The sequence below is a fragment of the Macrosteles quadrilineatus genome, unplaced genomic scaffold (assembly GCF_028750875.1).
Source record: "Macrosteles quadrilineatus isolate MER2022 unplaced genomic scaffold, UCM_ALF_1.0 Scaffold_1__1_contigs__length_201487025, whole genome shotgun sequence".
Classification (NCBI taxonomy): Eukaryota; Metazoa; Arthropoda; class Insecta; order Hemiptera; family Cicadellidae; genus Macrosteles; species Macrosteles quadrilineatus.
This window is the reverse complement of record NW_026542594.1, coordinates 173,307,740-173,551,532: the sequence shown is the minus strand read 5'-3', so window position 1 is coordinate 173,551,532 and position 243,793 is coordinate 173,307,740. Positions and strand designations below refer to the sequence as shown.

Here is a 243,793-nt window from a genome sequence, read left to right as displayed (position 1 = left end):
TTAAATGATTAAGTAACCTAAAAAACATGTTTTCTACTAACCAGATACAAAATATCCATAAATAACCAGAAACATAAAAAACAAGTCATATTTTGTTAGCTAATGAATACCAATTGGAGGAAAAGAGTTTTTAAATCTCAATGAAATAGCTCGCACCAACTTTTGTTAAAATAGGACTGTTCTCGTTTTGTGTATTTAAGTGTAAAGTGGATGTCTATTATTCTGATTTCCAACCGCCGAACGTGGTATACATAAAATGATTGATTAGAGTTCTAAAAATTTGCCAATAATCTCATCGTAATTAAATATTTAACATAATTAACGAAGTTCGTCATTAAACATATGGAAGACATGCAATGCAACGTGTGTTGTAATGCTATTAGTTTTAACATACACGTCATACCACCGATAATTAAAATAGGCATGGTCGTATTATAAAAACTTTACAGACTAGAAGGTCATATTAGGCAGAGTACCAGCATACTGTATCAAGCTTTCTGTTAATAAAGACGATTTTGTTCAAGGGAACGACGTTTATTTTTCATTTGAGATCAAATAAAGCTATTTTGTATTTGAATATCTCTACGTTTCTTAAGATGGACATTGAAACAATATCCAAAGTAAACTAAGATCAAAAAACATTTAATGAAGAGATAATGAGAAGGATGATTCAACAAGAAGATGATATAAAAGATATTTTGTCAAGATTGAAACCCTTGCCAACTCAAAAACCTTTAGTACTTGAAGCTACAAACCAAGTCGAAACAAAATCCGAAGTAAACCAAGAGCAAAGAACATTTAATGAAGAGATGATGAGAAGAATGATTCAACAAGAAGATGAAATTAAACAGCTTTGGTCAAGCTTGAAACCCCCGTTGTCGCACAACCCTGGAGGACTTGAACCTACAAGGCAAGTTGAATCAGAAATGATTAACCAAACTACTTCGGTTCATATTGATGAGTATGATCATTCCCTGCGTGATGGTAACTATTCCCCACACTTCTACTTTCAAGAGTTGATTCAGGCATTGAGTCTACCAGGCATGAAGTTTCTCATAGGGAAGAACCAGTCTTGGTGTCACACTTGCTTGTGGTTGATTGTTCACATGCTTGCTTTATCAACAAGTTTGTCTCTAATCAAGATGGAGTACGACAATTGGCAAATCTCACCCGCATATAAAGTATTTTCGACCAACGTAACTTATGTCAATGAAGTTCCGGTCCCCGCAATAACGGTTTGCTATCCACCAATTCTTAACAACAACTACAACTACTCAGGCATTCTGAGGAAATGTATTTTGTGTGGCGACAATGATTGTGTGAGCAATGGAGAATGCAGCATAGATGAGATGGTGACTCTTGCTGTTTTTTTAATGTGTTGTCCGAAGTTTGTAGGAAATAAAAGAGTGTTTCTAAACTTCAATAGTATTAGATATGACCAATTTTCGTCCTACATTGAGGATGTTATTGATCTTAATGAGGTTTACATATACCATGAACGGAAAGGTGGTTTTATAAAGGAAGTGATTAGAGGATGCGATGGAAACGAGTGCCAAAAGTGGTTATCGACCTTAGGTTTGTGTTTTACTCTCAATGGTCTCCATCACGAGGATATTTACAAAGAAAATGTTGTTACTCATTTCCCGATGAAACGGTATTCTTCCCCTGGTTTTGGTTACCTAGGAAAACACTTGACTTTGGACAATATGATGTATTTCGGAGGGAACATTAATACGACGCCAGTATATATGAGTGAGAATGATTGGATTACAATCAAAAGCGCAAGGAATTACATAATACCCAATGATACAGCTGAGTCCTGTCTAGCTAATAGCAAAATACAAAGCAACGTTGTCATCCACAACCCACTAGAAATCCCATTCACCATTAGAAAGTATATCACAGTGGAAGACAGAACCGCCAGAAGTATATCTATTATTCCCAACATTGTTACTTCAGAAAGCGGCCTTGAGCAGTATGATCCATCTGTTAGAGGGTATTACTTTACGCATGAGAAGCCGCTGTCAATGTTTAAACATTACAGTCAGATGAAATGTGAGGCAGAATGTAAAGCAAACTGTTCACTCACACACTGTGGCTGTGTCACGTTTGACTTGCCTAGACACAACAGTTCTGTAGATGTTTGCTTCTATAATTGCATAGTTGCTGCAACGTGTGACTGTGGTTGTTTGCCAGATTGCAACTCTTTGTCTTATGATTTCGAGGAAACAATTTTTCTCTTAAAACCAAATATTTCATCAGTTTTTCAATTCTTCTTTAAACGAACTAAATTATACGACTCCAAGATCCGAGTCAGCACCAACAGCCTGACTCAGTTCATGGCGTATTCCATTGGCATTGTTGCACTTTTCAACGGATTCAATGTCTTAGTTGTCTTTGAATTGCTATACTTGCTTACATTCAAGCTATGGAGTTATGTCAAGGGTTATTCGCACTAATCTATGTATTGGATGTAAAAGAGTTATCAAAATAAATTTTTACTCAATATTTTCATTTTATTTCACCTTTTTAGATTAAATATGTGTTTGTGCCAATTTTTTTAATCGTTGATGAGTCGATGTGTAAAGACACTAACGAATCAGGTAAATACTAACACGAAAATATCGTTGGTTCTAAACATTTCTAAAATTATTTTGACACTTTGATACTAATTAAGCACATTGGTCCAGTAACCTTTATAGTATAATCATCACTAGGGCGTAAAAGACTCTTTCCGACCCGAGCTCAAGTATCACGAGCGAAAATGATTGAGGGTTGAAAAGATACTTTTTGCCCGTGTGATGTACTTGACATCAAAATCGAAGCAAAACCGACATATTACCGACTTAGATAAATTGAAATCTACCAGGATTTCCTTAAGTCACTCCTTAATAGCTTCTCACACTGCTGCTCACACAATGTTAAAGCAAAACTCAAAAAACACCCTGTTTTGTTTTAAGTATTATTTGCACAAAATATTATACCTTTTAACAAATTTCCAGGTGACTGCAACTGGGTATCAAAACCAAACAATACCCATCAACGTAAGACAGCCAGAAGATGGTCAATGGCCGCAGTTTATCAACATCACGCTGCTTCGTACCGGATCTTCACCGGTTTTACCGAACGGACCAAGATGGACAAACGCATCGCTTAACGGAATGGACGTAAAACAATTGAACACTGAGATCCCAGTAACATCGACAGAGTTGGAAGAATCGTCAACACTTGAGAACAACAGTTCAATGGACTATGCAGTTCGTTACAGAATGCAAGTGCCAAGTATTGCTTCAACACTTACGACGTCTTGTCTTTGGATCTTGGCTATATGTATCGTAACTTGGTGAAAACAGTAAATGACAGTAGTGTACATGGATTATGAAGTGCTCAATAGCACCCCAGAGATAATCTACTACATTCAATAAGCTGGACTGTAAATATGTAAAAAGTAATGTAAAATTTTTAAAAGTGAACTGTAAATATATATAAGAAAATTAAACTATATTGTCGGCCTAATAAGAAAATTAAACTATATTGTCGGCCTATACATCCTTTATCCCTAGTTTTGAGTACCGGTACCTATTCTTTAATTTGGCTTGTACTCAAAATTGAACTCAAAATTGAACTTAAAATTGCCTAATATTAATATTTCCTGACATAAAGTTAGTTATTTGTTAGCAATTAGGCAATGGATAAATTAATTATACAGAAAAATGAATCAAAACCTCTCTGCTTCATTAAAAAAATATCTAGCTAGAAGCTTTTATGTGTATTAGGCCTGGTGTTTGGTTATTAAGTGGGTTCTGCCCAGCAGCCTGAAATACAATTCAAACTGGTGGATTATATGTATTGAAATATAGTTTGAGATTGAACATGCCTCTATTGTACAAGTTCTCGACATTTCAAAAACTAATTGGTTTTAAATGATTGTGTGTTTGTTGTGCTTTTAACATATCAGAGCTTTTAATGGTTGGAGAAAATTTTATTTTTAACTATTATTTAAAAGTTAAAATCACATGTGAAAGAGACTAATTTACGGATTTTCAAAATTATTTTGTAAATACTATAAGAATTAACTAAAAACTTTTAGTTCATCCATTGCATAGTTTGGGTTTTTGTCGATATTTTACAGTTTATTTCAACTCAATAAACACTTTAATGATACATTATTTTTTGTACTATCATGTTTACGAGGTAACCAGCAGGAGGGTGGAACCCTCTTTAAAAAAAATACTTATTTATCTGATTGGTACCTGGATAACTTCTTAATAGCATTCAACGTGTTATTAAATTTAGGAAAAATAAATCAAAGAAACGTCAAAAACACTTAAACATATATTTACGCTTATACTGTTACCATTGACTATGTAACACTAGTAGTGTTATATAGTCAATGCTGTTACTCACAAGACAGTAAATATACAAAAAAGATGGTAAGTGGTGATCGATTTCGATTGGAGACTCCAATCATCATCAGACCCAATAGGCGAATGATGCCTATTGTCATTTCATTTGAATTTCATTTTCATTCGAATTGCATTTTACGTTCAATTGAGTTTTGACAATCACCTAAGAACATACAAAAATAAACCCTCAGAATTCTGGTGTCAACAGAATAAAACCACAGATTTAAAATCAACAATATTGTTGACAAGCTAGTTTTACAATTCCCCTAAATATCATGAATGAAATAAAATCAAAAGTTTAATCCTGTAATCAAATAAGAAACGTCAGCTGACTGTATCATTTTAAGTGGTTTGTAACGCTTTATAGTATTTCAGGGAAACAACCAGAGTTTTAATTTCTTCTGGGAATAATGAGTATCAAATTGCAGATATGTACATTTGGGGGAAAATAAACCAATGTTATTTTGGAAGCCCTTTTATTTACGTATACTGTATAAGTTCAATTTCTGGAATAATATCAACCATTCAGTTAAAACAAGCTAGCAAATTCCTATTTAATATATTACTAATTTTTAAAAGAATATATTAACAGTCAATATCACTCCTTTACTTCTGTATATAGGCCTACAAGAATTGTGTTCATTCAGTTCCGTAAAAGCAACTGTATTAACTAATTACAGTAATATAAAAGTTTTGTTCAGGTAAAGTGCTAGGCCAGGATTTTGAATAAGTAAGTTAGTATAAACGGGGATAGCAGCTAGCTTACCTTAGAAGAAATACAGGACACACAATATTATGTGAGGATGTTATATTGTGTGTTTTATGTGTTTTCTGTGTGTTCTATACCCTACCTGTATTTCTTCTAAGGTAAGCTAGCTGCTCCTCCTTTTATGAATGTCGTTACAATAAATTATTTTTCATATTATTGTTTTATTAGTGATTTATAGATATAGATTGTTATTTAAATAAAAACTGGGTAAAATGGACACTCTAAATTGTAGTTCATGGTCAAACATAATGTTAAAATACCTATGTGTTACTTTCAAATCCCCCTTTTTTATAAAAAGGTTGCCAGCCACTTTTATCCTCTCATCCTCACCCTTATAGCACTCGAAGGCCTGTGCCAGGAACATAACAAGCAAAACAAGGGGTGAGCCGAAACAGTAAAGACTGAACTGCACTGATAATTTAAGTGGCTTCACCGATACGTAAGCCCACGAAATCAACATCGGTGCATTTACATTCTGACGTGCTACTCACTCAAAGGTGCTGCTTTAAATATCAATTATTGCCTTAATTTTAAAACTATAATAAATATGAACACTACACCAGAGCATCACGGATTCAATCAGAAAAAAGATTCATTGATAGGCTTTTTTGACTACAGATTCACACATACATACATATATACAATCAGATTCAAGGTTGGTCAACAATTAGGCCTACCTTTAAACAAAACATTCACAATTCATTCAGCTTGAATACTAATCAATACTAACCACACCAAAATGTCATATGCAAACAAAAATATTACGCATCCACAACCATTCTAATTTCACTCAAACATGGAAAACAGTTAAAAATTAAATTTCTTTTGGGTAATAAAAAAAGTTGAAAAAGAAACCTAAAAAAATATATATCTCTTTATACATGTGCCGATCATATATTACATAAGTCTACAAGTTTTTACAAAAGGAAATATCCGGCTTAAGGTGTAAAAGTGTTTGTATTTTTTTCCGTTCCTAGAGGCGTAAAATTTTTTTGAGTTAACTGTTTTTCTTTACAAAAATTAGTTAGTGATTTTTCTATCAATTAATCTCATCAATTTGATAGCTATGTAGCAAATGATTGTTTTAGAAAGGGCTGGAGTTAAGAAAACCTCCCTGACGAAATTACGAATCAAGGCATTTATAAAAAACGTTATCATACAAATTGTTTTTATTGGTAAAGCCCAAGATTCCAATTTTTCAGATGAGCTAGCTGAACTCTAACCCTTTCCAAGATATACTTGTTAATTAATTTATCAGTAACTAACAACAATTGAGGCTATGACGAGGGTATGTCTTCTTTTGGTCCTGTTTGAGACAAATGTTTCACAATATCTACCCAATCCCATCCTCTCGGTCTCTCTCCTTTACCATCTACTCTGTCCCACTGTTTCCGCTTTTGAGATTTGCTAAGTTGCTCTTTCTTCACTGCGGCCTTTTTCTCAACAATTTCCTCCGGCAGCTAAACATAACAAACAAAATTTAGTAACAAATAACTATGGTATTACTGCCTCTAGACTAGGGATGAGCATCGATAGTCGATGTTTGATGTTTTCACATGATGGACGATGTTTTTTACATCCATAGTAGAGTACCGATGTTTACGTTACATCAATATTTTTGACGAGCATCGATGTTTATGGACAAATATTGGTATTTTCCATGAATGAATTGAATTAGTTTTACCTTGATTAGTTATTGCAGTATAGAGAGCAGATGAAAAACTTCAATGTTTTAGCCCCAAAAAAATCGATGTTTCCAAGACGAAGTTATTGGTATCGATGGTTGATCTATCAATGCTCATCCCTACTCTAGATTGCCGATAATTGGTAAACATTGAAAAAAAGTGTAAATACCTGCTCCTGCCTACAGTAAGCCACATATTAATGCTCATCATCCACCAGTTGTCTTTTAGTGTGACAGTATTTGAGTAATGGAAATGAATTGATATTTTGTAGTTTGAAAGAAAGAAAAATTACGGTCTCCGGTAGGAAATAAAACTATAAAGCTATGTCATAGAACAGCCTGAGAATGACACAATTTTTGTGCCAAAAAAAGTGGGTGTGTAAAATGTAAGCAAGGGTTTCATTGTTATAAATTAGAGAATGAAACAATTACTTTTTTTGATATCAGCTATTCAGCTGTCATTGAAAACAGCTACTCTCGGAACGGAGTGATGAAAAAACAGTTTTTAAGTAAACAAGCATACAGCTGTTAAAACATTGGCCAGCTGTTTGTTTATAATTTAATTAATTAAATGTAAACTTTTAAAGCATGTACTGGCAAGGCAGAGCCCTTAGGAAATCAGCCTGTGGGGCAGAGCCCTCAGGGAATTTGTTTATACCAATAGTTTTCAGAAAAATCTATTTTGATGCCTTTATTATTCTATATTTTTAATTTGTTAATAATGGCCTTAAAAATGACAAATTAAAAAAGAAAAAGAACTTATAACTTTAATGATACAGGACCCTAGGGTAAATAAGGTTGGAGACCCCTGGTCTAAGTAACAGAACAAGTTAAACATTTACCTCGTTACTAGGTTCGCTAACAGGTACATCCGGGGATTCTGGTTGTTCCGCAGTCAGTTCTTCTAAATGTTCTCGAGCTGATTCGAACAACGTGTAGGTCATTGCTTCTCCCAGGAATTGGTCTGCCTCGTTTAACAAATGCTCACATATCCTTTGTTTAACTGATTCCTTTCTACACAAAATACACAAATTTAATTCAGTTTTTTTGTGTAGCTCTGGTCCAGTTGTTAAAATGACTACCTATAAACCTAAAAATGATTTTCCAACAGTAGGAACTAGGCCTACAATTACTTAAATTTTATGAATTAATTACATAGCAAGTTACCGATGTTAAAAACACTAGTTGACAATAATAGGGTTGCCTACAAGTCTTCTGTCTGGGTAAAAAGGTATGAGCAATTTTTTCTATAAGTTAGAAGAGCATGAGCGCTTTCACATTAAACAATCCCAGTGATGGAATTGCACGGCCAATTCAAGAATGGTTAAAGTTTCTTCAAGTTTTGTGACCTGAGAGTGGCTGATGCATTGAAACGAGTAGTCCAGTATAGAAGCAGAGGAATCACGAGGCAGTTAAAGGTATTTTAAACTTTTTATAATATATATAAAAAAATACATAATGTCAGTTTGAGTTAGGCTTTACTTACATATGCTTGTTGTAAAATGTATTCAAATTCACATTGGGTTTTTCTGTTGGGTAGGTTTTGCCCCAAGATATTTCTAACAAGAAGGATTTTGGTTCACCGTCATTGCCGTACTAAAAACATACATTTTCATTATACAGTTGTAAATCATTCAATACAAAATATCATTTACATTATTTATACCAACATGCTCTATAACAGTGGTTTCCCAAACATTTTCTCCTGGTGACCCTCTACCACCTTGGATTCTTTTCTCGCGTACCCCTTTCTTCTAATTTTTAAAATTTATACTATGCTATCATTACACTGAGAAAACACAAACTTAACGAGGCCTAAATGAAAATTGTGAAGATGATGTTATTAAAAAATAGCCTACAATATCTAGTTCAAAAACTAGGCCTACTTACCCACTGTTTGAAAATTTTAAAATTATTTAGATCTTAAGTTTATTAGTAGTTTTTTTCACCTGAGGACGGGATCAGATTCCAGATCCCAAAACGTTGTGTATTGTTTTTTACATTCGTGATGGAAAATGTCCGCAATAAACCTTTGAAAAACATTAACTCACCATCACCAACAATGAACTTCAAACAAAGAATTTATTAGTAGGCTACCTACTATTTACCAGAGACTTTATTTGCATTTGTTTTTATTCTAGAAAAGTAGAGGGCTGTTTTTGAATCTAGTAGGGCTATTATTAATGTAGCCTACTTAGGGTCAAAATAATCAATATCCGATGTCTTGTATTTACAAAAGATAATGATAGTTGAAGAATCTATCATAATATTTATTCATTTATTTAGGCCTATTGCTAACGGATTACACCAATTTACAATATTGAATTACATAATAGCTAACAATTTCTTTGTGAAATCGTTGTAAAATCTTTAATTGTCTGTAATTACAAACAATTTGTTATGTTTGGTCTCCTCAACCAATAGTTTGAGAACCGATGCTCTATAAATTTTAAAATATTTTTGTAACTTATTGTAGTAAAAGATAAGACAGACCTAACATTATTTATCAGACTAGGCCTATTAAGTTAGTTTTAGGCTACACTAAGTATTTATGACTTCATTGAGTTTTAAATGATAACACAGTTGTTTTGTACCACTAAAAAGTGAAATATGCTTCGCCCAATTAATCTCACTTTCCAGTTAAAAAATAAATGTTGAGACCAATAATATTAAATTTTCTTTAGAGGTGGTAAGTAACAACTACAGTAGAGTCCTGCAAACTTGGCGTAATGTGGACTGGAAGGTTGCCGAATTTGTGAAATGCCGGGTTATCGGAAACTAGGATTCAAAATAAGAACAATACAATTTTTAAGCTTTTTAACCACCTTTTTTATTTTTATTTATATTACAAGTTAGTATTAAGTCATCAGATATAGTACAGCAAATCCTTGGTAGCCTATGAGTTGCGAATGATTTGACTTGAGCTGGCTTGAGTCCATGTTAAACTCTGACTCAAAAAATCACTAATTTTCTGAGCCAGGTGATGGTCGAGTTATCCAGACTGCCGGGTTATCAAGTGCCGAGTTTGCGGGACTCTACTGTATAATTATATTTGTTAGTAGCTTCAGCTATATCAAACCAGTGTTAACAACAAAGAATTAGCTACAGTACCTTGTATTGGTATACTGTGGGAGATATTTGTTTGAAAGCAGGATCTCCTTCATAAATAGAGAGCAAAACCTCCTTTTCCTCCTCTTGTTGCTCTATTTCCGCCATCACCCCGTAGGCCTAGACGAAGTATTCCTGTTATATGAAATTAAAACAATTAGCCTAACAAAGATTGTAACGACCCTAGGCTAACTTATATTAACACATACATTTTGAGGCTAGGTTGGTTTAACCTAATGTTTAATCTCAATTAAGCCTATAGGTCTTGCCATCCTAAGTTGAGGCAGCCCAAACTGACTGGGCAGGGTCATTACCGGCTGGTCCTGCCCGACCGTTTATAATCCGATTAAGTTAGTGACACTTCAGTGAACGCTCTAGTTCAATAATTATCATTAACAAATTTAAAATCCGATGTATAAATTTAGTCATTTACATTTTGTCCCATCGAAAACGGACAATGTTTACGGTTTGTGAGCTATAAACAAAAAACCATACATTGTGTAGATCCCAAAATCCAATGTTAATATTGAATATAATATAAGTATCGGAAAAATAAACATAAGATAATAAACTTTAATATAAAAACAAAAATAGATTTTATAAACTTTAAACTATGTATAAATATACATAAATAGTAGAAATAATGGTAAATACAATGTGTGCAGCACTGTGTTATGTTTAGTTTCCATTATGAAAATTAAAAGCAATAAAATAATGAAACATTAATTCTATGATTTTGATGTAGGCCCTATGATATAGACTGGATACAAAAATGTGAAGATGATTCAATGTTTACTTTGACGAGGGGTTGAAACTACCCGTTGGGTTGTCAAGCTATCGCGTCATGTCTTTACCAAAAACCGTTAAAATCACTTCTCGTTGACCACTGCTCATAGGTTTTCCATTTTGTGTATCTTTATAATTTTCTGCCAATATGGTTCTATCAGGAGTCCTTGAAGCTGACATCACTGGTGAAATGTAGAGACAGAAATGACCATAACACATGTTGGTATTTATCGCCAGGAACTATGATTCACCGAGATATTCGCTGTGGAAGGGAGGAATTCCTGGTAAAGACATGACGCGATAGCTCGACAACCCAACGGGTAGTTTCAACCCCTCGTCAAAGTAAACATTGAATCATCTTCACATTTTTGTATCAGTCTATATATCATACATCGAAATCATAGAATTAATGGTTCATTTTTATAGCTTTTAATTTTCATAATGGAAACTAGGCCTACATTAGGCCCTAACACAGTGCTGCACATATTGTATAGTTATATTATTTCTACTATTTATGTATCTTTATAGAGTAGTTTAGGCTAATATAAATTTTATATTATATCTTAAGTTTATTTTTCCGATACTTATATTGTATTCAATATTAACATTGGATTTTGGGATCTACACTAGGCCTACTTAGTTTTTTGTTTAAAGCTCACAAACCGTAAACATTGTCCGTTTTCGATGGGACAAAAACGGAAATGGTTGTTAAATCGATGTTATTAATGTAAATGACTAAATTTATAAATCGGATTTTAAATTTATTATGATAATTATTGAACTAGAGCGTTCACGGAAGTGTCACTAATCGGATTATAAAGGGTTGGGCGGGACCAGCCGGTAATGACCCTGCCGGTCAGTTTGGGCTGCCTCAACTTAGAATGGCGAGACCTATAACTTGTTTAACTTCGAGGAAAACGACAGTCATTTTTTAATTCAGGATATTATTTAACCTCATATCATAATAGTGTAAAAATACTTATTTTTTGGTGACGTCTGTGATCAATGTTACCGAAGGGTTGACTAAGTTACAGTAGGTGCCTAAGTTAGCATAGCAAGCCATTGAGATGGGAACGCCACCTAAGTACAACGACTTTGGATGAAAGACTTGACTTAAGTTATTACAGCCTATTCTTTGTTATGATTGAATGTACCAATGTGTAAGATAGGCCTAAGCCGAAAAAGATTGGATAAAAACTTAAGTTAAGTTACTGTATTAAGTTTTATACAAAGGTTGATTTCCACTCATATTATTTAATAGGCCTAGAAAATGTGTAATAAGTCTACCTATAATTTAATTAATGTGGGGACAGTTTCTTGTAAAACTAAGGCATGACAGTCTTTTAAAAGGCTTATGGCTTAGTTGCATTAATCAATCAATCAATCAATTATTACGGTATTAAAGACATGGAGACATCACTATGTGCGTATTTTAACCCAAATATGAGTGAAGGATGAGTGGCACGATCTTGTAGTCTTGTTAGGCCGCCCAAGGCCTAAGGACTAAGAGACTAAGTCCGACATTTTCCTTAGGCACAGCAGCTGTTAATTAATAGCCCAAACAGCTAATTATATTGTGACTGGGACAGTGGCATCGACGGCATCGTCCTGTAATCCAGCAACTAGGAGGTCACGAATTGTGGATATTTATAGGCATGCACTGTGGATGCAATGCTCTCTGGTGTAGATTAACGTCTGCACTAGTGAGTACTACGACTATCCGCAGTTCCATCCTGATAACTTAATAAGACCAATTCGTTTATTGAAAGGAAAAAATGTGGTTCGGATTCCACTATTAAACTGTAAGTAGTCCACCTTAGCTGCCATTGGCTGTATGGGCTTATTAATTAACAGCTGTGTCTAATGACATGTCGGCCTTGGTCAATCACAAGACTACAAGATTGCGCCACTCATCCTAGGGTTAGAATATGCACATAGTAAATCCCTCCATCATAAATAATTGATCGATTTATAGGGTAATTGATTGATTAATATTTACGTCAACATCTGGGCCCCATTGTAGGCTACGCTTGAGTGTTAGTTAATCCAATGCAATTACACAAATCGCAGTAGTAGGAGACAGACATGTTATAGAATATCCATTAAGTTTGCCTAGGTCCTAGCCAATTTGTAGGGCACAACACAACCTTATTTGTTATTTATGCCTAGGCATAGCGTACAATAGTAGCAGTAGGCCTAGGCCTAGTCTCAACAACAAAGATTAGGTTGTGATAGCACTAAAACATTCGAAACAATAATACTTGCAAATTCTACGACTAAGGTTACTTACTTAGGTAGATTATTGTATTTATAGCAAATAAACAGCAACACTATCTACGCCGTTGGATTGGCCATAGGTAGATTTAGAGGTTAGATTAGAAAAAACCAAAAAACTAACAATTTTAGAATTTAACCTCAAATGTTTTCTGTTCTTCTTATGCTTTTCACTATTTTCCACAGCCACCTTTAACTCTAAGAGGCCACTGCCTTCGAAGTGGCAACGTCGCAAGTAGGGTTGTATCGTAACAGCTGTTTGTTGACAAAAGTAAAAGCAAAGATTACATATGCTAACGCAAAATTTTGCGTTAGCATATGTAATCTTTGGTAAAAGCAATAAATAATCGTTTCCGTCATGTATTTCCCTACTCCTAAAGAGAGTGTTGGAATTTTTACCATAAAAATGTTGCGGGAGAGGGTGATAGTGTGAATAATAGGTATTTCCTGGTCCATCGGCCGGTGCCTCGAGAGGTGATGACCGACGGACTAGGGTTTGGGTTGATGACTCACCCAGCCAGGTATAGCGTGGTGGCATTGATACCTACCTGTATGTATATATAGTCAATGGTGGTGGCAAATGACACAAATCCTAGAGTGGTGGCAAATAACACATATTCAAGGGAAATTCATCTCTAAAGTATGCGCCCGACCCTCGGAGAACATTCCTATTTCAGGTAAACGCCCTTGCTTAATGTTTGGGAGCACTTTGGGAGACTTGCATCACAACTACCTAGGTGGTGAGAGGTGTTAGATTAAAACATATCAATTACAGTAATGTTTTATCTATGGTAATAGGGACTAGAATACAAAACTATTATAACTTATTTTTATTACTGGAGGACCTTGAAAAAAGCCTGCTGAACATGGCGCGATTAGTAATAGACAGAGAGACGGTGAGCTAGAGGCAAAATAATTCAAATATTCAACGACTAATAATAGAGATCGATGGGCAGCACTGGCAGCAGCTAATGGTTTAATGGTAATCTTTGTCAATGCATTTTTGGTGCATTCCTGTTGATGTCTTTGTAATTTTTCATGTTGGGAATCTTTTTTATTGTCTAGCAGGATGAATCTGAATCAGACTTATATATATATATATATATATATTAAATTTATAAATATCTTGTTAACTTGCCACTCATCATGTATTATTGATTGTAAAAATTATGTTTACCGTATGAATAAATAAATGAACAAATACTAGTCACGGCCGCCTTTAGTCACGATAATGTTTACGAAATAACCACGACCGGTAGATAAGGTGCATATGTGTACAATATACTAGTGCAGTTTTAATTTAATTTTACAACCGCAGCAGTTGTAGTTGTAGGCTATATATATAATTCTAATATATAATTCTTGTATATATAGATATATATTTATGGCGTAGCTCTTCTTTTGTTGTTGTGCTGTCTCCTTCTTCTTCTTTTCTTGCTTGCTGGCGCTGGCTGGCTGCTGGCTGCTGCTAGCTGCTCCGCTGCCGCTGCCGCTCCTCCATTTTGTTGAAAGTTATTTCTTTTATCATAGCTCTCCGTGTGGATGAAAATAATTTTTGTTGCTGCTAATCGAATAACCATTTAAAGAAAACTGCTGCCCTTTCTCAAGTGAAAGTAATTGCAATGTTTAACTGTGATATATTATTATAATAGATTTAAAGTTAATCCGTTAGAAGTTTATAATACAAAAATGGGTCGCAAGAAAAAGAAGCAGAGCAAGCCTTGGTGCTGGTATCCTTTCAAGTTCACCAATAATTTGAGTAGCCTAAGATTGATGTTAATATAATTGTAAATCTATGTGAATTTTAATTTTTCGTTTTTCACCTAGGCCGCCTAGTGGTCTGAGTTCTTAATCCTGTCCTACTTGGCCATTAGGCGGTTAGCATATGTTATGAATGTCTAGGCCTAGGCCTAGAGCCATTTGCTGAAGCAAATCAGATGAGTTAACCTATTAATGCCTATGTTTATTGATATTTTAAAGTGAGATGTACATAATTTAGCCTACCTATTAGGCTTAGGCATTTAAGTTAGGCCTACTCAATTTGGTAACATTTTAGTTAGCCTAAGTTGGCTCAGGGTGTGGCACTAGGCCTAACTAACCTCACTAGAACTGTGACTAGAAATAAGTGTAATTCACGAATACTTGAACCAAACCGGTACATTATGGATCATAAACATAACAATTTTTAAGGCTGTGTACTTCACTTTAGGTCCTACACTCGTACGATTGAAAATATCGATTGATATATCGATTAGGCCTAATCGATTGGTTCATTCGATATATCGTTTGGTTAGTTAGGTAAGGTTATCTAATATAATAATATAATATAATATAACCAAACGATATATCGAATGAAACAATCGAATAGGCTACTTAATCAATATTTGATTCGAATGAGTGTAGGACGTAAAGTTAAGTGCAGCCATTTTTAAATATGATCCATGTCGGGGCTGCACTTTACTTAAACTTACGTCCTACACTCATTCGAATGAAAATATCGATCGACATCGATTAGGCCTAATCGATATTAGCCTAACTTACTCCTATAGCCTAGGCCTACATCAATTATTGCATTGTTTTTGTTTCAATAAGTTATTTACAATTTTGTTTATTTCATTATTTTTATTTGTAAGTAGGTAGGTAGGGAATAGCTTAAAAGAACTTCACCATGAATTAAGTTTTCGAGAATTTACACTAGAGTAGGCCTATTTTATGTAATCCGTGAAAATTGTTTCAATTGGATGTAAGATCAAGGATTAGTAGGCCTACCTGATAAGTAACCGGTGCTCCTAAATGTGACGTCTGTAACAAAGATATGAAAGTTAGAATACGAGATGAAAATCAGGTAGATTTTAGATGTCAGAAACGATCTAAATCACACTCATTATCTATGCATTGATAAACACTTTATTTTTGAAAATTCTCACTTTGGGTTTGTAAATATTTTGACATTAGGCCTAATCCCTAGGCCTACCTACTTTTTCAGCATAAACATCACTAACTACGAGATTCTCATTCGTGAAACTAGATTGATCACAAGTAGCCTAGTAAAACTTTTGCCAATTGGTTACCTATCGTTTTGTAGAGAAGTGTGTGTTTCTTATATAGATAGATTGTATGATGAAGAAGAGTTGTTGGGTGAAGAAGGCGTCATTGTTGAGGTAGATGAATGTAAGATTGGAAAAAGAAAGCACAAATCGAGGAAGATTGGTTGATGGAGTATGGGTTTTAGGATTAATTGAAATTAATGTTAAGGCTATATTAACACCGAAAAACGTGAAAGACCGGATAAAGGTGTGGAAGATTCAGGTTGGAAATATGTCCCAATAATAAAAGAGACGATCAAACTTGACATAAGTTACTACCGTAGGCCTATGACTTGACACAGGCCCTATATCTTGATTCCCTCAGCATGTTACAATGCGGGGGTAATTAATTGTGAACCTATTTTTGGGGTGTTTGTGAACTAAGATGTGAATAACTTATCTATTCTGTTCCGCCTACGATTTTGAAATTTCAGATAGGCCTTCTACTGGCAACACCAGAAACAATGACAAAAGACGGATCACATACAAGTTTCTTGGGTCTGTTTCTGTTTTTAAGATGTTGGTCTTCTGTATGTACCTATGTATATGTATATGTAGGCCTACATGCAGACATTAACTTATTAACATCCGATCTAAGTTAGGTAGTGATTTCATAGGCTATCTAAATATTAGTTTTCAAATTTTATTGAGTTAAAAATAATAACATTTCTTAATAGGTAGGCCTACAAAAAACTTATATTTTCTTAAAAGGAAAGTTATTATTTTAAATTATTAAATAAACTTATTTGTTTAATATTCTTTGATTCTGATATGACATGACGACCAATTCTGTTATGACAACCTATTTCATTACGACGCTCAAATCATCAAGTCAATGGTCGTAGAATGATTTGTTGAGTACACTTAAAAATTTTTACCGAGCACAAAACATATTCAGTTATTATTACAAAGTATTTACAGACAGGAACGATCGCAATTCGTGCACGCCTACAACAAGCCGGCCGCGGCTGGAATTCCATCAAAGGTCAAGGTGATGTCATCCGAAATCAGCTGATTGGTGGATTCTGGTTTACTTTCCCTCTCTAATGTGATGATAGTGTCAAACAGCTTGTTTGTCTGACTATTGATTTTGTCATTTATAGGTATGTTTTGTTTCTTATTTAAAGGCCTTAAAAATACCTAGGCCTATATTTCAAATTTTATTATTTTATCAAACCAAGGCAGGCCTAATTTTAATAACTTATATACGTTATTTATTCTTACTTAGGTAGGTAGGCCTACATTTAAGTTAGGCCTAGATTTCAAATTTTATGAAACTATGTAGGCCTACCTACATTATTTCTTTCTTAAAATTAGAATATTTTGTCATTTTCATTCAACTTTTGCCTTACTTTATAACTTACTTGGTGTTTTGAAGTGAAACGGAGCCATGTTGCAGTGTTTGTTTTAATTTTTAATTTAGTGTCTCTGTCCAATTAGGCTAGGCCTTTAAACTCTACTAGGCTTAAATAAAACGTCTAAAATGTTACCTATGCCTGCCCAATAATTATTATCCTTAACTAAGTCTAAGGTATTGCAACCGAGAATTTGAAGATGAGAAGATATTAATACAGCATCAAAAAGCTAAACATTTCAAATGTCACATATGTCATAAAAAACTGTACACTGGGCCAGGATTATCAATACATTGCATGCAGGTAAGTTGAAATTTTTATTTTTAGGCGTACCGGTAGGCCTACCTATGTGTTTTTTTGTGTTGATCTTTGCAATTAATTGGCATTTTAAAACTTAATATGGTCGTTGTATATATTTATATACCGAAACTTGTTGGTTGTTTTTACTTTCTACTCATTATTATTTACTGCATTTGTGAACAAGATGTAAGCTACTAAGCCAAAGATTAATCCAATTTGCAACTTAAAAGTTTTAAAACTGATGTGTGCATTTATAATGTAATGATTACTTTGATTTTGAAACGGCTAACACTGATTGTATATATAGGCTACCTCATTGATTTCAATAAGTTCAGACATAGGCCTATTGTAATGAATCACCCACAATATTTGCACCTCTGTGATATTTTTTAAAAAACAATATTACATAATCTTAAAAAATTAATGTTTACCTTTATTTAGCTCAACAGTACTTAATAGCCTACAGTTGGATGAAACTATATTCCTACAATTTGGATTAACTGAGCTAACCGAAGCCTACTTGGCCAAATATTCGTTAAAGTACAGTAATTGTAGTTCTAAAGTGTTCATTAATTTAATTTTCTCTAGAGATTATGTCTAGTTGAACACCAATGCATTGTTTAACCTAACTTGCTCTAGGCTATTTCTTAAATTTTTACAGTCTAGGTTGACTTGGTCACTTCAGAATTATGCCTATTATTGGGTCTTTTTATACTGCCTGACATTGTAACCATTTTTTTCAGGTTCATAAAGAAGCGATAGACAAAGTTCCAAATTCCCTTTCGTCTAGGTCAAATATAGAAATAGAAATTTATGGAATGGAAGGTATACCTCCTGAAGACCTGAAAGAGCATGAAAGGCAAAAGCAGGGAAAACAAGGTACTTGATTTTGCTAGTTTTAAGTTTTAAAGCGGCTTATGCCATATTGATGGTAAAATTTATATTCTCAGATAAATATTTTTACTTTTCCGAGAATAACACTTTTTTAAGTTATACACAAGACTATTATAAGCAGTACTAGATTTATGGGGGAACGCAGAGAAACAGAGTTCCGGTACCTCTCTTTAGTGAAGATAAAAATATTAGCATAAATAGGTACATTGAATAGTTACAAATCACATAAGGTCACAGTTTCGGTACCTCATTTTTTTCAAATCGAGCACTAATTATAAGGTAGGTACATACATTTACGTCAACAGTTCAACAAAGTAATTAATGGTTTAACTCAACATGTTTCACCTAATCAGGCATTGTCAAGTGATTTCCTTTCTACGAATGTTTTATCTAATAATAAACTTGTCAAAGTCATTCTAATAAGTAGTTACACATGTAGGGCATGTAAACATAAAAAAAACATTTAAACTTTTAAAGTAGACCAACTACTAAATGGGTGTGGTACTGAGGCAGACTAAGACTTTTTTTGTCGTTAAATAACCTTTGTGTTTAACCCGCCATGTTAAACTTCCCTATTCCAAGCGTGATGTATACAACTTCTTTACTTCTCGAGTGATGTAAAGTTGAAAAAACTCACTCGGTGAGGTAATGAAACCCATTTAAATAACATTGAGTGCTTAACTTAAAAAATATACCTCTATGGAGCCAACGACGTTCAACGTTAGAAATCAGCTGTGCACTTGAATTATATTGTCATGTTTTGAAGAATTTTCCTAACCTAGCTTTTGTTTGTAAATGAACGTTACTGTTAGAAGATGAGTGAAATGGATAATGAAAAATATTTTTCGTAACCTCCTGTATATTGTTGGGTCAGGTAAAATCTTGTACGTTACACGTTACGCAAGAGCGTGTTTACATCACTTAGATAATTATGCAACTCGCTTCCGCTCGTTGCACAACATTCACCTGCGTGATGTAAAAACGCTCTTACTACACTTGTAAGGTAAATAGCTATTATGTCATTGACTCATTGATTAGTATTATATGAAACATTCTTGGAAAGAAAATCACTTGACAATGCTTGAATAGGCGAAACAAGCTGTGAGTTTGACTAACTACTTTGTTCAACTGTTGACGTGAATGTATGTACCTTACAGTAGTCTAATTAAACAGTTCAGGGCTACATCACAAACACAAGGTCAGATTCTAAATCACGTCATGTTCCTGTTTTCCATCTTTTATAGGAATATGCCTTTAAAACACCTATGTTCTACAAACTAGTAATATCTTTGTAAGAATATGTCAAAATACAACTTTCACTTTTTTAAATTAAATCAATTGATGGTTTCAACTTTAAGCATTAGAATCTAATTGGCTGGATAGGAATTTTTTCTATTTATTCGCTTATCTATGTTGACAGGCAGAGCAGCATCTCCTGACAGTGGGGATGATGAACCACAGTCAAAGAAGAGTAAACCTGAGGGGCTGCTGGGTAACGCCCCGCCTGGCATGCCCCCCGGTATGATGCCCCCTGGAATGATGCCTCCGCCACACCCTATGATGCCACCCATGGGACCCATGATGGGGCATATGGGTCCAATGGGCCCTCCTTTTATGGGACCAGGGTAAGATGTTATTAGTATTAGATGCATTTTAGCTGTTGTAAATGCATTGTAACTTGTTTGAGGCCTAAACGTAAAATTTCTTCTAACAATTATTTAGTAACTCAAGGTCACTTAGGAAGGTGATAGCTGGCTTTAAGGACTTCATGTTAAGCCCAGTTTAACAAGTTCACTATCAGTTATGAGGAGACTGATCATACAGATGAGTGTGACGTCCATATCCTGTAGTGAATGTGTTAAATTTAACACGTTCACTGTACATGACGAGTAATCTCGTCCAGCGGTTAGAACGTCAAATCCAGGTCCCTGAGGTCCCTTGTTCAAATCCTGCCAAATCACCAATGGAAGTGATATTGTCGCAACCCCTAGGTCTAGCCTGAAGTGATGTGAAAATCAATCTTGCCTAGCGTCTTAGGGGAAAAAATTTGAGGTTAACCACTGTCGAGGAGTGACATTTCGCTTGCCACTTTTGTGCCAGTTTCATACTTCAATATGGTATAGCGGTATAATAGGCCTATTTCATTTTCTGATCCGACTATTTTATTGGTAGCCGCATTGAACTTGTGAATATTTTTTTGTTCTACAGTGTAGTAGACCCTTGCTAAATCTGCTGCTCAGCAGTGCTGGATTACCTGTTACTGAGCGCCATGTAGAAATAGATGTACATTATTATTTTGAGACTAGCAAATATACCAACCTGTTAAGCAGAGAGCCAAAAGGGACATTTAATTATTTATAGGTATAACCTTTCATGTATGCTTGATTTCAGCTGTTGCTTGCAAACTTGAAAGTAGGTACTTTGAAGATTTATTTAGCCTACTGTATTCAGACTAAAAAAAAAACCTCTGACCAATGCTGATAAAGCACAGTTTTGTCATGTAATGAGGCTACAGCATTAATGTTTGTTTTCTGCAGGATGGGTATGATGGGTCCAGGAGCTCCTTTACCAGGCGCACCACCCATGGGTCCTCCTCCATCTCAGCAAAACAAACCACTGTTCCCCAGTGCTGCAGCTATGGTGAGTTAAATGCACGACAGTTAAATGTAAGGTTCTTGTTTTATATTACACAAGTATTAGACTTTAGAGTGTTAAATCTTATGTTTATTTCCTGTTCAGGCGTCCTCGACATCAAGTTCAACGCCAGTAGGGGCAGATTTTAAACCTATCACAAGTCAATCCAATATTGGACCCGTGAAGCCTACGTTTCCTGCATATAGGTAAGTTCTTTTATAAAATGTGTATCAAGGTCTTTGTGAAATCCTAGTTTTTTTTTACGCAACAAGTCATGTTGTTTTGATTCGTTTTGTTGAGTCTCAAAATTTGATTTAGATGAAAAGTATCTACATAAAAGTCTCAATAAAAATTATGTTGTAGCTTGTAGCGACAATGATATCCTTAATATCATCATTTCCTCCAATGTAAAGGATATTGAATCGTTGATGTGCTCTGTCATATTGCCAGAGTAAGAAAATAAATAATAATGTGTAGATTTAAAACCTTTTCCACAATCAATGCTCTTTTTAATGATGGATCTCTATTTCCACAGTAATTCTAGTAGTTCAACGACAAATTCAACCTCAAATTCTACACCTACGAATCCAGAGCCGTCCAAAGTTACACTCATAAACACAGTTGGTGCTTCTAGCAAGATCATTCATCCTCAGGAAGATATTTCATTGGTACGTTTACCTAGAATTATATTTGCATGCAAGTTGTTATTCTAAAATAATTTATATTGCCTAGTTAAACATTTAGTTTAATACACTTTTGGCGACTAAACTTTGTTGTTGTTTAAATAATAATACAACTGAGTATTAAATATATAGATTGTTAAATATTTTGAGGAGTAGGCTAGTGAATTATTCAAAGTTACAAATCATTTAATATTTTGCCGTAAAAGTTTATATTGCACCTGGACAAAAGTAAAAAGGGAAAAAAGACCCTTGACCAACTCGGGAGTTGATACGGGAAAAAGTCTTAAATTTTTTAATTGATTTTTGTAACGTTCATTCAATTTACTTACAACAACTTACACATCCATAATTGAAAGGGCTGTAGAAACCTTAACATCTTAAGGTGTTGCTTAATTTATGCTAAGGACAGTTAAATCCGTCGTTTTGATGTCAAACTAATTGCTCAAAAAGACTTCCAATCCAAGTGTGCCATTTACCATCGAACCTGTTGAAAGAGATTGGCCCACTCACCACCTGGCTTTTGAAAATAGTTTTTATCTCTGAAAGAAATTGTTTATTTATTACTACGGCAAATAGCCATTATTGAATCAAAAGTTTCAAATTCAACCTCAAAGATTCACTAGAAAGTATATTTTCAATGACCTGTATTTTCCTGGACTGTCTTTGTCGGATGCATAAAAATTTTAAACTGTTTCAGAGGCATAGTTTCAGGTACCTAATTAATTTACATTTTTTATTTTAAAATTTGACATCTTAGGATTGACAACTGTTTTCTGAACTTGTTTGCTAACAAGGTGTGAAATTTGTGTTGTCTGCTCCGTTATATTCTGTTGTTCAAACCAGCCCAACCATCCACTTTAGTTAGTATCGCCAAGTTAAGTATCCAATTGATTGACATTTTTTATTGAGGTTCCAGTTAACCTAGAATCTTCTTAAACAGGTAGCGGTTAAAAGAGGTTTTGCTGGGGGCAATGAAAAGTATTGTAACAAGATGTGTCTAGATATTCTAGTCCTAGTGGAGGATTGCTAATAGGTTAAATTTAAGTTTCATCCTGTAATATATAAATACACCTCCAGTAGATCATTTAAGTATATTTTGACATTTCACTCATTCTGCGTTCCCCCTTCAGGAGGAGTTCAGGTCAAGGTTACCTAAGTACAAAGCCCCAGAAGTGGTAGCCAGTCCCAAGCAGGAGCCTGTCGTTACCACCCCTACTCCAGTGACATCCACCCCCTCGTCTGTGGCACCTACCCCTGTAGACGTAAGTAATTTAGACTTAACATAGTCGTCCTATACTTTATTTTTTTATCCTAGTTAAAGTGTAGACAAAAATTGTTCAACTCATTTAAATTTCGCTTGTCATTGTCCATTACCTCCTAACCTTAGACTTGAATTGTGTAAAATTTAGAATGAATTTTATTTTGAGGTGATACTTCCTACACCTGTGTGTGACAATGTTTCGAACGTTGTCGTCAATGTGAGAAATGATCATAGACCTTGCGGCAATTGTAAGAAATGATCGTGGCCGTTGCTGTGATCATTGGACAAATTGTGACAAATTGTTATGCCTCTGCAAGATTATCACATTTGTGATCGCAATCACATAAAATAGTTATGGGTGTGGAGATGAGGATGCCAGGATTGCGTGAAATCATCACAGGTGTTGATTGCGATCCCAGTACAGTGCCACAACCACTATTGTGAGAAATAATCATAGGTATTGAGTGTTGCATGATCGCCAGAAAGATATATGGATATTTCCGCAAAGGCAAGAAATCACAGATTTTACCTTGATGTGAGACACTCATAATGTTTTGCTCCGACGTTGCCAAGATCAAAAGTAATGAAAACGGCTGTTTCCGCAATCACAGGAAATCATAACTAAACTGCTATTGCTAAAATAATCATCAGTGTATAGATAATTGCTAAGATGATTGCATATTTTGAAATCATCACAGGTGTTGTCACGATTGCGGCATAGTGTTTATGCAATTCTTGTGTTACCGCAACTCGCAAGTAATTACATGAGTTTGCTGCTGTTTAAATTTTTAGAAGACTGAATTACCTTAAACACATTTATGTTTAAATATCGTAGAACTCATTGTCCTTTAACTTGTGATTTAACAAACTATATTTTTATTCTTAATCTATTACTAGAACTACAGCTCACTAAGCAAATGATTGAACGTGTTTCTGTGTATGTAGCCGGGCAGACCAATGCTGGCCAGGTTCCCTGTGACTGTGCCTGTGTCTGTAGCCAGTATGATGTCGGGCCCCCCCACCATGCTGCCTGGGCACATGTTGAGGCCTGCCATGGGTCCGGGGCCCCCCTTCAACATGGGTATGATGCGGCCTCCTCACATGGGCATACATCCAGGTAACATACACCCAGGTAATATACATACAGTTTTGACCATCTCTTTAAATGTTTAGTTGCCTATTTGTTACATCTCTGGCTAGTGTATCCCTTTTCATTTTTGACAGCTTTTTGTTAAACATTGAGAACATTATGGTCTCTATAAGTTGATTTCTGGCACAGAATAGACCTTAACCAGAACTCTCACTGAGCCAGTGAAAGCGCTGCGTTTGAATCTGCTAGTGTCTACAACTGAATGTAGGAGCCCTGTCGCTGGATGGTTGGTTAGGCCAGACGTGGAGTGGTAGGAGAGTTCTTAATATTGTTTTTATCAGCTGATCATGTATATGAGTAAAATGAATACTTAAAAAAATCAGAGCAGCATCAGTCATACAAATGTCGCTGATTTTTATTATGGTCTTGTATTATCCACTGACAATGAAAAAAATAAGATAATTTTATACACATTACACACTCATAATTTACGTAGGTACTGAAATATGAAGAATTTTTCCAACTACGTATCACTACACTTTTACACATCGGACTGAGACAGAGTCCAAACATCTGCAGTGTTGTCTTCCTACCAGATAGAAAACACTTGACCACTGATTGGCCATTGATAGTCTACCCCTCTAACAGGCATAATGGTCCAAAAGCCCAAACGCAATGGTTCTAAACCTGACTCCCAGGTTGCAGGAAGTCAGCTATAGCTTTTTTTGAGCTGTAAGCACATTTACGTTAGTGGAAGTTCGGTTATGTTAGTCTTGCATCTAAAACTCAATGTGTCCAACTTTTAAAGAATAATGAACATAAAATTAACCTCCCTACCAATTATATTTACACTATACCAACACGATTGACAGGTTTGATTGGTGCTCTCCCCCCCGGAGGTATGGTTCCCTACGGGGGCCCGCCGATGTTCCCTGGGGGGCCCCCGATGCTGCCGATGATGCCACGCTTCAGATGATCCGAAGGTATCTTGGAGGGGCTCTGGCTACTTTGGCCGTAAAGGAGATAACGGCCTTCGGTTGACTACCAGAACACATCACTGTCATCAGAACAAGAGGTCGTTTTAAACCATTATATCTTAAAATATGTCACTGATTTACATTGTAACAGTTCATAAACCCACAGTATAAGTTCTGAAGGTTCTTTTCTTGTATGTGGTTTTTTAATTAGCGTTTCAAATTTAATACTCTTAGGGGGGCTATTAACCTCTTTGGCGAATATTTATATAACATTTTTATTTAAGAGAATTATCATAACCATCTAACTTTAACAAAATTGTTCACAAATATTTGAAAGTGCAATATTCACTTAGTTTAAATTCAAACCCAGTAGAGTTCAAATTCCCTTCTTCCTCATGTAATCCATTTTGTAAATATGTTTATTTTTAAAAATTCATTAATATTTGATGGATTACTAAAAAATTATTTGTTGTTTAGTAATGTCTATAAATTTATAATCTTCAAATGCTAGTGGATTCTGGCAGTCAACTGAATCGGAATGGAGTTTTTTGCCTGCTTAGACCATTCCTGTTGGTGTCGTTGACCTCCTATACTCCCACTGATTGAGAGGTAAGATGAGATGGATGCTCCTTCAAAAGCACATACAACCCAAAGGCTTAATCTTCAATGTCTTTACTAGCTTGGCTTAAGCTGGACACTTTAATGTGTTAGTTTTGTTGTTTTAAGTAAAATCTTTATGATTCGTTATGCTTGGCGATTTTTATTACTGTCATTCTTTCATAAGCAGCTGATTTCTATTTTTTATGTACAAATACTGAAATATTCACATAGTAAATAGTACTTTTTACTCGATCCTGCCATTAATTGGCAAATGTCCTAGAACACTATGCTGTCACAAATAACGAGTGATAACGTTTATAACAATCTTGAGGTTTTCCTAAAGTAGTATTGAAACGGAATTTGGTAGTGGAAAATAAATTCCGGTAGACAATTTTGGAGTAGCATCTTGAGTGGTTTTTTGCTCTGAGAGCCCCACCTGTTGGTATTGTGTCTTGAGCCGGTAAGTGTAACTTTTCTGACCTGTATACGGCTGGCACATCTCCATTGGATTGTGGAACCTGGTGATGTCTTTATAAATTTGCCTATTTTTTGCTCTTGATATAACATTTAAAATTAGTCCTACATTCTCTATTAAATATTCAGATAAATTATATATCTATTGCACTACCCTCAAAACATCGCCTAGTTCCACAATCGACTAATGCAGGTTTGGATACACAATCACAATCTTAGACTTAGTAAGATTTTTAACATACAAATGTAAGGTTTATAACTTATTGTTTTCTCAGTCCTGGCTTTAACTGTTGTCCATGCATTGTGAATTTGTCTAGATTTTCATATTTTAATTGTAATAAATAGATTGTTGTTCCCCGAACTGTACAATATTTTTATTTCACCCTTTAAATCTAAAGGAACGTAACCCGATGATTAAACGTCAGCTTTATTGCTGTTTGATCAGATATTTGCTGATTTATAGGGTTCCGGTACCTACATTGGGGTTTAGTTTTAAGGAACCTTACCGATCCGTATTGATTTTTTTAAACTATGTCCTATGGCCTATGTCCATCATCATGCATGACAAAATTATGTCTCGTCACAGTTTATGTTTTCAACAAAATTGTAAGTTGAATATATTCATATTTTCAAACCTCGACAACAAAATTTGTAGAATTATTATTATTACAAGGGTAGTCAGTTACACTAAATTTGGCAATGAGGCAAATGGAATACAAGGTAGTATTATGATTCACTCATATTTTTACCGTTCAGTTCTCAAATTCACATAACTGAATTTAATGCTGGTCTAACTTAATGCTGGTACCACTTTTATTTAAACCTCCCAAATAAATAGAAATGAAAATAAACTGGGGGAAACTGAATACTATCAATAAATTGTACAAATTGCTAACGTTTTCAAAGATACCTAATTAAAAAAAGGTAGAATTAACGTTTACTGTGTATATTGTTAAGAGTTCTTGGAGGCTGGATAATTTAAAACAACTGCTTAAGAGTTATTTAACGTCCAAAAATATTTGTTCAAACACCAAAGTGATTATAATTTAAATATTTAGTATACTGTGAGATTAGAAATGATATTTGTAGTTTTGAATTGTTCTCCAAGGGAGTCCATGGAAGTTAACGGCCATCTTGGATTTGCCCTCTATAAGAGTAATTTTAATTTCAAACAGCCGCTGAAGAGTTATTTACCGTCCAACAATATTTTTTCAAAAACCAGAGTGATTCTAATTTAAATATCTAGTATACTGTGAGGTTGGATATTTTTTTTGTACAGTAGACTCCCTCTTATCCGGACATCGGTTTAACCGGACTACACTCGGCGGAAATTACATCTCTTTAACCGTACAATTTTATCAGCATATTGGTTTGAAACGACTGTTCTCATGAGAAAGATTTGCGACCAGCAATCACATGTCTAAAATACAATGCACTCCTAAATTTATGTCGAATATCACCGTAAACACGTATCGTTATTTTAATGAGTTTTCTGGGACGTCGCCTTAACCGGAAAACCCGTCATCCGGACTGGCCTCGGCCCTGAGGAGTCTGGATAAGAGGGAGTCTACTGTAGTTATTAATTGTTTTATGAGGTAGAAAGTCTAGGCTCCAAGGACTCGGTTTTTACCTACTTTACAAAGCTATATTACAAAAAAAAACTTAAATCCCTGATTCTAATTATTTTTACGTCCAAATCTGTTGTCCTTCAAACATAGCTTTAACCAAATAGTTTTTACAATAATAGTTAAATGTGTTTGTACATTATGTGGCATTAAAATTTCCTTCTTTAAGTTACTTAATTTACTGATATTACTACTTTTTACCATTAAAAATATTAAACTTACAAACAATAGTTTTATTCTCAATAAAAAAAAGTATTAGCACAGATAAATAGAAGTTAAAAGTTTAGAACTTTATTACAAAGAACAAAGTTCATATCGTGAACAAATGCAAAGTCTAACGGAATAAAATCCTTTCATATGAAACATTGACAAACAATATTTTTAACAATTTTCAAAGCATTGTTAAACACACTAAAACAAGTACTCATTTATATTTTTTACCCACATTCTACAAACCAAAAGACCACAATTAATAGGCTTAAACATTCACTACCTATTTTAAATGTTTAAAACATTGAGAACTGAACCTAGTTGTATAATTCACCCCAAAACTAGTGTTTTTATTTTGAAAGGTAAGTCATCCATTGAAATCTTATCGAGTGGCTGCACTGTTTTTTGTTAGATACCTGAATTGTACGCAGGGTCCTTGGAAGGCTTCATGTTGCTCACATTTTGATAATTCTTCTTCAAAGTCTTTCACAAAACATTTTGACCTGTGAATGTGTTCCTTTTCTTATCTGTTTGAATGTGAGCCTCTTTCTTGCTGTTTCATCAAAGGTAGGGTAAAGGTTTGGTGTGTGTATACACTTAATTATCTGTTTCTGCTGGTTTGTCCTAACTATTATTGGCGGTGGTTAAGACGTAAAATTCAGCTTATTTCCAATCTGAGTATTTTTATTTTAAGTTGTGAACGACATTCTTATTTTTATTGAGAAAAATATTTTTATTTTCTAGATTTTAATATTTATTTTCATGATTGATTTATTCTAAACCCATTATTAGATTCATAACAGGTCATATTTGATTTATTTTTTTATCAGAAGGTAAGTCTTGGCATTGACTGTAGAGATACTTGCTTGAATTAGGCATACCGTTACAAAAAACAACACAAACAGTTAAATTTAATGGTCTCAATTACAGTTTTGTGGTAGAAAAGTAAAATATAAATTTATTTAGCTATTAACCTTTAATTATAAATAAAGTCTAACTAAGCCTATATTTTCAAATAAATATTTTTTTTTAGGAAAACATTAGTTATCATGGCTAGTAGAGCGGAAGATAATTGTGAATCTCACAAATCGTAATAAGAGAGGAAAAAATGTGTTCACTTTTAACTGTCAGCTGCTCAGCTCATTGAGTTCCTGGAAAACTGGCAACAGCCATTTCACTTAGACGAGATGTCTAGTTCAGTATAATTGTAGGCCTATAGTCAATGCTTACTGTCCCCATAGATTTAATGTAAACACATTTTATTTTTCCTTCTTAAAACAATTTTTTTGGGGTTTAGTTTTTAACACTAACATAGCTTTATTTTTGTCTGTGAGATATTTTCTCGCAATTTATTTTGGAAATAAGCTAGTGAACAGCGATGTCGACACTGCAGGTTTGTTAGAATCCTAGTGCTAGAGGTTTGTCTAGGTTAGGTTTGACACAATCACAGGTTCGCCTGTTGGACCTCGGTCCCCTGCTAATCAGGCGATTGTGTCGGGGGACTTGTCAAGGCGAGCTTGTCTGGGCGCGTTCGTTCGGCAGACGACATCAACTTATCGTCTGCCGAGTAAACACGCCCCGGCCGCACTCACAGCTTTGCTGTTGGACCCCACGGTCCCCTGCCGGTCCCCTTCAAACATTCCCTTCGATAATCATTCTCACCGTGGTTCTTTGTCTTTCAGATCTGATTTCGGTCTCGTAATTCCCTCAGGCGTGGTCGTAAGTACAAACTTACGTTGACACTAATTTAGTACTGTATCCGTCGCTCCTGTGCCATGTAAGGTTAATGCTTATTGGTTTTGCATGAGGCCATGTAGGTTTTGGGTGCTTCTTGCACTGAACTGTGTTCCCCTTCACTTTTTGACAAATATATGTTCAAAAACTATGTTGGTTTATTTTTATTTTTCCTCATTTAGATGTGGGTTTTGTGCTCGGCCCCTATAGTGGTCTGCCCTGGTCTTTTGGATTTTAGGAATCATATCTTTTTCAGTGCAGATTGGCTCACATCGATTGACGATTCTACTGTTATCGATGTTTGTTTTTCAAATAAAGACATGGTCTGCAGTCTAAGTGTATTTCATATCCAGATGTTGACCTGTATGTTTTCAGTTATTAACACAGTTATAATTATTTAGAAATACGCAACTAGGATATCCAACATTACTATTTAGTACCTACAGTAGGTAGTTCGTTTTTACTTAAATATAATAGTTTTGGAAATTATCTCCAAATTAAATTAAAAAATCATTGAAAATTAAAAAAAAAACTTGACAAAAATTTAGAGGTACTGTACTGTAGATGCGAATATAATAATTTATATTATAATTTTAAAGTAATCAAACATGATTCCCCTTGGTTTATGGTTGAGTACTGCTGGACATACTGCTGACATACCTACTTATAACAATTTAATTTGGAAAAAAATTGTTGACATTAATTTCTTATAAATCAACTTAGGAACTTAGGTTTATTTTCCACTAACTTCTCCATTGAAATTGCTGCATGTAACTCAACCATCAATTGTAATTTATGATTTGATCGTAAAATATCTAATTATAAGAGAGTTTTTGAAAATACTATATTATTTCATGATCGTAACAAGGTTTTGTGGTAATAATAAAAATAATAAACAATCTACCATTGATTCACTTTAATTGTTGGTCTATTCAACCTTTTTTTAATGACTTTGGGCTCCTCATTATTATGGGGATTTACTTTAACTTTTGGTCCATTCAACTTCTTTTGAACAACTTTGGTGTCCTCGTTCTTGTGGGAGCGAAGAAACCAGTAAAGGCGCAAGGTGAAGAAGTAGATGATCTCTACGAAGGTAATGACACTGAAGCCCAAGAAGAAAGCCGCTGTACCTCCGAAGGAAACTGAAACACAACTTCTATATCGCAACTCACTACAAACATATATATTTTTTATAGCAAAATGTATTACAACATTAACAATTTTTTTAAAGTAAGAACACTCAAAATTACGTTGAATGAAAGTGCCAGTTACTAGGATCCTATGATAGTACAAATCTTGCCGAGAGGTATAATTTTGGTCCTCTCCTCCAAATATTAGAGTCCAAGATTTTTAGTTAAACATTACTCAAACTATTCCCATTGAAAGTAAAGTACCTACACCTAATATATTGTGTTGAAGATTAGTTTAAAAAATTTTATACTAGTGTATTTTGAATTTTGTATCAAGATTCTACAACAAATTCTATTCCTCAATTAAATTTCTCTAAATACATATGAGTCACAAATGGTCTTAAAACCATTTACTGTAGTGTAAAGCTAAGGTAAACTTGAAACTTATAATAAGGATTTAGAGTCAAATACATTTAAAGATTAATTCTAATCTAAGGTTAAATTATACCAACCACATAAAATTTTAATTGAGAAAGTAGTTAAGAAATTCTCGTCAGAGAAGGATCTCGCCAGAAATCCTTCTGGTTTTAACAATTATAAAATTATAAAGCTCCAAGTATATTTGGGCTACACAACTACAATTTTAGTTGAGTTTTAGTTTTATATTTGAGAGTGTACCAAAAATAAATATTAAACTTAGGTTTTAGTTTTTTCCTTAGGTTTTAGTTTTTTCCTTAGTTTTAGATAGATACATACCCAAAAGATCCTCGAGACCAAATATTATTTCTCTTCTCACCCTTGTTTTGGCATAGACCTCGATTGCCCATCGGAATCGAATGTTGCACGGAACTGGATAAGACCTTAGAAAAGCGAATGAAATTGAATGACAGACAAATTTAACACAATGGTGTTTGGGGTTGCAGTTCTTGCTCTGTAAGAATCAATAATTATACGTTTGTAAACAAAATAATAGGATGAAACACAGGGTTCCTATTTTCAGTTTTAATTTCAATCTGTGATTAAAATAACGATTCTGACCCAATAAATAAGTAGTGTAGACTTACTAATATGATTATTCATGGTTTATTCCTGATACAAAATTACTTGTGCACCATTACCAATTAAACTTATTAGTAAATCCTTAAAACTATCCTATCCTAAATTAATGTTATCTGTGCACCCTAACCCCTATTTCTTATAGGTCCTTATAAAAAAGGGAAAAAACAATGGGTGAGCACTATAACCAGTTTATTATTTTTACTGTCTACTAAACAAGTCTCTATGCTAATCTAAAATAGTTCATATACCCTTATAAATTTAAAGCTGATGTGGATAATAAAAAGTGATGATTGTTTATAGATCCTTGACAATCCTTACTTGAGTGAAAATTTAAAAACGTACGTTTTCATGTCCCTGGCCTTTTACTTCGTAGATACTGGATTTGTAGTTTATTATTATGTGTTTTAATATTTTTTGGGACGGGGGCAACATGTTACACACATTTATTTGGTTTTAAATAGGTTCTAGGTATTTTTTTCGTATTTTCAAAGTCTCGAAATTCACGACCATGACATGTCCCTAGGGTACATTTTCCAACTTTCACACTGTTTTTAGACTAATTATTCATGCCGAAATATATAAAGCCATATTTTTATGTCATCAATGGTTATTAAACTTACAAAAAAGGAGCATATTATAATTTTATTGTCATTGCAAACTGACTACCATGACAAAATAAGTCTGTCCCTCGATTTGGCGTCACGACCATTTGGGAAAAATTTTCAACTTTGGAGCACGACAGTGGCAAGCCTGGCGTCGATGGAGTCAGTTGGTTTTAGAGACTAGTTCAGGGTGTACGTCAGGATTGTAGTGCCGGTCGTTTCGAGTTGAAAGGAGGAATAACAAGATTAATAAAGGAAAGATTGTGTTTTTTGTAATTTTGGTGTGTCCATGACCGTACGTAGTCATTCGATGAAGTAGACATGGTGTTAATTTTTGTGTATAAGATATTTCAATTGCTAGATTAACCTAGAAGTCCACTTTGTATGAGGTGCAGGGCTACCATCAGAACAGAGCCAAATAATACGTAATTTCACGACCAAAGATTCACGACCATCGCGGTTTTTTTCACGACCAATCCAGCCTTATGGATTATAGTGTGTTTGGTCGTGACAATAACTTTAATATAATTGTAAATTGAACAGTTTAGTTCAATTGAAACACATATTTTTATTATAACTAACAGTATAATTGAAGGATTGTTTAGAAAGATTTAGATTATTTCAGAAAATTCACGATCGTACCGCTTGTCCCTGACCATCACGTTTATGATTTCTATCATAAAAATTTCAAAAATTAAAATATCGTCATATTTCAATGTTTTATACACAAAAGAAGCAAACCTCTATACAAACATAACGATTTTTCGGGTCTCAGGTAAGTTTTTTCGTAGTTATACAAACTTAAAAAGTTTTTTTTGTTTTTTTTTAAATTTTTTGAGTTTTTTTATTTTTTTCTAGAAAGACCAAATATACCAAAAGCTCAGTGACCTTTTTATTGTATAATGGTCATAAAAGTAAATTAGTTTATAGCAAAACATAGTTATAAAAATAGTATTAACTATTTTTAATATTCATTTAAACGTCTGTTATGGTCGTGACAGGATTTTGTGTTTTTCCACTAAAAATGCTCTTTTAAAAAAAACTACCAAAGATATTGCGTTACCATGGACATTTTATGAAACTTTAAATGTTAATGAAATAAAAAAATAATAAGAGTTTTGAAAAAAGGGGAAAAAAATTTACAAAGTGCTTTTCCTGAAAACGTACGTTTTTAAATTTTCACTCACTTATTCATAATAGCCCCTTGCCAACAATTTCTGGACCCAATAATCCATGGTTGTTTTTAAACGCAAACTAAAATGTTATTTCTGACCAAATGGCAATCTTTTAAAAATAACACAACAATACACCTGAACCATTGTATGATTATTCATGGACCAACACCAATCCACAACAATTTATGACCCCTCACCAATCTTGTATACTAAAAACTTTTGCAAAACTTATGACAGCTAGCCTGACCATACTACTGGACGGAATTACACGCGGTTGGTACCAAATGAAAGATATTTTCCTGTAGATGTGCAGAATCCTTTTACAAATCAAAATAGGCCCAAAAATAAGCACATCGACCACGGGGCGAGCTCTCGTCTATAACTATTTATGGACCCTCACCAATCATAGCTATTTATGGTCCCCACCGATCCACAATTATTTATGAACCCACACCAATCTACAATTATATATGAGGATCTAAAATGCAAACGGTGTTTTGTCACAGTTTGTGCCGGAAGCACAGAAAACTGAAAAAAAGTTTTGGATGGAAGGATTTTATTGATTTTTTTTACTTGTTGACTGCACTTCTAGAAAAGTACCCAATAAGGTTTTATCTTGTTATATGTTAATTTAATCATTTAAAAAATGTTATTAAGTTTGGACAAAACACGTTTTGTATGGACCTTTTGGATTAAACACGTTTTGAATGGAACGCATTGGGACAAAACACGTTTTGAATTAAAAATGTGTTTAATGTTAATTTTAAAAATTAAACATTACAATGGTTAAGAATTGGCTGTTTAGTGCTCTAAACATTACATGTAATATGTTTAGTATCAGTTTGAAAAATTAAACATTAAAATCAATAAAAGTTGGCTGTTCAATGCTAAAAACATTACGAATGCATGTAACTTGTTGAGTTATTTAAAAAATTAAACATTATTTCCGCACAAACATTAAGTAGGTACTCATTTAAAGTAATAATAATAATTACTAAGAGTTGGCTGTTCAATGCTTTAAACACTACACATGTAAGTCACACCGTTCATGGGCTAAGCAATCACACTCTTTCTTCATCATCAAATTCATCTGCTTGTCCTTTGACGATTGGTGCATCATGTGAACAAAAGGGCCATTTGCCAGTTGGACAAAACACGTTTTGCATTACAGCCACCTGAGGACAAAACTCACTCTGCCCGAACCGAACACCCAGTTTTCAATATCAGTTTTTAATGGGGAAAAGCTTATTTTGCCTGAAAAGCAATGTTACCTTGAGTGGAAATAGAGAAAATGAATTAGAATCAATCATCAGCCGAGTTTTGAAAAATATTGGACAAAACACGGTTTGCATGCTAGCTCCTCATATAGACCCTTACCAGTCCCTCTCCACATCCTTGTCCACATAGTACTCTATGTCCTTGCAGGGTAGTGTGCAGGGACACGGGTAGGGAGATCCATCAGGTAGTATGAGTTTCGTGATAAGCTCACGGTGAGGTACCAGGCAAGCCAGGCCTTTCACTGTGCACACTGGAATGTCCTCTGGAAGGTGAAGTATGATTAGATGGCAGGGACTGTAAAAATACCTCAACCAGGACTAGACATGTAAAAAGTGAAAATATGATAATCGAGAAAATATGGAATCTGTTTTCTCTAATTCAGTCTTTAGTCATTGATTTTTGGACAGTGAAGTAGACATAAAAACTATACAAAACAGCTGTACTCAATTTTTACTTTCTCCCCCTATACCATATAGTATATGGAGAAAGTATTGTTTTCGTAAAAATTTTCGAGTTTAGAGTGGATATATTCGTTTTGGGCCCCCCCTGGACCCAAAAAAGTGGTTTTCGAAGTGATGTCTGTGTGTCTGGATGTGTACAGAGCTAGGGACTACACCTGTGGTCCGATTTCAATGAAATTTGATATGTAGGTTCTAATCTATGGTATCTCCAGGCATTTTTTAATTTTTTTTGAAATTTTGGTTTTTAATGGGGATTTTCTCATAAAACCCATAAAAAACCAGAAAAATCTGATTTTCTCAAAAATGGCCTGAACGATTTTGAAAAAAAAAATAGTATGTTGTAGCCCTTTAAATTCCGAACAAAATGGTACAAATCCCATTGCTGTAAAAATTACGGTTCAAAAGTTATGGTAAATTATGTTATTTTCCCATAAAAACCCCATAAAATAACGAAAAATAGGATTTTAAAAAGAAATCCGGTTTTATTTTAACGTAGTATGTTATGGTCCTTAAAGTTTTGATAGTTTTTTTTATTTTTAAACATTTTTTATTTTTAATGGGAAATTTCCCATAAAACAACGGAAAAATGAGATTTTCCCGAAAACAGCCCGAACGGTTTTGATAAAAAATTTGTATGTTATATATAGTCCTTTATATTCTGAACAAAATGGTACAAATCCCATTTCTGTAAAAATTATGGTTCAAAAGTTATATTGTAAATAATTTTATTTTCCCACAAAAAACCCCATAAAATAACGGAAAAATCGGATTTTCACAAAATGGCCCGAACGATTTTGATAAAAGTTTAGTATGTAGTCCTTTAAATTGTGAACAAAATTGTACTAATCCTATTTCTGTATATTTACTCTCACCGCTTACACATGATAAAGGTTGTTGACAAACTTATGGCAGAATGCTGATACCGTTTATTTACTTTAAAAAAATGTGCTGTAGTTGGAATGAACTGTGAAAATACAACATTTAACACCCACAACGGATAGTTGTCTGGGGTAATTGCATCGTGTCCGTCACCACGTATGCTATGGCCGGCTGTGCATTTGTTAATAAAATTTACTTGTATTTGTGTGTGTTTAAATGCTGTATTTTGGTGTATTGCCAACAACAATGTGATCCAATGATTTTATGAAGCAAGAGGCTCGAAAATTAAACTTGTTTCGAAACTAGTCACTCAAGACTGAATTAGGATTAAGTTATGATGTTCAAATTCAAATCGCTTCTTGAGGCAATGATGAAAAAATAAAATTGAATGTTCTCAAAAACGATTATGTGAGCAAATCATAGATACCGCGTTTGACTTTTTAGTCAATATTAACATAGTACAAATTATTCCAATAAGGTTTATTTTATTATTATTTTCCATACTCACTCTTAGCCAAGTAAAAGTAAGGTGCGCAGCCACACTTAGTGAAGGCCAGACGTTTCCGACAGTTCATTCGACAAAGGTTATAACTGTACACGGGAGAACTCATGTCTTTCTTCGGCTCATCCATGAATCGGCAGTTGCGCTACAAACACTCTATGTTTAGTACATAAAATAAAGCAAATGGTGGAGTTAAGGTCCCTGCAGCATAGCACAAAAATTAATTCAAATTTAAATAATTTGTACATTTAATTTAAACCTGTATAAAAAGTTATTGTTGCTAATAGTATATTATGTCGGTCATTGACGAAAAACTGAACTAGCTACAGAAATAAAAATTTGTGTACATTTTATCTGTGTTGTATACAACTTGTTATACACAATGTCACCGTCACCCACAGCCGGGAGGATATGGACACCAGAAGACATTAAACAAAGCTCAACTTTATGATGTGGTATTTAATTCTTATCATTATCAAATTTAACTAATATTATTTAAATAGATTTAATTGAAAATCAATTCAGACAAATAGAAATTTGCTTAGTCTCTGCAGGTTTGCTGCGGCAGGGATATTTTCAATTATTGTATTCTAAACACAAATCTTAGTCACATTTATTTAACCTTTTCTTTCTTATTAGTTAAGTTTCTGACCTGTCTTGGCAGCAGATCCCGTAGGTCTGGGGATGGCACTGTCTGCAGAAAGCGGAAGGAAGTGTCACGTTCCCTGCTGGGCTGAACAATGTAGAATTGTGAAGACAGGTCAGGGATTTCAAACGGACTATGAATGTAATACTGAAAGAACATTTTACGTTTATGTAGTATTTTTTACATTTCCTTTTCACCACTTACTTGATATCTAAGTAATATGGACGCAAGAGTAACTACTTATTATAACTGCAATTATGCAAGTATGACTTTTAAAAAACAGAGTTGAAAGCAACGAGAGAGGGAGAGATTACAGATTTTCCGAATTCAACACACCACTGTGTATATTTTATAGAGATGAGTGTCCAAAACAGTTTTGATGACTATGTTCAGATGTTTATAATCAAGGGGTAATATTTTTCTTGTGTAGGAACATAGACTATAGCATTCCTAATACAAAATTCTCATTGGGTAATTTGTTAACACGCATGAATTTTAAGTAATTTTATCGACATCAATCTGAGGCAATATGAAATAGGGAGGTAAACTAATGGCACCAAATAAATATCAATAAGGCATAGACTACGATATACTGTTTAGCTTTCAAGCAAAAGTTATTTATATAGTGAATTATATTTAGCTTCATTAAATTCATTCAGTAAATTCTATAGTATTAGTTGGTCATTAACCTTAAAGTTAAAATACTTCTACCCTAGTTCACAAAACATCTTACCCTCATCATTCCGGGCAAGTCTTCAATGCGAGCGTAACATAGCGAGTTAAGAAAGTTGCAGTACGGTGGATCCACATCCTTTGTCAGTGCAGTTTTTACGTTTTTGCTGAAAAATTGAGTCAATTAATTTAATTCTTTGTGTGTGCAGCTTTTGCGCTAATTCAATGATATTGCAACTTCAAACTGGAATGAAACATCAATTTAATAGAAAGCTACTTTCCTCTCTTGCACAACGCTATAAGCTGATAAGAATATTGTTTTACCTGAGCGAAATATAGTCTGTGAGAACGCCATTGTATGTATAGCAAATTCCCATTTCCGTTATCGTCTCTTCAAACTTCATATACTTATATAGTGGATTAAATATGTATGAGCTGTATGTTAGATTTATTTGTACCTGCAAAGCAAAATATTATGACACTGTAAGATCTATGCAAGCTTATACGTAAGTAATTTAAGTACACAAATCATAATTTTAAATTTGCATTGCATAACTATGCATTATTTATTAATGACTCGCCAAAGGAGAGAAATAAGGCGAGTCTTGCTAGAAAAATACCCAATAAATTACCTCGTGTAAAGTGTTTTTTCTAAAATCAAAACCATAGTTCTCTATATAATTGGCATTTTACTCCTACATAACAGACATATACGTAAGAAATATCCATAACAAATCATTTCTCCAACCCTCCCTAATTTCTTTTACTCCTTGAAACTTGATAAACGTTTTTAAAACTGAATAAACTTTTTTGACATACAGTAGACTCCATCCGGACCAGACTCCTCAGGACCAGGCCAGTCCGGATAATGGATTTTCCGGTTAAACCGACGTCCCCAAAAACTCGTTAACTGTAAGTCTGTGTTTTCAGCATTTGACTTAAATTTAGGAGAGCATTGTATTTTAGACACCTGATCACTGGTCTCAAATCTTTCCTATAAGAACAGTCATTTCAGTACCTCCCACTTGTGACACATCTAGTCTGGTTAAACCGATGTAGTGATAAAAATTGTCCGGTTAAAGAGATGTCATTTCCACCAAGTGTAGTCCAGTTAAAAGGTGTCCGGATAAGAGGAGGTCTACTGTACATAAATCAAATAAAAAAATAAAAATATTTTTCTAATCAAAATATTTTGCTGATAAAATATTGTTACTACTTTTTAACAGAGAAAATTTTTCTACTATCTATTTAAAAAATAAACTAATAAAATTTTTAGGACATAACCAATTATTGTTAAATATAAATTTTACTAGAGTTTCTTCAAATTTTGAGGTAATAATCAGATTATGAACAGGAGAGGTTAGTCCTTGGTAAGATTGGTTTAAGTTAAGGAGCCTCAAATAAAATCAAGCCATTACAGTTTGTAATATACATTATAGGTTATCTTACCATTCTCGCAAGAGCAGGTAAATTCACAGTATACAGTTCAGAATCATATTGAAACTCTTCAAATTCCTCAAGATTGTCATAGGTCATGTTTCCCACGCTTTGAACAAAACGCATGTAATATGGAAACTTTTTGTCCTTGGGTTTCACACCCCAAAGCCTGGAATAGACATTGTACCTAATAATATGGCTGCAGAAATTAAATAACTTTGAATTTTTAGCAAATCTCCTATATGAATTAGCTACCGTAGGTCTCATGATAAGATCTGGACCTGGGAACGATTTACTTTATCACTTTGAGGTCCAAATCACCATTTATTAAAATCATATTTATCAACTAGCATAATCAGACTATCAAAATGAGGTTTTATGGGGTAAACTTTTTTTATAATTTTTGACCCCAAAGCATAGAATTTCCCAATTTCTCTCTAAAAAATTGTATAGAGCATAATTAAACAAATATTTAAGAATCTTAAAGTGTTTTATACAGTTTTTGGTTGAACATTTTAAAGAAAACTGTAAATTAAAAAAAAATCCTATGTTATTCTTATTGAGGAATCTGTTGTAGTTTGCTTGGAAATATTTTGATAAACTTGACAAATTTATTTATTTAATATTAAACTATTAGCCTAACATTTTACCAATATACTTTATTATATTTTCCTATAGCAGGATACCTAATTACTAAACCTAATGTTATTTAAATTGGGAACAAATCTGAGATGTTTAAGGAAACATTTAAGGGAAAATCCGATTAATGAAATTATTAATGAAGTTATTTAAAATTAATGTTGTGGTTTTTTTTATTTTCCGCAATCTTATGAAAAAAATCAATGGTTTTTAATAAAATATAAGTTTTCAGTGGACATAAAAAATGTAGGTTCGGTAAAAAGTTCAAGTCTGATTTGAGGTAAAATACTCAAAGAATTCACTTGTCAATTCAACTTCTAAACCTTCCAGCCACCGTTTGGTTCCACTCTCCTTACATACTCACAGACCACTAAAGTGTTTAGACTCGTAAATAAACACTTAAGAAAGAACTTATGACCAGGACAGTCTAGTAAACATATGCGTTTTTCACCAGACCTGCTGAAAACCGGATTTAAACTCTCAAATTCCAATGGACGCTTATTGTCGAGGAAACTTAGATTACTCAGCCGTTGATAAAAACGAACGCGAGAACGGTCTCGTGCGCCAACAATGATGGTAAACCCAAAGCACATACATTGTAGTTCTAAAGTTGTCTCATGTTTTGTAGCATATTTCAGGATCAGTTTTTGTTCAGTTGAGCAGCTTCCATAATTAGTGGACATCTTTTTTATCGAGTCAACATTTTACGCTAAGCTTTCAGGGCTTAAAAGGTTTGGACAACTTCAAAATTGTGTGTAATAGAGAGGTTGAAATTTGTGTAATTTTCGAATAATTTTGTTATTTTATCTATCTAATAATACTTTAGCCAAAAAATACAGTACAGATTGTGGATTGTTGGGTCTAGTTTTGGAATGATGTTGGCTGCACATTCATTCAATATATACATATATACATATATTACACTCATCCAAATGAATATAACTTATCGATTGATATATCGAGTATTTCATTCGATATAAATCAAGTTTGGTTAGTTAGGTTAAAACCTTTATCTAACTAACCGAATGAAATAATCGATATATCAAATAATCTATACAAATCAATATTTTTCATTCGAATGAGTGTAAGTTTATACACCATCAGAGATAGTTTAGCTTAGTAGGTGAACTATATGAGAATTTAACAGCATTAAATCCACTTTTTTTACAATGAAAACACAGAATTTAATACATCCTAACAAATAACTTATTATAGACTATTTTCTAATTCATACTATTAAATCTTTCATGTTATTCATTAAATCCATCACTGAATATGCTTAAAATTGCATGTACCATTTAATTTAGGTTCACTACCTACCTGTTAATCAGGGCTGTGGCTGCAGTTCGATTTACGCGGTCGAACAGACATACAGTAGCGGCCGGAAACGGAACTCGCCAAGATCGAAAATTCTTGTCTAACGAAAGAACGGTAGGGTTAGCATTGTAGCGCTGCCAGTTGTCTACGATGAGATATAATGATGTAACAGCTGCTACTACCGTCACTGCCACCCATAAGTAGCTAGAGTAAGACATGCATAGATTAAACATACAAAATGTATATGCCTCTTGATTTCACCAAATTAAAATTTATAAAAAAAAACTCTTCAAGTTAAAAACCACCGCTTCCTCCCTCCCCTGGTATTATAACTAAAAGTAGTACATCGCACACCTAAACAATTTACTCAAAATAAAGAAAATCATTTAGTTGCGACACCAGAAATCTCTAGCTTAACCAATTATTGAACACACGTCTAAATATGTACCAGATTCTGTAATCGGATGAGAAATCTACCTACAATTATTATTATACTCTAATCACCAACTGGATACAGAGTCAATTATTTTCACTTCATGCAAGTAGATCAAATCGGTAACGAAACAAAAATTAATTTAATTGTCCGTACGAGAAGAAGCAATGAAAGACGAGTTCAATAAACACCTAATGTACTAAAATCTTACTGGAAATTATTCCAAAAAGTAATTAATTATCACAAATAATTTACTGTACTATTGATTAGGAACTCTTCGGTTTTGTGAATTATTAACGTTTCAACTGATCTCTTTTGAGAAATTGGACAAAGTTTTTGAAAGAATTGTCTTCCGCTTAGTGTCGCTTACTTGATTCTTTTGTTTTCTATTGACCGATTTTTTTTTTTTTTTTTTTTTTGATTAATTGAAAGGACATGGATATAGGACATACAGTTCGTAGAATCCATTTTGAGATAAAAATTACGTCAATAATGAATATATGAGTGAATAGAAGAGTAAATAGCTACGTACACATGGAATGATGGCATTACCCTCCCTATGATGGTATGATTATTAGGATGCTTACATTTCAGCAGGATGGCGATTTCCAGAAACGATGTGAGAGATTCCATGCAAAGTGGTGACAGATCCAAACTCCTTAATATATTTTAACACTCGCCTCATGGCTTCAACTGTGCAAGTAACCTGATCATATCTGACCAATGCTTTTAGCAATGTGTGATCGATTTTAGAATACCCTTTCAATCAGATAACGTCCACACGCAAATGGGTATTGAAGGGAGTTTAATTGACGTGGACAAAATCATTATCGTAGTCGTTGGGATATTTTAATAAAATACCATAAAACATAACTTTTTTTATTTTTAGACATATTTTTTGTTCAACAAAACATCTTGAAAGAAAATAAAAACATCTAAAAAAGGAAATAAACAATATTATCTTGAACAAGAATTGCTGGTTCCATTTTGTAGACACCAATGTGGTTAACCATAACATTAAAATGCTAAATATATGCAAATTTAAAATATCCAAAAATAGTATAAAAAATATAAAAAATATTATTATTATTAAAATATTAATACAATAAAATTAAAATATTCAAATTAAATTTTATTCCGCTATAAGCTTGATTATTTAGAACTGTAGTGGACTGTTGGCCATTTTATTTATTATAATAGCTCTATTCTAATGATGTCAAATCAATACATGAAGTAATTAGAATCGTGATTTAGGAAGCGGGAGTTGTAGTAGGACTTAGTAGGAAAATTGAGACTGGAGCTGTATTTAATCTATAGCTTCTAGCATCTTATAAAAAATGCAGTTTAATTAGGCCAAATTCCCACTATAGGAAATCAAATCAACATACCATATTAATTTTGATCAAAACCAGCTTTTCTCCAAAAATCTGATTTTGGTAGTTATTTTATACGAGTTTTATGGGAAAATAACATAAGTTACAAATACATTTTGAACCATGCATAATTTTTACGGAAATGGGATTTGTACCATTTAAAGGGCTATAGAATACTAAATTTTTAAGGAAATCGTACGGGGCATTTTCGAGAAAATCCGATTTTCCGTTATTTTATGGGGTTATGGGAAAATCCTCATCAAAAATCAGAATTGAAATAAAATGAAAAAACATTCAAAATTTTTAGGACCAAAAGTTATTTTTAATCATCGTACAAAGTTAAATCAAAACCGGGTTTTTGCTAAAATCCTATTTTCGTGATTTATGGTGTTTTTATGGGGAAATAACATAATTATTTAATATTTACAATCACTTTTAAATGTAACTTTTACAGAAATGGGAGTCATACCATTTTGTTCAGAATTAAAAGGGCTACAACATACAAAATTTTTATCAAAATCGTTCCGGCCATTTTTGAGAAAATAAGACTTTTCCGTTATTTTATGGGAAAATCAACATTAAAAATCAAAATTTCAAAAAAGTGAAAAAAACCTGGAGATACCATGGATTAGAACGTACACACGAAATTTCATCGAAATTGCACCACAGGTGTGGTCCCCTCCGTATCCAGACACACACAAACACACGCACACACAGACATCACTTCGAAAACCACTTTTTTGGGTCCAGGGGGATTAAGTACGAGATAGAACCATAGAAATTAATTAATCTACGACAGTCCGTTAACTTACCGGTGGAAAAGCTTCAGGGTTGCATGGTTGCACAACTGTGCCTGCTTTCTCATCAAACTATGCAAAGTGTGTTTTTGTTGTGCTATTTTTATTTGTTTATTTGTTTTTCGGAACGGAACTCGGAATCGGAAGAAACCGGTGTCTAACCTAAAAGTTAAAAAAGTCCATAAACGGTATAAACCATAGCTTGTGAATAATTGTGTGACTGATTGTTTAGTTTTAGTTCGTAGACGAGACGATTTAATCACTCAATATTATTTGGTTAGTATTGTCAATTTTTATAGTTTAGGCCTATTCAATTAGGTCTAACTAAGTTATGCTAGGTACATTGGCTGTATCTGTATGTAACTTATCAGGTTTTGTTGGTAGATGGCCTAGGCCTAGTCTATAATTAAACTATCATAATCTAACCTAACCACCCAAACTTGCTGATTGTGAAAAAATCGCATGAAGGTTTACTAATCGAATCGATAGTTTCAAACGATATTAGCATAGCCCAGTTAACACGTTTACTGCTACGGACATTCCGGAACGTCAGCTGGGCCATGGCGCCAGGAGCTAGGAACGTTCCGGAACATCACCGTTCATTGTTTAATGTTCAGCCAGCTCGTTTAGAGCGTCCTATACTTCTTTGCAGCTGGTGGGGACGTACTTTTCTGACAATAAAAAATATTGTTTCCCAAAATCACCACCAGGGTCGTTTGGAACAGGACTTTGTCCCACCTCTTTCCTGCTACACTACTTTACCGACTGCAACCTGAGTAGTGCTGCTATCTGTCAGAATCACTTAGTACTACTGTATGTCCAAAGCCAGTTTTATTGCAGAACATTGCCATCCAGCATAACCACTGTTGTTTTTACTGTAATTCATGTGTATCGGCGGCAATGTTACGCAGCGGCGTGCGTTAGTTCAGCTCCTGGCGCCGTCCCGGCATCTAGCGGTCAGCAGCGAACGTGTTAAGAAACTGTGTTACCCTTGTTTCTCGCCGCCTTACATAGTTGGAATCTTGCAAATTGGCTAACATTTACAGCCTACTTGTATCTCGACCTTTAAGGAGGGACACACTTGTCATACTCACTTCCGATCCGACTCCGATCATACTGTGGTACGACTGTCGGAGAGAGGAATGGTACTTAACTTTGAAGGCGGGTGTTTACACCTCTCTGACACGCGTCACGTCATTCTCCGATCCTACTCCGATTTTGACTCCGATCATGCACCTACACTGCAGTCTATTCGTTTGTCGGATGCAGGACGGGTTGTTTCTTAAAAATCACCTTTATTCTTAAGGTTTAAGAATAATGGGTTAAGATAAATATGTGCCGATGTTTGATGTGAAATCTGTGCTTGCATACCTAACCTTCAATTTGAGACCTCGATCATGAAAATCGGACGGGTAAAAGAGCCAAACGAACTCGAGAGAGAAAAACTAAAGTGTTTAATATATATAGGTATTAGGCTATATAAGACGACACTTAAGTAAACCACCTAACCTTCCCTCCATGCAGAATGGACCCAAATTCTCCGTTTTCCACTCCCTCTGGAGATGACTGACTTTCTTCCTCTTCATCTAGACAAACCATCGATGTATAACTACGATCGTAGTATATATCGATGAGACAAACCACCATCATGGCTGAATCCCGAAGTCTAAAGCTTTTTGAACATGTTTATCACCTTGTGCACGTAGTTTACAAATCAGACTGGCGAGTGTTGATCGACCCCCCGGTGGAGGAAATCGGAGACGGGCCGGAAGCGTGTATGACATGTGTGCTCACCCCCCTCCGATCCGACACCGATCCCTCTGAAATCCCGCAAATCGGATCGTAGTAGGATCGGAAGTGAGTATGACAAATGTGTCCCCGCCTTTAACAGTGTAAGTTAAATATAGGTTTGGGTGTTTTAGCCATGCCTACTTGGCGGACTACATGTGACAGCTATGGGCGACGACACATTCATCTCAATCCTCGCTGCCCTCTAGGAAGCAGAACTCATAGGCCAAATCAAATTTGGACAGTAAATCAATTAAATTATGACTTTTTAATTATTAGTTTTTTTTGGTGTTCGGTAAGAAATCCTTATAAAATAAGTGGCCTCCGGATAATACCTAAGTAGGCCTACCTTCAAATTTTGTACAGTAGTAAGGTTTTTGACATGTAAGGCTTTTGTAATGTAATTTATAGGCCTAATTAGTTTCAATGACACAATCTAGTCCGAAAAGACAAAACATAAGTTATCAAGTTAGTAAATAGCCTATCATACATATCTTACAGGGTGCGGCAAAAAAACCAATCTATTTTTGCAGCAAAGGGTCGTCTGAGGGTGGTAGGGTTAGGCTCATTGGAAAGCCCACACACTGTCATTATTATCTGTAGTCGTAGATAACAGTGGTCGCCTGAGTAACACACGTTTGTTATTGATTGGTATTAAAAACAGGGTGTACATTCTGGAAAGTCAGGGATAGTCAGGGAAAGTCATGGAAATCAATTCTGGTCATTGAAAGTCATAAAAATAGACAAAAGGTCATGGAAAGTCATGGAAATCCCCAATGATGGAAAGGTTTGACGGGACTTTTCAATGCTCTAGTCCGCCATAACCCCGACTATTGTAGCATTTTTTTTAATTTTTCACAAATGCACGACAATTTAATTTATTACATTTGTATAGGTTTATGAGTTTTGAGTTTGTAATAGTTCAATACAATCTGTCCCTACTATATATTATAATCAAATTTAATATTTGTAGAATATTGTTAGAACAGTAGTGTATATTGAAATGTTACAACTTTATTATTACAACTCAAATTGGAATATAAATAATAGGCTATTGTTATAATGTTTTGAGTTGTCTTAAAGTTAAGTCTTTCTTAAGTTAAAAGCTAAATTTAGTAAACACTAAACTCAATAAAAATCAATAATCAAAAGTATATCGGAAGGAAAAAAGAAAGTGGAGAGAGAACTTGGCCAGCTACGGGAACGGAGGAGGCTGTGTTTTCTTCTTTTTTCCCTTATTTTGGATACCATATTTTTGCAAAATTTATTACTCCATTGTTATTTGTTAATATATATTTCAGTATTTTCTTTGAAATTACTTGTCTAGGCAGTATTATACGTGTGTACGTATGTTGTATATAATTTTCAAATAAAATTCGTGAGTCATGGAAATCAATGTTAAATGGTCATGTATAGTCATGGAAAGTCATGGGAATTAATGACAAATTTTCTGTGGACACCCTGTAAAAAAGTAATGATTCATTCATTTTAATTCAGCAGCAGTTCTGTGCATTCTTCCAATTAGGTTTGGCATTGTGAGGTTCCGTCGCGTAGCACAATCGAATGGTGGGTTTACTAAGGCCGGCCGCACACTGATCGGACAAAACGTCTTTCAACAAAATGTTTTGTCGAAAGACGTTGGGAGCGAGTGGCCTACCATGCAGATAAATGGAAGCATCACACACTGATGAGACAGAGGCATCAGACGCATTGTTTTGTCTGAAGACATCTTTGGGTGTTTTTGTGATCGCCTCCAATATTTTGTCTAAAGCAAAAACGAGGTCAAACAATTATGCGCATGCACGGAGGGCGGATATGCACACGCACTCACACAGTTGCATATAGGACTTACCCTATTAGTTCCTCGTAGAGTAGCAATGACGTCTGATACAATAGTTCTGAAGTGGGTAAGGGCCTATTATTGACGTCGATAATAATTATAAAATTTGGCTGCATCAGCTCGTAACTCCGCAATGAACCCCCCAATGTTCCGTTGTTGTTTTTTATTAATGATTTATTGATTTGTTAAATGATTTTTTGATTAATAATTCTAAATTCACCGAAAGAGCATTATAAAATCTAATACCTGCACAGGAATGTTTCTTTTCATATAATTTAAGATTGAGGCTCGTATAAGCAAAGACTATTCATTCTAGTTTTAAAACTGTGGTTTTGAACGTTTCTATTCTATGAGAATAAATTTTTATAAAAAAATTAAGTTCAAAAATGTATAGACTCTACAGTTATGAATCATAATTCAGTAAATAGACGTGTTTAACAGAATCATCCAAATTGAGCTTTAAAATGATTCTTAGGCTATTATGCCAAACTTATACAGTATTAGCCTAATATATATTCAAACGGTGACCAAATTTTTCTTTTCCTTTGTATTACAAATGTAGAGATTGGTGTAGGTTAAGTTAAGAAAAATTACTTAATTTAATAGAATAACATTTTAATCAAATTAATGGTGATTATAAAACAATTTTAATTTTGTTTCAGAATCGATGAGCTGAAATCAACTTAAACTGAATTATTGTCATAATGGTAAGTCATGGCAACAACTTGTCCGACTTCACCAAACCAAAACTTTCCCAATCTAGCAACTTCCCTACAAGACTTGAACAAAGAACTTCGACAGTTACCAATAATACTTAGGTCAAAATGTCCTACTCTTACTAAATATGCTACTAACATAGTGGCTCCTGGAAACAACCAACTACTTGCCTCCATACCCAATCCTACACCAGTGGAGGTAGTGACTGTGGTCAACTCAACCCAGCTGAGCATACCTGCCGTGAGTGACGAATATGTTCCCAGTCAAGATAATAACAAAGAACCGAATCAATCTAATTACATCCCCTACTTCAGATGCGGAAATAAGAGATGTGACTATAAAACAACCAACTCAAGACCTTTAAGAGAACATTTGATGTTTTGTGAGCTGTCCAGGGGATCTCCAAAATTGATCTGCACTTATTGTCGCAAAGAGTTCATAAGAGAGCACATAAGCAAATACATCGATCATCTCTTAATCCATGGACCCAATTTATACTCGTGCGCCTTATGTAAATACAAATCGAGTTTGACCAAAGTCAACTATCATATGAAGACGATTCATCACTTCTTGACCACCTATGTTTTACCGGTTGACCGAGACAAAACAGACCCTGAACAGGACTTTTTTGTTGTTCATGGCAAAGACAAGCGAAAGCCTGGAAAAAAACCAGCACCCAAGTCTAAAGCCAAAGTAGAGTCCAAGACCAAGTTTTCGCCTCAGGATTTAGATAAACATCCTCCACCAGTAGTGACAGCGACAACTGCCATTGACGGCTTGGACCTTTTAGAACTTAAATTTGGTCATTTTGGAACCCCGCTACTACTTTTGGTACTAGCTTCATGTGTCCAAGGTGTCCAACATCGTACGTTTGCAAAAACCGACAAGAAATGAAAGAACATCTGTTTAGAGATTTAGACTTCAGACCGATCATGTGTAAAATATGTAAAATTGGCAGCACAATGCGAAGTAGGATGATGAAACACATCAATAGAGCTCACAACGTAGAATTGGCGAGAATTTCTGAATATATAGAGATAAATGCAAATGAAGAATTGGAATACTGGGTGGATAGAGTTTTATCGAGACAGCAGAGCCTTATTCCTGAAGGGAACAAGACTGAGGAAAGCCGTAAACGTCGTAGATCAACTGAGACCGTATCTTCTTCATCTCAGGCCACCACTCCCCCTCCTCAGGCCATCAGCACAGTTACAGTAGTTGAAACATCTCCTTCAAGCCAGGAGGCAGCCAATTACACCTCAGATGAGGAGAGAGGTCGAAAGAAGTGGAGAAGAGCCAGATCTCCTTCCAGCCACATGTACTCTTGTGAATACTGTAATATGACAGCAAAATATAAATATTCCATAGTAACCCATGCCAAGAAAATCCACCCAGATAAGCCTCCCATGGTCAAGACACTTTTTAAAACATTCAAAGATGCATACAATTGCATGTATTGTAATTGTACTGCCTTAAACCGAAAAACATTAAACCATCATTGGATGGATACGCATAAAAATAGTGGTTTGAACTTTCTCTTTAGGAATACAGTTATCAATACGGAACTTGATTATGAGTGTTATTGGTGTAAAAAAAGGAGTGATTTAAAAGGTTTAAGGGAACACTGTAGGTATGAGCACTCTGTGTACCAGCGATTCCTCGTCACATCTGTGTCAGTGCCTAAATACAAGTGTTCTCTGTGTAAATTTGAAGTTCTGTTTAAATCTATAGATATCTTAAAAAGTCATTTTGCACAGAATCATCCGTCCGAAAAAATCATTTACATTGTTGCTGAGTCTCAAAAACCTGTTATATTTTCTCACCAAAATTCTCCTTCCTCATCTAGTGTGTCAGAAAAATCACCCCAACTCATTTCCACAACTACATCGGAACGTTCCTTTTCTTACCAATGTTTCAACTGTTCATACAGTAGTCCTAAACTTCGGCTTGTTGTTAAACACATGGAAGGACATTTTGATACTTTTGTTTGTAACGAATGCACCAGCCGGTTTCCATCAGCAGTAGAATTCAAGAGTCATATCCTGAACAAACATCCTTCTTCTATTTCAAAACCGACAATTTTCAAAGGCTCTGATACTGACATGGAAAAGGCAAAAAGAAATATTATCATCATTTTAAAATCAGGAGTAAGAAGGAAAATCACTGAAGAAGAATTAGCTGAAGCCGAAAAAGAAAGTGAATCGAATGAGGAGAATACAGAGATTTACTTAAGTAATGGGACTTTGGAAGAGAACCTGAGACCACCCCAGATTAAAGAAACGGCACGAAAGTCAACTGAATATCGTTTGCCTCCTCCGAAAAACACTTCACCTCTATTGGAGAGGATCCAACAAAAATCACCTCATAGATTTCAAAAGCAATTGTGTCCACCTGACGAAGAAAGTGAAGTCTCAGAAGATATTTTTGTGGCTGTAAAAATGCACGGTAAAATAATTAGACTACCTATTACAACATTTAAAAAGTTGATCAACTGTGACCCTGACCTCTTGTTACCAGATGTGGCTTGACCTATGCTTGACATGGACATCACCCTCATGGACCCGACTACCTTTAAGATTCTACCTATAAGATTTTTTACACAACTCCATGATTAATTACTTTGCAGTTAAATGAAGACTATTTTGTATACATTATGGTTTAGTATTAAATATTTCTTTTATCATGTAATGAGTTTTAAAATTCATACCTGACCATAATCATTTGATAGGCCTAATGAAATCAACTTAAGTTTTGTATTATGATATATTATTAAATACGTGTTCACTGTTATGTTATGTGAACATTCATTTGTACAGTTATCAATCCTTAAAACTATAATGTGATTATTGTACAAACTGTAAATTGTAAAAACTCTGATTCCTTTTGTACTTTGACATAGGAAGGTAATTTAGCTGTATTGTGATAGGAAAAAGGTAAAGGCAATCAACACTGATATAAATAAAAAAAAAATAATAACCTATTTGAAAAGGCCTGAAATATGTTTTGGTTAAAATTCATTCTCTCTTTGTGAGCTTGCATTTAACTATAAACTTTTTCATCTATACCTTTATCCATCCAGTTTGATGTGCAATTTGGTAATATGCTTAGAATTTTTAAACCATTGAATGAATCTGAAAGGTTTTCCTTTTTAAGTTTATAAAATGATCAGATATAAATGTGCCTCAACCAGTTTATCTTGAATTGTTAAGAAATACTTTATTAATATTAACAGCTAATAGCTTGCACCTCAACTGTGCTCTATGATAGAATCTGAAAAAATCACTGGAAAAACACACTTGTACACCATCAGCTGTCTGGACATTAAGGTCTCAACATAGACAAAAAGAATTAAATATAGACCGTCAGCTGTGCTGCGGTTACCATTGGTTCTGGCGCACACCGCTGGGATCGCCACGGTAGTTACAGCGTACGCGCTACGTAAACTACAGCGGTGTGCGCCGGAACTTATGGTAACCATGGTAACCGCAGCACGGCTGACAGTCTATATTTCATTCTTTTTGTCTATGGTCTCAAGCAACTAGTTTACATCTGAGTGCAGCACCGCTCACTTCTTCCTCTCACTATTCTAAGCAGACCTCACCTTGATGTTTCAGTATTGATATATCAGCTTTTCACAATGGTAGTTGATGTTGAGATTCTTCATGAGTGTGAATTGTGATCTGTGATTAGATTAAATTTGCTTTACAAGTTAAATCCCTATTGAAATCCACATTATTGTCAATTATTGACTATTTTGAAGATAAGAGTTTGGGTATGGAAAACGTTTGCAGAAGGGTTTTGTAGGTGTCCATACTTGTGCGATGAGAATGGCCTCAGATGTCCATAAGTGGAAATTTTCCTTAAGGATTGGGTGTCTAATAGCATAGACAAATAGAATAAATATAGACCATCAGCTGTGTTGCGGTTAGCATAAGTTCTGGCGTCAACCGCTAGGTTTGCCGTGTAGTTACGGCGCACACCTCTGCAGCATCTGCTGGTCGCATACGGCTCCTGCGCTCCTCGCCTGCAGCAGTGTGCGCCGTAACTACACGGCACTCCTAGCGGTGGGCGCCGGAACCTTCCTTCGACAGTCTATATTTATTCTATTTGTCTATGCTGATAGTAGTCTGACCTCAGGTTAAAGTAGTTGTATACAGGAGTCTTAGAGTTATCTTCTTTCAGTTTAGCAATCTTTCACATATTCTCTCGCTGACTCAGAAATTAAAATTACAGTGGCTTAATCTAAACCAGGCTTACAATCCTCTACGTTGCAAAAGGAGTTTATTGGATATCATTACCCTCGTATGACATGGAGAAGTAAAGAAAAAGAGAACAAATTTTTTATTTATGTGGCTAGAGAAGAATGAAACTATTGCAGTAGATAAGACCAAATATATATATACGGTAGATAATCAGACAAATTATCTATATAGGGAGTTGTATTTTTTAATTAATATTAATAAGTAATCTTTGGCACTATTAAAATTCTGTATAATCTATAACTTACTTCTTAGTGAATAAAGAAATTTAAATTGAAATCAGCTACTACAAACAGGGACTGTGCAACAAATTTGGATAATACCTGCTGTCATACCTTTCTTCTGAATTTTTATAACACAAATTTGTCATGACTGAAAAAAAAAAAAAAACGGTCAGTTGTATTGTCATAGCCTTAAAATGAAGTAATTGTGAGACCTTCACATTTTACTGTAGCCTACAGAAGAGTTCACATCCAATCAAGACCCGCCTATCGAAACTAGCGAGCATGGTGCACATCTCAATCTAGATACAGGAAAACGACTTTTTATTATTGGAATTTTTGGGTATTCTGTATGAAATGCATTTTGGGGATTACAAAAGATTCTGAAAGTTTTGCCAACACTGTAGTAACATAGAGGCAGATTTTTTCCTTAGGAATTCAATATCTTCGCTACTATTTTACATTTCACATTTTGATTAGAAATACAATTATAGTCACACCAGTTACAGTGCAGTTTAAATTTTAGCATTAACTATTGGATGCAGAAGTTATTTTTTGTTGCTGACATATTTGATGGGTCATAACAGTTGCTTTAGCTCATAATAAGTCGTTTGATCTGCTTAACTTGGTAAAAAACGTCATGTATTCGTTAAAAATTAGTTATTTAGATCAGCGCAATCTGTGGGTGGCTCATATAAACTACCACAAATTTGATTTAAAAAACTAGCGACAACTTTAACATGGGGATTGAATCGAATGTCTAAAAGATTGTAGTTTTCATTCGTTTTTGACACATCAGATGTTTGGTTAACAAAACTGCTTATATTTAATTTCGCTAATCGCAACTTGTTTTGAACATAATCAGTTTGGATCAGCAAAGTTCAATTCTAGTCTTATTGTCACTTAATCAAAGAATGTGGACATTGAAATTTCGATTAGGAAGTTATGTTAAGTTTAACTTGAGTGAAAACTGAAACATGTTTGTTGTTTTTACAGATGAAAACTCCCGAAAAAGAAATGCCCGAGCCTAAGGATAAGATGTCGGGCCACATCATCAGACAGCTGGAGGAGCGACATGTAGCCAGTAAGGTTGACCTCATGGTGTGGTCCAACAAGATGGATTTATTGGCCCTCTCTAATACCAAAGGTGAGGGTTAGCTCTTCTCTTCAACTATTTGTTATAATCAGCCAAACCCCCATGGGGAATTCACTTAGATCTTCTTGGATCGAAATCATTTCACGTTCAACATTGATGCAAAAAAAAAAAAAAATGGCAAGAAATCTATTACAGCAGAATTGTTTCAACATTTGGTCTTCTACTGACAATATACTATGAGAACCAATTTACCAGCAAAGTTTTTGGAAAATATTTTTAAGAATGCACACATGTCACTCAATTGCCATGCAGAGGGATTATAAAAACTGTAAGGATACAGTTTAGTTGAATGGTAGGAGAGAAAGTTGACATAAACAAAAAAATCACCTTATGGATTAAAAAGATTTATACATTTAAATGGTAAAGCTTCATAACTCAGTCAATATTGAAATTATTACGTTAGCTTAGTGAAACTTTGCTTAATATATCTTCATAAAAATAAATCAAGAAAAGGTATTTCTATTTTTAAATCCCTGACACTTGTATCAGAATCCTTACCAGGGTCAGATCTTTTAGATATTTTCACACTAAAGCCGGCTTCAGACATGCACCATTCGCAAAGCACAAAATATTTGACAGTCGGTGATCTAGTTGTCTTGCAATTCGCCGATTAACGAGTAGATGTCTACACAAGTTTGTTTCGGGAATAGAAAAAATATTCGTTCACTTTGATGTGTGCAAAAATACTGACAATGAATTGGAAAACACGAACACGAGCATTTGCTGCTTGCCAAATAGACAAACACCTATCCACACTACCTACTTGCGATTCGGCAAGTCGCTGCTCGGTGCTTGGCACATGGCGCATGGCGAATGGAGCCGGCTTAATGCACACAAGCTCAGCACAGCATTGAAACATAATCTAAGGAATGTTATCGAGAGATATCCCATGAAGGTTGTTTTGACAAATTGTTCAGTGAAACCTTAGAACAATTTGTAAAGAATTGATTTTGACCCACAATTTGGAGACTAAGGGGAAAACAGTATTCTGAAACAACACAAAATGGCTCCAAAGGTGGGGAGAAATGTTCCATTGGGAGGGATGAGAAACTTACCCTCCACAACTGGGTACCATGTGGTGGGCTTAATACAAGGGTGTTTATCACTACGAAATCAGTAAAGCCTCCAGGAAAGTATTAAAAGTAAGTAAGTGTTGAGCCCGTGGGTCACCTAATGGGTGTGCTGAGCCTGGTGTACTGTTGGGTGGGCGTGTTGAGCCCCCAGCATCCCCAAAATGGGGGTGTTGAGCCTCGGGTAAGCTGGATGGGCATGTTGAGCCTCCGATACCATCAAACGGGTGTGTTGCGGAGATTAAAGGTGGAGGGGAGGACTCTAATAGCCCCAACTACTTAAATTTGTATATTTACGAATGCATGTTGTATTGTTGGTAGTTTACGTCCGATCAGAAAAGTGAGTTGACCGTCTAGAAAAAACTTCCTCACAAATTGGTATAGGTCTAAAGATGCTCTTTTTCCTGTGTTTGCACAGTTGTGATACCCTAGCCCTTAAAGCAGCACAGTAAATTTCAAACCATAAACTGGAATGAGGTTGATTTATTTTACATAGCAAATTTTATTGTAATCAAATTGAATCTCATTATCAACCGAAATATTAAAAAGTTTAATATGCTGACAATTAAAAAAAATTATAAATTAACTATACATTAATTTTACAGGAGAGATCGCTCTACATCGTCTAACATGGCAAAGAGTGTGGTTGCTGCCGCCTCCGTCCCCCGACATTATTGTTCGCAAGCTTGCTTGGCGGCCCGATGGCAGAGTTATTGCAGTTGCCTATGTGCCAAGTAAGTAGTATTATGAAAGTACCACTAACTCTTTGGTATTGTGGGGCGAAAGGTTGGCAACTTTAGGAAATGCCTGGTTATATGGAAAAAGGGGGGAAAATTCAAAATGTAATATATGGTACATTTTTCTTTTTCCTCTCATGAATAAATACTGCAGTTACATAACATGACCATATTTAAATTGTACTTACTATAAAAAGGTTCATTACTTAAGTATTTTTGAGATGGTATAATAATTCAAGATGGTTCTGACTGTCAGACCGACCTGCTAGGCTAGGCTAGCGCTCTAGTCACAAGATAATTGTGGCTTTTTTTTCCTGGCCTTAATATTAATACTATTACCCTAGATATCCGGCCTCAGTTTTACCTGTCCTCGGTTTATCTGCCCACTTCTCAGATGCCAATTAATATCCAAATGCACTTCCCTCGAGCTAAAGGCGTGTAGTTGCATACACTAGTCACCGCCAAGAGCTAATATACACTATGGGGCGGTTCACGAGCTCGGGACTTCATAGTCCGCGACCAGACGTTGGTCCCGGACTATATAAGCGACGACCAAAAAATGGGTTCACGAGTCAGAGCCTAATGATGTGAAAGCCGGGCCCATTGTAGGTCGGGACCAAATCCATAGCGGAGCCTAATGACAGGGATTCGCAGGGAATTTCTGTTGAGACGTTGGTAACAACCAGTAACAACAGTCTGGAAACACATGTGAAGCCACTGCTGTTGACATCATAGATGTATATAACCTAACGAGTTATGGTTATATACATCGATGGTTGACATACGCACTTCCAACCAAAACGTCCAAACCGATTATTTTTCCCGTATTTCATTGTCCCAATGCTCGCCTATGATAATCTATCTAAGTTTATTGATTTATAAACACAACAATCCACGTTTGTATGAAATCAGATAATGGAAGTCTTTAGTGAAATATATTTTTTCTGTGTGCATTATTATAATTCAATTAAGATGCATGACAGAAAATAACCGGGTAGACCTATTTATAACCGGATGAATGCCTATTTTGCATAAATGCCCGATAATTAAGGATGGTGATTTTTGGATAGGATAATTTTAACTAAACTTATTTAAATGGTACAATTATTGAAACTAAAATGTATTTAGAGGTACTGATTATTAGATATAAAAATCGTATGTGTGTGCTGGATTTAATCGTGGCTGTAAACAAAGAATATTCTTTCCGTTATTCTTCCACTCTATAATAATCTAACTGTAAAATGTTGAAAATAATATTCTGCATTAGCTCGTAATATTATTTATGTTAACAGCTATGGTTTTTAATTTACATTTTGTGTTGTTGCGATTTTTAAAATCAGTTTCATTACAATGCGTTTATATTTACTAGGTAGGAAGGATTTACTAGTATTATATTATATTTACTAGTAAGAAAACAGTTTTTTTTCTTTGGGCATAGTTTCGAACTAAAAATTTGATTTGTTCTGCTCTCATTACCAAACAAATAGCTACCATCCAAACTTTACTAACATCCAATAAATCACCAGTTTCTCGATGAAAAGTGCCATCAGCCAAAAATATTAGTGCAACTGACATTTTTTTTTCAATTTAGAATACTGTAATGGATTTTGCTGTCGGGAAATCCGTGCCTTGGAGTGAACGCCTCAAATGACTCATTGACGGCATCTTTGGAACATTTTAATCTATCTTTAAATTCATCAAGTCATAAAAGGGTTTTAGTCATGATAACGAGCTGGTCCTATGCGAGGTAGTGGAGTGATGGTACATAATTGTTAACATAATACAGTATAGATATTTCATAGTCATATTCAATACACACGGCGACCAGTGAGTACAACACAAGACGGTGATATCACCGCGAACCGTACTCAACGACTGACGGTTTGCTTGATGTTCCCCACGGCAAAAAACTATTTCTGATAATTATGTTGGATAACGATGGTTTAACTGTGGCTGATTAGTTATGTTTATATTCTACGCATAATTTTGTCGTTAAAATTGTAATAACAAGGGGTTTATCAGTAAAATATCTTTGTTATGATACTACTTTGTTACGTGCATAATTTATCTGTAGTTTTAAGTTGTTTTATGATTTTTTTCATGTTTTATGATCCTTTTTACCATTTTTACATATTTTTTAAATATGGTGTTGTGGGTAATGAAACTGTTCGGAATTTAATGAGGAACCATATTTAAACATTAGTTTTTAACAAATAATAAAAATAAAGGAGCTAATTAGATAAAACCGGCATCATCTCACGTTAAACCTGCCTCCTACCAGGTCTGAGTTGGAGACCAAACACCATTGTTCTTTTGGGCCCGAACCATCTCATTTGGGCTCGGACTTGACTCGTGAACCCACCGGGACTAATGATCAGAGCCGGCACTATCTGTAATTGGACTCGTGAACCCAACTTTTAAAACCGGGTTTTATCCCTGCACTAATTGTGTGCCGCCTATCAGTTTGGTCCGCGGCTTATATAGTCTCGAGCTCGTGAACCCGATTTTTTAAGTCGCGGCCCAAATACCGGTTATTTCCGGATTCTGGGCTCGGACTACGATTGTCCCGAGCTCGTGAACCGCCCCTATATGAACTAATATACATCCTCACAAGTTTTATTCGTTTACTTTTTACTGTTATTACTACTTAGTAGAGTGAGTAGCCCTAACCTCTTAACATTTGGTTGATATCAGTGGGGTTAGTAGGCCTATAGTATAGTAAATTTGTTTTGATAAAAAAAATGGACAAAAAGTTAAGCAAAAAATTACAGACCATTTTGAGGACTAGTAATCTTCAAAGACAATTTTGTGAGTAACTTTTGCCTCCATCTTTATTTTACATAAGTTTATCTTATATTAATTTACAGTACTTTTTGTTAGACTTAATTACTTAACCACCTTTTTGTAAAAAAGTGTTGTATTGGTTTTACAAATATGATTTTTTTAAATAGGCCTAAACTCAAAAAAAGAGACTTAAACACTACTTTTGACTGCACTTTACTTATTGATTACACATAATTATTAGGTAAAAACGATAAAAACGATAAACTATTGTTTTTATAAATAATCATCCTACTTGTTTTTATAATCTTACCAAATCGTCATCGGGCCAGGGGCTTGTATTCGTATGAGAGGTGCTACTAGCTACTGTATCTGCGAGTAGCACAATGTTTAAATGGCAAAAGCAATGAATGTACAGAGTAGCCTAAATATGAGATGTAACATTTTCCTTAGTTTGCCACTAGGGTCATAAATAACAACAGTGTGGAATTCTTCTGAACTTGTGTAGAAATGCGTTACGGGTTTGCTGAAGAATCCAAACTGACGGGTTATAAAAAAGTGCCGAGTTTGTGGGACTTGACTATACTAGTCCGTGCACTACATGTTGGTAATCCAGGATTAAATTCTTATTTGTGGATAAAATATTATCTTATCAAAACTTGTATCCTCTCTTACTAATATTATTTGTAATTTCAATCACTCTGCTCCTATCATCAGTCATCACACTACAATAAAGCTTATGTAAAAAAAAGCCGATCCATGAACTAAAAGATGTCTTACTTTTGCTTGAGTTAAGCCTCCGAATCACTGATGAATACGTGTACTGGTGCAATCACCTGCTGTCAAGTGATCCTTATGACCTTGAAGGGCGACTGGCTTCGATCCTCACCGGATCATCTTCAGGCGAACGTCGTCATCTTTATTTTGTTCCTACAAACACGTCGATAAAAAAAACACACTTTTTTATACATTTAGTCATGCACATACACAAAACGCATAAAGAAACCAAAACTATTAAACCGGTTACGCAGTGGGCAACACGGAAGTAGAATCTAGACTGACCACTGCATTCCGGTGTCATTTTTTCCTTGTACCCCTTTTCCTAATCTTTTTTATCAGGTTCACGTTTTAGTTTTTACCCATTCTTGACTATTTTTATTGCTGTATCAAATATATTTGATGCAAAAGAGAGCTTCTCGTTAAAAACATTTGGCGAGTCCTGTTTTACGGCCTTGTATATTTTGAATTCCTCAATTGTTGTCATGAATGGTCCTTTATTGCATTTGTGTTTGTAAGAACGAAATAAAGATGACGATGTTCATCTGAAGATGATCCTCTGAGGATCAAAACTGGTCACCTTTCAAGGACATGGGATCACTTGACAGCAGGTAATTCCACCAGTTGCCTAAACGTAAAAGATGTTGCTTGACTGCTAGACGTTTGCTTATGAATGTGTCATATATGCTTTTTTTAATGGGTGCTAAACTTTCTAAAAAAATGCTGTAAGATCCAGAGTTTAAACACAGTGCAAATTCATTTCCATGATAGTTTTTTTATTTCTCTAGAATAATAACATAACCTATCCAAAATAGTTTTGGAATTATGATAAAAATGAAGTTTCTCTGTTTGCTGCATTTATGAGTGTAGCACTTATCTTGTTTATTAATAATACAATTACTGTATTACAATATACTTTCTAAATCAATTGTTGTTTTTCAGTATGTCAAACTATCTTGAAATACCGTTTTATTTTTATTTTTGTGATTTAAGACTTTGTTTACATGGTACAGTATTATTAACTAGCTTCTTGGCAACAAGATAAGATAAACAATTTTATTTTACTGTACTTTTTAAATAATATTTCCCTCATGCGGAAATAATAATATAATTTAAAAAAATAATAAATAATAAAAATAATATTTCCCCCTTCCTTCTTTTAAAAGTTTGATTCATCAAAAACTACACAGGATTCTAAAGGATGGAGGGTAAGGCTAAATTTTATTTTAAGAATTTAACACCTTTCTTAGCTTAAATTACATCAAAGTGTTTTTCATATCAAATTAATTTAAACAATTTATTATATAGGGCAGATTGTAATGTGGGTGGGATGAATTTTAGTGCTTTGTTAGTAACCAAAACCAGTTTTTTTACCCAGGACCAGCTGTTTTTCAAAACCCAATGTTCAAGCTGGGTCAGAGTTGAACCAATAACCCTCTGTTTACTAGGCAAGTCCTAATCACTCCACTACCCAGCTATTTTTGCTCTAAGCTCATTCAGGACCCAATCAGCCTAGGAAGTGTGAGTTTATTTTTTCTTCAATACAACTGATCCCAATACTCAAATTTTCTGTTTCATTGTAGAATCACCTGGTGGTGAGGAAGTAAAAGGATCAGTGTCCTTGGTTGATGTGGAGAATAAGGACATTCTTCATACATTGAATGTGTCTGATGACATCACTAGTCTTGTGTGGCTCCAAGAGAGCACAGACTGTCCCCAGACTGTGGGGGGCCATAACCAGGTAAGAAGAAAAATAATACGAGGGTGGTTTGTAAGTAAGGCCCGGTTTCGCTTATAAATCTGTAGTTCACTTGTACGCCGCAGCGAAGCTCATCACCAGCATTTATTAGCATCATTTGTGAACAGAATGATACAAATTTCAGCTTTGGTAGCTGTCATGTACGCTTTGGTTCGTGTTTTTAAAATTTTTTAAACAATCAAATCTCCCGCCGCGTCCGAAGTAAGATCAGTGATAAGTTTTTTGATTACAAGAAACATATCTGATACTGACATTCATCGCCATATGACTGAAGGTGATGTCCCTAATGCAATGAGTGAGGATAAAGTGCAGAAATGAGTTATGGAGTGTAATAATGGCTGTAAAGTCCTCTTTTCTTAGTGGTTTCCTTTGAGAAGTCTGGGTACCCACCAGAAACATAATTACTTCCGAAATGAGCATTTTTACGGCCATTTTAAAACGCCCTAATCTATTTCTGCACTTTCCACGCTGTCTTTGAATCAGGATCATAATCTCTAGTCATCTGGCGATGAATATTGGCATCAGATATGTTTCTTGTAATAAAAAAACATGTCACTGACCTTACCACAGACGCAATGCCGGCAGTAGATTTGATGTTTACACATTTTTAAAAACACAAGCAAAGTGTACATGAAAGCTACATGAAAGGTGAAGTTTGTGTCATTCTGTTCACAAATAATGCCAATAAATGATGATGAGCCTCGTTGTGGCGTACAAGTGAACTATGGATTTATACGCAAAACCGGGCCTTACCTAAAAAACAGCCCTACGTACTTAAAAAAGTTTGTTCTTAGTATTTTTAAATAAAAGGTTATTAGAGCACTAACGATCAAATTTTTACCTACAAGATGTGTTTTTTTAAGTAAGGCCCCTTTTTACGCACAGCTCTGTAGTTCGCATGTATGCCTCAACGAGGCGGAGTGCTCTGATGTTTACATTTTGCTGTGTGTCTTGAAGGGGGCCACTTCTCCCCTAGTCTAGGGAAATTTTATTCCATTCACGGGAAATTGATCATTGATGATAGCAACACTGCCATCGGGCTGCAGATAACGAGGAGCGTAGGCAACATTCAGTCGAGTGGAGTAAGATGACCATGGGGTCCAGGTGGGTTGGTATGATGACGGAGACAAATCTATAAGAAATATTAAATGCGTAGCAGTTATTCCACAGTTATAATTATGATGACAGGAGAGGTTTCTCAGGGCAATTACTACAATAAACTAAGGTAATCTCAAAATAATGTGTATTTTTTTAAGCTGTAGGTACCCCCCTGGTCTTGCTCCTTTTACCTAAGGTGGCGTGAATATATGTTTTTGACTGCAAGAAGCATATTCAATGCAGACATTCTTTAACAGATGACTGAAGCCTACGGCCCTATACAATAAGTTAGGATAATGTGTGGAAATGGGTTAGGGATTTAAAAAGCGTATATGATGAAGAACGCTCGGGCCGCCCTTACGAGGCATATCAATATCAATATATCAGGAATATCAATTCGTCTGATTGGATTTTTACTAAAATATTTCCATAAAACAAGACAAACTTATTCCACATTTAAATTACATTAGATTTTAATGAGTGTTTAGGTTGGCTGCTTAGAGGAAGGAAAAAGTGTTTATTTGTTTAAGTTTCACTAAACCATTGTGTTCTTACAGATGAATTTATAGCTTTTCTTTTCCCTGGTAAATACCAAACTACATTATCTATCTTTCAAAATTATATTTATATTTTTCATTTTTGGATGTAAACTAGGTCTAAAGTAAAATGTGTGCAATCTATAAAAAGGCAACTAAAAAACTAGATTCAATTTTTATTTGAAATTCTGACTTGATGAAGAGTTCATAGAAGTAATCTGCAAACAGTTCAATTAATAACAATTAGCGAGGACAAGTAATGAAAAAATGAATTGTCCACTTTTAACAACTAATATAATGTGCAACAGCGAAGTAGATCCTTTCAAGATCTTGTAGATCCTAGTGTTACTAAGGCAGAACACTAGTTTGTTCGATAGTTTGGCCGAAGAGACTTCGATTTTAGTGAAGAAGTGGTTTCAAAACCAACTTCGTTTAGAATACTGGGAAGGTCTGCCAAACTACTTTCTCTTTCTTTGTTTGCTGGGTTGGCTTTCTATTGTTTGTTCTGTTCTCCCTGGCGCCACTGCCTTAATGGGACTTTGACTTCGAAATTGACACCATCATTCCATGAGTTGTTGCTTGGATTCAGAGGTGATATGAGATACTCATGTTTTGTCTCCAGTACCATTTTGAAAACACTAGTTTTTTTTCTTTTTGGTCCTCTGTGTGGGTACCTATCAAAAACACAATTTCTTCCATTTTCATGACCATTTTTAAACATCAGTGCCATAAACCTGTCATGTGGCAATGAATGTCTGCATTGGATATGTTTATTGCAGTCAAAAATTTATTAATTGACCTAACCTTGCATGCGGCGGGAGATTAAATAATTAAAAACATTTTCTAGACACACAGCAAAGCGTACACGCCAGCTACAGAGCTGCAAATGGCATGATTCTGTTCAGAAATGATGCCAGTAAGAAGCAAGCCGCCTTGTTGCGGTGTACTTGCAAACTACAGAGCTATATTCACAAACGACCCTTTAACTTGAAAATCGCCCCGACTAATGGAACGATTCATAATTATTTGGAGTAACACACATTATTTAGTACAATTATAAAATTTAACAAAAATCTGAATAATGTTCCATTAAGATGAGAATAGCTCTATTTTTATTAAAACATTGTTCAAATAAAAAATTAAGTTGTTATCCTGCAAACTGAGTATTATTTAACCAAACAGAGATTAAATTATTAGTAAACCGTGTTTTGTTTGTTTTAATAGAAAATTATTGTTTCTAGGATGGAACAGCTGATTTCTTGCCCAAACTTCCTTCTCTTTCACGTAGTTATGGATCCATGGGCGAGAATGCTGAAGAAAACTTAGAAGATGCCAAAAGAATAAAAGATCAAACACATTTAAATTTCTTACTTATTGGAACAAGTGATGGAAACATATACTTGAGTGTTTTTGGCCTCTTCTCTTGTGGTGTAATTAACATTAAAAAACATCTAATTGAAGATGAAAATGATAATAAACATATTTCAGTATTGGATGCGGAAATGAGCTCAGATATGAAATCAATATATTTATTGGTAGCAATTGATAACAAAAAATTATATTTTGAGTCGACCAAAGAAGAAAGTGAGTCTGTTGTAAAAGGAAACACCATTGATCCAGAAGTTGATAAAGAACTGCCTTCTACAGCTGAAAAAGCTTGTCAGACAAGTAACAAATCAAAAACCACTTTACCAAGTGATAATGTTGAGGGCAAAAAAGAATATGCTAAGAATGCACCTCATGAAGGAGGCAGTGATGCAACAAAACGAGAGTTAAAACTTGTGATTTTGGATACAAGAATTTTGTCATCCAGATCTCGAGAGCTTCATGCTTTGTCACTGAAACATGGACACATCGTATCATTACTGGACTATTTATCTCAAACAATGCGTTCTATCATAGAAGCTTGGGAAAACATATACTTATTAGAAATTGAGTCAAAACTTTCAAAGCATGCAGAATCCCTTCCAGAAGGATCACTTTCAGCTGACTTTTTAGAACTGTTGTTACTCGGTGTAGCTTCTGATACATTGGAAAATTTTCTGTTAAGAGAGTTAAATGACAAAGGAATAAAAAAGCTTGGGCACTCAATAGAACTAAGCCATTCTAATATTCAGAAGCTAATTCTAAAACATCTTCTATCAGTTGGACAAAGCTTAGCATACCATCTGGCAGAAATGAAGGGAATGGCCAAACTTGCAGATCGATTCAAAGTTCTTGGACTTGAAGAAGAAACAGTCTCAGAGGCTTTCAGTGCCTGTGGATCATTCCTGATAAAAGCCACAGAAGTGCAGCTTGTTATAGATGAAAGTATGAAGAGGTATAAAGCATTTTTTCGATGGTTGTATGCCATAATTCTTAGAATATCTGATGACCGTATCCCTGATCTAACTATGACTGATATAAGCCAACAAGATTTAGAATTTATAGCTGATTATTTGAACAACCTAGATGTAAAAACAGATGAAGATGGAACGCGAAAGAGACATTGTTATTTGGACAGACTTGGTCAGTATTTGGTTAATAGAGATTTAACAACTCCGAGTGAAAATGACAAAAACAATCAATGGCAGAAGCTGCTAGAGGAAAATCCTTGTTTGCAAAATCACTTTTGCATAATCAAAAGAAACAAAAATAACTCTCTAATTCAGCAGCATGAACATTTAAAAGCAGCCATAGAAACAGTTTTTAAAACTCCCGAAGATGCTATCGGCAGTATGTTTCAGTTGAAAAAGGTTATCACTGTTGCCGATGTAGCATACAAAAGATTAACCATGTCATTATTGGATGATCACTTGATTTTGATAAGTCTAATTGAGTTAGATTCCCCAAATATATTTAAACTTATTCAGATCCCAGCAGACGAAAATAGGCAGGTAATCACAAAATCTGTTTCATTCAAATCAGGAGATTCAGTTGCCATGAAATGCCTAGACGTTCAGTTTTACTTACCAGAAATCTTATCTGTTCTTCTAGAAGAACAAGATGAGAGTAAAAGTGCAGTTATTGTGCAAGTTATGACTAAAGCTATTTGTGATAATCCCTTAGACAATATTGAAGGAAATGCACTGTCTACTGATTCAGTTGTTATGCGTCAAATTCCTGATTTAGTCGCTTCTTGTTTTGCTGTCAGTGGGACAAGAAAAATTGCTGTGGTTTTGTCAGAAAGCAGAAGGAAAGTCAGACTATTCGAGATGGAAGCAGAAGATGAAGATGAAGAAGATGAAATGACATCTGTGGAACCTTCACCCGGTTTAAATGACTCTCAAAGGAGTCAGAAGTCGTCAAGTTTTCTTGATGACGATGATGATCGGCTAGAAATCAACAACATAAAACAAGACACAAGTACCGGTAATTTAGAACTTGATACTACGGCGGAGCCTGATGTTTAGCAACAGTTGCTAAGTCAGTCTTCATATTTTTACATTCATTTTGTAATTTTGCTGTATATATGTTTTTTTATAAATAGAAATGTTTATTACTGTCTATAGTGTTTTTCTGATATGTCTTTTATTTTGAACAACAAAACAATAAACACTTGTTCCAAAAAGTTAGGCTACCAAGTTATGGTTTTACCTAAAATGACTTATCTATGTGAAGTACTAATTTCAAGTTGAAGAATTAATTTTATGATTACTATAATCGTCTGATTTTAATTTTTAAATCTTTAAATTGAATTACAAATCTTATTTCCGAAATGCATAGTAAAACTACAGATAGACCTACGAAAGTCCAAACATCTGAATTTGTAAAAAGTGTCATTATTATAATTTATAAAATTGTTTGAAGAATTCATTTACTTTTTAAATTACATATTGCAGTAAAAATGGGTTGGTTTATTCAAATTAGCTTAAACTAATAAGCGAATGGCATAATCCTGTGAATGTAATAATTTTTGCTCAAAACAAATGTATAGTTTAAATTAGACAAACGATCTTTTAAATTTATTTAAAATCAAATTTATTGGTCCCGCAGTTGCCAATTTCTTCATATTGTGAAGGACTTTTACCATGTTCAATTACTGTAATTTAATAAACATAGTGTTGTAGTTACTGAGCTCTGACTCTAAAGCAAGAGTGCTTTAGAGGGAGCAAGCTGGTGTGGATAGAGCACGGGACTTTGGTCCCGGGCCCCGCCAAATCACCAATGGATTTTAACTAAGTGATAATGGCGCAACCCCTAGGTTTTTCTAGGTTTTTCTAGGTTTTTTCTAGGTTTTTCTAGGTTTTTTAGGTTTTTCTAGGTTTTTCTTTTAAAAAAAGAAAAAAAGTCTCAACTGAATTTTTCTATCATTGGTATCACCTAAAGAATGGACTTTACTACTAATTGTCTGAAGATATAAACAATTTGAAACATTAAAATGTTCAAAATTACCACTAAAATATTGAAAACATGTCCATGTCATGTTTGATCATGTTATTTTCATCACTACATAACACTGACCCGCCTATTCCGTTGCGGGTTAGAGTACTACGCGGGGGCGTCTCGTGATCATCAACAATCCCAACTACCCTTACTCCAACCCTCCCCTATTTCCAACCCCCACCACTCTTCGCCAACTCCCGCCCACTAACCCTCTGCTCATTGATTCCATCCCCAGCTACTCTCAGACCTTCGTGCTATCAGCTCCTTCTTATCATGTCCGTCTGTTGATCTATTCTTTGCCGGTCGTCCCAGCTCAAACGGTCAAGGTGAGAATTATATTTCTTGATCTAACACGGCTGGAAAAAGGCCAAAACATTTAAAAATGCTAAATATTTGGTGGAATTGATTGTTAGTGTTTGAAGCTGGAAATTACGCTAGTTAAAGGAAATAAGAAAACCTGAAGTAATTCCATAGTTTGCAGAAAACAGGTTAATTTTCTTCATGCTTTTTTGACAGTGTGTTTTTATAAGTTTGATCAACGGTTTTATAATAAACATATATATGTTTCCGTTTGTTGTTTAAGCCTAGTGTGAAAAAAGAGGTTTTCAGCAAAGAAGATTTTTTTCGTTGAAATTAAATAATAAATCTAAAAATAATACCTACATGAAAAATAACACTTAAAAGTGAATAAATAAAGTATAAGAAATAGAACAAGAAATTTGTTTGTTGAATTTAGACGTTAATTCCAATTTACGTAACAATAATCAAACCCCGACGAGTGTATTTATTCTGCTGATAACTGATATTTTGATGGTCCCAATTTTTAAATAACGTCGATACAGTACATCTTTGTTATTTAAAGCAAGATTAATGCGCTTCAATACACGTTAATAGTCAGTGGCTGCTGTAAATGTAAATAACCAATTAATTAAGCAAATAAACATTAAAAAAAACTGTGTTTATGTTAGTAATTAATGCGATGGACAATTAATATTAAATCATGCATTAAATTATTCATATAGAAATGTTAAAACCTAAATTACAACTTTCTTGTTGCTAAAATGCAACATGAATTCGTAAACTATTGCCAAACACATAAGAAAAGTATTTAAAATATTAAAGCAAACGATAAAAAAACCTAATGAAAACATAAAATGTAAAGATCAAGAAATATGGAGAATATAATTTTTCAAAGATATATTTAACCAATTACTCAAGTATATCATCGGTGTAATTGATTGTTTGGGGTAGTATTACATTCCTAAAAGTCAGACACAGTTTCAACACATTACAGTCAATTATTTTAAAAGAATCAAACGTTTTTATAGAGAGGTTTATTTCACTGACCGACATAGATAGGGTAAAAGTGGGCAGACAGCCATAAAAGCAACGTCGCCATGCCAGTCTCTTTCATCATCATTATTTTTGTTCTTTTTTCATTTCAAAAAAGGGTGGCAAAATTTATTCTACTTGAGCTCTATGAAAATGTCCATCATTGTGGTGGTTTCCACAACGATTCAAAATTTGTAGTTAGATTTAAAAAATTACTAAATAATACTTGTAAAACTAACTTCCTTTACTGAAGGAAAATAATAAACATAAAAGTAGGATAATACAAAAATACAATTATTTATAACGGAGATCTAATCCTTTCAAGTACTATTTTTAATTATTCAATGCATAATCTCAGAGAATTGTCTATTGTATCGCAATGTCCGTCTGTCACTCACCGATGAAGGCGGCTAAGGGAGGAAGTGTTTGTAGATAGCTTTGTCAGAGTGGTGTCTATTGACGTAGATTATTATGCACTTCTGACACTGATGAAGGGGTGTTTATAGATCGCCAGCTTACTCGAAGTGTTGTCTATAATAGACGTCAATCATTGACGTAGTTAGTGTTGTCTGTATGACAATGAAGAGTAGACCCGAGGAGGGGAGTGTTGTGGATCACCAGCTTTGTCATAGTGTTGTCTATTGACGTAGATCTATATGTTTGTATGATATAGAAGAGTAGACCCAAGGAGAAAGTGTGTGTGTATCACCAGCTTTGTCATAGTGTTGTCTATCGACGTAGATCCTTATATCTGTATGAAAATGAAGAGTAGACCCACGGAGAAAGTCTGTATTGATCACCAGCTTTGTCATAGTGTACTCTATCGACGTAGATCCTTATATCTGTATGAAAATGAAGAGTAGACCCACGGAGAAAGTCTGTATTGATCACAAGCTTTGTCAGAGTGTTGTCTATTGACATAGATCTTTATGTCTGTATGACATTGAAGAGTAGGCTCATGGAGGGAGTGTTTGGATCACCAGCTTTGTGTGAAGATTGTCTAATTGACGAAGATCGTGATGTCTATGTGACAATAAAGAGTACTCTATATCCAAATAGGGGGTGTTTGTGGATCCCTACTAACCCTCGTCAGACTGTTGTCTATTCATGCATCCATATTCATCAACACGCCTCTCCATTAGTCCCGAGTTAGCCTTTATCATTACTACCTAAGAGAAAATCTGAGTTTTCTTTTACTAATAAAACACTAATTAGAGTCTATGTTTGTGTTACGTATAATTTTACATTCGTGAAAAGAATCCACGTTCAAGTTTCGTATAATCGTCAATCGAGTATTTTGTCTGACTATAATAAAAAAATACGATTTCTTTCTTTTATGATAGTTGACATATAATGCGATGGTTTCTCCCACATAAAATATCACGGAATTCCAGTTTACTAAAGTTATTTGTGTAACTAGTAGGCAAAGTCAGTTTGCATTCGTGTTACACATTATATTTTGCCTACAGTTACTACAAATCATCAATATATAAAAAAAATTGGAGTTAAAAATTGGTATTTCACTGCAAAACACGTTAATGAAGGATATTTGTTTTCCAAAACACGTGGCAAAAACTCTTAGATTTCAAGTAATTGATAAAACACAAGAAAACATGTACATGTATTGAAGGGAGCGATGTAGACATTTATCATAGAATGCGAGTTAGTTGAAACAGTACGTGACTCAATCCACACCACTCCGTTGAAGAGGATTGTCGGCGAATGAACATTATTGACTTGGACATCAGCTTAATCCCATGCTCCCCTCCATCTACATCAACTAGCCAAACTGACTGGAAGTTACCTACAACAGGGCTAGTTCTTGTGTCTGGCATATTCTAGTATTGTATGGTTAATTTGAAGGGCACACTGTATTTCCTTTAAAGATAGACCGTCAAATAGTTTGGATAGTTAATATACGTATCAGTGGATAGGCCTAATATAATACCCCCACCACAGAAAACCCGCCGACTAAGCGAATTCCAATTTGTCTGATTAGATTTAACTAAAATATCTTCATGTACAAATACAAGTAATTTATTCTCCGCTAAATACCAATACATTAGATTTAACGACTAAAGTTTTTTCATAAAATTTATTTTTTTTCATCCTAAGTTTAGGATGAAATAATAAATTTTCCAAATTTGATCAAAACATATTAACTAGCAAACTTGAGTTTCCTTTTCACCACAAAATTAAAACAATACTTCAATATAAGTAAGAGGTTTTAAAAACTCTACATTATGGTTGTAGTAAAAGTCGGGCACTTTCATGTTTCGTTGGTACAAATTTGAAACAGACCAAAATTTGAAACACTTTAATACGGCACCCCACAACATCCCGTTCCCATGCACCGAACTTGCTGGTTCACGAACTGATTAAAGTTTATCCAGCTCTTCATAAATTTCATAAAAATCTGAATAAAATTACTCTACTTATCGTGTTTATGGATAACACATACATACCCATATTATACACATATTATACTGTACCGGTATCTATATAAATATTTTAACGATTGGTGTTTTTGGCGTCTGGAGACATCAAAATAAAAAAAGTAAATCGGTCCCGGGTTTAGGTTTTCCGTGCCTCATATACCAATTAATTTAGGAGTTCTAAAAAAGTCTAAACTTTTCTAAATTCCGTAACATTTTAAAATGTACTGAAAACTACCTAGTACTAATCTACGATGAAAATTTAATTCAGAAAAGACTCTTAACTTTTCAAATACATTTGTTTTTATACTGAAATACCTAGTATCATAGATAAAACATACTAGTATCTTATAGAAATGTTGAACAAGAAAACAAAAATTACTTAATAAGGGGTTTTCCTATATTTGAACATTATAATTAATAAATTAAGTCTTCAGATTTTTTGCGACATATTCTGTTCATAAATCAAATATATCCATTCAAGATTTTCTTCCGTTGAAGCAGAATTATTCAACAAGAGTATTGGTAGCAAATTTAATTGCTTTATTTAACAACCGATTTTCCACAATAATCCCACCTTGCTAAACTACAATCTAAACTATTTGTTTAAAATTCAATTGGGGTAGGTAATGTTTGAATGTGTTAACCAGTCTTGAGTGTTTTAAAGGTAAAAGACTTACACTCGTCGAGGTTTAGAGGTAAGGCTCATATCCAGATATCGACGTTCAAAAACACTCCCTCCCTTTAACACCACTTGAGACGTGAGCAATGCTGCATTCACAGCTTAAATCTCATGGGATTGTTTTAACATTGTAATATTTCGAGCTTTTGCTTAAAAGCTTTTAGGCGAACGTTTTGATGCTTTTTCAATTGGAAAGAATGTAACGTCACCTTGCAATCCTGAATTTTTGCCAGTTGTAATACTTCAGTGTCGTTATTCATTATCTTACAGGCAGTTTTTGATATTTAAATATTTAGTAAATAAATATTTAAGATAATAGTAGATACTAGCTGGTAAACGGTTAAATAATTCTTACATGCCTAGACAATTACATAGTTGAATTTGGATAGAGCTTGTTTCAATATATGTTTTTAATTCAGTTAAGGTTGGACACGCTGACTTCGACCAGTTCTATCTTATTTTATGGCAAATTTATACGAATCTTTAAATCTTCAGACATTACACTAGAATATAAGCAATATTTTACATATTTATGACGTAATTTAGTCAAAATAATTTTACAAATAATGGTTAAATAATCTAAATAAAAATTAACATCAAAATTTAACACCAATTTTAGTTTTGGATGCCAATTAGAGGGGTTTAAGCTATCTATATGGATTATTCATACATGATAACGTATGCTCAATCATTGTATCTATGTACCAAATCAGCAAAAAAAAACCTTATATAAAAAGTTAAAACAGAAATTGAAATAAAAAAATATTCGAAGTTTGTTACGTTTTAACAATGAAATATTTCTTACAAAAACTCTCCATGTTTCCAAACGAATGCTCAATAATGAGGACACATCGGTTGCGTTTCATCACGAAGGCTTTTAGTGAACATCGATTTTGTGATGGGTTTGAAAGTTCTTTTGTGTCTTAAACCCAACGGAACAATAAACGGTGCAGTGGTGCGTTTTAACAAATCTGACACCCATAAAGATAGCATCTAGTTAAAAAAATGTGAAGCTCCTTGTGTCCTTGTGAAGGGGTTTAAAAAGAAGCAGTATTCTAGTATTCAGCCTTATTCGCAATCCAGTCTTTAAATAAAAATAAATATATATTAAAATTCAGTAATGGTAAAATATAAATCATATAATTATTAAAACGTTTGTGTGCATAAGGTAAAAAAATAACCTGTCCCTTAAAAATGTAAACATTAAAATGGCGTTGAAACAAAAAATAACGAAAATAACCACGAATAAAATATACCAGAATAAGTAACAAATCTGAAACCTCTTTATAACGTACCGCATTATTATAAAAACTGTCGTGTAAGTTACATAAATATACTTTAACCATATCATTAACGTAAGTATTTATAAAATATCTAAATCATTATAACTGATTCATAAGGTATCTATCACGTACCTACGACGTATTTATAACTTAAAAAACACATTCATCATTCATCAAGTATCTACAACTTATCTATACGTTATAAACATGACATATTTTTAGCGTACTAACAACATAACATGTTTCTAACGCATCTAAACATATATTTGTCACTTATATACAATGTATCAACTGATCAAAACACATTGTTTATCAAGTCTCCACGTCAAATCTATGAATAATAAAAATGTATTCGTCACGTATTGAAAACATTACTAAATTATCAAAAATGTATTTATAACGTTTTAAGTCTTTAAAAAATGATCTCAAACATATTTATCACGTACTTTTCAAAAACATCAATAAGAAATTCATATAAAATACGTATTTTTCACATAACCACAACGTATTTATAATAATGAAAAATGCACTTTTCTTATTATCAACATAACTAATATTGTACACCAAATATGTCACAAAAAGGTATCCACTGAGGAAAGTGGAGGCATAAAATGTAAAATACTCTCGTCTGTTCAGAGTTCACTTAACGAACCAAGAGTGCAACAAGTGAGCCTAACAAGATGTCCCGTGACGTGAAAACGAACCTCAGAATACTAAACGTGATCACGTTGATATAACAACTTGTGTTCAACACATGTTATAAGTATTGCGATTAATATCTAGGCTATTGATACTCTGCGCATGCAAACTAATATCAGCTTATTAGCCGTAGTTAATTGTTCTCTGATGGACTTGAGTAGGTTATAATACATTAATAATTATTGCGTGGCTTTCATTGGGGGTTAGTTGGGTTTCGAGTTTCGAAATACATGAAAAGTTCTTCTGTCCTAGGAGGGCTATAATTTTGTAGAGAGGTAACCTTCAGCTAAATACCCTTCCCCCACCACAGCAAATCTGCAGACTAAGAATTTCAGTATGCCAGATATGATTTTCACTACATTATTTCTTCACACATATCAGGTTAGACTTATTCTCTTAGATATTTAAAGAACAACTTGATCTGCATCTTACGTGTTATTAAATTACCTGAAAAAACAAAAAGATGTCTAATAACACTAGTAATAATTTATTTACATTTATACTGTTGACTCACAAGACGGTAAGTGGTGAGAAATAAAATCGTTGAAATGAAATGAACAATCATTACACACCCTAGGTCTTATGATGATTGGAGTGTTCAATCGAAATCGATCACCACTTACCATCTTTCATATGTATTTATCATCTTGTAAGTCAACAGTATAAGTGTAAATATATTATTACTAGTGTTATTAGACGTAAAGGGGCCTATCTTTTTTTCAAATATTTAAAGACGCTAGATTTGACTAAGGTTTGCTGCTACAAGGGAAGGGAAAAGTGTTTTTCAATGTTAAAAGGATAGTATGAAATAAAGAAATTTGACAAATTGCATCAAAATATATCCATAAACAAGTTAACTACAACAGTTAACTTTTTCTCCATAAGCATGATATGGGAATTTCAAATGCACAGTTTTTAAGGAGCTTTTCTCCGTAACTTTTAATCGTAGGCCTACAGCAACGCTTATACGTGCAAAATAATTAGTTTTTCTAAGATCTCACGATGACTATAATAGCAATTGGGATTTTAGGGGTAAAAATTAGACAAGTCCAATTTTGAAAGATATCAAAACTCCATTTTACCACGTTCCCATGACCCGATCTTGCTGGTTTGCAAACTCATTCAAGTTTATCCAGCCCCACATGTTTTTATCAAATTTCATAAAAATCGGACCAAAACGCTTTGAGTTATCCAAGTGATCTTGAAACATATTATTGCTCGGTAATCCTAATGTACATAATTAGAGTTTTTAACATGTATCTCAGTAAAATATATACATTACTTTGTCAGCTAACCCAATATCAAAAGAGTTGGAGTTATTGTATGTATAATAGTCAGTTTTGCAGTTTGGTCATCAATAAATACTTTCTAAAAGTCCACAGATTATGTAATGAACTGACAATCTAATATTTAGGACTCTTATAAGTGTCAACATGATTTTTTATTGCCATGCAGGATGATAGATTTAAACGATTTTTATTCACTAGGAGATTTATTTTAGAACGATTTCATCATCACCAATTTAAAAGTAGATTACGTTTCCTATGCAACCTGTTTCAAACATCTCTCACTGGAGAATTTCAAAATTATGGCTGTCTGTTTGACACAGTTCAAGCTTAAGGCAAGAAGAAGAAAAGCTATTTATTAAAGAAGGACTTTATCTTGGTTCGACAAATAGGGTAAGAGATGACAGCAGCTGATAAACTCGTGGTAGTCTACGGATCGATGTCTTAGTTTGAAGTTAAGCATTTCTCTGGAGAGCCTAAAATTGCTAGACAGAAGAAACGTTGTACTGTATTGTTTTTTACATAAAATTCGTCCCCCCTTTTGAATTGCTTGGACAGATATTGATTTGTACAGAAAGTTAGAACATGATAATATTCAGGGCGAGTCCTATGTAGACCAAACCAACATGCCCAGGAGCCTACTTTGCAGTATGCAATTTATATGCAAATATCCGAAACCTACTTTTAGAATAGTGTATTATTGTAGAGACTATTGTCCTAAATCATAAAAACCATATTATAAACTTAAAGAACAAAAATAAAACGTGGTTAAAGACACATATAAAGGTATTTATATGTGCAAACAGTATTTATTATGTTGAACCTTTTCAGATCGTAGTAAATAATTCTTTTGTACCTTTGCTGTTTTAGATTTTAATTTTGGTTGTGCGGTTTTTTGTAATAAAGAATTTTTTTTATTTGATTAAAATAGTTTCCCAAAGCTGGATACTAGCGGGCGTAGCTGGTGTTTAGAGCACAGGACTTCCGGGTTCAAATCCCACTCATCAACAAGAACTTTTAACCATGTGATAAAACCGTGGAAAATTAGTGGTTGGGAACCTTATAGGACCTACCTATCTAGAAAATAAAGTAAACGGTATCAGTAATCTGACACATACATTCTACCAAAAACTTGTCAAGAACTCTTATCATGTGCAAGCGGTGGGAGTAACTATGACTTAACTATGAGTTAATGGTAAAATCACAAAAATTGTAATAGCTTTTGAAGGGTAATTTTCACAGAATTAGGAGTAGTACTATTTTGTTTAGAGATAAAACTACCATAACATAATAAACTTTAACCAAAACCGTACAAGCCATTTTGTTAAAATCAGATTTTTCTGTTATCTTATGGGTAAGCACATAAGATACGTATTCCTGTTATGGAAAAATTACCGTTAAAAATCCAAATCCCCCCCCCCCAAAAAAACACCTGGAGATACCAACAAAGAGGTGGTATGTGTAGGTTGTAGCTCTGTAAACATCTACACTCAAACTCATTTCTTCGAAAATAAAGACACAATTTTTTTGTTCGGGGGGACCAAAACGGTTATTTCCACCAAAAACTCAAACTTGAAAATTTTGACGAAAACAACACTTACCCTTATATGGAGTTGAAAGTGAGAATAAGAAGGAAAGGTTTCTCAGTCGAAGAGAACTTTCTCTCTACACAAAACTCTCCGCTAAAAAGTCTAACGAAATCCACAGTCAATGAGGGCTGTCTCGCTATTTTCCAGCAGAATTGGCAGGTCCGCATAGCACATGCGAGGTAGGGCTTCAACGGATTACGGCTTTGGATTTAGCTTTGTGAAGGGATATATTTATATTTTACACAAAATACTTTGTGTTGTACAGTATTATTTTTAAGCTCTTTTTATTCATTAATTTTGTCTTATTACAATGCTACAAAACAGTTTTACTCCCGATTACAAAGTATTAATACGCTGCAAATATATATTTGACATGCATAATAAATAACGTATTCAAGCCTATCTTGCAGGTCCGTGAAGTTGGCGTACCCATATTAGCGTATCCACTTTTGATCATACCAATCGTTAGTTCATCGTTAGTTCTCGATAGTTCCCAAATTTTTTCGTTAGTTCTCAAAAAATAAAAAAGTTATAGCCGATTATAAGTGGGTACGCTAACTTCACAATTGTACAATTTCCAGCGGGAACAGTTTTTTTACTATAAATGCCTATATCTATATACCAATCGTTAGTTCTTCGTTAGTTCTCGATAGTTCTCCAAAATTAACGTTAGTTCTCAAAAAATAAAAAAGTTACGAAGCATAAAAAGTGGGTACGCCAACTTCACAGTAATAGAATTTCCAGCGGGCACAGTTTTTTTACTATAAATGCCTATATCTATATACCAATCGTTAGTTCTTCGTTAGTTCTCGATAGTTCTCCAATATTTACGTTAGTTCTCAAAAAATAAAAAAGTGAAGAGGCATACAAAGTGGGTACGCACACTTCACAATTATAGAATTTCCAGCGGGCAAAGTTTCTTTACTAAAAATACCTATATCTATATACCAATCGTTAGTTCTTCGTTAGTTCTCGATAGTTCTCCAATATTTACGTTAGTTCTCAAAAAATAAAAAAGTTAAGAGGCATACAAAGTGGGTACGCCAACTTCACAATTATAGAATTTCCAGCGGGCACAGTTTTTTTACTATAAATACCTATATCTATATACCAATCGTTAGTTCTTCGTTAGTTCTCGATAGTTCTCTAATATTTACGTTAGTTCTCAAAAAATAAAAAAGTTAAGAGGCATACAAAGTGGGTACGCTAACTTCACAATTGTACAATTTCCAGCGGGAACAGTTTTTTTACTATAAATGCCTATATCTATATACCAATCGTTAGTTCTTCGTTAGTTCTCGATAGTTCTCCAAAATTAACGTTAGTTCTCAAAAAATAAAAAAGTTACGAAGCATAAAAAGTGGGTACGCCAACTTCACAGTAATAGAATTTCCAGCGGGCACAGTTTTTTTACTATAAATGCCTATATCTATATACCAATCGTTAGTTCTTCGTTAGTTCTCGATAGTTCTCCAATATTTACGTTAGTTCTCAAAAAATAAAAAAGTGAAGAGGCATACAAAGTGGGTACGCACACTTCACAATTATAGAATTTCCAGCGGGCAAAGTTTCTTTACTAAAAATACCTATATCTATATACCAATCGTTAGTTTGTCGTTAGTTCTCGATAGTTCTCCAATTTTTTCGTTAGTTCTCAAAAAATAAAAAAGTTATGAGGCATACAAAGTGGGTACGCTAACTTCACAATTGTACAATTTCCAGCGGGAACAGTTTTTTTTACTATAAATGCCTATATCTATATACCAATCGTTAGTTCTCGATAGTTCTCCAATATTTACGTTAGTTCTCAAAAAATAAAAAAGTTACGAAGCATAAAAAGTGGGTACGCCAACTTCACAATTATAGAATTTCCACCGGGCACAGTTTTCTAAATAAAAATGCTTATATTTATATACCAATCGTTAGTTCTTCGTTAGTTCTCGATAGTTCTCCAATATTTGCGTTAGTTCTCAAAAAATGAAAAAGTTACGAAGCATAAAAATTGGGTACGCCAACTTCACAATTATAGAATTTCCAGCGGGCACAGTTTTTTTAAATAAAAATGCTTACATCTATATACCAATCGTTAGTTCTTTGTTAGTTCTCGATATTTCTCCAATATTTACGTTAGTTCTAAAAAAAAAATAAAAAAGTTACGAGGCATACAAAGTGAGTACGCTGACTTCAAAATTATAAAATTTCCAGCGGGCACCGTTTTCCGACTAAAAACGCTTAAATCTATATACCAATTTTTAGTTCCATGCATTGTAATTTGATTCATCTTCACACAATGAAAATCAAAGTAACACTGACATTAGAATAACTATCACATTATGATTCTCTCGAAGAGAAAGGATTGCTTATCAGTTCCAGGATAGCGCTTATCTATGATATTCGCAATAGTAGTTGCAGGTGTCACTCGGTTAGATTATTTTTTAGGAGTGATAATTTTGATTACGTTATCAAAATGATTAACAGTTGAATATGTTCAGTTAATTAGAACATCCAAAAAAGACAACGCTTCCAAAAATTGGTTTTAGATAAGCAATGAAATCATATTTATACCTACTTAGTTGTGTGAAAAAGTGCATTTTATAAAAAGTCCATCATGGAAACAAAATAAACTATCCATCAAAATGAAAACCAGAGTCTGCTAAGTAAAATGGTATAAAGTAATTTATAAGCAGTGATTATTTGAATTGGATTAAGCAGATAAAATATGTACGATCAAAGAACTTCTGTTTGGTTAATTAAACTAATCGTTTGTATTGTTTGTATTTGTTTGTGTTCGGTATTAGTATTATAAAATTACATCATTAAACGTAACACGTTACGAGTGACAGTTGCACGGATCGAGACTGGAAGGTCATACGGACTTGAACAAACTGGAGACTGGAGTAGTGGATGGAATAAATGTGTACAACACATTACTAGCATGACGTATTGGGTATGGCGGGGTCGAGACAATATTTATTTAGTTGTATAGTAGTATACTGTAAGCATTTTTCGTTGAATGAAGGTGCGCGCTGGAAATCAGAAGCATTAAATAAGTTAATCTATTGATTATTGGCTATACGTATATTTATTTAATTTTTTTAGAACTAACAAAATAAATGAGTGAGCCCATCTTACGATTAATATTAAGATATAGGCACTTTTAGTCAGACAAGGGTGCACGCTAGGAATGATTTGGGTTTGAGGTTGGCATAACCACGTTTAAGACCTTATTGCCTTTTTATTTTTTAAGAACTAGTAATAATATTGGGGAACTAACACGACATAACGAAGAACTAAAGATTGGTAAATAGATATAAGCGTTTTTAGTCAGAAAACGGTGCCCGCAGGAAATTTTATAAATTTGAAGTCAGCGTACTCACTTTGTACGCCTCGTAACTTTTTTATTTTTTTTGAGAACTAACGTAAATATTACAGAACTATCGAGAACTAACGAAGAACTAACGATTGGTATATAGATATAGGCATTTATAGTAAAAAAAACTGTTCCCGCTGGAAATTGTACAATTGTGAAGTTAGCGTACCCACTTTGTATGCCTCTTAACTTTTTTATTTTTTGAGAACTAACGTTAATATTGGAGAACTATCGAGAACTAACGAAGAACTAACGATTGGTATATAGATATAGGTATTTATAGTAAAAAAACTGTGCCCGCTGGAAATTCTATAATTGTGAAGTTGGCGTACCCACTTTGTATGCCTCTTAACTTTTTTATTTTTTGAGAACTAGAGTTAATATTGGAGAACTATCGAGAACTAACGAAGAACTAACGATTGGTATATAGATATAGTCATTTATAGTAAAAAAACTGTGCCCGCTGGAAATTCTATAACTGTGAAGTTGGCGTACCCACTTTTTATGCTTCGTAACTTTTTTATTTTTTGAGAACTAACGTTAATTTTGGAGAACTATCGAGAACTAACGAAGAACTAACGATTGGTATATAGATATAGGCATTTATAGTAAAAAAACTGTTCCCGCTGGAAATTGTACAATTGTGAAGTTAGCGTACCCACTTTGTATGCCTCTTCACTTTTTTATTTTTTGAGAACTAACGTTAATATTGGAGAACTATCGAGAACTAACGAAGAACTAACGATTGGTATATAGATATAGGTATTTATAGTAAAAAAAACTGTGCCCGCTGGAAATTCTATAATTGTGAAGTTGGCGTACCCACTTTGTATGCCTCTTAACTTTTTTATTTTTTGAGAACTAACGTAAATATTGGAGAACTATCGAGAACTAACGAAGAACTAACGATTGGTATATAGATATAGTCATTTATAGTAAAAAAAACTGTGCCCGCTGGAAATTCTATAACTGTGAAGTTGGCGTACCCACTTTTTATGCTTCGTAACTTTTTTATTTTTTGAGAACTAACGTTAATTTTGGAGAACTATCGAGAACTAACGAAGAACTAACGATTGGTATATAGATATAGGCATTTATAGTAAAAAAACTGTTCCCGCTGGAAATTGTACAATTGTGAAGTTAGCGTACCCACTTTGTATGCCTCTTCACTTTTTTATTTTTTGAGAACTAACGTTAATATTGGAGAACTATCGAGAACTAACGAAGAACTAACGATTGGTATATAGATATAGGTATTTATAGTAAAAAAACTGTGCCCGCTGGAAATTCTATAATTGTGAAGTTGGCGTACCCACTTTGTATGCCTCTTAACTTTTTTATTTTTTGAGAACTAACGTAAATATTGGAGAACTATCGAGAACTAACGAAGAACTAACGATTGGTATATAGATATAGTCATTTATAGTAAAAAAAACTGTGCCCGCTGGAAATTCTATAACTGTGAAGTTGGCGTACCCACTTTTTATGCTTCGTAACTTTTTTATTTTTTGAGAACTAACGTTAATTTTGGAGAACTATCGAGAACTAACGAAGAACTAACGATTGGTATATAGATATAGGCATTTATAGTAAAAAAACTGTTCCCGCTGGAAATTGTACAATTGTGAAGTTAGCGTACCCACTTTGTATGCCTCATAACTTTTTTATTTTTTGAGAACTAACGAAAAAATTTGGGAACTATCGAGGACTAACGAAGAACTAACGATTGGTATATAGATGTAAACATTTCTCCTCAGAAAACGGCGCGTGCTAGAACCCGGAAGTGTGAAGTTAGCGTACCCACTTATAATCGGCTATAACTTTTTTATTTTTTGAGAACTAACGAAAAAATTTGGGAACTATCGAGAACTAACGATGAACTAAGGATTGGTATGATCAAAAGTGGATACGCTAATATGGGTACGCCAACTTCACGGACCTCTATCTTGCTGATGAAATAACTTCTAGTATTGTGGTAGTATACTCACAAGAATAAAAAAAAAACAATAAACGAATAAATTTGACGTCAGTACGCTCAAATTTTACTATTTTCAAAATTTACTATGGTGACTATGAAAGCAGTACAATAAATATGTTAAATTGTATATAAGTACCTAATGTAAATTAGTAACAGTTATTATTGCTCTGCGTTGAATTGTACCTCAAATAATTTTTAATCAAGGTAAACTATTTGCTTTGTATTTTGTATCATAATAAATCAAATAACATTGTACAATAGAGAACTGAAGTTTAGTATTAAAAAAATACTATGGTCACTGACTGTGAAAGACATGCAATATAGGTTTATGTATTCTATGTCCATTGTAGTATTCCATAAAAAAACGCAATTCAGCTACAACAAATCTTTTCTGTATCAAATCGCATTTTAAATGTTCTTTATCCAAGGAAAACCCAATTTACTGTTTAATATTTTCCGAAGTGGAAGAAAATTTCACTGTACTCTAAAACAATTATTTATCAAATGTTTTATAAAGAGCAACACTCAGCTAAACCTAAATTTCCAGTGAGCAATACTAGAAGCGATTAGACCTACATTAAACAGTGGTAAAACGTAAATTTACGATCTGCAGTGAGTCACGACCGTCACGACTCATGGCCCATTGTCATTAGTCACGTGATGTTCCATGTGTGACTTCATGACCATAACCAACCACAACCATTCGTAACAATACAACCATTGCATTATGGTTGCGGTCCTATATACCTGTTCACTAACACATTTCGGGTTGTAGATTTACTGTTTGTAGCTTATCTACACGTTCTTTGCAATATAGTCCGTTTACAAAATTTAGGTGGGTTTAAGGGAAATGTACCCCCATCCACTTGATCCTACCTTTAAAACAATAGCTTAACAGCTAAGTATTGCCAAACAATCAGCTGTAGATACATTAAGCAAAAAAGTTATGGGGAACTTCCCCTTAAACCACATAAATTTTGGGATCGAACTATATTCATTTGGCATTTAATTAAACAGCTTGTTTCTACTCTTTAACAGGTCAAATTGATGAAATTTTGTATTCGGGTACTTATCCATAGTATCTCCAGGAGTTTTTAAAATTAATTTTTAAATTTGGAATTTCAGTTGTTATTTCCCATAAAATTGCATAAAATAGCAAAAATATAGAACTTTATAAAATGGACTCACTGATTTTGATTAACACATAAAGTATGTTATAGTTGTATGTACTCCTTTAAATTCCAAACAAAATGGTATAACCCCCATTGCCAAAAAATTAAGATTCAATAGAAATAAGGTTTTCAGTTGTAACTTGTGTAATTTCTCATAAAACCCCATAAATAACGGAAAAATCTGATTTTAGAAACAAAAACTCCTTGACCGATTTTGATTAACATTTAGTATTATATTTACAGCTCAAAACGGTAAAACCCCCATTGCTGTAAAAACTATGGCTCAACTGTTATTGCGATTTTGTGATTTTCCTCATGAACTATCATAGTTACCCGCACCAATGATAAAAGTTGTTGTCAAGCTAATGAAACGAATTATGTGTCAGATTGCTGATACCATTTATTTAATCATAGTTTTGATAATTGTGTTATCCCTGTAATCTATTTTACTTTGACAATTTATCCGCAACTCCGTAACTAAATATAACCAATATATTCCATTTGTTTCACATTAAAAAAATAAATAAACTAAACAGTTTGATATCTTAAATTTACAGTTTTGTGTGTAACATAATTTTCAACACCTATTGCATTACCCATCAAACATTTAAAAAGTCCTCTTAACAGTTTGAGGTTATAACCAGAAGCTTCAATTACCCTTTGTCAGCCATTTTGAGGCCATTGTCGTTGGAGGGGATATTTGACAGGTGTCCCCTGCAAACTCCCGCCACTTCAGTCGTTGAACGTTGGCTTAAGGAGATTTAGATTACTAAAGTATAGGTTTCGCATAGGCTGTGTCAGCTTACGTTTGTTTGATGTAGGGTTTCACCTGTTTAATTAAGGCTTGTCATTACACACTAAATACAGGGTGTCTTGCAACCTTATGAACATTTTAACATTATTCAGCATGCCAAAAGAAACATAAAATGTAACATGTGTCCTATCTCATTCCGTTTTCGGTCTGTCTGTTTGTGGTTTTTACAAAAACATCCATTACTCCTCTGTGTGAGCTACAGCGTTAAAATTCTCTAAATATTTTTATCTTATTAACCACTATTCTCGAGCAAAATACGAACATCACTGAACCGTTTAAAAATGGCGGCTTTTAAAAATATTTGGTGCCAAATTCCATGAAAACTGTCAGTTTTACAAAATATTTGCAGGACATGTAAAAGTTAGAAGATTACAACGATATCTTATACGCGTAGTTTGTAAAAGAAAAACTGATGAATTATTTTTTCTTACCATACCTACAAGTTTTATCCATTTAAACAATCTTAAAAAGTAGTTTATACATTTAATATTGTCTCAATGGAGAAAACTGAAGGTATAACAAGAAACAAATGGCCAATACCCTGTATAGTTTAAACTGAATGTATAATGGTAGCAGAAAGAGAACATCTTTGTTGGACGAATGCTATGTTTATAACTTTAGGTGCGAGCTGGTCTAATAGTAGAGCGCGTAGCTTTAGTCCCTTAAGGCATCGGGTTCAAATCCTTCCAATTGCCAATTTCATAAATGATATGCCACAGCCCTCAAGGTCTAACCTGAAGTAATATGCAAAATGATTCTGGGCTAGCTAGTGTCCTAAAATGTGAAGGTGAGAAAACCTAATTCCCCTATAACCTTTCTTTCTAATATATGCACCAACAAGTGGTGTCTTTCTCAAATCATAGATTTTCTTACAAATTTCAGTAAAATATTGTTTGTCACGGGCTAAGTACGCTAGTACCATCAACTTAAGCATTATGTTGGGATAAGATTTATTCAAGTTGCTGCCGAATACAAGTTCAGTAATAAAAAATATAAAATAGTGATTCTTTACAGATTATTTTCTTACTGATACTTAAAATAATGAGTATTAAGGAAAAGATAGTATGATACTTTAGTTGTCAACATCAAACAAAACCTTCTTTCTTAAAATAACAACCTTTGACAGCGTAGGGTGAGTATTTTAGTAACACAATTTTTAATAAAATAAAACATTCGATAGCCTACGAAAGACTACAAAGAGTTTTTCGATCTCAATCCACTATAAAGTATATCCCAGGGGGCAAGAAAAACAGCAAGGCAGCGTCTGGGGTTACGTAAATACCACTTGAGAATTGGTTTAACCGAAGCCTGTGAGGACGAAAAAGTAGCCAACCGTTTGAATCCATGAGATTGCTTATTTTAGAAACTCTTCCTAAAGAAAAAACTTGCTTAGCTAATGATATTGGGAATGTTTTATTCTATAACTCTGTTAATATGTTAGCCTATACATATCTAAAATATTGCATCGTATCATGTACATTAACGATGTGTCAAAACAGCATGTTTAATATAAAAACCATCAAACCATTGGAATAGTTGGTTCCGAGATTCAAAAGATTTGTTATGAAAGATTTATTTATGTTTTGGTTTTCAGTCTGCTAAAATTTTTTGGTGTCATTATTATTGATTATTACACCGTTTGATTATTTGTTGTCAAGCTGGCCGCCTTAAAACGACGAGATTTCAACAAATTCTGATAAAACTAGTAATTTACATTTTGAACTGCAATAGTTATCATAACTACTAATACTGTACTTACGAGCAATACAGTTTAACTAAACAAAATTCAATATTGACCACTAAATAATCATGTTTATGTTAGTGTCAGAAGTTTTTTTAGGTTTTCAATTTTAAATGCTACATATTCTTGTTGATATGTCAAGGTTTTGATTGCATAGTTAATACGTAATTATTACCTATATTTTTTGTAGCATTGTCAAGAAATAACTAAAAGGTCTCTTGATTGCATACGTACAGGTAATCACAATTCAAATGCAATCAGGAGGGTGACATTCAATAACATAAAAAAATATTCGTTTTGATGTTATAGTATTGCCAATATTAACTCTTTCAAGTGTCATGAGGGACGTTTTATGTTGAACTGGAACAAACAGTAAAATGAGCCAAGTTGATAAAGGAGTCACAGATTTAATAAAACAAATAATTGTGACTTAACATAACAAATTAGGGAATAATGACTTCAATAATTTTCTCTGTATTATTGAAATATATTTCAACGCCATTATTGCAAAGGGAAGGAATTATTTCAGTTTGCTATGAGATCACCGTGAAATAAAAACAAACAATTGGAATTGAGGATTATGAGAAAATTAAAAAAGGTGGTTTAAATGATTTATAGTGCAAACAAACTATATCTAGATCGCTAGGAGGGCTTAGTAATTACTTTTTAATGATGTTCCTATCAATAACTAATTCAGAACTTTTATATTCTCGAGATTTAGCCTCTGGATTAAATTTAAATAATAATAGTTTCGTGTATTTACCTGTAGGCCTATTTGTGCATTAGAGGAACTAACCATAACCATTCCAATTAGCCATCTTCTGGCTCACTACTGAATGTCCTATCGCTTCATTTAAAGGACACGACAAATAATAAATGAGTTACCTACACGTCCACGAACTTATTACTGAATTGTAATTAAACATTAACAGCTAAAATTACACGATAGTCCAGGACAAAACAACGATTTTGAGTTTAGAAAAATATAAGAAGAACGTGTTATAATGTTTGATATTATTTTATTATGTTGTTATATCTTTAACACACTTCTTTATGCAGGTCACTGTTACCATGTACTAAACTGAATGTTATTTTTAACAGTGTGTAGGTAGCTTGAACTGTATACGTCACATTCTAGAACTTAAGCATGTTTTGCTGAGGCTTAGTCTCTACAAGTTCTCCTGAAACAGGCAGGTGACAAGAGAGTTCTTGTTACTCTGTGGCAAGAACAATACTAAAACAGCTGATCGATGTCAGCTGTAACTTTCTCAAGGTTAAATAGTTTCAAACATTTTATCCAACGATAAAACTCATCTTGTAAAAAGTGAATTGGTGAAATTTTACGCAAACGTGTGACAACTTATAAAAACAAAGGGGCAAATTTATCTAACTAACAGTTACGCCACGTTTAAAATGCATTAAGTTAACCTAATTTTTTAATGCCTTTTATAACTAAAAACTGGTATTAACTTGTTCTACCTTGTAAAATGGTAACTTATTTTTTCTATACATACATTAGTTATGGAAAAGTTAAACAAATGATGATGTAGTAAATTAAAATAATTGAAATTTGGACATAGATGAGGTGGCGCGTGGTTGGTGCATAGAGTGTTGCCCTTCTGTTCTGAAGAGCTCGGTGGGAATCCCCCCCTTTTACCAATAGATGTTTAGAAACGTCGTTACAAGCTAGTTTGAAGCAGTAAGTTTATCTATCTAAAAATAGGTAAGAATTGTTTTTATTTAGTCAAGGAGAACTTCTTATATACTGATAAACCCCTTCAAACCCGAAAATTTATTAAATTCAGCCTGCTCAACAATAAGTTTTAGAAATTTGTACTTGACTTAAGTTTTAGCACACGACACAATTTTATATTTTGCGCCAGTATAAAAATGTGCATCGAGCGAACTAGTTTAATGGCCAAGGCTTCAAAGCCCAAGGTTCCAGGTTCAAATTCCGCCAATCACCAATGGATAAAGCCACAACCCTCTAGAACTAGCCTGAAGTAAAGTGTCAAAAAGTTCCGGGATAGAACCTAGCGTCCTTGGATGTGAAGGTGGGACTTATAAAAAGTATAAAATGTGTAACATTATATATGGATCCAAAAAAATCACACACTTAAAATTACCTCCTTAAGTGGTGGGAAATTGTGTTTTTTCAATGACGAAAAATTTGAATCAAGTCAGGGAAAAGTTAAATAAAATCACTGAAGGGTCAAATTGATATCCTTGTGATAGCAATTTCCTCGGTTTCATAAAAAAGAGAAATATTTTACCAATTTTATATACGAACGGTAGAATTTTAATGAAATTCCGAACAAGCAATCTTAATATTAATATGAAGTATGACTTGGGGATTCGTAAGTATTCAGTGTAGCGTTTAACAATAAGGGTAAGGCGTATCACTTCTCTTGGGTGGCTTCCAACACTGTTTGAATCGATAACTACACAGGGAACGTCTATTTCTGGCCTACGTCTTAGATCCAATGCTTAACGCGTGGCTTAAAGTAGCTAAACATATTCACAAACAGTGCTTTATTAAATTTTTTGTGTGTAAAGTGCTCATATAAAGCGGCTATTTGTTCACTAGAATTAGTTAGCAAAACAGCTGATTGGTCACCATTTTACTTTAAACTGCTTTCGTCACTCTAGATGCCAACTGAACAAAACAAAATTTAGAAAAAAAATATTTCAATTGAAGAATAATCAACATTTAAATAACTCTTATATTTCATATGTATAAATAAACAAGCAATACATCGTTTTAGTTCAATTGAAGTAATTATTTAGGAAGATGATAAAAATTATTTAAACGGAGCTGTTTTTAGGTTTATTTAATATTTTAAAGAAGTTTTAGCATTGTTTATCAAGTTACCTCAATAATGTCGTACAGCCACAAAATATTCTAACCTCAAATTTTTATGTACGTTTGTTGAGCACAAAATATTTTTTTAATTGTAAAATTATATCAAAAATTAAAAAGTACTAATTAACTATGGAATGGTTTTCAAAGTTTTTTTACTTGATAAACTTGAAGCTCGAGAAATCATTATCTTGTTCAAAATGTGCTACTTTGCTCACTAGGTGCACGAAATACCTTTTTCGTAATACTGCAGCAAAAAACAACCGTTCCTTTGTAAAATAAGTGTTGCGGGACTGAAGCATTAATTTTTGCTAGGAAAAATTTGTTGGAATCAATGGCAGTTATTTATTAACCCTTTGTTAACTTTGTCCTTTTAGAAAACATCCTCAATTAAAAATCCTTATTTTACATCGTAATAAGCATCTGTCGTGTTTGCCATCGTTTGCTTTGTATATTTTACAAAATAAATACCTAGGGCCTACTATTTTTATTTAATATAATTTAAATTTAAATTGAATACTGTTTGAATTGATAAAAGAGGTAAATAATTCAATAATGTCGAATTTCCAAGAATCAATATTTGCCCATAAGGCTACATCGAGGCACATACATCATTTAATTAAACCTTTTATGAACAAATAATTCAAAGTACTGGAAAACAAACGCTGTAACCAACACGACATGTTTAAAGGCAATTCAAACAAATATTGCTGTAGGGATTTTACCATTATTATAACATAATCAATTATTACTCGTTTACATAGTGTTTTTATGTGCATTGTATTTAAAGGTCAATAAATTATTCTTCGAAAGCTTTGAGTTGAAATTATTTTAAATCAAATATACTCATTAAATACCTACTAATTGAGTGATCATTCATTGAACTGACTCTTATTGGTAATTAATCTTGTTAATGTAACAATCACTGCATAAATTTTACACGTGGAACAATTAATTGAATTATTTTTCATTTTGACATGCATTTTCTATATTTTGTATTGACGATATTGGCAAATTAATGTCATGTAATTATAAATGTTTCAATACAAAAGGCCAATGCATAATCTTTTTTTAATTCACAAGTGCTTTCGAAAATTATGTTTTCCTCTTCAGGCTGTGTTGAACACTAATTCAAAAAGTAAATATTTTCTTAGTAATTAATTAGTTTTAAATAAAGTTGACATTTATTACTATACAATTTTGAGTTAAATTACATAAAATTTGATCATAACACAGGTCACTTACTTACTTATTCATCTAAATCATGTATTATCATTGTTATCTAAATTTTATTCAAGTTAAACTAGTAGTGATATTAAACGAAAATTGAAATAAAAAATTACAAATTAAGGTTTGGTTTTCGCACATAGTTTTATGAAACGTTTAATTTACTACTACGGTTTCTATTATAGCATTCATTGAGATATAATATACAAAGTCTAACAATGCATTTCTTCTTATAGTTTTAGTTTAAAAACCATTTTGTATGTTCATTTTTACTATGCCAAACATATTATTGTTAAATATGATGCAAAATACAGTATATACAATTCATGATGATAAATGAAATTACGCATTCGCATTAAATATTTGGTATTACTTTTAATACTCTAAATATTTTTTACTGTCCTTTGCAAATACATTTTTGCAAACAAATTTGTCGTTGTCATGTTTTGTAACAATGAAGTTTGTAACACTTTTGTGACAATAATGGCATTCGATAAAAATTTACAGAAAAATAAAATTAACATTTTGAAAACAAAAATTTTGTTCTAGGTTAGAATATTAGTTCATATTCTAAGAGGTGGTCGTTTATCATAGATATGCCTTGAAAGTGATTTATTATTCATAAAAATGTATAATAAGTTATTTGCCAATACAAGTTGTTAGTACGTTTATTAGTGGGAGATGATTACAAAGTAGTTATGCACAATATATATTTATGCAGCTAGTTAAAATTATGTTAATAGTTAAAACTATTAAAATTACTATCTGACAAAAATACGGAAGACATGGAAATTCAGAATAGGATAAATTTAGCAAATAAGAGTTGTTACGCATGCAGTAAACTAATGAAATCAAAACTTTTAACGAGAAAGACAAAAATTAGAATCTACAAAACTATAGTAAGACCTGTACTTTTATATGGAGGTGAAAATTGGATCCTGAGCAAGAACTCAGAAAAGAAAATAATAACTTTTGAGAACAAAGTTTTGAGAACTATATATGGGCCAGTATGTGAAGATGGAGTATGGAGAATCCACCACAACCGGGAGCTAAGAGAATTATTTCAAGACCCTGATATCATTGGAGAAGTTAAGAGTAGAAGATTAAGGTGGGTTGGCCATATCCTAAGGAGAAAGGAGGAGAGTCTACTGAAGATAGCACTCAGAGGAAATCCGAGGGGAAGAAGACCAATAGGTAGACCGAAAGCCAGGTGGTGGGGTCAAGTACGAAAAGATTTGGAAAGGATGAGGCTTGTAGAGGAAGATGCATGGGGCCGAGACTATTGGCGACAGCGTGTTGGCGAGGCCAAGTACCAGCTAGGGTACAAGTGGCCATGGCAGTAAGCAGTAAGTAAGTAAGTTAAAATTATGCCACTTTTGCCGGAGAGTCTTGCTCAAAATAAAATAAAAATATAGGCCTAATACTGTAGGATTAGCTTTAACATTCTTATCGAATCCTTTCTAAGTGTTTTGAGTCCAATATAACAACCAGAAACAAAGTTTTGGTCCAAGAAGTTAACAATAATGGGGAATACCAATGGTTGGGAGGTTACATGAACCGGGCATTCAGTTTCAATTTATTATAAACACATTTGTTTTGACTGGGACGGGTGGCGTCGTCCTGTAATCCAGCTACTAGGAGGTCACGAATTGTGGATATTTATAGGAATGCACTGTGGATGCGATGCTCCCTGGTGTGGATTAACGTCCGCACTAGTAAGTACTACGACTATCCGCAGTACTATCCTGATAATTAGACCAATTCGAAAATTACAGGGAAAAAATGTGGTTCGGATTGCACTATAAACTGTAGGTCCCTTTATTGCAATTAGCTGTATGGGCTATTAATTAACAGCTGTGTCTAAGGAACATGTCGGCCTTAGTCACTAACAAGACTACAAGATCGCGCCACTCATCCAACACTCATCCTTTACTCATATTTGGGTTAAAATACGCACATAGTGGTGTCCCCATCTTAAATAATTGATAATTGATAATTGATAATTGATAAAATGCTTTAGGATTTGTACTGAAACGGCTGAAACGAAATCAACACAAATAAATCACACAAAAAAAAAAAATAGATCCACAAATCTTTTGGAGCACACTTTCTGCAGCTTGTTATGCTATTCACAGAATTTGACTTTGAGATGGGCAATGAAGGCCAATCCCCAAACGTGTAGGCTTATTAAATTTATTTATCCAGCGATAGAGGTTGGTATTTAAAAAGGATTATTAATGTAAACTGCCAAGTGATCGAACGATTTCTCCTTCTAGCCTTGTACTAATCTTTCTTCTTGTTCTAAGCGCTGTACTGCTGCTAAATTAAACTAACACAACCTAACACCAAACTAAATTCTGAGGTATCCAAAATACTCCCACCGCAGCAAAACTGCAGACTAAGAAGATTTCAGTCGTCTAGTTGGATTTTCACTTATTCTTAAAAAGTATATTTTACTGTCAAATTTATTCCATTTTTAAATAAAAATAAAAATTAATGAGGACTTGGGTTTGCTGCTACAGTTGATGTATTTAAGTGTGATTTTATGTTAACAACTTAGTGTAAAATAAATAAATTTTCAAAATTTAATAAATATATATACAAGAAAAACCAACAGTCTTCCTGTTCTACAATAAAAATAACATGGAAATTTTTAGTTTACATTTCATTTGGGAAATTTTTTTTAGTAGTAAACCTACAATAGCAATTCTTGTATGATTAGATAAAATCACCGAAAGATTAATATCAGTAATGTATTTTAAACAAGTTCAGTCTCATAATTAAACACATAATGATCAACGATTTGTTGGTTAGAAGTTGAAGCGGTTTTAGTGATAACTAAGCTCGAAGCCCCAACTTGAGTTGACGCATCTTATCAACTGCATCTGACGTTTATCGTTTATCGATTATTGTCATCAATGATTTCCCAGTAATAACTCCCTGGGATATTTCAATTTGTGGGTTTTCAGTTGGCGAAACTGATTAAAATAAGGAGATTTGATTGCAGGTGTTGTGAGTAGTGTATAGTTAAATAAAGTATTCGGAAGAATACTTTGAAAGCGTGTAATATTACAAATGTATTTAATTTGAATTTAAGAATATTATCTATGAACTTTCTTAGTATAAGTACATTTTTCTACGGGTTGAATTACATATATTGGTCTTGGTGTAAAAGGATTTTGTAATTATTTGATGGTCTCCAGTAAACAGCAATATTTCGATTGAACTTACTATCTAAATTCCATATAAAAATCTGGAAGTGTGTTGCATTACCATATTATACAGTAAAGAAATAAAATAATTTTGCTAGAAAGTATCATTGTTTTATGGGATTTCAGTTTAATGAGACTACTTAATAATTACATGTATAGAAAACTTCAATAATAATGCGTTGGCCAACTGAATAAATATATTTGATGTAAAATGAAAGTCTCATTAGCTACGCCCATTAACACATCTTATTCTGGTGATGTGTTAATTATGAAATAAATACCTTAAAAATGAATCACTCTTTACCCCCTGGTTTTTTACATGCAATTGTTTTTCTTGTTTGATCAATCAGTCTGCCTTCTATTTGTAAATTTGTAACGATACATTCCATGATAGATTGGATCTTAACAATATTTCATGTGAAATTCACCAATTTTGTATCTTAAATGTCTTTAAAAAATCACAAAGATTGCGCTGGTTTTACTGGGTGATATAAATTACTCATCTTCTGTATTCTCATATCTGAGTAATAGTAAACATTGTACTTTTGGTTGCATATATTTTGCTCTACACATATTTAAATAGAGTTAAAAGAGATTGCCAATATTTTGGAATAGTTCAATTCATCCTAAAAAAAATCGTTTCAATATCTAGGTGGATTCAACTTTACCTTATAACTCTTCTGAGTTTAATTTAGCCAAATTCATAAACTGTCATTTTCAATCAAGTGAATTTAAAGGACGAAGCTTTAAATTAAGTAGTTGCCAATTGGGCCCATGGATCACACGAGTCATATAATGTTTCATTATTGGAAGTTGGTGTATCGGAATTCTTCGTGTTTCTACCTTTTACTTTTATACTTTCCGTGGTATCACTAGCTTACAGACAATTTTACCTTTTTAAAAATATATTGTTAATACGAGAAGAAAGAAAAATAATTGTGTGATGTAAATTATATTTAACATCTATAAAAAGCGCATGAATTAGTTTTATTTATATTTGTCCGACGTGATCCTTTTTACAGTTGTAGTAAAACCGTTGATAATTTTGAGATTTATGTGCCCTTTGCATTGTTTTTACATTCACGTTTATTTGTAACTTAAAAATATAAAAATAAAGATATATATATATATAAACATATAAAAATATGAAAATAATATTTTTATGTGCAAACTGATAAAATAGAGCCTTGTAGTTTAATTCTTATCATCTTAGTACCCGACTAGAGTTGATTTCAATTGACATATAGGGTGGAAAAATATTAAACATGAATGATTATAAAAAATATTTGTAACACCTTGATTTTGTGTTAAAGTAATACACCCACTGTACATAGACATAACGTTAAGTACACACAGTGTAATATACGCTTATTATGGTCTGGGATTCGACGGGTTTCACATTCTGAACCGATACGACAATTCTATAGGCTAATTTAGGTCACGTTAGCCCATTCTACGTAGAAAATAACTTGCATTTGATATACCGTGAAATTTTCAATTTGCAATATGAAAGGGAGGCGTAGGGGCTGAAGGACATAACGGGTTTGGGGGGGGGGGGTTCGCCAAATCGATATCACCCGGCTGCAAACTGCACGCCCCCCCCTCCCCCTGACAGCGGAAAATACTAAAACGAGACAAATTGACAGCACAGGCATCTCAACGGTCGGATTCTGAAATACCAATTAAAAGTGCCATTCTCATTCGAAAGTCGCAAAACGTCTGACAATTATTTTTTTTACATTTCGCACAATACATGTTTGTTCAAAAAACCAATTAATGATGGGAGTTTGGTAACATTTGTGAAACTTGAGTTTGATTACTTAGTGAATTTTAAGTTAGAAAACGAAGTATTCTTATAGAACAATCAATAACTCGTTGGTCAATTGTATAATGTGCACATGATATAACAATAGGGGTAATGTATTCGAGTTTTAAGCATACACCACTTTAAATTATGTCTACTTTAAGGTACTTTGGTTAACATATAGCCTATTTGTAAGAGTTTCGGATTTCGGTGCTGGAGGGACAGGTTCAATTACCGGCACATCCATAAAACTTTTATGGGTTTGGACCGCATTTCCTTAAAAGCATCTGGCTTCAATGGCGTAGAAACAAATAGTTTTGCTTAAAATTTGAATGTTAAATTTCCATGCAGCGTTACATTTCTATGTTAATTCTGCTGGTTTGTTCAGAATCTAAAGTAAACTATTAAATACAGTTGTATTTAATAGTTTGATTTAGATATCAATAGTTAAATAGTTATCAATAGTTATCAAGAGTTAATAGTTAGACTTTAGATTTATCAGTATGTTTATAGTATGGTAGAGCACCTGGGTGGGTATAAAGCTCTCCTCTGGTTGTGGTGGTAAGGTTATGAAAGGTTTGGTTCTGAAACAAACTTAGCAGTTTTTATGATTTAAAACCAGATATATCTCTTCTTCGTATGGTCTTTCAATAAATGATCCTGACACAATAATCTGCAGGTCTCAGTTACTAATCTACTTCCATTCTAAACTCTTAACTTTTATACTTAACATATAAAAGTATAGAAAGTGCGTCACTATCTTTTTAAAGGTTAATTCAAAAGTAGGGACAGAATTGAGTTGAATAAACGGTATCAGCGAACACATACTTTCTCCCTTTGGCTTGTCAACAACCCTTATAACCAAGCGGTGGGAGTAACTATGATATTTTCTGAGGTAAATAACTAAAGTAGCAATAACTTTTGAACTGTAATTATACAGAATTGTGGTGTGTACCATTTTGTGTAGATTTAAAAGGACCTTAGCGAACTAAATTTTAATTTAAAATCATTCGAGTTGTTTTGGTGAAAATCCGATTTTTCATTATCTAACAGGTTTAATGAGAAAATTGCCATGATTAAAAATAGAAATTTAATAAAAAGAAAAACCCCTGAAGATTAGTATTCACATACCAAAGTTTACCAAAAGTGGACCAATTGGTTTACAAGTGTAGTCTGTAGCTCTGTATACCTACACACTTACACATATTACTTTGAAACCAGTCATTGTTCTTGGGGCTCAAAACGAAAACAATACTTTCTTGCTATACTATGTATGGGGGGAGGAGTTAAAAATGCACACTTCAAAATTAATGTCCACATTTAAGATACTGAGGATGCCCAACAAAAATAGTAAACATTTATTGAAAAGTGTTGTAGTCATACAATTAGTTTACACATATAATTCCTGAATGTCACTGAATGAGGCCATGAGCAAGATACTGTACAGAAAGAAATATACTTTACACATTATATTAATTTTGCAAATTCAACTACAATTAACTTTAACTTACGGTAATTTGTATCCGACACGTTACATGGTTTATGATGCATAATAGTATTACATAACAGTGAGACAATTTATTGGTCATAAACTTCCGGTATTAAAGTTTATGACACGTAGGAACATCACTGGTCATAAAATTTCTCAGTGTTTCAGGGACTAGATACAAGCATAGTTTTGTAGTTAAAATGTTATAGCCCTAAAATTTCTTTCAACGTTTTTTTGTTTGACTGCAAGCTAGATTTGAATCCATTACTCAGTAAGGAATAAACACAAACTTTAAATTTTCTAACTAAAAATACGTTATTAACCACAGCGTAGGTGTGTCGGATAATTTTTGTTACACACGGTTTCAATATTCAACAAACCTTATATTTACTTACGACTCCCCAAGTAACAAGAACAATTCATAAACTTTAAATTAAATTTGAAATACATTTGACAAAAAAGGCACAAAACAAAACAACAAAACTCAAAAATAAAACACGTGGCATGCACAACCTAATATAATTTAAAAAAAACTACTTTTTGGTACATTATTTCTAAGTACCTGTACTTGTATTTCGGATAAACCCAGAACTTAGTTAGGATTACAAACAAATAACTTCAAAATATTTTGCACTCAGTATAATCTTCTATTAATGTTCATGAAAAAGATAACGGGAGGTACACAAATTAAAGGCTAAACAGTAGTGGAGTTTGTTTTATCTGTTACGTCATTGTGAATAATCATCACAGCAAACATTTTTAAACTTTGAAGATTAATATAATATATGTTACGATATTCATACGAATATTTAGGGTCAGAGACAAAATCAATCAAAGAGGATGAGTCACACGACGATTTTGGCTGCCAGCCCAGAACCCTGGAGAGTCAAGGGTAAATCCAATAGTCCCTCCCCACGTTACGCTACCTAACACTGTATAGCGATAAACGAATATGTCAATTAAATTGTGATGTATTTAATCATGAAAAGTGGCAACATATTTACGAGTGAACATCGTTGGAGTCCTTAAATCCCAATTTACAATGGTGATTCTATGGGAGGGGGGTGGGGGGGATACAGGGGCTACAGCCCCCAAATTGGATTCTGAAAAAATAAATTTAAACATATATTTTATCCTAGTAACAGATATTTTTGATAAAATTATAGCTTCAGAAAGCCATTAAACGGCTTTAAAAGTAACCAATTTTCCGATGGGGGTTTGTACCCCTCCTTTTGTTTCACACATCCCCTTAAACCCCACGGTAGTCCCCCTTGGCAAGGTCCTAGAACCACCACTGCCAACTTATAAAATCTTTTCTTAAATTCATAACGCTTTGTATCCCCAATATAGACGTTGATAGATACAAATATAGTCAGTAAACAGAAAAATACAAATAGTTATAATGAAAATTAAGAAGATTGTTTGCTTCTTCTTTTCAGTGAGTTAAAAATAGTACATACGACACCTTTACACAATTTTTTCAACAAATAAATCGAAAAAAATCATGACAACTAAAACTTTTACCTCATTAGTCAGTACTAACTATGTATCATAAACATAAACAAATGACGTGGCTGGCCCAAATCGTATACTAATAGCATTAACATATGATTTAGACAGTTCAATTTCAGTAATTTTAAATTTCGGTTACTTTCGGGCGAGTAACATAATTTATTTTATGTTCATGATCCATACCGGTTTTGTTCAAGTATCCGTGGCACTAACCGTCCTGTAAAATGTTGCAAATAAATCAATCTTAGCCAGCTGTTTAAGTATTACGTTAAATGATTGGTGTAATCCAACCATAAGACCTCTGTATAGCTCGAAACAACTATCGACCTATTGCCAAGGGCAGAAAGGCAACATGCAATAATTTATGTTTACGCGGGATATCGGTGTTCGAGGACGAGATAAAGGCGGTTTACCAGACGCCTGAGGGCTCTCACCCCCTCCAACCCTTCGCCCCCCCCCTTAACTTAGCCCTTCCACTGCCTTCATTATCCAGTAGGCTCAAGTGGCTTAATATTCTTATCTCGCACCCTTGTCAATGGTCCATTTCAAAGGTTTAAACATTTTAGGTCAACAATGTTTACAGATTATGTTTGGCACCTGAAAAAAGTACGGCTCTCCCTCATAAAGTAATATTTAAATAAAAAGGGTGTAAGGAATGAATTTTGTAAAATTTCCAATTAGAATAAACCCAGGGGGTGAAATTTAAATAAGTAGATTTACAAACGGTACCAAAAAGAACCTACACATTTGCTCAAGATTATTAATTGATTAATCTTTACTTTTTTATCAGAGATGTAAACTACATATCTACACGGATCATCACACTTCATTCTACACTCATCCTTCACTCTTATTTGGGTTAAAATACGCACATAGGTGGCATACCTATCTCAATTGGTAGTAATATATCATTTTCCAGTTTCTTTTTAAACGTGGGACACCGAAAAAGTTTCCTGAACATTAAATACTTACGAAATATTGTACACTTAAGTTTGTTGAAATGGTAAGCAATTTATTTTTGCTATTCACATACACTCTGTAAAAGAACGTGCAAATAAAATGGTTTAAAATCAACCTTTCTGTAAAACCTTATTGATAATTCATTTTTTCGTCCGTTTAACCATCGTACAATCATAGTTTATTGAAATATTCATAAAAATAATGGTTTGAAAATTTTGATCTAATTTTAAGTCCAAAAAGAGTTTAAAAACAAAGCGATTTTCGCAGTTTCCTTGGAAAGCGAAACAACAAATCTGCCAGTGTTTGCCACAAATAGACATCCGGATGGACAGGCAGTTTCTGATAAGCCTCCGAAAGGTAAAGCTGAAAATACCTCACCACGGATGGATAAAATGTTCATTTAGTTTGTATTGACTCAATGCAAATTAGGTTAGCCATGTGTTCTACTTTTTGCAAAGTTTTAAAATCAAGTTTGCTCTCTAAACAGTAGATTGAAAATCAATAAAGAAAATAACCCCGACGCGGGTAAAAATGTTAATGTAGTTACCATTGATCGCTACCATCAAACAACCAGACTGCCTCAAACGAAAACATAACCTAAATGACATTTTATACCTGAAAAAATATACGTCTAATATCACTTGTAATAATATATTTACACTAATACTGTTGACTCACAAGATGGTAAATACATATAAAAGTTGTTAAGTGTTGATCAATTTCGATTGGACACTCCAATCATCTCAGACCCAATAGGCGAACACATACAACTAAAACGTTAATCTGTGTGCTAAGATAAGTTAATTACGGCGGGAAGAAAAATCTTGTGTGTATTTATTTAAAACAAATAGTCATAGCCACTCTCGAAATGTATGTGGCTCAGCTAAAACGTCGTGTGGCCATCTACAGTGCTCGAGCGACAATGACGTACTTTGCGCTCTTAATACACAAAATATCTTATCTCACCACTGTTTTGTATTTTGGAACGAATTAAGCATAATACAAACACACTTCAACCCTGTACGAAGATTCTGCTAGTAACAAGACATGATTAAAACGAAGACACAACGTAAACCCGACACCCAACGTCAAGGTGTGAAATAAAAGTAACGTCTGAAGTGGTAGATTTGGCGGATTTCACATTCCACGCACGTTGATTCTAAAAGTTGCCTTGCTCGCAAAAGGAATACAAAAAGCATTTGTTACCAAAACTACTGACATAGGCAATATTTCTTCCATAACTTCCCCTTATCTTTTATCAAGACAGTTTTTACCTATTCCATCATTTAAAAAATAAAGATAGATATGTAGATCAGTGTAGTATTTGATTTTATTACGACCGTTGTTGCTTTTTAAGTATAATCCGATTTTGATGAAATGTATTATAATTTAATAATACCCTAAAACATCGAAACATCCTTAAGTTTAGAATAAATTTTTAACAAAGAGTTCGTTAATAATTTAGATATACCTTTGTTAATGATAAGATTGGTCAAATACCTTTTCGATCTATTCAAAATAGACGCAACTCCGATATTACGTTAAACGGTGATATCGTAAACAGCAAATATCGATTGCACCTCCACTCCGCAAATAGTGATAAACTTAACGAATAATGTTATTTGGTTTCAATAGTAGCACAATAGTTCTGAACATTCTTTATGAGTGTTGCGATTTTAATAATAAAACGATAATGGTATCCTATTATATCTTTATCAGCTATTGAATTTATGTTTGAACAACAAATTTTATTCATCTTAAAATTGTATTTTAAATTTGATCGTTTGGTCAAAAAATATTTACTTTCTAACTAGCCTATTGGAATCTAAATTATGAACGATGTTATGGTTGTTATAAACCTTCAATAATGTCGTAATATTCTGTTTGAAAACTTGACGGACGTTTTTTCATCAGCTTTTAAGCACAATAAAATACACTTTGACCTTTAATAAACTATATTGGTTTTATCGAAAAAGAACAATATTTTACAATATACAAATTATATGTACTTATCTTAAAACCAAACTTAGCATAGTAAAAGGGCTTTACATTTAATTACAGGTTAAATGTAAGAAAGGGCCAAGTGGCCTGTATAAATAAATAATTTTAATTTCATTAAATTTTTAATTACGCAGTTTAGACTAATAAAATATTCAAAAGATATATCCGTATTTGACATAAAACATTTAATATCCGTGTTGTTCAAAAATAACGAAATCACTTGTAATATAGTGTCATATAAACGGTTAAATAAAGTTTGTATTACTGTTTATTACGTTTACTACGGTGGCAAAACACTCAATTCTTTCCTGAAAATACACAGAATACCTTACATTCTGTCGAAGGGTCTGCTCAGCTTGTTTGTAATAGATTCTAGGAAGAAACGTGTTGGAATTTCTCAGGGGAAAACTGATTATTCTCAACTTATCATTTTTTAAACCGAAGAATATTGTTTTGATATTCACTTACATTTAGCAACCGATCAATTTGTCCAACTATGTATATAAATAAGACTGCATTAATGATTATTTTACTTATTTTTATAAAAAAAAAAAAATTATAAATGACTTTTTTATGAATCCCACTAATATCTTAAACCTGCGTACAAAATTTTTTCTGACCTGATACTGCCAACGATTTTTACACGTTGGTTAATGGAATTTAATATAACAAATCCAATAAGGGTTTACAAGTATGCTTGTTAAGTAAAACTTTACTCATCTTGAACTATTCAGTGAAAACATAAGACAGATGCTGAATTAAGGTAAAAAAACTGATTTTAAATCATATAATATGTTTTAGTAGATGTTGCTCTTCTATACAGGCAAAACCCATATATTCATTCACGAAAATGGTATATTATATTTGCTTATTTGTTTATATATGGCCATATGGCCTATCAATAATTTTAAAGCTGGGTCACATAAAGGAAAGTACACAGACTACAGTACTAGACAGTAACAAATAAATGTAGGCCTACACAATTATTTTATAATAATGTGTTTGTCGTTATAATATCTTGAATATAAACAAATCATCTCAAAAGTCCACTTGTGTGAAAAGTGTGATAAAAACTCAGGAAATTTGATAACCACGGCGGATTCAGATTCACAAAAAGCTCAACATAAAGGGACAGAATAATATTTCAATCGGGTAAATCGTTTGTCCACCGTTTGCTGAAATAAAATCAATAAAACATGGGAATGCAAACAGATTTAGATTCGCATAGTGCTGTACATTTAAAGCCTTATATAGGTAAACAATTTATGCGTTTTAAATAAATATCTAAAAATCTTTCTAATATTATAAATGTGAAGGTTTGTGTGTTTGTTTGTTTGTTTGTATGTATGCATGTTTGTTTGTTTGAAGTTCAATCATGCATTAACTACTGGTCAGATTGAGCTGAAATTTAGTATCATGATAGCTTACGTTCCCGATTAACATATAGACTTACTCTTATCTCAAAGATCCTTTTGGGCTCCGCCCTAGTGGCTCTGCAGATTCCCATGTTAACCTTAACATTATTCATATTTAAAATGAATTAAAGCATTTTGCCAGCTGTTTTAATTACACAAGTTGGTTCTATGATATTCAATATCATTAAAAGTTCTAAGGTTTACCAACATGGTGCAGCACTATTAATCTTTACTTTCTCCCCCTATACATTGTATATGGAGGAGGAACATATGGAGAAGTTTTGTTTTCGTCAAAATTTTCGAGTTTGAGCTTTGAGTGGATATATATATATATATATGGATATTGATGAATTTTGGTATGTAGGTCCTAATCTTTAGTATCTCCAAGCTTTTTTCATTTTTTTGAAACGTTTATTTTTAATGGTAATTTTCTCATAAAAACCCATAAAATAACGGAAAAATCAGATTTTCTAAAAAAATGACCTGAATGATTTTGATTAAAATTTAGTATGTTTTAGCCCTTTAAATTCTAAACAAAATGGTAGAACTCCCATTCCTGTAAATTATGTTATTTCCCCATAAAAACCCACGAAGAAATAGAAAAATGATTTTTTCCTACAGTCACCCGACAAAGTTGGCTTCCTTGTACTGTTTATAGTACAGAAAGCTGCTAATTGCTGCATATTTATACTTTGCCGTACGGTTTATACTTTGCCGTACGGTTTATACTTTGCCGCACATCAGGATTCCAACGAAACAACACAAAACAGCGTGGTTCTATTATGCACGTAATCCGTGTACGCTTGGAAATAGGTTGGCAACACTTAAAGATAATAATACTATGAGCAGCTGATTGACTATTATAACTACGATTTAACCTGTCATTTCGTGTTTATAGTTTCGGTATTTCTGAACTTTCTGGACTTTTCTTTTAAACGTTTTTAAAACATTCCTACGATCTTAATAAACAAGAAAATGCCTTTAAAGAATTTTTTTTAGGCGCGGAAACCATTTCAAATTACAAAAACATACGGAACTATATTCTCAAAACGCGGAGCACATTTCTTGCCGAGGAAAAATAGCGGAGTGATACGGACCGCGGGTACTACTTTCTCTAGGGCACCATTTGTGTTGCCAGCTGAACCTAAAAACGTGTTGTTGTTGTATAGTGTTTGAAAGACTAATTATTTATATGCTTTATAGTGACTGTAGGAAAAATATAATGTGTAACACGAGTGAAAAAGGCCTTTGCTGCACTCGAGATCATTCCGCACTCGCCTGCGGCTCGTGCGTTAACATTGCTCTCGTGTGCAGCAAAGTGCCACTTTCACCACTAGTTACACAAATAACTATTCTGAAAAAAAAAAAAAAAAAAAAACACACTGATCGAACATTTTCTGTTATTGTCCTTATAATTCTACGCAAAATTGTACAACTCCTCATTCCTTAAAAAATTAAGGTTCAAAAGTTAATGCATCTTTTGTCATTTTGCCTTTTAAATATCATAGTTAGTTAAATTAATCGCTTACCCATGATAGAAGTTGTTAACAAGCTAATTGGAGAAAGTATGTGTCAGATTGCTGATACCGTTTATTTTGTTTAGGTGTAGTGGTAGAACATAATGGCTATGTTATATGTGGTATATGTGTTATACTATAGGATAGCCATTAAAAGAACCAAATTTCCTCAATCCGTGTGTTCTCCCATTGCAAACGCATAGCACGAGTATAACTTCTATAAGCATTTTATACTTAAACGCCAACCCCGTATGAAGGACGGGTATTCTGAGTAGGCCCTATGCAATATTTCTATTATATAAGACTAAACAGCATGACTAAAATATATGTATCTATTACACTTTGTATCAACAAGTAAAGTTAAAAAATTATCAATAGTTGCATTTTTAGTATTGAAATGAATATATTACTTATTTACTCATAATTTAATTGTTACCAGAATTATGTAGTGACTAAAACCTACTTAAATAGGTGTACAAAAATAGTTTGCTTAGATCAAAATATTCATTGACGATCACATTTCGAATCCATCAATATATTTACTATCTAATATATCATAATCTATCAAAACTATCTAATCTAACATGATATCATAACGTATTTAGGGTAGAGATGTGGGAAAATCATGATTGAAAAATATTCTAGTCAGAATAAACGTGAAATACACAGTAACGTAAATGTTTAGATTTAGAGATCTTATAATTTAAAAATAACCGATTAAAGATATCACATGTAGATTTGTGCTAACGAATATGATAATGAAACTATAAAAACTCATAAAATAATAATAATTAATTATTTTTTATAGTAACTAGTAGCATTATAACTCTATTCTAGGATTCGTGAAAGATTTTACTTTATTAATAGCACCTGTGAAAGTATTAAAATAAATAATATTACATAGGTATCAGTTTTTATAGAAGAATTTGTCCACAGATGCATTTAATTTTGCTTCAACAATGCTCAGAAATATCTAAATAAATTAATGTGTTGGCTCAAAAATAAAACCAGTACAAGTGTCATAAAACAATAGTTTTTATTGCTACAAAGCTACTGAACCTTTACTACAATAAACGTGCTCTAAAAACCAGTTTTAAATCGTTCAACCATGTTAAAGATACCTTTAAAACAATGGATAAACGAAAAACAGCCATCTCATATAAATACTGCTTTTCAACAGAAAATCTGTTCTCAAAGTATTGACAAGTTTTGCTTAAACGAATTTGTTTGTATCATTTATTGTATCATAACGTATTTCGACGAGTATTGTATTAAAACGAGCAAATACATTCATATCTCATTGAGTATGAGGGTTCTTTTAGCAAAGTTATTGTAAGCTATTGAACAAAAAGAACTTAAATATTTTTCAGCATAAAGTTTTAACTGAGTTTTAATCCCAAACAATCAATATTCATCAATTATAAAGTCGTTGCAAAAATGCCATTCTATTAAGTAAGATATTTTTTTTCATTCAATTTATTTCTTTGTTTCAAACAATCGAAACTCATCAAACAGAAGTTGTCAAACTGAAGTTAGTTCAATGAAAAGTTAGTTTCTTAAATAATATATTAATAATTATTGTACTAATACAGCGTTTATTTATCAATACAGTTTTATTGAGTGTTTAACTTATGATTGTAAAAAAAAAAACAAAGATGTAAAAAAACATTTTACACTACACATTGATCGTCTATAAAGAAAACAATATTTATACTTTATATAAAACTATAAAATTAATTATATCACACTAAATCTTTCTGCAGAACATATTTTGTCCTTCGTCCTATTCATTTAGTGCGTAAAAGCACTCCTTTTGTGTCCTTTCTTGTACTAATAAATTTAGTTTGCTTTGTCTCCATTTAAAGTCCTGTCACTAAGACTTCTTCCTTTATTTATTTCTAGTGTTGATGAAAGTGTGAACAAAGAAAAGTGTTTATATGTGTGCGTGAACAAAGCTATTTTTTTAAATATATTTAATATTTTTATCAGGAAGAAAGAATATAATTGATTGGAAAATTTTACGAAGTGTTTTACCCAAGGATTAATAAAAATATTGTGATCTTATTTTAGATTAGTCAGTAGTTTATCGAATAGAAAAGTAGGTAAAACCGTTCTCGTAGTTTAACAAAAAAAATTCAGAATAGCTGCGAAACATGCCCCTACTTAAATACTGTAAACATTGTTTTGTTTAAACTACTAGTAAAAATGTGATGCACGTAATCTTAGTTAACTTTTATAATGAACAAGTAATCTAATTAACTAAAATTCATAAATAACGTTCATGATCCAGTTACCAATATAGAGACCAAACACTGTTTTGGTATTTCTTGGATAGCTGTAAAGTATTGTGATTTTCTTTAAATTTTGTAACACCTTTAGAAGAATGCGTTGTGATTAAAAATAAAATGGTAAACCAATTTAAAATGATTTTATTTATTGTTGAGTCATGTACACTTTTCCGTAAACGTAAGCGTACTTGTACATTAAATTACAGATCTTCATAGATAAGGTGTGTAAAAAATATATGCTTTAAGTAACAAAAAGTACAAGAAATGTCTAATTTTTGTATTGGCTTTTAGTGAATCTCCTAAGAATTGCCCAGGAATAAGGAAATGTTTAGAGTTTCTAAGATAAATAATAATAAACCCGGATGGAGCCCCTGAGGTCGTATATCCATGCTTCTTATTGAGTTTTCGTTTTACCGGTCTCACGTGGGATCTAAAAGAACATTATTATCTAGGTCATAAACAATTCTCACTGCACATAGAATTTGTAGGCCTTTGTAAAAGAACATTGAAAATGTACAAAATAAGTTTTAAAATACATATTTGTTTGATGCACAATTATCATATAGCATCGAAAATCATACTTGATTTTACGTTATCATATTGAACATATTTTATAGTTATTTATTTGAAAATAAAAACACTTGGGAGTGTCATAGGCCTACAAATTTTTTAGTTTGTCTTTAATCCAGAGGATTGTATTATAAAAGATCGGCAGAATTCACGGACACCCTGTACAAAATATTTAATGACATTTAATCAGCCATTCAGGGGGAAAAGGTTATTTTATTTGCATTATAAGTAAATATATCACACAATTTCATTATTTCAAAACATTTTTTACAAAAAGAACATGAAAAACGAAGGAAAAGAAATCCCCAAGTCCCAGAGAATACGTCTGGTTGAAGTTAGGATCTAATACATGTAATGGAACGTGGGTTTGTATGTGGTTGCAAAGGTCAAAAGATGCCGGGAATATTCAAAGTTATTAAGTAGTATTAAACTACTTTAATCATGCATAGTTCTGAGGATACACTTTGAAGGATGAAATAGATTAAGAAGTTATTGAACTAAGTAATATATGTTTAGTGGTTTAGAATTTATACAAGTTAAACATCTTTAAACAAAATATTATAAGCAATAAAAGAAATATTATTCTCGTAAAATATTTAGGGTTCTAACATACCAAACAATTATTTTACTTATTTATATTTTATTGTGTTTCTACGTTATTTGCATTTTTATAATATTTTATAAGGAAACAGCCTGAGCCTTGGTCTTACTATTAAATGTCGTTACTATTTAACGTTAAATCATATGATAATAAATAGTCCAATGAAAAATGGCATCTGGGCCTGGAAACGATCTCGTTTGGAATCGAACCAGTGTGTTTTTAGATTTGAAGGCAAGCACTATAACAACTCAGTTACTCAGACGTGTTAAAATTACAATAATTGTAATACATTTTCACAAAATGACCGTTAAATATTCGAATCCATATTAGTTTTGATAAAAAATACAGTTATCAAGTAATCCATACTTATTGCATAAGAAATTACCTACTTTTATTGACAGCATTGTAAATTGGACTTGATGGAGAAACAAATAAGATAGAAAAATTGTAAAAAGGTTTTGCTACCCTTTTAAATTGACAGTTACTATATTGAGCCAGCCATTATTTTACTCTCTGACTAGTTTGTTAAATGGCACTTTAAGACTCACTAGATTAACTTAGTCTAATTTTTAAAATAAATAGTAAACGAATTCTTTGTGATAACACACAAAAACATTTGAAAAAATTGTTCAAAAATCGTTTGATTGAAAATAATCGGTCAAAAACTATGAACATTCCCTTTACAAGGTGGTTTTACAGTCAATGTATAGTAGTTTAAATGATAATTAACACATCCAAACAAGTATTAAACGCACGCCTTTGACTATAGCTTTAACTTTTACTTCAGACGATGAAATAATTCCATTGGATTCAGGTGGTATCGGTAAGAGGATTAAACAATCGTAGTTGAAATACAACTGTGGAGAGTCATAACTGTCAAACCAGTTTTCCTGAGAGGATTCATTCAAACAAGTTTGACAAAGTTAGTTTAAAACCCAATAACTTGTTTCTCCCTTTGTTTTAACTCTCTAAAGAATTTGTTACTTCATTGGTTTTATTATTCACTGTTCCAGATAATAATTGGGATTTATAAAAGAACTTAAAATACCTTTAAATTGTCTGGGTAGCCGAGTGGTCATAGTGCTTGCCTTCAAATATGGAGGTCACTAGTTCAATTCCAAACAAGTTTCCAGACCCAGATAGCATTTGTCATTCGGCTATGAATAGTGATGCTATCTAGCAAAAATTTCGACGTTAGATAGTGACAATACCAGGGTTTGAACCGTTTCCCTTCAAAACGTAAAAATGCCATTGGCGTGAAAAATACACAAAACAACAAACTTTAAATCTGTAAAATATATAATTTTAAGTCAAATTAAAATGATATAAACAATATCGTTTGAAAAGTTGAATATTTTAAAAGCACATTAAACAACTCATATATATAATTTAAAAATACTGAAATAGTAGACAAAGTAAGAAGATAAGAGATGGGGTTTCTGTAGATTGGGGATTTTAAACATCTGATACTCATATTGACAGTTATTTATTTATCTTTTGCATAGTAATTTACTTTTACCGTACTGCACATAACTTCCATTTTCAGTTGATATAATATCATTGGATTTTGACTTGAAAATATGACTTTATAAACAAGCATAAAAGCACTGCAGCATGGAAATCAGTTTTAAGCCTAAGAACTCGTCATATGTTTCTACATTACTCAAACATAAGCTTCTTACCCAGCATGTTACAGCCTGCAAAACGTTACTCTGCCAAAACAACATTGGGACATTTCTCAAAACAGTTTGTATCAGAGTAAAGCTTTAGTGAACATTTAATTAGTCGAACTACATAACTAAGTATAGTTTGTGAATTAATTCATTGATTTCGTTTGTTGAAGGGCTTATAAAAAAATTATACACATTTAAAAATAAACCCTTCAACAAAGAAATTGATGTAAAAAAATGAAGTATCTGAAAATCGAGCTAGTGTGTTTGATAATACAACTATTTCAAAGCGTAAATACATATTTTTAAACATATTACAATGACAAACATTGTATACAAAATTGTATACACATGTAATACCTGCAAACGTGTTAAATTGTAAAAAAAAAATAAAAACAAGAAAATACAAAAAATACAAATTTCAATTTTTAATAATAAGTTTCTATATTTTTTAGTACTTAATTATAAATAAATCTTTACTTTTTCAAAAGTAATACCCAGGAGATAAAATGTTTTTACAAAGTAGCCATTATATTCATTTTATTTTGGTTATTTTTTAATTTTAAAATTATTTTTAAATTTCAAAACAGTCAAAAATGTTAATCAGGAAAGAAACAATGGCAACAACTATAATATACGAAAACTAAATGAACCTTTTTAAAAATTAGAGAACCGTGTCAAGTCTACATGATTTTAGAATAGGAAACTTTGTGATTTCGGATTCCCGTTCTGTCTGATGAGGTTTTAGGACTCAAAGATTAAGCACACCAATGGACATTCACAGCAGGGGTCAAGTTGAAGTGGTCATTCCTAAGTGCTCTCTCTTGTTTTTACTACTACAGAGTAAAACGTTTTAAAACCGATATTGAATACTCCACAACCATATAAAAGATAAAACTTCTTATTTTTATGATTTATTTCAATATTTGGTCAAAAGCAAACATATTTTTATATTTGTTCATCCTTTGTGAGTTACCAAACGTCTATCCGACCGTACTTTTGGGAATTTGTGCTATATTTGCATGACAACGATTCTGTTTTATTCCTAATATCAAAGCCAATCAGTGCTTGGAGTTGAAACCTGAAATATAAATGTTTAACTTAGAAGAATTATTCTGGATAAAAATATATAGATTTTAAATTTCTTCTATAAATTATATTTTACATAGTTTTTTTTTTTACTTTTTTAAAAACAAGTTTTTACTCTCAGAGTCTATGAGAGGTAATTAAAAACAACCACTAAATACATAAATCAATGGCGATTCAATTGTGAAGAAAGATACAGTATACCGTTTCAATACTGTTTAGAAACTTCATACCAGGTTATAACGTACGAGTGACGTTAATAAGACAACATATGCAGACATATTTCTTCTTTTATTGTACGTCTTTGTGTAAAAGTTGCATAAATATTTAGATTTGTTTGGCTAAGTTTAGTAAATACTAGCTTACTCATTGGTTTTATGATTTAATTGGATAAGTAAAATGTATTAACTGAAGAAGCACAAACAGCAAATTGACAAAAATACTGGGTAGTAAATCTTTTGATGATGTATATTAAGTGTAAGCAATAAATTGGTGTAAGTGAAGGTAAAATGCCTGTAATTATTTAAAGAATGAAAATAAAGCAAACTAAAATCTATAAAATCATAATTCTATAAATGATATTAACTTTAATACTAATTAGAGTATAATAATTTATTTCGTGAAACTTTGGATATAATGAAAAAACGCAACCAATTAAAAAGTCATTCTTGACAATTTGATTGCAGGCAATCTCAACGTGTTTGGTTTGACCACAACATATATGGATTTCATAATAACGGGATACTGTATAATAATCTGTAAAATACGCTTTACTACAGTCTAACTATACAACTGTTATGTTGTGCATTATTTTGCGATTTCCGTTAATGGATCTACATACGCCATTTAAATTCCATCCCAAACAATTAGAATAGTAAAACTCATCATTGTCTCCGGATAGCAATGTTTTGACAATGATAAACTAATAAAAAACCAGTACAATTGTCTTAAGTTACATATTCTGAAATACAAGATTAGTGATTACCCATCATGCCTTGCGCCTCCAGCCTGTAACATTTCCTCTCGCGATGATTATTGCAATAAAAGTCAATCTACCTTTGAGGAGTGAGTTTCCGATAATCGTTTAGTTTGTTATCAAAGTTCAACAGATTTATCAGCAAAAGTTGAACTGGGGCGGCTGCGAGTTAGAACTTGGAATTATCACCAATACCAATTTTGCAGGATAACTTTCCATTACCCAGAAAACAATACTCATTAACGTTTATTGATAATTTAAAGTGTTAAATTGTTTGTGGGTTTGTTAATAGCGTTTTTGAAATAACTAGTTTTAGCAAATTCTCAATAAAAGGGATAAACTATTACGGTATGTTCCAGGTTAAAGACTGAACCTGGGATTAATTAATTTCCTTGTTCGTTTTGAGGTCCCCAGAGGCGAAAAACACTCTGTTACCAGTAGAAACATTTAAACCTACATTTATTCGAAGAAATTAGCGAACCAGTATGATCGGGTTATGCGAATGGAGATTTAGGGGGGGGGGGAAGGGTTGTATGGGGTCAATATTGGGTTTCCTATTTTGGACCTTAAAACATAAAGTTTTGCAATTGCTTTCCTAACCATTTTGTGATACAAAACAATTAATTTAGTATAGCAAAGAGGCGTTATGCACTTGATGATTAAGGAGAAAATCGCAAAAAAACAGAAAATTCCAAAATTACCATAATATTTTGATGTAAAATAATTAAACCGTTGTAGTTTGCTTGATTATGAAATAAAGTCCTGAGTGCGGCCAACCCATAGATCTAGTAAAATATCTGCGATAGAAAATATTCCCAGCTGTTGTCAGACATTATAAAATTTTGAGGAAGGTATAATTTTATTTTAAAAGTCCACACGAGTGACAATTAAGTAAATATTTATTCCACATCTAGTTAAGACGTATTTTAACCAAGATATTAATGAAGAACGTAGTGAGATGCTAACTTTATTACTGACCAATACCTAATTTTCATCCTGAGCAATTTATTAGGGTCCCCAAGTTCAAGCATATATAGCCCCATCCGAAACAATTTTATTCATGATAAATAAAACTTAGCTATATATTTACTTAAAAATGACATATTTAGTAAAAAAATTCAAGTAAAAATAAACTTCGATACGCATATTTATAAAGTATTTTTTATCTTAAGTTATTTTACCAAGTTTAACACTTTCAAGATTGGTATTTTCTCTAAAAACATGCAGCAAAAGAACACGTTATGTTGGGCGTTGTCACAGAGCCAGAATGGTATTCGCGTTGTTATGAATTCAGTGGATTGCCTTGTTCTGTTTTACGCCTTGTTCTGTGGGGATTGCTTTTGCCTAACTGTGAACCTCCCCTCCTCATTTCTCAGCTGATAACCAGTGACCTATATACACTTACTACAATACACATTTACACTGACTGTTGTATTTTTTAATTAAGAAATTATTGAACGAAGTATTAGTTGAAATATAGTTGAAAATGTGAACATTTGCTTTCATTACAATGAACGTTTTCGTGCTCAAAACACCTGGAAAATCAGATAATTGAACAAATACATACATTGGTTTAGTAATTATAATTTATGTATATTAAAGAAGTTAAAGAACTTAAATCTATAATAATTCCAGTAGAGCTTTAGTAAAATGGAAAATGATTCTAAAAATGTGCCAAGATAATTTTATTCTTTATGAACATTTATGCCTTTGTGGTATTACTTATTTTAATTAAATTCAAAACATTCTTATAAGTTTTAAAATTTCTTTAACACTATTTATCCTTAGTAAAATCAATATTGGTAGAAAAAGTTAAATTAATTTTGTGACCAAGTAGGTACTGTAAAGATGTAAGCTTACGTTAGTATCTCTTTGCATGAGTTTATATGTTTGAAATTATAATTTTAAATGACCATTTTCCCCATAAATCTGTAAAATAATAGACAAATCTGATATAAAACCCTCTAACGAATTTGATTGTAATTTTATTTGTATATACAAAATATCATCAAAATCGGATCATTTTTGCTAGATGTATCGTGCTAACATATATATGAATTTGAACGAATGGTGTTTAGGCCTCAGGGGACAGGGAACATGAAAACGTAAAAAACGAAAAAGTAAATTGGTCCCGAGTCTAGGTTACTATGAAATCAACGGTAATAGCTTATGCCCTATATGGGAAATTCACCAAAACATCATTTGATATCAGAAAACGCAGCTTGACTAAATGGGCACTACATCACGTTCTTAAGCGGGGTTTAACCAAAATATGGTGATCGAATGTCTAGCTTAAATTGTTTGATTCAATCATTTAAACAATAGTGAACGAACATTGCCAGGTGCGTTAGATCGGAATTACTGACTAGATAAACGGTCCCAGTTTAACTTAGTCAGGACCAATATTCCTTTTAAACCTTTATAATAACCTAAATGTTGACTAGGGCAATAAATAATTCACACTATACGCGTATGCAAATACTGTACCCAAGCTCAAATATTGAACACAAAATATTATTTTCAAAATATTTAAAGGAAAGCTAACCAAAGAGAACAGAGATAAGATGGATAAATAGATAAAAGGAGATAAAGGCTGGCTCTGACTTAGATTGGGCTGTAACCGACACCCGGCAAGGGGTTAATGGATGAAATTCTCCAGTCAAGATTGATTCCACCCCTTCTTCTTCTTCTCTCATCAATCCTCAGCGGAGCTATTCAGCTTTTTATTGGCTAATTGGATTTGTTTTTCGTTATTGTTCTTGAATGATTATTTAATTACAATGGCTTTCTTGGAAATACAATGTTATTTTAGAAGGATGTAATTGATGAAAAATTCCCAATTATGTATCCCTAATTAACAATCATTAATATGATATTGTAGCTGACTGATGAATTACTTAAACAATAACTATATTTAATTCGTAATGTTGTAAAATTCAAGGCTGACGTACACAATCTAACATTGATGAAGAAAATTAATATATTTGGATTATTTTAATATGGGCTAAAACATCTTAGATAAAACTGCTTTTAATTGGAAGACGACACAATTATTTCTACTTTCAATAGAAAGATTGTTTGTTTTAGTTAGACGTTAAACCAAAATTAATTTTTTTTAAGAGCTGGAAATGTATGTTATATTCTATATAAATCCTAAAATAAATTGTAATAAATATATAGATTTAGGTTACGCAACAGAAACGGAAAAAAAAAATTTTTAAAAATTCGTGGTATAACTTTTGTCATAATTCTTGATAAATAATTTACTAATTACTAAAAATTTTGATCTAACAAGAAATCATAATATCATACTCAACCCTAAGTTCGCTCTAATTATACTTTCGCCATGATTATTTCGCTCGCTTTTCATTAAATAGCTTTTCCGCTTTACTTCAATAGAGAGAGCATTTTAATAACGGGGCCAAAATAAGAGATGGCGCGTTTCCTCTTCGTGTCCGAATCCTGACTTTAAGATGAAATCGTAGTAAAATCTAGCTTGAAGGTTGAATACATTATTGACTCCATTGACGGTTATGGATTGTAATCCATCCACTAACGCTCCTGGAACGATTAATGGATGTTGGCTGTTTACACAGTTGAAATACATCACTGGCAAGACCCAAATCGATCTACTACGACTCTCACTTTCATTCAGATTTAAATTGAGTTGGTTTGTGAAATTTCTGCTTTGTATGACACTTTAATTCTTGGCTTATATATATTGATCTTAATCGATTCTACCTTTAACAAAAATGTTATCAGTATTTTATTACCAGTATTGATAGTTCGAAACTGGACCCAGCTGTTCCTGATCATTGGGCTTTAAATAAATGTCCTGGCTAATGAAACAGCTGATCTTAGTCAGTAACAAAGCTACACAGATCATCTCACACCATTCTACACTCATCCTTCACTCATATTTAAATTATAATACGCACCTAAGTGGCGTCCCCATCTTAATGATTGATAATTGAATTGATAAAATTAAGTCATTTATGTAGGATCGTCCTTAAGAAATTTAATAAGTTAAATAATGTATGTCGATTAATACTGTTCTCAGCTATTTTCGGATTTTGAAGGTAATTAAGTAAACTATTTTCTCGTCTTAAGTATTAAAAATCCAACCATGTGTCTTCCTGGTTTAAATAAAAATACAAAATGTTTTAAATTAAAGATCGTGTATTTGTATCGAAAAAGTATTTAATAAAAATTTGTGAAAACGTCAAAATACACAGTATAAAGAATACTTTAAAATACAATTGTAATAATAACTTTAAATAATAAAAAAACATGTAAAAAACGTCGAGCTGCTTAACAAATTGTATATCACAGTTTTACAATAATTGTAAAACTATGATATACAATTATTGCATAAGGTTTTAGTAACAGTTTAATTTAATCTTATGTAAACAAAATGTATAAGACATGCTTGTATACGTTTGTAAACATAAACATGTTTCAGATTAGAACCAAACATTTCCACTGAAATGATGGAATAACCGAGCCTCTTACCAACATACTGCATTATTTATACTATTTCCCCCCAAATTGTTCCCAACTGAAATATAAAATCTTTCTGCTTCAAGAGTTTCTGATGGAATTTACCTTCTTGTTTGTATCAATTATTTTAACTCGGACTAAAAACGTCCTTTAATAAAAGTATATATATATATATATATATATATATATTTATACTTCGTGTTCGTATTCGTATTCATATTCATATTTATTTACATTATATAGAACCATTATTGTTGAATGTATATAATGATTACGCAAAGTAAATAAAAATACACTTTACAACACTGAAAAAGATTAATTTACACACCGTTTTAACCATACGGTAAATACATATGAAAGATGTTTGTGGTTACTATCTTTCAGATATATTTACCATCTTGTTAAAAGGGTATTTACCCCCCCCCCCATATATATATATATTTTCCAAGTAGGTAAAATTAACTTACTTTATATGCTGAAAAAAGTTGTATATATGATAATATTTCAACAGTACTTCTACTTAAAACTGTAGTTCTAAGTTTTGCTAATTTTGGTTTGTATAATGAGAAAGAACATTTTTACAAAAGGTAACATTTGTTTTAAGAATTACATTTTTTTGTTAATAACAAACATAATCCATCAATTTATTCATGTTATGTTTATTTTCGATTGGATCGAATATTTTTTCTAAAAGTCTTCTCGGTGACAAGTGTAAAGAGTTATTAAAGATACTAGAGTTTAAGACTATTCTTTATAAAATATGCCAAATCCATTTAAAATCAATGTATTTTCTACATAGATTTCTAAATGTACAAGAACAAAATAAAAAAGAAATAATGTCAAAAGCTGTGAAAAAGTTGTACAAAAAACCAACATAACTATTCCTTTGTTAAGGAAACGAGTTTGAAAGTTATCACTGAAAATTTTTCACGTCTTGAAAAAATCTTGAACAAGGGTGGTGTTATTGCATTTACTTAAAGCTAAATTGCATAATGTTAAAATAAAGGTTTGAGCGATGCGCTGAAAAGTAGAAAAACTAATTTGAACTCTTTATATTTTTTAGGCATGAAAGTTCAATTTATTTACATTACCCAAAAGTGTCCATTACTATTTTTGTAAAAATATTGTTAACTATAAACTCTAACATTTCTTTTATAAAATCCGTAATTTTTGACGATGGTTGGTGGAAAAAATAGTTAAAAAATTCGATAAACATGCTTTATGAACTTAGTCTTGAGCAAGTACGAATAAGTAAGATCTCATTTGAATTTATCGCCAGTTCTAACATTTTCATAAAGTTATTTTCCATGAGCTAAGTAATTGGTTTTCTAATATACTCGTTTAAAGTTATATTCAGTTAACATTTTTCATGTTTTTGTAACATTTTAGTAATATAGTTTTACTCATTGAGTGAACATGTAACCCTTGGTAAATTAAAGAGTGTGTTCTTTAGAAGGAGCTTTATAGAGAAAAAAGAAGAACATTTTAATTAATAAGAATATTGATATGTATTAAGTAAATTTTTTAAACTATTTAAAAAAAGCGTTGCATTATTTTATTTGTTACTAACATTAAAGTTAACAAAAATTCAATTTTGAATGCTTAGAGAGCTTAAAGAATTCAAACAAAGTGTACAGAATGTTGTTAAAAATGAGAAAGGGACTTGATAACTAAAATAGTGTACATATAAGATAAAATGAACAAATATAAATATAAATGATATAAAACAAACATTTTAATCGAATCTATAAACTCAAGCTACAACCAAAAATTGAAAGGGGAAGTTAGAAGTTTTAATTAATCCAGCTATTTTATTAACACGATACGCAACATTTTCCGGTTGGATAAGGTAACCAGGTTTACTTAAGTGAATTCCTTGAACTAGTTTCCGCTTTACCTCACAGCTGATTAGTTTTCTAAAGTAACTTAGAGTGTTTCACAGCCAGCTTACCTCATTAGCCTATTGATCTAAATTCAAATAATCATTCAGTTTAATACCATTGAAAAGTATTTTGCATCATAATGTTTTTTGTCATAGGATGCTAGACACGAGCCCGGGATAGTTTTTCACATTACTTCAGGCTAGACCTAGGGGTTTGGCATTATGACGGAAATAAAATCCATTGGTGATTTGGAGGGATTTGTACCTGGGAGTTTTCACAAAAGTATTTCCCTAAAATAGTCAGATTTCCTTTATAAATAACATAAATTTTAATGTGAATTTAGGTTTGCTGATACAGGGAAGGTAATAAATACATTAATTTTGTATATTAATGAATAATTATTTTATTCAAAAGATGCAGCTTAAAGAGTATAAAACTTATCATTATAAGCAAATTAAGTTTGAGAGCCAACAGCTTACTAGACAACCTATCATGGTAATATACAGGGTGATTTGTACTCAGTGTGACAAAATTTTTTTGGTGTAAGTACAAAGTAAATGAAGTGTGATGATGCATATCAAATGTTCCAAGTCTAAAAATTAGCTTCCCAAAAAATTATTTCATGTTTTTCAAAAATGACCATGCTTTTAAACTTAATACAGTGATTTCTAAATTACCTGTATATGGATTTGAGTAGATAATGTCATTTTCGTGTTCTACATTAAATTTTGAACAAGAATAATAGAAAATGACGGAGGATCAGTTATAAAAACTCCATTGTAAATAGATTCAAAGATAAAAATTAAGATGTTTGATAAAAATTTCAAAAACAATGGTCAATTGCATTTTTCACACCCTGTATACAAGAAAGTGTCGGAATATGTTAAAAACTGCGCCACTTTATAAGCTTTCCAACCATATGCTACACCATTGAGCTTTATGTCTGCTTATGTACGCTTTAGTGGTTTGATGACTACAAAGCATGGTGTCTTTAACATTTAAAACATAGAAAGTCGGCATGTGTTAAGCAAAAGTTGTATTTTTGTTTCAGCTTGAACAGTAAATACAGTAAAAAAGTTCCCTGTTTTCTGGTATTCAAACCACTAAAACAAACAAAAAAATATCTAAACCTCAATAGTGTAGCATTTGGTTGGAAAGCCTATAAAATGGCGCAGTTTTTAACATATTCCGACACATTCTTGTATACAGGGTGTGAAAAATGCAATTGACCATTGTTTTTGAAATTTTTATCAAACATCTTAATTTTTATCTTTGTATCTATTTACAATGGAGTTTTTACAACCGATCCTCCGTCATTTTCTACTATTCTTGTTCGAAATTTAATGTAGAACACGAAAATGACATTATCTACTCAAATCCATATAGAGGTAATTGAGAAATCGCTGTATTAAGTTTAAAAGCATGGTTATTTTTGAAAAACATAAAATAATTTTTTGGAAGCTAATTTTTAGACTTGGAACATTAGATATGCATCATCACACGTCATTTACTTTGTACTTACGATAAAAAATTTTGTCACACTGAGTACAAATCACCCTGTATAATAATTTATATGGGAGTATATCGCCGTCCAAGACTTTCAAAGACTTAGTATAAAAATAATAAATTTTTTATAAACAGTTTCCAAAAATAAATAAATAAATACTAGGTTCTGTAGTCCTTAGGAAATGAATAAATCTAAAGTTTAAACATAAAGTCATAGACCCACTAATTTATTGGTCTTGATACTTTTAACATATACGCTTATTTAAAATTGTGCCTAATTTAAAAGCAATATTTATGTTTGAAGAAAATAGATCGAAAAAGTTATCAATATATTACTGTAATGTAGCAATAACTTACTTACTATTAATGTCACCCAAAATATATATGTTTTGTCCAAATGCATTGGTCTCAGTCAAGCCATACAGTCATGTGATGAGCCTGTTTTCATTGAAAACTTTAATTAACTCATATTTTGGTACATTAAGGATTGCTTTAATGTAAATGAAACAAAACTACAGCATTCATTTGCGTATAGTAATTCTTATAATAAAAATTCTCTAAAAATAACAATTGTTTTTTATAAACTTAATCATTTTAACAATAATTGATGGCAGTGAAAAACGTTTATTACAGAAATTCCTCAAGGCAATTGATGTAAAAAGTAGTACCTGTGTGTGTAAAGATTTTGCTATAACTTTTATAAGTTTACATTTTATTAAAAGTATATTATAGCCTACTTATAAAATAATAAAACGTTAACGAGTGAATGTATATCAAACATATTATTTTTTCTTGGACGAACCACGAAATTTGTATTATACCTCAATTTTAAAATAGCCTATACTGAAAAATAACGACTATACTGACTTTATTTTTTTGTAATGAGAAAAGAATTCACGGAAGTAGTTATTCTGCTTAAAACCTAGTAAACAAATGTGTTAATATTTAAATCACTTTGAACAGCAAACTCAAAAGCCAAAAGCAACTGAATTGTGCATTATGATGATAAGAATAGTCGAAGATAAGAAACACCAAACAGCTGATCACATGACCTTGAAACGACGACTATTTTATCACTAGCCTCTGCCACTTTTCCGGCTAAACGCAAAACCGAGTAATATTCAGTTGTTATTATTTTAAATGTTAACATTGTGCTTGTGTTTAACCTAAAATATCATGAATGGTGAATCAGAGTGACTGTGACAGTAGTAACAAAACTTAGCCTCCAACTCAATATCAAAGGATATCACAAGGTAACAAATATTTATTCTAACATATTTCAATATCCAAGAGCTTTATGATTATTTAAAAAACCAAACTATACTTAGTATTACATAAACAGGCTTGAAGTTTGAATTTATTTGCTAAAAATAAAAATAAAAACAAAACAAGTCATATGCATTTAAAGTGTTCACTTGTTATACATTAATCCTAATAATCTCTTAACTTTATATAAAGTATTTCTAATAGACACATAGACTATGAAAAATACTATTAGTAGCACTAAAAATATTCAAACAAAATATTGGTTTTATGAAGAAACTGACTGCAGTAGTTGTCATCCAGCTAAACTGGTATTGTAGCACTACTAATGAATAATTAATATTTTAATCAACCTCAGGAGATTCAACTTTAGAATTGGAAATTGTATTTCGTACAAAAAAATGAACAATAAAATACTGCTTAAATTCTAGATCCAAGTTTGCCAGTCAATCTGTTTTATTTATTTTCATGGCAATAAATGATTTATTATTATGACATAATATTGATGTCTAGGACTTTCATTGGCTTTCGATGTAAATAATATTATTTTTGGAACAGTTGCTGCTAGCACTAAATATTGTTGGACTTTAAGAGTTGACTCAATTTAAAACTGACATTCATACACATTCACAAAACTTAGTTCCTAGGTTATATTACTTGCCAACAACAATAGGAAACACATCATCCATATCCTTGATTTAAAACGGAGAGAGGGTAATGTAGTTCTTTAGACCTGCTATATAAAATAATAGTTACACATCCATAGTTGATTTCAGAATAAAAATTTGAACTACCTAGTATGATGTTGAAATGGAGCAAATGCTTGTTGAAAAGTACTCTTGATAGGGTGTCAAACTTACTCAAAAAGTGTTCTTATTTTTAACACCCTCTTTATGTTTGAAGTCAATAGATCCAAGAAAATGTAACTACACACCGTAGTGTAGTAATAAAATAAATTACTTACTATCGATGTCTCGTGAAATATAAATGTTTTTCCTCAATTCTTTTATTTCAGTCAAGCCGTTAGAAAAATATTAATAACTTATCTTTTATTCATTAAAATAACACCATTAATAAATAACACATACATTTACTTAATGTATTGCGAGAGGGTCGGACCTTAATGTAAATAACTCTTCAACCAATTTTTTTTTTCAAAAGCTAGTTTGTGGAATAATGATAATCGTAGTAATACTAACAATTAATTTAACTCAACTCAATTGGTACAGTAGTTTTGACCAAGTTGATTGGCTAATAGACGGATTCACAAACACCAATACTTGCACGTTAATAATATTAAGAGGGTCCATACTCAAATTAATTGAGCATTTTAATAGGCATCAGAACTTGTTTCTGGTGCACAACTAATAACTAACCATCCTTTTTTAAATAAAATTTCTTAGTACCATAACAAATTAGCATTCAAGATTAACATAATCGTATAAGAATAGTTTGTTATTAAATAAAATATTATTGGATGAATGAGACTACTTGTGTCCAATATTTACAATATAGAAATTATAAATTCATACTATAAAAGTGGTTTACCTACCTCAATCACGTTGAAATTAATTATCAAGAAATTGCATATTCAAAATCCATTTTCACAAACACTTTGGCATCTCCTTATAGTCTATTATCTGTTAGACATTCAACCAAGGTTTAGCCTATCTGTTGAATGGCAGCTCACATTTAACAATACCTTTGTAGGCAACATCTGGAAATGATGAAAGGATAGGGAGCAATACCTAAAGGAAACTACCTTTTTTAACAATCATCCCTGTGCTAATTACTCACAATTACACAGTTCATAGAATACAGTATAGTACAAAGAAACGTATTTAATTTTATACGCAGGCTGAATAGGATGAACGTGCACTGTTCTCTTCCTTATCCTTCTTTTATTTATAGGAGATCTAGTATACATCATGAACTCACTGTTTTTGCTGTTTTATAGCATCTTTACAACTAGAAAACTGGTCTTGAACAGTCCAAGTGCTAGGTGACTGGTGACGTAGCCAGCGACCGTGTCAGTCGCTAGCCACCATGGTGGCGACGGTGAGTGGCGATCATGTGGCGACCATAGAACTATAAACATAGCTCTATGGTGGTGACGTGGCAGGACACCGTAGTGTGTAACAGGGGTCTTAACCTAGAAAATATAATAGCGCTGATATCATGGATTAAAAAATATTTTAGCAAGGTTGAAGATTCCTGCTGGTTTGTCCTTTTTATATTTTAAGATTTCATGAAATTTTTCACCTACTTATATATTTTTTTTTCAGATGATGCTGTCCCGAAGGGTCCGCCAAAGGCTAAAGTGGCAGCTAGTCTGGGCATGCTGTGTCCTGTTGTACGGTTTGGTCACTTCCACACTTCAATATCCAGCTGATGAAAACATCACTAAAACGGTAATGTTGTTATTTTACATACACATTTTATGTTTTGATCACTGATAAATCATTGTAAAAAGTATTTAATTGTATTGTGCATCATCAATCGAATACGATATTATATTGTTTATCGTAAGAATTTTCAAATATTCCAGAATAAAATCTTTCCTCATCGTTATACAAAGATTCCAAAATAAGATCCTTTCATATTATTTATTAAATTGAGAATCAGGTGGCAATACTGCTCTGTGAAAATTCTCCTCAACAATGAGCTATTTTCCCGCGTCATGATAAATCGAGAATCAGCTGTTAATATTGTTCTTGGTAACAAGGAGAGGCTTCGATTGCGTCATCGTTGCTAGGTGACTGAAACCTGGATGGTGTTATACCCCGTCAACCTTTAATATTCATCAGGTGATTATTTCTGGCAAACTTGATAAATCTAATTATAAACCAAGCGTAATCGAGATTACGTCATCGTGGTAACAATATTTTGGCGCAATTAGAAAGCTTTAAAAAATGTAATTTCAGTTTTGTTAGTGGATAGTAATAGTGTTTATTGATAGTATTAACAAATATCAACCTACTATTTCACGAACACCTATGGGAGTGAGCTGGTGTAGTGGTAGAGAGCTTCGGAGCCCGAGGTCCCTGGTCCAAATCCCGCCAATCACCAATGGATTTTATTTAATTCCACCACCCTCTACGACTAACCTGAAGTAATGTGTAAAACTGTTTCGTGCTAGAACCTAGCGTCCTAGGATGTGAAGGTAAGACTTGAAAAACATAAAAAAGACTACTTAATGAATTTATCATTCTGATGGATCAGCTAAAGTTAATTTTGTTAGGAATTCTGTCCAGTATATGTAGCTTTTTTGGTGTTTAAATGTTGTGTTATTTACCAAATTTATGGACATTATTAGTAAATTGTACGATTTTAACTGTTGCCTGACCATTCATATTTTGATCATAGAAGAGAGCCTTATACCCTGCATTATTTACTGTACAAAGACCCAAGCATTACTAGATAAAAAGTAACGTAGAAATACAATATTTTCACCACTCCGTAACAAAAGTTACTTTTTTCGATAACAGCTGACATCAATGAAAGTAGTCGATTCCCAAACTATAATTTAAGGCGAGGGCTTAAAAATCGATCAGCTGATTTTCCTCGCTCTAAATTTACTTTCCCTCGCTCTCGATTTGGTCTCCATTTACTCACTACGCACACTAGAGTTTTTTACGGTTTGATTAAATGATGTGAATCAGCTCCATAAATTGTTAAAAGTTTTTAATTATTTTATTTTGATATTTAAAAACAATTTATTGTGAAATATACGTAGGTTTCCTTTAGGATGTTTTATTATAGTCCTATTTTTATGTTTTAAAAATTAATCAAAAATATACTTAGGTTTCCTTTTAGAAGATATTATTTGATTTTATTCAAACAAATTAATTGAGAAATAAAATAGTTGTAGTATTAATGAAGTCTGTTATTCTGTGTTTGTGTATTTTTGCGTCGTGATGAAAATTATCGTTCATAACTCCTACCGAAAGTTTTTCCGGCACTTGCTCCATTATTCCCGTCCTCGGCTTCGACTCGTACGTGAAAATAGCTCTCACATACTCGGCTTCACCTCGCACGTGCAATTGGGGTTCCCTGCGTGAGGCGAAGCCGAAAACTAACCCAATAAAACCCGCCGAAAAACGTAAGCGTGCCGGAAAATTCCACTTTCGACCCTAGTAATGAAATATACTATTTCTACAACCACTTTATTAACAGTGGAGATATTTTATCTAAATCCGTACAAAATAAATAAAAAGCATCAACAATGTTGATACTCAGTTGTATTAAATATTGAATAGTTCAACTAAAACGTAATACGTATCAGAATAGCCAGGAATATAAAATACACAAAATATAGAGTCGAGAAGGCTTGCTGTCCAGAAAGGAGATATTTCGTGACAGAACACGATACTTTACGGGTTAGATGGACGGCAAAGCTAGTGTGATGGATAGCTCAGAGATAGCTTTTGTTTATCTGCCCAGTAGACCGTAAAGTAGCAATCTTGTGGTTGTTTTCCATCACGGTATTGATATTGTCGAGTTTTAAATACATACTACCAAATAGATAGCAGAAAATGTATTAGTGATTGCAAAAACATGTCACTAGTGAAAAACATATGTAATAGGTGTATTGTTCTATAAAGTGGTTAGCCATTTTATAAGTTATACTGATAAAATGTACCTTATTTTAGACTTTGTAATTTTTAGGTATACCCAATTTTTGTTAGGTGCTCTCTCTCAGAATGTGTGGCGAGCGTTATAGTTTTTATTTCTGCATCATAGGCCCTACCATTGACTATTGGGTACTGAAGTTGTATAATAGTCAAAGATCATACCAATAACTTGAAAGAATTAAGTGTTTTATTGTAAACTTATTTTTTCTCTGTAATCATAAAGAAATGGTAAAGCAAGCATTCTAAATCTTAAAAAAGATAATACATTTAGTAAAACTCACTCAAATATGGGCCATGAAATAATGTTTAGAGTTTACAGACGAATTAGTAATCTAAGTATATTCCGAAGTCAATTGTACCTAGGCATTATAGAAATTAAATTGCTTGGGTTTGTATGAGTCATGTTTGAAGATAAAAATATAAATTGCGTATAAAAATAAATTAAAAAAAATTACCACAGAGTTTGAGTAAAATATCGGAATCTCTCCCCCATAACCTAAATGTTTTAATGTATACTTGCGAGTTGGTGGTCATTGTGTAATCAAACTTAATGTGATGTTTTGATAATTTGATGAGTCTTTTTGACACATTTCCACACTGAGATCTAAATATATTAGTATTTAGTTAAACATGGAGCTACGGGCTCCAAAATGTACATTATAATCTACAACAAAGGATGAATCAGTGGAGATGAAAAGCTTTTATCTTAATTGTTCTTAAAAAAGTTTAAAAAGTTGAGGAGGCAATTATAAAAATAAAATAAAGAGCAAGAGTATATATGAGCTTCGCTCGCTCCGCTCAAGACACAAATAGGTAACTAGGTCTTATTTCATAACCTACATCGCAATCATGATGGAAACTAGTAATCATTTATGTAATAGCAGCATCATGAACTAGACCAAGGTAATTTCCTGACTTGGCTATAGGTACTCAGCCATGTATAACAACATTTAAGGGGCTTCCGGAACCTGTAAACCTTGGAATAATCTTGTCTAATCTTTGTTTAACGTTCATGATCAACTTGAGTATGATTATACAACGAGATGTATACTGAATATGGAAGTTTGTGGTAGTACTAGGAGAGTTACGCTATGAATCAGCTGTTTATTCGGTTCCATCGTTGGCATGTAATATGTGTAACTTATATTGGAACCAACTAGTGTTGTTTAAGTATACAACAAAGCTTGTTAAATTTTCCTCTACAATGTTTAGCTAGAGTGTAACCAACGTGCTCATTCTATAACCAGTGTATATATATATATATATATTTTTTTTTTTTGAGGTTGGCAGCTTTTTTAACGTTGCATTTGCCCGTCCACACAGACTAACTACCCGTGCGTGGAACCATTGACTAAGGAAACAAAAGGTTAAAGGTTAAAATCCCTTGTCTGTGGTGGAACGTATCCAGCAAAGCAAGGGGTGAGTCGGTACAGTACAAAGGATTACAATACTGATAAAATGTTTTCGGCAGTGACCAGGATCCGAACCCGTGACATCGGGCCCTTGGGCCCGAAGTATGTGCCGCTACCGACTGAGCCATCGACTCACCTAAAAGGCATAAAACTCTGAAAATTCTAGTGCTTTACTAAACTGTGCTCTCGTCCGGAGCTTCTAAAATAATATTAAAAATGCGATAAAATTGTTGTATTTTAAATTAAAACAGAGGAGATTCGCGATGAATATTGACTTTTTGTAATCATAGCTCTAATCAATTTCAAGTTAAAACTCATTTTAGTTGTAATATACTTTAATTTCTAAGCTTAACGTTAATGTAGATGACCTTGGATACATACTTGTTGATTACCTGTATTTTCCGATATAAATTTACATTCAAACATTTTGAAATACTTAAATAACGTTCACTGAAATACTCAGTATATTCGTATATGAATTTAAGTAAACAGCCCTTTAATGACCTGAAAGTGAAATGTCAGAATATAATTAAAAAAAAAATAGATTGTGACCGTTTTAAAACTAATTTCGTTCAACATGTCAACAAAACTTGTTTGGTTTCGTATGAATTGGAATACAAGCGTGTGATCAGTCACTGTTACATGCATATTTTACAAACGGTTTTAATTTACATCCATATCAATTTTGAAACACTAAATGGCTACATGAAGATCCTTTTGATAACAATTATTAATCCAAAAATAGTTAAACTACTATATATTTGTATTTGTCATATTACGCGTAACTGGTGTTGGATCCAAAACTATAATAACTGGTGACGACAAATTGAAAAAGTATTTAATCAAAGCGGGTCGAATTATAAAAACAAAGTTTATCATTGAATGTATCTTTAAACAATGGAATGTATTCAATTTAAAGAGGACATAGAACGTCATATGGTTAAAGTCATTCACTGGATGAACCATCCACTTTATTTATCACCAAACCCACCACATCTGTGCCTGGTTATGGTATAGTTTGAATTTATCACCGCGTATTAAATTAGGACATTTCCCTCCCTTTGCTAATGAAGTCACATTTTATGTAAATAAAAATCCCAAACCTTAATTCAAATAAAATTGTTTTGAAAATCATTTTAGTGAGTAAATAATAGTAATGCTATTCACTGGCATTAGGTGAAATATTGACATATAGAAAACGAAGTACTGTCTTACTGTCTTAAAACAACTATTAATACAAAGTTGTTTTTATGTTGATAATTTTGACGAAGTGTTTTAATTGATTGTTTCCTATACATTTGCATTTGAAGAATGCTTCTTATTTTGTGAATTACAAGTGTTAAAAAATAGTTGTTCGTTCAGGTTACATCAGTTTCCATTAGGATACGTCAACAAATTAGTGAACTAAAGTTGTTAAATGTATGCTTTAATCATATGTTTTCTATACGAACTATGTCTCTAATTTTTTCATACACCTTTTTGCAAATTAATTGGACTACGTAATCAATATCGATTAAACCATGTAAATTTAATATTTTTTATACAAATTCATTTTATGATTTAATCTTATTTTTTTCTTAGAAAAAATAATTAGACTAATAAATATTTATATTTAGTAGCAGGTTTCATTTAATAAACAGTAATATTTAAATATAGTAATTACCGCCCCATTGTTGTCAAAGAAACTACTTTCATCCTGTAGACCGTTTGCACTTGATCCTACAAAATTAAAAACAAAAACATTAAAACGGAAGCTGATAATGTTTAAGTTTAAAAATCTATTTACTTCACTGAGGTCATCATGTAGACTCAATGACACATGCATGGTCAAAGGTCAAGAGGCTGTTACTAGGATCATCGGATATCAAGCAGTCCTTTTGACGTTTCCAGTACTCTCCTCGTGGAGATTAATCGAGAAAAGGACAAGTAACATAGCATAAAGGGTTCATACAGTTAATACACCTTTTTGATGTTTTACTAGTTTAAATTTATTTAATTTTAAAGTAACAATATGTTTTCCTACAGTGTTCCACAGGATTGTTGTACCGATTCTGAAACGCCAGACACTTTTGAAATTACCTTAACACTGCATTGACCTCCGTAAAGAGGAATTTTCTAACCTAAAAGTTTGCAATTGTATACAATTCTGTGTTATGCAGGAGGTGCGAAACAGTGTTGCCAGTCCTACCACAACAACGCCCCTACACACGACGACAGAACCACCGTCAGGGGTACCAACCCTGAGGCCTCGCAGGGTGAACTGTACGCCTCCAGCGATAGAACAGTTCCCAAAGCCCATCCTTGGGCCCTCCTTCCGCAAACACGGGGGTCTCCTGTTCCACATCATCGTCTGCGTCTACTCCTTCATCGGCTTGGCCATCGTGTGTGACGACTACTTCGTCACCTCCTTGGACAGGATCTGTGAAGGTAGGAAGTCAGAGCATTTCAGAGCATTCACGATAGCTTGATGTGAATAAAGTAGAATTTGGCGTTTTGAGTGGTTGAACCTATTTGTTATTTGGTATTTTGAGAAAGGTACTAGGCTTAAGAGCACTAGAGTTCATCGTACTGTTCCATCAAATGCACCAACGTTGCTCTGTGGTAATGTTCCATTGGACTGAAGACCTACTGTGGTTGTTAGGACTATGTCCTCGTCATCCTAACTGCACCATAATTATCAATAACTATTTTTGCGTGTAATGTAATTTAATGTAATGTATTTGCGCCAAGATAAAAATACTAGAAATATTAGAAGTTCTAAGGGGAAATTAGTTAACAAAAAATCAGTTAGCTACCTTTTTCAAGAAATAAAATCAAATTGAGAAACAAAATGAGTATATTTAATTAGGAATTGAAAATAACGAGTCATCATTTTGTATTTTAGGAACTAGGCTGCGTCCAAAATATTGAAATACAGTCAGTTCTTTATCTATTTTCACTTTAAATGTTGAATTGGTATTAGCTTTATGAAATGTAATAATTACACAAATTAGTCAGCAAGTTGTGGTTCACGGTAAAGAAGCAGGTATTACAGATACTTGAATGAATTGATTCTATAGTCAGTTTAGTAGTTTTAGTAGTACCCAATAGTCAATGGCTGGAGTATATAGCATAATTATTTAATATTTCCAATAATTAGTTCAGTTAACGCATTTGTTTGGCCATTAGAATATAAACTTAAATTACATTCTTTAGAGGTAAGGCTTTTGAACGAAATTTGATATACGTGTAGATCCTTGAGAATCAAATTCCCATTTGTGTAACATCATTCGTATCCCGGGATTACGGTGGGTTTTCAATACAACAAAATAAACATAATGCATGTAGGATAGTAAAACAATTTATTCGTCAAATTAATTTTAGAATTAAAATCAAATAGGTTCTTGGATGATAGTGGAATAAAACATGCAGATACTGCATACCAGCTGTTAAGTTTCAATATTGCATTGCACTATTACTCAATTGCTCCCCACAATCAAATCAAGTGTATTTAATTAAACAACTAGCCATCGGAAAGCATTTCTAGGTGTGTTAGTTGGCAGAACAAATTTATCCTAGCTACGCACAACCTTAATGACTTCACAAAGTAGGTTAAACTTGCAGAAAATAGTACATTCTAAGGCTCTTATTTAGAATTCAAGCCCTTACTCAACGTGCCTGGACTGAATTGACTTCAGCTCTAAGTGCACTATTTAAACTAGGTTTACTTGGATCGATAAACTGAATTCAAATACAGTAACTAGATTACTGGAGCCTAGTTGAATCGAAGACTACAACGAAGAGAACTGTTTATACAGGTTTTTGCAAAAACAAAATCTACATGTACTTAACCTTTGTTTTTGTAAAGATTTTTGTCATTTCAAAATGTGGCTAGGGCAATATTCACACAATTGAGCGTTGGGATCTAGAGACTCAAACCAAACATCGGATTAACTGCATTCAAAATGCATCTGTATTCCACAGATTGATGGAAATAACTTTAACCCACATACAACCCTCCGAATCTCTGAAATATTTTTTTTTATATTTAAGATTTCCCCTAAAATGGCTGGACCACATATTTTTCTGTGCCACCAACCAAATACTTTTAACAAAGTTAATACTTCGATAAACTATCATTAACTAGCTATGATCTACAATGAACCTTACTGAGGCAGTATTCAATGGAAAACCCAAACCCTTTTTATGGAGACTATTTCATCCTAAATCTAGACCTTTAAAAAATGAGTGCCAATGTTTGACACATCCCAAGAAGAAGGCAGAATCCTAAAACCTTTCCAAAAATAACTTTCCTAAATTGAACCGATAACTTTAAACATTTTGCGTCACATCTCACACTCCAATTTCTTTTTCAGAGTTCAAGCTCTCACCCGATGTGGCGGGGGCCACATTCATGGCAGCAGGGTCTTCCGCACCTGAGTTGGCCACTGTCGTGATTGGAGTGTTTTTCGCCAAGGATGACATCGGTGTCTCCGGAGTCATAGGCTCTGCGGTGTTCAACATCATGTTTGTCATCTCTGTGTGTGCTCTGTTCGCCGGAACCACCTCTTACCTCAACTGGTGGCCACTCTGTCGAGACTGCTTCTTCTACGCAATCAGCATACTAATCATGCTCTGCGTCATCTTCGACGAGAAGATTTCTTGGTACGTATTGGCTGAGTTGATAAAGGGTTATAGTGGCCTTTTAGACACGTAGAGTTGCCAGAGTCGAAACGATTTAAGCTATATGGCAGTTATACACTAGAGCTACACTTTTACGCTATATTATAGTTTTATGATAGGATGATTGTTTTTTCCTATTCCAGTGGAATTTTTCGTTGAAGGAAAGTTAGTTTAGCTTAAATGCCTTTATGGAAAAGCAGTTCAAACCCATTAAGTCTTGTGAATGTGCAGGAAATGGAACCCGTCCCTCCCGCACCGAAGTCCGAGACGACCACTAGAATACCAAAACACCCATAAAAACCATTAAACGAATAGTTGTTAAACAAATAGTTTTGCATCATCCAAGAACTACCAAAACTACGTCGTCAAAATTATTTATTTAAAAGTTTGATGATGAACAAATAGTCAGAAAAAGACGAAAATAATTTTATGTTTAACTACAAATTAAGTGTACAACCTTTGTAGATCAATTACTATTTTTAAATTTAAAACAAATTTAAAATCTGTTTTGGTGGTATTGTTTGAGTTAGTTAATGTCAACTCTATTTCTTGTTGGTTCACATTAATTACTAATTTAACAATAACATACTAAAACGATCCATCACACCCTTAAAATAAGAGAGAAAAAAGTCACAAATTAAACTATGAAGTTAACATCAGATCACTCGAACGGAATCGGACTTGAAGCATACAGAAAAGTTAATCACAAGTGCGATAAGATACACATTGTTTTATCCAACTTGGTTGTCAAAGGTAGCTGTCATTTATAATCGGGCTTTGATGATTTTAGAAAGAGAATCTTCCAGCTGTACTGTAGTTACAGAAATTCTATCATCAATATTGACATTTTTTTTACAAATGGCGAGGTCCAAACAATGCAACCTGTTGTAATGGTCCCATGTTATTTATAAGGTCGTATAAAAGCAGTGATTGTAGAATCGTTGTCACCACGATGAAGTTACTTCGATAGAATTACCTCGACAGAATTACCTCAATTCAGAGTGCCAACCTCAGGGACATTTGACTTCACACATATAAAAAATTACGTCAACAGATCACTTGATTTGTCTTCTGTGCGTAGTCAAGTTGCCCTGAGGATGGCACAATACATCGAGGCCGAAACGACGGTTAGTAATAGTGAGTGATTCGTCGATTTTGACACGATCGTCACCAGAAGACCACGGTTCTACAATAAATGGCCTTGGAAGCCTATCCAGGAAGAAAATCATTGATTGCTTGCATGGTTTATCTATCCTGCATAGGCCCACTACACATTTGGTTGGTGTTAGTAGTTTTATAATGAGTAAGATAAGAAATTACAATTTTTCAAAGCTTTGAATTTTAAACCAGAAACTCCGTGACAAGTAATTTCAATCATAACTGGTAATAAAGAGTGTTTTTTTCTCTCCATTCAATTGTTGTAGTTCATACCATAATATAAACACTATCACGTCTATAACTGTTGAATTACATAAAATAAGAATAAAGAGGACTTTTCAAAAAGATTTCATAAGTGGTAGTAAATTGTCAACGAATGTAAATGTAAATTATGTCTGAAGGACATTTGTGAGTAAAATGTAGTCCTGAGGGCTACGCTTTGCCTGCTATTTTTGCAGCAGTGAAGAAGCCTTTGTCCGTCCACAACCCAACTTTTGTCCCTTAAACACTTCATTGTCCAACTTCCCTTGTTTGCAAAACTTCCTTTCGTTCTGCTAAACTGCTACCATTTACCTTAAAATGAAAACTGGTTTAAACTGTCATAACGGCTTGAGTTAACAATATAAAGTTTAGAAAATCTCTGATGAAATGATATCTTCAATAACATTCATGTGTTCTTTCAACAAAAATTGTTTCCTTAATTGTTTATTTGTTACACATGTTATTAGTATTTACAGACTATTGTCAAGTAGGTATTGGTACAATATTATTATGTCAATACTGTTTTTTTTTTAATTGAAAAGAAAGTACTTTTAGTTTTCTATAATTACTGTAACAAAATTATTTTATTGCAATACATAATGTCCTACATTGGAAAACAAAATTATGCTTTTGATTCCACATTAACATAGTCCTATAGCTACGTAAAGATAATTCTTTCTTACGTCTAATATACTTATGAGGAAGGGTGTACATATTGTATATAATGTATGAATACGTTTGGTAAATTTTTTTTAAAACTGTTTTTTTTTATCAAAATGAAAACAAGAAGGGTTCAGCGTTACAGTATGTCACTTTCAGAACTGGTTAAATAATATACTCATTTACATAGTATAACGTTATTAAAAAAAAGTAATGAAAACTGTTTTTAAATATTAAACAAATCCAGAGTAGCGATGCTTTCCTTAGCGAAAAAAATTTACATAGCTAAAAAAACATACAAATAACATATTGAAAAAATATAAAGTGAAATTAAATGAAAATCCTTCTTCATTGAGGTGAGATTAGGACCTTACGGTCCTTTCTTACAGTTAACCTCTAAAAAACCAACAATAATAATTATAAAACTTGACAAAATAAAACAAAAAATACAATAAATATATAGGTATAATTGCATTAAATAAATTTATTTCCCTAGCATACAAACACACACACATACACCCTCTGCGGCACCCAGGCCTAATGCATGCCATCCCGCCACGCCACGGCCATCCGGTTAAGGTAATATTCTTTCAGCGCCACCGTCAGTCGGGATCAGTTTTCTAAGGATTATTGGGATAAGGTACAGGGTCCCAAAGGTGGCATGCAGTTACTACAAAAGATTTGTCATAACCAGTCGTCCTGTTAATGTTAAGTTTGTCCAACAATTTTGAAATTGGCTAATAATAATATTTGAAATACATTATTCTCTTCAATTTAACTTATCGATTTATTCCCAGGGGGGAGAGTCTGTTTATGCTGTTCTGCTACATCGGCTACTGCATAGCTCTGGTGTTCAATCATCAGCTGGAGCAGTGGGTGCAGACATGGCCGTGGATACCTTGCAAGAACGTGGTGGAGCAAGAACACCTTGTCACCTACAAGACTATGGACGGTCAGGGACAACCGACCACCACCGGCACGACCAACTACTCAGGCACTGGGCTTAGCCCGATCGCCGATCCCTACAGCACCATCCGGGACTGGGACGAGCCCCAGCAGACGGGAAACATTCAGCAGCCTCAACAGCAGCAGCAACAGCAGCAGCAGCAACAACAACAGCAGCAACAACAACCGCAGCAGCAGACACACGCACCCGGCATGACTCCTAGACCGGAGTTTTACAAGGCTAAGGAGCAGGATCCTAACCAGGTACAATAATAGGTATATAAGAAATGTCAAAATCAAGTTGGTATGCAGTAAAATGGCTCTAAAATCTATAATCTGAAAACTATAAAACTTTATCAGTTTTGAATTCTGCACTCCTCACCAGGTGTGCAGTATGCAGATGTTTTTTTATAATTTTGAGCTTTTGGTCCTACTACGTTTCAGAGCACATATGTCCCGAATTAATATTAAATTGGACTAAAACATACTTCGTTAAAGAATAATTTTCATCTTAGATTGCAGAAAACACGCCACTTGTATTTTAATGGTTTGTATAAGTTAGCTAAACAAGTATTCTACTCTTAAGGTGTAGTCAGAATAAGTTGAAACACACTAACTCTGCTTAGACACAGATAGATATATTTACACGAGTGTACATTGCCTAGGGTAGGCAAATATGTATCGTACCAGGTAGACACCTAACATAAACTATCTGTTCTGCTGATCCATAATGATGACACAACTAAGTGATCTAACTCTATGGCCTATTTAAGGTATAATAACCTTACCTCAATGTATAAGCTAAACCTTCCCACACATATTTGGGTGGGAAGCTACCTTAAACTATTCTATACATAGCTAATGAGTCCTCCCCTATAGATTTCCATGACAATTTAAAGCCTTTCAAAATCTTACTTAAGTTAAGGTTTTAAGTATGGGATAAAGTCCTTACTCCTGTATTTATTTATGTTCATCATTTTTATCACCTTGATTTGATTACACTGCACCATCTTTTGGGTTCTACACTTATGGCTACATGAATTATATATGTTTATCTTGATTTTAAATAAAATCATACATCGAACTTCCAGGTATCACCTTTGATCAAACCCGAGAACGCTGACCTAAGCACAAGGATACAATGGAGTCTGTGCCTCCCCGTGCACTATATGTGTACAAAGAGCATGCCCGACTGTCGCTCCGAGCAGTACAGGAACTGGTACCCTCTCACCTTCGCTGTATCCATGATCTGGATCTCCTTCTACTCCTACATAATGGTTTGGATGATAACAATCATTGGTGAGACATTGTTTGTTAGTTGTAACTGAGTCAGTTTTAGGCATGGTTGTTATGTAATTTTAGAATTTCTAAAAGTGTTAAAGAATACTTCTTTAATTTTTTTTAGTTTTATTAGTTGTCTAAATCCAAATACAAAAACAAAACGTTAAGAGTGTGTGGGGTGTTTCCGAGTTTTATTGACGATATGTTTTTCAACATAATTAATTCTCAAAATTATTTAAAATTGTAGAATTTATGCTACATTTGTGTACAGATAATTAGTAAAAGTAATGGTAAAGGCTACGTTTTAATTAACTACGGTATCTACAACACAGGTATAGGGAGAGTTTATGTTTACACAATGCTAAACCACAGAGGCGAAACTAAGCATAATTATCATCAAAGAAGTAGTATTATCATCAAATGATCGTACTGATATGCAGTAATTATTAACTGTTATCATTGGTCTTAAAATGACAGAAAAAATAAAATAAACAAAATGACTTTATCATTATCATAAGCATTATGAGTTGGGGATGTCACATAGGTACGCATTCTTTAATGCACTAGGCACCTTATTCGATTTCTTATAGTTTACACTGTGACTCATGTACACGGATGTTTTGAAATAAGAAACATTGCAACATTGTCAAATCAGAATACAATAATGAATGCAAAATTCTCTGAGATGGCATATGCAGCTTTGTAAATGTTCAAGACAGGTAATTTGTTTATCTGGACCGTTTTTGAAAAACCAACAAACAAATACAGCAGAATTTTATTTTAAATCAAAAACCTACTGAATATTCTAAGGATTGAAAATCTTTATTGTGAATCATAAGGGAAAGTTATAACATCTGAGCTTCAGCTATCTACTATGATAACAACTTACAAGACGGTATTAAAAAAAACAACAAGATACTAATTTTGTAATGAAATGTATATGGGACAAAAGTACTATGTATTCCCTGTGTATAAAAAAAGTGATAGGCTCAAAGAAATAATGTCATTGTTTCGGAAATAAAATCAAATTGGTTTTCTAACGGGTTTCTTTAGATGGAGCTTTATATAAATAAGTCTAATATGAATTTCAGGAAGCACTCTTGGAATACCAGACACTGTTATGGGACTTACCTTTGTGGCTGCGGGTGTTAGCGTACCGGACGCCTTGTCCAGTCTTGCTGTGGTTAAAGAAGGTAGGTACAACATTAACACATATTTTATAATCCGATACTTATATCCAGATTTCACATGAATTTGGCAAAGTTTCATTAAAAGCATACTTATTGATCAAAGTTTGAACGAGGAATGTTAGCCAAGGAAGTTTTAAATTTTTGCATAGAAATACTCTATGCATTAGGTTTGGAAGCTCAGTGCAATAAAGTTCAACTGAGAATAAATTTAGTTGGAACATGGGAAACGAATCGTCGGACTTATGGTTCATTCTAATGTTTAATTAGATATACTATTTTAACAGGTTTCGAGGATGCTTCTATGAATCCAATAATCCACAAACAACTCATCTGTAAGGTGTTGTACATAGTGTAAAGAAGCTTTTGAGAATTCATTCCAAAAAGAATATATTCATTGATGCAACGTTCTTAAAATAAATTACAAACTGAAAGTGGTTTAGCCATATTATGCAAAAAGCTGTTAAAAAGAGAATATTTTAAGATAACAAAACAATTACATAAATGAGAAACCAATTTTGAAACACTTTTGAAATTTTGACTGTAAGGAATGAATTCATGTATTATTATATTTAATAAGAAATTAAAAGATTGTATTCTCACTCTGCTACATAGTTGGTAAAACTGTTTAATTGCATGACAGGCTATGGAGACATGGCGGTGTCCAACGCTGTAGGCAGCAATGTGTTCGATATCCTCATCTGCCTTGGCCTGCCATGGTTCATCCAGACAGCCATGATCAAGCCAGGTAGCCACGTCAACGTCTACAGCAAAGGTATTTGAAAATTTAATTGATTTGGTACACTATATAAAAACTCTACACTATATTAAAATAATATGGATTTGTATTCTGTAAATAACAAATCATTGTTGATATTTATAATTGAATCTTAAAGACATCTTTTTTAGATAAAAACCCAGTAGATTTACAAATTTGAATAAAATTTTGATTTAAATTTTGTAAGTGATATATTTGACTTTTGAGAGAATTTTGCTGAAACTAGTATTTAAATGAATATTTTGCAGCATACATGCTGTTTCAGTAATAGAGTAGAGTTTAGTCCACGCTAGATTTGAACTGATTTTTTTAAATTTGGAAGGTTGAACATAACACCAAGTAAGGGTTACACTTTTGCTACTAAAGGAGTCAAAATGTGCAATGACTTTCCCTGAAAAGAAAACTGAAGTCAAACAATGTGTTTGGATCTCTTTTGGACCCTTAAGGACAGACAGCTGAATAAATAAATAAGATGTTAATTGTGTAAAAAACAACTTACAGACCACTTTGTTGGATGTACATACCTTAACAACCTCCAAGGTTTGAACATATTATTTTCTTGCTACCAATCATCTCAGTTTTATGAAATGCTAAATCAGAATTAATAGTTATAGCTGAAGTTGTGCTCACACAAGCTATAAAACTAACAATTTAGTTGCTACAGTTCACTATAACCTATTAACCACCCCACATTATTACATTGTTGTCAGGCTTGACGTACTCGACACTGTCATTGCTCTCCACCGTCGTTTTCCTCGTGTTCGCAACCCACGCCAACGGCTGGAAGTTGGACAAACGGTACGGAGTCATCCTGATGGTCTGGTACCTGCTGTTCATAGCGTTCGCCTCTCTCTATGAGCTCAATGTGTTCGGGTTCATGAACCCCCCCGAGTGTCCCAGCGACTACTAAGCTGTCTGCCAGTCTCGCCGAAAATCTTCATCTTGCCAAACAAATGTTTGCAATGTTTCTTTCAAGTGTTTTATGTGTGAGGAAGAATGGTAAGCTAGTCAATCAGATTCTGGATGATCAAAGATCGGTATACAACTTTTTCTAGATTCGCGTTTGTCCTTTTAGTCAAACAACACGCTGTCTGTATCATACTGTAGTAAGGAAAGTGAATAAGGATGTTTTTGTTTTGTTTTTTTTTAGGGAGAGGAGGGAAAATGCTTTTACTCACACAGGTAGCCAGCCTGTAGTGTGAGACTCCTGAAATTATCAGACTACTCCCTAAAAAAACCCCTCTACTCTGTTGGACACAGACCTGGAATTGTTTGTCACATTACTTCAAGTCAGGCCAACATGTGACCTAAGCCCTCAGGGCTGACACCGTTTCTGGCATTTAGTTTCTTTATGACCTACATCTCAACCCGGTCAAGGTCGAGCTTTTTGGCGCGGAGAATACCCTGGATGTAATGTGACACACAGGTCCAATTGTCCATTAAGGATGTGATGTGATTGAGGATTGTATGGTACTAAAGTATTCAGAAACGAAATTAGAACTTACGTATGAACGAACTAATGTATTAATGCACTGTATTAGAGGAATAAATTCTTTTAAGATATTCGTAGTGAGACTTAAAGAAGGATCACAGATACAGTAGCTTTCAAAAAGGCTATGAGTGAATAACCTTCCAAGGTCAAGCAACAATAAAGAGAAAGAATACTTCCAAGAATCTCTTTGACTAGTATTGTAAATGTTATATTCACAATGCGTATTTCAGTCTTCACTAGTGTCAATGTAGTGTGCCATAACCATATCGTCAATTTATGAAACATGTAACTAAAATAAGGCAATATACTTAATAAAAAATATCAATATGATCTATATCAAGTAAAACACCTGTAATATGTGATAAGTGATTAACAAGTCAAAATATACTCCCAGGTAAAGTAATTTAAACATTATTTAAGACAAGGTATTAATTTCTACATTTTTGCTTGCAAATAAATATGTCGATGTAAAAGTTATTCATAACTAACTCACGTATTATTTCAAATATAATCGCAATGAAAGAATGTTATATACTAAGATTTAGGAAAAAGTTGGACGTCTTTTATATTTACTTAATGCATTGCATTGGCAAGTTTATACTCATATGAGTTGAATATCCTTTTGAATCATTATTCTTAGAATGGTTAAATGTAGAAAATCATATCACATAGTTCATGTAATTGATTACGTTGTTATGTAGTTTATTTTTATTTTAACCAGTCCCTTAGTTTAATGATTGATTAATACATATGAAATTAGAATCAGTATTACATGAGGTAAATAGTTAGTATTTATTGTATTTAAAATATAATATTCGTTGGATCAAACCGAATGTATACATAATTATTGCAATTTTAATTGAATTAAAAAATAATAGCTATACAACGTTTATGCTAAGGTATATTTATAAAAAGTAAAATTTAAAACGGCTTTAAGGTTTAATGAATAAAAAATATATTTTTCATTGTACTTTAATTGTTGGTTTATATGTTAAGAGTGTATAAAAGCTTTGGCAAAGTCCTTCGAACATTACCATAAACTGGATGCAATAATTTTACTATAAACAATAAGCTAAAGTAATATATAATTAAACTGTATTATATAGTTTATTGTAGCTAATTAGTACCTTATATATTACAGGTAATATTAGATTGTATTTAGGTCACAATTCCAAGAAAAAATCATTAATTTAATGAGTTGTTACAAATGTGGTCAGATAACACCATATCAATGACAGTGATAAAATATGTTTTGAAAATAATGAATGTTGTCCTATAATTTATTGTTGGACAGTGGATATGTATCTATTTTCCTTATTAAACATAACAACCACAAATTGAAAATAACTTGAAATGATATAAGATACTTTTAAAAGCAAATTTTTACTTTTCTTGTTCCTTAGAAATAAAAAAAAATGCAATAGGGAAATGTGCAAGTTGGTCTATATATTTGAATGCTTAGAGCTTGGAGCTTCCATTTATTAATAAATGATAAAACATAGAGATCTAGTAAACAGATTTTGCAAATGTTACATCAACGAGTAGCGGTTCCTTGATGTCCTTTTCTAGTACTAGTTCCTTTTAATAAAATACAAAAATTGGTGACAAAATTTGTATCTTGCAGCGTAAAAAAACTTTATATTCCCGACAACCTTGTATTTCTATTTCGGAATTAAAAATACAACAATAAAAAAATATACTATTTCACTTAAAATTTACATAATATAACATTATTAGAAATAGAATGTTAACAACACAAAATAAAAATAAATTTCAACAACTGCTCGGGGCCAAAAACACACGATAACGTTTAACAGAGTAAATAATATAAAAAAATGTTATTTCAAATGCAATAAACATTTTAAATGTAATTAGATCTTTTTACAACTCTTAATGTTTAAATTTTATCAATGTTGTTTCTTGCACAACCGGTTTCAGAGAGCTAGTTCTGTAAATTTACTTTATAAGAGGTTGTTGCTTCGTTTTTATTTAAAATTATACCTCAACGATTTCGGGGACCGATTCTGGATAATGTGTATTGTCACAAAAGTGCGTAATGTTCTAAATGAGTTTATATTATGTGTTACTTATTCGTCATGTTAATGTTAACGATTAGAATGCCATTAATTGTTAGCGTAGAGTTGTTGAATGGTTCTATTGTATGTTGAAAATGAATATATCGTGTACATTTTGTTAGAATAGTGACTAAAATGTTAGTGTAAATAATATGTGTTTTGTATAAGCTTTGGGAATCTTGGCTTAGTTGGGCTGTGTACTTTTTGTTTCTTGACAGTACAAATATATCTTTGTTTAGTAATTTGTGGTGCTTCTCAAATATTAACATTAGATTAAGGCCCTTAGAATAGTTACAAAAAACTACGACGAATTATGCTATTTGGAAAAAAATGTCTTATTTAATGAATGGTAAAACTACAAAATACGAGTATCGATTTAAATATAAATAGTTATTTAAAATATTTAATTTACGATTGTAATGAGTGCGTCCGAAGCAACATTTGCAACATAGCAATGCAATAGAATATTTAGTATTTGGGTACTAACCCGTGCAACAAACGACAATAATTAAGCCTTAAGAACTCCTATCCAAATAAATAACAGCTGTACATATTGCAAGCTTTTCGTATACTGTAGCGCTTTAGGTATTGTAACGTTTTAGATAATTATTTGAGATCGTACGCTGCATTTATTAAATATAGTTAAGTATAAAATAGTTGTTGAAGAATTTACATCGTTGATAGAGCAAATTTAAAGTTTGTCTCAGATGATACAAAATCATAGGGGGGAAATATATTTAATACTATATTTGACAAATAGGGGTTATAATCTCCTTTGGTAATAAATTATGAACAATTTTGTAAAACAATCCATTGAAGATGAATATAATGATCTATGATCTTTAAATTACGTTGATTGTAGATCTATACCATTCAATGTTACTGTATTTACCTACCTCAATCTGACTACGAGTATCAATAAAAGTGGATTATTTAAAATTAATTGTCATAAATTTGTAAGTATCTGGTTTTCAATCAGACAAAATAAACTACGAGCTCTCAAATACAAATTTATATTTGAAACGGTTTAAAGGTTGGTTAGCATCACTGGATCTCTAGAAGTAAACCAGACTGTAGGGGGCAAAGTCTTGAAGGGAATTTTAGTTACTATTCGCCCCTTAGATATATTTTAAGCTTTAAATGACACTAAATTCGTAAAAACAGGCTAAGTGTTTGAATATGGGTGTTACAGAGTAAACCCTTACTGCATTAAGTATAAAGATAGGTTGAAATTTGTATTAACTGAAAATTCATTGAAAAACTACAATCTTTATCAGTTTATCACGGATGTCACGTGGTAAATCATTGTAAATAATAAAACTCATTCATCGTGCTTTACTGGAAAAGAAATATGAGGTAGGATTAATTAAAATATCATATTATTCTCTCGTCGCACAATTTGGGGGAAAAGAAAATTAGGAATCGCATGACTGTTTCTGAAACGCCAATACTTCATTTAGTCTAAAAATATCTTTTAATCACCATAAACTATTTTTACATGCTGACGACCTTCAGAGACGACCGAGGTACCATTTCAAAACTAAACTAACCATGTATAACTAAAATATGTAGCTGAAAAGCTCAGTCTTATAAGTAAAAGTTAATTTGACATAGAGTTTATATTAAACACATACCCAAATATTTGAATATATTTTAAAATAAAATTACAACTTTTAGTAACATCTGAAGTTTGTACAAGAATTATCAATATTTTGTTCATTACCAAAGTACCTTTCCTTACAACTAAAATAAAATTAGAAAAATGACAATTAACTCGGATTTAGGAAAAAAGCAATCACAATTACATGGGTAATATTGGCTGGGAACGTTTCTACATAAAGAAACGAGAACTATAATGGTTCTACTATTAATTTGTATGCTATTAGATATAATGATTTATAATGATACAGGAAAACAGAATTTAATAACGATTTTAAATTAACTGAAAATTACTTAGTAAAACTCTCTGAGATGTTAAAGCTAATCAACTCAGTCGTGATGCATGTACTTTTTCAATGATATAATAGTTTATTTGTTATTAGGAACTATATATTTTCCTAATTTTATCATTGACTATTAATACTCACATAAGTATTTACAGTCAATGATTTTATTTCATCCAGCTCAGGCTTAGCTTGAAAGTTGGTTGTTGATTCCCATCTTTCCTTGTTTGTATGTTTCCAAAACCCTATCTGGTCCCTAACCTTGTACAGTTATTGTTAGTGTGTGCCTTTACAGGGCCAAAGTTGTAAGTGTGCCTGTTGGCTTATTGTTATTTATGCTTGCTTTAGTGTACCATTTTGTGTTGTGCCGTCGCTTGCCCTTTTGTAAGTGTGTTTTTTTACTGTTACAGGCTGTTTGCTATTGAATGTTGTCTTATTATTTGTAGATATGCTAAAGATTCTATTGGTTGGGTGACGGACTTAAAATAAAATGTAAATTTACTGTTAGTTGTGTCTGATTTATACTTCCAACACCAGTTTCATTTGTTTGTAAATAAGAAAATACAAATATAATATCTTGATTGAGCTGAATAAGGATACTACAGTCCTTTCTTATTGTGGATATATAAACATATTTTCATCAGAGCCTCTTTTATTTTGCTTAGCATCCAGTCTGCACACATAGGACATACACTCTTTGTCACAACCAGACCAAATGTATATCATATTGCCACACACAGACCATATAATTATGGTTATACTCTATAGAACTGTCTGCCGAAGGTTTACAAGGAAAGATCTTGACAAAATTCATTATTTTGACAACATTATTTGTCAAAGATTATTTATTTATTGTTTATTTATTTGTTTATTATTGTTATTTATTATTTATTGTTTTTATTATTATTATTATTTATTATTATTGTTTATTTATTTATTGACAAAGATTATTTGACAAAATCGTTATTTTTTACCTTCGATTTAAAGTCTTTTAGATATAGGTGCATAAAAAGGATTTGTGTTTGTCTGCTGTGATCTGAAAAGCTGAGTGTCATAAATAAAATGGTAAATTAATGGAAAATATTTTGGTTTGTATCATACCAGTTTAACTAATGCAAGTAACTTGCTTGTAAATGAATTAAAATATACGTCTATTTCATTATCCATTATCATCTTTTGTATATATGAGTTTTCGAGGCCTGAATGAATTTCAAAGTCTTTCCCCATACAATCCCTACTAAAATGTAGAGATTAAAAAGTAAATAAAAGAAAAAGGCAATTTCGTATTGGTCCTAGAAGGTGACCAAGACCCTACTTGGCTTTAATATAAGTCACCATTTTGGACCTTCTATAAATTAGTTTCCATAGAAGTAAACTTTTTTCAACATGAAGCTGTTCTTGTGACACCATCTGTTACGTCAGCTGATTACGTCATGGATGGATGAGTTGGAGTTGGATGGACTGAGAAAGGTAATAGAATAAAGTAATTTTAGGGTGTTTAAAAAATAAGCTCTTTCAAACAAAATTTTTGTGTGTTTTAACTCGCCAGTAAATAATCAAAAGAAATTTAAATGAGTGTTTAAAATAGTATATTTAATAAACAAGTGACTTTAATTCTTATTATAACTTGAATAGTAAATTGAATTAAGGAGCAGTCTTTGTGGGGTTATTTTATTGTACTGTGCCAACCTTAACGTGTAATATTTAATTTAATGGTACATAATGTAACATAATGCATGAAAATGAAACGAATCAAAACTAACAAATGCGTGAATGCGTAAAACAAACAAATTCTAAACACAAACCAATTCAATCAACATGCTGATAGAGCTTAATTAAAAATCAACAATTGAATAATGAATTTTATCGTGAACGATATCCTAATGTTTTGATCTTTAGGCACACAAATAGAAAGTCCTAGGCAAAAGAATCTTATAAGGAAATTATTAACAAAGCATTACAAAAGAACCTAATAGGAAAATATTTATTTTCAATTGATATTTAAATCTGTTTAATGAAATGTAAAACACAGTTATTACCGTACATTGTATGTGTAGGGTGCTGACTAAGTAGGTTATGTAATTACGTAAAAACATCTGCATTAAAGTAACCAGTGTGAAGTTAGCACAGCTTCATCAAGAATATGGAGTCAAGTTAAATCACATGGTGATGGTTGCAAAGAGCGATCATTAACTTTATAATATCAAATAACGGGCTTGTCTTTACTAGCATTAGAACTGATGCCTACTCAAAGAAAGTGAAAAGAATGATAAATAAATGATGATTTTGACACAAATAGTACATCATATTCCCAACGCACCTTTAATCCATCAAGAATAAGACATGTTAGGTATTAATTTATTCTAATGAAAAAAAAAAAAAAATGGAAAAGGTATGTGATTATTTACTTCATTTAGTAACAATAAACAAAATAAATCCAAATACAAGGAAAGTCATTTTACAAATTGTAAATGATACAAGCTGCTTTGCTTATGGGAAAGCCCTACATAGCCGGAACATCTTTCGTAGGCCTGGTGATTATCTGAACAAATGTTAAAATTATGTATATATAGGTGAGATGGCCGGTTTAAAAATCCTTTAATTCTATTAGAGGCAAAAACGTTGATGGTAACGACTGTACTGTTAGCAAACACAGATGATGGACCAGAAGTTTATGCATAAGCCACGTTGAAATAACAAAAATCCCAAAGTAACCTACATAAAATCTATTGAACTTTATGGGAAGACGATTTTTATAAACCTTTTACACATCTAAAAATAAAACTATTTCACAAGTTTTGTTTATTAACATTAGGTACCGCATTTTGAAAGTTACTGTAAAAATTAACTGTAAAAATTATATGTTATGTACCGTATCCTCTAGGGCCTTCGTCCGTAATTAATAATGTGTTCCATTAGATATTTTTAGAACTAATGATCAACTGACATGAAAACTACCGATGTATGATCTACCTTTCATACATGGGATTTACATTACTGACCCTAGTCACTTTGACTTGTGCTGTTCCCAGTGGCAAAACAGAGCACTAAGTATAACTTATTTGATCAGAATTTGAAATGTCTTTTTAAATTTGACTGCTAAGTTAGACATTTTAAAATAATTATTCAACGGTTTTTTATTTTTGATTACTAATAACTGATCTACTGACATGAAACCTACCTTACCGATTAATGATCTACCTTTCCTACACGGGATCTACATTACCCACCTCAGTAATTTTGACTTGTGCTGTTCCCAGTGGCAAAGCAGAACACTACCTAAGCTATTATCGGACAAGAAAAACGGGGGTTTATAAGGGGTTTTATGGGGTAAAAATAGGGTTTTCACATATTTTTTAACAAAAAAAAGACATAAAATTTCACTATTTCTTTCAATACCATTCTCTAGAGCTTAAAAAAGAAATAATTTTGTATATTGAAGTGTTGTATGACTAACGGTTATGGAGATAATAAAAAAATCCTAAAGAAGTCCCATGTTATTCTTATGGAGAATAAATACACTTTTGTAGTAGGCTTGTTTATTAATATATTTTAATCAAATTTGGCAATTTTGTTCATTTTATACTAAGCCATCAACATTTCAATAAAAACACACCTACTTTCCCTGAGGCAGCAAACCTAGGTACTCATTAAAATTGATGTTATTTAAATAGGAAAAATATCTGACCATTCTCTGGGAATAATTTAAGTAGAAATCCAGCCAGGTAAATGGAAATTCACTTAGTCTGCAGGTTTGCTGTGGCAGGGTATTTACTTTTACTGCTAAGTTAATACGTTTTAAATTAAAAAGATTTGTATTTTTGATTATCACTGTATTGATCTACTGACATGAAAACTACCTTACCGATTTATGATCTACCTTTCCTACACGGGATCTACATTACCCACCTCAGTAATTTTGACTTGTGCTGTTCCCAGTGGCAAAGCAGAGCTCTAACTAAGTAAATAACAACAAAGAACCTTAATGTTTCTCCATAAAATATGCTTTTAATGTTTGTTTAATAATGTGTCACACTTTTGCAAAGTTTTTCTGTAATACTGATGTTTATTTGATCAGACTTTACATTGTATTTTTCTTTCAATTATTTTTTTTTATTCTAAGCAAAGGAATTTTTTATTTTTATTTTCAAGAACATTTAAATATAGTGTTTTATAGTTTATATTTAAATAAACACTGTATAACCCATAGTGTATTGTGAATTTGAATGTAAACAATTTAACAAAAACTGTGATAAGGAAGATTTGGAAGGATCCCACAAACAATTGGTAATAGACAATGTAATTTGAGTAGTTTTGGTTATCATATTTTGAATGAGAATCAACTAGTTTTTCCCTATTATTTTTTAAATATAAGAAACATATTTAGTTATTTAGTATTAAATTAATTATTCACCAAATAACACTCGTAAGTCAAATACACTTGGGTACTTACGTATTATACCGAGGCCACTTATTTTACAGCGCGCTGCGGCGGTTAGGTTAGGTTGGGTTATCATAAGTTTTTATGACTCATCTCGTATAGTTCGATTCATAACGAAACTAGGAAAGTTCTACAAACATATTTATGATAACCCAACTTAACCCAACCGCCGCAGCGCGCTGTAAAATAAGTGGCCTCCGTATAATACGTAAGTACCTATACTTGTTATAAATACGATATTTTTGGAATAGCGAATAATATTTGAAACTTTTGTTTAAGCCACCTTATGATATAAAAAAAAATATTTTTCTCATATATATCTAATCTTCTTGCTAATCCTTATATGTTAACAAATTATAAGGATGAATATTCTCTAAAAATCCAACAGAATTATTATTGCTTATTAATTTTAACCAAGCTAATTTTATAATACTCAAGAATTCGCAGCCTCAATTTCTTACATACTTAATAGTTTGTTTGAATAAATTGTTCGTATAGAAGTAAGAACATTAATCGTTAAGGACGTTCAAGTCATATGTTAAATACTGAACAATACCTTCCCAAGTCACATAATTGCAACCCGGAGATTCAGAATAAATTTTTCCATCAGCTTGATTAGGATATGCAAAGCGGCTGGTGGATAAACAAATAACTATTTTATTGATGTACTTGGTTTAAATGTTTTGTGGAGGGCTAACAAAAAGATGCCATTGCCAAACTATGTACTACTTTTTCCAAACAGCATATCTTTGACATATAATCATATCACCCACACTGTAGAGTAATCTAAAAAAAATATAAACAAGAAAATATTAAGCGTCTGCTTTTTTTAAAACCACTATTTACCATGCTAAACCACTGGCATATGGTTTATAATGCACTTACATTGTAGCATGTTTTATAGGGAGCAGTTCTGGGAATACTTTAAAAGGAACCACAATTAGTTTCCGGTTTGAGTTTTGGAGATAGCTTGTTAAAATGCTTAAATTATAGAAATGTAAGTACTTCGTCCTCTAGCTTAAGACAATGCTTAGGATTCTGTGAACGTTTTTCAATCTGGTGTTGTAGGACTGCTAAATATTTTTATTCTGAAAGAGATATTGGACTTTTGATTGGGTTTTGGGTATTATCAAATTAGAAACGAATGAAAGTTGAAGTGACTACACCCTTCATAGCATGCATTTTTCTTTCATCTTTTAATAGTTATAGTTCTTCTTAATTAGACTAAAACTATTTTGGATATTGATATAAAGCCTCAAAACATGATTCATAATGGAAAAAATCGGTCATTAGATCTGTTATGAAATTAGGTATGTCTCAGCGATGGAGATACTCTTCCATTTAAAGCTTTGAAGATTTAAAATATTAAATTCTTATAACTTGAAATCTCATAACCATGAAGCAGAGAGCTGCAATATAATTCATAGTTAACTGGCAACACCATTCAATAAATGATGAGAATCACTCTGGGGAAATCACGAACTTGTATAACTGTAACTTCCTAGAAATATCCCATGGAACTTGGAAGTACTAAAGTACTAAAACGATATTATTAACAGAGATTTGTTGTAAAAAACTACTTCAATAATTTAAAGATAAATTTGAAAGAAGAAAAAGACTATTTGAATCAAACGTGTGCTTAAAATATTATGTGTATTATTTTATATACATGGTGTCCCACGTAAGATGTCTCAAATTAATTACGGGAAAACGGCTTCACGTACAAGGAAGAAATACACTTATTTCTCGCTAAGTCGACCCCAAGAAATAACGTAAAAATATGTGTAACTTTTTTCCAATACAGGATGTGCCAAAAACAGAGGTTCACTAGTTCGAATCTCGGAATTTTCAAATGTAAACATATACAAAGGTTCATTTCAAAGGAATTTTTTAGACAAACATTTTGGCGAAAACAGAAATTGATTATCTTTTACTGTTTCAAAATGGTGGCAGTTTTTTTAATCAATATGTTTTTAATACTCTGTGTTTCCTATACCAATGCACTTAGCCCTTCTCTAATTGAGTTTTCTTACTCGTTGTGAAATTAGCTTTACTGTGGTACAAGTTACGGGTTTTTTAAATAATAATAATTCCAAAAAAAATTATTTTTGAAAATGTTCAAATGCCCATTGTTAAAAATTTTCAAACAGCAACATATGTCAAGTAGCACATCATTTTATAGGTTTTATAATTTTTAAGAACTTTGTAATTTACACTTACTGTACTTTGTATCTCTTTTAGTTTTGGTGTAAATAACAAAAATTTCTTCAAGAAGAACTGGTAATATTAGAATTAATACAAATTTAAAATAAAAACTGAGCTGGCGAAAGGCCTCATGAAAAAAAAATTTTTAGAAATATTGAAGTTTTTATTTAAAATTTATAACAAAAAACCTTTTTTTCCTATATCAAATGCATGTTACTTGGGTTTAACACTAATGGCCCCAGGGATTGCATTGAATAGCCCACAAAAAAGTCGAACTCAAGTTCTATAATTTAGGATTTCCAAAATTTATGTACAGTTTAAATAACTACATAGTTCATAAAGATATATTTTATAACTTTGAAGTCCATTACCAACGTAAATAAGTAAGAAAATCTAATCTATGAAAGATATTTTGTTTGAGTAGCATTACTACTTTATTGCGTATGTTCTCTCCGGTTTTGGTTTAAAAGTAATTAGATAAATTAGTCATATTCTATTATCATTGTGCTTTACATTTAAACCTGTATAATCATTTAAATCGTGTTTCTATTATGTTTCCCCAGATTTAAAATTATTTTATAAAGGAACAACTTGTACACTTAATTTACTGGCGTGTTCAAAACTAATGCATCACTATATTTGGATACATGTTTTCTTTATATATCAAAGTTTTCATTCCATCCAAGGCCACCAGCGCATATTGCATCTACTTGTTATTCAGCCCCGGGTCGATCCTTTCTCATAAAAAATTCAAGAATGTCGGAATGGCTTTAAATAAAACATTTTATGGTAAGCTAGCGTCGATTTATCACCCATATATGCAACGAAAGGGGCATTTTAATTGGAATAAAATGCAAACAAATTTGTTAACTGACCAAACTTCCATTTGCATTATACTAATTAATTATTGTTGCAACTTTTTGCCAACACTCGATAATTAGATTGTATCAAGATCGAAGGTTAGATTACTTACAAATATAATGTAGGCTAATACTTCCAGTATTCGAAAACAAAATATTAAATGTAGTAAGACCACAAGAACCTCTAAGAAGTTCTGAGTAGTGATCGTAGGTACAATAAAGTAGTGTACTCAATTCGAGTAAATAGCCTAACGACGCTCGTAGAAGTTTTTAAGGAACTCACCAAGGCTCGTACCTTAAATTTTAAACTCTTGTCGTTAACACTATCTTTACGCGATCGTTGCGTAAACTACTATAACCTAGTTCTTATTCTGAATAGCTTTGGAACTCTTCAAATAAACAATCTTTTCATTCTTATTAGTTTTGGATCACCTAAGCATAGCTTAATATTTAATTTTCCATTGTCAAGGAAATCAACATTCGTATACAGTATTAATATAAGCTTAAAGAATCACTTTCCATCAATGTTAATCCTACATTGTGTAAATGCAAGTAATAGAATGTTTATCTACATTCTATGAATTATGAATGCTGCTATATAAATACTCGTTGCTAACTACTATCACCACAGAGTTTGGTAAACACACTGGTGTCATTTATCGGAAAACTCATTAATTCTAATAGTGCCTATTGAGCTAGTGATTAAACTTTATAACAGCACTCAGCGTAACATAACGGTCGTACCTAAGTGAGATGGATTATTAGTGAGCTCGATTTGTCAGGAACGAAAACGAATGGTCCAAAATGTCGATGGTAAAAGTTTACTTATATGCAATTTTCTGTAAAAGACACAAATTTAAATTTGTTTGCAAAATAAAACTTTGTAAAGTAATTTCTTTTAGAACTAAATAGTTTTTTGTCCAACCTTCACATCCTTTGGCAGTAGGTTATAACCCATAACTTTTTTAAGCATTACTTCAGGCTACACGTAGATATTTGTATTAGAGATTTTCACATGAATTAAGTCTGTTGGTGATTGGCAGGATTTGGACCCAGGACCTTGGGCTCCGAATCCCCGTGTTCTACCACAAGACCAGTTCGCTCCCCGGGACTTAATATAGGTTTTGTCCTAAGACGCTATATACGATCCCAGGATTTATTTTTTTTCACGTTAGATCAGGCTAGACCTATTAGTTGCGACATTATCACTTAGATAAAGACTATTGGTGTTTTTGCGGGATTCGAACCTGGGACCTCAGGGTTTGTCTCGCACTCTAACCACTAGACCAGCAGACTTTCCAGGGGCTTACTATATATAAACATTACGTTACACAGAAATATAAATATGTATAAAATAAGGTAGAACAAGTTATACTGTATGAATACCTTTTTAAAGAGTGATAAAACGTGTAAAACTAACGTAATTGAAACCCCTACAATACAAAAGTCTTTTATAACTAAATTATAGTGACAGTCTACTAAATAACCTCAAAAATAACAAGTCAATGATGTAAACTCATGTTTATTTTTCTTGAAGTCATTGGAGTTTGTTTTCGAAACAGAAAACTTCTAGAAAACTGATAAAAATGTATTGGATCGTCTATATTTTATGAAAATATTATTAAAATAGACAATCTGTCAGCACGCATTAGATGGAATTATTACATTTATTTTGCAAAGAATATGAAGTGCAATATAGCTCAGATGTAAAAAGAAACTATCGAAATGAACTTTACTCGAGGTAAGGTTGTCTTTCAAAGAAAATGACACGCGAGTGAAAGATACAAATATGGATCCATTGGCTGGGAAAATTAAATGTCAATTCACATTGAAAAGAAATAGCTTGAAAACATCTACGGTATTATATATCTGTTCAACAGGTTTATTTGGTATTGGAGGAGTTAATTAAAACACATCATACTATATTGTTAAGGTAACTAGTTGGGATGAATGTAAAATTATACAGCCAAACAAACCTTGAAAGAAGCATTACTCTGATTATAAAAGAGGGAATGAAAAAATGGCACATCATTGCAAAAAGTCTTCTAAAACGATGTCTGAAATTAGTGTCAGTCGAAAATATAAAACAGATTCAATGAGAAATGTAAATAATACAGTGCGACAACTAAATTAATTAAGTCATTAATTAATTAAGTCTGTATATGATACACTTAAGAAAGGATATGTTACGATATATGTTCTTAAAATATATCTGCAATGCTCTGACTTTGCCAGTTGTATTAAAATTACAATGTTTACATGTATTTTCGCCACAGTATCTGTATAATTTATTCTATTAGGATTTAATTTGTATTCATGGCAGAAGATATTGGTATCACCAAACAATTCTGTGTGGTTTATAAGATAAGATAATATAATAATAAGATAATAAGATAAATAATATGTTAAGAAAGGAAGAGGGATCCTTAGTGAGAAACGCCCTAAACAACAATCCTGAGGGTAGAAGACCTCCTGGAAGGCCCAAGTTGAGGTGGAGAGATCAAGTGAGAAGAGATCTGAGAAGAATGGGAAGAAGAGAGGATGAAGCAATGGATCGTGCAGTCTGGAGGCAGTGTGTTGGCGAGGCAAAGTACCTCCTTGGGTACCAAGAGCCACGGCAGTAAGTAAGTAAGTAAGTATATGATACACTTCAGTTTTACACCTTACCCTTTGCAGTGATTTCTGTTTAAAGCTATAGATTTAGAGGCAGTGAAAACTTGATATTTATTAGTAAATAAAATACTTTATTTGCACAATCCTTCAAATATTATATTTACTTGTCAAAACAAGCCAATTGATCTCTTTTTATATGTGTATTTTTATCCAATCCCTCGATGAAGGCAATAAATTAAACAAAATTAACTGCTTTTATTTTAAGTAATGCATAACAGTTGTATACACCAGTTTTACTGACAAACACTTTAAACACTATCACAAAGCCACCTAGAAAAAGTGTAGTATGGAAAAAAAACGTTTTAAAATAGACACACACAACCCAACAAGGAAAGGATGTGTGTTCCATCATGATAACAAAATACAACCCAGGCTGTTAAAAATTGTGACAAAGTTTTATCATAGAATATATTTCTCCTCCACTGATTTTCTGATATCAGGTAAAACGAGAATAGTTTTAAACATCGTGAACAAAGCTCTGCGTGTGTAAAGTAGCCGTGGTTCATGTTTATATCACGTAAAAAGAGGTTTCCCTTTAAAATATAACGATTACAAGATTTGAATCATTCCTCTCGTACAGTCTTTATGATGTTTTCCTAATATGTTTTATTACCAATTGTAATTCATTTACGTTTTACTTGGGGAAAATGTAATAGTATATAGTGTCATGGAAAACGTTTTGATTTTGTGGTGTTATTGTAATAATGCATAACATGTAAGAATCTGAGCACAGAATGAATGTAACATGTCAATAATCAATAAGAGAATATATATCTGCATTTTAAAGAAAACTAGAGGGTGTTTAAAATAGTGGGCTACCAACCTTTTTACAAAAAGCGCCACCAATTAGCAAACTAGCAAAAACTGACCAATTCAGATTTCACTAAAATGTTTGTATTAACAAGAGCCTTAAAATAGTGTATAATATGACATATGTTTGTATTTAATAATTTAATTGTGAGATTTGAACTAGTGAATCTCTGGTTATAATACATGCTGTATTTGAAAATACATTTAAAATATTTTTAAGTTTTACCTTGGAGTTCGTTTAAGGGAAACATTCTATTTCATCATTGTGGGACTAACAGTTGTGTTGAAACCAGTGGTGGATACCTTATGTGACTTACCCCGTACATCTCTGTATCTTTCCACCAATGAAACATTGAAACATGATTTTGTGCTGATGAAGCTATAAAATTAATATTTAAAATACTTGTGCCTTTTATGTTTTTAATCTAGTTTACTTAATCAAAGCAACTTATTAAATTCTACTCTTTAACAAGATTAAACTTGTTTTCCAGTTAAAGCTATCTAGATGAAATGAAGTATTAAATATGATTAAGTGGGGTTGTGTACCGCTGAGGTCAACAAGCTTTTAGCAACTTTGTTTGAAGATCCGTTAATTATTGATAGATATATTCCCCTGATTAACTCATGCTTAAATTTTAAACATATGGTATAACAAATTTGGGTGTTGTGTATAGTTTATTCGTGAGTGCGTCTTTGTATGTTTATTTGACATATGGAACGACGGTACTACAGGCACAAAAAGAGAAAACAACATATGAAACATTAATATAGAGAAAGTGTACACATTTTTGTTTAAATGTGTTAAGTGTTTTGATGTACTTAGGAGCAGTAACATAGGCACATCCATGACGTTAAAATTGGAAAGGAAAATGCAAGCCTTTTTTGTTTGTTACTAGCGGCTAGCGGGTAAGATATATAAAAACAAGTGAAGGAAGATGAAAAGATGGAAAAAATAGTTGTGAGGCCAAAACAGATTTGTTATAGAGCTGCCTCAATGGGCTCACCACTTACTTAATATTAAATTATTAATATGTTACTTTGAGAATGACTCCTTAGTAATACGTAAAATAGTGATCTGTGTTGTGATGTACCCATTATCAAGTAGTAGTCATAACAAATAACAAGATATTGACGCAGATTCTTTTTTGAGAGAGTAAATCAATCAATCTTTTACATTAGTGTTGTCACATATTTTATTGAAACTAATCATCAACTAAAATTATTAACTAACTACCATGAGTTTCTATTCATGGTGACTAGTTTGTCAAACCTGTGGGGTATAGAATCCATTTTAACCTTAAAACACTGACATTTTACGTTCTATAATATGATTTCAGATTATTTATTGTTATGATTATATGCAAAGAGAAAAGTGTTGTAAATATTGTTGCCAAGCATTTTAGGCGAAGCTAAAAGCTCACTGCAAGCTGCTGCAAAGGCTAATTTTGCAACAACGTTTCAGCATACATCTTTAAAAACGAATTATGTTTGATCAAGGGTCTGAGAAGAAAAATATAACCACTCTTCGTCCTATAATCTTTGTTTGTATTGAATTGGCATACATAAAGAAAATTGATTGATTATAAATTGCCATTAAAAGTCTTGTATTTTTTAATTATGCAGAAAAGCTCATATATTTTAGATTAAACCGTTCACGCTATTTATGCTGAGACAATTATCTTTGAATAATAATAACTAAAACTTTATTTTTAGTAAATGTTAGATTGAGAAGCATGTTGGCTAGGATATATTATTTTTGTCGTGATTAAGATAACAATAGGACCTATTCCAATAGATTTACTGGAGTTGTGATGTTTTGTGGTGCTAAATACCACAATTTAATTTACTTTTATTTGATTTAATTTTATTCATTTAAAGATTATGAAAAGTATGTCATTCAACACAGCTGTTTCATGGTTTGTTGTATTGAGTTTCTGTCAAGATTTACTGTAGTTTAACAATATTTTATCTATGTAAAACATAATTATATAACTTTGTAAAACATTATTTTACAGTTCAAGTTAAAACAAATCCATAAGTTTTAATGTTTTATGTTTTTCCACCCAATCAACAGAACAAACAAATCAGCTCAGGTAGCTGGAGCCTGATTTATGTGTCAGTGTAGACCGTGTAATCAGCAGCTGAGATACTCTACAAACATTGTTAGTAAGTGTGTGTGTGTGTGTGTGTGTGTGTGTGCTGGGGGGGGGGGGGAGGGGGGCTCATTGCCTCACGAGAAAGTTACGAGAAGCCTACTAAGAATTTGCATTAGTTACGTATGAGTAAAATTTGTTTTCTTGCAATGTTTGTTAATAGAAAAGTTTTCAAATATTCTTAGTAAATAAACAATGGCATCGTCAATTAGCCAACTACTTCCTTCCAATAGCTTATCAACAACCTTTATCATGCGTAAGCAGTGGGGTGGGAGTGGCTATGCTATCTTATGCGGAAAATCATAAAATTTTGCAATAGCCTTTGAAAATAATTGTTTCAGTAATAGGTCATACCATTTTGGTTAGAGTTTAAAAGAATTATGGAATTCTACAATTTAGTTTAAATCATTCGACAAAAAATTGATTTTCGGTTATTTTAGGCTTTTCAAAAACATTATTGAAAACAAATAAAAAAACTAATAAACCTGAAGATTCCGTGGATTATAATTAACCTAATCTACCGTGGATGTCATGGCCGATGTTTGGAATCAGTACACTCCACCCAACACTTAAACTCCAAAGGTTTGATGAAACAAAATGTTTTACTTATATATGTAAGGGAGGGGAAATAAAGATGAAATAAAAACTTTAATTATCCGTGTTCGTTTTTTTGTAAGAGTAAATAAATTCTTTAATTGACCAAGCTATAGGAAACTAATTATAACACCGTACTTCTTGATTCGGCTAATTATTTTTTATTTTATTTGACAAGATGCTAGTTTATATATTCCAACAAACGTGAAGTCAGAATGGGTTCAATATTTCAAATATTTTACAAGCAGAACGAGTTTAATATTGCACATTGCAGCTAACAACGATCCACGCCTCCATTATCAACAGTAGTGAAAGCGTCTAGTTCGTTACGTCATAATTTGACCTTTGTTTGTTGAGTTGAAATAAATTTCTCAAAGTGATTCAATATTATGAATAACAAACTGTTATGATCACTAAACTAAGTGTGATTAACGTGAAGATTTGAACAATACAATACATATTTTGCATAATACTTTGAGGAAACTGAATTTTTAAGCGAACAGTCATATTGTTTCCTTTGTTATTATGTTAGAACAAAACCAGTTGTTGACTGATAGTATGAATTTATTCTAGCTTCAAATTGCATCATAATTACACAGATTTCTTTAGAAAAGTACCTTACTTCAAAGTAAATAGAATACACGTTGCAATAACGTTAAAAATAAGCCATACATATTACCAAATTGTTTGGTATTGGATGTCATTTCAGGGGATTTAGATTAGAAAGGTACGAGAATAGGTTCACAGGACCAGGGTAGATCATGTTGAGAAATATAAACGTTAAAATTGAAATAAATGAGAGGGGTAAAATGAGTAAACACTTTATAATAGCTACAGGGCAGCATCAATTTATATTGCGTGTATCTTTGAACAGCACAATAGGCACTGTAAATGATAGTTTGGTAATAAGCAGATGTTCTGAGGGAAATCATTCGTCCTTACGTTCACTAAAAACGCAATAGAGGGCATTTGTACGTACAAACACACCGCAGGCACTTAAAAATGAGTTCAAGCCAAAATAACACACGACACTGTAATTGGAAAGTGCTGGAAAAATATTAGGTCAATACAATGATACCCAGAGAGACATTTAACAAGTTTATTGCATTATATCATGTGCGTTAAATTGATTTATTACTTCGATAAAAATATCTAGACAATAAATTAATTATATGTTTTATCTGCTGAATTGTAAAAAAAACACGATTAGTTATTTATGTTTCATATTTCATCTACGTACTCTTTTTTTACCTATGAATAAGTTTTTGGTGAAACACTATTGGTATTATTTTTTTACCTTCTTTTTAAAACAATTTCTATAGTATTTATATTTTCCCCAAGTAATCTGCTTGTTATGGACCAAAATATGGAAACAGATACCTTCTCTAAATGAGGAAAAAAGATCATTACTACGGTAACCAGAACCAAACAAACCATTTGTGACTTCTACGTTAAACATTGTTTGTGAGATCACGTTTTTCTTTGAACAGAGCTTTTAAAAAGTACCTAATGAGTTTCTTAAAATGACTTACAATACCTGTATAATACTTTGTTGTAGCTTTTACTGAGTTTCATTCTCTATGGCAATAATACTGATAGAACAAACCAATAATTGATAGTATTAAATAAAGTATACTTTAAAAACGTATCGTTTTGATTCTGTTCATAAGTAAAAAACACTACTTTTATATTACGAGTTTGGTGTTTTCTGTTTGAAAAATTTAAACATTTTCTAATTATAAGAAGAGAGTCGAATGGTTTATTGCGAATTCATTGAACGATATACATATTCAAAATCATCGCAGTAAAATGATTTTAAATTCATATAATATATTTATCACGATTAATTACTTTAAAAAAGTCCTTCACATGCAACAGAAACGTGTATCACAAAATGTCTGCTTCTACCATCATTTACATGTGAAATTTTCATCAAACGTTCAGAAACGTTCATTACACAGAAACTTGCTCTTCAGGTACAGTGTAAATGACCATCAAGTTGAACGGTAAAGGTTAATTACATTGAAACCTACATGCATCTCAGCTACAGTGGAATTGTACGTGTTCGTACAGTTTCACACAGTTTAATGTGTGTGTCAAAAGCACAGAAATGTTTATAAAATTCCACAGAAATTTTATCTTTAGATACCTATATCGGCCTCAGTTGTAGTGGAAATAATCATCAAATGAAGAGGTTATCATCAAATTAAAAAGTAACGTCCAAATTCAGAGAACATACTTAAACTATAAGCTAAAAAAATAGTACACAGTAAGACTGAACAGTACAATTAGAAGATGCTGGGGAACAGATTACACTCCTGAGGTTTTAGTTACGGAGTAAGTGTAATGTAATATTAATATTCTTTGTATATTATTGTTCTAATTATTATTTTTGTATTGTTCTTGTAACACCATACATATTGTATACTATGCTCTTATCATGGTGAGTAAACTAGGTTAGATGGTCGGCCAAAGGACAGAGTCTAACGGGTTGATATCATAATTGACTCATAGTGGTTGCGTAGGGGAAGTATTATTACTGACAACCATAGGCAAGGGTACATCACTCCTAACATATGGGCGTGTTATTGGTTAGCATCTCGGACTGGTAGCAGAGGGACGATCTCCAAGTCCAGCATATCCATGAACATTGAAAGGCTTTAGACAGTTTTCACTTAACAGAGTTGCATCTTCCAAGTTACAAAACTCCTATGGCGTTTAAAACTAAATAAATAACTAAACACTACAACGAATGAAAAGAAGCTGTTCTACGATATTAAGAAGACACTCAGGAATAAGCATTAAGATATCCACGGCTGTTTCTACTTCATTTTACAGCTGGCTTTGAACTGTCTTGTTAACTTATATGACACTATCGCATAGCTGTAGTAAAGTTTAAATTGTTTATGGATTAGCAAAGCTAAAGCTAGATGCTAAATGGATAAGTAGGAGAATATTTTGAAATTAGGTCAGGAGAAAAACCATTCGTTTTTATGGCTATAAAATTGACCTTGCCATTCTTGATATTAAGATCTTGATAAATGGTCCTGGCTATAGGAATCTGGATTTAATTATTTACAAAGTTAAACAGGTGATCTAACTACATGCTATACTCTTCCTGTATAAACTTTAAGACTCGTTGACAAAACGCATTTGTAAAAAGGTTCAGTAATCTAGTTTGATTTGATAGTAAATTAACCACCTATTCTGAAAACTATCGAACTAATACGTTTCTTTCATTAAAAGAAAAACAACCATTGTTTTAGATTTATTATTGTTATAAGGGATTTGATAGCTACTATGAGTCTTAACAATAGATACATCATCAGTCAAGCAATGGATAAGAACTTTAATTACCTCTTAATGGTAATATTTTCTCGGAAACTACATTTAACTTGTCGACATTTCTTTTAAAGTCATGTTTTCAAACCAATGGATTTTAGCTGCAATGCCTTTTATCTCGGGAAACCTATTGTCTTACATCCTTTTGAAATGTTCCTTCTAAATAGCTTTTAATTAGCAGATTAGACCGTTGTTATTTTGAAATGCATCGTTTAAATTTCTATACATTTTTGAGGGTTAATTCTACTTGACTTGAAAATGATTGATGTTTAATGGACACCATCAATCATAAATACGTACAGTTACGAAGTGATTTGTCACGCTTATATTTTATTAATATTAGATTACAAGCAACATTTTTACTGACACAAAACAATTTAATTATAAAATATCTCTAAGCTCAAACATTTATAAAGTATAATCAATAAATACTATAAACCATAGTGAGAAATATTTAGTATATGACATATGAATAAAAAAATCTCTTGATTATTCGTTCAACATTTTGGTTGAATAATTATTTTTTTAATAAGTTGAAGCTACAGAATAAAAAAGGTAATGGTAAAATTGAACACAACTGCTTCGCTATATCGTTAAAAATGACCCTAAAATTTATAGGGACCCTGGATCACATTTATACATTTCACATTCAACTGCAGGACCATTACTATATAAAGCTTTTTACGTATAGTGTATATTTCGGAGTGTTTATTTGTTAAATTCCTTACTCAACGGTTTCAGTAAGATTTGTGATTTTACTGTTTTTTGCCATGTGTGGTTATAAGGTTTCGAATTTAATTGTATAGTGTAAGACTTTCGAAAGTTATTTTTAAAATATACAATTATTCGGTTCATGAAGAAGGTTCATATAGAGATAACTAATTATTCCAAGTCAAATTTTGCATTGAGTCTATCAATCAAAAGTTTTTAAAGCACTCAATGAGTTGTGCTATAATGTTTTGTGATATAGGTTGAGAATCATGTAAAATATTCACCATTTGTTGGTTGAGCAAAGCCAAACACTGCCATTGACAGTGACGAAGGTAAATGTCAGGTGTCACGTTAAGTAACAAATGGCGGGAAGCACTTGGAGATGAATTTGATGAGAACACCATTGGATAAATGGCTACATAAATAGTAGATAGCAATACAACATGACATGTGCTTGATAACTTTTCAGAAAATAAAAATATTGCTAAATACAATATGATACAAAGAAACGTAAAAGTGATACAAATAACATCAAGCGAAATTGAAATGTAAATATCGAAGTAAAACGATATAGCGTTGTATAGGGAACATCAGGATAGTTTAGTCATATATGAATGAATATAAAGAAGTGCATAAGTTATAAACAAAAAAATTCTCACCCATAGTGGTTTAGGCTCTATTTTACCCCGGTGAAGCATTTTTAAAACAAGTTTACACAATGTATACTCAATTTTAAGAGGAAATATAGGCTTACTATGGAATATGTTTTCTATTTAAAATATTTTCACATTTTTTGTTTTGACAGATTTGGTCTTTAGTGTTCTTACATTTTTATTTAATTAGAAGACTCTTTGGACCTATGACTCTTCTTTCATACATGAATAGTGTATTTTTAGAAGACTTTTGAACAATGGCAAAACAATAAAGCTAAATTATGGTCTTGTTTTATTATTTACAATTTAATGAAAATTAGAATAAATTTGAGGGTTAACAAATTTTTTTTTAAAAAACACATTCGTCCTAACGTAATAAAAAAAAACTAAAAAATTGTATTTACCTTTTGTCTACAGCTCAATAAGTTGGAACATGCCATCATCAGACGTCTTCGGCTGAAGTAGCGTCATCACAGTAGAAACACATAACACTAACACGAACACATTTTACGAATACAAATTTGATAAATATTATAATTTGATAAATTTGATTCGTGAGTGTTCGTGTTATGTGTTTCTACTGTGACGACGCTACTTCAGCCGAAGACGTCTGATGATGGCATGTTCCAACTTATTGAGCTGTAGACAAAAGGTAAATACAATTTTTTAGTTACATTACAGCTCAGGGGTTAAAAATATGGATTTTAACTAAGGTAACAACCAAACCCACAGTACCACAAAAACAAAACTATTGTAACGCCATGAGATTGGAAGGTGTTAGCAATAAAATTGTATTACACTTATTTGTAGTATTTTAGAACAGCACAAAGCGCGTCGCCGTGCCGTTAAAGTCTGGATAGGCAATATTACAGCAGCATCTGGGTTGCGTCGTCCCTTCGTCCGGCCCTTTAATGTTAAATGGTTGGTGTACGATAGCTAACCCATCTAAAAATAAGGTCACTAAAGCCTTCAATAACTTAAAAAGTAACCACTCTAAAATTAATGTAAATATTTAATAATGGTTGTTTACCAATACACTTGATTATAAAAAAAAAACACGATAGCAACGAGATTCCACAAAATCAATGTGGTAATTTAAGAGAACACAAGCTGGTATACCCGTTCTTTGCAACGGGAAGAAAATGTGACCTAGAGAGCTATTAAAGTGGTGCTGATGTGTGTTTTAAATACAGCAACTATATGATTTAGTTTGAAAATATAAACTGATTTAAAAGCGTAAACCTCCTTACTTTCAGAACCCATACTTTTGATCTTAATTTAATAAGAATATGACAACATACCTTAGCGTAGCAATAGCATAAATTGCTTCATATTGATGCTTCATGAATGACATGTTTTACCATAATTCTTCAATTTTAGTCAAGCCTCTTCACATTAATTTATATAAATAAATAATCTATATAAATAAAAAAATGAAACTTTAAGCAATACTTTACAAAACGTATACAACCTCAATTTAAAACCAAACATAACCCTCCTAAATGTACATAAAGCACAAACATCTTTTTCGAGTAAATAAACAAAAACCAGTCCATTGTACTGACCAGCTGTTTCATTAACTAAATTAAATCTAATCATTTAAACATTGGAAGCATGCCAGGCGTAGCTCTTTGGAAATCAGCCTGTGGGGCAGAGCCCTTAGGAAATTCGTCCCTATCAATACTTTTCGGCAAATCTACACACTATAAGCTTCATTTTGATGTGCCATATGCCTATATTTTTATTTGGTAAATGACCTTAACCGTTTATATAAAATTTGGTTGTATTACTTTAATAATATAATAGATATTAATTCTTTTCGTGTTGAATGTATTCTAGAAATAAATTCAAAACTAACATTTTAAAATATTTCTTTTTACGTTTTATTTTGTGTACTGCACCACGTAACTTTATGTTGTATTTTCCTATTTATAAATGATAAAACTTACCGTAAAGTTACTTTCGTTTTTTTGAAACGTGACCAAAGTTTACACAGTATAAATGTTTAATTAACTATCTCTTACTCACTTTTTCAGTAGAAAATAAGTTTGAATTGAATACTGAAAATGTCACATGGTTTAAAGGAAGTACAAATAAATTATATACTAGTGTCCCTGTTGCTCGAACTCGAGCAATTGCTAAGTAAATATTTGTAGCAAACTGTTATAATACTATATTAGCAAACTTATTGACTGTTTAGGATTAACCTATGCTCTTCTTCTCACTTTTGATTTCTGACAACAGCTGGAGTGTTGTTTCATAACAATTTTTGATTCCAATGTTAATCTTATGGAGAAATACGAAACTTTAAAGGGCTCCAGGGCCTCACTCTCTCATTATTTCCCTAAAAAGAAAGTTTCCTGCACAACTTCACGCTACGCTCTTTCCAATGACACCAAAAACATGACAATCGGTTCAGTAGTTTCGGAGTAGTAATTGTCACAAAAAATCTGCTTGCGTATTAAATAAGTATAGATAATAATAAATATTTAGAAAAAAATTTTGGAAAAATTTGAAAAAAGTAAGAGTACAAACCAAGCATTTTCTCACACCGCAGTTTTTACGAAGACAGTAACAGTAGAAGCTTCTAGCGAGCCCTTGACGTGAAAACTAATGGTCCCACCTTGCAGCACGCACTTCTCTTTTCCTCTCTTTTTATTCTGTGTTAAACTTTTCACTTTTACTAGAATACTATAATTTACATGCGTTTTAGAGCAAGTTTTTCAGGTTATATGGATTTTTAAAGATAATTTTGATATTTAAAGATAGCATTTAGATTTTAATTTTAAAAACAATAAAACAATAACAATAATAAAATAATATAATCAATGATATACACAACCTTCTTCTTAATTAGCCTATTTTTGTAGTTAGCTTTAGGAAATGGTAGCATTCTATTTGTATTTTCCTCTTTTAAGTATGTAAATTACAGTTGTTCATGTGTTCTGGCAATATTTTAATTTAGATTTTTGTAAATTAAATATGTTTTTAGAGAACACATCTATCTCCAAATACGGATTGTCATGAAACCATAATGGGGATTTTCCATCTAAAAGGACATGGATATTCTGTTGAACTTTCGATTATGTATATAAATCATTATGATTACGTAATTAATCTGTAATGTTATATTTAATTTAAATAACCAATGAAATGACTTTTAGCTAGTTTCTCGAAACATACTTATTTTCAATATGATAGCACAATCACATTATAGTATGGCAACCAATTGGGTAAATATACAGATTTAATGTTCACAGGTTTAGCGTGTAACTCGATTGGTAAGTGATTAATAAATAAAGATGGTTGTTTTCCAAATATTTTTTTTATTTTTAGCGCCAGGAAATATACGAAATTACTATTACTGTTTGAAATGAAGAGGAATCAGGATCCCTAGGCTACTATAGTGTTGCACTCAGTGTACGTATTAAATAAGTACTGTTGTATGTGCACTATGTTATTGAATTTTTAATTTAACCAAGTGCAGGTAAACATCAGAAACATTAAAAAACACCTTATTTGCTGATGTGAAAATGGAAAGAAATTTTATATATTGATTAAATAATTATTTACATACTGGATATTCAGTATTTTGCAATATTAATCCAGAAAAGAAAAACTAATTACTTCTCGTTGCACAAATAATATTCCTGCATTCATAAAAAAAAAATGTTTTGTTAAATAATTGGTAGATAAAATACCTAAAGAGTGAAAAGGTGTCACAAAGATTGCCTTTCTAAGCTGTCTGATAAACTGTTTAAGTGACTTATGTCAACCTTAATATGCCGTAGGAGATGAATGTTGGCAAGGCTTTTACATTTAAACCTTCTTGTGTCGTGTCAGCTTCCTGTTGTAGGTCTTTCATTCCGTCTGAGAAGTGGAAAATCAAAAAAAATAATTACACTTAGCTGTCAAACTATGGATTTTACAAACTATAAATTAAAATTTCTAAATTAAATTAAATTAAAATTTATTTATTTATATTTTAAATTTTATTTTATATGGACCATGGTGGACTTGAGAAAAAAGGGTCAAGAAGATAATGTAAGGTAGAGTAATATGGGAAGAAGTTGAGGGTGCCTTTTGTCACTCTCAAACCCCATTTTCTTCTTTACTTGCACAGTTGTTTTCAACTGATAAATAATTGATTTGAAACCCGTTCATATTTTGATTGGCCATTTATATTATTATGAATTTTTTTAGGAATAAGCAAAATAAAAAGTGAAAATGACCGTTTTGTTAGATAAGTAAGGTTTTAATGACAATTCATAATTTTGATTGTGATTTTGAATACGACTGTCTGTTTTAAGTTTGATAACTGTATGAATGATAATTTTTAAGAAAATTAAGGAACTTTGGGAAAGTGAAGTAGATCGCTCTTTATGGCTTATATTCGTTCGGAATATCTGAAAAAGTCAGACTTTTGAATTCAGGTCCATAAGTGATTCATTATAATTTTTTTTTTTTAAGCTATGAAATAAAAATATTTTGTAAAACTATGTTATTATTTTTGATATCGTAAAGAATTAATACATCAGTAAAAAAGGTAGTTCAAGATTGGTTACTTATTACCCATATTAAACAGATAATTAATTAACCTATAAAAAGGCTGAAAAAACGTATTGTATTACTTTCCAAAAAGTTTAAACGTTTTTTGTGACAGGAAATAAATTTATATATTTTGACGAGTATTTTCCCCTGACATGAATTTTTTTACAATCTTCTCCCTTATTACAAATACATCTTGTAAACATTTATTTTATAAAAATATTTGTGTTGAATCCGTAACTCTAAAAAACGCTTGAAAAGCTATTTTCTAATTTGACTATTATTATTGCTAGTTACCCAACAATTGAGGCTAAGAAGAAATACACAATTTTTTGTAACGGGGATTTCATGTTCTAAAAGATAAATCTTTTATTTAAACATCTTTTTATTTAAGGTTTTTAAATAATAAAACTTAAATATTGTATTTATATCACCTTAGGTTATGCTCTAAGTTGGTAAAAAGAGCAAATCCTTTTCAATATATAAAACTGATTCAAAGAAGACTGAAATACTGAGAAAATATCAAAGACAGACAAATAACTTGTTCTCTAAATGGTTGGTTGGATGCTCATTATTTATAGCAATTATATTTCCACTGTAATGTAAAGATAAATACTTCTTTTTAAGACTAGTTTCAAAATGCAAGCTATATCACGATGCAATTAGTTCTAATTGGGCTCTCGTTCATAGGACGATTATGAGTTTAATAAAAAAGTTTTGTAATTAAATATGTTTTTAGATAACACATCTATCTCCAAATACGGATTGTCATGAAACCATAATGGGGATTTTCCATCTAAAAGGACATGGATATTCTGTTGAACTTTCGATTATGTTTATAAATCATTATGATTACGTAATTAATATGTAATGTTATATTTAATTTAAATAACTAATGAAATTACTTTTAGCTAGTTTCTCGAAACATATTTATTTTCAATATGATAGCACAATCACATTATATATGACAACCAAGTGGGTAAATATACAGATTTTATGTTCAGAGGTTTAGCGTGTAACTCGATTGGTAAGTGACTAATAAAAACTAGATGGTTGTTTTTCAAATGTTTTTTGTATTTTGAGCGCCAGGAAATATACGAAATTACTATTACTGTTTGAAATGTAGAGGAATCAGGATCCCTAGACTACTATAGTGTTGCACTCAGTTTACGTATTAAATAAGTACTGTTGTATGTGCACTATGTTATTGAATTTAATTTCAACCAAGTGCAGCTAACATCAGAAACATTAGAAAACACCTTATTTGCTGATGTGAAAATGGAAAGAATTTGTATAAATTGACGAAATAATTATTAACATACTGGATATTCAGTATATTGCAATATTAATCCAGAAAAGAAAAACTAATTACTTCTCGTTGCACAAATAATATTCCTGCATTCATAAAAAAAAAATGTTTTGTTAAATAATGGTTAGATAAAATACCTAGAGAGTGAAAATGTTTCACAGAGATTGCCTTTCTAAGCTCTCTGATAAACTGTTTAAGTGATTTATGTCAATCTTAATAACCCGTAGGAGATGAATGTTGGCAAGGCTTTTATATTTAAACATTCTTGTGTCGTGTAAGCTTCCTGTTAGAGGTCTTTCCTTCCGTCTGAGAAGTGGAAAATCAAAATAAATACATTTAGCTGTCAAACTATAGATTTTATGAAGCCATGACTATGGTGGACTAGGAAAAAAGAGTTGAGAAGATAATGTAAGGTAAAGTAATATGGAAAGAAGTTAAGCGTGGCTTTTGTCACTCTCTAGCCCATTTTCTTTATTACTTGCACAGTTGTTTTGACTGATACATAATTTGTAACCCGTTCTTATTTTGATTGACCATTTATATTATTATGAATTTTTTTAGGAATAAGCAAAATAAAAAGTGTAAATGACTGTTTTGTTAGATCAGTAAGGATTTGATGACACTTCATCATTTTTATTGTATTCTCAAATAAACCTGTCTGTTTTAAGTTTAATAACTGTATGAATGATATTTTTTTTATTAAGGAAATTTGGGAAATTGAAGTAGAATGCTCTAAAATGGCTTATATTCGTTTGGAATATCTGAAAATGTCAGACTTTTGAATTCATGTCCATAAGTGATACATTATTAATAGATGTTCTTGAATAAGCTATGAAATAAAAATATTGTTTAAAACTATGTTATAATTTTTGATATCGTATTATGATATGGTAAACAATTAATACATCAGTAAAAAAGGTTGTTCAAGATTGGTTTCTTATTACCCATATTAAACAAATAAATAATTAACCAATAAAAAGGCTGAAAAAATGTATTATATTACTTTCCAAAAAGTTAAACATTTTTTTGACAGGAAATAAATTTATATATTTTGACGAGTATTTTCCCCTGACATGAATTTTTTTACAATCTTCTCCCTTATTACAAATACATCTTGTAAACATTTATTTTATAAAAATATTTTTGTTGAATCCGTAACTCTAAAAAACGCTTGAAAAGCTATTTTCTAATTTGACTATTATTATTGCTAGTTACCCAACAATTGAGGCTAAGAAGAAATACAATTTTTCATAACTGGGATTTCACGTTCTAAAAGATAAATCTTTTATTTAAACATGTTTTTATTTAAGGTTTTTCGTTAATTTGGTTTTATATTTATATTCCTTATATTTCATTATGCGTATCAGTTAATTGTAATAAATATTAACACATGAAATATTTGATGAGAAGAAAGTTAAATACCATTATATTGACAGTGTATGATCATTATATTTTAACGATAGTTAAACTAATATAACCTGTTTTAATTTTATAACTAACTAGCTGTACCCGCGGGCTTTGCCCCGTTTAGCTTCATATGTGAGCTCGTTCGCATGGCTCAATCACGTCCTGGTTGAAGTTCGTTCGCTACGCTCACTCACCTTTTGGTTGAAAATTAGCTGTTGTCATAAATAAAAAAAAAATAATAGTGCTGCACTCTGTTGGTAATTCTTGTAACTTTAATGCTATTGAACATCACAGAACATAACCAACTTGTTTAATTGAAACAGCTGTTATGATTCATTAATTCCATTTAAATATGAGTACTCATTAGGTTAACATGGGAAACTCCAGAGCCACTGGGGGCGGATCCCGAGAGTCCGATCAGAATAAAAACCACTTAGTTTTCCTATTTAATGCCTAAAGAATCAGTGTACCAAATTTCAGCCTCCTAGGTAAGTGGGAAGTGGGAGAATTAGTGATGAGTGAGTGAGTCAGTCAGTCAGTGAGGGCTTTGCCTTTTATATATATAGATGAAAAGTTTATATTGGAAGTATTTAATGGAACATATGTTACAATGCATTCAGGTTTTTAAATAATAAAACTTAAATATTATATTTATATCACCTTAGGTTATGCTTTAAGTTAGTAAAAAGAGCAATCCTTTTCAATATATAAAACTGATTCAAAGAAAGACTGAAATACTGAGAAAATATCAAAGATAGACAAATAACTTGTTCTCTAAATGGTTGGTTGAATGCTCATTATTTATAGCAATTATATTTCCACTGTAATGTAAAGATAAATACTTCTTTTGAAGACTAGTTTCAAAATGCAAGCTATATCACGATGCAATTTGTTCTAATTGGGCTCTTGTTCATAAGAAGGTTATACGTTTCATAAAAAAATTCGATATTAACACTTTAAATTCCACTTTTACAAAACAAAAACTAAATTACTTGTACCTTTTTTAGTATTGATGTAAACAATTCTACCTATTTATTTCTCATCGATTACTTACCCATCTTATATTTTAAATAAATAGAGCAAAACGAATTTAACAAGCCATATAGTAGTAATAAAATAAATTGCGGTACTTAATACTGATGTGACATAAGAATAAGATATTTACTCTAACATTGATCTAAATAAAACACTAACAACAACTTTTCAAAATAGCTGGGATGTATACTAATAGTCTACAGCAATTCTAATTTCAAGTCTATTCATAAGAATTTAATCACATCTTCCGAGGCCCAACGGGCGGAGTTCTAGGCAAGTTAAAAATCAAAATAGTCTATCCAGTCCCTCTGTGGTATATTGACACTATTCCCGCAAAATGTTAGCTCGATTTAGTGCGGTATTTTTAATGTGATTGAACATGTGACATACTCACAAACCTCTATTCTTTCACATATTGAATTATTATACCAGCTGATTGGCTGTGAGTTTTTATTTTACTGTTTGGTTTCAAGTTTACATCTTTAAGAGTTCAATAAGTCAACAGAATTTGTTATTCATTTAAACAAAACATAAATATTACTAAGATTTATAATTTATTCATTCAGATATTTGCATTTGAATGTTTTCACCCTAATTTAAAGATTTTTACCCAATCTGCTCTATGAAATCCCCATTGTCAGGTGTAGCAGTTAATACCCATCAAAGTTTGATATTGCTTGTGGTGCAAGATTGAAACCAAACTGTCAAACACTAATGACAGCATCAAACAGCTCAAAGGCTTCATATAATGATATCAGTGTCCAGACTATGTTGGCGATGGATACATAAACGATTTTCCTCATACACACGTAAAGAGAGTGATTTTAAACAGAATGTGTACTTGCACGGATTAAAAACAAATTTATTGAAGAGGTATCACATGGCTTGATTTTGGAGCAATAGCTATTAAATTGTTATTAGGTAAATAGCCTAAAAATATAATACTGGGTGTGTATAAAAAAATTTACATCTTTGTCGTTCTGCAATTCTCTTTCCACGTAAAATAACAGTTTTCTAAAATCACCACATGAAAGAGTGGCTAAAAGATTTAATAAGTAGCAATTCTATGAGCTGATTGGTTTATATTTTCATTTGGTAAACGATAACAGAGTTTATGAGTCTCGTTAGAATTGCAACGGAACCTCGTATTAAGGCTCAGTGTGTTGAGTGATCAATTGAAACAAAGTTTGATGTTGTTGTTCAACGGATATTCTCAGACAAGATACAATAGGAATCCTCCTTCAAGACTGAAGACTACATGTGCTCCTCCACGCTGGAGAGACTTTGTTCGAGATTGTCTGAATATGCAATTTCCTAACCGTTGGATAGCCGTGATGTTCCAACACTTGTCCTCCTAGGTCACCAGATATTACACCGTGTGACTTTTTTGGACCTTCGTTAAGGATCTTGTTTTCGTCAGTAAAGTGAACACCAAAGTAGAATTCGGAGAAAGAATAAGGGGAGCTTTAGCTGAAATAAACTGTCTTATTTTAGGTTGTGTTTTTTATGAACTGGATTTTAGACTTAAATATTTGCTTGCAAGTAATGGTAAACTTGAAATGATTTTATAAACTTTGATTGTAATTTCATAGATTTAATCGGGAAGATAAAGGTTTTATGGTTGTTAAGTTGTAAAGTTGTAAAGTTTTATTTGAAACACCTCGTACAATACTTTTGGATAGCTGAGAAGACTCGAGACAGCTTAAACATATACAACATGTCATAATGAGACATATCATAACGATGAGCTATACAACACAGTCAACATTTGTAGCTTGGCTAATTACAAGATTGATTAAACATCCTTTGATTAATGTCCCTTTTATTGCAGTTAGCATGGTAAAGCTTGATAGATTATTACTGTAAATAATAAGTATATGGGTGCATCACGGTGCTCATCTTTCAATGAAAATATCTTAAATAAAGGTTCGATCCTTAGAAGTGAGTAGCTTTTTGTAATGCTGGGCCCAGTTGTATTCGGTATTAGGTTTCAATTGAATGGTGTTGGCCGAAAAAGTACAGCTATTGTTGTTCAAAGCCAAACCTACACAAATCGTGTGATTTTTTCCTCATTTACCTTGCATTCATATTAAGCAAATAGATAGAAAAGAAATGTAGTCGTTCACTGTACGAAAGTAATAATACAGTTATAAATTTTGTTCGTGTCTTAATCGTTTTATAACACTTCATAAACATAGTAGAAGAGAACATAGTAGTAGAGCGTGTTGTTGTAGGTTATTCAATTTGTTTACTAACATTATTTTAAAATGTTCATAAGTATATCTTTTTATATTACTTCTCCCACGAAAAAGAAACAAATTACATTTAAGAGAGTGCTTATGTTTATTCTAAACACTTTGAACCAATTTCAATGAAAGGCTTTCAGAGCAAATTGGCCTTATCTGTAGCAGATCTTCAATCCCCATTTCAGTAATTGGTTTCTCTAAGGCATATTACCTAGTGAAGTGTGTTAAAACGTTTAGCTTTGAATTGAACACAATAATGTTTAAAATCGGTATAAATTTGTCTTAAAACGAAGTTGTAAATGTTAAATTACTGGTAGTAAAAGACTATTGTAAATGTTAATTGATTAAACAAAGTAATTCCAGGTCAAATGGTTTTTGTCAATTTTTAAATAATATTCTTCTTTTATTTTTGTGTTAAAATGTTATAGTATTTGAAATGAAATTTTAATGAAGGTTATATACAATATTTGTACATCTAGATAGTGAATTTGGCATAGTTAGACCAGTTTTATACCACTTTATAGAGGTAAAATAATTTCTAATATAACCCATCAATGGTATTTATTGACTAGTGCATCAACTAAAACACTATGAAAGTAAGGCTAGGTTGGCATAAAGCTCATAGCCCTGGGTAAGTTTAATATTTTATATTGTCTTGAGAAAGCTTGAGTTAGCTTTCACTCAATATTTACTGAACTTCCGAAATGATCAGAATTTTACTGCCTTTGGACGTTAAGTTCAATCTCTTTGTATTTACTGTATCTTATAGGACATTTTTTAAGATAATAATTGGCATATGCCATATTACGTAAATCATAAATGACTTACATAAACTTTATCCAAAATGAAAACTGTTTTCGAACACCGTTGGTAATTTAACACCCTAAAAAAGAGGCATATGGTGATTTTTCTTTTATAACATAATAATGTAAATGTAATAATATTAAATTTGATGTACATTAGTTAAATGTCCTGCTTTCTAATTATATCAAATGAATTATGTGAGGTAATTTTGTCATTAGATTTAAAGGGAATAAATAATAATCGACACTTTAGGTAATACACTATTCAAAACATGGGTTTAAACTATACTTGGGCGTCGTACTTAACATGTAATGATTTATTAGTTGCTGAACAATAACTCCGTGTTGTAGCAAACCTACAGACTGATTGCATTTAAATGTACCCGATTGCAGTTTCACTAACATATTTCCCTGTTTCAATAACATAAAGGTTTTTTAAAGCGAATACTTAGATTTGCTGCTACACAGGCTGGTGATTATTTTTAATGAAATGTTAATAGGTTAGACTCACAAAAAATATTTGAATAATTTCATCAGAATATACTTATGAGTTTGATGGTTGACTCTACGTAAATGACTTTACATTTTAAAGTTTTAGTAAAAATTTCCATTTTACTATAAATCTTCAAATAATGATTTTTATATACGAAACAATTTTTTTAGTGTCTAACTTAATGGTAGAAAAATTAATAGCGATATCAAATGTTTTGAGGGGTAAAAATTCGTATCCCAAAAAACCACATAAAATCCCCCATTTTCCATAGTACAATCATACAGGTTCGCCCACGAAATCATTTGAATTGGATTTAAATTGGATTTGAGATGGATTACCAGAACTCGAGTTACTGTGCTTAATAGACTATAATAATAACAATTCAAATATATATTATAATCAATATAATTATATTTAACACGAGTTTAACGCTAAGTACTCTTTCGATTTCAATTTCCTTTTATAACCACTTTTCAACAGTAAGGTCGTAATTATGTTGTCAATCATTGAAGTAGTTCCCTTTGAATTTTATGAATTGGAATTATTTCTCTCTTTAATTTTGTACTTGGTATATAATACTTTTATTTTAGTTAAACTGCGGAATCTTTTAAATATCGGATTCAATTTGTTAATTATAATGGTGTAAAAAAATATTATTAGGATGTACCTTGTAATTTGTAATGTATGTATAAGTGAAAATCTTCCTATTTTCAAGGGGCTTATAACCCTATGTGTAATTATTTTTGGAAAATTCTATCTTCGGGGGCAATATTTGATCCAAACCTCGAAGGATGTTTTGATAAATGTCTCAATCTACGACCAGACAAGACGTATGGTAGCATCAGTTCTTGTCTGGTAATGTTAGATGTTGGTTTCTTCACAATTATTGCTGTAAAAAAATTGTGTTTGGTTTTAAATTTTGTTTCGAAGCATGAAATACTTACATGTTCCGTATAAGTGATGATAGACAGTTAAAAGGTCAAAATCCTTTTGTTTGTAATGTTATAAAATGAATCCATCCTTTTAACTTTAGGGGTTATTAATTTATTATAAATCAAAATAAAGCCAACAAAAAATAACACTCCTCGAGTTTGTGAAAAAAGCAAATTCACTTTAATAATTATTTAAATTTAAATAAGTGAGAGTAAGTGTAAAGTGACTAGCTATAACTAAATAATAAATAATAAACCACTGAACAGTTGCAAAGTTACTGCATCAAGTAAAATTTGAAATGGAATAACTGCAGCTATGATGACACAATGATGATCTCATTTTTTCTAATACTGCGCGTAGTATTTTTATCTAAGAAATACACCATTCAACAAATGTGAATTGTTTCCTTCCAAGAATATTGAGCTTATGCAATTTCGAGTTACGAATACATCTTAGTGTTGTATCACTAATACCTGAACTGTTGAAAATAGCTTCAAATTATATCGTTTCAATTGATATGCAAACTTGGTGTTGAGATTTGTAAAAAATGACCTGAGCTCATGAAGACATTTGAAGCTGATATTAATAGTTTAACGAACGTCCGTATATTTGGATAAATTAGGAACAATACACCATATATATTTTGTATACATTTAGAATACAATCATCAAAAATGCATAAGCTCATAAATAAGTAACAGGTTTGAAATGCATTTAGATAACTGCTAATGGTTTATTATTACTTTTAGTCCTTCTTTATGAAATTAACATTTTCGTGTTATCTAGTTAAACCAATAACTTTCAACCAATAACTATTACGTTATTTACTATTACTAATAATAACGATTGTTCATTTATTCAAATCGTTAAAGTATCGGACAGTAATAATAACAGATGATAACTGATTAGTGATTAACTAATCTTTTATTATTATAAAAAACCCTAAACTGTCCGTCATTATAGACTTTTTATCTGTGTGGTTTTATACAAGAAAGTGCCATTGCGATCACATTGGCTACATGATACTGACTGCAGTTGTAATATAAGGGAAGGGGTCGGTGGTCAGTAGATGATATAAAACAGGTTTATTTCAAAGTTCAATATACAAAATATACACATCGTTTTGTGTAGCGTTTCAAAACTCCATATATAAGAGAAAGGCCTCTATTGTGCTTCCTTTGTGGCCCGAGGTTGAAGCGTAACAAAAGTGTACAATGAAGAGCAGCAGAGGTGCTCAAGCAAACACTACATATTGTTCTGTTGTTAGTCAAGATGGGAATGAACTTTATTGTAGCCTTTACAATATATGATACATAACAGTGTCATGAAATCTTTGTATACCAAATGCTAGTAGAGTATACAATTCACTTTTAGCATGGATGAAAAATATATTGATATCATATTTTTATCTAAAAATTTTCTGTGGATTCAAAATTAAAAACTAGACTACTAATTTCCAAATAATTAACTAAACTGCTTTTTGATACTGAAATCACTCTGCAAGTTATGGAAATAGCACTATAAGAAAATTTAATAAATATATTAATGGCCATATTAGAATCACTAAGAATATTTTATACATTTATCAATAGACTATTTATAATACGTATTTAAAAGCAAATATATCAGCTCAAGGATATAAAATATAATACCATTTTATGGATTGAGCCCTAACAAATTAAAGCCTACCATTTGTAACCTTAAAAGATTTTATACTTACAGCGTATTGTTCTTGAATACCCTAATTAGTGCCAATTTAATAAGAGGAGCAGAAAAAAACTAGTCAAATCAAATACAGCGAGAAATATGAACAAAGTGGATTTTCGTATCGTAACTACTCAATCAAAATCCTTGTGACATTTGAAGGGGTAACAAATTAAAAAAAAAATAGTTCTTACCTAAGAGATTAATGTTTAATGATTTAAAGAATACCCAAGTACGTGTTTCGACAATTACGTTTTGATGGTTAAGATATTTCTGTCAAAATTATACCCGCGTAAATTAAAGTCCCAGATACATCACATGTTCGTCTATAAGTGTTACAATTTGGTCAAATATTTGTAAATTTTTCGTGTTCATGTTCATATACGTGGTAATAACGACTATTCACGGCTCTAGAGATGAAGAGGACTTTCCATAACCTTGGGTAGCTTGGAAATCAACAGTTAGGGTCGAAACCTCAGTCATCAGACAAAAGCCGGATCTTCCATCAGTACAATTTTTATTTTGCACCTTACTATTCATCCAGTCATTAGTGTGCATAACTTATTCTGCTATTAATTAAACTACCACTAATTAGTAACCAACTTAAAACCTATTGCTTTTACCTTATCCCCATATACAATATATGGATAAAGGATAGTTTTTTGTCAAATTTGTTGAGTTTCGGGTAAATGTAATTGTTTTGAGTCCCTTTTTGCATTATGTAACTAAAAATTTGGATAAAGCAAATATAAAATTCTGAAATTAAAAGGCGTGACGTTAAATTTTGAGTTGAATGAGAATACGAATATAATAATTTATAAAAAAAATAATACTTTACCTTATACTTTATTACTTTACAGGTCGTATAAACAGTTTCTCAATATCCAGTGAAAGGGAAACGCCTGGGCTAGAGATCCTCAAATATTAAACATACCCGAGGCGGTCTTGCTTTATGCATTCCTACATTCGTGCGATATTGATTCGGTTTCCATGACGTAAGATGAATGTTTTTTTGCACTCATGTTCGAAAAGGAACTAGTTTTAAGATCAATTCATAAGTAAGAGTATATGAACAAGGAGGCAACTGATTAAAAATAATTTTTTGTGAGAAACTTCGTAACTATTATTCATATATACGGAAAGACACAATAACTAATTAGATAAAATATTCGTTATATGCAGTTTTATCAAAGAACGCAAATAAATTTCATGAAAACTTTTTATAGCATCGCGTGGTCAAAAAAAAGTTCCACGTTCCTAATACGAAATAAAAAAATAAAACTCCGACCTGAGATTGTCTATTTTAAAAACATAACGTTATAAATTATTTACATTAATAATTTTTTTGGTATTTTAATGACACATTTATTGCTAACTAAACTTATAAATTTTACTTTTCATAAAGTTTTCTTTGACATAAATAAGGTATAAATTATTCAGAGGATTTTAATGATATTGGTTTAATTACATTACTTCTCATTGTGTAAATGAAACAATGTCATCAATTACTTAATTTATCTACCTGCTCCTTGAGGTTGTATTCAGTATAACATTTTATGCTAAATTATGTTATAATCAATGGATTTAGGCATTAAATATACTCAATAATTTATAATTTTTCTAAATTCCTTTACTTATTTTGTTGAAAAACATGTCTTAAATTACGAAAATTCAGATAAAACTAATTTAAAGTGAATTCCACTAGAAACATAAAAAATTTAAAAAAGTACTTTGTAAGAATGGTTGACGTTTCAAATCTTATTATAAATCTTATCCGTCCCAAATTATTACCAGTTAAAGATAGGAATTCATACTAGAATATTAGATTAAACAAATAACTTGGGTATGTAAATGGTTACGGAAACTGCCATTATCGCCCACGATTACGCCTTCACTGCAGGGAAACGAGAAATTTAGCCTAAACGTTCTTGTAGGAAGATAATCGTTTTCTTAAATCTTTGTACAGCTTACAAAACACCTCTCTCCATATTGGTTAAAAATTATTGATCCTTTATGAGTAAGATTTTTCGAACATATTAAGAGTATAGTAAGCACAATTATTTTGAATCACTTGAAACCAGACACATCATATCGCCCATAATAGCATATTTGTCAGTACTCAAGTTATACAGGTAATTTATATATACTCTACCCTCGATTTCTATTCAGTTTCAAACACTACACTAAGTGCGTAGCTTTTCAATTAAGTGATTTGGCAAGTAATTAATATCGTTGCATGGTTACAGTTATATTAAATATGAAAAGTATATCTAATACTGTTTTGTAAAAAAATGAGAAAAAGAGTACGGACACATTTAAACCATGCAATTAAAATAAAGATCCATAGACATTTAAAAATAGATCCAGGTAGATAAAGATCCATAGACAAAACTATAAACAATTAATTTGATAAAAAATAAATTATCACTTCACTTAGATTCTAATTGTAGAACCTTTATAATTATGCATTTTTTCCTTTCCATATTTATTTTACTATGAAGGTTCTATGCTAATCACTTTCAACCACAATTTGTAAGTTAAAAAAAGAATTGTTTCACACCCCTGTGTGAAATACGCCTTTAATGGCTTCACAAATTATTGCGATTAATGTTGATTATTTGGAATCATCATACATATGAGTTTTAAACATTCAAAAACACATATTAACATAACTTAGACTTATAACAACATTTTAGCGAATTTCCCCAAGACCTGCTCCGGGAAAGTTTTACTTTTTAATTTTTAGGTCCCTGAAGGCAAAAAACCATCCGTTCAAATTCAAACTCGATAAAAAATTTTCGGATTAAATTTTGATGAACCTGTAAACCTACATTTATTCGGAGGAGTTAGTGAGCCTGAATGATCGGACTGTGGGAACGGGGTTTTATGGGGTAAAAATTAGTTTTCTATTTTGTGACCCAAAAAACATAGAATTTTGCAATTTCTTTACAAACCATTTTGTAGAGCTTAAAAAAATAATACGGAAAAAACAACATGTTAATCCCATGTGTTTCTTATGGAGAACAAGTCAACTGTTGTATTTTGCTTGTTTATGAACATATTTTGATCAAATTTGGAAAATGTATTCATTTCATACTAAACTATTAACATAAAAATCACCTTTTTACCATTCCTGTTGCAGAAAACCTAAGTACTCGTTAAACCAATGCTATTTAAATTGGGAATAAATGTGATATATTTAAGGAGATATTTTATAGTAAATCCAATCAGCCAGAGGGAAACTCGCTTAGTCTGCAGGTTTGCTGCGGCGGGGGTATTGTTATAAACCAGTAGTAAAAGTACTATAATGAGAATTTAAAGATATACAACTGATTGAGGGGCCGCATTTTATCACTTTAACAAATGGCATTGTAGATTTAATATTGATTGTTAATTTATTTTCAATCTAATTTTTTTCATTTTAAATTGTTTGTCATTAGATTTGTCCAAGCAAATGTCAAACGCACTTGTTTTCTTGTAGTTAGTCCGCTATTAAATGGTGTTTGAAGTCAAAAGGAAAATGTAATACGGAATTCAAAATATTTCATTTATTTATTATTTTTCTATGGAAATATATTTTTTAATACTACGAAAATTAATATTCTGAGAAAAATACATTTAAAATATTATAATTATAGTAATTATTTATCTTTGTAGATATCGAAATGGATTATAAATCAACTAATATCATAGGAAAATACCAAACATTTTATTTGTTTTACAAGTAAAATATATATTTGTAATACATTATATGTTTCTCGAATGGGAAAGTTACTAAAAAACAAAACACGTGGAGGACAAACTATCTATTTCTTATTTAAATTTTTACAGAATATTTTATTTTAAATAAAAACAAAATTTTTTTGGCTGCACTTTGTGACCACACATCAAAATAGTTTATTCAAATAGTATTAAGAGCTCATGAACAAATCTTTAAGGTATACAAATGCAACGTTCAATTTATAGAACGTATTCCAATACTAACGGTTTTCCAATGCTAACAAGAATTTACTGTGAAATATTTGGTGGATATAATACATAATGAAGATAGATTGCACAGATTGGCTTCCTAAGCTCTCTGGTAAACTGCTTAAGCTATTTATGTCAATCTCAATATCCTTTAGGAGATGAACGATGGCAAGTCTGTCTCATATTTAGACCATCTTGTGTTGGGTTAATTATATGGTTAACTAAGCCTTTACTTCCCGTCTAAAGGATAGACAGTTAATCAACAGAATAACATGCAGCCATACCACCTCCATTGTGTATACTTGTCTTCGTATATTGTATTTATTGGAAATCATTTACAAATTTATTTGGTTTTTGATTTGTGCATTATTTCCAGACCGATCGTCTAATAAGAGAAAAATAATATAACTTACATGGTGATAGGCTTTTGCTAAATTACATTTATGTTGCGTAAGTGAACATCTCCCTGGCCTTTATATTAACGAAGGATATTCACCATACAAAAATTGTAATATGCTTGAGCTCACAACAGATAAATGGATTCTGCAAGTTGACTACAACAATAAATAGTATGACGTCACCACTATAGTGGATCTGCAAGGAGAAGGTTGAAAGGTCAGAGGGGGTCGTTTTGATAGAGAGGTTTTGGGAGGAGTTTTTGTCACTCTAAATCCAATTACTTGAAAACTCTATGATACTCCAAACATTGCTAGGTTATGTTCAATTGGAGCCCAACCATAATTTTGTTTCTTGATGTAGAAACCAAATTATGCTATAATGTTAAGGTGTGAATATGTTTTTGTAATGTTTTCTCGTATCCACACAACAAATTGCCTTTTTTTAAAGCAAAAAAATGTCAATGTCGTTCAAAAGCTAAACTACTACAGAAATCGGTTGTGCTACAACAGTTTTAAGAAAAGGTATGAGAAGAGGTTTATAAGAAGAGAGTGTCAGAAGTGATTTTGTCTCTCTGAAACATAATTATTTTGCTTACTAAAACAATGCTAAGATAAACGGTATCAGCATTCTGACACATACTTTCTCCCATAAGTTTGTCAACAACCTTTATCATGCGTAAGCGGTGAAATTAAATAAACGGAAATGAAATTTGTACAATTTTCTTCAGAATTTAAAGGACTATAACATACTAATTTTTTTTCAAAATCGTTCGAGCCAATTTTGGGAAAATCTTATTTTCCGTTATTTTATGGGGTTTTTATGGGAAAATAACATAATTTACAATAACTTTTAAACCGTATTTTTTACAGAGATAAGATTTGTACCATTTTGTTCAGAATATAAAGGACTATAACATACTAAATTTTTATTAAAATCGTTTGGGCCATTTTAGGGAAAATCCTATTTTTCCGTTATTTTATGGGGTTTTATGGGAAAATCTCCATTAAAAATCAAAATTTCTAAAAAATAAACTTTCAAAATTGTAAGGACCATAACATACTATGTTAAATAAAAACCGGATTTTTGTCTAAAATCCCATTTTTTGATATTTTATGGGGTTTTTATGGGAAAATAACATAATTTACTATAACTTTTGAACCGTAATTTTTACAGAAATGGGATTTGTACCATTTTGTTCAGAATTTAAAGGGCTACAACATACTAAATTTTTATCAAAATCTTTTGAGCCATTTTTGAGAAAATCCATTTTGAAAAAAACGCCTGGAGATACCATGGATTAGAACCTACATACCAAATTTCATCGAAATCGGACCACAGGTGTAGTCTCTAGCTCTGTACACATCCAGACACACACCCACACAGACACACACACACACACACACACACACACACACACACACACACACACAGACATCACTTCGAAAACCACTTTTTTGGGTCCAGGGGGACCCAAAACGAATATATCCACTCAAAACTCAAACTCGAAAATTTTGACGAAAACAATACTTTCTCCATATACTATGGTATAGGGGGAGAAAGTAAAAATTTCAACAACAGTCAAATCATAATTGAATTGAAGAGTTGGAAGCAATATTCAAGTAATTTAGACGAATAATAAATATAGCTGTGTTTTTCATAGTTGTAAAAAAGTATGTAAATAATACTATTTTTATGCATAAGTAATTTTTGCCATTTCAACAGTTCACTGGCATTAATCAATAAACCTTTTTATTTTTTTTTTTACAAACAATACAATCTGGTTTTTACTAATTTTAACGACCATTGCAACAGAGAAATGTATTGTTCCTTAAAGTTATTTCAAATCTATACAACTAATTATGTTATAATTAGTGCGGGTATGTATTTCATCACCTCTACTTTCAGTTATAAAATCTATATAAATATCCGTTACATTGCATCGGAATGATACAATTAATTATGAAGTATAAAATAAAAAAAGTATTTGTACTCTGTTCTAAGCTTTTTACGATAAACTTAAAACAAGAATGGAATCCTGTCTATTTATAGAGTTTTCCAATTTTAATCATGATGATGATAATCAAAAAAGTACCGTCAATTGAGAACTGATGAATTCTTGTCCAGCAATCAAGTAGTGTTTTTAAATGCAAGAAATCAAATTACAACCTTTCGTTTAAAAAATCAATATCAAATACCCAAAAAGAAATCATATTCAGAAATTATTAATCGAATACATAAAAAGATGGAAAACCCAAGCAATGATTAAAATCTGTTTAGCATTAAGTTTCTAGTTATAATGGAAGGTAATACGATATTCAGTGAAAGCGAGCCCAACACTTTCAACCTCAAAGATCATACAATATTAAGCATAGCTCGGGCGATGCCTTATACCAACGTAGCTTTTAGACTCCCTTCGAGTTAATAACTCGTTGCAACACAGAACTTATATTATGTCCATAGTTTATTTATTTTTTGTTAATCTTACAAGGTTTTTTTTGATAGTTTGAAAGTGAATTTTAAATAAATATGAAATGACTAACATTTGAAAACATATTTCAAATTACTAACATTTTATCGACACTTTTTCACTACAACCTTTTCTTAGGACTCATAAATTTGTTGTTATACAGTATTTCAAAATTCGAAAAAAATGCATACTAATTTCCTCCTATGGTTAATTGGTTTTAATCTTATCTGTTCTTCAAATCTCAAAGTTAGCCCCTGCAGTTAATGACCAACAGAGTTCGCTTTTGGCGGAAGTTTGAAGGCAAACTGTCAACCACTAATTGCAGCGCCAAACAGCTTAAAGGCTTCATAGAATGTTATCAGTGTACAGACTATGTAGCCTAGATTATAGAAACACAAATTAGTCCCTAGCTAACGTGAATGGAGTGAGTTTAACAAAATATAATACAGCGATCAACAAATTTGAGTATTACGAATCTAGATTTTTTGTTTGACATTCACATTCCAAGACACTATGTTGTAGCCTGAAATGATTTAACATATTATTTAAGGCTTGTTTTCAGGGGTTACCGCATTACCACATAGATACCATTCAATGGTGTATGACAGGACGTGAACTCGTGACTTTGGGGACCAATGCCCTGCACTCTAACAAGAGACCAGCTCGATTTACAAGTCAAAAATAGCTTGACTTTGAAAGATTTTCTGTATTTTATCTAAAGTACTATAAAGCGATATACTAATGTATATAGTTAACTCACAAAAACAAAGAAAATATTATTAGTAAGGCCGAGGACAATAGTAAACGTTAATTCACATCATGTAAAAATGTATTAATTATCTTTTAACAATATCCATCCTTCTCAGTCTACACACATATTTTACACGAGATATTTGGCTTGTCAAGGAAGAAGGTTCTAATATGTTTTCACAATACAAAGTGGAAGCGCACATGTCTACACGCGGAAATCATGTGTTACAGACTTATCTCAACTGTCTGGTCTAAGATTTATTGAGCACTTTGTTACAGTTTCATTTCCTTCTTATTGGAGAAAAGTTATGTGTCAGGAAATTATGATTCAGTGCTTTACATTTTAAAACGTTTGACATTATTTTAAGACGGAATACTCATAAGATGGAATTTGTTTCTGTCTGTGAAATCTTAATACAAACTGTAAAAGGAATGATTTTCCTTTGGTGTCGATTATTTAGTAATCACATGTTTAGTTCTAGGTTTTATAGTTTTCAGCCACTGATAGCTGATAGAAGATGTCTCGTGAAACTCTTTTACCGAATAGGATCAGCCGTTTAATTCTCCAGGACTATCTATTAATTTACCCGAAGATCAAGGACAAATGGGTCCAAGTTTGAAAAAACTTAAAGCTTCTAACATTTTGACTATTGGATACTGAAGGTTTGTTGATAATCAAAGGTTCTAACCTTTCTCAGGGTGGAATCTTTATTACCAGGCGAGCACTTTAACCACTGAGTTAACAAAACATACAAGCTATAAGTTAATAGAACCAGTCATAGTTAGGTAGTTGACTCTGTCAACGGTTAAAATCAGGCTTCTTGCTGAATATAATAATGGTGAAAAATCAAACTAATCAAAGTCAATATAAAAAAGCTCAAAATAAATATTTAAACGTCATGCATATATAACAACAAATTTAAATTCGTTACCATAAACGTATGTCCAATCTCTTTACCTACATTGTTCAAACTTCGTCGTAACACATGTTTAATAATATCGTTTACTACCGAATGAAAAGTGTATTTTTGTTTTGCTAAAAAGAAATAATAACTGACATTTACGTTTACTGTAGTTAATTTGAAGATTGGCTTCATCTGTAGGTTTATAACCTATTTTAGGGATAAGGATTCTCTCAGATTAATCACTTTCAAACTTATTTATTTATTTATTTATACGGTATTAATATCTAGTAAATGCGACAATAAAAATAAACTATACAGGGTGTTTCCAAATTGGACATATTTTTTGGACTTGTTCCTTGGGCTGTGACAAACATAAAATGCCGTATAAGGTCTATGGGTCTAACATGCCTAGATTTCTGTTTGTGATTTATAAAAATTATTTCATATCTTGGTTTTTTTTTCAAGATAAAATTTTTAAAATTAGTACAAATGTGTATTTTAGTGGTTAAAAAAACAACTTAAGTTTCGTTCCAATATCTCAAGCCGTTTTAATATGGCGGCTATTAATAATATTTAATGCAAAATTTCACGAAAACCGTAAATATTAAGAACATTGTTTATCGGATCAAAAAGATAGAGAATTTAAATCCAAATCAAATGAGACCTTGTTTGTTAAAATCGAATAACAAACAACCGAGAGTTATTAGTTTTTTTCTACATTTGGTTAAGCAACTTAATAGGACTACTATACTTCTCTGTAAAAAAACACATAATAAACAATATAGAAGTCCTATTGTTTGTCATACACATTTTAACAAACAAGTTCTTATTTGATTTGGATTCAAATGTTCTATCTTTTTGATTTGGAAAACCGTTTTCTTAATATTTGTGTTTTCATGAAATTTGGCATTAAGGATTTTATATGGCCGCCATATTGAAACGGCTTGAGATATTAGATCGAAAATTTGTAAGCTCTTTTTACCTACTAAAATACACATTGATACTAATTTTGAAATTTCCATCTTGAAAAATGCCCAAGATTTACAATAATTCATAAAAATCACAAATAGAGCGACAAACGGAAATCTAGGCATTTTAGACCCATACTTATTATGCATTTTATGTTTGTCTTAGGTCAAGGAACCAGTAAACGTAATATCTTTGACTATTAATACAACAACTATGTCCAGACAATTTGGAAACATCATGAATTTCTAATCAAATAAATATATATTTATTGCAGGTACATTTCATCGAATATTAAATGTAAACTGCATCATAGGTAGAGTGAAGGGCTTCAAAACATTACAAGTTAAATAGACATGTCATAAAGTGGATATATAATTAAAAATAGTTATGTTCAATACTATTTAGATTTATTTTATTTTACTGTTTTAGAATAAAAGTATGCACCTTTAACCCTAAAACAATATTAAAACTTTTACTTTTAATGATACTAACAATATTATAAAAAAATAAGTATCTTAATCTTTATTTAAACTTTTGTTAAATTTAAAAATGAATCAAAAACATTATAGCTAAATAATAATTCAAATGCAAACTATTTTACTGCCTTGAAGAATAAATTATTTTTACCGTTGTAAATATTGAGCTCATGTTTTATTTCCTGTCGAAAATTGTACCTATTTGTTGGAAATATATTGTCACCAAAAGTTATTGACGTTGTTCATACACACTCTTTAAATATTTTATTTATTTTAACAAATTCTTCATACTTTGCAGATACGTCATAAACTTGACACATCACTTATTGCTTATGTTGAATTATGCATAAAACAACACAGTGAGACTATGGATCATGTTGGAACGCACACACCGCCCAGGGTATGTTTAATATTTGAAGATCTCTGTGGAGGAAATGTTTGGGTTCGCTTTCATTCAATATTTACTGAATTTCTGCTATGATCAGAATGTTCAGCCTCCTTATATTCGGTTTCGTCTAGTAAAATTCATTTCATTAGCAATTCTAGGAATCATATTTTAGTACTATAAAAAAATGGAATTCCTTATTTTAATTGTAAATCTACCATTGATTTTAATAAGTATTCTTCTCTGATGTATTTATCATGTGACAATAGCTGAAATGTCGATAAGGGAAGAAATGGAGCAACAACTTCATTTTTATTGCCTTAGTTCAATCAAGTTAATTATTTTCATGTTATATAATAATGAAGGTGATTTAAAGATGACAAGGATTTAACAATAAAAAAACCGTTACTATTAATAAAGTTGTAATTTATCAGCTGTACTTTTACTACTCCTCTATTCTTTTACAGAAAGTAAAGGTAATTCCGCTCTACAATTTAACCTTTAAGGATCCAAGCAGTTTAATCGTGTTTTCACAAACTTCAAAGCTAAGTGGTTTATGGTCGTACATTTTGAGAATTTTCTTAGAATTTGAAGTTTATCTTGAAGTTTATCAAGATTAACTTCAAATTCTAACAATATTCTCAGTTCTACTTTTAATTATTCGTTTTTTATTTAGCATTGCCAATCTTAAAGAGTTTTGCCATCAATTCTACTAAATGAGTTTAGCAGAATGATATCTATCAAGAACCTTTTTTGTACCTCTAAAGGATTTATTGGCAAATAGCTTGGGGATGCGAGCTGGTCTAGTGGTTAGAGCGTGGGAATTCGGTCCTTGAGGTCCCGCGTTCAAATCCCGACAAATCACCAATGTATTTTATCCAAGTGATAATGCCGCCACCTCTAAGTCTAGCCTAAAGTAATGTGGAAAACAATCCCAGGCTCGTGCCTAGCGTCCTAGGACAATAAAGCTGAATAGCTAAATTCACAGTAAGATAGAACATGGAACAGTATCAGTTATTGTCTGGCAATTTGAGATGTGGTGTTTCAAAACACACTAGAGTTCATGAATTTAATTTTTTTCTTTACGAATCAATGTTTTGTTTGTCCATTCTCTTCATTCTCCATTCTCTTTTATACTAAAATTCTACTTTAGTTCCAAAATATTATCAGTACATATTAAAAACATACAAACGCCTATGGCATTAATGGATGATAATTTAATCTCTGAAAAATTCTAATTATGTCCATCACAAAGCAAAGCTTCCTGTATGGACGAAACTAGCTTTATCACCGTAATTATGCTTTCATGCAAAGTGCCTAGGGATAGCTGAAATATTGAAACTCTCTATTCTTTTATCAACGAGGGCTAAACATTTTAGAATAATAACAGGAGTTTTAACATACTGACAAAAACTAACACCCGGGGTAACACTTTAATACGAGTATTTTATTTTGTATACGACTACTTAACCGTCATTAAATATGACAACCATGTTATTAGCATTCTTTTCTCTCATCAACGAATACCAAACAAAATTTCAGCTAAAGATTATTTATTTTTGTCCAATAATTATCTAATTTGATTAGCACATTGTAGGAGTTCACTGTTTTCATAGTATGCAGACATTGTGCAAAGATCAAGATAAATGAACTTTGCTCATCAAGGAATCCAGAGCTAATCCACCAAGACATAATCTCGCACATCGTTTGTGTCATTATTTGGGCATTCGTTGTGTATTAATAATCTTTTGTAGAAATTTAGGATACGTTTTTTGTGGATTCGTCCATTTCATAATAACTTGATTAATTTTTTAATTTATCAAGAAGGATGTTTTACGAAACCAAGGCGTCTTAAAACACCATAATTATTTTAAAATATTTTGGGGTTAGTTATTTGTACTAAGACCTAATCATAAACTTAATGATAAAGTGTACTAATTTGATATTAGTTTTGAGTAAATTGAATGAAATACTTGAAGACACTTTACAACATATGCTTATTTATAACTAATACTAATGATGTTTAGTTATTCAATATATAAATGTATACAACACAAATAAATAAGTTAACACCTTATATTTAACCTATAGAATCAGTAATGTACGTAATAGTTTTCATACAAAGTTTTACTGAATAACGTTGAACAAAGGTAATTGTTAGTGACCAAACCTGACTTTAACCAGAGAAAGGAATCTATTGTGCATTCTCTTTAGCCCGTGGTTAAAGCGTCACAAAAGTAAACAATAATAAGAAAGAGTGGAAGACTCGAGCAAACTCTTCATCTTAGTCTGTTAGGAAACTAATTTCATAAAAGCCTATATAATATCAATTACATAAACAAGTGACATCAGGTCCTTGTAAACCAAACGTATTAAAAGTAAAATTGTTCTAGAAGATAGACTGACTAGTCCCAGATCCTTTCCTAGTCTCAGTCTTAGTCCTGGCCCTACTCTACTACATATTTTACCAAAACAAATATTCCTATTAAATCTTGTTCTTTAGCCATGATTCTAATCGAGGCATACCAGGTAAAAAGTCATCGTCAAAGTATATACTGTAAAAATAAAAATATTTTTAGAAAATTGGTTTTTTGTTGTTGTTCCTAAACAATACAGACAGTTAAAAAAGGTTAAATTACCTGATGTCCATCAATTGTGTGTAGTAATTATTCTTTAGAGGAAATGCATTTTGGTGTTTAATCTCGATCGTCAGTCCTTATATCAGATCTTGAACTTCCCCATCACAGGTCTTTCAGTTTGAATCATGTGCAAACATAAATTTACAAGTAAAAACGAATAAAAAAACGGTAGGCATTTTAATTATTACTTTACTTTAGATGTGTACGCGCGTTGGTGGTGTGTTGAGCCTCGACACAAGACCAATCAAGTTATCTTTTATAGGAAGCAGAGACTTTCAGTATGATTCATGTTAAACTAGCAACGCCACTCAATAAATGATGGGAATGACTCTAGGGAAATCTATCATAATGTAACCTTCAAACTAATTGCATTTAGTTAGGTTTTATGCATTAAGACATTAGGATCAGAGATTTGCGGTGTGATTCATGTTAAACTAGCAACAACACTCAATAAATAATGTGAATGACTCTAGGGAAATCTACCAACTTGTAACCTTCAAACTATGGGCATTTAGTTAGCTTTTATGCATAAAGTTAATAACTAGGAAATCGTCGTAAACTAGGAACGCCACTTAATAAATGATGGTAATAACTCTAGGGAAATCTATCAACTTGTAACCTTCAAACTATAGGCATTTAGATAGATTTTATCTAAACTAACACAAGTTACATTAAAAAGACGGGAAATATGTAAATTGTGTTACTGTATGTTAGCAATCGATTTTAAGTCTTGTTTTGGCCCATTTGGAGTTTATGCACCGTCCCACAAAGAACCCCTAATTATTGGAAGTAAACCTAACAACGACCTAGGCACCACAGACCCGTGTTCCTATGGTGAAATGTGTTTGTCTTGACCTAAGCAAATACATATGTCCAGAGAGTTACGGAACACCCTGTATAATTCCAGTATAGTGGTTTTACGGGAATACGAAATGTTTTTACTTAAAATGTAACTTACCACTTAGCTATAACTAACTACCATCCAGTGAGTCATAAACCGAATGTCAATGAATTAAAGAGCATTTCATTTTCATTAGTATGAGTAAATCAAGTTGATATGGATAACTATTAAGGTTATCAGTTTAATTATTCGTTATGTATCTTATAGGTATAATAATACCGCCAAATAATACAGTTTAGGGCGGAGAGGACAACGCACCCAAAAACAAGCATGGAACCATAAGATTAAAAACCTTGCAAATGTGTATGCCAATAAAAGTCGTGCGTTACATTTTTACAAGGGTTTTTGTTAACACTAAATCTTTATTTTGTACATTTATGAAAGTTATAAGTAATGTTTTCGTCTGCAGCTCTTTAGATACAAATTTAATATATAACCGTAATCTGTATTTGTAATCATTTATAGGTATTTGTGAATAAAGTTAATACAAATAAATAGTTGATTGTTGGACGTTGATTGGATATATCCATAATATTGCCTAGTAGTAATATTAAAACCAGACGATCGTCAAAGAATGCAGTTCGATGCGGAAGTGTAGTGGGACACTAGGATGTGCCGCAATAGATAACAACGAAACTGAATGTAAATGCGCAGAAGGAATAGGCAAGGTCAACAAACTCAATAAAAGCGCGGGAATGTAAGCTTTCAAAAAGTGTTAAATATGAACGTGAATATAAGCCAAGCCTCTGAAAGATCGTATCACGAATTTATACAGCCAGGAACACAAAATATCGTCCGTACGTATAATAATGGCTTCAGTGCCTAGAAAAATCATTTAGCAGCAAAAAATGCCGACACGTCTGCAGTTCCTTTACAGGACAAAGCCCCTATGCGCGTCAAACTTTAAAGAGAACTAAGTAGGGTCTATCATAAATGTGACAAGAAGCTTGTACAACTTACTTTTCATTTCGAAGGAAAATTACCGCCATGAGTATTTAACCTAAGCATTTGGAAATACCATGGGTACGGGGCTGGCGAGGTCATCATCTTCATTAGGATGCCGCCAGTAATATATCATACTTTAAAACCCACCAATTTCACGATGTACCTGGACCTACATCAATGTGAGAACGAAATTAAAATGCGTAAGGTAGGAAGTTTGACTGAAAGATAGTTTACAAAGCTTTGTCGTCGCGAGTAAGTTCTGTTTTTCTGTCTCTGACATTTCAGTTGTTCTGAGTTTATTAACCTCACATGATTGATTATAACTGAAAGAGATAAGAACAAAATATTTAGAACAATATTAAGGCTACAGTAACAGAAATTAAACCTTGGATTTACACCAGGGACAGCTCAAGTGGCATTAATTTGGGGCTATAATCATTCAACTAGGCAGAACTACTAATCGTTTTAAATTACACATACGTTCTTCGAACAGTGAAAATAATTTGGCATTCTGGCAACACTGAGTTACGAATTTTATGCCACTTATTTTAACATCATGCGATATAATTATATCCAATACAATTATTTTTATACTATAAACACGACGGTGAAGTATGAAACTGTTGACGTTGATGGTTTCATTTAAAAATATAATGGAAATATTGATACAACATTACTAATCAACGAATGTTGGCCAATTTAATAAGAGCAGCAGGAAAAACTAGTCAAACCAAATACAGCGTGAAATATGAACAAAGTGGATTTTCGTATCGTAACTAGTCAATCGAAATCCTTGTGACTTTTGAGGGGGCATTAAATTAAAAAAGAATAGTTCTTACCTAAGAAATTAATATTTAATGAATTAAAGAATATCCAAGAACGTGTTTCGACAATTGCGTTTTGATGGTTTAGATCTAGATCTTTTCGTCAACATTTTACCCGCGTAAATTAAAGTCCAAGATACATCACATGTTCTTCTATAAGTGTTACAATTTGGTCAAATATTTGTAAATTTTTCGTGTTCATGTTCATATACGTGGTAATAACGACTATTCACGGCTCTAGAGATAAAGAGGACTTTCCATAACCTTGGGTACCTTGAAAATAAACAGACTAAATAAACCTCAGTCATCAGACAAAAGCCGGATCTGCCATCAGTACAATTTTGATTTTGCACCTTATTATTCATCCAGTCATTAGTGTGCATCAATTATTCTGCTATTAACTACGCAATTTCCCACCCCAAGTCCGGACTGTGGCTGATCTCATGGTTGAATGAAAAAATCCTGCCTTGGAGTCCCGAAAACAAAACTATCACTAATTAGTTGCCCAGTTAAAACGTTTTGCTTATACCTATATCCCTATATGCAATAGTAAATGGACAAAGGATCTAACTAAACATTTGGATAAAGCAAATATAAAATTCTGAAATAAAAAGGCATGACGTTAAATTTTGAGTTGAATGAGAATACGAATATAATTATTAATAAAAAAAATACTTTTTCCTACAGTTACCTAACAATGTACATGTTCTCTCACTGATTTGAGAAAGCAAAGTGGCCAATTCGCTCACTCTAATTACTTTGCTCGTGAGTAAGGATTTCTCTCGAGTGAGTCAATTGCTCACTAAAAAGGCGTGACGTTTAATTTTGAGTTTAATGAGAATACGAATATAATTATTAATAAAAAAATACTTTACCTTATACTTTGTTACTTTTCAGGTCGTATGAACAGTTTCTCAATATCCAGTGAAAGAGAAACGCCTGGGCTAGAGATCCTCAAATATTAAACATACCCGGGGCGGTCTTGCTTTATGCATTCCTACATTCATGCGATATTGATTCGGTTTCCATGACGTAAGATAAAGCTGATTAAAAACAAGTTTTTGTGAGAAACTTCGTAACTATTATTAATATCTACAAAAAGACACAATAATTAATTAGATAAAATATTCGTTATATGCAGTTTTATCAAAGAACACAAAAAAAATTTCATGAAACTGTTTTATAGCAACGCGTGGTTATAAAAAAAGTTCCACGTTCCTAATACGAAATAAAAAAATAAAACTCCGACCTGAGATTGTCTATTTTAAAAACATAACGTTATAAATTATTTACATTAATAATTTTTTTGGTATTTTAATGACACATTTATTGCTAACTAAACTTATTTATTTTACTTTTCATAAAGTTTTCTTTGACATAAATAAGGTATAAATTATTCAGAGGATTTTAATGATATTGGTTTAATTACATTACTTCTCATTGTGTAAATGAAACAATGACTTCAATTACTTAATTTATCTACCTGCTCCTTGAGGTTGTATTCAGTATAACATTTTATGCTAAATTATGTTATAATCAATGGATTTAGGCATTAAATATACTCAATAATTTATAATTTTTCTAAATTCCTTTACTTATTTTGTTGAAAAACATGTCTTAAATTACGAAAATTCAGATAAAACTAATTTAAAGTGAATTCCACTAGAAACATAAAAAATTTAAAAAAGTACTTTGTAAGAATGGTTGACGTTTCAAATCTTATTATAAATCTTATCCGTCCCAAATTATTACCAGTTAAAGATAGGAATTCATACTAGAATATTAGATTAAACAAATAACTTGGGTATGTAAATGGTTACGGAAACTGCCATTATCGCCCACGATTACGCCTTCACTGCAGGGAAACGAGAAATTTAGCCTAAACGTTCTTGTAGGAAGATAATCGTTTTCTTAAATCTTTGTACAGCTTACAAAACACCTCTCTCCATATTGGTTAAAAATTATTGATCCTTTATGAGTAAGATTTTTCGAACATATTAAGAGTATAGTAAGCACAATTTTGAATCACTTGAAATCAGACACATCATATCACCTATAATAGCATATTTGTCAGTACTCAAGTTATACAGGTAATTTATATATACTCTACCCTCGATTTCTATTCAGTTTCAAACACTACACTAAGTGCGTAGCTTTTCAATTAAGTGATTTGGCAAGTAATTAATATCGTTGCATGGTTACAGTTATATTAAATATGAAAAGTATATCTAATACTGTTTTGTAAAAAAATGAGAAAAAGAGTATGGACACATTTAAACCATGCATTTGTAGATAAAGATCCATAGACAAAACTATAAACAATTAATTTGATAAAAAATAAATTATCACTTCACTTAGATTCTAATTGTAGAACCTTTATAATAATGCATTTTTTCCTTTCCATATTTATTTTGCTATGAAGGTTCTATGCTAATCACTTTCAGTCGCAATTTGTAAGTTAAAAAAAGAATTGTTTCACACCCCTGTGCGAAATACGCCTTTAATGGCTTCACAAATTATTGCGATTAATGTAGATTATTTGGAATCATCATACATATGAGTTTTAAACATTCAAAAACACTATTAACATAACTTAGACTTATAACAACATTTTAGCGAATTTCCCAAGACCTGCTCCGGGAAAGTTTTACTTTTTAATATTTAGGTCCCTGAAGGCAAAAAACCATCCGTTCAAATTCAAACACGATACAAAATTTTCGGATTAAATTTTGATGAACCTGTAAACCTACATTTATTCGGAGGAGTTAGTGAGCCTGAATGATCGGACTGTGGGAACGGGGTTTTATGGGGTAAAAATTGGTTTTCTATTTTGTGACCCAAAAAACATAGAATTTTGCAATTTCTTTTCAAACCATTTTGTAGAGCTAAAAAAAAATAATACGGAAAAAACAACATGTTAGTCCCATGTGTTTCTTATGGAGAACAAGTCAACTGTTGTATTTTGCTTGTTTATGAACATATTTTGATCAAATTTGGAAAATGTATTCATTTCATACTAAACTATTAACATAAAAAGCACCTTTTTACCATTCCTGTTGCAGAAAACCTAAGTACTCGTTAAACCAATGCTATTTAAATTGGGAATAAATGTGATATATTTAAGGAGATATTTTATAGTAAATCCAATCAGCCAGAGGGAAACTCGCTTAGTCTGCAGGTTTGCTGCGGCGGGGGTATTGTTATAAACCAATAGTAAAAGTACTATAATGAGAATTTAAAGATATACAATTGATTAAGGGGCCGCATTTTATCACTTTAACAAATGGCATTGTAGATTTAATATTGATTGTAAATTTATTTTCAATCTAATTTTTTTCATTTTAAATTGTTTGTCATTAGATTTGTCCAAGCAAATGTCAAACGCACTTGTTTTCTTGTAGTTAGTCCGCTATTAAATGGTGTTTGAAGTCAAAAGGAAAATGTAATACGGAATTCAAAATATTTCATTTATTTATTATTTTTCTATGGAAATATATTTTTTAATACTACGAAAATTAATATTCTGAGAAAAATACATTTAAAATATTATAATTATACCAATTATTTATCTTTGTAGATATCGAAATGGATTATAAATCAACTAATATCATAGGAAAATAACAAACATTTTATTTGTTTTACAAGTAAAATATATATTTGTAATACATTATATGTTTCTCGAATGGGAAAGTTACTAAAAAACAAAACACGTGGAGGACAAACTATCTATTTCTTATTTAAATTTTTACAGAATATTTTATTTTAAATAAAAACAAAATTTTTTTGGCTGCACTTTGTGACCACACATCAAAATAGTTTATTCAAATAGTATTAAGAGCTCATGAACAAATCTTTAAGGTATACAAATGCAACGTTCAATTTATAGAACGTATTCCAATACTAACGGTTTTCCAATGCTAACAAGAATTTACTGTGAAATATTTGGTGGATATAATACATAATGAAGATAGATTGCACAGATTGGCTTCCTAAGCTCTCTGGTAAACTGCTTAAGCTATTTATGTCAATCTCAATATCCTTTAGGAGATGAACGATGGCAAGTCTGTCTCATATTTAAACCATCTTGTGTTGGGTTAATTATATGGTTAATTAAGCCTTTACTTCCCGTCTAACGGATAGACAGTTAATCAACATAATAACATGTAGCCAAGCCACCTCCATTGTGTATACTTGTCTTCGTATAATATATTTATTGGAAATTATTTAATAATTTATTTGGTTTTTAATTTGTGCACTATTTCCAGAGAGATCGTCTAATAAGAGAAAAATAATATAACTTACATGGTGATAGGCTTTTGCTAAATTACATTTATGTTGCGTAAGTGAACATCTCCCTGGCGTTTATATTAACTAGGGCAAGACACAATACAAAAGTTGTAGTATGCTCGAGCTCACACCAGATAAATGGAATCTGCAAGTTGACTAACAACAATGAATAGTCACTACCATGGTGGGTCTGCAAGGAGGAATTCGAAAGGTCAGAGGGGGTGTTTTGGGAGAGAGGTTTCGGGAGGAGTTTTTGTCACTGTAAACCCAATTACTTGAAAACTCTATGATACTCTAAACATTGCTAGGTTATGTTCAATTGAAGCCCAAACATAATTGAGTATGCGTTTTCTAATTGAATCAACTGTGTATATTGTTGCGATTTTCTTGATGAAGAAACCAAACTAAGTTATAATGATAAGGTGTGAATGGGTCTTTAATGTTTTTTCTCGTATCCGCACATCAAATTGCCTTTTTTGAAAGTAAAAAAAAAAAAAAATTAATGACATTTAAAAGCTAAACTACTCTTTGGAAACATAAATCAGTTGTGCTAAACAAGTTTTTAGAAAATGTATGAGGAGAGGTTTATAAGGATAGGGCGTCAGAAGTGATTTTGTCTCTCTGATACTTAATTATTTGATCATATTGCGCTTACTAAAACAATGCTAAGAAATGTTCAACAACAGTCAAATCATAATTGAGTTGGAAGCTGTATTCAATTAATTTAGACTAAAGATAAATATAGCTGTGTTTTTAATATTTGTGAAAAACGTGTAAATAATACTGTTTTATGCATAAATTATTTTTGCGATTTCAACAGTTCACTTGTATTCATCAATAAAGCTTTTTTGTTACAAACTATACAATCTGGTTTTTTTTATTTGAACAACCATTGTTAGAGGGAAATGTATTGTTCCTACTAGTTATTTCAAATCTATACAACTAATTATGTTATAATTAGTGCGGGTATGTCTTTCATCGCCTCTACTTTCAGTTATAAAATCTATATAAATATCCGTTACATTGCATCGGAATGATACAATTAATTATAAAGTATAAAATAAAAAAGTATTTGTACTCTGTTCTAAGCTTTTTACGATAAACTTAAAACAAGAATGGAATCCTGTCTATTTATAGAGTTTTCCAATTTAAATCATGATGATGGTGGGCGTAGAAACAAAAAAAGTACCGTCAATTGAGAACTGATGAATTCTTCGTCTGGCAATCAAGTAGTGTTTTTAAAGACTAGAAATCAAATTACAACCTTTCTTTAACAAAATCAACCAATTAACTAGCTGTATTGGTTATATCAAATACTTAATAAGAAGTCATATTCAGAAATTATTAATCGAATACATAAAAAGATGGAAAATTCAAGCAATGTTTAACATCTGTTAAGTAGTAAGTTTCTAGTTATAATGGAAGGTAATAAGATATTGGGTGAAAGCGAGCCCAACACTTTCATCCTCAAAGATCGTCCAATATTAAACATAGCTCGGGCGACGCATTATACCAACGTAGCTTTTAGACTCCCTTCGAGTTAATAACTCGTTGCAACACAGGCCTTATATTATGTCCATAGTTTATTTTTTGTTAATCTTATAAGGTACTTTTTTCTTAGTTTGAAAGTGAATTTTAATCAAATATGAAATTACCAACATTTTAAAACACATTTAAAATTATTTACATTTCATCAACACTTTTTTCACTACAACCTTTTTTAAGACTCACAAATTTGTTGTTTTATTTCAAAACCTGAAAAAATGCATACTAATTTCTTCCTATGGTTAATTGGTTTTAACCTCATCTGTTCTTTGAATCTCAAAGTTAGCCCCTGCTGTTAATGACCAACAGAGTTCGCTTTTAGCGGAAGTTTGAAGGCAAACTGTCAACCACTAATTGCAGCGTCAAACAGCTTAAAGGCTTCATAGAATGTTATCAGTGTACAGACTATGTAGCTTAGATTATAGAAACACAAATTAGTCCCTAGCTAAAGTGAATGGAGTGAGTTTAACAAAATATAATAGAGCGATCAACAAATTTGAGTACTAAGAATCTTAATTTTTGGTCCTAGTTTTACATTCCAAGACACTATCATGTAGCCTGAAACCATTTTATATATTATTTAAGGGTAGTTCTTAGGGGTTACCGCATAACCACATATCGTTCAATGGTGTATGGCAGGACGTGAACTCGTGACTTTGGGACCAATGCCCTGCGCTCTACCAAGAAACCAGCTTGATTTACAAGTCTGATAAACTAGCTTGACTTTGAACAATTTTCTATATTTTATGTTAAGTACTATAAAGCGACATACTAATGCAATGGTATATTAGTTAACTCACAAAAACAAAGAAAATATTATTATTAATAAGGCCGAGGACAATAGTAAACGTTTATTCATATAATGTAAAAAGTATTAATTGTCGTTTAACAATATCCATCCTTCTCAGTCTACACACATATTTTACACGAGATATTTGGCTTGTCAAGGAAGAAGGTTCTAATATGTTTTCACAATACAAAGTGGAAGCGCACATGTCTAAACGCGGAAATCATGTGTTACAGACTTATCTCAACTGTCTGGTCTAAGATTTATTGAGCACTTTGTTACAGTTTCATTTCCTTCTTATTGGAGTAAAGTTGCTGACAAACTTGTGTCAGGAAATTAACATTCAGTGCTTGACATTTTAAAACCTTTGACATTATTTCAAGACGGGATACTCATAAGAAGGAATTTGTCATCTGTCTGTGAATACAAATCGTAAAAGGAATGATTTTCTTTTGGCGTCGATTCATTTAGTGATCACATGTTTAGTTCTAGGTTTTATAGTTTTCAGCCACTGATAGCTGATTGAAGATGTCTCGTGAAACTCTTTTATCGACTAGGATCAGCTGTTTAATTCTCCAGGACAATTTATTAATATTTTCCAACGATCAAAGACAGCTGGGTACAAATTAGAAAATCCAAAAAACTACTACTCAGGGTCGAATTTTTATTACCAGGCGAGCACTTTAACCACTGAGTTAACCAGACATACAAGCTATAAGTTGATTGAACCAGTCATAGTTAGGTAGTTTACTTTGTCAATGGTTAAATACAGACTGCTTGCTGAATAGAATAAAGGTAAAAAATTAAATTAATCAAATATAAAAAAAGCTCAAAAGAAATATTCACACGTCATGCACATATAACAACAAATTTAAATACGTTACTAAAACATATGTCCAATTTCTTTACCAATATATTAAGTTTAAACTTGGTCGTAACACATGTTATCGTTTACTACCCAATGAAAAAAGTGTTTTTTGTTTTGCGATAAGAAAAAAAAACTAACACATTTTCAGTTTACTGTAGTTACTTTCAAGATTGGTTTTATCTGTAGCTCTATAACCTATTTTAGGGATGGATTCTCTCAGATTAATCACTTTCAAACTCATTAATATCTAATAAATGCGACAATAAAAATAAACTATACACGGTGTTTCCATTTTAGACATATTTTTTGGACTTGTTCCTTGGGCTGAGACAAACATAAAACGCCATATAAGTAGGTCTATGGGTCTAACATGCTTGGATTTCTGTTTGTCGGTCTGTTTGTGATTTTTTAGAATTATTTCATATCTTAAGTTTTTTTTTAAGATAATTTTTTTTTAATTAGTACAAATGTGTATTTTAGTGGTTAAAAAAGCTACTAAAGTTTCGTTCCAATATCTCAAGCCGTTTCAATATGGCGGCCATTTAAAATCTTTTATGCAAAATTTCACGAAAACCGTAAATATTAAGAAAATTGTTTATCGGATCAAAAAGAGAGAGAATTTAAATCCAAATCAAATGAGACCTTGTTTGTTAAAATCGGATTACAAACAACTGAGAGTTATTAGTTTTTTTTTTACATTTGGTTAAGCAACTTAATAGGACTACCATACTTCTCTGTAAAAAAAACACACATAATAAACAATATAGAAGTCCTATTGTTTGTCATACACATTTTAACAAACAAGGTCTTATTTGATTTGGGTTCAAATGTTCTATCTTTTTGATCTGGAAAACCGTTTTCTTAATATTGGTGTTTTCATGAAATTTGGCATTAAAGATTTTAAATGGCTGCCATATTGAAACGGCTTGAGATATTAGAACGAAACTTTGTAAGCTCTTTTTACCTACTAAAATACACATTGATACTAATTTTGAAATTTCTATCTTGAAAAATGACCAAGATATACAATAATTCATAAAAACCACAAATAGACCGACAAATGGAAATCTAGGCATTTTAGACCCATACTTATTATGCATTTTATGTTTGTCTTAGGTCAAGGAACCAGTAAACGTAATATCTTTGACTATTAATACAACAACTATGTCCAGACAATTTGGAAACATCATGAATTTCTAATCAAATAAATATATATTTATTGCAGGTACATTTCATGGAATATTAAATGTAAACTGCATCATAGGTAGAGTGAAGGGCTTCAAAACATTACAAGTTAAATAGACATGTCATAAAGTGGATATATAAATGAAAATAGTTATGTTCAATACTATTTAGATTTATTTTATTTTACTGTTTTAGAATAAAAGTATACACCTTTAACCCTAAAACAATATTAAAACTTTTACTTTTAATGATACTAACAATATTATAAAAAAATAAGTATCTTAATCTTTATTTAAACTTTTGTTAAATTTAAAAATGAATCAAAAACATTATAGCTAAATAATAATTCAAATGCAAACTATTTTACTGCCTTGAAGAATAAATTATTTTTACCGTTGTAAATATTGAGCTCATGTTTTATTTCCTGTCGAAAATTGTACCTATTTGTTGGAAATATATTGTCACCAAAAGTTATTGACGTTGTTCATACACACTCTTTAAATATTTTATTTATTTTAATAAATTTTTCATACTTTGCAGATACGTCATAAACTTGACACATCACTTATTGCTTATGTTGAATTATGCATAAAACAACACAGTGAGACTATGGATCATGTTGGAACGCACACACCGCCCAGGGTATGTTTAATATTTGAAGATCTCTGTGGAGGAAATGTTTGGGTTCGCTTTCATTCAATATTTACTGAATTTCTGCTATGATCAGAATGTTCAGCCTCCCTATATTCGGTTTCGTCTCGTAAAAATAATTTCATTTGCAGTTCTAAGAATCATATTTTAGTACTATAAAAAAATGGAATTCCTTATTTTAATTGTAAATCTACCATTAATTTTATATAAGTGTTCTTCTCTGATGTATTTATCATGTGACAATAGCTGAAATGTCGTTAAAGTAAGAAATGGAGCAACAACTTCATTTTTAATGCCTTAGTACAATCAAGTTAATTGTTTTCTTGTTATATAATAATGAAGGTGATTTAAAGATGACAAGGATTTAACAATAAAAACCGTTACCATAAATGTCTAACTCTAACGTACTTTGGAGATAATAATAGTCAATCTACTAATTAGAAATACCATAAATTTATCAACTGTACTTCTACTACTCCTCTGTTCTTTTATATAAAGTAAAGGTAATTTCCCTCTACAATTTAACCTTTAAGGTTCCAAGCTGTTTAATCGTGTTTTAAATAAGTCACACACTTCAAAGCTAAGAGGTTTATGGTCGTATATTTTGAGAATTTTCTTAGAATTTGAAGTTTATCTTGAAGGTTATCAATATTCTCAGTTCTACTTTTAATTATTCGTTTTTTTATTTAGCATTGCTAATCTTAAAGAGTTTTGTCATCATTTCTCTAAATGAGTTTAGCAGAAAGATATCTATTAAGAATCTTTTTTTGTACCTCTAAAGGATTTATTGGCAAAAAGTTTGGGGGAGCGAGCTGGTCTAGTGGTTAGAGCGTGGGAATTCGGTCCTTGAGGTCCCGCGTTCAAATCATGCAAAATCACCAATAGATTTTATCTTTGTGAAAATGCCGCAACCCCTAGGTCTAGCCCGAAGTAATGTGAAAAACAATCCCAGGCTCGTGCCTAGCGTCCTGGGACAATAAAGCTGAATAGCTAAATTCACAGTAAGACAGAACATGGAGAAGTATAAGTTATTGTCTGGCAATTTGAGATGTGGTGTTTAAAAACTCACTAGAGGGCATGAATTTAATTTTTTTTCTTTGCGAATCAATGTTTTTTTTTTTGTCAAGCTCCATTTTTTTTATACTAAAATCCTACTTTCGTTCAAAAATATTAACAGTACATATTAAACTAAATATACAAACGCCTATAGTATTAATGGATGATAATTTAATCTGCGAACCATTCTAATTATGTTCATCACAAAGCAAAGCCCACTGTATGGATGGAACTAGCTTAATCACCGTAATTATGCTTCTATGCAAAGCATCTAGGTAGATAGCTGAATTGTTGAAACACTAATTTTTTCTCAGCGAGGGATATTTAAACATTCTAGATTGATGACATGAGTTTTAACATAGTGACAAAAATTAACACCTGGGGGATAAGTCATTAAATATGTCAACCATATTATTGACCTTCATTCCCCTCATGCACAAATAATAAACAGAATTTCAGCAAAAACTTATTAATTTTTGTCCAATAATTATCTAATTTGATTAGCACATTGTAGGAGTTCAGCGTTTTCATAGTATGCAGACATTGTGCGAAGATCAGCAAGATAAATGAACTTTGCTCATCAAGGAATCCAGAGCTAATCCACCAAGACATAATCTCGCATATCGTTTGTGTCATTATTCGGGTATTCGTTGTGTATTTATAATCTTTTGTAGAAATTTACGATACGTTTTTTGTGGATACATCCATTTCATAATAGCTTGATTAATTTTTAATTTATCAAGAAGGATGTTTTACGAAACCGAAGCGTTATAATTGTGTTAAAATATTTTGGGGTTAGTTATTTGTACTAAGACCTAATCATACACTTAATGATAAAGTTTACTAATTTGATATTTGTTTTGAGTAAATTAAATACAATACTTGAAGACATTTGACAACATATGCTTATTTATAACTAATACTAATGATGTTTTGTTATTTAATACATAAATGCATACACCACAAATAAATAAGTTAACATCGTATATTTAACCTATAGAATCAGTAATGGTACATAATAGTTTTCATACAAAGTATTACTGAATAACGTTGAACAAAGGTCATTGTTAGTGTCCAAACCTGACTTTAACCAGAGAAAGGAATCTATTGTGCATTCTCTTTAGCCCGTGCTTAAAGCGTTACAAAAGTAAACAATAATAACAAGGAGTAGGAGACTCAAGCAAACTCTGCACCTTAGTCTGTTAGAAAATTAATTTCATAAAAGCCTATATAATATCAATTATGTACAAAAGGGACATCATGTAAACTGAACTTATTAAATAGATTATTGGTATAAAATTGTTCTAGAAGATAGACTAAGACTAGTCCCAGATCCTCTCCTAGTCTCAGTCTTAGTCCTGGCCCTACTCTACTACATATTTTACAAAAACAAATATTCCTATTAAATCTTGTTTTTTAGCCATGATTCTAAACAAGGCATGCAAGGTAAAAAGTCATCGTCAAAGTATATACTGTAAAAATAAAAATATGTTTAAAAACTTCATTTTCTTTTGTTGTTTCTGATTAATACAGACAGTTAAAAAGGGTTAAATTACCTGATGTCCACCAATTGTGTGTAGTAATTATCCTTTAGAGGAGATGCATTTTGGTGTTAAATCACGATTGTCAGTCCTTATATCAGATCTTCAACTTCCCCATCACAGCCTTTCACAGTCTTTCAGTTTGAATCATGTGCAAACATAAATTTACAAATAAATAAACGGTAGGCATTTTACTTTTACTTTAGATGTGTACGCGCGTTGGTCGTGTGTTGAGCCTCGACACTAGACCAATAAAGTTATCTTTTTTCTTATTAACTAAGAAGCAGTGACTTAGTATGATTCATAGTAAAATACTAATGACACTCAATAAATAATGAATGGGTCGAAAATCTAGTGACTTGTTACCTTCAAACTAACGATATTTAGTTAGCTTTTATGCATTAAGACATTAGGATAAGAGATTTGCAGTGTGATTCATGTTAAACTAGCAACGCCACTCAATAAATAATTGGGATGACTCGAGGGAAATCTATCAACTTGTAACCTTCAAACTATGGACACTTAGTTAGCTTTTATGCATAAAGCTATTAAATAGAAAATGATCATGAACTAGCAACGCCACTCAATAAATAATGGGAATGACTCTAGGGAAATCTATCAACTTGTAACCATTAAACTAATGGCATTTAGTTAGCTTTTATGCATAAAGTTAATAACTAGGAAATCGACGTAAACTAGGAACGCCACTCAATAAATGATGGGAATAACTCTAGGGAAATCTATCAACTTGTAACTTTCAAACTGCAACTTCCTACGACATATTATCAAGAACTGGGTGGTATACCATGTTTCAAAGGACTACATGCCCAGCAGATCAACCTTTTATGTAAAATAACTGACATTCAGCCGGAGAAAAGTGAAATAGTAGCAGTTATTCGATTTGAATATATCTAATATATCTTCATTGAAAAAAAAGATTGAAAAAACAAATTTCCCAACGATGAAAACGCGTATACATTGTAGAAGATGGTACTATGGGACCAAAACTTCCAAAGAAGTTTCAAATTTATAGTATAAATTTGCAGAAGCTTAAAAAAGGAAATAATGGAAATTAACTCCATGAAATACTATACAAATATAATATCAATATGCATATACACGATTTTTGAAATATAAACTAACACATTACATTAACAAGACGGGAAATATGTAAATTTTTTATGTCAGCAATCGATTTTAAGTCTTGTTTTGGCCCATTTGGAGTTTAAGCACCGTCCCACAAAGAATTCCTAATTTTTGAAAGTAAACTTAACGACAAAAATATACAACAAAAATAAATAAAATATTTGTTTTTAATTCCAGTAATATATTTGTAAAAATATATTTGTCTTAAATATCTTTGTAAAAAGAATATATGAAGAGTAGTGGTGCATAAACAAATAGAACTATTTACAATCCAGTTAAGTCTTACTGTGATTGCGTCAAAAAGTTCAAAGTTTGAAAACTTGAGAGTTTTAAGTGATGAAACTAAAATATTAGTCTCTTCAGGTACTTTTTCCCTTTGCAAATATGTGCAACTTATAATTTTGACCACAGACCTTAAGTGCATAATTTAGCTACTTCTTACTAAGAACAAATTTGCTCTCATAAAAAATATTAATTTTTGTTTGGGTTAAAATAAATCATTTTTTACTACGCTGTGATTCTTTCCGCCAATATTTGAAACAAGAGGATTTATTGTGTACAACATGAATATACATAAAGTAAATTAACAAGTTACTATTAGCATTTTAGACATGTTACTTTCTATTGATTTTTTTCGATTAGTTGAAAACATGACCAATGTTTAGAGTGTTCTCCATGATAAAATGTCTCTGTTACTCATCTATTACACATTTCCTAGAGATCAGCTGATGTCACGTTGATGAGCTGAGGTCGTTTGTCTTACTGAGCCCGACACAGACTCTGAATACCAAGTAGACACAGAATCTTGATACTGTCCTGAACACACCAAGTCTAGATAGTATGTCTCTGTTACTCATCCATTACACACTTCCTAGAGATCAGCTGATGTCACGTTGATGAGCTGAGGTAGTTTGTCTTACTGAGCCCAACACAGACTCTGAATACCAAGTAGACACAGAATCTTGATACTGTCCTGAACACAAGGTCTAGATAGTATGTCTCTGTTACACATCCATTACACATTTCCTAGAGATCAGCTGATGTCACGTTGATGAGCTGAGGTCGTTTGTCTTACTGAGCTCGACACAGACTCTGAATACCAAGTAGACACAGAATCTTGATACTGTCCTGAACACATGAAGTCTAGATAGTATGTCTCTGTTACACATCCATTACACACTTCCTAGAGATCAGCTGATGTCACGTTGATGAGCTGAGGTAGTTTGTCTTACTGAGTCCAACACAGACTCTGAATACCAAGTAGACACAGAATCTTGATACTATCCTGAACACAAGGTCTAGATAGTATGTCTCTGTTACACATCCATTACACACTTCCTAGAGATCAGCTGATGTCACGTTGATGAGCTGAGGTAGTTTGTCTTACTGAGCCCGACACAGACTCTGAATACCAAGTAGACACAGAATCTTGATACTGTCCTGAACACAAGGTCTAGATAGTATGTCTCTGTTACTCATCCATTACTCACTTCCTAGAGACCAGCTGATGTCACGTTGATGAGCTGAGGTAGTTTGTCTTACTGAGCCCAACACAGACTCTGAATACCAAGTAGACACAGAATCTTGATACTGTCCTGAACACATCAAGTCTAGATAGTATGTCTCTGTTACACATCCATTACACACTTCCTCGAGATCAGCTGATGTCACGTTGATGAGCTGAGGTCGTTTGTCTTACTGAGCCCGACACAGACTCTGAATACCAAGTAGACACAGAATCTTGATACTGTCCTGAACACAAGGGGTAGATAGTATGTCTCTGTTACTCATCTATTACACATTTCCTAGAGATCAGCTGATGTCACGTTGATGAGCTGAGGTAGTTTGTCTTACTAAGCCCAACACAGACTCTGAATACCAAGTAGACACAGAATCTTGATACTGTCCTGAACACAAGGTCTAGATAGTATGTCTCTGTTACACATCCATTACACAGTTCCTAGAGATCAGCTGATGTCACGTTGATGAGCTGAGGTAGTTTGTCTTACTGAGCCCAACACAGACTCTGAATACCAAGTAGACACAGAATCTTGATACTGTCCTGAACACATCAAGTCTAGATAGTATGTCTCTGTTACACATCCATTACACACTTCCTAGAGATCAGCTGATGTCACTTTGATGAGTTGAGGTCGTTTGTCTTACTGAGCCCAACACAGACTCTGAATACCTAGTAGACACAGAATCTTGGTCCAATCTTGATCATATAAGGTCTCGGGGGTCTAAGATGTGTTTGGTGGTTCAAAGTTTAATAATATTTGCCACGAGGGTAAACTATAATATTTTTTAAAAATCTTTCATATCATGCAAAAAATATATGTTTATAAATATCTTGGATTCTCAGTATTACAATTGTATTATTTCAGTATGTTCGTTTTTATCGTCTTTGTTCAATAACTTATAAAATGTTCAACTTAGTACCTTGTTATTAAAAATTTGTATTTTAAAAGTTTAAAGCATTCCTTTTACAACTGTCAAATAAAATGGTGACAATCGTTAACCCCGAATCAATCAAAACTAACTCTATTCCAAACAAAAGAAATGTATATATATTCTTTAAAATTTTTGATTTGGGAGAAAAATTTTTGCAGCTAAATATTGTCTAAGTTACATATTCTGGCAAATCATACAGAAGCATTTGACAATACAAGATTTAATTTGCAATTAGTAATAGAAACAAATAAACAATTTTAACTTACTTTAACTGGCCTAAAATGTACTTAAAAAACTAATATACATCACTTTGGCATTTACTTTCCCATAAACAGAGAGAGGCAAAAGGCATAAATGTGCGACCTTTGAATCATAACTATTATACATAACCGAAAAAAAATTGACTTCGATAAATAAATAAAAAATTAAATAATTTGAACGTATGGTGTTTTTGGCCTCTAGGGACCTCAAAATGAAAAATTAAATCGGTCTCGGGTCCAGGTCTTACAATGAGTACTACGGTAATAGCTTATTCCCTACCGGTATATGGGAAATTCGCTAAAAACTATCAGAATTTCCTCACTACATATATTGTACATACATAATATTGTATTGCACTGCTATGATGCACAACTGTATCATTTATAGCGCATCAAATAATGGCTTGTTAAACTTTTAAGTGTCGGAAGTCTTAAACTCTTTTCAAATTAAATACTGCATCAAATGCTTAGTTTTTAACAGTGATCTTAAAAAAAATATCAATACTCTCAAACGAAAACAAACGTGGTTTCTTTCTCTATCGATTCCTTGTTTAGAAAATAACATAATAACATATAACATTAACAGACAAGAACTGATGCTGGGATAAATCTTGTCTGTCCGTAAATTGAACCATTTATCAAAACACCCCTTGGAGTTCTAACAAGAATATTGTCTCCGTTGATGAAATTTTGCTAAACGTGTTTCTTAATTAGTATCTCTTATATTAATTGTAATTATGAAATAAATATTTTAGAAACTCCTTTGTTGGGATACTCTTTTTGTGGTAGTTTAGAGAAAACTTAACATATCTAAAAACAAAATGTTCCACCTAAACATTAGGGTACCATAGAAGGAGTTATACACACTTATGACCGAACAACCTGTATTTAAATTACGGACGGTGATTTCAAGCTCTGGGTACATCAAAATTAAAACGTATATCAGTCTCGGTGCCAGGTCTTACCATGAGACTTACACAATGATAGCTCATTCGTAATACGAAAAATTGTCAATGGCATAAAACATCCAATTGCATATCGAATATGTGAAAACAGTACACAAACAACAAAAAAGTTAATTTATTTAAATATGTTATCTCCCCTTTTTATACCAACTAGAAGTTTAAGTAGATGATGAAACTAACACAGGATAGCTTAGACATAAAAGCCTTGCCAACGTTCATCTCCTAAAGGATATTGAGATTGACATAAATTACTTAAACAGCTTAGGAAGCCAATCTATTTGTCCCTTTCCACTCAAGTGTATTATATCTACCAAGTAATTCATAGTAAATTAAGTTATATTTGTATTAAAATATATTGTATTAAATTGATTTACTTTTTTGTACCCAAACAAACACCTATGAAGATAATAAATGTTCATATTTATTTGCATTTCAATCTAACGTATGTTGTAAGATATAATACACCAACTATTAATGTTACATTCTTTACTTAGAATCTTACAACTCGATGGATTTCTCTACTATATTAATAAATATGTAAAACAGCAAAGATGAAGGTCAACTTTATATTCATTATTCCTACACTTTTTAAAAATAAATGCACTTACGTAAATCATACATCTTTTGTAATTGAAAACTCTTTTTATATTTTATGTGAGATTTTAATGTTTATGTTATCAACATGTATTTGTTTTTTGTGGCCTAAACTGAAATGCATACTTTCAAATCACAACAATTGTATATATTACAACAAAACTACAAGACACTACATTCAAAACATTCTTATAGAAACAAGTGTTAAAAACGTTAATCCAACAAAGCCGAAGTTTTTTTTAAATAAATAAATAAAATAAATAAATAAATAAATAACGTCTTTATTTATCCAGCGTACATCAGATACAAAGGCAGTAGTTGATAGATGGATGAAACACTGTTTGCACTATTTGAAGTTTTGCTGAAGTAGGCAATATGAACCTTATGTGTAACCGTCTCAACTTGCCAACAGCAACACGACAGATAGGGCTCACCTGCTCAGAAAATTTAAGAGTATCATTCAGATGGACACCAAGGACACTTAACGAAGAACAAAGTAATCATTACATTACATTACTTGTAACAAAAATTACATTAATCATTACATTACTACAGAAATAACGATGATTCATGATTGATGATATCACAACTAAACCTGCTCATTTGAAGCATTAAAGAAAAAACTACTCAAAAGGATGTAAGACAGTAGGTTTTCCTTCTGACAAATTCAACGAAAATCTATTCGTTTCGAAACTTGACAATGAAGGAAATTTAGCATCCAAGAATATTTTTTCATGCTTGCAATAAATTACTTTCATCAAAATCTTTGTCCCGGAAAACAAAAATCAGGCTGTACAAAACAATAATTTGCCCAGTTCTCCTATATGGATCAGAAACCTGGAAATTAAATAAAAGAGATGAAAAGAAACTAATAGTATTCGAAAATAAAATTTTAAGGAAGATTTTTGGACCAATATTCGAGCTAGGAGAATGGAGAATAAGACACAATAGGGAATTAAGGCAACTGTATAATAGCACAGATGTAATTGGAGAAATCAAGTGCCGAAGAATCAGATGGGCTGGTCATATATTAAGAAGAGATGAAGATTGTAGACTGGGAAGAGTTTTAAAGGGAAACACTACAGGAAGACGACCCCGGGGAAGACCTAAGCAGAGGTGGTGGAAGCAAGTGCAAGAAGATTTGGAGAGAATTGGGGCAACGGAGGATGATGCGAAAGACCGGTTAACTTGGCGAAGATTTGTTGGTGCGGCCAAATATCACCTCCGATATAAATGGCCCTGGGAGTAAGTAAGTAAGTAAGAATATTTTTTATAATTAAGTACTTGAAGCCTGAATCTTTTGTTTATCCATTGAAAGGGGTTTTTATTGTCTAGTCTTATAGGTATTGTTATGGGATCTACATTAACTATCAAACAATAAATAAATTAATATTTGGCTCTACCATAGACATTTTTATTTTTACACTTGGCAAATCTATAAATATGTTTTTAAATTTGATTTTTTTAAGGAGGTAATGCAGTTTGTGTATTTGTTTTAAGCTGAACTTGAATGTCAACTGAGTAAAGTATGAAGTGGGATGACCTGTTAAGCTTCATTACCGAGTAAGATTAGAATTGTCTTTAGCTATTTATGAAAACCTAGCAATGAAGGAGGGATAAGTGTAGTTTCCCATTGAAAACTGGGGATTCTCACTAATCAAATTGAATAATATCACTAATATTTTTCAACTATCTTTATTGATAATATAATGTAGTTACCTATAATACTGGAACCAAGAAACGTTACATTTTTAAATTTCATTCTGTAGTTCATAAAAGTATGGAAAAGTTCCATAAGACACCTGATTGCATACTAAATTAACTGTCACATTTCTCTCAGTTTACGGGTGAAAATGGCTCAGTGAGTAATGGAGCTATTTTTTATAAACACTTATTAATTTTGGACTTTTATGAGAGCTATTAGATAAATAGACAGAGTCCCCAAAATACTAACTGTAATGACTTTCTATGTAATTTATTCTTAAATTTAGAAACTTACATTAATTGACGACATTTATTTTTAAATCTTCATTCAAGATCAATAATGTTATATTCATTGTACAAGATTTAAAGACAGCATAAATCAGGTAAAAAGGCTTAAAATTTATCATTCGTTTTACTCATCATCGTATGTGAAAAAAAATGGTAAAACTAATTAACAGGAGAAATAATCCTGCCTCACTGTCTACTTTTAAAAGGGTTTTTGAATTTAGTTTTTAGGACAGAGCATTTTACACTTTCAATGAATACATGTATATTCAAGATCGGTGAATAATAAGTGAACATTTCCTTTTGCACAAATAGTTTTTAGATAGATAAACATAATTGTTGAATGTATGACGGATAAAACGACAAGAAAATTGATGTAAAGTAAATTATCTTCAAAATGGGGTAATGGTTCTACTGTCAATTTCTATACATTGTTTGTAAAGCTTATTACACTTTATCTATGTAAGCTACTGAGAGTTAATTAGGATAATAGCTAGTTTGAAGATTGCCTTTGAAGAATTTCCTGGCATAGTTAACTGATCAATTCAATGGTAGAGAAAAAATATGTTTACAACAAATAATCATAAAAAGGGGTTTAATAATATTTTCAAACCCAATATTTCTATCAGGATCCTTTATCTTTTGACTTGAGTTATAAAAAGTAAACTACTATATTTCAATATCCTGTAACAACTATTTAAAACCAAAGAATACATTTGTTGTGACAGTAAAAAAAATATTCGTCAAAGAAAGCAATACATAAAGTGTACTATCATTTTAAGTTCTCAGAGAATTTAGTTCAACACTGTCTTCCCCTAAATTCTTTATATACTTTGGATATATTACCCTCTTTTTATTTGTAAGGACTTTTCCCCGCATATCTGCATTTTTCTTTGAAGCTGACTGGCCTTATAATGCACAGATTACTCAAACATTAATGTGATCGTAAGTAAATTCTGTTCAAGAACGGGTAAACGTACAAGCTAAGAGAATAATTATCCCAGCGTGATAGCACAAGGGTTACTTTTTAACAAACTATCTGTAAAACGGTGTATTTTCCCTCTTATTGATAAGTTTTCTGACATTTCAACAAGATTCTTTTTTACCATACTGCATTTCTACTATCCCAGCAGTGAAAGTGATATCGTGGGATATAATAGCTGTGTTTGCATTCACTTAGTTGAGGTCGTTGTTTTACCACCTTAAGAATTGATTTGCAGAGATTTCCTTACATTACAACATTTTTGTCAAACCAAAAATCCTTTTGTATAAATAAAGATTACTTATGATTTCGTAATCGTAGAACTATATGCTACATACATCAGTTGTTTTTCTTTAACTCTATTTACAGGATAGACTGACCAAGTATTTCGGTATTAAATGTTTTAAAATCAATGAAATTAATACCTTAATAATATTAATTAAATTTACTGAATAATATACATTCAAACCTCGACAACATAGGTAAAACATGATGACATTAGTTTAAGCAATTACAGAAAATATAATTTGACATTCCTAAATTTGAACTATTATATTAGCATAATATATGACTTTTGACATAAAAAAAAACAATTTTGAATGTAATATGTTTAAAAAAAATTTGAACAACATTACTCATTGACTTTTCTTTCATAACATCATAAAATTCATAAATAATTAATAATAAACGTTAAAACACTTGGAAAAACATGAACTGTAATACAATTTCAGTCCTATTACAAACACAAATATTTATCACAGGGTTGATATAGCATTGAGTACTTTGAAGTGATATACAATTGATTTAATGTCTTTAAATTGTTAGAAAACCCTATCTGTAAAATGAAAATTTAGTTTTGCTGGCTTATACTATCGGTTTAGATATAATATAACGCTCTTTGCTTGAACCGTTTTATCAATAGATCAATATCCTGCTCTACGTATCCCTATCGGCTTTTTACATTAAATAAGTACCATAAAAATATCACAAAGTACTCGTAGGAATGGATAAGCAGGGCCGCCTCAGTAAACTTAAACATTGCAAAATCTCCAGCCAAGGCGACCGTTATTTTTTCAAAAGATAATATTGAGAAATAGTTCATACCTGTAAATGCACTGTTAAACTTGGGAGCTTTGAAATTCGGAATTCAACCCTTTCCTGAAATTAAAATAATCTTAGAGATTTTAGTGATGGGATCCCTCCAAAAAGTTCAAAAAGGCTACTGTTATCTTCAGCTGAATTGTGTTTTAATTGTCTTTACTTAATAAGGTTAATTTTGATGAATTTATGGCATAATCCCACGAGTAACAGCAAATTGCGATTTTCATCGATTAAAACTCGCCCCTTTAAGAAAATTTAGACTATTCGTTATCATCCAAGATCATTATAGTAGCGTTTTTTGAACCACACAGAAAACTGAATGATAGTCAGGGACTGCGGACCCCAAAATAATACTTGTAAAACATAAAATAAATTTAATTCATTAACCAAAAATGATAGTGAATAAACCCCATATTTGATTAGTTCATATGTCAAATAAACAACGAACAAATGAATATCAAAATATACAACTTATGTTGAGTGATAACCGAACCACAAAAATAAAGAACATGTTGTATGAGTGATGAGCAAATCAATAAGAGATATAAACCAATGCCTAACGGGTAGTTATTTATCCATTTTATTCTTCGTATGTTGTACAACACTCTTGAGTTTTGTATTTCAACTAAAAAATTGTAATTCACTTTACGCTCCAATTAATAGCATAAAACACACAAATGCCTCTCACCTAAGTTATAAGAACTTAATGACCTACTTAGTCCATTAATAAGCATAAATTGACTATCAGGTTTTTAGTTTGCAATAAGCATATGTTTTAACTATACCTGTCTTTAATTGAATAATTTATGTAGGACATCACGATGTTATAGTATTCCTAGAAATATGAAAATGTTGATGAAAAACGTTTATGATAATGGGCAATATACAAATATAAAATATTTATTTGTCCTATAATACATGTTGATAATATACAAAGAGAGACGATTAATTGAAATAGACGATTTAACTACATAAATAATTACACTATAACTGCAAATAACTATAGCCACAAATAACTACTTACATTTCCTCTATAAGCATGGTTAAACTATGGTTGCCCCAATAAACATTTCCGTTGCATTTACTCTGCATTTGCGCTCTAACTGATGGTCAAAACTGATTTTCTAAAATGTGTATGCTTACAGATTTTTTTACTTACTCATGATTTTCATTTTGTATAAGCTTATTAACTTTTGCAGGAAAAGGAGGATAACACATTTTGCATGTAACATTAATAGATTTTTCCTTATTAATTTTTTTTTTGATGTTGGGGATGTACATGCGTTGTAGTGCTGCAACACCAGTATTCAAACACCTATTTTTGCTGCAGTACAAACAATTATTTTTAAAGCCTGAAACACGTTATTTGCATTTCGTCTTTCATAATTTTGTCTTAGTATTGATTATTACAAACCATTCGAACGTGAAAAGTAACATTTAAGAAACACAGGAGTTATTAAAAGTTATTTTATTAAAACCAACAACCGTTTTGTGGAATATTAGTTCTACATCTCGGATAAATCAACAAGAATTAAAATCGAATGCTACGTACAGAAACTAAGAATTTTCCACACTCGTGGTTATAAAACTGAAGGAATAGTCACGTAGGAGAGGAAAACTTTTTTTAACGAGATACTCTAAAAAGTCTAATTGTTTACTCGGTTAATCATTTCATGCTCAGTATTGTCTTCTTTGAGACAATACTAAATCTGCTTACAATACTGTTTACTCATTTATAAGTATACTCACGAATCAATGAGTAAATGTTTATCGAATTAAAACACTAATGAAGTAAACTTTTTCTAATAATCTAAAGTGTGTTTTGATAGGCATTGCCAATTAATAAGTAATAAACTGAAACACTTAGGATTTTAACGTTTGTGAGAATGCATTTGTCACATAAAAAATAAGATAATGTGATTACATTTTTAGGGAAACGGTGAAAAATAAGACTTCTAAAAGTGTAAATATAGATGAGTATATGTTTAAGTTTATTGTTTTCTATAATATTGTAGACAAGATTTCATAGGCAATTCAACTTTGTTTTTTTACATTCTGGCAAAATAATACAACTATTATTGTGACAACCCATCTTTTTTCCTTTAACAAACCCCCTAAAAAATCTATTTCGACTCTAAGATTTTAAATGACTATATTTAACATCTATGTGCCGGGGTCTACTATCCTACTCCTTCTTAAATATTGGCCTGTTCTTTCTAACGCTGAAAAATATTAGCATGTCCAATAATTTGGCCCTCTCTTAGGAACGATCATTGGGCTACGCCGAGTGCTATCATAAAGTTTAATCGTCGGATCAATAGGCACTATCAGAAAGCTGGCTAATGGGTTCGATGGGTTTAACGGGTTCTACGATAACTAACACTAATGTTTTCCAACCGTAATGGAGACAAACTAACGGCGTTGAGTACATCACTTGAAAGTAAAGAACAATAGATTGAATCTTTTTACGTACATTGAATTAAATAAGTAATAATTCCACCTTGTGATAAGGCCATTATGATTAGGGTAAAATTGCTTCCCTGAAATAACACACATATACCAATTAATGTTTCAATACAAATTAAGCTTGGGCAATTTTCTGAAATTGATTCCTTTTTATTCTAATTTAAATGAACACTTCACATGCATAAGTCAAACCCACTTTAAGATTAAAACAAAATGTTTCATTTAACGGTATACTGTCATTTTAGATTTTCATATGAAGGCGGATCAATTCAGGGTAAAGTAACGTAGATTCAACTTAAGGTACAATAAAATCAACACAAATATTTTAAAGATTATTATAAGACCATTCAACTATTATCTCAGTTTTAGTATTTCTAAAAGTAGTGAATTTAATTTTAGAATATAAGTTATATTTCACTAACTATCTGAGCCAGCTATGTTGTCAATAAAATAATTGGTTTTTGTAGCTTGTGCAAAAGAGAACAAAGAATACTATGTACATAAATTTGTCACACATATTTTCACTAAAGTGTTATTGTTCAATTAAATAGTCATCTCTGTAGTAATTCAAAGTATCAAAAAGGTATACAAAAATAAAAATAAAATAGATCCACGTATTTTCGTAAATGTTTTATTCTGTCGACGGCTGTAACCATCTAGGTACTTTAAAGAAACAACTTAAACATTGCCAATGAGTCGATGTTACAACGTAAAAATAATCCACAAATTATCATCTCGTGTATTGTAATGTTTTCGTCAATTTTCTTTTGTCATATCAGAGGGGTAAAATAATAATGTAACGTTTTTAAGGAATATATTTTACCCTCATATTCGATAACCTCATTAAAATTTCGGTTCTAAAATTTTTTCATAAACTTAATAAAATAAAACAACATTCTAAGAATAACGGGCTTGGTTTATATCTATGATGATATAATTCAAGTTAAGAATAATGGGGAAATATTAAAGACTGTTTATAGTAATTTTTTATACGCGAGTTCCAATACAAATGTATTTAATTTTGTTTAAAGAATATACAGAAGCATGTATATTTTTTGCTTTATTTAATCCCTGATCCCAAACTCAGTTATCGTTTGAGCTAACAGCTGATTTAATTACGATGACGTCAGAGGAGAACACTTAATCTAATTAAGTGACGCTTTGGCATTGAATTTCGCATTCCGCATTTTAATACCAGCAACGGCAGCAATATATTTTGTTATTATATGAAACAAAACTTTTATTTTGTTACCAAGCGATATTGTTTAAAACTTTTGTTATTTGATTATGAATTAAATACGATACCCAATTAAGTTCTGTAAAAGTTCTTTAGGATTTCATAAGGAAATAATAAAAAAGAGAGAAGGATTTACCTAATTGGATTTATATTATTTGCTTAGCTTGCGCACTCTTTTAACCTAGAATTTGCTTGAACACATAGGCTTCAAAGCATGTGTGTGGAATATAATTTTTAAGCAAAGAAAGAGGTTAGCCAATATAAGAATGGACTTTACTAATAAATATTAAGTATCAATACCTTGATGCCCATCAATGATATCGATTCCTTAGTTTAGTAACCCGTCAAGCCACCAACTAAGACACTGAATAAATATTACAGTTTTATCATATTACAACAGTTGATACCATGAAATATTATAAAATAAATATATTACGTTTACATAAAACAGAACGATTAATATTCGATTCTAACCTTAAGCAGATGTACAATGAATTCATTGGAAAATCCGTTGCTGGATAGAGAGGCAGTATAATTCTGAAGTGAAAATTCAGTATATTATATTGAGCTCAGAATAAACAGTAAAACAAGGAGAGAATGTCTTTATTTTGTGGTGAAAGCTGACCAAACGAGAGCTTCTTACATTAAACATACCCCAGGTGATGGGCATTGTATAAACCTAGGCTTCAGCTTCACTTACTGTATCATGATTAATGGTGAATGCGATCCATAAGGTAAGTCCTGCAGTACCGTAGTCTATTAGGTTAAAAATATACCTACAAATGACAACAAAAAGGTACATTGTTGAAATAAGTGGTTTAATTTGGTAAGAATATATTCGAATGAAATTTACCATAGATTAATCTATGTTCTATCATATGATAATGTCTCATGGTATAATTAAAAAATGTTCTTCGCATTAAAAATAAAATTAAAATATACTTTGGAATAATACAACACGAGTTTTTATTTGCCAATTTATACAAGTAATAAAATACATATTTAATATTGTATATTTATAGCACTTATGGCTAGCAGTAAGGCAAATAACAACCATGTTAACAACTATTGACCTAAGAGAAGCCATAAGCAATAAGTAGACCATGATTTAAGACTTGCAACCAGATAAGGCCAACTGCTATAGAAGCCTTTCATTGTAATTGGTTGACGGAATTTAAATATAAACGAACAAACACAAGTCCTCTCACTCTTTTCTGCTTTTTTTATGGCATACACTATTGAGTGATCACCATCCATTATTGGCTTTCAGACATAACCTTGTTGTCTGATAATTGTAAGCCCAAAAAATCTAGAGATGGATTTAACAATGCAAAGCTAAAAGTAAAAAGTTGATTATGCAAACAATAATAAGAAAAAAATGTATGGATGGAAAACATGTTGTAAAAAAGAATGTATTAATATCATGGTAAACAAATATAACATATAAACTGTTGGGTATGGTTAGTTTAGTTAGCTGAAAGATACAGAGGTCATATTTTTAGCTGGGCTTTTAGTCTCAGAATATATACCAGCAGTACTCGCCATTAATGCAGAAGACTTTTTGATATTTACTACCATTCCTGTGGGACATTTCCGGTGATGTAGCTATTAAGTTTCCATTTCCGGACAAATTTTATGCAGCAATATAAACAACTCAAATGTAGTTCTTTACATCGTTGATTTTATGTAAGCTATGTATTATTTAATGTATCCTTCAATTTCTTAAAGTATCTATTTGTTGCGATTACCCCTCACTGAAGTTATTTGTAGAATGAAAATGCTTCTGATCTTAAAAACTTATTGTGACCAAGGAAGTAAAAACAGAAAAGTATACATCTATAAATAAAAAAAAATTATGTACTGCAGCATATCAACCTAGAGGTGTACCTAGAGGCTACTTCCTTCGTCATATAAATTTAAAGCAAGTTCACCCAGAGAGTCGCGTGTTGTATACAGTTTTTCCTTGAGAAATTTAATTCCCTCGTGCAGTTAACATTGTAAATAAACAAACAGATAATAAAAATACAATTTGTTGTAATCGTTGCATACAACAAATGTGACAAAAGATTAAACTCTATGCAAACACCGCATGGGAAATACCAGCAATGGTAAATTGAGTTAAGAATTGCTATTATTCTACATTATGTAGTGGGATGCTTAGTTTTATTTTAAATACTATTCTCTCAGCATATTTTGATATTTTAATAATGAATTGAAGAAATGTAAAAGTAATTTGTTAAAAAAATAGGAAAAGTTGTGTAACGAGCCTTTGAACTTTGTCTATATTATTAATTAGAAGAAGAAGAAGAAGAAGAAACATGCTTTATTTTTCACACAAAAAAACATTGACTACATCACATAAAAGCATAAATCAACAATGGCTATATTATTAATTATTCATAACCTCTGCTGGAATTCTCTACGGTAATTACTATTTAAATGGGGCCACGTGTGATTTTTGTTTGCTTATTTTATAATTTTAATTTTCCATTAACAATTTTATCAAGTTATTGCTGCTAAGTATAATAAATATTTTAATACGTTTTTTTTTACAATACTTAAATAGGACAACATGAAGAATCCTAGTCATATAAAATAAACCTACATAGCATAAAAAATAAAATCAACTCATCAGTTCCAAAAAATCCTACATTCAAACGTTTGTAACTGTTAACATCAATAAATAAAAACTAAAAGTTTTTTCAGTACAAAGCAGTATACAAGATTATTTTAACTTCTGACATAGCCATGTTTTTCAGTGACGTTTTTCCAATAACAAGGAAATGAGACTATAACAAAGTGCTCAATAAATCTCAATGTAGACAGTTGTTAACTCTGTAAAATATGGTTTCTGTCTTTGGACGAGTGCACTTCCTCTTAGTGAAACCTTTTTGTGTCTCATTTTTGAAAAGATGGGGTGGATATGGATTGAAAAAATGAGATGGATATGAAAATGGATAGAATGGATACGGAACAAACACTCACCGTTTAATGATATTGAAAATGTTATGTGACTTAGTTGATTAATTAATTAGTCAATGGTCTTATAAAGCAGCAACAAGTTATGGTAAAAAATTAATTTTCGTTTGCAAACCCGTTATTTTAGGGTTCAAAATATTTAAAAAGCTTAATTGTGCAATATATTTACACTTTTGGCCTGGATGAAAATCTACTATCAGCAAAATAATTTCAACGGCTTGGAAACGAAAATTAAACCTAATACGTTTCTAATTCATTCGGAAAGTCGGTTTCTAATAGTATCAAGAACAAAAGTATCCTTGTTTAAGTTTATCAGGAGCCTTATTGTACTTTGAAATGCTAAATGTATAACATGCTACAGTCCGATTCCTCTAAGTTAGTCTTTTGTAAATTGTTATACACGAACGTCAGCACGCTGCTTTTTTGAGGTTGTATAGCATAGGTTGTATACTGTAGGTTTATTTTGTATGGACACTGATAACATTATATTTATGCTGCTAGATGCTCTCATAAAAGTTTGGCGGATTTGTTACAAACTTGAAACAAAAGCAATCTAACATTTAGAAGTATGCTAGGAACTGCTAGGAACAGATGAGGTAAAAACATAAATAGCGTAATAAAAATAATAAGTGTAAATTAAAATATTCTTTTTGTAACAGATTTTAATTAGCCCTCATTTGAAAATTATATAGCATAAAAAATAGTTTAAATACTCAAAAATTACCTTTAACATTCTATTGGATAAAGAAGTTGTTGTATTAATAGTCAAAGCTTTAACGCAAGCGGTTGCTGTGTTATGGGTAAACACAAATGGCTAAACTAGATTTCTTATACTTAAAAAAAAACAAGCTGTGCTCTTTCTCTTTATTTGGGTAGTAAACTAGCATGATATTCTCGAATCATAAATAGAACTTAATGATTAAAATGAAAATAAATGAAAGTAGTATTAAATTATACAACTAAATGACGAATTTTCCCTTTTTTATTTTACATCTGATTACTTACATGTATAACCTAAAATTAGAGGATAGATCCAAGTGGTAATGAACCAAGGCAAAAAAGTTGATTTTGTGGAAAGTATATACCACAAGCTCCCAATGATAGGTGAGGTATCAGAAATATTTTTCTAACCCAAATAGACTCCAAGAGGGAAGAAAAAATACTTAGAGATACCTACCACTATTTATTTTATCGAAAAAAATATTTAGCATTAGAAAATTACTGTAAAATGTTTTATATTTCGTTTTAATTATTTATCATGAAGACAGTTACCAATATTCTTGACAATGTGTAATTGTCTTTAAATATTAGAAGTGGGGTTTACTGTGATAAGTACTAGACAAAAACCAATAAACACCAAATGGCATTCAAATTAGTACGCTATTTGAGTCAGAACACATTTTAAAAACTAAAGTGAGTGAGACAATTTTCTCACTGTTTATTTTTACAGTAACATAAAAAAACAGTTATTCAAAAAAGTGTGTATAAATTTAACATTTTGAGGGCATGATTATGTGATTTTATTACGTTTGTTTGGATAAAAAACATTTGTATGGCAGTTTTAACGAGACGTCTTCGTATTTGAGTCAGTGTAAAAATATAATTGCTAAGAATAATGAGTGTTCACCAGACCATCTTGGAGACCGAGTTATTTGTCTCTACATTGTTTTGTATATATTTTAATATTTCTTTACTTAAATATTTCAACCTCGTTAAGAGTTGTGTTTGTTTAACTAACCTACAGATAATAACAATTAACATTCAAGCTATCTGTGAGCTTTTGCATGGCTTACATTAAAATGATAAATTATTTACAGAAAATTAAATATTATCAATTTTTTATGTTATATAACATTCTTTTGCACTTCCTTTTTACTTAATCAGGCATTTGTCAACCAACGTGAACTACTTTCCTTCAACTTAGGTGTCAAACTTTTGACATTAAAGTCTTTATTGTTTGCTCCTACCCGAACCATAGGTAAGCTATCGACACTTTAATCTCAAGAAAACATATTATTATTTTGTTTACATAATATCTACATTATGAAATACAAGTTGATATGAATGTCTTCGAGCCGGCTGCGAATATTTCGTTAATCCCTTTTGGGTGGTTTATAAAATCTACACTGTTAAAACTCATGAAATTCTGTGTATGAACTAAATACTATAAATGGAAACTAGGCTCTCCTTAGTAAAACTCTGTATTTTATCAATACAAACATCTGACAACATTTTAGATTATTATGATTATATTAATTTTATAGTATAGGCCTACTTATGTTAGTATAATAGATATTCGTAAAATATATAAGAGATATTCGTAACAGAGGGGGAGGATTTTGTAAATATCAACTATGACAGGGAAGGATTACTTGTCAAAATAAATTTATCACCCTGTAAACCGACGCGGGTTTGTTTTTTTACATTCCCAATTTATACATACAACAGGGCTTTGTTATTTTATTTCACAATTTTAGGATCCAGCAAAATGTTAATGTGAGTGAAAGATTATCTTTATTAAGAATTTTTTAACTTTATGAAAGATAATATGGAAAAAATTGTTATATATAGAGTATGAGTATGATACGATGAGGTCTATAAAAACTTTATATTGATATCAAAAAGACAAAAACAAATTGATATATGTTTTAATACATTTTATTTAAGTGGAATTAAACTCAGATTGACGATGAATATTTCGCAGCTCCCCTTATAAAACACATAAATACTTTAGACTCCTGCTTCTGTATATATATATATATATATATATATATAAAACAACTTAAAACTATAAAACAAACCACTACGTAATACAACTATAAAAATATTTTATTCCGTCGACGGTTATTATGTTAACATGTCAGAAGCGTGTTACAATACCATAATTATATAATCGTTGGGATCATAAATGCATAGAAGATAGAATTTTATATATATTTCACTTGATTCATGTACTTTTTACATGTTCCTTTTAATGATAAATAAAAATATCAGAAGAATAAAAATAATAATTCTGCAGGAACTCATATATTTTTAAATTCATATCTTTATAATATTTCTATAAAATATGCTTTATTACTTTTTACTAATTTGAGAAAATATTAATAAAAAACTCCACCTTGTATCTAAACAAGATGACTGATAAAAAATATCCCTAACTCGGTCTAGGCTTTTCCGAAAAAAAACTGATTATAATTCTATGGAGCAAATCTAACATAATAACAAATTAAAAGTGGACATTTGGAAACAAAATAAGTAATATAAAAAATTATAATAAGGTTTAAGTAATTATGATGCTTATTTTTTATCCAGGGAAGTACAGTGACAAGATATTAACCCTTCTAAGATAGTGTAAACAAAAAGTCTACTAGTTTATAAGACAGCCTTGCCAACGTTCATCTCCTAAAGGATATTGAGATTGACGTAAATAGCTTAAACACTTTACTAGAGAGCTTAGGAAGCCAATCTGTGAGCTCCTTTCCAATCTAAGTGTATCATATAAACCAAGTATTTTATAGCAATTTATTTTTCTATTAAAATGTAATTTATTGTTAATCGATTAATATGTTTGTTGCCACTTCAAATCCTTGAAAAAAAGTATATTTATATACTTTTATATTGTATCACATCGCAATTGAGGTTAAAGAAAGATTTTACCTTTAATACTTAATGGTCTACTAATAACAAAAAGTCTAATAGTTTATAAGACAGTCTTGCCAACGTTCATCTCCTAAAGGATATTGAGATTGGCATAAATGAAACATTTTTGGATTGTATAATAATGGAACTTTCATTGAATGAGATTTTTTTCGATTAATACTACTACGTTTACAAGCTTACAAAACACCATCAATTATTAGTTTTTTATATTGATATTATTGTCAATTAATCCTGCAACAAAACTTGTAATAAAAAAGCACACGTTAACATAAATAAATCATACATTTTATCAATCATTTAATGTTATTTTTCATTTTTAACATTTGTTTTTGGTATTGCACTATCAATATGGCAATTGTTATTTGCTGCCTTTATTTACAAAGCAGATTTCAAATTATGGCCAACACTTTGATAAAAAAAGATTATACTTACAATAAAATATTTCATAAGCAACTTTTGTAAACGTATAATGAAAAAACGTATCCATCGACGCCAAATCCTTAATTAAAAGTGCAAATGTTTCTGCATAATTAACACAGATTGATGTTGAAATAAAATAAAACAAGGAAACATGTAGAATTGAGGACTTCCGGAATACAATTTTAAAAGAATGTCAGACAATACGTTTCCTTATCCAATTTGCAGCTACAATCTAATTAATTAGTTACGCAACAATGACATTTTGACATGGAAACGTAGCTTCCAAGTAAACATTTTACAATTAGGAGGAAAGGGAAACCTGAATCCATTATTGTACGTCGACAGGTTTGTTTATGTCGAGTCATTATTTTGTAGGATTTGTGGTAAATATCAAACCATTAGTTCTCAATATTAAGCTGCAAAAATAAATTTACGCCACACTACATTATTTTGACGAACTTCCCACGCAAGGATTTAGTCCAGAAAACAGCTGTTTGCCACCAGCTTATTCAAATGGGGTTTCATTGCGTACAACTGTACTGCAATGAGTTTTACCGGACACCAATCAGCTGATTATACTGTATTTAGGTGGCAGTGAGTGGTTTTAAACAAAAACATAACCTCTCTTAGAGGTTATGACTACTGAGTTTAAGTCCTTTAGTTGGTGGAAATATATAAGGATTTGTACGGATTTAGTAGTATGGCGTAAACTATCGTACGTAACTCGTCCAAAATGTGTGTACCGGACTCGTATGGTAATCCCGTACTCGACTTCGTCTCGCACGGGAACAACCACACTCGTCCGGTAAACACTTATTTTCAGGACTAGTAACGTAATATACTATTGTACTTCAAAATTAGATTTTAAATATATTTATCATATCTTTTATAATATATAATATTCTACAAATTTTACTTTATTAACAAAGATGCACAATTTTTGTATGAGTTTTAAGCTAAATAGTTGAGAGTAGAACGGAGTAGAAGCTTCGTTAACGATTGCGATAAATTGTTTTCTTTAGCCAGAAACATGAAATAAAACCTTATGGTCAAGTGCTCAATAGATTACAGTATCGACTCATTGAAACATTGCAGGAATTTCTTTTGATCTGATAAATAATATCACTAATAGCATATATTTTGATTATTTTATACTAATACTTTTACTTTATTATAGTTTCTTATAATTTTTAACAAGAATTACTATCATTTAAAGTTTATTTAGAATTTGTGGCGGTTTATGTAGATTATAATCAATTAACTCCTAAAGAGTGTTTGATATGTAATAGTATAGCGTAGGCCTACGTAGGATTATTAAATCTTAAATCAGCTGCTACATCGTTGCCAACTTATCTAATATACATTCTTCGTATTTCTTTTTTGACAGCGCTTATTCGATGAAGTACACAGAATAAAAAGAAACCATCCTTCATGCTGACAGAACAGTTTCCTAAACATACTGCTCATCTCCTCTAACATTCTTCTTCTACACTTGATCTCCTACCATCTGATTATTTTAAAAGAATCTTTCCAACACGTCAGTAGCATATATGTTAAAAATGTTAAGGTAAGTATTAAGTCGTTATAACGTTCGTTATTCCAGTTTAAGAACGAAAAAGCTACAAAAATCAAGAAAAAAACTTGTCCATAAAGAATAATTTTAAGAGTGAAAAAAAAAACTGTAAAACGATGTTTTCCTCTCCGGTTAGAAATTTGCCAAATTTAAAACCATTCTTTCTCTACGAGAACGTTGAGGCAGCATTTCCATTTTCTCCGCAGTGAAGGTTTAATCGTGGGTGATAATGACAGTTTCCGCATTCGTTTAGCCGACTTTTTTGTTCTTGGTGATAAGACTTGCTTTACTTAGACTTTCTGATATGGAAAATTTTAAAACACAAAGCATTTTGACAAAGGTAAAGCCTCTACTTAGTTCTCATTCGAGGAATGACACACTTAAACTAGTTAATATTATTTAAATAATCACTATTCAAATCTTAATAAAATAGTTCAAATAATCATATAAAACAGCAAATCTACATTAATTAATTTAAAACCTTATATGTTAATATAACTTTTAACGTTTAAATTAATTTGGACTTTTTAACTAAACGTCAACTTCCTCCAAAACATCAGAACAAAATATTTTATTCCACATATTTTTACACGACGTCCTAACTTAAATAAAAAAGATTAAATTGTAAACCATATCATAAAAAAAACTTGTAGTGATATATTAATTAACATAAATTACAAAGAAATACATTTACAAATGCAAACGAATTTGTATTATAAATACATATATTTTTTATCTGAATGTTCATAGTATTTTAATATTTTTTCGGACAATCATCACATATCTTTAAAAAACTTTCTTCGCTATGTTTGTTATTTTTTACATTACAATTTCAATAATAAAGTCTATCCAATAATATTAGAGGGTTTAATAATACAAAACAAATTTAAAAAGTTGAATTTATAACCAACCGGGCTAGACTACGGATAGAAGTGTATGCTTTGTTAAGATTATCCTTATTAATCCTTGTGCTATTATTTTTTTGGTATTTAACAATCGTAAATTAATTTAAAAACGTTTTTTATTTAATATCTAATTAACCCGTTACGTAATTGGCTAAAAACATACTGACATCATCATTTTCCACCTAATCATGCCAAAATTTTGTGGTACACTTTTAAAAATATGAAGTGATACAAACGACTTCGAATTTCTTTGTTTCAATGTGAATTGGCATTTAATTTTCCTAGCCTGTGGATTCATATCTTCTTGTCTACCAAATGTCACACTATTATGGACCTAGCATCAGATTAAGGTTGTTTCCATCACTACTTTTTGTTTCTATTTAGTTTTTCGTCTGTTATTGTTTTTGGTGATTCTGTGGTCGTCGAAACGTGTTTTAATGTACAAATGAAAATTACATTTTCTTTTATATGTAGGACTCAACACATATTTGAATATAGCACTTTCAATTGTATAGTCATTTATTTAGTCAGCCATTTAGTTTGAGTTTTTATTTAGTGTTCTAATTCAGTTGTAAATATTCCATCCCCCCAAACAAGTTACTGTACAGAGTGTTTTTTAATAACACTTCAAACCCAGTTTATGAGAACTGTAAGAGTTTAAGATTTAAGAAGATTATCATCTTACTAATATTATAAATGTGAAAGTTTGTGTGTTTGTTGGTTTGTATGTTTGTTTGTTTGTTTGCAGTTCAATCACGCATTAACTACTTGTCGGATTTAGCTTAAATTTAGTATCATGATAGCTTACGTTCCTGATTAACATATAGACATACTCTTATCTCAAATATCGTTTTGGGCTCCGAGCTAGTGGCTCTGCAGATTCCCATGTTAACCTTATCAGTATTCATATTTAAAATGAATTAAAACATTTTGCCAGCTGTTTTAATTACACAAGCTGGTTCTATGATATTCCATATCCTTAAAAAGTTCTAAGGTTTACCATCAGGGTGCAGCACTATTAATTTTTACTTTCTCACCCTATACATAGTATATGGAGAAAGTATACATGGAGAAGTTTTTTTTGTCAAAATTTTCAAGTTTGAGCTTTGAGTGGAAATATATATATAGGTATTGATGAATTTTGGTATATAGGTCATAATCTTTAGTATCTCCAAGCTTTTTTAATTTGTTTGAAATATTTATTGTTAATGGGGATTTTCCCATAATAACCCATAAAATATCGGAAAAATCAGATTTTCTCAAAAATTGCCTGAATCATTTTGATGAAAATTTAGTATGTTTTAGCCCTTTAAATTCTAAACAAAATAGTAGATCTCCCATTGCTATAAATTATGTTAAAAACCCACGAAAAAACAGAAAAATGATTTTTTCAGAAAAAACCGACTCTGGTCGAAGATTTTCTGTTCTTTATAATTCTTAGCAAAATTGTACAACTCCTAACTTCAGAGGATATTTTAGCTTACGACTTGTCCCTGTTTAAACCTCTTCAATAAATAAAACAAATCGTACTAGAATTATATTTATAAGGGTTTTAAAAGACGAAACTACAAATATTAAATGTAAAACTTAAAAAAGTGTATCGATTTAAAAACTAAGCACACTTTCATATTTTTCTTAAAACTATACGTAACAGAATTTAAAAGAGTTCTAAAGAATATTAACATTAAATGACATAATTAACATAACATTAACTGTTGTAACAAATTTTGTTACAACAGTTACTCAATAATGTTATTTTATAATCTTATGATTGAATTAAGCTTAATATTTTTAACTTAAAATACTACTATAATAGAAAAAAATATAAACTGGCTAAAATCCTGATTCAAACCAGGTAAAGTATAAGTTAACAAATTTACTACGGTGACAATAATTACTTTCTAAGCTAATATAAGCAGACTTCAAGCCACAGTTTCATAACCAATTAAGTCAAGGCAGCTAAAGTAGGCCTACATTCCCTAACAGAACAATAGGTAGTGTTTCCTTGAGCACCTCTGCTGCTCTTCATTGTACACTATTGTTACGCTCCAACCTCGGGCCACAAAAGAAGCACAATAGAGGCCTTTCCCTCATACAAAAGGTAACTTTAGAACACCTCATGAACATTACTTACTTACTTAATAATAACTTTAGACGAAGTAATCTTTTCATAGCTCATCAAATATAAAGAATAAATTTATCAGATAGTAGGTATTATTTTGAAAAAAAAAAAAAAAAAACATAGGTGGGCATTTATATTGTGTAGAATTAATGTTCTGTTACATTGGTAGTGATTTAGCAGAGTACATAATTAGTTACAGCGTCATTAAAAGTAGTAACAAAATTATAATCTGCTACAAACTATTAACTTTTCTAGTTTAACAGATATTTTTGCAGTAGGCAAATAATGAAACAAGAAATTTGTACTATTAGCACGTGCAAATTATTGAAAACCCATAAGACGAGTGTTCCAAAGTGAGTACTTATTGAGTAAGTAACAGGACATCGAGCTTATTTCAACTAAGCAATCAATTTCTTTTAAAGTTAATTAGCTAAATTAAATATATATATATATATGCACGGCAATCAATGTTAACACATTTGATACAAAAGGAAACATTTTTAAACGCCTTTATAAATACCTAGATTGCAATAAAAAAAACCTGTATCTGCTGTTTTTTTTTTTTTTTACTGTAGCTACAAAAAGGTATTGACTATAACATACTTAAAATGCTTAAATTGCTTCTTATTCGCTTTTTTGTGCTTATACATTTTGTTTTTCATATTTTGTGTTTAGCATTAAAATGATTTCTATATTTAGAAACACACAACTGAGTAAAATGTATTTTTCAACCCACACAACTCAGACGAATTAAAAATCTAACTGTTGACTTATGGAACTCTACACCTATTATTATAAAGCTATTAATCGACGCTTTATGCATTGGACCAGTGTTAGCAGTAAGAAGTTAATTCACCCTTTTTTACATTTTATGACCAAATAGTATGTACGTGTTAAGTGAAATATAATCAAACTTTTTGAATTTGGAGGTTTTAATACAACTGAAAAGAATTAAGCTTGACCAATTCACATAAAGTAAGTGTTTTTGCCGCAATCTCAGAACCAAAGCTCGGTTATCATTTGAGTTAGGATTTTATTTAATTACACTGACGTCAGAGAAGGACACATAATCTAATAAAGAAAGGCTTTGGCGTAAAAGTTCCGCATTCTGCATTTTGATGGCAAAAACAGCATTCATTATTCCTTGGTGTTCTATAAACAAACAAAATCTATATTCTTTCTGACATAGTTTTCGAAAATATTGTTTCAGTTTTTGATGATAGACCTCTTCAACTGATTATTTAAGGAAAATAAGTTCCTTTCACAATTAATTAAGCTTTTATATGAAGAGTACGAATACTTACAAGTATTTAGATCGATTTAAAGGGTTTTCGTTTATGACGTTCTTGGCCTCTGTTAAACTTGAATTCGACTGTTCCTATGGACATCAAAGTACTGATTGAAAAATACACAAAACCATCAGCCCTACAAGAATGGACAGTACTAAAATTAAGTGCTAGCTCAGCGAAACAAAATTACAACATCGCTTCCTTGGTTTCCTTCCTGGTCATCCTCCAAACTGCCGACTGAGCTGTAGACTCAATATTACAATATTAACATAATTACAACAGTTGATAAATTAAAGTATTTTAAAAATAATTTAACTTTGCATAAGGAAAAACAAATACCTGTAGGTCAAATTTTTAGTGGATGTATAGTATAAGTTTCGCTAAAATACGTAGCAAGGTAACGTAGTAATTTCTACTCATAGCAGATATTCAGTACATTGAGTGTGTTTTCATAATGACGAATGAGACCCATTGAGTCTCTCTCTCTTTTTTTGTGGTAAAAGCTAGCTCAACTCTTCTCCCTCCACAAAGAATGTTATATTAAACATACCTCAGCCGATGTGACTTATTTATACCAACCTAATCTCCGGTATCTCTAAGTTATGCACATTATGGCCTAGAAGGGCTGTGGTACTATTACGACCTTAGCATATGTAAATGATAATAAACATTTTGTTTAACTGGAATGATTAGTTAAATTATCTAAGAATAACTTTTAGTATACTGAAGACACATTTTCATTATAAGTTTCATTCGTTTAAAATTAACGGGATGTTTGATTTTATGGAATAGAATAGAATATACTTTATTTCTAAAATTCTACAGGTAATTACAGTTTTGAATTTCCAACAGTAAAAAAATACAACTAGTACAAAAAGTATAATTAACATTATAATACAAGTATACTGAAAATATAGGACCTCTGAATGAAAAAAAATATTTATTTACACAACAAAATCCTAAAGCATTAGGTACTACATTATCTTGTAATGTGTTATTGTTTTTCCCACTGTTCATATTTATGACTAAATTCATTAGGCAATTTCGTTAGCCTACTCTAGAAAAAACATGTTGACGCTTAGTAAAAGATCATGTTCTATTATATTTTATTTATTAAAAAAGATTTTAAAAATATTTTTTTTACGTTAAACGTTGATTTGACTGATTTTGGACTAGTTTACCACTTTTTTGCTGACTTCTGCATTTAACTAATGACAAGCTCGTATTATGTTACATTTTAAAATTTGCACACTGGCTATGTTGTAGTAGTTGACGGTCGTATTTATATAGTTTAAAAGCATTATAAGGGTAATTTATTTTTACTCGATTTATTAAAAAAATATTTACTTTCTCTTCAGAATACATTTTGTGCATGACCTTAGAGGATACAATTTATAAATGGCCATTTGAAGAAAACTGATAAGGTCAATTGTTCTAACAGTCAACAGTGAAGCCAGTTTTGGAAACATTTAAGGTAAATTTATTGCGTAGAATATAAAATGTTTTGCCATTGATCAATTATCAACCATCAACACTTTTAGTTCACTATCTTAAAAACTGATTGCAGTTTGACAGTTCTTAAGTTTTAGTAGCATTGTTCCTGGAATTCATCAAGCTTGACTTTTACATTAATATTTCTTTACAAAAGTAAAAATTTAAAAAGTCTAGTGCAAATGTGCACAAGTATACCTTATTCAAAAGTTACTCCCCACAAAAAAAATACAAATACAAAAATAAAATAAAAATAAAAAACAAAAAAGAAAAAAAAGACTTACGAAATTATGGTTGAGTAAAGGCGTTTATGTAAATTATATGTGTATATTTTAATTTCTTGAACCAATTGCAATACCTTATCAGAGAATCTTAATTATGGTTGGATCAAGAGGTTGATAGATGATACAATAGTGAACAGGCCACAACTGAAGAGGCTTCGGCCATTTGTCCTCAGATTGGCCACATCCCAATGTTAAAGAAAATTACTTATATTAATGATATAAATTACTCTAAGATTAACACATGTACAGAATTCAACTGAATAATAAGTAAGCTAAAGACACACTTTAACCATTAAACTTTAATGTTAGGTTAGTTTAGTTGACTGAAAAGTACAGATAGGTTTTCGTTGGAGCTTTTAGTCCCATAAGATAGCCCATCCTCCTAGATCATTACTACAAGATACTTGATGATTGTTTACCACTTTTCCTGTGTAACATTTCCGGTTATTAAGCTGCTATTAGCGTAATAGCTATTAAAACAGTCTTAATAAAAAATAATGTAAGCCATTATGTACGGATGGTATTTATAACAAAACAAAAAAACTATAACATTTTTTCCTAATATTTATTTTACCACATGTATATTTTTTGATGAAACATATCTTTGGTCCATCTCAGATACAATTTAAATCTTTAAATAACAGTTACAGCAAATCTATATTTTTTATAAAAATTAGGATGGTTAAACAATGTTAATAGATTAAATAAAAAAAACTACAATGTATAATATACACAAAACAAAATTTAACTAAATGATACTGTGTAGATTTAGAATTTATTCTCTTTGAAATTCTAACAACTAACCTTAGCACTTTTTAAGATTTATATTTTTCTCTAATACCATACATTCATTTTTAAATACATTTCACATCTCCTGTAATTTTTACCTAACTGATATAACTTTATTAGTTTATTAAGCTATTTAAAAATATTATAACTGATGGAGTTAGGTTTATATTATGTTAATCTACACCTAATGTTTCAATAAAATTTACAGCCTTGATATAATAACAAAAATCTCGAATACAGCTCTACACCTTGTTACACACTTATGCGAGCGATTAACGGTAAAAAAATGTTAAGAGAACGAAAAAGTTTGCAATACTTAAATCTTATGATGCTCAGAGAAGGAAAACTTTAAATTAGACCTCTCAAGTTAAAAATGAAAATGTATTGAGTAATAAACGAGGGCTGTTTAGACTACTTTATTCGTCAAATAACTTTAAATTAAGTTCACCCAGGGAAATGTGTCTTGACTACAGTTTAATTTGAGTGGCATGGTTAATTCTGTGTAGAAGATTGATACAAATACAAGGCTTTTAGAATGTAAAAAATAAATGTTATAGTATGATGAAAAAAACAGGTATGACCATAATACATTTTTTGTGTGAACCTTAACTAAGTATTAACCAAAAATGTTTGTATTAATTAAAATCCATGACAACATTTACTACGCTTTTAATAATAATAATAATAAAAAACTGAAACGTTTAAGCATAGTCACATTTGACAGTAAAATTTTTTCAATAACAAGGAAATAAGACCGTAACAAAGTGCTCAATAAATCTCTGCCTAGACAGTTGTTAACTCTGTAGAACATGGTTCCTGACTTTCAACAATCTACTTCTCCTTTGTGTTGTAAGAAACATACTAAGAGTTTTATCTTTAATCATTAGGTTTAAGAATATCTTTAGGTGTGACACAGAAAATTGAATTCATCGTAGCTAATAGTTATATGATATAGGTTTATTCAATGTTATTAAATAAGACTTGTTTTCTAAAGTAGCTACAGGTTATGTGATTAAAATAAGTTTGTAAATCCCCAATAGTTATTACAGCCAATAAACTTATTACAGTTGTAAATATGTCATTACAGCCGTGGAATTAACATGTAAAACGTTTGTTCCCTGATAATGTTCAGAAATTGTTCTATAAAACTTTCAATGTATACAAATAAACAATGAAATCAAAGAAGCTAATTATTAAAAATCCATAAAATAATACTAAGTTCTTTTGGTAAAATCCTTAAACGACAACCATTCTTCTGTAGTTAAATGCAAGAAATTTAATTCCAACGGCGTCAAAGAAGAAAGCTTAATCTAATAAGAAGAGCTATACAAGTAATATTCTACAATATGTATTTAGCTGAAGCAATAACTTTATTTATCCGGTGTTCCTTTTAGTAAACGTTTTATAGTAACTGGACTATGATTTCAATATCTATTATTATTTTTAAGTGATTTTATGTTAAAATTATATTATGTTTTAAAAGTGAACTTCATAGGTCTGTGTGCACTTATTTATTGATGAAGATTTTTTTTTTGGATTTCATAGACTATGATTTGTTGGGTTTGAGAATGGATATGTTTCAATACTAGTAATTTCCAATCTACTATACAGTATTTAAGACTAAAGACGTACAACGATACGTAGCGTATCAAATAATAATCTAGATATCACAAAAAATATTCAGACCTTTATTAGGGTGAGATGACAATATATTTAGCTCATTGCATAACACTATTGATGAAGTTTCATAACAGTTGATAAGTTACCGTGTCAAAAACACTGAATACGTCAAACAATAACCCTATTTTAAACAATTTAATGAATACATGTTTTACTCGGCTAAATTATTGTGCACTAATTTAAACATCAACCGAATAAGTTCTTCTGAACCATAATATTGATCGGTAGGTAGAAATGCCAAAATATTGTTTTTATTCCATCTCCAATAACATTACATGATGAACATTCAAACCATAATGTAGAAAGTCAGTTTTGTTCATAGCAAAGTCAGTAAATCTTGAGTGAAATCAAGCCTAGCCTTTCACAAAGATCTTGTAGTTTTAAACTTTTCTAAAGGGATATTCTTTATACAAACCAAATCCTTTCATCCCGCTATAAGCAAGTTTAGTTGATGCACAATTCGACTGAGTTCATTCGATAAGTGATGACATTTTTTCTTAAACGTTAATAATTTTTCTATGATGTAAAAGAAAATCTTGGAAAATAAAATATTGCAATTAAAGCAGAAAATAGTGTATGACGTTTAGTTATAATTTGCGAGATAAAAAACGTTTCAACAACCACATTTAAAAAGTACTTGTATAGGATTTTTAAGAATTACAACGTAAACAATTGTACAAGTTGGAAGTTGCAAAAACAGATGATGGAGATGGTATTTGCAAAGTTCTTTTAAAACTTTGTTTACAGATTAAAAGCTTTCGGGAGTGCGAAAAAATTGAAAAAGTTGGTTTTGATTCTTAAAGCTGTGTTTATTGCAACAACTTTTTAAACTACAAAGTACGTTGTTTAGGATAAATTAACGAAAATGTCTAACTTGTGCTCATAGTTTTATTGTAACCGTTAAATTTTATTCTTTGGCAAAACTGGAAGTGGTGAAGAGCGAATTTGATAAAAATAATCTCAAGATAAGTGACAAAATGGCCTGATTCTTGATTGTGACAGATGCAGTAGTATTTAAAAATGCATTTGTTCCTTATAGTCTTCGCATGGTTCTAAAACAATCTAGCGAAGCGTTGTAAAAAACCCCAACCTGTCTCAAATAATGTCAATGTATTCAACAGTATCACCAAAATTATTCCAAAATAAACAGTTTAGAAATACTACACGTAGCAGCGAAAGGTCATACACTTCACCGCATCAAATATTTACATATTAACTATCTATAGCAGTATAGATAAAACAACCCAACTTGGTCATAACTTCCACACAAATCAATAATACAAATGAAATAGGACATTAAAAAGTTTAAAAAAACTAGTAGTGGCGAACCCAGAATATGACATCACTTGGGGCGTTTTTTCCCATAAGAATAACATGGGATTATTTTTTGGCCACCAAAACCAAAAATCCTGATCTTTGTCTAAATACCCCAATATAATTGTCAAACCTTATTTCTTACTTATTCCCCATAAATATATTTGATATTAAGCTAAAAAAGCTATTTCTTACATTTATTGACCCTTACAAGTGTAAATGTAGAGTAGTGGCAATAGGAGAAAGAGTCCTCACTTTAGGCACGTTTTCCCCATAAGAATAACATGGTGAGCTTTTTTTGACCACTTTTTTAAAAATCCAGCTCTCGGCCAATACAAGCCTATATTAATGTTCAATACCATTGTACAACTTCATTACTAATTCAAATCCACAAGCATTCACATGTATATTCTCAAAATCATCAACTTGATAGTGCGAGGTTTGTACGCGAACTCGGGCGCGCTCCCGGCTCATGGCGCGCTCCCTTGGACATCCTTAGTGGAAATCCACGAGTTCTGGCTACTTGGGAATCCAAGCCATTTGACATACAATAAATCACCCTTCCTCCTAATTAACTTCTCTACCAAATACATGTCTTTATACTTGGTCTTTAACAACTCCTCTGTATAGAAGCCTCCCCTGATTATATTACCATTTTCATCTTTCAAGATATAAGTCACAGTCTTTGTATTCTTAACTTCTGCTATTGTAAATAGCTCACCTGTCCAATTTGGAGTATATCCTTTACTTAAAAACATGTTTATACTTGGAAATCCTCACACTATCACGCACCTTATATCTTGGCTTTTTAACTTGCACTACTTTAGAAGTCAACCTCTCGTGCACATATTTACTATTCTTAATATTCATTTGGTTAGGCTTCATACCTATAGATCTATGCACCTTATTAACGTGATTTTCGAATTAACTTTGGAAGTAAATCCAACCATTTATAATTTCCCTGAGCACTAAATTCCCTATATAACCAATTTTTTAAAGTTCTCTGAAACCTCTCCACAATTGCAGCCTTAGTTGTAGAAAAAGTGTGATAGTGATTAATATTTAAGTTTTTCATTAGTTTGCTAAAATATTGATTCAAAAATTCTTTTCCATTGTCAGATTGAATGTTTTTAACCCCCTTTGGTAGAATGGTTTTAATGGCTTCTGTAACCACTAACCCTGTCTTATTCTTTAGTGGAGCAGCATAAGCTTTTTTAGAAAATGTATCTATTAAAGTTAAAATATATTTATTGCCAGAATTTTCTCTAGCATAGTTTTGCATATCAATTAAATCTATTTGTATGGTTTCGTTTATACCCAATACTTTAAAAGACCTTCTAATGAAATTCTTTCTTGCAGGCTTATGAAGTTCGTATGCAATTTTATTCATTTTTTATAACATCATCCTTTCCTGTAACTCTAAATACATCACCATTAGCCCCAATCAATAGATTATCTTCCATTCTTTTAAATACATAGTTTTCTGGTATATATGGTCTATTATCTATATACTTAAATCCACTCAAAGATGTGGGGTCAGCAACTAATAAATCAGGATTGTATTCCATCAAATTAAAATTTTTTTCTCCATACACAAATTTCGATCCATCTTTATGCATAGCTTGTGACATTAGACAAATATCATCCAAATGTTCCCCCTCTGGTAGATTCCTTATAAATTGTTTTTTGGCATCACAACATTTTTCTTTTTTATCAAAAGTTATAGTCTGTTCTTTTATAACACAGTCAGTTTCATCAATGGCAGGTTTAACACGTACTAACCTTTTATTATAAAAACTCCAATAGCCTGCTTCCATTTTTGGAACTTGTGAAACATTCACAGCATCTTTACTATCTGTACCTTCTATTAAATTGCTAAGTTTCTGTTTCTTAGCATTCCAAACACCATTCTCTGATTCTAAAAATTCATAATTATTATCATCTTGTACAAATTTACCATCTTCTTTTCGTATTAAAGTCTGTTGTAAAGTGGGCACATCATTTAAACTTTCACCCTTTTCTACATTAGTAATTTTCTGTTTCTTAGCATTCCAAACACCATTCTCTGATTCTAAAAATTCATAATTATTATTGTCTCGTACAAATGTACCACCATCTGTTCGTATTAAAGTCTGTTGTAAAGTGGGCATATCATCTAAACTTTCACCCTTTTCCACATTAGTAATTTTCTGTTTTTTAGCATTCCAATTTTTATTCTTAGATTCTAAAAACTCATATTTAGTTTTACCTTGTAAAAAGACATCACCTTTTCTAGTTAATGTCTGTCTCAAAGTTGATACATCATCTACAAACTCCCCATCTTTAACATTACCAATTTTACGGTTTAAACCATTCCAACTATCGTCTTGTAAATTTAAAGTAGGTTCACTACTAGCCCTGGGTTCTGCAGGCTTATTATATGGATTATATAAACGATACAATTTATCTATAAACATATTTTTATTTAATAAATAATTCCACTTTCTCTCAATTCCTCAATAATGGAATCTATTTCATTATCCACTCCTGAGTTACCGGCTTGGCGACTTAGCCAAAGAAGTCTTAACCTATCTACAAGCTCATTAGGATCATCCCAATAAATATAGTCTATTTTATTACCAGTCACTTGTCTCAAACCTTCACCAACAGATTTTAAAAGAGGTTTAATTATATTAAGATATTTAGTATGTCTATTACTTGAAATTGGTGCACCATCTTTGTAACTCTTTAAATGTCCATTTGTAGCTTCCAAAATCTCTTTATAATTTTGCAAATCAGCTTGAGTATAGTTCTCAGGTTCTTTTAAAGTTAACAACTGCCACAAACCTTTTGTCCCCTTGTAGGTTTTATTTGCAACTGTAACATCATCATTGGCAATATCAACTTCCTTATTTCCAATAAAAAATTTATTTGCTTCTCGTCTAATACCATATGTAGTGTCTGTCATACTACTTTTACTGAGGTAATTTCCTAAATAGTCTGATGCTAAAAGACCAAAATCTAATTTCTGTGGAGTGGATTGCTGTAATCTTGGTATCATTGATATTCTAGATGGAGTCATTGGGAGTATCTCCATTTGAGGCCTCTCTGTTTTACCAATAGATGTGATTTTTTTAATTCTTGTAATGGCTCTATTAAAGGTTGGAATGTTTGAAACCTCTCTTCAGCCTCTAGAAACCTGCCACGTTTTAAAGCTCTATATTTTTCTCGTATTTGATTTGCAGAGTCAACCAATTCTTGTTGAATGTTTTTAATCTTTTATTTACATTTTATTTATCTCATTTGACAAAGGATTGTACTCAAACACTTTATCATGTATTATCAAACAATATGCAGATGTATTTGCTGGTACATTTTCTGCAGTTTCAATCTCTAATTTAATATCAACAATTCCTTCCTTCACAGTTTCGTTCTGTCTAGAACAGTCTATTACAATTAGTGGATATTTCTTCATAAACTCAGCCCTACTAATCATAGGATCTGGGATAGTATTATAGTATGTCTCTCTAAACCTCATAAACATCTCATAAGCTTTAGAGACATCTCCATTTTCAAAGTCGAGATTTAAATCACTATAAGGATAATATTCAGAGTTTAAAAATACTTTGAGATTTTTTAATTTACAGTGATCAAATCCATCAGTTCTTCTTCGTGCACTATTATCCCTAGCTGTTTGGAAACCAAATATAATATACCTAGGCTTCTCTAAACTTGAAGACGTCTTTACTGACCATGTATGTCTTGTGGTATTGGGATATGATGGAAGTTCATGTAACTCTAAACTTCTAAATGCAATTTGCAAATTTTTATTTTGCAATAACATCTTTTGTAATTGTAACTTCTCTCCATCTGATGGTATCACGTGTGGCATTACCCATTGAATTGAGTTAAGTGTAATTTTGGGAATCGTATCAGCAGTGCCACTGGCTGGAGCACTAGCGGTTGTTAATATACAATTCAAATCATTTTTGGATCTTTTCAACACCAATTCTTGTTTGACATTTACTAATACCTTATTAAAATCCTCAAATACACCCATTAACAGCTCTAATGGCAAACAAGTACTAAACTTGCCACCTTTATGGAACTCTTTTAAATTCGTGTCAGAATCAAATGCTACATTTGACAATTTAGTAGTTTTATTGTAAGAGCTCAATATTTTCATAAGACTAGAAATTCCTGGGTTTCTTACAATGTCTATTTCTTTACCTGCAACTTCGTATCTAATTTCATCAAATAAGAACGCAAATGCATTATTTATAAAATGACCTTTATCATGATTCTCAATTTCTCCCTTAATATACAGATAACTCCTACATGGCAGAGTTAGCAAATCTTGATTATTAATACATATTCGAATTTCATCAGAATTATTAATTGCCAAAGTGTTGTGGGGAACATAGGAGTGATTTGTAATTTTAACTACACTATTGTCGAATTGGGATTTCCCTGTAACATCTAGAAAATCTTCCATTTTTATTAATAGAAAATTTTAACTTTAGTCCTATTGACTTTAGGAACCTAGCATTTTGTACACTTATAGATAGCTGCCCACTCTTATAAATTCTCATATCTTTTTTATATGACAAGTAATTGTAGTTTCTTCTCCGTTAAAGTCAATTGCCTTGTCGTGCTGATCGGCAAATGTAATACTGACAACATCTAAACTTCTCTTATTTACAGGAAAATATATAATATTTCTTGGAACTTCAATAATTTTGTAGCCGGGAGGAGCTTCTGGATAAAAGCTATGTATGGTGTGTGATTTGTTGCCATTTAAATAGGACCCATTTGCAATATTACATTTTACTCTAATCACATTTACATTATTAATGTTTATTTTATTTGTAGATTCAAACTGAACACCAGGAGTAGAAACACCTTTAAATCCCAATAAAACAGACCTTAAACATGGTTTTGTAAAATCAAACACGTGGCTAGAAAGTAGTGTCGCTTTCATAGTTTTATTATTAGCTGTAAGGAAAAAGTCTGGGATTTGCTTTTGAATTTCCTTTGCAAGCTCAACCACCTCATATGTTCCTTCAGAAATTTCTATTGTAACTGGAGCATTGTGGTCATAATAGAAAACATCATCACCTTCTCTAATGGTTAATTTGTTGCCCTTAAGTTGATTTAATTTCGGAATAAGCCCTTTACATAAAAGTTTGGATTTAGTATTAATTAATGCTTCTCCATTTTTATCTATAATAACTTTAAGTTTACCATTTAATAACTGGTTTAAATCATCGACAGAGATCTCTCCTTTTGGTAATGTCATTTTCTCTACTTTGTAATATGTTAAAGTATTTAGAGGTTTTTTTACATTAAATATAGAATTATAACTTTGAAAATCTACTAATCCAATTACATAATCATCATTTAATTCTATGGGAGGAAAGAACACTGACTTTAGCTCTGGCTCTGTACCCGAAAATGTTATAGTAAATGAATCCATTTTTATAAACAAAAATTTTTTATGAATGATAAACATAAAATTCCACAAATAGAACTATTTAAATCTTGTATTTGATCAGTTGTATAGTAGATTTTATATCCCTCAAAATATTTAATTACTTCTTTTGGAGGTTGGATTCCAAATGGGTCAAAATAAATTACAATTTCTTTATTTTTACGATATGCTGTCCAATGTGTGCCAGATGAACTGTCTAAATTAACTATTCCGCACTCTTTTACTCTTGGTTTTAGATTTTTTAGCTCGTTTTTTAGGTACACCCCCCGGAAGTGAGGCACGTCTTTTGCGGCCTCTAACAGCTGGTAGTTGTCCATCTTTTTTATTAAATTTTAATCCCATTCCCATTTTTGCTTTTGCCTTCATCAAATTTGTCACTGCATAAGCAGCAGCTCTTTCAGCAAGACTTGCGTCCTTGGCTGTAACTCTAGTCCAGGCTAAGTCTGCTAATCTCATGTCTGCTTTGTTCCGAGCAGCAGTATCAGGATTATTCATGTAGAATATGTCATGCTCTTTACAATAAGAGTCTAGTTTATTTTTTGGAGGTACATTTTTAGCTAGATTTCCACGTATATTCGTCCCAGGTCCACAGTACCGATATGATGGTATGTGAAGTGGGAATGGAAGGTTATTTATAAGAGTATTCAATAACCCTCGACCCCTGTAAGGCTTTAGGAATAAACCTTTGCCCTTTTTACATGTTTTCTTACTATCATATTTACCATTTTTATTATATAAAAATGTCTTTTATTCAACAAAAACATAAATTTAAAATAGTACATACTAAGGAAAATATACCAAAGAAGTTGGGTCTATTTCCTACCAATATTCGATGTGTTATTTGTGGTCCAAGTGGAAGTGGGAAGACGGTTGTAATTTACAATTTAATTGTAAGAAAGGAAGGATTAAAATTTACAAACTTATATTTAATATCTAAATCATTAGAACAAGAAAAATAAAAAAAAATAATTGAAATATTTAGTTTGTGTGATGAAGTGAAATTACACACGTTTACTGACTGTGAAATCACACCAAATGATGTAAAATCACAGTCAGTTGTTGTATTTGATGACATAAATAGTCCAAATATTACACAATTTTTCTCAATGGGTCGACATAAAAATATGAACTGTTTTTACTTGTGTCAATCTTACAGCAAAGTACAAAAACATTTACGTGATAATGTAAATTTCCTAATATTATTCAAACAAGATGATTTAAATTTAAAACATGTATATCACAATCATGTTGGTAATGACTTTTCATTTGACCAATTTAAAAATCTCTGTCATCAATGTTGGGATAAAACTAAATATGGTTTTATTGTAATAGACAAAGAAAGATCAAAGAATAATGGCAAATATAGATTTATGTTTGATCAATTCTATCAAGAGGATGGTAAGGGTAAATAAATGAAAGACTGGAGTTTTTTAACATTAACATTTATTTTATATCTACACATACAATTCATGTTTGATCAGTTTTATAGTGACCAAGCGCAAGCGTATTGATGCCATCTTCCAGAATAAACCTCTTGTCATCGTCAAAGGATAGTACTTTCTTTTTCATGGTCAAGGTTTGAAGATGATGGTTTGTAGATTTAATTCTTGTCACATTCTCATAGTAATCTTGCCCAGTGGCAAGACAGTTTAAATAATGTTGATGTCTAAGGAGATGTTTAACTGTAGCACCATCAGCTCCTTTAGCTTTTTTCACCTCTAAAGCTTGTTTGTCTTCTTCATATAACCATTTTAGAGGAATGTAAGAATATAACTTTGGTCTTAAACCACAATATTCATACATAATATGACCATCTAATTCGTCTTTAAACTTGCCAGTGACTTTTTTATTTTTATCAGAGTATAAGAAATGGTCTTTACTATATCCAGAGGTATCAAAATAGTGCAAGTCATGTTCTATTTCCTTGTAAAAGTCCTCTGTAACTATAGAATACATTAAAGAATCTGTATCTGTCATTAGAAATCTTTTATTCTTAAATTTTGACATATAATTATAGTGGAAATCATACATTATTACTTTACTAATATCTAAAATGGTCATTCCCAAATATATCGGTTTATTAAACTTTACAACTAATTTATTTAAATGTATAGCATGTAAATTGTTATCAAACTTTTTGCTACAATCAAACCTTGGATTAGTGACATATTTTGTTAATAGTGACTCATCCTTGAGATATATATCACGAAACTTGCGTTGATTCATGATTGTTCGACCAAAGAGACTATTATTTAGCAATTTGTAAAAGTCTTTTTCAAAATCATTTTTAGCCCATTTTCGTTTTTCAATATTAAAATTAATATAGGGTGCAAGCCATTTTGATTGTCTAAATTTTAAAATTCTATGGTATTTTGTAACAATCAAACCTAATTCCTCATATTTTTGTAATGCTTTATAATGTAAAATATATTTAGTTTTGTCATTTAAATTAGGTATTAATTTGCCATTTATTTTCTCAGGTGCTAATGGATAGTTATTATGTAAATCATGTAAGCTTTTATCATATTTTAAATCAACTTCTAAAATGTATCCAAACTCATCATTTTGATTGTATTTGTAGTCTTTCTCATTAGTCCAACGGAATCCATCCACAGGCAGTGGCTCGCACATTGCTGTAGAGTATAGTGAGTTACAGTCTAAATATATTAAATAGACACTCTCTTGATTGGGATCATAGTGTTCACCCATATATCTATTATTTGCTTTAGCGTAACGTGTGGAAATCATACTGACTCCTCCTCTTATCGCACTTTCTATGAACAAATGCATGTCAATATCTTGAAATAATTGTAATTTTATACCAGTCATTCTAAGACAGGCCTCCCATGTAAATCCAGGAAGTGAATACATATGTACGGGGTCAAGTTTGTAATCTTTTAAGCACAGGTCTCTAAAAGTCTCAAAGACATCAGCCAGTAGCAATACATCTGTTTTAAGATATAAATCATGATATTCTTGTAAATTATTTATATTAAAATGTGTCCATACATTTTTAGCATGTTCATATTCCTTGGGAGAGATATGTTCTTTAGTTAGAGTACTATAAAATGTCTCAATTGGGGGTAGAAACTCTGCAAACTTATCTGGTCCCGTCATATATTCATAGGGAAATACACCTTTACGTTGTAGTAGTGGATTTTGTATGAATCTAAATGTGTTTAAATTGGAAGCCAATTTATATAATGGAAGGGACAGAAAGTTGTATGAATCTAAAAATACTAAATCATCTACAGAGAATGATATATATTTTTCCATATCTTTAGCTATGCAATTTAATTTACGTTTATTAAACTTTCCCAAGTGTTGCATTATTAAATGCCCATCGTAATTTTTCAAGTTATGGAAGAATACTGGTATTTTCTTTGTTACTTTATAGTTTAAATTACAATCATTGTGGGCAGCTCCACGGTATTGCCCAGAGGAATGGCAATGATCTCTCACCCTATCAAAATATAGGGGCTTTTCACAAAT

The 243,793-nt window shown here is 31.8% G+C and overlaps 5 protein-coding genes across 9 annotated transcripts; 3 read left to right on the top strand and 2 right to left on the bottom strand.

Moving 5' to 3' along the window:
• Nucleotides 1-4,873: 4,873 nt before the first annotated feature.
• On the bottom strand, nt 4,874-13,176 carry LOC128990165 (RWD domain-containing protein 4). Of its 2 annotated transcripts, none has more exons than XM_054412445.1 (5): nt 13,044-13,176; nt 9,971-10,102; nt 8,346-8,455; nt 7,702-7,873; nt 4,874-6,635 (listed from the first exon to the last, which is right to left on the bottom strand). In XM_054412445.1, exons 2-5 carry the CDS (start codon nt 10,073-10,075, stop codon nt 6,453-6,455), a joined length of 570 nt encoding a protein of 189 aa, XP_054268420.1. In that variant the 5' UTR covers nt 10,076-10,102; nt 13,044-13,176; the 3' UTR covers nt 4,874-6,452. The 2 variants fall into 2 exon arrangements, with proteins under 2 accessions (XP_054268420.1, XP_054268427.1); XM_054412452.1 differs by having other exon boundaries at nt 9,971-10,087; nt 13,044-13,166.
• A 1,347-nt stretch (nt 13,177-14,523) lies between these two features.
• Nucleotides 14,524-26,742, top strand: LOC128990151 (BUB3-interacting and GLEBS motif-containing protein ZNF207). 2 transcript variants are annotated; one of them, XM_054412432.1, is made up of 10 exons: nt 14,524-14,757; nt 17,645-17,771; nt 18,512-18,647; nt 20,083-20,287; nt 21,200-21,302; nt 21,402-21,502; nt 21,832-21,964; nt 23,110-23,241; nt 24,186-24,357; nt 25,203-26,742. In XM_054412432.1, the coding sequence occupies exons 1-10, from the start codon at nt 14,717-14,719 to the stop codon at nt 25,304-25,306; spliced, it is 1,254 nt and encodes a 417-aa protein (XP_054268407.1). In that variant the 5' UTR covers nt 14,524-14,716; the 3' UTR covers nt 25,307-26,742. The 2 variants fall into 2 exon arrangements, with proteins under 2 accessions (XP_054268407.1, XP_054268400.1); XM_054412425.1 differs by having other exon boundaries at nt 24,186-24,372.
• Nucleotides 26,743-30,850: 4,108 nt separating this feature from the next.
• On the bottom strand, nt 30,851-42,865 carry LOC129002654 (pickpocket protein 19-like). The gene is made up of 10 exons (XM_054430630.1): nt 42,768-42,865; nt 41,751-41,951; nt 39,804-39,960; nt 38,679-38,812; nt 38,416-38,521; nt 37,689-37,829; nt 37,043-37,181; nt 35,294-35,456; nt 31,837-31,940; nt 30,851-31,092 (listed from the first exon to the last, which is right to left on the bottom strand). The coding sequence occupies exons 1-10, from the start codon at nt 42,863-42,865 to the stop codon at nt 30,851-30,853; spliced, it is 1,485 nt and encodes a 494-aa protein (XP_054286605.1).
• A 1,657-nt stretch (nt 42,866-44,522) lies between these two features.
• LOC128990137 (anaphase-promoting complex subunit 4) lies at nt 44,523-66,527 on the top strand. 2 transcript variants are annotated; one of them, XM_054412404.1, is made up of 6 exons: nt 44,523-44,626; nt 48,641-48,685; nt 54,172-54,322; nt 56,007-56,135; nt 61,280-61,437; nt 64,331-66,527. In XM_054412404.1, the coding sequence occupies exons 2-6, from the start codon at nt 48,683-48,685 to the stop codon at nt 66,479-66,481; spliced, it is 2,592 nt and encodes an 863-aa protein (XP_054268379.1). In that variant the 5' UTR covers nt 44,523-44,626; nt 48,641-48,682; the 3' UTR covers nt 66,482-66,527. The 2 variants fall into 2 exon arrangements, with proteins under 2 accessions (XP_054268379.1, XP_054268387.1); XM_054412412.1 differs by lacking the exon at nt 48,641-48,685 and having other exon boundaries at nt 44,553-44,626.
• A 1,175-nt stretch (nt 66,528-67,702) lies between these two features.
• On the top strand, nt 67,703-143,170 carry LOC128990122 (probable sodium/potassium/calcium exchanger CG1090). 2 transcript variants are annotated; one of them, XM_054412385.1, is made up of 9 exons: nt 67,703-67,780; nt 122,461-122,586; nt 128,381-128,648; nt 130,577-130,865; nt 133,760-134,171; nt 134,999-135,206; nt 136,280-136,381; nt 137,019-137,150; nt 137,864-143,170. In XM_054412385.1, exons 2-9 carry the CDS (start codon nt 122,461-122,463, stop codon nt 138,061-138,063), a joined length of 1,737 nt encoding a protein of 578 aa, XP_054268360.1. In that variant the 5' UTR covers nt 67,703-67,780; the 3' UTR covers nt 138,064-143,170. The 2 variants fall into 2 exon arrangements, with proteins under 2 accessions (XP_054268360.1, XP_054268367.1); XM_054412392.1 differs by lacking the exon at nt 67,703-67,780 and adding an exon at nt 120,783-120,889.
• Nucleotides 143,171-243,793: the final 100,623 nt, after the last annotated feature.

What these genes read in the sequence shown, in the direction of transcription:
- LOC129002654 (XM_054430630.1), bottom strand. Translation starts at nt 42,865, where the DNA reads ATGAGGCGAGTGTTAAAATATATTAAGGAGTTTGGATCTGTCACCACT. An exon ending in ACTTGCCCGGAATGATGAGG is followed by an intron (nt 37,830 to 38,415) that starts GTAAGATGTTTT and finishes ATGTTCTTTCAG; the next exon opens with TATTACATTCATAGTCCGTT. An exon ending in TTACTTTTACTTGGCTAAGA is followed by an intron (nt 35,457 to 37,042) that starts GTGAGTATGGAA and finishes TTCACCTTCCAG; the next exon opens with AGGACATTCCAGTGTGCACA.
- LOC128990165 (XM_054412445.1), bottom strand. Translation starts at nt 10,075, where the DNA reads ATGGCGGAAATAGAGCAACAAGAGGAGGAAAAGGAGGTTTTGCTCTCT. An exon ending in CCACAGTATACCAATACAAG is followed by an intron (nt 8,456 to 9,970) that starts GTACTGTAGCTA and finishes GTATGTTTTTAG; the next exon opens with TACGGCAATGACGGTGAACC. An exon ending in TTAGCGAACCTAGTAACGAG is followed by an intron (nt 6,636 to 7,701) that starts GTAAATGTTTAA and finishes TGTTATGTTTAG; the next exon opens with CTGCCGGAGGAAATTGTTGA.
- LOC128990151 (XM_054412425.1), top strand. Translation starts at nt 14,717, where the DNA reads ATGGGTCGCAAGAAAAAGAAGCAGAGCAAGCCTTGGTGCTG. An exon ending in CCTCCTTTTATGGGACCAGG is followed by an intron (nt 20,288 to 21,199) that starts GTAAGATGTTAT and finishes TGTTTTCTGCAG; the next exon opens with GATGGGTATGATGGGTCCAG. An exon ending in TGGCACCTACCCCTGTAGAC is followed by an intron (nt 23,242 to 24,185) that starts GTAAGTAATTTA and finishes CTGTGTATGTAG; the next exon opens with CCGGGCAGACCAATGCTGGC.
- LOC128990122 (XM_054412385.1), top strand. Translation starts at nt 122,461, where the DNA reads ATGATGCTGTCCCGAAGGGTCCGCCAAAGGCTAAAGTGGCAGCTAGTC. An exon ending in ATGAAAACATCACTAAAACG is followed by an intron (nt 122,587 to 128,380) that starts GTAATGTTGTTA and finishes TGTGTTATGCAG; the next exon opens with GAGGTGCGAAACAGTGTTGC. An exon ending in CTTGGACAGGATCTGTGAAG is followed by an intron (nt 128,649 to 130,576) that starts GTAGGAAGTCAG and finishes TTTCTTTTTCAG; the next exon opens with AGTTCAAGCTCTCACCCGAT.
- LOC128990137 (XM_054412404.1), top strand. An exon ending in GGCCCTCTCTAATACCAAAG is followed by an intron (nt 54,323 to 56,006) that starts GTGAGGGTTAGC and finishes TTAATTTTACAG; the next exon opens with GAGAGATCGCTCTACATCGT. An exon ending in CTGTGGGGGGCCATAACCAG is followed by an intron (nt 61,438 to 64,330) that starts GTAAGAAGAAAA and finishes TATTGTTTCTAG; the next exon opens with GATGGAACAGCTGATTTCTT.